The sequence below is a fragment of the Thunnus maccoyii genome, chromosome 17 (genome assembly GCF_910596095.1).
Source record: "Thunnus maccoyii chromosome 17, fThuMac1.1, whole genome shotgun sequence".
NCBI classification, from domain to species: domain Eukaryota; kingdom Metazoa; phylum Chordata; class Actinopteri; order Scombriformes; family Scombridae; genus Thunnus; species Thunnus maccoyii.
In genome coordinates this window covers 23,738,596-24,026,471 of record NC_056549.1, presented here as the reverse complement: position 1 = coordinate 24,026,471, position 287,876 = coordinate 23,738,596, and the positions used below count along the sequence as shown (strand labels likewise).

General features: G+C 39.5%; 12 protein-coding genes across 20 annotated transcripts; 7 read left to right on the top strand and 5 right to left on the bottom strand.

Moving 5' to 3' along the window:
• The first annotated feature begins 14,465 nt into the window (after positions 1–14,465).
• LOC121882808 (G-protein coupled receptor 4-like) lies at positions 14,466–15,612 on the top strand. Its single transcript, XM_042391254.1, has one exon. The coding sequence runs from the start codon at positions 14,466–14,468 to the stop codon at positions 15,501–15,503; it is 1,038 nt and encodes a 345-aa protein (XP_042247188.1). The 3' UTR covers positions 15,504–15,612.
• Positions 15,613–27,768: 12,156 nt separating this feature from the next.
• On the top strand, positions 27,769–28,801 carry LOC121882806 (G-protein coupled receptor 4-like). The gene has a single exon (XM_042391250.1). The coding sequence runs from the start codon at positions 27,769–27,771 to the stop codon at positions 28,786–28,788; it is 1,020 nt and encodes a 339-aa protein (XP_042247184.1). The 3' UTR covers positions 28,789–28,801.
• An 11,117-nt stretch (positions 28,802–39,918) lies between these two features.
• LOC121882805 (G-protein coupled receptor 4-like) lies at positions 39,919–40,950 on the top strand. The gene has a single exon (XM_042391249.1). The coding sequence runs from the start codon at positions 39,919–39,921 to the stop codon at positions 40,948–40,950; it is 1,032 nt and encodes a 343-aa protein (XP_042247183.1).
• A 20,151-nt stretch (positions 40,951–61,101) lies between these two features.
• Positions 61,102–63,651, top strand: LOC121882448 (G-protein coupled receptor 4-like). The gene has a single exon (XM_042390708.1). It carries the CDS (start codon positions 61,525–61,527, stop codon positions 62,554–62,556), a length of 1,032 nt encoding a protein of 343 aa, XP_042246642.1. The 5' UTR covers positions 61,102–61,524; the 3' UTR covers positions 62,557–63,651.
• An 8,302-nt stretch (positions 63,652–71,953) lies between these two features.
• On the top strand, positions 71,954–77,114 carry LOC121882804 (G-protein coupled receptor 4-like). Its single transcript, XM_042391248.1, has 2 exons — positions 71,954–73,335; positions 76,005–77,114. The coding sequence occupies exon 2, from the start codon at positions 76,047–76,049 to the stop codon at positions 77,112–77,114; it is 1,068 nt and encodes a 355-aa protein (XP_042247182.1). The 5' UTR covers positions 71,954–73,335; positions 76,005–76,046.
• An 11,344-nt stretch (positions 77,115–88,458) lies between these two features.
• Positions 88,459–115,568, bottom strand: LOC121882410 (kinesin-like protein KIF3C). Of its 2 annotated transcripts, XM_042390661.1 has the most exons (9): positions 113,479–115,568; positions 96,722–96,823; positions 96,452–96,574; positions 96,184–96,192; positions 93,966–94,084; positions 92,411–92,527; positions 92,047–92,155; positions 90,855–91,000; positions 88,459–89,437 (listed from the first exon to the last, which is right to left on the bottom strand). In XM_042390661.1, the coding sequence occupies exons 1-9, from the start codon at positions 114,880–114,882 to the stop codon at positions 89,350–89,352; spliced, it is 2,217 nt and encodes a 738-aa protein (XP_042246595.1). In that variant the 5' UTR covers positions 114,883–115,568; the 3' UTR covers positions 88,459–89,349. The 2 variants fall into 2 exon arrangements, with proteins under 2 accessions (XP_042246595.1, XP_042246596.1); XM_042390662.1 differs by lacking the exon at positions 96,184–96,192.
• A 15,273-nt stretch (positions 115,569–130,841) lies between these two features.
• rab10 (RAB10, member RAS oncogene family) lies at positions 130,842–151,317 on the top strand. Its single transcript, XM_042390908.1, has 6 exons — positions 130,842–131,567; positions 139,280–139,340; positions 141,532–141,670; positions 144,662–144,751; positions 148,827–148,928; positions 150,195–151,317. The coding sequence occupies exons 1-6, from the start codon at positions 131,441–131,443 to the stop codon at positions 150,279–150,281; spliced, it is 606 nt and encodes a 201-aa protein (XP_042246842.1). The 5' UTR covers positions 130,842–131,440; the 3' UTR covers positions 150,282–151,317.
• A 6,515-nt stretch (positions 151,318–157,832) lies between these two features.
• lats1 (large tumor suppressor kinase 1) lies at positions 157,833–166,132 on the bottom strand. Of its 3 annotated transcripts, none has more exons than XM_042391226.1 (8): positions 165,913–166,132; positions 164,880–165,368; positions 164,469–164,589; positions 162,088–163,547; positions 160,701–161,283; positions 159,522–159,704; positions 158,813–158,919; positions 157,833–158,729 (listed from the first exon to the last, which is right to left on the bottom strand). In XM_042391226.1, exons 2-8 carry the CDS (start codon positions 165,231–165,233, stop codon positions 158,217–158,219), a joined length of 3,321 nt encoding a protein of 1,106 aa, XP_042247160.1. In that variant the 5' UTR covers positions 165,234–165,368; positions 165,913–166,132; the 3' UTR covers positions 157,833–158,216. The 3 variants fall into 3 exon arrangements, with proteins under 3 accessions (XP_042247160.1, XP_042247162.1, XP_042247161.1); XM_042391228.1 differs by having other exon boundaries at positions 164,469–164,586; XM_042391227.1 differs by having other exon boundaries at positions 164,880–165,341.
• Positions 166,133–167,586: 1,454 nt separating this feature from the next.
• nup43 (nucleoporin 43) lies at positions 167,587–173,415 on the bottom strand. Of its 2 annotated transcripts, none has more exons than XM_042390440.1 (8): positions 173,284–173,415; positions 170,757–170,879; positions 170,050–170,127; positions 169,403–169,565; positions 169,114–169,249; positions 168,841–168,992; positions 168,609–168,725; positions 167,587–168,135 (listed from the first exon to the last, which is right to left on the bottom strand). In XM_042390440.1, exons 2-8 carry the CDS (start codon positions 170,829–170,831, stop codon positions 167,906–167,908), a joined length of 951 nt encoding a protein of 316 aa, XP_042246374.1. In that variant the 5' UTR covers positions 170,832–170,879; positions 173,284–173,415; the 3' UTR covers positions 167,587–167,905. The 2 variants fall into 2 exon arrangements, with proteins under 2 accessions (XP_042246374.1, XP_042246373.1); XM_042390439.1 differs by lacking the exon at positions 173,284–173,415 and adding an exon at positions 171,887–172,123.
• Positions 172,733–180,413, top strand: pcmt (protein-L-isoaspartate (D-aspartate) O-methyltransferase). Of its 2 annotated transcripts, none has more exons than XM_042390442.1 (8): positions 172,733–172,880; positions 176,294–176,398; positions 176,491–176,522; positions 177,023–177,127; positions 177,289–177,409; positions 178,349–178,434; positions 178,691–178,917; positions 179,436–180,413. In XM_042390442.1, exons 1-7 carry the CDS (start codon positions 172,826–172,828, stop codon positions 178,868–178,870), a joined length of 684 nt encoding a protein of 227 aa, XP_042246376.1. In that variant the 5' UTR covers positions 172,733–172,825; the 3' UTR covers positions 178,871–178,917; positions 179,436–180,413. The 2 variants fall into 2 exon arrangements, with proteins under 2 accessions (XP_042246376.1, XP_042246375.1); XM_042390441.1 differs by having other exon boundaries at positions 172,735–172,880; positions 178,691–178,860.
• An 887-nt stretch (positions 180,414–181,300) lies between these two features.
• On the bottom strand, positions 181,301–189,586 carry lrp11 (low density lipoprotein receptor-related protein 11). The gene is made up of 9 exons (XM_042390437.1): positions 188,764–189,586; positions 187,296–187,453; positions 185,418–185,559; positions 185,021–185,146; positions 184,663–184,866; positions 182,420–182,587; positions 182,251–182,307; positions 182,040–182,132; positions 181,301–181,914 (listed from the first exon to the last, which is right to left on the bottom strand). The coding sequence occupies exons 1-9, from the start codon at positions 189,317–189,319 to the stop codon at positions 181,760–181,762; spliced, it is 1,659 nt and encodes a 552-aa protein (XP_042246371.1). The 5' UTR covers positions 189,320–189,586; the 3' UTR covers positions 181,301–181,759.
• A 1,577-nt stretch (positions 189,587–191,163) lies between these two features.
• Positions 191,164–263,929, bottom strand: map3k5 (mitogen-activated protein kinase kinase kinase 5). Of its 4 annotated transcripts, XM_042390612.1 has the most exons (30): positions 262,639–263,929; positions 248,469–248,608; positions 239,834–239,857; positions 234,632–234,825; positions 232,494–232,662; positions 231,022–231,128; positions 223,490–223,660; positions 221,087–221,199; positions 219,615–219,774; positions 218,519–218,672; positions 218,264–218,371; positions 216,771–216,823; positions 215,178–215,273; positions 212,420–212,501; positions 210,408–210,541; positions 207,865–207,992; positions 207,171–207,307; positions 204,945–205,050; positions 203,113–203,270; positions 200,401–200,578; positions 199,563–199,580; positions 198,843–199,020; positions 198,042–198,210; positions 197,735–197,920; positions 196,672–196,777; positions 195,492–195,735; positions 195,215–195,327; positions 194,022–194,143; positions 193,598–193,674; positions 191,164–192,369 (listed from the first exon to the last, which is right to left on the bottom strand). In XM_042390612.1, the coding sequence occupies exons 1-30, from the start codon at positions 263,075–263,077 to the stop codon at positions 192,309–192,311; spliced, it is 4,125 nt and encodes a 1,374-aa protein (XP_042246546.1). In that variant the 5' UTR covers positions 263,078–263,929; the 3' UTR covers positions 191,164–192,308. The 4 variants fall into 4 exon arrangements, with proteins under 4 accessions (XP_042246546.1, XP_042246550.1, XP_042246548.1 ...); XM_042390616.1 differs by lacking the exons at positions 239,834–239,857; positions 248,469–248,608; positions 262,639–263,929 and adding an exon at positions 238,630–238,648; XM_042390614.1 differs by lacking the exons at positions 239,834–239,857; positions 248,469–248,608; positions 262,639–263,929 and adding an exon at positions 237,885–238,587.
• Between the last annotated feature and the right edge of the window lie 23,947 nt (positions 263,930–287,876).

Here is a 287,876-nt window from a genome sequence, read left to right as displayed (position 1 = left end):
CTGCGGGGAGCCCATGCTGGCGTAGTCTGCTTGACACCCATCATTAGTATTAGTCATATAATAATAATAATAATAATAATAATAATAATAATAATAATATTTCATTATTATTATGCTTCTGTGTGTCTCTTTCCCCTCTCTGTCTCCCTCCTCTTTTCTCTCTCAACCCAACTGGTCAGATGGATGGCTGCCCACCTGGAGCCCAGTTCTGCTTGAGGTTTCTTCCTATTAAAAAAGGGGGTTTTTCCTTGCTGCTGTTGCCAAGTGCTTGCTCAAGGGGGATTGTTGGGTCTCTGTAAAATAAAGAGTATGGTCTACACCTGCCCTATGTGAAAAGTGCCCTGAGATAACTTTTGTTATGATTTGGCACTATATAAATACAAATTGAATTGAAGAAGTAGAGTGACCCCTTTCAGTGGATTGCAGCTACTGGACATGGATGAGTGTAAAATAAACTTAGCACAAAAAGGAAATTTGTGTTTCGTAGATTATTTCTTTGTTGTAACAATGCTTTTTGGCAATAAATCTTATACCATTGGAAAGTCTGTTTATTTCCCTTTTCAATGGTGCTACATTTGTAAGGAACATGCATATGTGGGTTGCGCCCATGGAAAATTTGCCAAATCTTCTCTGCCAATGCCAAACAGCTGCTGTTGCTATTGACTCTTGTTTTGAGCTTTTGGTACCCCGAGGGGCTGCCAATCAGGCGCCTGATTGGCAGCACCTGTAGGCATGGGCCCTGCTACAGTGGTCAGTAGGTGTCTGCTCCATGAATCAGCATGCCATGTTTGACTGATCTGGATAGGGCAACTTCAAGCTGGTGTTCCACAAAACCAAGTTGCGGCATTATTTGGAGTGAGCCCTAATACTATCTCCAAAGTGAAGGCCAAGTTCCATATAACGCGGGATGTCAGAGACAGGCTGCGATGTGGGCATCCCAAGAACACGACACTCCAAGAAGACCGTTTCCTCACCCTGTCCTCACTTAGGTACCATAGGCTGTCTTCTACAGATTTGCAGTCAAGGTTTGCAGGACGATATGGTCGATGGCTCTCAGACAATCCAGAACAGACTGCACGCAGCCAATCTCCGGTCTCATAGGGCTGCGATGACTGCCCTTTAGCGTCAGGCCGTTAGCGCTGGTGTCGACAACACATGCACTGGAACCTGAACGTGTGGAGAAGAAGCAGAGAACGCTATGCTGATTGCTGCACCGATAGAGTAACATCTTTTGGTGGAGGCAGTGTGATGGTGTGGCGGCATCTCCCTCACTGGAAAAACGAGGCTTGTCATCATTGGAGGCAATCTCAATGCAGAGAGATATCGAGATGAGATTCTGCAACCAGTGGCAATCCCGTATCTCCACAGCCTAGGACCGAACTCTATCCTCCAAGATGACAATGCTCGCCCCTACAGAGTGGGGTTTATCAGAGACTACCTCCAGAATTTGGGAGTGGAGAGGATGGAATGGCCTGCCAGCAGTCCTGACCTCAACCCCATTGAACACTTGTGGGATCAGCTTGGGTGTGCTGTTCGTGCCAGAGTGACCAACACAACCACGTTGTGTTGGTCACACATTGCCTCCTTTCTGGTGTCATGAAAACGTACTACAGTTATCACAATACTGTATACACCATTGTACACAGCTGCTAACATGTACTGTAGCAGAAATACTTCAGAAAATGTGTTCTAAATGTCACACATACTTTCTGATGTACTTATACCTACCAGCTGAAACCCCACATTCCCACTCCTATGCTCTATTGAAGGGTGGGTGGCCTTGCCAGAGACTATAACTTATGTAAGTTTACTTTCCCCTGGACAGGAGACACAGTTCTCCTGTGTCCTCTGTGATAACATGTGCTGCCTTGGTCTCACCTCCTTCAGCAGTGTGAGGATTGGCTCATAACCACCAAGACACTGTGCTGCCACAGACCAGTTGCTGCAGCACTAGCTTAACTGTCAATCTACACCAGACCCACCACTACTTGTCCACACATGCACGTTCTACTTCCTGTTAGCCCCAGTCATTCAACGCAGAGGATGAGATAACACCTGCCAGCCTTTGCCTCACGTTCTCTACGTCCATGAGATGCTGGATCAGCACATAACAACCAAATCATCATGATGCCACAGACCATATCCTACAGCACCAGTTTAACTGTGAATCAATAGTGGACCATCACTGCTGGACCACACAGAGACATGTGTTAACTCTGCCAGTGCCAAGTTTTCTCCACAGACCTTTAAAAAAAAAAAAAAGGTGGTTTCTAATGCTTTGTTTTGTGTGTTCATTCATTCAACAGTTTTGATCATACAGTTGTCACTCTTGATTTTAATGTTATAGCTAGGAGTATAACATTGTCATTATGTCAACTTTCTTCTTCAGGTCTTCCTCCACTTCACAGTGGATACACAGAGAGCTAAACATTATACGGCCTTCCAAAACTTATGTTTGAAATGGCACTGGACAGAAAACCGTTAACTGTCCTACAGCAGTACTGGAGGTACTTCATTATTGTGTATTATGTAACTCTTGAAAATGTTTTGTTTCATATTCTTTAGTTTATCAGCTTTCTGTTGTCTTATGTCAGGACCAGCTCCATCCTACTACCTCCACATCACCATCTGTGCATCCATTACTGGACACAGTTCAGTAGAGCCGAACTACTGTTCATCATTTGGCAAGTGATCTGAGGGGTGTTCCATCAAGCTGGCTAATGGGATAGCCTGGCTTATTTTGATAAGCCTCACTAATTTAAGTGAGTTCTGTTCCATCACTGTGGCTTATATGAGGCCCATCTCAGTAACCATGGTAACTTAGTCAGCAGAACTAGCCTGCTCCGTGGCAGGCTAACGGTCAAGCTTAATTCAGCTGCATTTGAAAGAATGTCCGACGGACGGAAACAGACTCTCAAAAGACGGTTCTATCAAGTGTCTTTTCACACTCGCATCCCCTTTTATTTAAAAGCTTAGCATTTATAATTTAATAAAAGTGTGCCAGGGTTATTTAAGTTATTTATTCATTCACTCATTTTGTTCAAGCTGTGAAGAGAAAAAGAAAATTAAATAAAGTCCAAACCATGTGGTAACTGCTTATAGTGATCAGTTACAGTGATCAGCTGTTTATATGGATCAAAAAGCTCTGAGACAGAATCATTCCTATACAACATTTATGCTGTTTAAATAAGTCGCCTATAGAAATCAAGTAGTCCGCCTACAGTGTTCATTTCGGGTCTCTTCATACATGACAACATGTGGAAAAACATTTTAAACCACGTAAATCTATTTTTGTACTTTACTCCCATGATAAGCAGCTGCTGCTGCGTGAACACTGAAATCATGACAGAGACAGAAAGTCATTTTCTCTCAATGACAAACGTCGTCTCCCCAAAACTTATAACAATAAAAGGGGGGGGGGGGGGGAATTTCAGTAAATTTCACCACTATCTTCGCCTATAATAAGGAACTTGTCATTGGCAAAAGTCAGAACCCACTGCTTTAAAAATGTGCACACTGCGTTTGAAACAACTGTACTGTGTTTTGAAACGGTCATTAAAATTCAGTAACTATATTCATGTAGGCTAATAAATATACAAATGTCAATTAGATGGTATTCTGTATGAAAAATAAAGAAAAAGAAATGGTTATAATAATCATCTGCTTATAGTGATGTGACTCAGACAGACGTGATCACTATAAGTGGCTTCCAATGTACTTATATCCATCTCTAGGTATATTTGTCATGAGAGTAGCAGGAGATGGACCCAAATGCACAACAAAGCAGGCAGTATGAACTTAATATCTCTTTAATCAGGATACAGACATGCAGGAACAGCAAAACCAAACAGAGGATCCAACAAAACTGAGCTGAAAACCAGGACTTAAATAAAAATTAAACTGACGAGGGGATGAGGTGCAGGTGGAACAAGAGAACAGGAAAAGAGCTGACTGGCTGGGGAAGACACATGGAGCAGGGCTAACGAGGATGATGCAGGGCAGGTGTGGAGGGAAAAGCAGAGCAGAGACAGGAGGAAAAACCCAGAGCAGCAGAAAATCAAGTTACCAGAAAACACAATCCTCATCATAATCAACCAATTTACATAAACCTGTACACAAACACACATGAATACAACCTAAACACACAGGCACACCACAACCTGCAAACTCTCTTATCTACAATCTCATGATGATGCAGCTCCTCAAACATGGCACATAGAGGCTGCAAATGCAAATCAATCAAATCTACAGAATCAAATTCCAAATTCCTTAGTCACATTTCAAAACCAGTGCAAAAGCAAACTTCAATGTCCTGTTCAAGGGCCCTCTCCTACTCAGTCCAGTATAACAAACAGGGGAAAAGTCTGAGGGCATTTGGTAGACTGATGAATAATGGCAACTAAGGAACATAGAGCCAGACTGTGACAGGATAATGACAACATTAAAGGTTTTTCACATTTGTATACTTAGCCTTAGGCTAATTTAAACCCTACTGAAAAGCATATATATAAGCCCAGTGTTCTGGGGTGACTGTGAAATTGAAGCTGAGGGTATTGTCTTCAGAATGCCCACAACACATGACTTGGCTGAAATGAGCCTTGTCACATGATTTGATTGGGAAACAAATGTTCCCATGCTAGTCCTCTAATCTGAAGTCACCCAAGTGACATTAACCTCATGTTTTTTTGGGAAGAATCCTCAAAAGTCAAGGATAACCCAGCTTTTGAGTGAGGCCTCGTAAACTGAGATAAATGTTGGGATAACACACAATTGAAATGAATGTCAGTCCATGGCTATTAGAGCTTGAAGCCAAGAACCAATGGGGGTTTTAGCCTAGGTTTAAATACTATGTGAAAAGCCTTTGATGATAGGGCTGAACAGTATTGTAAACCATTGAAACTGTAATATCTTTGTTCACCGATCTCCATCAAAGGATACAATTTGTACGAATTTCTAAAGTCAAAAGATGCCAAAGAGCACCTTTGACTTACTACTTGCACTCATTTAACTATGGTAGCGTTCTCAATACAGTGACTTTTTCTTAGTATCAAAACTTTAAACAATCGTTGGGTCTCACCAGCTAACCACTGTTACGCCCCACCCCCTATGGGATGAACAACAATCCACCATCTACCCAATTCAAGACTCTTAACAAACACCTTTTAAAACAGCCAAGCCTAAACTTACTGAATAAGTGCGATAAACAATCAAAATACAACAGAAAAACTAAAATAACAAAATCCCAGGCACATGAAGAGATCACAACCAAGTTGTGCAAAGTGCAAAAACTAGGGGAGCAAGCTGTAAAGAGGCACCCCAACCCCTGCCTGCCTACTGAGATGGCTAACTAACCTAGCTAGTCTTCAATGGCTTGCCGAGCTCGAGGCGACTTTAAACGCTGAACTCAGTGCATCACCAAAGACCACAGATGTAGCCAACTGCAACACTCTGAAGCGTGCCCCCACTCAGGATTACCACCAAAAATAAGAAAGGCAAAACAACAAAGTGGCAAGCTCTTCCAACCTGCCCGGTGGCTACCTTGTCAGGGTGCTCAAAAATGAAGCTCTAAGCTATTGAAACAGTTACCCAGTCAAAGCACAACTAAAAAACACAACAAAAGAGATGGTCACTACACACAAACAGAGTTACTTCACCTCATGGATGTTCAGATCCCAGACGAGCCCCCATTTGTCACAAACTGGCTCAGAGTCAGTGACAGAGGAGGGAATCACACATGAATAAAGCTTTTAAAATGAGATTTATTGTTAACTTAATATAAAATATAATGATGTTAGTCAGCTAACTCAGTCATGTATGCAATGTATGGATGAGTGAAGTATGTGATGCGTGCAAGCAAAACAAAACAAAACCAAAGTCTAACAAATCTCGGGGCTGTTGCACAAAACCTAGATAGGGGATTAAGCCAGGATTTTTCAGTTATCCTGGCTGAATTTAGCCATGACTTGATTACACGAAAGCAGAGGCACATAAGTTACCATGCAGATTTATTCTGTGCAGCTAGCCTGCTCCAGACCAGGCTAACGGCCAGACTTGATCAATCCTGGTGCTATCTGACCAGTCAGCTGTCACTCCGATCAGAAATAAATGTGTTTTACAGTTACTCCATGTTCTTCTGTATATATTTTGCCTCATTTTTATTAGCCTGCTTTAAAATACCACAAATACATTGACCTTCAGTTAAGTAGGTCCACTGTTATTTTAATTGTAACCATTATGATTTTTATAAATATTCATGTGATAGTCATTATTATTGTTAGGCCTACTGTTCATATTACTGTCAGAGGTTTGATGAATACGTGTATTATTACACATCTTGAGATGATTAGAAATGGCTGATGAAGCCTGTCCCTCACTAATAGAGGATAGTGTATGTCTCTTCCCTGTGTACATGTATTTTATTTGGAATTGGTAGCACACAGTTTGTGGTTGTTAGGTTTCATAATTGTATAATCTTCCCAAATTATAGTCTCACTTCCCTGGACCGATAACTACATAGTGTACTGTACATTCATGAAACTGGGAGGACACCACAATGTGTTTTGACCTTTTTATTTTGCAGTCATCACTTGTCAGTTTTGTCGTATTGTCCGAACGGCGGAATGGAATTCCTCTCTCTTTTAATGTTTTTTGGTCCAATCTGGAATTTTTGAAGTGGGCAGACAGGCGGGGGACCTCCCTGGAGCATGGTGACGCAGCAACCTACTATGAGTTGTGAGGTTGGTGTCAGGACGATGCCGGGGGGCTGTAGCTATCCTTGTGGGTGAAGGAGTTGGGGAATTGTGGCGACGGTGATGGATGGTCTTTGAACTGCCTCGTCCCCTCTTTGCAGATGAAGGAGATAGGCTGGGAGACACCGAGGATTCGTTCGGTTAACTATAGTTTTGGATGTTAAGGAAAAATGAAACGGGTGGAATATGGACCGTGGAGCAGATGGAGCTTGCCAGAGTCGCCTGCTTCCTGGATGGCTTGTGGGCCACGGAAAGCAGGATCTTGGGCACAGAGGCAGCGGGGAAGTTTTCAACTGGATCCATTGGTGTGGGCTGGCAGAGACCTTGGACTTGGTTGTCCTGATGCCATTTGAAAAGATCGTTGTCCGACGGGGATAAGAAGATGAAATCCATGGCTGAGATAAGGTGAGTAAGGTGATGGCTCGGAAGATAAGTAGTATCTTCATAGTTTTTTAGATGTGCTCTAAGCAACGTGTTTGATCCCGGCTCTGACATAGAATGCAAAAGTGAAAGAGGAGGAGATGGTTTGGGTAGTATTTATGGGACAGACAAAAGATTACCCATCAGATGAAAAGAGCTGGCTTACCAGCTTTGTAGGCGACTGATGTGTTATAGTTCAGAGGGGGGATTAAAGTGGGTGAGTGGAGGCCCAGTCCAGAGATGCCCGTTCTGGCCTCCGACAATCTCCTTAGATGCCTGGACACAACACCCGGTGAAGCAGCTGATTCTGTTTCCTTTAGGAATTCAAGTTCCCCTTTGAGGACGCCAAGTGTTGATGGAACCTCTAGAAGCACCCAAGCACAACTGGATGTACGGAAAGCGAAACAGTCCAAAACAGTCATTTTTGTTACTTTAGAGTAAGATGAAAACCTAAGTGTGATCACTTACAATAAGCAAGGTACACAATATTTAGTGGGTACGTGGACAATGGTGATAGTGTGATGTTGCATTGATTGTCACACCATGCAGGTGCTTGTGTTCTACATGTTAGGTGAGTGAAATCATGTGTGTCATTGCTTGTAAAGTAGGTTGCCCTGCACTGACAGGTCTGGAATATGTCTCATTTAACAGGGGAAGACAAAGTGACACAAAAGCTGATCAGATTAAGGTCACAAAATGACCACCTCTTCACTGGAAAGAGGCACACTGCCAAGAAGGCCTGGTTGTGAGTTTACTGTTTTGCATCTGTTTTCTTCATGCTATTTTGCTCACCAGCACCTGCATGGTGTGACAATCAATGCAACATCACACTATCACCATTGTGATAGGGAACTAATGAAAAATGGTGCAAGAAATAAAATGTAAACATGTATGAAAGTAGAAATCACCTATATGCAGAGAACAAGTAACATATTTACACACCCCTTTTCTTGGAATTACATGTGTGAAAGTGCAGGATAAATAAATATATAATTTTGGGATGTCATCAGCTGATTAAGAATGACTATTTGTATGAAGAAAGAAAATTCAAGTTTACTATGAATTCTTGAACAATTGTAGTAGATTTATAATTTGTTTTTGGCTTTAATATCCTGTTGAAAAACAAAAATTTAGTTTCTCTTCTGTGCGTACTTCATTTTTAAGTCAATGATATGAGCTGGTGTGCTTGTTGTGTTCACGTGGTTATAGCATGTTGACTGTATGTGTGCTGGACGCCAGGAAGAATTGCCAGTGATTGTGCCGGTGCTACTGGGGAAGGAAGGAAAGAAAGAGAGAAAAGGTAAGCTGCAGAACTTCAGAAGAACATGACCAACATCTGTCATTAACACACTGTACTGAGAAGCAGAGACAAGATCATAAAACACTGAAAAATATCTGGACAGTAAAGACAACTAGCGAAAAGCTTGCATTGGAGACTACAGTAAGCAGACGACAGCTGGTATGAAATGATTAAGGAAAACAGCCACTCGATGAATCCAGTGTTGGTTTGAGCCGTCGGAGGCTAATGACAACTGAGCTAACAGAGACGTGGAGGACAGCTCAGCCACAGTAACACAACCAACACAGTCCTGAAGAACAAGAAAATCTCCCAGCTCACTTCAACTGTTCATGTTGTATCCTTACTTTAGCCTGACTGTGTTTTTTACAGAGCTTGTTAAGTCTAATTGAAGCAACAAAAATCCGTATGCTCCATTTAATATTTTCTTGCTTACTGTTATGTGATTTATTTTCTCCATTTAATATTTTGTGCTTATTTTTTAGCAATTTGTTCTCTATTCAACATTTCATGCTCTGAGTTTTACAACTTGTTCACTCCATTTAATATTTCATACTCTCCATTTTACAATTCATTCTCTCCGTTTAATATTTTGTGCTCTCAGGTTAACAGTTCTCACTTTGTTTAATATTTCATGCTTACTGCTTAACAATTCGTACTCTCCATTTAACATTTTATGCTATGGTTTGGGTCCACTTTCCCTTAGAGGGAAGGGTCACTGCAAATCAATACAAAGTTGTTCTGAGTCATCACCTTTATCCTATGATGAAACATTTCTATCCTGATGGGAGTGGTCTCTTCCAGGATGACACTGTCCCAATTCACAGGGCACGAGGGGTCACTGAATGGTTTGAGTATGAAAATGATGTGAATCATATGCTATGGCCTTCACAGTCACCAGATTTCAACCCAACTGAAAACCTATGGGAGATTTTGGATTGAGGTGTAAGACAGCGCTCTCCACCACCATCATCAAAACACCAAATGAGGGAATATCTTTTTGGTGGTAGGTGTAAAAATCAGTGGGAGGTATGACATACTTATCATCATACTTGATCTCAAACGTACAAAGTTTATACTTATGTATATATATTTAATATGTCATAGGATGAAGAGATACTACCCAGATAGCAAAATTGCTGTGGCCCAGATCTGGCCCACACCCGACACTTTCGGCACTTTCATCCGGCCCACATACCGCATGGAATGATGGCACTTGAGCAGTCTGCTCCTGTTTGCCAGATCTGGGCCACAAGCAAGCCATATGTCAACCAAGAACAAACCAGATAAACCAGAACTGGCCCACACCCAGAATACACATAACACATAAGAGCATTGTATCTTTACCAAAAAAGGCCCACATTTCATTTGAGATATTTGGGCCATATTTGCTATTTTACATGTGGGCCATTTCAGGCTCACATCCATTTTTGTCCGGGCCAGAAGGCGGCCAGCAGTGCCACATCATTGCCTGAAGTGGCCCACTTCCTTATGCTATCTGGGTGTTATGGTCAATTATACAAATACATTATACAAAAATACAAATATACACAGTTCAAATATAAAGGAATAGATCAGGTGGGTACTTAAAATCAATTTGAGATGTTACATTAATTTGCATCAAAAGACAATTAACTGTTTATTAGTGAAAAGTGAATGTGTCATTTAACAATTCAGTTATATTCATTATATGTGTCTTTTCTCTGTAGATACGTGGTTGTTGAAGTGTTTCAGGAAATGATCAGTGTGGTCACTGAACTGAAAGTATAACAGTCCTCATGTAGCAGTGGCGGTATACACTACCTTCAAATTAAACTTGTGGCAAGGTTTGTGTGAGTGGTCACGTACACAATAGTCAAAGGGTTTTTGTGGTTTAAGTGAGAATGCTGTTGCTAGAAAAAAAAAATCACATGAGCTTGTTATCTTTTCAAAAAAGCATAAGATTTTGTTACTACACATCAACATCATTGGGAACAAAAAAGAGTTCATGTGAAAAGTAACTTTCACAGGGTCCACCATTTTAAAAATGTCATGCACACTTCACAACCCTTGAACTTGGAACGATCACAGAAATTCCACTCACAAGTTGTGCTTTTAAAATGTCAACTCCGGACATATGAAAGCTTTCCTTGTAAAGAGTTTGACACAGCAGAGTGAGGTGACTTTAACCTGCCAGGGTGTGATACAACAGTTTTACAATTGACTGCAGTCTTGCTATAAATTTGTGTCTTTAAAAGCAATGCAGTTAGACATTTGTGATGTAGTATCAAATTTACAAACAGACAACATGACTTAGGTAAGACATCACCAATAAGGCAATGCTTTTATGTCAGTATAATACTGTTTTTGGATAACAGTGGTAATATAAAGGGGGTTTTACGTTGTTATGTTGTACAATAAAACTACAAGTATAATAACTTGTGTAGGAAGCAGGAGCACTTTAGAATGATAGATACGCAGTGCAGACATTATTCCATACAGTGTAACATCTGCAACATTCAGTATATCCATCATCTTAAAGTGCTTCTGCTTCCTGTCCAAGTCATACTCATGTTGTCCTTTATTAGAAAGTCCTGTGCAGTAGAACATACCTCCCTTCAGGTTTGAACCTGTAAGCTACACAGAGTATCTTTGCAATAATGAAGATAAAATATCAAGACAGAGAGCACAGAGTTGCACATAAACCAGTAGTAACAGATTTTTTTTACTACTTGCAGCAGAAACAGTAAAGTTGCAGCCAGAAAATCAAAACAGTGAGATAAAAGATGCTATCAGGCTCTGCATCAACCCTTTTCACACACAAGTAGTTGTGTCCAATCCATTGTTAATATAAAAATACTGATTATAGCTGCTTTAAGAAGTGAAAAAGCTCCATTGTGATGTACATTTACACTATGAAAAGACATGTATCAATGTGAAAGTAAAATTGAGAAATAAAGGTTGAGGTATGTGACGTGCTTTATGGCTGTCTCCCCACAAAGTTTCAACTTCCTTTAAATACAGTGTAATACCGGAAGTATATTCAAGTTATTTCAGCATCTCAGGAGTATAAACATCCTCATTATATCTGCTCCATCACAGTCGAGTGTTTCTCTTCAAACCTTAAATCTACTTCTGTCTTCCCCTTTTTTGTAGTCATCCCTTTCTACTCTCTACTTGCTGATACTTCAACTGTGGCTGTCTTGTCTCTATCTTGTGTAGTAATTGTTTGAGAGCATCATGTGGGATTGTAGTGGTTTGACTTTATGTCAGCAGCTGTGAAGAGTCTCTTCTTAAGCTTGTCCTCTGACCCTCCTGGATTGATCAGTGGAATGTGTCTGAAACTCTTCACCCACTGGATAGATTCAAAATCAAGACACACCTCAAACCAAAAACAACAGGTGAGGTCGTTAATGATTACATTTCTGGTTGTAAGATTTCTGGAAAGTATACTAGACTTAAGAAAAAATGCCTCAAAAAAGTAACAATGAAAAGGTTAAAAATGTGTGGTATGTTTGCATGTTTTTCAGGCAGGTTGTTAAGAGTATTCATTTATTTTGAAACCTCACTTCGCTAGTTTTTTTTTTGTCTCCAGTGGACTGCTGACAGGGAAAGACAGCATGCTTGAGGCTGTGTGAGTCAGCATTGCAAGAATAATTAGGCTAGAAATGTTGAATCTCTGCAGGGCTGAATGTTTTTCTGCGGCTCTCCCAGCAGTGGTCACTACTACAGGCTGGAGAGTACAACAGAGAACTGCTTAACATGAAGAAAGAGGGAAAATTCACAGGAATGTACTGGTGGACTATGAGATCTCTGAAGCATAGCTTTGCTATTAGGGAGACAAGCTATGACAGATGGATTTTGGACGTTTGGAAAAAAGGACATTTAGGATGAGATAAAATGAGATAAACTTTAATGTCCCAAGGGAAATTTGTCTTGGGCAAAAGTACTACACAAGTTGCAATCAAGTGATACATGACAAAACAGTACATGGACAAATTAAACCTCATTACAAGACAATACATGACAAAATATTTCCTGCACAGAAACATACCTCAATGACAAGAAGATGCAGTGGTGCACTAGTTTAAAAAAGTGCCGAACTGAACTACGATCACACAATGCAATAAAAGATCACTAAATATTAGATTCACTAGACAGTGCTGTGGTGCATACATGCAAAAGGTAGCACACACAGCTGCGATCCAACAGTAAGCAATACATGACCAACATGATCAATGTAATTCAAAAGCGACCACTCAGACACCAGTTGATTACATTCAACTAGAACAGATAAGATATTGCAACATAACCATAAGAAGTTGCACGTAACCCAAGATAACATAAGTGAAACATAGATCACATTTTAAACAATGGATGAAATCTTAAAAATTCATACAACATACTACCTAGACTAAAAACTACAGTGCCTTCCACCTTATAGCACCTCCTTCACTGTACTTGAGGCACTACTAAGGATAAGTTATTGCACATAACCCATGGCAAAAAGTGAGACATTATTCACTTTGTAATAGATAAAATCTCAATAATCATAGAACATACTACCTAGACTAAAAAACAACTGAGCCTACTTCCTTTGTACACTTTCTGCACTGAGCTTGATGTACTACAATCGTGGGGGTTCAGCTGGTTGTTTATTGAGTAGTACAATAGAAGTTGGGACGAAGGAAAGCTTGAAACGGTTACATTTACATCTGCTAGCTCTATAACGTCTGCCTGAGAGTAATAATTTATAGTCGGGGAATAAGATATGTGAGCCTATGTGCCTGTCTGACCATCGTTCTCTCATAGGATGCAGCACATTCCCTTTCTTGACAGAAATGCTGATGTTTTGCTCTTTTAAAGCCTCAAGGTTGTATAATAACAACCTGGCTTAGTTCAGTTTCTAATATTAGCAAACACATAGTTTGCTCAGATGAACAAAATGAGTAAGTGAAGGTTGGATCAGCTGTGTAAAGCAGGCCTGCATTGGGATTATGCGATAAAATAAATTTAAATATTGTTTAATGTAAAAAATAGACAATGATTACTAGGGATGTGCAGATGGTCCAGTATTTGTATTTGTATCTATATTTGTTGAGGCAGCAAAATTATTTATATTTTTTATTTGAATAAAAGTGGAAAGAGTCTTAGAAATCCTGTTTTTGTTTTTATTATGCTTTTATTTTTAGAAAATTAAAGTGTTACAATAAGTGTTCATGAATAAACTACCTTTATAAGGGAGGTCACCACACCGGGTCTTGACCTGGAGTCTCCCAGATCATAGATAACTGCGCTGACTACTGAGCTAAAACTTTACTCATTGCAGACAGACCTCTACCTATTTATACACCCATAACACAGAGACGGTGTGTAATGTGTCGGGAAGAACATCAAAGGTGATTACTGTTTTGCACTTTTCATTTATTGCCTATTTTTTACAACCTACCTTTGCTGGAAGGGAGCAACAGGTTATGGAGAGTACCTTGAAAGCACTTTGCTTGTGTCAGTAGCTCAGCTTTATCTCTGGGGAACACTCTCAATGCCGGGAGTGATGCTCAAATAAGGAAATGTGCATCATGCAGCAGGTGGATGCGACTCCCCTTGTTTAGAACAGCGGAGCAGAAGACAGAGACTGAGAAAGTAATGTTACTGATCTGTGCGCTGGTATTTGACAGGGTTTTTTTTTCTTCCCGAAAACAAGTAATTTTGTTTTCAATTTTTGTATTTGTAATCACCCCTAATGATTACCTTTAGGCTAGAGGAAAGAGGAAATCCCACACTAATTGTAAAAAGCAGCAATAAAAGCATATGACATGAATAGAACAGTCTTCACAGTTATAGGCCCATTGTTAGTAAGAGGAGAAGAACACTTAGTAGCCAGACTAATGACTGAGTAAGCTCATGTCACCTGTGTCACTTTAACTCAAACTGACAAACTGTTCCTATGAAACTATGTGTTTTATTTACACTTGCAGGTGAATTTCCAATCAGAAAAGTGACAGAAAACTGAAGCAACAATGAATGCCACAACCACATCAACAGCAACAATCCTAAACTCAACTCAGTGTGTTGATATTGGTGCAAGTGCCATTAGTGACCTCCTGATGGCTGTTTACATCCTGGCTTTTATCTTTGGTTTGATCTTCAATGTGCTGATGCTGGGTCCCATTTTTCAACAAGTGCAGAGGCAAAACGTTAAGGGCATCTTCCTGCTAAACCTGTCCCTCTCAGACATGCTTTACCTCTTCACCATACCTCTTTGGATCAATTATTACCGACAGGACCATCACTGGAACCTAGGTGTTACGAGCTGCAGTGTAGCCGGCTTCTTCTACTACTCCAACATGTATATCAGCATCTACCTGCTCTGCTGTATCTCTGTGGACCACTGTCTGGTGGTCATGTACCCGCTCCGCTCCAAAACCCACCGTACATCATGCTATGCCTGGGCACAGTGCACCATTGTTCATGTTGTAGTGGCTGTGCTGCACATCATGGTGCTGATCAATGACAATCTCACAGACGCCTATGATGAGGAAAACGACAATGACCGTTGTTATGAGACCTATCCCATGCAGAGGCCTGTTGCCTTGTTCAACCTGCTCCGAGTGGGCTTTGGCTTTCTGCTGCCCCTGCTGGTGTTGACTGTCAGCTACTGGAGGATGCTAGTCACTGTAGGCCAAAGTCCCGGCCTGAATGCCCAGGCTAAGAGGAAGGTCCGCATGCTGTCTTTTGGGGTAATTGGCATCTTCTCAATTTGCTACGCTCCATATCACATTATCCTGCTCGCACGCTCACTAGTCTTCTACCAGAGTGACAACACCCAACCTGATGGAAGTTACTGCCAGTTTGAACAGAAGATGCATTTCTTCTTCTCATGCACACTGGCACTGTCCAGTCTGAACTGTGTGGTGGACCCTGTGTTGTATGTATTTGTCAGTAATGGAGTCCAAAAGGAGGTGAATCTCTGCTGGAGGAGGAATACAAGGACGCAGAGAGAGGACTATGCTCTATCTACATATAGCAGAGGAAAGCCTAATAGCAATTTAATATGAAAAGTAAGCTGTATACGTGATATGTGGGTAGAAAAATCCACCTGTGCACTTGTATGCGTGTGTATGTGTGTGTGTGTGTGGATGTGCATACATATGATTATGCATAATACTGTCGCTGTACTCATGTCTTCACTTTTGTCTTTTTAAAAATAAACTCATCATCATACGGTCCCTGCAATCAGGTGATTATATTTCAGCAGCCTATATCAATGATCATTTTTCTATTTTCAGCAACTGATAAATACAAGTATAAAAAAATCTGATGTTTTCGGACCACCCTTTGAGTTGGAGAGACAAACAGACAGAACAGAGCTTTTCCTCACAGCGCCAAAGTGTCTGAATTAACAGTTAAATGTTCAGCAGTGGAAAGTAACTTGTTTAGACTTCTGCAAAATACTCTGCTTTAGTTTCAGTTTTAGTCAGCCTTTGGTTGGAATTATTTTTAAATATGATGACACATCACTCCCTGTAATGGTCTCTCATCCAGTATGCACTATGCTTTCATTATTATGATTCTCTTATTTTCTCATGCAGGGTAAATGAGAGCTGCAAGTTTACTCTAAGGGGAACTAAAGTCTAGTCCTCAACTAAAATGGCCCTTTTAAGTCTTGAGGAGCAAAAATCACCTTCTGAGTTGTGCATTAAAATAGTCCTTGATTTAAGATAATGTAGGTTAAAATGATCTGTTTCTGAAGTTATGATTATTCATTCCTGTTTAATATTACAACTACTTCAGCTAGTGGTGCTAATAGCTACCACTAGAACCTGTGTGTGGGATTGGAATTAGATAGTTGTTGTGAGTCCATATTATTTGTGCTTTGTTGCAATAGTTAGACTTTGAAGATGTCTTGTGAGTATTGAGAACAGCAATAGCATCAAAATTGCACAAAAACATGCTTTTCTCCAATGCAAATATTAAAACTGTTATTTCACTCATCTTGTTACATCCTTGTACCGATTTATTTGTTCTTGGGTGGTGTCATGATCCTGTCACAGTCTGGCTTTATGTCCCTTGGTTGTCATTCTCCACCAGTCCACCAGTTGCCCTCTGACTTTTTCCCTGTTTGATCAGACTGGACCAAGTGGGAGAAGGACAGATATGTTGCAGATTATATTAAAGGACCACTTGAGATATTATTGCATGTTGCATTGAACCTTTGTCCTGACATTTTACTGCCTACTGCTTGATTTGAAGAGCGTACAGGACTGAAGTGAAATCTGAAATACTTTTGCCTTCACCTGGGGCCTGTACTACGAAGCAAGTTCAACATACACAGGATATCTTTTTATTATAACCCTTTTTGTTACTAACCCTGATAACCGCAATAACGCTAAGCAGTCACATGATGGTGGTTATCAACTTGGTAAGTCAACCCTGGTTTTCCCAATCTAGCCCTGAGCACGTTCACATAAAAGGGGCGGTGTTTGCAGCATATAACCACTCGCAAAAAAGTCTACTGGCAGCAGAGCAGCATACTTCACAAAGGAAGAACAAACTATATTATTAAACAAATATGAAGAATTAAAACACATCATCCAGGCAAAGAGCAACACAGTTGTAGCTACCAAATGCAGGAAGAACAGCTGATAAAAAATCACCGACTGCATGAATGTGCAAGTTAGTAGGCTTATAATATCACTGCACCATCATTAGGGCACCAGTAGATCTGACTATAATTACATTTGTTTATTCCATTACATTAATGTGTTGCTTAGATGTAGTCTTATGGCGTGTATGCAATTTTTCTTTAAGCTGCAACCCTGGTGGTGTAAAACTGATGTGGGAGCAAATAAAAAATAAATATAAAAACATAATTAAAATCAGTAAGTAGTCTTACTTTCATATCTTATAAGCAAAACAAGTAGGTGTGTAAATCAATCTCTGTTTTAGGATATCGGTATACAACAGCACGATGACATGGCTTTGACATTACTTGCAGCCAACAGGAAAAAGAATGAGATGAAAAAGACAGGAGGGGGCCCTCCTACACAGGAGTACACTCCTGCTGAGGAGCTGGTTCTCTCCAATAATGACGAATGGAAGGAGTGGAAGGGGGTGTTTCTTTAGACCCTGGTGGAAGTGTCAGCTGTTCCCAACAGGCCACATTTGTACAGGGTATGTGTCAATGAGTCAATGTGAAACTACTGGGTTGCTAATGAAAGACAATTATACAATATACTAATTATTGTGGGAGTAAGTAACTTGTATTTACTTTCTCTACAGTTGATGGGGAGACACTGGTGTTGTTTCAGGTTGGAGCAGACAATGTGAGGTCTCTCTATAAGAGGACTTTAGAGCTTGATATTGACTACAAAAAATATATGATCAAAAAAGTGATACTCGAGGTGGAGAAACTGGAGTACGAAAAGAAGGTACTTCAGTAAAGTAATTTATTTCCAGGCATGGGAAACAAACTAAAATGTATTTTTCCTTTTTTCCTGGAACGAGAGAACAAAAGATTAACCTAATTAAAGAAGAATGAATAAAGACTAAATGAAAGCACAAAAAAGGCCTGTTTGTGTGTGTTTATGCAAAAAATTGCTGTGTGATGGCCTCTCTCACAGCCCTGCCTGTAGGGTGGTCTAGTATGATGGGGTCCACTACATCAGAGTGTTGTAGGCTGACAGGAGGGATCCTCTCCTTCTGTATGGTGGCTATATGGTGGAGTACAACACAGGCCGAGATGATCCTGCAAGCCTGGTCTGGTGCCACCCCGAGCCCATGTAGACAAGTGAAGCTGGTCTTCAGTATCCCAAGTGTCATCTCAATCCTGACCCTGGTCTTGGTAAGGGCCATGTTACGGTAACAAAATTACAAGCATTCACATGGCTGCCACATCGTATTTGCAGCTGTTCTCTTCAAGGACCAAACGGGCCTGATAAACCATAGACATATGCCTATCATGCTTTGTTCTACATGTTATGTGAGTGAAATAATGTGTGTCATTGCTTGTAAAGTAGGTTGCCCTGCACTGACAGGTCTGGAATATGTCTCATTTAACAGGGGAAGACAAAGTGACACAAAAGTTGATCAGATTAAGGTCACAAAATGACCACCTCTTCACTGGAAAGAGGCATACTGCCAAGAAGGCCTGGTTGTGAGTTTACTGTTTTATATCTGTTTTCTTCATGCTATTTTGCTCACCAGCACAAGCACCCGCATGGTGTGACAATCAATGCAACATCACACTATCACCATTGTCCACAGACCCACTAAATTTGGGGACATGATAAGCCGTGTGCCAACCAGTGAACAGTGAGGAGTATGTGTACCTCATGTGACCAGCCTTGAGTGTACTTTGATGGCAGGATCCTCATCAGGGCCTCCATTGATGGACGGCCCAGCCTGTAATCAGGCATGAGGTCCTGGCCATCAAAGTACACATCAAGGACTGGCACATGGGGATTTAGTTGCGCATGTATCTGTGCCGTGTCAACCTACAAAATAAAAGAAACTGTGTTACTTCCCACAATTTATCTTAATGGTATAACAACATTTGTCTGAACTACCTGGAACATGAAATGTGTATGACATAGACAACATAAAAACTATTATATGTTGAGGCTATTATGTGTGCTTTCTTTTGTCTACATGGCTGAGATATACTCCACCTTCTGTGTAGGCTTGTGCATGTGATGTATGAATATAACTTACAATGTCATTGTTGTACAGTCTGATGTATGAATATAACTTAAAATACTTGTTTTCAACAACTTAAAGTGCCTTTTTTTCAGTCTGTTTCAACACAACTTACAATACATATGTTCTCTCAGACAAACTTAAACAAACATCACTATAACGTAACATAATAATAACATATGATAAACTTATTGTTTTTTCACTAACTCCTCAAATAAATCTAAAAATCTTTTAATGTTGGCTTGCCCAGCCTGGAAACGTTCTTCCTCCTTTTGGGCCTCCTCTTTGAGGAAGGCCATTAAAGCCCCCCTGGAGGTCCGTTGTTTTTTGGTGGGTGGGGGACAGGCAGAGGTGGATGGCTCATCATCCGCTTGTGTGATGGTGCCACTACTTGTACCAGGCTGTACCAAATCTTCTTCTTCCTCCTCCTCACATGCCTAGCTACAAGTAGCGGCCCCAGCTCCAGGGATGATGAGCCACCACTGGAGGCTACGTCAGCCACAGGCTCATGGTCCTGGGGGGGGGTCTTGATGCAGACATGGCAGCCATCAATGGCGCCCACACACCTGGAGAACACTGGACTGTTGGCCAGCCGTGCAAATCCCTGACCAACTTTGTCCATTGCTCCGGCAGTGGGCAGCCTGATGACCTCCTGGCGAAGGGCTGCAATTTTCTCTACTCCAGTGTGCACCAGTCTGCAGACTGTGGACTTGAGGACATGAAAGGCCCCGGACACCACACCGTATGATAAGCCGTGTGCCTCATGTGACCAGCCTTGTGTGTACTTTGATGGCAGGATCCTCATCAGGGCCTCCATTGATGGACGGTCCAGCCTGTAATCAGGCATGAGGTCTTGGCCATCAGAGTACACATCAAGGACTGGCACATGGGGATTTAGTTGCGCATGTATCGGTGCCCTGTCAACCTACAAAAGAGAGGAAACTGTGTTACTTCCCACAATTTATCTTCATGGTATAACAACATTTGTCTGAACTACCTGGAACATGAAATGTGTATGACATAGACAACATAAAAGCTATTAAATGTTGAGGCTATTATGTGTGCTTTCTTTTGTCTACATGGCTGAGATATACTCCACCTTTTGTGTAGGCTTGTGCATGCTATGTTTGGCAAAATGCTGTGATGTCTGATTAGACAACCTACAGCTATCAGTGTGTTTGATGTATTTGTGATGTGTTAGTTCAAATACTATTAAAACAATATATTTGTGTGATTATTACCTCTAGTAAAAGTAACGCTGTACACCTCAGGCGTGCTCTCCTGTGTCCCATGCGCTCCTGCTCCTGCTGGAGCATGTCCCATACTGAAATCACTGTGCTAATGACTGTGGTTGTATTTGACATACTTCTTGTAGATCACACAAATTTGGTCAGACATTATCTGACACTTATAAAGGCCTGGTATCTGAAATTCTAAATGAGTTGACAGGATTCAGCTGGCATCACAGCTGATAGTTTGTGAAAACATCTAATTACATTCAGCAGCTGAATTGCTGATAACAGTGATTGGATTAAATGATGCTGCTCATCACAGTGAATGCCATAGCAAGGCAAGGTTAAGGACAATTCAGTCATTGCAGTCAATGGGCAGGTAGCCGATCATTGTGGCAAACAATGACAAGTGACTCGATAACAATGTAAAAACAAGTAAATGTGTACACAGTATCATGAAGGTGGGGGTGGGGGCAACTACAGTGGAAACCGCTTCTAGTGATCAGGATTACAGTGATTAACCACTTATATAGATGAAAAAGCTTGGGACAGAAATATTCCTATACAAATGCTTTTTTAAATAATTTACTTATAGTAATGAAGTAGTCTGCTGCCGTGTTCATTTTGGGTCTTTTAGATGAATAATAACATAACATTAACATAACATTCCGTTGACATTTTTATTATAGCTTGTGTTTTTATTTATGAAATAGCCTATCCTGTTTTTATGACACTTGTGTGGCAGTAGCTATATTTTTCTCTGTATGTGGGTTATAGCCGTTTTTGTGCCTAAAGACAAATTCCCCATAGAATAGGCTATATGAAAGCCTTTTAACATTATATTACTCTGGAAAAAAACTCAGCACAACATATAGGCTAACTAACTTCACACAATAAGGCTGTTTAATAACTGTTCATTTTGCCAAAATGGTCGATAACTGTATAGTAGCTAAACACTGTCAACTATGCAGGAACCCACCTGTTAACATACTGCATCCTTCTTCATATCTGACAGGATTTACCGTTCCAAATATAGTAGTGATTTTTGTAAGTTTGGCAGAAAATTCAGCAGATTTTTCTTTGTTGTGCCATTTTGGGCACCGCTTTGATATTTTCCTTTCATTTTCTAAGTGTCTCGGACAGCGGTGCCGATGCTGTCACTGAGCTGTATTGATTTGAATTTCCCACCAATGTATGAATTGGACCAAAAATCCCTGACGTTTGCTTTATTTTTATGTTCAAAATACAGACAATATCATGACCTGAACCCTACGTTGCAGTAAAAAAAAAGATCCACAGTCAAGTAGAATTTATTACCAGAGCATATTGTTCAAGAAAATACCAAAGATCGGTTCAAAGTTTTGTTAAAACAATATCTCCAAACATTTCAGGAAACTAATGAAAAATGGTGCAAGAAATAAAATGTAAACCTGTATGAAAGTAGAAATCACCTATATGCAGAGAACAAGTAACATATTTCACACCCTTTTTCTTGGAATTACATGTGTGAAAGTGCAGGATAAATAAATATATACTTTTGGGATGTCATCAGAGAAGTATTTATGTTGACTAAGAATGACTATTTGTATGAAAGAAAAAAAATCAAGTTTACTATGAATTCTTGAACAATTGTAGTAGATTTATAATTTGTTTTTGGTTTTAATATCCCATTGAAAAACAACAATTTAGTTTCTCTTCTGTGTGTACTTCATTTTTAAGTCAATGATATGAGCTGGTGTGCTTGTTGTGTTCACGTGGTTATAGTATGTTGACTGTATGTGTGCTGGACGCCAGGAAGAATTGCCAGTGATTGTGCCGGTGCTACTGGGGAAGGAAGGAAGGAAAGAAAGAAAGAAAGAAAAGGTAAGCTGCAGAACTTCAGAAGAAAATGTCTGTAAATTGATGCAGTGCAGATTATTGAGCTGCACAGAGAAGCAGATAATAAAGCAGTTTAGTGCAGCTGTGAGACATCTACAACATGACCAACATCTGTCATTAACACACTGTACTGAGAAGCAGAGACAAGATCATGAAACACTGAAAAATATCTGGACAGTAAAGACAACTAGCAAAAAGCTTGCATTGGAGACTACAGTAAGCAGACGACAGCTGGTATGAAATGATTAAGGAAAACAGCCACTCGATGAATCCAGTGTTGGTTTGAGCCGTCGGAGGCTAATGACAACTGAGCTAACGGAGACGTGGAGGACAGCTCAGCCACAGAAACACAACCAACACAGTCCTGAAGAACAAGAAAATCTCCCAGCTCACTTCCACTGTTCATGTTGTATCATTACTTTAGCCTCACTGTGTTTTTTACAGAGCTTGTTAAGTCTAATTGAGGCAACAAAAATCTATTTATCTATTCTATTTAATATTTCATGCTCTGAGTTTTACAACTTGTTCACTCCATTTAATATTTCATACTCTCCATTTTACAATTCATTCTCTTCGTTTAATATTTTGTGCTCTCAGGTTAACAGTTCTCACTCTGTTTAATATTTCATGCTTACTGCTTAACAATTCGTACTCTCCATTTAACATTTTATGCTATGGTTTGGGTCCACTTTCCCTTAGAGGGCAGGGTCACTGCAAATCAATACAAAGTTGTTCTGAGTCATCACCTTTTATCCTATGATGAAACATTTCTATCCTGATGGGAGTGGTCTCTTCCAGGATGACACTGTCCCAATTCACAGGGCACGAGGGGTCACTGAATGGTTTGATGAGTATGAAAATGATGTGAATCATATGCTATGGCCTTCACAGTCACCAGATTTCAACCCAACTGAAAACCTATGGGAGATTTTGGGCCGATGTGTAAGACAGCGCTCTCCACCACCATCATCAAAACACCAAATGAGGGAATATCTTGTTGGTGGTAGGTGTAAAAATCAGTGGGAGGTATGACATACTTATCATACTTGATCTCAAACGTACAAAGTTTATACTTATGTATATATATTTAATATGTCATAGGATGAAGAGATACTACCCAGATAGCAAAATTGCTGTGGCCCAGATCTGGCCCACACCCGACACTTTCGGCACTTTCATCCGGCCCACATACCGCATGGAATGACGGCACTTGAGCAGTCTGCTCCTGTTTGCCAGATCTGGGCCACAAGCAAGCCATATGTCAACCAAGAACAAACCAGATAAACCAGAACTGGCCCACACCCAGAATACACATAACTGAGAGCATTGTATCTTTACCAAAAAAGGCCCACATTTCATTTGAGATATTTGGGCCATATTTGCTATTTTACATGTGGGCCATTTCAGGCTCACATCCATTTTTGTCCGGGCCAGAAGGCGGCCAGCAGTGCCACATCATTGCCTGAAGTGGCCCACTTCCTTATGCTATCTGGGTGTTATGGTCAATTATACAAATACATTATACAAAAATACAAATATACACATTTCAAATATAGAGAAATAGATCAGATAGGTACTTAAAATCAATTTGAGATGTTACATTAATTTGCATCAAAAGACAATTAACTGTTAATTAGTGAAAAGTGAATGTGTCATTTAACAATTCAATTATATTCATTATATCTGTCTTTTCTCCATAGATACGTGGTTGTTGAAGTGTTTCAGGAAATGATCAGTGTGGTCACTGAACTGAAAGTATAACAGTCCTCATGTAGCAGTGGCGGTATACACTACCTTCAAATTAAACTTGTGACAAGGTTTGTGTGAGTGGTCACGTACACAATAGTCAAAGGTTTTTCTGGTTTAAGTGAGAATGCTGTTGCTAGAAAATAAATCACGTGAGCTTGTTATCTTTTCAAAAAAGCATAAGATTTTGTTACTACACATCAACATCATTGGGAACGAAAAAGAGTTCATGTGAAAAGTAACTTTCACAGGGTCCACCATTTTAAAAATGTCATGCACACTTCACAACCCTTGAACTTGGAACAATCACAGAAATTCCACCCACAAGTTGTGCTTTTAAAACGTCAACTCCGGACATATGAAAGCTTTCCTTGTAAAGAGTTTGACACAGCAGAGTGAGGTGACTTTAACCTGCCAGGGTGTGATACAACAGTTTTACAATTGACTGCAGTCTTGCTATAAATTTGTGTCTTTAAAAACAATGTAGTTCGACATTTGTGATGTAGTATCAAATTTACAAGCAGACAACATGACTTAGGTAAGACATCGCCTATAAGGCAATGCTTTTATGTCAGTATAATACTGTTTTTGGATAACAGTGGTAATATAAAGGGGGTTTTACGTTGTAGTTTTATTGTACAACATAAGTATAATAACTTGTGTAGGAAGCAGGAGCACTTTAGAATGATAGATACGCAGTGCAGACATTATTCCATACAGTGTAACATCTGCAACATTCAGTATATCCATCATCTTAAAGTGCTTCTGCTTCCTGTCCAAGTCATACTCATGTTGTCCTTTATTAGAAAGTCCTGTGCAGTAGAACATACCTCCCTACAGGTTTGAACCTGTAAGCTACACAGAGTATCTTTGCAATAATGAAGATAAAATATCAAGACAGAGAGCACAGAGTTGCACATAAACCAGTAGTAACAGATTTTTTTTACTACTTGCAGCAGAAACAGTAAAGTTGCAGCCAGAAAATCAAAACAGTGAGCTAAAAGATGCTATCAGGCTCTGCATCAACCCTTTTCACACACAAGTAGTTGTGTCCAATCCATTGTTAATATAAAAATACTGATTATAGCTGCTTTAAGAAGTGAAAAAACTCCATTGTGATGTACATTTACACTATGAAAAGACATGTATCAATGTGAAAGTAAAATTAAGAAATAAAGGTTGAGGTATGTGACGTGCTTTATGGCTGTCTCCCCACAAAGTCTCAGCTTCCTTTAAATACAGTGTAATACCGAAAGAATATTCAAGTTATTTCAGCATCTCAGGAGTATAAACATCCTCATTATATCTGCTCCATCACAGTCGAGTGTTTCTCTTCAAACCTTAAATCTACTTCTGTCTTCCCCTTTTTTGTAGTCATCCCTTTCTACTCTCTACTTGCTGATACTTCAACTGTGGCTGTCTTGTCTCTATCTTGTGTAGTAATTGTTTGAGAGCATCATGTGGGATTGTAGTGGTTTGACTTTATGTCAGCAGCTGTGAAGAGTCTCTTCTGAAGCTCGTCCTCTGACCCTCCTGGATTGATCTGTGGATGTGTCTGAAACTCTTCACCCACTGGATAGATTCAAAATCAAGACACACCTCAAACCAAAAACAACAGGTGAGGTCGTTAATGATTACATTTCTGGTTGTAAGATTTCTGGAAAGTATACTAGACTTAAGAAAAAAGATAAGATGAGATAAACTTTAATGTCCCAAGGGAAATTTGTCTTGGGCAAAAGGACTACACAAGTTGCAATCAAGTGATACATGACAAAACAGTACATGGACAAAAATAAACCTCATTACAAGACAATACATGACAAAATATTTCCTGCACAGAAACATACCTCAATGACAAGAAGACGCAGTGGTGCACTAGTTTAAAAAGGTGCCGAACTGAACTACGATCACACAATGCAATAAAAGATCACTAAATATTAGATTCACTACACAGTGCTGTGGTGCATACATGCAAAAGGTAGCACACACAGCTGCGATCCAACAGTAAGCAATACATGACCAACATGATCAATGTAATTCAAAAGCGACCACTCAGACACCAGTTGATTTCATTCAACTAGAACAGATAAGATATTGCAACATAACCAAAGACCATAACCATCAGATGTTGCACATAACCCAAGATAATGTAAGTGAAACATAGATCACATTGTAAACAATGGATGAAATCTTAAAAATTCATACAACATACTACCTAGACTAAGAACTACAGTGCCTTCCACCTTATAGCACCTCCTTCACTGTACTTGAGGCACTACTAACGATAAGTTATTGCACATAACCCATGGCAAAAAGTGAGACATTATTCACTTTGTAATAGATAAAATCTCAATAATCATAGAACATACTACCTAGACTAAAAAACAACTGAGCCTACTTCCTTATTACACCTCCTGCACTGAGCTTGATGCACTACAATCGTGGGGGTTGAGCTGGTTGTTTATTGAGTAGTGCAATAGAAGTTGGTACGAAGGAAAGCTTGAAACGGTTACTTTACATCTGCTAGCTCTATAACGTCTGCCTGAGGGTAATAATTTATAGTCAGGGAATAAGATATGTGAGCCTATGTGCCTGTCTGACCATCGTTCTCTCATAGGATGCAGCACATTCCCGTTCTTGACAGAAATGCTGATGTTTTGCTCTTTTAAAGCCTCAAGGTTGTATAATAACAACCTGGCTTAGTTCAGTTTCTAATATTAGCAAACACATAGTTTGCTCAGATGAACAAAATGAGTAAGTGAAGGTTGGATCAGCTGTGTAAAGCAGGCCTGCATTGGGATTATGCGATAAAATAAATTTAAATATTGTTTAATGTAAAAAATAGACAATGATTACTAGGGATGTGCAGATGGTCCAGTACTTGTATTTGTATCTATATTTGTTGAGGCAGCAAAATTATTTATATTTTTATTTGAATAAAAGTGGAAAGAGTCTTAGAAATCCTGTTTTTGTTTTTACTATGATTTTAATTTTAGAAAATTAAAGTGTTACAATAAGTGTTCATGAATAAACTACCTTATAAGGGAGGTCACCACACCGGGTCTTGACCTGGAGTCTCCCAGATCATAGATGACTGCGCTGACTACTGAGCTAAAACTTTACTCATTGCAGACAGACCTCTACCTATTTATACACCCATAACACAGAGACAGTGTGTAATGTGTTGGGAAGAACATCAAAGGTGATTACTGTTTTGCACTTTTCATTTATTACCTATTTTTTACAACCTAACTTTGCTGAAAGGGAGCAACAGGTTATGGAGAGTACCTTGAAAGCACTTTGCTTGTGTCAGTAGCTCAGCTTTATCTCTGGGGAACACTCTCAATGCCGGGAGTGATGCTCAAATAAGGAAATGTGCATCATGCAGCAGGTGGATGCGACTCATAAAAAAACACTATTTGTGCTTTGCTGAATAATGTATTTGTATTTGTAATCACCCCTAATGATTACCTTTAGGCTAAAGGAAAGAGGAAATAACCCACACTAATTGTAAAAAGCAGTGATAAAAGCATATGACATGAATAGAACAGTCTTCACAGTTATAGGCCCATTATTAGTAAGAGGAGAAGAACACTTAGTAGCCAGACTAATGACTGAGTCTAGCTTACTCAGACTAATGACTGAGTAAGCTCATGTCACCTGTGTCACTTTAACTCAAACTGACAAACTGTTCCTATGAAACTAAGTGTTTTCTTTACACTTGCAGGTGAATTTCCAATCAGAAAAGTGACAGAAAACTGAAGCAACAATGAATGCCACATCAACAGCAACAATCCTAAACTCAACTCAATGTGTTGATATTGGTGTGAGTGCCATGAGTGACCTCCTGATGGCTGTTTACATCATGGTTTTTATCTTTGGTTTGATCTTCAATGTGCTGATGCTGGGTCCCATTTTTCAACAAGTGCGGAGGCAAAATATTATGGGCATCTTCCTGCTAAACCTGTCCCTCTCAGACATGCTTTACCTCTTCACCATACCTCTTTGGATCAGTTATTATCGACAGGACCATCACTGGCACCTAGGTGTTACGAGTTGCAGAGTAGCCGGCTTCTTCTACTACTCCAACATGTACATCAGTATCTGCCTGCTCTGCTGTATCTCTGTGCACCGCTGCCTGTTGGTCACGTACCCCCACCACTCCAAAACCCACCGTACATCATATTACACCTGGACACAGTGCGCCATTGTTCATGTTGTAGTGGTGGTGCTGCACATCGTGGGGCTGATCTACAATCTCACAGATGCCTATGATGACAATGACCGTTGTTATGAGACCTATCCCATGCAGAGGCCTGTTGCCTTGTTCAACCTCCTCCGAGTGGGCTTTGGCTTCCTGCTGCCCCTGCTGGTGTTGACTGTCTGCTACTGGAGGATACTAGCCACTGTAGGCCAAAGTCCCGGCCTGAATGCCCAGGCTAAGAGGAAGGTCCGCATGCTGTCTTTTGGGGTAATTGGCATCTTCTCAATTTGCTACGCTCCATATCACATTATCCTGCTCGCACGCTCACTAGTCTTCTACCAGAGTGACAACACCCAACCTGATGGAAGTTACTGCCAGTTTGAACGGAGGATGCATGTCTTCTTCTCATGCACACTGGCACTGTCCAGTCTGAACTGTGTGGTGGACCCTCTGTTGTATGTATTTGTCAGTAACGGAGTCCAAGAGGAGGTGACTCTCTGCTGGAGGAGGAATACAAGGACACAGACAGAGGACCATGCTCTATCTACATATAGCAGAGGACAGCCTAATAGCAATTTAATATGAAAAGTAAGCTGTATACGTGATATGTGGGTAGAAAAATCCACCTGTGCACTTGTATGCGTGTGTGTGTAGATGTGCATACATATGATTATGCGTAATACTGTCGCTGTACTCATGTCTTCATCTTCAGTGTTAGCGAGTGAGTAGCTGGATTATTCATATCCCATCAACCCTTCGTATACAGACAATCAGAAACCACATTGCCTCATTTGTCTGTTTTTATCTTCCCTCATATCCTGCACATAGAAGAGGGGGTCAAATGCATCCCAATTATTCAGTTAGGGGGAGCAAAGTTATGGTTTTGCTACGTCACTTTTTGTCTTTTTAAAAATAAACTTATCATCATACAGTCCCCACAATCAGATGATTATATTTGAGCAGCCTATATCAATGATCATTTTTCTATTTTCAGCAACTGACAAACACAAGTATAAAAAAAATCTGATGTTTTCGGACCACCCTTCAGTGGTTTCAGTCCAACCCATCGTGAGAGACAGACAACTTGTTCAGACTTCTGCAAAATACTCTGTTTTAGTTTCAGCTTTAGTCAGATTTTGGTTGGAATTATTTTTAAATATGATGACGCATCACATGTAATGATCCCTCGCGCGGTTTCTCTGCGCTGTGCTTTCATTATTATGATTATTCTCTCATTTTCTCATACAGGGTAAATGAGAGCTGCAAGCTTACTCTAAGGGGAACTAAAGTCTAGTCCTCAACTAAAATGGCCCTTTTAAGTCTTGAGGAGTAAAAAACACCTTCTGAGTTATGCATTAAAATAGTCCTTGATTTGAGATAATGTAGGTTAAAATGATCTGTTTCTGAAGTTATGATTATTCATTCCTATTTAATGTTACAACTACATCAGCTAGTGGTGCTAATAGCTACCACTAGAACCTGTGTGTGGGATTGGAATTAGATAGTTGTTGTGAGTCCATATTATTTGTGCTTTGTTGCAATAGTTAGACTTTGAAGATGCCTTGTTAGTATTGAGAACAGCAATAGCATCAAAATTGCACAAAAACATGCTTTTCTCCAATGCAAATATTAAAACTGTTATTTCACTCATCTTGTTACATCCTTGTACTTATTTATTTGTTCTTGGGTGGTGTCATGATCCTGTCACAGTCTGGCTTTATGTCCCTTGGTTGTCATTCTCCACCAGTTCACCAGTTGCCCTCTGACTTTTTCCCTGTTTGATCAGACTGGACCAAGTGGGAGAAGGACAGATATGTTGCAGATTATATTAAAGGACCACTTGAGATATTATTGCATGTTGCATTGAACCTTTGTCCAGACATTTTACTGCCTACTGCTTGATTTGAAGAGCGTACAGGACTGAAGTGAAATCTGAAATACTTTTGCCTTCTCCTGGGACCTGTACTACGAAGCAAGTTCAACATACACGGGATATATTTTTATTATAACCCTTTTTGTTACTAACCCTGACAACTGCAATAACACTAAGCAGTCACATGATGGTGGTTATCAACTTGGTAAGTCAACTCTGGTTTTCCCAATCTAGCCCTGAGCACGTTCACATAAAAGGGGCGGTGTTTCTCGCAAACAAGTCTACTGGCAGCAGAGCAGCATACTTCACAAACGAAGAACAAACTATAATATTAAACAAATATGAAGAATTAAAACACATCATCCAGGCAAAGAATAACACAGTTGTAGCTACCAAATGCAGGAAGGACAGCTGGTAGAAAATTGCCGACTGCATGAATGTGCAAGTTAGTAGGCTTATATCACTGCACCATCATTAGGGCACCAGTAGATCTGACTATAATTACATTTGTTTATTCCATTGCATTAATGTGTTGCTTAGATGTAGTCTTATGGCGTGTATGCAATTTTCTTTAAGCTGCAACCCTGGTGGTGTAAAACTGATGTGGGAGCAAATAAAAAATAAATACAAAAACATAATTAAAATCAGTAAGTAGTCTTACTTTCATATCTTACAAGCACAACAAGTAGGTGCGTAAATCAGTCTCTGTTTTAGGATATCGGTATACAAAAGCACAATGACATGGCTTTGACATTACTTGCAGCCAACAGGAAAAAGAATGAGATGAAAAAGACAGGAGATATACTCCACCTTTTGTGTAGGCTTGTGCATGCTATGTTTGGCAAAATGCTGTGATGTCTGATTAGACAACCTACAGCTATCAGTGTGTTTGATGTATTTGTGATGTTAGTTCAAATACTATTAAAGCAATATATTTGTGTGATTATTACCTCTAGTAAAAATAGTGCTGTATGCCTCAGGTGTGCTCTCCTGTGTCCCATGCGCTCCTGCTCCTGCATGTCCCATACTGAAATCACTGTGCTAATGACTGTGGTTGTATTTGACATACTTCTTGTAGATCACACAAATTTGGTCGGGCATTATCTGACACTTATAAAGGCCTGGTATCTGAAATTCTAAATGAGTTGACAGGATTCAGCTGGCATCACAGCTGATAGTTTGTGGAAACATCTAATTACATTCAGCAGCTGAATTGCTGATAACAGTGATTGGATTAAATGATGCTGCTCATCACAGTGACAGAGTGAATGCCATAGCAAGGCAAGGTTAAGGACAATTCAGTCATTGCAGTCAATGGGCAGGTAGCCAATCATTGTGGCAAACAATGACAAGTGACTCAATAACAATGTAAAAACAAGTAAATGTGTACACAGTATCATGAAGGTGGGGGTGGGGGCAACTACAGTGGAAACGGCTTCATACGTAATCATTATAAGCTTTCCACTGTATTTTATTGCATTAATGCAGAAGATCGAGCTGTGACACTGTCATTAGAAACGGACGTCGCTTCACATGACGCCTCAGAGGAGAGGACGTCTCATGTCTCTTAAAACAACTTTCCTCGTTTCCTCTCTCCTCGCTTGGTTTCCTGTGTCTCTCCTCGCACTCACGGTGGGAGGGACTAAGACGCAAGGAAAAGACGCAAGTGGGGGAAACGTGGATGCAATTTAAGAGACTTGAGATGCACCCTGTGTCCTGCATTTTGGGTCCTAAATTAAGTAATTGCAACAGGCAGAGCTGAGTCCCTCACTGTTGAGAACGCCTGATTTTGCTCACCTGGTTCACTATCACTGATTAAACACATGATCCAACATACAAAACAAACTACTCTAATTGAACTTGTGTTGTTTTTTGCATACCCTGATTCCCCATTAGCCAAGACGTTCTATAACGGACAAAAAGTTTCCATTGTTTATTCCTCCCAGTTTCTCACAACCTGCACAGAAAGCGGAGTTACTGGATGCAAGTGTCAAGGTAACGTCAACAATTCTTGTCAACACCTCTGACCAAAAGGTGACTTCATTTTTATATTTGGAGGAAATTTGCTCATCGACTGTAAGATTTTGCTGCCACATATCATACGTTATACAAGCTGCCATGTGAGAACGGGCATGTTTGTGTTCTTTGATCTTTTGGGATAGTCCTTGCCAGTCATTAATTCCAGTTGTCCAGGCCAAATTATGACACTGATTTCCTCTCACCAAAAAGCCAACAGGGCTCACAATAGACACGATCCATTTTTGGGGAGTAACACAACCATTTGCGACCTTCAAATCTGCATGGTCCCTGCCTCAAAATAAACTTTTTCACATTTGCATCTGTAATATCTACTGGGAAATTAGCCCTGTCACTGGGGTAAGATATACCAGTTTTAAGAACTGATTCCAGGCTAATTTGAGATGCAGAGCTATCTGAGGCTATGTCACTGCTGCTGTCCAGTTTTGCTGGCTGGTTGGTTGTAGATAGGGGCGCTCTGGGCTCTCCCCCTGACTGGATGGTGACGCTGTGGGCCTGCGCTCTCCCTGTCCTGCTGAGGCTGCAGGGTGCACGGGGCTCTCCACCTGACTGGATGGTGAAGCTGTGGGCCTGCGCTCTCCCTGTCCTGGTGCTGAAGCTGAATTTTTAACATTCCGTTAACATTTTTATTATAGCCTGTGTTTTTATTTATGAAATAGCCTATCCTGTTTTTATGACACTTGTGTGGCAGTAGCTATATTTTTCTCTGTATGTGGGCGTTTTTGTGCCTAAAGACAAATTCCCCGTAGGATAGGCTATATGAAAGCCTTTTAACATTATATTACTCTGAAAAAAAACTCAGCATAACATATAGGCTAACTAACTTCACACAATAAGGCTGTTTAATAACTGTTCATCTTGCCAAAATGGTCGATAACTGTATAGTAGCTAAACACTGTCAACTATGCAGGAACCCACCTGTTAACATACTGCATCCTTCTTCATATCTGACAGGATTTACCGTTCCAAATATAGTAGTGATTTTCATAAGTTTGGCAGAAAATTCAGCAGATTTTTCTTTGTTGTGCCATTTTTGGGCACCACTTTGATATTTTCCTTTCATTTTCTAAGTGTCTCGGACAGCGGTGCCGATGCTGTCACTGAGCTGTGTTGATTTGAATTTCCCACCAATGTATGAATTGGACCAAAAATTTATGTTCAAAATACAGACAATATCATGACCTGAACCCTACGTTGCAGTAAAAAAAAAGATCCACAGACAGGTAGAATTTATTACCAGAGCATATTGTTCAAGAAAATACCAAAGATCGGTTCAAAGTTTTGTTAAAACAATATCTCCAAACATTTCAGGAAACTAATGAAAAATGGTGCAAGAAATAAAATGTAAACCTGTATGAAAGTAGAAATCACCTATATGCAGAGAACAAGTAACATATTTACACACCCTTTTTCTTGGAATTACATGTGTGAAAGTGCAGGATAAATAAATATATAATTTTGGGATGTCATCAGAGAAGTATTTATGTTGACTAAGAATGACTATTTGTATGAAAGAAAAAAAATCAAGTTTACTATGAATTCTTGAAAAATTGTAGTAGATTTATAATTTGTTTTTGGCTTTAATATCCTTTTGAAAAACAACAATTTAGTTTCTCTTCTGTGTGTACTTCATTTTTAAGTCAATGATATGAGCTGGTGTGCTTGTTGTGTTCACGTGGTTATAGTATGTTGACTGTATGTGTGCTGGACGCCAGGAAGAATTGCCAGTGATTGTGCCGGTGCTACTGGGGAAGGAAGGAAAGAAAGAAAGAAAAGGTAAGCTGCAGAACTTCAGAAGAAAATGTCTGTAAATTGATGCAGTGCAGATTATTGAGCTGCACAGAGAAGCAGATAATAAAGCAGTTTAGTGCAGCTGTGAGACATCTACAACATGACCAACATCTGTCATTAACACACTGTACTGAGAAGCAGAGACAAGATCATAAAACACTGAAAAATATCTGGACAGTAAAGACAACTAGCGAAAAGCTTGCATTGGAGACTACAGTAAGCAGACGACAGCTGGTATGAAATGATTAAGGAAAACAGCCACTCGATGAATCCAGTGTTGGTTTGAGCCGTCGGAGGCTAACAACAACTGAGCTGACGGAGACGTGGAGGACAGCTCAGCCACAGAAACACAACCAACACAGTCCTGAAGAACAAGAAAATCTCCCAGCTCACTTCCACTGTTCATGTTGTATCATTACTTTAGCCTCACTGTGTTTTTTACAGAGCTTGTTAAGTCTAATTGAGGCAACAAAAATCTATTTATCTAATCTATTTAATATTTCATGCTCTGAGTTTTACAACTTGTTCACTCCATTTAATATTTCATACTCTCCATTTTACAATTCATTCTCTTCATTTAATATTTTGTGCTCTCAGGTTAACAATTCTCACTCTGTTTAATATTTCATGCTTACTGCTTAACAATTCGTACTCTCCATTTAACATTTTATGCTATGTTTTGGGTCCACTTTCCCTTAGAGGGAAGGGTCACTGCAAATCAATACTAAGTTGTTCTGAGTCATCACCTTTATCCTATGGTGAAACATTTCTATCCTGATGGGAGTGGTCTCTTCCAGGATGACACTGCCCCAATTCACAGGGCATGAGGGGTCACTGAATGGTTTGAGTATGAAAATGATGTGAATCATATGCTATGGCCTTCACAGTCACCAGATTTCAACCCAACTGAAAACCTATGGGAGATTTTGGATTGAGGTGTTAGACAGTGCTCTCCACCACCATCATCAAAACACCAAATGAGGGAATATCTTGTTGGTGGTAGGCATAAAAATCAGTGGGAGGTATGAGATACTTATCATCATACTTGATCTCAAACGTACAAAGTTTATACTTATGTATATATATTTAATATGTCATAGGATGAAGAGATACTACCCAGATAGCAAAATTGCTGTGGCCCAGATCTGGCCCACACCCGACACTTTCGGCACTTTCATCCGGCCCACATACCGCCATGGAATGACGGCACTTGAGCAGTCTGCTCCTGTTTGCCAGATCTGGGCCACAAGCAAGCCATATGTCAACCAAGAACAAACCAGATAAACCAGAACTGGCCCACACCCAGAATACACATAACTGAGAGCATTGTATCTTTACCAAAAAAGGCCCACATTTCATTTGAGATATTTGGGCCATATTTGCTATTTTACATGTGGGCCATTTCAGGCTCACATCCATTTTTGTCCGGGCCAGAAGGCGGCCAGCAGTGCCACATCATTGCCTGAAGTGGCCCACTTCCTTATGCTATCTGGGTGTTATGGTCAATTATACAAATACATTATACAAAAATACAAATATTCACATTTCAAATATAAAGAAATAGATCAGGTAAGTACTTAAAATCAATTTGAGATGTTACATTAATTTGCATCAAAAGACAATTAACTGTTAATTAGTCAAAAGTTAATATGTCATTTAACAATTCAATTATATTCATTATATCTGTCTTTTCTCTGTAGATACGTAGTTGTTGAAGTGTTTCAGGAAATGATCAGTGTGGTCACTGAACTGAAATTATAACAGTCCTCATGTAGCAGTGGCGGTATACACTACCTTCAAATTAAACTTGTGACAAGGTTTGTGTGAGTGGTCACGTACACAATAGTCAAAGGTTTTTCTGGTTTAAGTGAGAATGCTGTTGCTAGAAAATAAATCACGTGAGCTTGTTATCTTTTCAAAAAAGCATAAGATTTTGTTACTACACATCAACATCATTGGGAACGAAAAAGAGTTCATGTGAAAAGTAACTTTCACAGGGTCCACCATTTTAAAAATGTCATGCACACTTCACAACCCTTGAACTTGGAACGATCGCAGAAATTCCACCCACAAGTTGTGCTTTTAAAACGTCAACTCCGAACATATGAAAGCTTTCCTTGTAAAGAAGAGTGAGGTGACTTTAACCTGCCAGGGTGTGATACAACAGTTTTACAATTGACTGCAGTCTTGCTATAAATTTGTGTCTTTAAAAACAATGTAGTTCGACATTTGTGATGTAGTATCAAATTTACAAGCAGACAACATGACTTAGGTAAGACATCGCCTATAAGGCAATGCTTTTATGTCAGTATAATACTGTTTTTGGATAACAGTGGTAATATAAAGGGGGTTTTACGTTGTAGTTTTATTGTACAACATAACAAGTATAATAACTTGTGTAGGAAGCAGTAGCACTTTAGAATGATAGATACGCAGTGCAGACATTATTCCATACAGTGTAACATCTGCAACATTCAGTATATCCATCATCTTAAAGTGCTTCTGCTTCCTGTCCAAGTCATACTCATGTTGTCCCTTATTAGAAAGTCCTGTGCAGTAGAACATACCTCCCTTCAGGTTTGAACCTGTAAGCTACACAGAGTATCTTTGCAATAATGAAGATAAAATATCGAGACAGAGAGCACAGAATTGCACATAAACCAGTAGTAACAGATTTTTTTACTACTTGCAGCAGAAACAGTAAAGTTGCAGCCAGAAAATCAAAACAGTGAGATAAAAGATGCTATCAGGCTCTGCATCAACCCTTTTCACACACAAGTAGTTGTGTCCAATCCATTGTTAATATAAAAATACTGATTATAGCTGCTTTAAGAGGTGAAAAAGCTCCATTGTGATGTATATTTACACTATGAAAAGACATGTATCAATGTGAAAGTAAAATTGAGAAATAAAGGTTGAGGTATGTGACGTGCTTTATGGCTGTCTCCCCACAAAGTTTCAGCTTTCTTTAAATACAGTTTAATACCGGAAGAATATTCAAGTTACTTCAGCATCTCAGGAGTATAAACATCCTCATCATATCTGCTCCATCACAGTCGAGTGTCTCTCTTTAAACTTTAAATCTACTTCTGTCTTCCCCTTTTTTGTAGTCATCCCTTTCTACTCTCTACTTGCTGATACTTCAACTGTGGCTGTCTTGTCTCTATCTTGTGTAGTAATTGTTTGAGAGCATCATGTGGGATTGTAGTGGTTTGACTTTATGTCAGCAGCTGTGAAGAGTCTCTTCTGAAGCGCCTCCTCTGACCCTCCTGGATTGAACTGTGGAATGTGTCTGAAACTCTTCACCCACTGGATAGATTCAAAATCAAGACATACCTCAAACCAAAAACAACAGGTGAGGTCATTAATGATTACATTTCTAGTTGTAAGATTTCTGGAAAGTATACTAGACTTAAGAAAAAATGCCTCAAAAGAGTAACAATGAAAAGGTTAAAAATGTGTGGTATGTTTGCATGTTTTTCAAGCAGGTTGTTAAGAGTATTCATTTATTTTGAAACCTCACTTCGCTAGTTTTTTTTTTGTCTCCAGTGGACTGCTGACAGGGAAAGACGGCATGCTTGAGGCTGTGTGAGTCAGCATTGCAAGAATAATTAGGCTAGAAATGTTGAATCTCTGCAGGGCTGAATGTTTTTCTGCGGCTCTCCCAGCAGTGGTCACTACTGCAGGCTGGAGAGTACAACAGAGAACTGCTTAACATGAAGAAAGAGGGAAAATTCACAGGAATGTACTGGTGGACTATGAGATCTCTGAAGCATAGCTTTGCTATTAGGGAGGCAAGCTATGACAGATGGATTTTGGACGTTTGGAAAAAAGGACATTTAGGATGAGATAAGATGAGATAAACTTTAATGTCCCAAGGGAAATTTGTCTTGGGCAAAAGTACTACACAAGTTGCAATCAAGTGATACATGACAAAACAGTACATGGACAAAAATATACCTCATTACAAGACAATACATGACAAAATATTTCCTGTACAGAAACATACCTCAATGACAAGAAGACGCAGTGGTGCACTAGTTTAAAAAAGTGCCGAACTGAACTACGATCACACAATGCAATTAAAGATCACTAAATATTAGATTCACTAGACAGTGCTGTGGTGCATACATGCAAAAGGCAGTGCACACAGCTGTGATCAAACAGTAAGCAATACATGACCAACATGATCAATGTAATTCAAAAGCGACCACTCAGACACCAGTTGATTACATTCAACTAGAACAGATAAGATATTGCAACATAACCATAAGACCATAACCATAAGATGTTGCACATAACCCAAGATAACGTAAGTGAAACATAGATCACATTGTAAACAATGGATGAAATCTTAAAAATTCATACGACATACTACCTAGACTAAGAACTACAGTGCCTTCCACCTTATAGCACCTCCTTCACTGTACTTGAGGCACTACTAAGGATAAGTTATTACACATAACCCATGGCAAAAAGTGAGACATAATTCACTTTGTAATAGATAAAATCTCAATAATCATAGAACATACTACCTAGACTAAAAAACAACTGAGCCTACTTCCTTTGTACACTTTCTGCACTGAGCTTGATGCACTACAATCGTGGGGGTTCAGCTGGTTGTTTATTGAGTAGTGCAATAGAAGTTGGTACGAAGGAAAGCTTGAAACGGTTACTTTTACATCTGCTAGCTCTATAACGTCTGCCTGAGGGTAACAATTTATAGTCAGGGAATAAGATATGTGAGCCTATGTGCCTGTCTGACCATCGTTCTCTCATAGGATGCAGCACATTCCCTTTCTTGACAGAAATGCTGATGTTTTGCTCTTTTAAAGCCTCAAGGTTGTATAATAACAACCTGGCTTAGTTCAGTTTCTAATATTAGCAAACACATAGTTTGCTCAGATGAACAAAATGAGTAACTGAAGGTTGGATCAGCTGTGTAAAGCAGGCCTGCATTGGGATTATGTGATAAAATGAATTTAAATATTGTTTAACATGAAAAATAGACAATGATTACTAGGGATGTGCAGATGGTCCAGTATTTGTATTTGTATCTATATTTGTTGAGGCAGCAAAATTATTTATATTTTTATTTGAATAAAAGTGGAAAGAGTCTTAGAAATCCTGTTTTTGTTTTTACTATGATTTTAATTTTAGAAAATTAAAGTGTTACAATAAGTGTTCATGAATAAACTACCCTATAAGGGAGGTCACCACACCGGGTCTTGACCTGGAGTCTCCCAGATCATAGATGACTGCGCTGACTACTGAGCTAAAACTTTACTCATTGCAGACAGACCTCTACCTATTTATACACCCATAACACAGAGACAGTGTGTAATGTGTTGGGAAGAACATCAAAGGTGATTACTGTTTTGCACTTTTCATTTATTACCTATTTTTTACAACCTAACTTTGCTGAAAGAGAGCAACAGGTTATGGAGAGTACCTTGAAAGCACTTTGCTTGTGTCAGTAGCTCAGCTTTATCTCTGGGGAACACTCTCAATGCCGGGAGTGATGCTCAAATAAGGAAATGTGCATCATGCAGCAGGTGGATGCGACTCCCCTTGTTTAGAACAGCGGAGCAGAAGACAGAGACTGCGAAAGTAATGTTACTGATCTGTGCGCTGGTATTTGACAGGGTTTTTTTTTCTTCCCGAAAACAAGTAATTTTGTTTTCAATTTTTGTATTTGTAATCACCCCTAATGATTACCTTTAGGCTAGAGGAAAGAGGAAATCCCACACTAATTGTAAAAAGCAGCAATAAAAGCATATGACATGAATAGAACAGTCTTCACAGTTATAGGCCCATTGTTAGTAAGAGGAGAAGAACACTTAGTAGCCAGACTAATGACTGAGTCTAGCTTACTCAGACTAATGACTGAGTAAGCTCATGTCACCTGTGTCACTTTAACTCAAACTGACAAACTGTTCCTATGAAACTATGTGTTTTCTTTACACTTGCAGGTGAATTTCCAATCAGAAAAGTGACAGAAAACTGAAGCAACAATGAATGCCACAAACACATCAACAGCAACAACCCTAAACTCAACTCAACAGTGTGTTTATATTGGTGCAAGTGCCATTAGTGACCTCAAGATGGCTGTTTACATCCTGGCTTTTATCTTTGGTTTGATCTTCAATGTGCTGATGCTGGGTCCCATTTTTCAACAAGTGCAGAGGCAAAATGTTATAGGCATCTTCCTGCTAAACCTGTCCCTCTCAGACATGCTTTACCTCTTCACCATACCCCTTTGGATCAGTTATTATCGACAGGACCATCACTGGCACCTAGGTGTTATGAGCTGCAGAGTAGCCGGCTTCTTCTACTACTCCAACATGTACATCAGCATCTACCTGCTCTGCTGTATCTCTGTGCACCGCTGCCTGTTGGTCACGTACCCCCACCACTCCAAAACCCACCGTACATCATATTACGCCTGGGCACAGTGCACCATTGTTCATGTTGTAGTGGTTGCACTGCACATCGTGTGGCTGATCTATGACAATCTCAACAATGCCCATGATGAGAAAAACAACAATGACCGTTGTTATGAGACCTATCCCATGCAGAGGCCTGTTGCCTTGTTCAACCTGCTCCGAGTGGGCTTTGGCTTCCTGCTGCCCCTGCTGGTGTTGACTGTCAGCTACTGGAGGATACTAGTCACTGTAGGCCAACGTCCCCACTTGAATGCCCAGGCTAAGAGGAAAGTCCGCATGCTGTCTTTTGGGGTAATTGGCATCTTCTCAATTTGCTATGCTCCATATCACATTATCCTGCTCGCACGCTCACTAGTCTTCTACCAGAGTGACAACACCCAACCTGATGGAAGTTACTGCCAGTTTGAACAGAAGATGCATTTCTTCTTCTCATGCACACTGGCACTGTCCAGTCTGAACTGTGTGGTGGACCCTGTGTTGTATGCATTAGTCAGTAACGGAGTCCAAAAGGAGGTGAATCTCTGCTGGAGGAATACAAGGACACAGACAGAGGACTTTGCTCTATCTACACATCACAGAGGACAGCCTAATAGCAATTAAATATGAAAATTAAGCTGTATATGTGATATGTGGGTAGAAAAATCCACCTGTGCACTTGTATGCATGTGTGTGTGTAGATGTGCATACATGTGATTATGCATAATACTGTCGCTGTACTCATGTCTTCATCTTCAGTGTTAGCGAGTGAGTAGCTGGATTATTCATATCCCATCAACCCTTCGTATACAGACAATCAGAAACCACATTGCCTCATTTGTCTGTTTTTATCTTCCCTCATATCCTGCACATAGAAGAGGGGGTCAAATGCATCCCAATTATTCAATTAGGGGGAGCAAAGTTATGGTTTTGCTACGTCACTTTTTGTCTTTTTAAAAATAAACTGTCCCCACAATCAGATGATTATATTTCAGCAGCCTATATCAATGATCATTTTTCTATTTTCAGCAACTAACAAACACAAGTATAAAAAAAATCTGATGTTTTTGGACCACCCCTTGAGTGGTTTCAGTCCAACCCATCGTGAGAGACAGACAACTTGTTCAGACTTCTGCAAAATACTCTGTTTTAGTTTCAGCTTTAGTCAGATTTTGGTTGGAATTATTTTTAAATATGATGACGCATCACATGTAATGATCCCTCATCCGGTTTCTCTGCGCTGTGCTTTCATTATTATGATTATTCTCTCATTTTCTCATACAGGGTAAATGAGAGCTGCAAGCTTACTCTAAGGGGAACTAAAGTCTAGTCCGCAACTAAAATGGCCCTTTTAAGTCTTGAGGAGTAAAAAACACCTTCTGAGTTATGCATTAAAATAGTCCTTGATTTGAGATAATGTAGGTTAAAATGATCTGTTTCTGAAGTTATGATTATTCATTCCTGTTTAATATTACAACTACATCAGCTAGTGGTGCTAATAGCTACCACTAGAACCTGTGTGTGGGATTGGAATTAGATAGTTGTTGTGAGTCCATATTATTTGTGCTTTGTTGCAATAGTTAGACTTTGAAGATGTCTTGTGAGTATTGAGAACAGCAATAGCATCAAAATTGCACAAAAACATGCTTTTCTCCAATGCAAATATTAAAACTGTTATTTCACTCACCTTGTTACATCCTTGTACTTATTTATTTGTTCTTGGGTGATGTCATGATCCTGTCACAGTCTGGCTTTATGTCCCTTGGTTGTCATTCTCCACCAGTTCACCAGTTGCCCTCTGACTTTTTCCCTGTTTGATCAGACTGGACCAAGTGGGAGAAGGACAGATATGTTGCAGATTATATTAAAGGACCACTTGAGATATTATTGCATGTTGCATTGAACCTTTGTCCAGACATTTTACTGCCTACTGCTTGATTTGAAGAGCGTACAGGACTGAAGTGAAATCTGAAATACTTTTGCCTTCACCTGGGACCTGTACTACGAAGCAAGTTCAACATACACGGGATATATTTTTGTTATAACCCTTTTTGTTACTAACCCTGACAACCACAAAAACGCTAAGCAGTCACATGATGGTGGTTATCAACTTGGTAAGTCAACCCTGGTTTTCCCAATCTAGCCTTGAGCATGTTCACATAAAAGGGGCGGTGTTTGCAGCATATGACCACTCGCAAACATGGACAAGTCTACTGGCAGCAGAGCAGCATACTTCACAAATGAAGAACAAACTATAATATTAAACAAATATGAAGAATTAAAACACATCATCCAGGCAAAGAGCAACACAGTTATAGCTACCAAATGCAGGAAGGACAGCTGGTAAAAAATCACCGACTGCATGAATGTGCAAGTTAGTAGGCTTATAATATCACTGCACCATCATTAGGGCACGAGTAGATCTGACTATAATTACATTTGTTTATTCCATTTGTAACTTGGGTCACAAAGGGTTAACAACACAGAAGTGCTTCAGCCACCGCAGGCAAGCTACACAGCGTACGCTAGTCAGATGCTGGGTGACACTGTTGAGAGAGGACCTGCCGCTGAACGCTCGTAGAGGTGTGTGTGTGAGAGGCTGCTCACTGAAACCTGCCGAGTGACACAGAGGAACTCCCGAATTGGTCAGGTTTTTTGAGTTGATTTGAAGTTGATGGCGAGCCAAACCAGATGAGATCATTAGATCTTTGGATTGAAGATCCCTGAACTGAGAGCCCAGAGCCGAGAACTGTCAACCTTACCTCTCTCCTGCCACGGCGGTAGGGTAAACATCTTAACTGCACAAGGCCAGCACCACTTTCATGCTCAACCCCCAGCCCCACTTGCACAATCCAAAGTCCCAGACTCTGACTTTACTCTTCATTTTTTGACTTGATTTGGAAAAGACACTTACCTTCTTCATTCTTCTTCAAACACATTCCCTGTGCCTGTGGAAGGACCGAGCCATAACCAGCACTGGTTTAAATGAGTGGACTGAGTATTCATACTATTGATATGGTGTATTATTGTGCCTTGGTTAAAGTGATTCTGTTATTGCTAGAGCAGTGAATGGTGAACTGTTGCAAGGTTGAAGAGTGTTGTGAAGTGACAATATTGAACAGGATATGGTTCTGATATTGTTACCTAACTAACCTTGGATCCAGATATTGAGGATTTAGTTAACCTATAGAAGGGTGCACCCAGTCAAAACAGGAAAATAGTTGAAAAGAACTCAGTGGTTCAAAACCAAAAGAAAAAGTGACAGAAGAAATAATTTGTTGCTAAATTGAAACTGAGAAACTGTGGAATTGAACTATTAACTGCACTTAAAGTATTTTTATTTATTTTGTTTATTTTAAAAAAAGATAATACAAGGTACCAGTTTGCAGCTTCTTGTCTCGTGTGGTCATTTAATGTTGCAAATAGCCATTTCTGCCTCCTGTCCGAATCTGGTATCCTCTGATTCTGGTCCAACATTATTAAAATCCTTACTAAATAGTAGTGTTAGAAGCCGAGTGCTACACATTACATTAATGGGTTGCTTAGATGTAGTCTTACAGCGTGTATGCAATTTTTCTTTAAGCTGCAACCCTGGTAGGGTAAAACTGATGTGGGAGCAAATAAAAAATAAATATAAAAACATAGGTTCAAATCTGCATGGTCCCTGCCTCAAAATAAACTTTTTCACATTTGCATCTGTAATATTTACTGGGAAATTAGCCCTGTCACTGGGGTAAGAAATACCAGTTTTAAGAGCTGATTCCAGGCTAATTTGAGATGCAGAGCTATCTGAGGCTATGTCACTGCTGCTGTCCAGTTTTGCAGGCTGGTTGGTTGTAGATAGGGGCGCACGGGGCTCTCCCCCTGACTGGATGGTGAAGCTGGGGGCCTGTGCTTTCCCTGTCCTGGTGCTGAAGCTGAATTTTTAACATTCCGTTAACATTTTTATTATAGCTTGTGTTTTTATTTATGAAATAGCCTATCCTGTATTTATGACACTTGTGTGGCAGTAGCTATATTTTTCTCTGTATGTGGGTTATAGCCGTTTTTGTGCCTAAAGACAAATTCCCCATAGAATAGGCTATATGAAAGCCTTATAACATTATATTACTCTGAAAAAAAAACTCAGCATAACATATAGGCTAACTAACGTCACACAATAAGGCTGTTTAATAACTGTTCATCTTGCCAAAATGGTCAATAACTGTATAGTAGCTAAACACTGTCAACTATGCAGGAACCCACCTGTTAACATACTGCATCCTTCTTCATATCTGACAGGATTTACCGTTCCAAATATAGTAGTGATTTTTGTAAGTTTGGCAGAAAATTCAGCAGATTTTTCTTTGTTGTGCCATTTTTGGGCACCGCTTTGATATTTTCCTTTCATTTTCTAAGTGTCTCAGACAGCGGTGCCGATGCTGTCACTGAACTGTATTGATTTGAATTTCCCACCAATGTATGAATTGGACCAAAAATCCCTGACGTTTGTTTTATTTTAATGTTCAAAATACAGACAATATCATGACCTGAACCCTACGTTGCAGTAAAAAAAAAGATCCACAGTCAAGTAGAATTTATTACCAGAGCATATTGTTCAAGAAAATACCAAAGATTGGTTCAAAGTTTTGTTAAAACAATATCTCCAAACATTTCAGGAAACTAATGAAAAATGGTGCAAGAAATAAAATGTAAACCTGTATGAAAGTAGAAATCACCTATATGCAGAGAACAAGTAACATATTTACACACCCTTTTTCTTGGAATTACATGTGTGAAAGTGCAGGATAAATAAATATATAATTTTGGGATGTCATCAGAGAAGTATTTATGTTGATTAAGAATGACTATTTGTATGAAGAAAGAAAAAAATCAAGTTTACTATGAATTCTTGAACAATTGTAGTAGATTTATAATTTGTTTTTGGTTTTAATATCCCATTGAAAAACAACAATTTAGTTTCTCTTCTGTGTGTACTTCATTTTTAAGTCAATGATATGAGCTGGTGTGCTTGTTGTGTTCACGTGGTTATAGTATGTTGACTGTATGTGTGCTGGACGCCAGGAAGAATTGCCAGTGATTGTGCCGGTGCTACTGGGGAAGGAAGGAAGGAAAGAAAGAAAGAAAGAAAAGGTAAGCTGCAGAACTTCAGAAGAAAATGTCTGTAAATTGATGCAGTGCAGATTATTGAGCTGCACAGAGAAGCAGATAATAAAGCAGTTTAGTGCAGCTGTGAGACATCTACAACATGACCAACATCTGTCATTAACACACTGTACTGAGAAGCAGAGACAAGATCATAAAACACTGAAAAATATCTGGACAGTAAAGACAACTAGCGAAAAGCTTGCATTGGAGACTACAGTAAGCAGACGACAGCTGGTATGAAATGATTAAGGAAAACAGCCACTCGATGAATCCAGTGTTGGTTTGAGCCGTCGGAGGCTAATGACAACTGAGCTAACGGAGACGTGGAGGACAGCTCAGCCACAGAAACACAACCAACACAGTCCTGAAGAACAAGAAAATCTCCCAGGTCACTTCCACTGTTCATGTTGTATCATTACTTTAGCCTCACTGTGTTTTTACAGAGCTTGTTAAGTCTAATTGAGGAAACAAAAATCTATTTATCTAATCTATTTAATATTTCATGCTCTGAGTTTTACAACTTGTTCACTCCATTTAATATTTCATACTCTCCATTTTACAATTCATTCTCTCCGTTTAATATTTTGTGCTCTCAGGTTAACAGTTCTCACTCTGTTTAATATTTCATGCTTGCTGCTTAACAATTCGTACTCTCCATTCAACATTTTATGCTATCGTTCCCTTAGAGGGAAGGGTCACTGCAAATCAATACAAAGTTGTTCTGAGTCATCACCTTTTATCCTATGATGAAACATTTCTATCCTGATGGGTGTGGTCTCTTCCAGGATGACAATGCCCCAATTCACAGGGCACGAGGGGAAACTGAATGGTTTGATGAGTATGAAAATGATGTGAATCATATGCTATGGCCTTCACAGTCACCAGATTTCAACCCAACTGAAAACCTATGGGAGATTTTGGATTGAGGTGTTAGACAGTGCTCTCCACCACCATCATCAAAACACCAAATGAGGGAATATCTTTTTGGTGGTAGGTGTAAAAATCAGTGGGAAGTATGAGATACTTATAATCATACTTGATCTCAAACATACAAAGGTTATACATATGTATATATATTTAATATGTCATAGGATGAAGAGATACTACCCAGATAGCAAAATTGCTGTGGCCCAGATCTGGCCCACACCCGACACTTTCGGCACTTTCATCCGGCCCACATACCGCATGGAATGATGGCACTTGAGCAGTCTGCTCCTGTTTGCCAGATCTGGGCCACAAGCAAGCCATATGTCAACCAAGAACAAACCAGATAAACCAGAACTGGCCCACACGCAGAATACACATAACACATAAGAGCATTGTATCTTTACCAAAAAAGGCCCACATTTCATTTGAGATATTTGGGCCATATTTGCTATTTTACATGTGGGCCATTTCAGGCTCACATCCATTTTTGTCCGGGCCAGAAGGCGGCCAGCAGTGCCACATCATTGCCTGAAGTGGCCCACTTCCTTATGCTATCTGGGTGTTATGGTCAATTATACAAATACATTATACAAAAATACAAATATACACATTTCAAATATAAAGGAATAGATCAGGTAGGTACTTAAAATCAATTTGAGATGTTACATTAATTTGCATCAAAAGACAATTAACTGTTAATTAGTGAAAAGTTAATATGTCATTTAACAATTCAATTATATTCATTATATCTGTCTTTTCTCTGTAGATACGTGGTTGTTGAAGTGTTTCAGGAAATGATCAGTGTGGTCACTGAACTGAAAGTATAACAGTCCTCATGTAGCAGTGGCGGTATACACTACCTTCAAATTAAACTTGTGGCAAGGTTTGTGTGAGTGGTCACGTACACAATAGTCAAAGGGTATTTGTGGTTTAAGTGAGAATGCTGTTGCTAGAAAAAAAAATCACATGAGCTTGTTATCTTTTCAAAAAAGCATAAGATTTTGTTACTACACATCAACATCATTGGGAACGAAAAAGAGTTCATGTGAAAAGTAACTTTCACAGGGTCCACCATTTTAAAAATGTCATGCACACTTCACAACCCTTGAACTTGGAACGATCACAGAAATTCCACTCACAAGTTGTGCTTTTAAAACGTCAACTCCGAACATATGAAAGCTTTCCTTGTAAAGAGTTTGACACAGCAGAGTGAGGTGACTTTAACCTGCCAGGGTGTGATACAACAGTTTTACAATTGACTGCAGTCTTGCTATAAATTTGTGTCTTTAAAAGCAATGTAGTTCGACATTTGTGATGTAGTATCAAATTTACAAGCAGACAACATGACTTAGGTAAGTAGCAGCAGTAGAACATGCCTCCCTTCAGGTTTGAACCTGTAAGCTACACAGAGTATCTTTGCAATAATGAAGGTAAAATAAAAGACAGAGCACAGAGTTGCACATAAACCAGTAGTAACAGATTTTTTTACTACTTGCAGCAGAAACAGTAAAGTTGCAGCCAGAAAATCAAAACAGTGAGCTAAAAGATGCTATCAGGCTCTCCATCAACCCTTTTCACACACAAGTAGTTGTGTCCAATCCATTGTTAATATAAAAATACTGATTATAGCTGCTTTAAGAGGTGAAAAAGCTCCATTGTGATGTATATTTACACTATGAAAAGACATGTATCAATGTGAAAGTAAAATTGAGAAATAAAGGCAGAGGTATGTGACGTGTTTTATGGCTGTCTCCCCACAAAGTTTCAGCTTCCTTTAAATACAGTGTAATACCGGAAGAATATTCAAGTTATTATATCTGCTCCATCACAGTCGAGTGTTTCTCTTCAAACCTTAAATCTACTTCTGTCTTCACCTTTTTTTGTAGTCATCCCTTTCTACTCTCTACTTGCTGATACTTCAACTGTGGCTGTCTTGTCTCTATCTTGTGTAGTAATTGTTTGAGAGCATCATGTGGGATTGTAGTGGTTTGACTTTATGTCAGCAGCTGTGAAGAGTCTCTTCTGAAGCTCGTCCTCTGACCCTCCTGGATTGATCTGTGGATGTGTCTGAAACTCTTCACCCACTGGATAGATTCAAAATCAAGACACACCTCAAACCAAAAACAACAGGTGAGGTCGTTAATGATTACATTTCTGGTTGTAAGATTTCTGGAAAGTATACTAGACTTAAGAAAAAATGCCTCAAAAGAGTAACAATGAAAAGGTTAAAAATGTGTGGTATGTTTGCATGTTTTTCAAGCAGGTTGTTAAGAGTATTCATTTATTTTGAAACCTCACTTTGCTAGTTCTCTTTTTGTCTCCAGTGGACTGCTGACAGGGAAAGACAGCATGCTTGAGGCTGTGTGAGTCAGCATTGCAAGAATAATTAGGCTAGAAATGTTGAATCTCTGCAGGGCTGAATGTTTTTCTGCGGCTCTCCCAGCAGTGGTCACTACTACAGGCTGGAGAGTACAACAGAGAACTGCTTAACATGAAGAAAGAGGGAAAATTCACAGAAATGTACTGGTGGACTATGAGATCTCTGAAGCATAGCTTCGCTATTAGGGAGGCAAGCTATGACAGATGGATTTTGGACGTTTGGAAAAAAGGACATTTAGGATGAGATAAGATGAGATAAACTTTAATGTCCCAAAGGAAATTTGTCTTGGGCAAAAGTACTACACAAGTTGCAATCAAGTGATACATGACAAAACAGTACATGGACAAAAATATACCTCATTACAAGACAATACATGACAAAATATTTCCTGTACAGAAACATACCTCAATGACAAGAAGATGCAGTGGTGCACTAGTTTAAAAAAGTGCCGAACTGAACTATGATCACACAATGCAATAAAAGATCACTAAATATTAGATTCACTAGACAGTGCTGTGGTGCATACATGCAAAAGGTAGCACACACAGCTGCGATCCAACAGTAAGCAATACATGACCAACATGATCAATGTAATTCAAAAGCGACCACTCAGACACCAGTTGATTACATTCAACTAGAACAGATAAGATATTGCAACATAACCAAAGACCATAACCATCAGATGTTGCACGTAACCCAAGATAACGTAAGTGAAACATAGATCACATTGTAAACAATGGATGAAATCTTAAAAATTCATACAACATACTACCTAGTCTAAAAACTACAGTGCCTTCCACCTTATAGCACCTCCTTCACTGTACTTGAGGCACTACTAAGGATAAGTTATTGCACATAACCCATGGCAAAAAGTGAGACATTATTCACTTTGTAATAGATAAAATCTCAATAATCATAGAACATACTACCTAGACTAAAAAACAACTGAGCCTACTTCCTTTGTACACCTCCTGCACTGAGCTTGATGCACTACAATCGTGGGGGTTCAGCTGGTTGTTTATTGAGTAGTACAATAGAAGTTGGTACGAAGGAAAGCTTGAAACGGTTACATTTACATCTGCTAGCTCTATAACGTCTGCCTGAGAGTAATAATTTATAGTCGGGGAATAAGATATGTGAGCCTATGTGCCTGTCTGACCATCGTTCTCTCATAGGATGCAGCACATTCCCTTTCTTGACAGAAATGCTGATGTTTTGCTCTTTTAAAGCCTCAATGTTGTGTAATAACAACCTGGCTTAGTTCAGTTTCTAATATTAGCAAACACATAGTTTGCTCAGATGAACAAAATGAGTAAGTGAAGGTTGGATCAGCTGTGTAAAGCAGGCCTGCATTGGGATTATGCGATAAAATAAATTTAAATAGTGTTTAATGTGAAAAATAGACAATGATTACTGGGGATGCGCAGATGGTCCAGTATTTGTATTTGTATCTATATTTGTTGAGGCAGCAAAATTATTTATATTTTTATTTGAATAAAAGTGGAAAGAGTCTTAGAAATCCTGTTTTTGTTTTTATTATGCTTTTAATCTTAGAAAATTAAAGTGTTACAATAAGTGTTCATGAATAAACTACCTTATAAGGGAGGTCACCACACCGGGTCTTGACCTGGAGTCTCCTAGATCATAGATGACTGCGCTGACTACTGAGCTAAAACTTTACTCATTGCAGACAGACCTCTACCTATTAATACACCCATAACACAGAGACAGTGTGTAATGTGTCGGGAAGAACATCAAAGGTGATTACTGTTTTGCACTTTTCATTTATTGCCTATTTTTTACAACCTAACTTTGCTGAAAGGGAGCAACAGGTTATGGAGAGTATCTTGAAAGCACTTTGCTTGTGTCAGTAGCTCAGCTTTATCTCTGGGGAACACTCTCAATGCCGGGAGTGATGCTCAAATAAGGAAATGTGCATCATGCAGCAGGTGGATGCGACTCCCCTCGTTTAGAACAGCGGAGCAGAAGACAGAGACTGAGAAAGCAATGTAACTGATCTGCACGCTGGTATTTGACAGGTTTTTTTTTTCTTCCCGAAAACAAGTCATTTTTAAAAATATTTGTACGAAACAAATATTCATAAAAAACCCACTATTTGTGCTTTGTTGAATAATGTATTTGTAATCACCCCTAATGATTACCTTTAGGCTAAAGGAAAGAGGAAATCCCACACTAATTGTAAAAAGCAGCGATAAAAGCATATGACATGAATAGAACAGTGTAGCCCAGGCTCTAAAATGACAGCCTATAATATTAGAATTATCCCTTTAAAACAATTCATTTTATTTTGAAACAAACAAATAATTAATTTAGGGTGATTATATACATTAAGAAAATAATAATACGAAGAACTATTAAAAAGTGTTGGTATAGAAATAACATTTGGAGTAAATATTCAAATAACTCATATAAATGACTACATCTGTTGAAAGTTGTTTAAAATCATGAAACTATGTGCATAAAAGGAGAAACACAGCCAACATTGTATTTTCCAAGCAGCAGTGAAGGGCTCATCATGACAAGATCCCCAAATAACAAATCAATGAACCCCACTAGTCCCAGGTGATCAGCTGCAGTTCCGCTTCCTGTTATAACTTCCTGTTTTAAAAAACAACCTATGCTGGCTACCTCGAGTGCTGATGGGACATAGAGAAAATAAAATCTTTTGTCATCCGTTGGGTAAGAACTAAAAATGATCTTCTGAACGAAGTAATATTAATTCTAGATGATGTTAAACAGTTGCTGACCGCCATACTGTTGCATTTAAGATTGTAAAGCAGCGTGAGAGGCCGGATGATTTTCGCGGGTCTGCCGAGGTGAAATGCTGTAAACCTCGTTCATACTTTGACTCAGCGGTGAGTGAAAACACTATAAAACCTGTTAAGATGACTGTAAGGCAGCTGATATTTATGTTAATTGGCGCTGATAGCCATTAAAAGGTGCTAATAGTGCTCTATCTGAGACTGTGTTTTGTGATGCTAGTAGCGTGTTAACTTGAGCCTAGCCACTTAGCTGGCATGATTATTTGGTGTTACGTGCAATTTATGTTTATTTTATGTTTATAGTAATTAAAGAGGTTAATATTTAGTGCAATCTCTCACTGTTACCGGTGCAAGGAGAGACAATTAAGCACGTTAAGCCTTAATGCCTCACGTTACTATTAATGTTTACTGCATTTGATGCAATTTTGGCCAAATTAAAGGGGTACTCCACAGTATTTTATTTTATTTTTGTAAAATGTACTTTTGTCAGTTACTTGTGTAACCACATAATTTTGAGTATTTATAGATGGTTATTAATGTGTATTTGAACATGATTATAAGAAGCACTTTGAATGTATTTATAGTTACACAACTACAAATGAACACTTGAAACTAAAGATATATTTTTGTTGTACAACTAAATCTTTTTGAGAACATGATTTGAACTAATTAATACAAAATATTATTATTAATTGGTAATAATTCGTGGGAGATTAGAAAATGAACATGATTTATGCAGACAGCATGAATGTAATGAGATATTTGGATCTCATCTGGCCTGTCTCTAGGTCAGGTTTTTGGTGATACCATAAAGAAAAAGGGGACGCAGCCAGCACTTCCTGCTGGACTCCTGCAAGGCTTCAGATCCCTAGACCCAGAGATTCCCAGTGTGAACTGGGTGGCGAGCCGAACCGAACCACTGGTATTGAACCTGAGATGCGTGCAGGGTTCCTTGGTTTCTCCTTTCTCACAGACCGTGTGGTAGGACTAAAATAGACAGTGATACACTGACATTTGGTCGGAAAAAGGGCCCCAACGCAATAAGGACTAACTTTGGGAACAAAGGGTATCTTTTGTTTTATTTTCCATACATTGTTCTTTCCAAAAAAAGCTGTTGTATTACATGTTGACTTTCAGCTTGAAATAACAAGTGGCCACAAACATACAAACCATTGTAGTCTGTGTCATTATTGATGTTCAAAATATTGGCTCTTAAAGGCTTAGTGTCTTCTGTTACTGGTCCAGTTATTACTATTGACTACTACTTACCTGTGCTCTGTTATTACATCGTAACAAGGGTTACAGAATTAGCCAGCCAGCCAGGAGCCAATTAATTTGAATATCAATACTGAAATCATGTCCAATATGGACTTTGTACAAAGGTATGATGTTAAAATCCCAAATGCAGTTATTGTTAATGGTCTGACACAGATAGCTGATCAAGATGAACAGGTAATTGATTATCTAAAGAAGTATGGCAATATTGAGAGATCCCTTGTTGTTGATGATCTATCAGACGAACTCTACCAAAACCTGATCGTTGAGTACTCGAGTGGTTCAGCCTTGGAAGGCTTAGAACCTCACTTGCCGCATACGTACACAGTACATAGCAATCCCCCCATTGCCTATGAAGTAAAGACACTAAGCAGTGTGTACACTACTAAGATCGGCAGCAATGTTACCAAGACATATCTGGCTGAGCTCAAGGAGCTGGCTAAGCAGAGTGGTAAAGATTATGGTGAGGTGCTGAAAGAAATGATGTCTCAGATAGGTGAAGATGTTGAAGCTATGCAACCCCGAGCTGAAGGCTCTCCCCCCATACTTGCTGAGCCCACTGTCTTCATACCTTCACCTCTGGGCCCTGAGCAACAGCCTCTCATCTCATTCTCAGATATATCACCAAGCAATAATGGCTTAGGTGCCACTGACTCTGCCCTACTCATTAATGAAAAGAGATTACCATCCCTTTCGTTAAGTGATATGAATTCACCTGAAGTCCAGAAGGTCGTGGTTGAGCACATCGTACGGAGACAGGATGCTGTCCCACAAGTGCAATCCCCAGTGAGACTCCGCTCCTTCTCTGGAAAGACCCCCAGACCTAATAATGAAACCGACTATGATACTTGGCGCTCACATATTGAGCTGCTCCAAACTGATTCCAGCATGTCCCCCCTGCAAATATCCAGAAAGATCTTTGAGAGCTTGCTCCCGCCCGCAGCTGATATTGTCAAAGGGCTACGGCCTGAGTCACCCCCTTCAGCCTATCTACAGCTACTAGACTCAGCTTTTGGCACTGTGGAAGATGGGGAGGAACTTTTCGCACGATTCCTGAACACCCTCCAAGATCTGGGTGAGAGGCCCTCCGCTTACCTCCATCGGCTGCAGCTAGTTTTAAACCTTGTGATAAAAAGGGGCGGGGTTGCACACGAGGAAGTAGACAGACACCTTCTTAAGCAGTTCTGCAGGGGGTGTTGGGATAATGCCTTGCTCAACACCCTGCAACTCGAACAAAAGAAAAGTAGTCCACCCTCATTTTCAGATCTCTTGCTAATGATACGCTCTGAAGAAGACAAACAGCAAGCGAAAGCCAGTCGTATGAAAAAACATATGGGTGCTACAAAGCAGAAAGCCCAGTTGCAGTTCCATGGTGCATATGCCTGTGTGCCAGAGGAGAGTCATGAGATCGGCCTCAGTGCTATTGAGGACTTGAGGAAACAGGTGGTTAGTCTACAGAGTCAACTAACCTCATTCATGCAATCGAAAAGGACAAAGGGGGGTGGCAACAAGGGAGCAGCTGGGAAGTTTCAGAGTAGAGTATCAGGGCCAGATGATGCCAAGACAGACATGCGAGAACCGATCAAAAAGAACCCGGCAAACAAACCCAAACCCGTGTACTGCTTCAACTGCGGGGAAGATGGACACATTGCTCCATCTTGCACCAGCACAGCAAACCCAGCTTTAGTAGCTGAAAAGAGGAAGCAGTTTGAGGAAAAGCAGCACAGGTGGGAAACACAAAATGGTCCCAGCCCGCCTTTAAACGAGTAACAGGCCCTGTTGCGGGACAAACAGGGGCTGAGGAGAGTCAACAACGTCCCCCAGATGTAAAAAAACCCCCAGCTGCAAGAGTCAAAGCCCAATCCTGTTCCAGCCTGGAACATGTGTATCGAAACCCACCTTTCCGGCTTCCCAAGCGGTTGGTTGGCACCAAGAGTACAGCTCGAGTGACCATAAAAGACGAAGCAGTCAACTGCCTGCTTGACACAGGTTCACAAGTAACAACCATTCCTCAGTCGTTCTACACACAACATCTTTCAGAGCGAGAGATTAAGCCATTATTCAACCTCCTAGAGGTAGAGGGAGCAGCGGGGCAGTCCGTCCCCTATTTGGGCTATGTTGAGTTGGCTGTAACTTTCCCAAAATAACTTGTGGGGGCATCAGTTGATGTAAACACACTTGCCCTAGTCATACCTGACTTTGAAGCCGTCACAGAGCCCCTTGTGCTTATAGGCACTAATACCCTTGATGTGCTCTATGACATCTATTCCAAAACTGGAATGACACATCAGCCTACCCCGCACGGTTACAGAGCAGTCCTTAAAATACTTGAGGTGAGACACAAGCGGGCAAACGACATCGAGCCCTGCGGTGTAGTGAGGCTACATGGGAAGAGCTCCCAAATCATTCCAGATGGTGAAACTGTTGTACTGGAAGGAGTTGCTCCAATGAACGGGTTCCAGAGCGAGAAGTCCGTTCTTATCGAACACCCATCTTCATCCTCCTTGCCAGGTGGTTTGCTTGTTAAAGCTGCCCTGATTGACCTTCCCCAACGGCGGCCCAATAAGCTACCAGTTGTGATCTGTAATGAGTCTGATCATGATATTGCCATTCCTGCAAAGTGCACAATAGCACAGATCTGTACTTACCAGACCATATTGTTAAAGGAGCACAGTGTGGCCAAGGCACCTGAGCCACTCCAAGGGTCACCAGAGACAAAGCTCTCCCAAAAGCCTGCTCTAAGCTTTAACTTTGGCGAGTCCCCAGTCCCACCTGAGTGGAAAGAACGCATCTCTCGGCAACTCAACAACATGCCTGACGTGTTTGCGCAACACGACTCGGATTTCGGCCGAACAGATAAGGTAACGCATCACATAAAGCTCTCGGATGAAACTCCCTTCAAATTGCGCCCTCGACCAATCCACCCACAAGACCTTGAAGCAGTTCGGAAACACATCCAAGAGCTTCTTGATGCAGGAGTCATCAGAGAGTCGGAGTCACCATTCTCGTCACCAATTGTGGTGGTCAGGAAAAAAAATGGCCAGGTCCGCTTGTGCATAGATTACAGGCGTCTCAATCTCCAGACCATTAAGGATGCATATTCTCTCCCCAAACTTGAGGACACGTTCTGTGCTCTCAATGGCTCCCAGTGGTTCTCTGTCCTCGATTTAAAATCAGGGTTCTATCAGATAGAGGTTGAGGAGGCAGACAAACCAAAAACTGCTTTTGTGTGCCCTCTCGGTTTCTGGGAGTTCAATCGCATGCCTCAGGGAGTGACGAATGCTCCGAGCACATTTCAAAGATTAATGGAAAAGTGCATGGGAGACATGCATTTAAAGGATGTGTTGGTCTTCCTCGACGACTTGATTGTGTTCTCCAGAACCCTAGAGGAACATGAGGAGAAGTTGATAAAAGCGCTCTCTCGTCTCAAAGAGTTTGGTCTGAAACTGTCCCCGGAAAAGTGTGTCTTCTTTCAGACGTCAGTCCGTTACCTTGGCCATGTGGTGTCCAGGAATGGAGTACAAACCGATCCAGAGAAGATCTCTGCCCTTAAGACTTGGCCAATTCCCCAGAACTTGCGAGAATTAAGATCCTTCCTTGGGTTTGCTGGGTACTATAGGAGGTTTGTTAAAGGTTATTCCAGTATCGTGAAGCCCCTCCATGATCTAACTTCGGGTTACCCACCTTCTCAAAAGGAGGCGAAGATGAAACAGAAATCAGAACAGTACCATAATCCAAAGGAGCTCTTTGGGGAACGATGGTCCCCTGCTTGCCAGCAAGCATTCGAGACCGTCATCAGTAAACTTACCACCGCACCTGTGCTGGGTTTTGCGGATCCCCAGAAGCCCTATGTTCTCCACACCGACGCCAGTGCCACCGGGCTTGGTGCTGTCCTGTATCAGGAGCAAGAGGGTCAGCTCCGAGTTATTGGCTACGCGAGCAGAGGGCTGTCCTGTAGTGAAAGTCGCTACCCAGCACATAAATTAGAATTCTTAGCGCTAAAGTGGTCAGTCACTGAAAAGTTCAGCGATTACCTATATGGTAACCATTTCACCGTTGTTACTGATAACAACCCGCTGACTTATATACTAACCTCAGCAAAACTGGATGCGACAAGCTATAGATGGCTGGCAGCACTGTCCACATTCTCATTCAAACTTCTTTACCGGCCTGGAAAGCAGAACGGTGATGCGGACGGCTTGTCCCGTAGGCCGCATGGAAAGTTAGAGGATGACCTCAAATCCCAGAAGGAGAGGGAACGCATTCTCCAGTTCACCCGAGATCACCTCTCTGATCCAGAAAACATTGACGCAGTCGATCAAGCAGTCGTGCAAGCCATCTGTGAAAGACAGCTTATCTACAGTGTCAATGATGATGAAAGTAGTGCTGATAATGTTGCCCTAGTTGAGTGTCTTGCCATCTCTGCTAATGCTGTGCCAGACAGCTACGAGCAAGAAGGTCAAGTTGGAGGATTGCCAGTCATCCCCCATCTATCTGAAGCAGAGCTGATAGATAAACAACGGACAGACCAATGTATAAGGCATGTCATTTCCCAAATCGAGTATGGGGACACATCACCCCCCACCTTGCGGAATCAACTCCCTGACCTCCCACTCCTGCTCCGAGAGTTAAATCGCCTTGAGCTCTTGAATAATGTCTTGTACAGACGTCGTCAAGAGGGTCCCAAAACAACCTACCAACTTGTGCTCCCAGCTGAGCTCCGTGATACAGTTCTGACCAGCCTACATGACCATATGGGTCACATGGGAGTGGACCGTACAATGGATCTCGTAAGGTCCCGATTCTACTGGCCGAGGATGGCTGAGGATATGGAGAGGAAGGTGAGGACATATGGCAGATGCGTGCGGAGGAAGGCACCACCTGAGAGAGCGGCGCCCTTGGTCAATATTAACACCACTAGACCCCTTGAACTCCTTTGTATGGACTTTCTCTCTCTTGAACCTGATAAAAGTGGGACCAAAGACATCCTTGTGATCACGGATCACTTTACCAAATTTGCGGTTGCCATTCCTACACCTAACCAGAAGGCACGCACAGTGGCAAAGTGTCTGTGGGAGAACTTTATGGTGCACTACGGCATGCCGGAAAAGCTACATAGCGACCAGGGGCCAGATTTCGAATCTCGCATGATAAAAGAGCTCTGTCAAGTGGCTGGCATACAGAAAGTAAGGACAACCCCATACCACCCTAGGGGCAACCCTGTTGAGCAATTTAATCGCACCTTACTAGACATGCTAGGCACCCTTCAGAACCAAGAGAAGTCTCGTTGGCGTGATTTTGTAAAACCCCTGGTCCACGCTTATAATTGCACCAGGAATGACGTGACAGGTTTCACACCATACGAATTAATGTTTGGGCGCCAGCCTCGCCTGCCGGTTGATCTGGCATTTGGATTACCAGTGCGTGGCAGCCAACACACATCACATTCCAAGTATGTGCAAAACCTTAAGTCACGGCTCGAGAAAAGCTACAAAATAGCCATGGATAACGCTGCAAAGACAGCACACAAAAACAAAACACGGTTTGACAGGCGTGTGACTGCTTCAGACTTGGAAGCTGGAGACCGAGTACTGATCAGGAATGTCCGCATCCGAGGGAAGCATAAGATCTCAGACAAATGGGAGTCGATTGTCCATGTAGTGGTGAGCAGAGCAGGCACCCTTCCTGTCTATACGGTTAAACCCGAAAACAAGGATGGTCCTTTAAGGACACTGCATAGGGACTTACTCCTCCCATGTGGATACCTACCAACAGAGGAAAGCATTGAACCTGTTCAGCAGCCTGCAAAGCGCAGACCAGCAACTCGTGCAAATCCTGCTGTAGATGCCGATTGTTCCTCGGAGGAGGAGGACGATGAGCTCATTCCAGTCTACTGTTTCAACCAACCCCCAAAAGCTCAGGTCCCTGCAGTGCATGAGAGCCCAGCACTGCCTGATCCACCTATGTCTAACGAGCAAGATACACAGCATACTGAACCTCCAGATGTATGTTCTGTCGAGAGCCCAGTGAATGCTCAGAATGCTGATTGCACTCCCGAAATTGACAAGCCACCTGATATGTCCGATTGTACGCCAGACAGTCCCCTGACACTTGACAAACCTACCAGCCGTCAGGGTGACACTGAGTACCTATCTACTGAAAGAGTAATTCTAACCGAACAAATACATGAAATAGACCAACCCGGAAGTATATGCCTTGGGGAAAAAGAAAACTTACCTGATAATGTTGATGACATCTGGAATGAACAGCTTCCAGTGCTCTCTGACATGTCAGAGAGTGAAGAGGAGAAAGGAGAGGATGGGTTGGATGAAATAGAGACAGAGATTAAAGAGGAGACGGAGAGACGAACAGGAACAGATACCTCTGACAGAAGATCAGAGAGGAATCATCAACTGTCAAGGCGACTTGATTATGCTGAACTTGGAAACCCCTTTGTCACAGTGGTTAAATCGTTCTTTCATGGACTGACCACAGCACTAGCAGGTGCTTTGAGTGAAGCTGAAAACTCCCTATATTCCCCTGTCCTGCCCTCTCAGATAAAACATATTTGATCACTCCCATGTACAGGGATGTACATGAGTTCAGGAGGGGAGAGTGTAGCCCAGGCTCTAAAATGACAGCCTATAATATTAGAATTATCCCTTTAAAACAATTCATTTTATTTTGAAACAAACAAATAATTAATTTAGGGTGATTATATACATTAAGAAAATAATAATACGAAGAACTATTAAAAAGTGTTGGTATAGAAATAACATTTGGAGTAAATATTCAAATAACTCATATAAATGACTACATCTGTTGAAAGTTGTTTAAAATCATGAAACTATGTGCATAAAAGGAGAAACACAGCCAACATTGTATTTTCCAAGCAGCAGTGAAGGGCTCAGTATGACAAGATCCCCAAATAACAAATCAATGAACCCCACTAGTCCCAGGTGATCAGCTGCAGTTCCGCTTCCTGTTATAACTTCCTGTTTTAAAAAACAACCTATGCTGGCTACCTCGAGTGCTGATGGGACATAGAGAAAATAAAATCTTTTGTCATCCGTTGGGTAAGAACTAAAAATGATCTTCTGAACGAAGTAATATTAATTCTAGATGATGTTAAACAGTTGCTGACCGCCATACTGTTGCATTTAAGATTGTAAAGCAGCGTGAGAGGCCGGATGATTTTCGCGGGTCTGCCGAGGTGAAATGCTGTAAACCTCGTTCATACTTTGACTCAGCGGTGAGTGAAAACACTATAAAACCTGTTAAGATGACTGTAAGGCAGCTGATATTTATGTTAATTGGCGCTGATAGCCATTAAAAGGTGCTAATAGTGCTCTATCTGAGACTGTGTTTTGTGATGCTAGTAGCGTGTTAACTTGAGCCTAGCCACTTAGCTGGCATGATTATTTGGTGTTACGTGCAATTTATGTTTATTTTATGTTTATAGTAATTAAAGAGGTTAATATTTAGTGCAATCTCTCACTGTTACCGGTGCAAGGAGAGACAATTAAGCACGTTAAGCCTTAATGCCTCACGTTACTATTAATGTTTACTGCATTTGATGCAATTTTGGCCAAATTAAAGGGGTACTCCACAGCATTTTATTTTATTTTTGTAAAATGTACTTTTGTCAGTTACTTGTGTAACCACATAATTTTGAGTATTTGTAGATGGTTATTAATGTGTATTTGAACATGATTATAAGAAGCACTTTGAATGTATTTATAGTTACACAACTACAAATGAACACTTGAAACTAAAGATATATTTTTGTTGTACAACTAAATCTTTTTGAGAACATGATTTGAACTAATTAATACAAAATATTATTATTAATTGGTAATAATTCGTGGGAGATTAGAAAATGAACATGATTTATGCAGACAGCATGAATGTAATGAGATATTTGGATCTCATCTGGCCTGTCTCTAGGTCAGGTTTTTGGTGATACCATAAAGAAAAAGGGGACGCAGCCAGCACTTCCTGCTGGACTCCTGCAAGGCTTCAGATCCCTAGACCCAGAGATTCCCAGTGTGAACTGGGTGGCGAGCCGAACCGAACCACTGGTATTGAACCTGAGATGCGTGCAGGGTTCCTTGGTTTCTCCTTTCTCACAGACCGTGTGGTAGGACTAAAATAGACAGTGATACACTGACATTTGGTCGGAAAAAGGGCCCCAACGCAATAAGGACTAACTTTGGGAACAAAGGGTATCTTTTGTTTTATTTTCCATACATTGATCTTTCCAAAAAAAGCTGTTGTATTACATGTTGACTTTCAGCTTGAAATAACAAGTGGCCACAAACATACAAACCATTGTAGTCTGTGTCATTATTGATGTTCAAAATATTGGCTCTTAAAGGCTTAGTGTCTTCTGTTACTGGTCCAGTTATTACTATTGACTACTACTTACCTGTGCTCTGTTATTACATCGTAATAAGGGTTACAACAGTCTTCACAGTTATAGGCCCATTGTTAGTAAGAGGAGAAGAACACTTAGTAGCCAGACTAATGACTGAGTCTAGCTTACTCAGACCAATGACTGAGTAAGCTCATGTCACCTGTGTCACTTTAACTCAAACTGACAAACTGTTCCTATGAAACTATGTGTTTTCTTTACACTTGCAGGTGAATTTCCAATCAGAAAAGTGACAGAAAACTGAAGCAACAATGAATGCCACAACCACATCAACAGCAACAATCCTAAACTCAACTCAATGTGTTGATATTGGTGCAAGTGCCATTAGTGACCTCAAGATGGCTGTTTACATCCTGGCTTTTATCTTTGGTTTGATCTTCAATGTGCTGATGCTGGGTCCCATTTTTCGAGAAGTGCAGAGGCAAAATGTTATGGGCATCTTCCTGCTAAACCTGTCCCTCTCAGACATGCTTTACCTCTTCACCATACCTCTTTGGATCAATTATTACCGACAGGACCATCACTGGAACCTAGGTGTTATGAGCTGCGGTTTTGCCGGCTTCTTCTACTACTCCAACATGTATATCAGCATCTACCTGCTCTGCTGTATCTCTGTGCACCGCTGTTTGGTGGTCACGTACCCGCACCGCTCCAAAACCCACCGTACATCATATTACGCCTGGACACAGTGCGCCATTGTTCATGTTGTAGTGGTGGTGCTGCACATCGTGTGGCTGATCTATGACAATCTCAAAGATACCCATGATGAGGAAAACAACAATGACCGTTGTTATGAGACCTATCCCATGCAGAGGCCTGTTGCCTTGTTCAACCTCCTCCGAGTGGGCTTTGGCTTCCTGCTGCCCCTGCTGGTGTTGACTGTCTGCTACTGGAAGATACTAGCCACTGTAGGCCAACGTCCCCACCTGAATGCCCAAGCTAAGAGGAAGGTCCGCATGCTGTCTTTTGGGGTAATTGGCATCTTCTCAATTTGCTACGCTCCATATCACATTATCCTGCTCGCACGCTCACTAGTCTTCTACCAGAGTGACAACACCCAACCTGATGGAAGTTACTGCCAGTTTGAACAGAAGATGCATTTCTTCTTCTCATGCACACTGGCACTGTCCAGTCTGAACTGTGTGATGGACCCTCTGTTGTATGTATTTGTCGGTAATGGAGTCCAAAAGGAGGTGACTCTCTGCTGGAGGAGGAATACAGGGACGGAGAGAGAGGACTGTGTTCTAACTAGACATAGTAGAGGAAAGCCTAATAGCAATTAAATATGAAAAGTAAGCTGCATATGTGATATATGGGTAGAAATATCCACCTGTGCACTTGTATGCATATGTGTGTGTAGATGTGCATGCATATGATTATGCATAATACTGTCGCTGTACTCATGTCTTCATCTTCAGTTTTAGTGAGTGAGTAGCTGGATTATTCATATCCCATCAACCCTTCGTATACAGACAATCAGAAACCACATTGCCTCATTTGTCTGTTTTTATCTTCCCTCATATCCTGCACATAGAAGAGGGGGTCAAATGCATCCCAATTATTCAGTTAGGGGGAGCAAAGTTATGGTTTTGCTACGTCAGTTTTTGTCTTTTTAAAAATAAACTTATCATCATACAGTCCCCACAATCAGATGATTATATTTCAGCAGCCTATATCAATGATCATTTTTCTATTTTCAGCAAATGACAAACACAAGTATAAAAAAATCTGATGTTTTTAGACCACCCCTTGAGTGGTTTCAGTCCAACCCATCGTGAGAGACAGACAACTTGTTTAGACTTCTGCAAAATACTCTGCTTTAGTTTCAGCTTTAGTCAGATTTTGGTTGGAATTATTTTTAAATATGATGACGCATCACATGTAGATCCCTTAGAGTAAGGGGAAGTAAAGTCTAGTCCTCAACTACAATGGCCCCTTTAAGTCTTGAGGAGTAAAAATCACCTTCTGAGTTATGCATTAAAATAGTCCTTGATTTAAGATAATGTAGGTTAAAATGATCTGCTTCTGAAGTTATGATTATTCATTCCTGTTTAATATTACAACTACATCAGCTAGTGGTGCTAATACCTACCACTAGAACCTGTGTGTGGGATTGGAATTAGATAGTTGTTGTGAGTCCATATTATTTGTGCTTTGTTGCAATAGTTAGACTTTGAAGATGCCTTGTTAGTATTGAGAACAGCAATAGAATCAAAATTGCACAAAAACATGCTTTTGTCCAATGCAAATATTAAAACTGTTATTTCACTCACCTTGTTACATCCTTGTACTTATTTATTTGTTCTTGGGTGGTGTCATGATCCTGTCACAGTCTGGCTTTATGTCCCTTGGTTGTCATTCTCCACCAGTTCACCAGTTGCCTCCGACTTTTTCCCTGTTTGTTTAGACTGGACCAAGTGGGAGAAGGACAGATATGTTGCAGATTATATTAAAGGACCACACTTGAGATATTATTGCATGTTGCATTGAACCTTTGTCCAGACATTTTACTGCCTACTGCTTGATTTGAAGAGCGTACAGGACTGAAGTGAAATCTGAAATACTTTTGCCTTCACCTGGGACCTGTACTACGAAGCAAGTTCAACATACACGGGATATCTTTTTGTTATAACCCTTTTTTGTTACTAACCCTGATAACCGCAATAACGCTAAGCAGTCACATGATGGTGGTTATCAACTTGGTAAGTCAACCCTGGTTGGTCTAGCCCTGAGCATGTTCACATAAAAGGGGCGGTGTTTGCAGCATATAACCACTCGCAAACAAGTCTACTGGCAGCAGAGCAGCATACTTCACAAAGGAAGAACAAACTATAATATTAAACAAATATGAAGAATTAAAACACATCATCCAGGCAAAGAGCAACACAGTTGTAGCTACCAAATGCAGGAAGGACAGCTGGTAAAAAGTTAATAGGCTTATAATATCTGCACCATCATTAGGGCACCAGTAGATCTGACTATAATTACATTTGTTTATTCCATTTGTAACCTGGGTCACAAAGGGTTAACAACACAGAAGTGCTTCAGCCAATCAGAGTGCAGGTCCACAGCACCGCAGGCAAGCTACACAGCGTACACTAGTCAGACGCTGGGTGACACTGTTGAGAAAGGACCTACTGCTGAACGCTCATAGAAGTGTGTGTGTGAGAGGCTGCTCACTGAAACCTGCCAAGTGACACAGAGGAACTCCCGAATTGGTCAGGTTTTTTGAGTTGATTTGAAGTTAATGGCGAGCCGAACCAGACGAGACCATTAGATCCCTGGATTGAAGATCCCTGAACCGAGAGCCCAGAGCCGAGAACTGTCAACCTTACCTCTCTCCTGCCACGGCGGTAGGGTAAACATCTTAACTGCACAAGGCCAGCACCACTTTCATGCTCAACCCCCAGCCCTACTTGCACAATCCAAAGTCCCAGGCTCTGAGTTCACTTCATTTTTTGACTTGATTTGGAAAAGACACTTACCTTCTTCATTCTTCTTCAAACGCATTCCCTGTGCCTGTGGAAGGACCGAGCCATAACCAGCACTGGTTTAAATGAGTGGACTGAGTATTCATACTATTGATATGGTGTATTATTGTGCCTTGGTTAAAGTGATTCTGTTATTGCTAGAGCAGTGAATGGTGAACTGTTGCAAGGTTGAAGAGTGTTGTGAAGTGACAATATTGAACAGGATATGGTTCTGATATTGTTACCTAACTAACCTTGGATCCAGATATTGAGGATTTAGTTAACCTATAGAAGGGTGCACCCAGTCAAAACAGGAAAATAGTTGAAAAGAACTCAGTGGTTCAAAACCAAAAGAAAAAGTGACAGAAGAAATAACTTGTTGCTAAATTGAAACTGAGAAACTGTGGAATTGAACTATTAACTGCACTTAAAGTATTTTTATTTATTTTGTTTATTTCAAAAAAAGATAATACAAGGTACCAGTTTGCAGCTTCTTGTCTCGTGTGGTCATTTAATGTTGCAAATAACCATTTCTGCCTCCTGTCCGAATCTGGTATCCTCTGATTCTGGTCCAACATTATTAAAATCCTTACTAAATAGTAGTGTTAGAAGCCGAGTGCTACACATTACATTAATGTGTTGCTTAGATGTAGTCTTATGGCGTGTATGCAGTTTTTCTTTAAGCTGCAACCCTGGTGGTGTAAAACTGATGTGGGAGCAAATAAAAAATAAATATAAAAACATAATTAAAATCAGTAAGTAGCCTTGCTTTCATATCTTATAAGCAAAACAAGTAGGTGCGTAAATCAGTCTCTGTTTTAGGATATTGGTATACAACAGCGCGATGACATGGCTTTGACATTACTTGCAGCCAACAGGATAAAGAATGAGATGAAAAAGACAGGAGGGAGCCCTCCTACACAGGAGTACACTCCTGCTGAGGAGCTGGTTCTCTCCGATAATGACGAATGGAAGGAGTGGAAGGGGGTGTTTCTTCAGACCCTGGTGGAAGTGTCAGCTGTTCCCAACAGGCCACATTTGTACAGGGTATGTGTCAATGAGTCAATGTGAAACTACTGGGTTGCTAATGAAAGACAATTATACAATATACTAATTATTGTGGGAGTAAGTAACTTGTATTTACTTTCTCTACAGTTGATGGGGAGACACTGGTGTTGTTTCAGGTTGGAGCAGACAATGTGAGGTCTCTCTATAAGAGGACTTTAGAGCTTGATATTGACTACAAAAAATATATGATCAAAAAAATGATACTTGAGGTGGAGAAACTGGAGTACGAAAAGAAGGTACTTCAGTAAAGTAATTTATTTCCAGGCATGGGAAACAAACTAAAATGTATTTTTCCTTTTTTCCCGGAACAAGAGAACAAAAGATTAACCTAATTAAAGAAGAATGAATAAAGACTAAATGAAAACACAAAAAAGGCCTGTTTGTGTGTGTTTATGCAAAAAATTGCTGTGTGATGGCCTCTCTCACAGCCCTGCCTGTATGGTGGACTAGTATGATGGGGTCCACTACATCAGAGTGTTGTAGGCTGACAGGAGGGATCCTCTCCTTCTGTATGGTGGCTATATGGTGGAGTACAACACAGGCCGAGATGATCCTGCAAGCCTGGTCTGGTGCCACCCTGAGCCCATGTAGGCAAGTGAAGCTGGCCTTCAGTATCCCAAGTGTCATCTCAATCCTGACCCTGGTCTTGGTAAGGGCCATGTTACGGTAACAAAATTACAAGCATTCACATGGCTGCCACATCGTATTTGCAGCTGTTCTCTTCAAGGACCAAACGGGCCTGATAAACCATAGACATATGCCTATCATGCTTTGTTCTACATGTTATGTGAGTGAAATAATGTGTGTCATTGCTTGTAAAGTAGGTTGCCCTGCACTGACAGCTCTGGAATATGTCTCATTTAACAGAGGAAGACAAAGTGACACAAAAGTTGATCAGATTAAGGTCACAAAATGACCACCTCTTTACTGGAAAGAGGCACACTGCCAAGAAGGCCTGGTTGTGAGTTTACTGATTTATATCTGTTTTCTTCATGCTATTTTGCTCACCAGCACAAGCACCCGCATGGTGTGACAATCAATGCAACATCACACTATCACCATTGTCCACAGACCCACTAAATTTGGGGACATGATAAGCCGTGTGCCAACCAGTGAACAGTGAGGAGTATGTGTACCTCATGTGACCAGCCTTGTGTGTACTTTGATGGCAGGATCCTCATCAGGGCCTCCATTGATGGACGGCCCAGCCTGTAATCAGGCATGAGGTCTTGGCCATCAGAGTACACATCAAGGACTGGCACATGGGGATTTAGTTGTGCATGTATCTGTGCCGTGTCAACCTACAAAATAAAAGAAACTGTGTTACTTCCCACAATTTATCTTAATGGTATAACAACATTTGTCTGAACTACCTGGAACATGAAATGTGTATGACATAGACAACATAAAAACTATTATATGTTGAGGCTATTATGTGTGCTTTCTTTTGCCTACATGGCTGAGATATACTCCACCTTCTGTGTAGGCTTGTGCATGTGATGTATGAATATAACTTACAATGTCATTGTTGTACAGTCTGATGTATGAATATAACTTAAAATACTTGTTTTCAACATTTTAACATTGTTTTTTCACTAACTCCTCAAATAAATCTAAAAATCTTTTAATGTTGGCTTGCCCAGCCTGGAAACGTTCTTCCTCCTTTTGGGCCTCCTCTTTGAGCAAGGCCATTAAAGCCCCCCTGGAGGTCCGTTGTTTTTTGGTGGGTGGGGGACAGGCAGAGGTGGATGGCTCATCATCCGCTTGTGTGATGGTGCCACTACTTGTGCCAGGCTGTACCAAATCTTCTTCTTCCTCCTCCTCACATGCCTAGCTACAAGTAGCAGCCCCAGCTCCAGGGATGATGAGCCACCACTGGAGGCTACGTCAGCCACAGGCTCATGGTCCTGGGGGGGGGTCTTGATGCAGACATGGCAGCCATCAATGGCGCCCACACACCTGGAGAACACTGGACTGTTGGCCAGCCGTGCAAATCCCTGACCAACTTTGTCCATTGCTCCGGCAGTGGGCAGCCTGAATACCTCCTGGCGAAGGGCTGCAATTTTCTCTACTCCAGTGTGCACCAGTCTGCAGACTGTGGACTTGAGGACATGAAAGGCCCCGGACACCACACCGTATGATAAGCCGTGTGCCTCATGTGACCAGCCTTGTGTGTACTTTGATGGCAGGATCCTCATCAGGGCCTCCATTGATGGATGGCCCAGCCTGTAATCAGGCATGAGGTCTTGGCCATCAGAGTACACATCAAGGACTGGCACATGGGGATTTAGTTGCGCATGTATTGATGCCCTGTCAGCCTACAAAAGAAAGGAAACTGTGTTACTTCCCACAATTTTTCTTCATGGTATAACAACATTTGTCTGAACTACCTGGAACATGAAATGTGTATGACATAGACAACATAAAAACTATTATATGTTGAGGCTATTATGTGTGCTTTCTTTTGTCTACATGGCTGAGATATACTCAACCTTTTGTGTAGGCTTGTGCATGCTATGTTTGGAAAAATGCTGTGATGTCTGATTAGACAACCTACAGCTATCAGTGTGTTTGATGTATTTGTGATGTGTTACTTCAAATACTATTAAAGCAATATATTTGTGTGATTATTACCTCTAGTAAAAGTAACGCTGTACACCTCAGGCGTGCTCTCCTGTGTCCCATGCGCTCCTGCTCCTGCTGGAGCATGTCCCATACTGAAATCACTGTGCTAATGACTGTGGTTGTATTTGACATACTTCTTGTAGATCACACAAATTTGGTCGATCATTATCTGACACTTATAAAGGCCTGGTATCTGAAATTCTAAATGAGTTGACAGGATTCAGCTGGCATCACAGCTGATAGTTTGTGGAAACATCTAATTACATTCAGCAGCTGAATTGCTGATAACAGTGATTGGATTAAATGATGCTACTCATCACAGTGACAGAGTGAATGCCATAGCAAGGCAAGGTTAAGGACAATTCAGTCATTGCAGTCAATGGGCAGGTAGCCAATCATTGTGGCAAACAATGACAAGTGACTCAACAACAATGTAAAAGCAAGTACATGTGTACACAGTATCATGAAGGTGGGGGTGGGGGCAACTACAGTGGAAACCGCTTCTAGTGATCAGGATTACAGTGATCAACCACTTATATGGATGAAAAAGCTTGGGACAGAAATATTCCTATACAAATGCTTTTTTAAATAATTTACTTATAGTAATGAAGTAGTCTGCTGCCGTGTTCATTTTGGGTCTTTTAGATGAATAATAACATAACATTAACATAACATTCCGTTAACATTTTTATTATAGCTTGTGTTTTTATTTATGAAATAGCCTATCCTGTTTTTATGACACTTGTGTGGCAGTAGCTATATTTTTCTCTGTATGTGGGCTATAGCCGTTTTTGTGCCTAAAGACAATTCCTCGTAGAATAGGCTATATGAAAGCCTTTTAACATTATATTACTCTGGAAAAAAAACTCAGCACAACATATAGGCTTACTAACTTCACACAATAAGGCTGTTTAATAACTGTTCATTTTGCCAAAATGGTCGATAACTGTATAGTAGCTAAACACTGTCAACTATGCAGGAACCCACCTGTTAACATACTGCATCCTTCTTCATATCTGACAGGATTTACCGTTCCAAATATAGTAGTGATTTTCGTAAGTTTGGCAGAAAATTCAGCAGACTTTTCTTTGTTGTGCCATTTTTGGGCACTGCTTTGATATTTTCCTTTAATTTTCTAAGTGTCTCTGACAGCGGTGCCGATGCTGTCACTGAGCTGTATTGATTTGAATTTCCCGCCAATGTATGAATTGGACCAAAAAATTTATGTTCAAAATACAGACAATATCATGACCTGAACCCTACGTTGCAGTAAAAAAAAAGATCCACAGTCAAGTAGAATTTATTACCAGAGCATATTGTTCAAGAAAATACCAAAGATCGGTTCAAAGTTTTGTTAAAACAATATCTCCAAACATTTCAGGAAACTAATGAAAAATGGTGCAAGAAATAAAATGTAAACCTGTATGAAAGTAGAAATCACCTATATGCAGAGAACAAGTAACATATTTACACACCCTTTTTCTTGGAATTACATGTGTGAAAGTGCAGGATAAATAAATATATAATTTTGGGATGTCATCAGAGAAGTATTTATGTTGATTAAGAATGACTATTTGTATGAAGAAAGAAAAAAATCAAGTTTACTATGAATTCTTGAACAATTGTAGTAGATTTATAATTTGTTTTTGGTTTTAATATCCCATTGAAAAACAACAATTTAGTTTCTCTTCTGTGTGTACTTCATTTTTAAGTCAATGATATGAGCTGGTGTGCTTGTTGTGTTCACGTGGTTATAGTATGTTGACTGTATGTGTGCTGGACGCCAGGAAGAATTGCCAGTGATTGTGCCGGTGCTACTGGGGAAGGAAGGAAGGAAAGAAAGAAAGAAAGAAAAGGTAAGCTGCAGAACTTCAGAAGAAAATGTCTGTAAATTGATGCAGTGCAGATTATTGAGCTGCACAGAGAAGCAGATAATAAAGCAGTTTAGTGCAGCTGTGAGACATCTACAACATGACCAACATCTGTCATTAACACACTGTACTGAGAAGCAGAGACAAGATCATAAAACACTGAAAAATATCTGGACAGTAAAGACAACTAGCGAAAAGCTTGCATTGGAGACTACAGTAAGCAGACGACAGCTGGTATGAAATGATTAAGGAAAACAGCCACTCGATGAATCCAGTGTTGGTTTGAGCCGTCAGAGGCTAACGACAACTGAGCTAACGGAGACGTGGAGGACAGCTCAGCCACAGTAACACAACCAACACAGTCCTGAAGAACAAGAAAATCTCCCAGGTCACTTCCACTGTTCATGTTGTATCATTACTTTAGCCTCACTGTGTTTTTACAGAGCTTGTTAAGTCTAATTGAGGCAACAAAAATCTGTTTATCTAATCTATTTAATATTTCATACTCTCCATTTTACAATTCATTCTCTCTGTTTAATATTTTGTGCTCTCAGGTTAACAATTCTCACTCTGTTTAATATTTCATGCTTACTGCTTAACAATTTGTACTCTCCATTTAACATTTTATGCTATGGTTTGGGTCCACTTTCCCTTAGAGGGAAGGGTCACTGCAAATCAATACAAAGTTATTCTGAGTCATCACCTTTTATCCTATGATGAAACATTTCTATCCTGATGGGAGTGGTCTCTTCCAGGATGACACTGCCCCAATTCACAGGGCACGAGGGGTCACTGAATGGTTTGAGTATGAAAATGATGTGAATCATATGCTATGGCCTTCACAGTCACCAGATTTCAACCCAACTGAAAACCTATGGGAGATTTTGGACCGATGTGTAAGACAGCACTCTCCACCACCATCATTAAAACACCAAATGAGGGAATATCTTGTTGGTGGTAGGCGTAAAAATCAGTGGGAAGTATGAGATACTTATCATCATACTTGATCTCAAACGTATGTCATAGGATGAAGAGATACTACCCAGATAGCAAAATTGCTGTGGCCCAGATCTGGCCCACACCCGACACTTTCGGCACTTTCATCCGGCCCACATACCGCATGGAATGATGGCACTTGAGCAGTCTGCTCCTGTTTGCCAGATCTGGGCCACAAGCAAGCCATATGTCAACCAAGAACAAACCAGATAAACCAGAACTGGCCCACACCCAGAATACACATAACACATAAGAGCATTGTATCTTTACCAAAAAAGGCCCACATTTCATTTGAGATATTTGGGCCATATTTGCTATTTTACATGTGGGCCATTTCAGGCTCACATCCATTTTTGTCCGGGCCAGAAGGCGGCCAGCAGTGCCACATCATTGCCTGAAGTGGCCCACTTCCTTATGCTATCTGGGTATTATGGTCAATTATACAAATACATTATACAAAAATACAAATATACACATTTCAGATATAAAGGAATAGATCAGGTAGGTACTTAAAATCAATTTGAGATGTTACATTAATTTGCATCAAAAGACAATTAACTGTTAATTAGTGAAAAGTTAATATGTCATTTAACAATTCAATTATATTCATTATATCTGTCTTTTCTCTGTAGATACGTAGTTGTTGAAGTGTTTCAGGAAATGATCAGTGTGGTCACTGAACTGAAAGTATAACAGTCCTCATGTAGCAGTGGCGGTATACACTACCTTCAAATTAAACTTGTGGCAAGGTTTGTGTGAGTGGTCACGTACACAATAGTCAAAGGGTTCTTGTGGTTTAACTGAGAATGCTGTTGCTAGAAAAAAAAATCACATGAGCTTGTTATCTTTTCAAAAAAGCATAAGATTTTGTTACTACACATCAACATCATTGGGAACGAAAAAGAGTTCATGTGAAAAGTAACTTTCACAGGGTCCACCATTTTAAAAATGTCATGCACACTTCACAACCCTTGAACTTGGAACGATCACAGAAATTCTACCCACAAGTTGTGCTTTTAAAATGTCAACTCCGGACATATGAAAGCTTTCCTTGTAAAGAGTTTGACACAGCAGAGTGAGGTGACTTTAACCTGCCAGGGTGTGATACAACAGTTTTACAATTGACTGCAGTCTTGCTATAAATTTGTGTCTTTAAAAGCAATGTAGTTCGACATTTGTGATGTAGTATCAAATTTACAAGCAGACAACATGACTTAGGTAAGTAGCAGCAGTAGAACATGCCTCCCTTCAGGTTTGAACCTGTAAGCTACACAGAGTATCTTTGCAATAATGAAGATAAAATATCAAGACAGAGAGCACAGAGTTGCACATAAACCAGTAGTAACAGATTTTTTTTACTACTTGCAGCAGAAACAGTAAAGTTGCAGCCAGAAAATCAAAACAGTGAGCTAAAAGATGCTATCAGGCTCTGCATCAACCCTTTTCACACACAAGTAGTTGTGTCCAATCCATTGTTAATATAAAAATACTGATTATAGCTGCTTTAAGAGGTGAAAAAGCTCCATTGTGATGTACATTTACACTATGAAAAGACATGTATCAATGTGAAAGTAAAATTGGGAAATAAAGGTTGAGGTATGTGACGTGCTTTATGGCTGTCTCCCCACAAAGTTTCAGCTTCCTTTAAATACAGTGTAATACCGGAAGAATATTCAAGTTATTTCAGCATCTCAGGAGTATAAACATCCTCATTATATCTGCTCCATCACAGTCGAGTGTTTCTCTTCAAACCTTAAATCTACTTCTGTCTTCACCTTTTTTTGTAGTCATCCCTTTCTACTCTCTACTTGCTGATACTTCAACTGTGGCTGTCTTGTCTCTATCTTGTGTAGTAATTGTTTGAGAGCATCATGTGGGATTGTAGTGGTTTGACTTTATGTCAGCAGCTGTGAAGAGTCTCTTCTTAAGCTCGTCCTCTGACCCTCCTGGATTGATCTGTGGAATGTGTCTGAAACTCTTCACCCACTGGATAGATTCAAAATCAAGACACACCTCAAACCAAAAACAACAGGTGAGGTCATTAATGATTACATTTCTGGTTGTAAGATTTCTGGAAAGTATACTAGACTTAAGAAAAAATGCCTCAAAAGAGTAACAATGAAAAGGTTAAAAATGTGTGGTATGTTTGCATGTTTTTCAGGCAGGTTGTTAAGAGTATTCATGTATTTTGAAACCACACTTTGCTAGTTTTTTTTTTGCCTCCAGTGGACTGCTGACAGGGAAAGACGGCATGCTTGAGGCTGTGTGAGTCAGCATTGCAAGAATAATTAGGCTAGAAATGTTGAATCTCTGCAGGGCTGAATGTTTTTCTGCGGCTCTCCCAGCAGTGGTCACTACTACAGACTGGAGAGTACAACAGAGAACTGCTTAACATGAAGAAAGAGGGAAAATTCACAGGAATGTACTGGTGGACTATGAGATCTCTGAAGCATAGCTTTGCTATTAGGGAGGCAAGCTATGACAGATGGATTTTGGACGTTTGGAAAAAAGGACATTTAGGATGAGATAAGATGAGATAAACTTTAATGTCCCAAAGGAAATTTGTCTTGGGCAAAAGTACTACACAAGTTACAATCAAGTGATACATGACAAAACAGTACATGGACAAAAATATACCTCATTACAAGACAATACATGACAAAATATTTCCTGTACAGAAACATACCTCAATGACAAGAAGATGCAGTGGTGCACTAGTTTAAAAAAGTGCCGAACTGAACTATGATCACACAATGCAATAAAAGATCACTAAATATTAGATTCACTAGACAGTGCTGTGGTGCATACATGCAAAAGGTAGTGCACACAGCTGCGATCCAACAGTAAGCAATACATGACCAACATGATCAATGTAATTCAAAAGCGACCACTCAGACACCAGTTGATTTCATTCAACTAGAACAGATAAGATATTGCAACACAACCAAAGACCATAACCATCAGATGTTGCACGTAACCCAAGATAACGTAAGTGAAACATAGATCACATTGTAAACAATGGATTTAATCTTAAAAATTCATACAACATACTACCTAGACTAAAAACTACAGTGCCTTCCACCTTATAGCACCTCCTTCACTGTACTTGAGGCACTACTAAGGATAAGTTATTGCACATAACCCATGGCAAAAAGTGAGACATTATTCACTTTGTAATAGATAAAATCTCAATAATCATAGAACATACTACCTAGACTAAAAAACAACTGAGCCTACTTCCTTATTACACCTCCTGCACTGAGCTTGATGCACTACAATCGTGGGGGTTCAGCTGGTTGTTTATTGAGTAGTACAATAGATGTTGGGACAAAGGAAAGCTTGAAACGGTTACTTTTACATCTGCTAGCTCTATAACGTCTGCCTGAGGGTAACAATTTAGTTAGGGAATAAGATATGTGAGCCTATGTGCCTGTCTGACCATCGTTCTCTCATAGGATGCAGCACATTCCCGTTCTTGACAGAAATGCTGATGTTTTGCTCTTTTAAAGCCTCAAGGTTGTATAATAACAACCTGGCTTAGTTCAATTTCTAATATTAGCAAACACATAGTTTGCTCAGATGAACAAAATGAGTAAGTGAAGGTTGGATCAGCTGTGTAAAGCAGGCCTGCATTGGGATTATGTGATCAAATAAATTTAAATATTGTTTAACGTGAAAAATAGACAATGATTACTAGGGATGTGCAGATGATCCAGTATTTGTATTTGTATCTATATTTGTTGAGGCAGCAAAATTATTTATATTTTTATTTGAATAAAAGTGGAAAGAGTCTTAGAAATCCTGTTTTTGTTTTTATTATGCTTTTATTTTTAGAAAATTAAAGTGTTACAATAAGTGTTCATGAATAAACTACCTTATAAGGGAGGTCCCCACACTGGGTCTTGACCTGGAGTCTCCCAGATCATAGATAACTGCGCTGACTACTGAGCTAAAACTTTACTCATTGCAGACAGACTTCTACCTATTTATACACCCATAACACAGACACAGTGTGTAATGTGTTGGGAAGAACATCAAAGGTGGTTACTGTTTTGCACTTTTCATTTATTGCCTATTTTTTACAACCTAACTTTGCGGAAAGGGAGCAACAGGTTATGGAGAGTACCTTGAAAGCACTTTGCTTGTGTCAGTAGCTCAGCTTTATCTCTGGGGAACACTCTCAATGCCGGGAGTGATGCTCAAATAAGGAAATGTGCATCATGCAGCAGGTGGATGCGACTCCCCTCGTTTAGAACAGTGGAGCAGAAGACAGAGACTGAGAAAGTTATGTTACTGATCTGTGCGCTGGTATTTGACAGGGTTTTTTTTCTTCCTGAAAACAAGTAATTTTAAAAAATATTTGTACGAAACAAATATTCATAAAAAACCCACTATTTGTGCTTTGCTGAATAATGTATTTGTATTTGTAATCACCCCTAATGATTACCTTTAGGCTAGAGGAAAGAGGAAATCCCACACTAATTGTAAAAAGCAGCGATAAAAGCATATGACATGAATAGAACAGTCTTCACAGTTATAGGCCCATTGTTAGTAAGAGGAGAAGAACACTTAGTAGCCAGACTAATGACTGAGTCTAGCTTACTCAGACTAATGACTGAGTAAGCTCATGTCACCTGTGTCACTTTAACTCAAACTGACAAACTGTTCCTATGAAACTATGTGTTTTCTTTACACTTGCAGGTGAATTTCCAATCAGAAAAGTGACAGAAAACTGAAGCAACAATGAATGCCACAGCAACATCAACAGCAACAACCCTAAACTCAACTGAAGCAACAATGAATGCCACAAACACATCAAACTTAACTCAACAGTGTGTTGATATTGGTGCAAGTGCCACTAGTGACCTCCTGATGGCTGTTTACATCCTGGTTTTTATCTTTGGTTTGATCTTCAATGTGCTGATGCTGGGTCCCATTTTTCGAGAAGTGCAGAGGCAAAATGTTATGGGCATCTTCCTGCTAAACCTGTCCCTCTCAGACATGCTTTACCTCTTCACCATACCTCTTTGGATCAATTATTACCGACAGGACCATCACTGGCACCTAGGTGTTACGAGCTGCAGTGTAGCCGGCTTCTTCTACTACTCCAACATGTACATCAGCATCTACCTGCTCTGCTGTATCTCTGCGCACCGCTGTCTGTTGGTCATGTACCCCCACCGCTCCAAAACCCACCGTACATCATATTACGCCTGGACACAGTGCGCCATTGTTCATGTTGTAGTGGTGGTGCTGCACATCGTGTGGCTGATCTATGACAATCTCAAAGATGCCCATGATGACAAAAACGACAATGACCGTTGTTATGAGACCTATCCCATGCAGAGGCCTGTTGCCTTGTTCAACCTGCTCCGAGTGGGCTTTGGCTTCCTGCTGCCCCTGCTGGTGTTGACTGTCAGCTACTGGAAGGTGCTAGCCACTGTAGGCCAAAGTCCCGGCCTGAGTGCCCAGGCTAAGAGGAAGGTCCGCATGCTGTCTTTTGGGGTAATTGGCATCTTCTCAATTTGCTACGCTCCATATCACATTATCCTGCTCGCACGCTCACTAGTCTTCTTCCATCAGGTTCAACCCGATGGAAGTTACTGCCAGTTTGAACAAAAGATGCATTTCTTCTTCTCATGCACACTGGCACTGTCCAGTCTGAACTGTGTGGTGGACCCTGTGTTGTATGCATTAGTCAGTAACGGAGTCCAAGAGGAGGTGACTCTCTGCTGGAGGAGGAATACAAGGACACAGACAGAGGACTATGCTCTATCTACACATCGCAGATCACAGCCTAATAGCAATTAAATATGAAAATTAAGCTGTATACGTGATATATGGGTAGAAAAATCCACCTGTGCACTTGTATGCATATGTGTGTGTAGATGTGCATACATATGATTATGCATAATACTGTCGCTGTACTCATGTCTTCATCTTCAGTGTTAGCGAGTGAGTAGCTGGATTATTCATATCCCATCAACCCTTCGTATACAGACAATCAGAAACCACATTGCCTCATTTGTCTGTTTTCATCTTCCCTCATATCCTGCACATAGGGGGTCAAATGCATCCCAATTATTCAGTTAGGGGGAGCAAAGTTATGGTTTTGCTACCTCACTTTTTGTCTTTTTAAAAATAAACTTATCATCATACAGTCCCTGCAATCAGATGATTATATTTCAGCAGCCTATATCAATGATCATTTTTCTATTTTCAGCAACTGACAAACACAAGAATAAAAAAATCTGATGTTTTCGGACCACCCCTTGAGTGGTTTCAGTCCAACCCATTGTGAGAGACAGACAACTTGTTTAGACTTCTGCAAAATACTCTGTTTTAGTTTCAGCTTTAGTCAGATTTTGGTTGGAATTATTTTTAAATATGATGACACATCACATGTAATGATCCCTCATCTGGCTTCTCTGCGCTGTGCTTTCATTATTATGATTATTCTCTCATTTTCTCATACAGGGTAAATGAGAGCTGCAAGTTTACTCTAAGGGGAAGTAAAGTCTAGTCCTCAACTACAATGGCCCTTTAAAGTCTTGAGGAGCAAAAATCACCTTCTGAGTTGTGCATTAAAATAGTCCTTGATTTGAGATAATGTAGGTTAAAATGATCTGTTTCTGAAGTTATGATTATTCATTCCTGTTTAATGTTACAACTACATCAGCTAGTGGTGCTAATAGCTACCACTAGAACCTGTGTGTGGGATTGGAATTAGATAGTTGTTGTGAGTCCATATTATTTGTGCTTTGTTGCAATAGTTAGACTTTGAAGATGCCTTGTGAGTATTGAGAACAGGAATAGCATCAAAATTGCACAAAAACATGCTTTTCTCTAATGTAAATATTAAAACTGTTGTTTCACTCTCCATTTTACATCCTTGTACTTATTTATTTGTTATTGGGTGATGTCATGATCCTGTCACAGTCTGGCTTTATGTCCCTTGGTTGTCATTCTCCACCAGTTCACCAGTTGCCCTCTGACTTTTTCCCTGTTTGTTTAGACTGGACCAAGTGGGAGAAGGACAGATATGTTGCAGATTATATTAAAGGACCACTTGAGATATTATTGCATGTTGCATTGAACCTTTGTCCAGACATTTTACTGCCTACTGCTTGATTTGAAGAGCGTACAGGACTGAAGTGAAATCTGAAATACTTTTGCCTTCACCTGGGACCTGTACTACGAAGCAAGTTCAACATACACGGGATATCTTTTTGTTATAACCCTTTTTGTTACTAACCCTGACAACCACAATAACACTAAGCAGTCACATGATGGTGGTTGTCAACTTGGTGGTGGTTGTCAACCCTGGTTTTCCCAATCTGGCCCTGAGCACGTTCACATAAAAGGGGCGGTGTTTGCAGCATATAACCACTCGCAAACAAGTCTACTGGCAGCAGAGCAGCATACCTCACAAACGAAGAACAAACTATAATATTAAACAAATATGAAGAATTAAAACACATCATCCAGGCAAAGAGCAACACAGTTGTAGCTACCAAATGCAGGAAGGACAGCTGGTAAAAAATCGCTGACTGCATGAATGTGCAAGTTAATAGGCTTATAATATCACTGCACCATCATTAGGGCACCAGTAGATCTGACTATAATTACATTTGTTTATTCCATTACATTAATGTGTTGCTTAGATGTAGTCTTATGGCGTGTATGCAGTTTTTCTTTAAGCTGCAACCCTGGTGGTGTAAAACTGATGTGGGAGCAAATAAAAAATAAATATAAAAACATAATTAAAATCAGTAAGTAGCCTTGCTTTCATATCTTATAAGCAAAACAAGTAGGTGCGTAAATCAGTCTCTGTTTTAGGATATTGGTATACAACAGCGCGATGACATGGCTTTGACATTACTTGCAGCCAACAGGATAAAGAATGAGATGAAAAAGACAGGAGGGGGCCCTCCTACACAGGAGTACACTCCTGCTGAGGAGCTGGTTCTCTCCAATAATGACGAATGGAAGGAGTGGAAGGGGGTGTTTCTTCAGACCCTGGTGGAAGTGTCAGCTGTTCCCAACAGGCCACATTTGTACAGGGTATGTGTCAATGAGTCAATGTGAAACTACTGGGTTGCTAATGAAAGACAATTATACAATATACTAATTATTGTGGAAGTAAGTAACTTGTATTTACTTTCTCTACAGTTGATGGGGAGACACTGGTGTTGTTTCAGGTTGGAGCAGACAATGTGAGGTCTCTCTATAAGAGGACTTTAGAGCTTGATATTGACTACAAAAAATATATGATCAAAAAAGTGATACTCGAGATGGAGAAACTAGAGTACGAAAAGAAGGCAATTCAGTAAAGTAATTTATTTCCAGGCATGGGATTACAACTAAAATGTATTTTTCCTTTTTTCTCGGAACGAGAGAACAAAAGATTAACCTAATTAAATAAGAATGAATAAAGACTAAATGAAAACACAAAAAAGGCCTGTTTGTGTGTGTTTATGCAAAAAATTGCTGTGTGATGGCTTCTCTCACAGCCCTGCCTGTAGGGTGGTCTAGTATGATGGGGTCCACTACATCAGAGTGTTGTAGGCTGACAGGAGGGATCCTCTCCTTCTGTATGGTGGCTATATGGTGGAGTACAACACAGGCCGAGATGATCCTGCAAGCCTGGTCTGGGGCCACCCTGAGCCCATGTAGGCAAGTGAAGCTGGCCTTCAGTATCCCAAGTGTCATCTCAATCCTGACCCTGGTCTTGGTAAGGGCCGTGTTCAATTTTGTGGCCCTGCATCAGAGTAAGGCAGGAGTACCCCCTGTCACCTAGCAGCACTCCACTGAACTGAAGATAAAAAGGAATACTGCCATGATCAGTATCATAAAATGCAGTTTAAAGAACATAACCAAATGTAATATTCAATGTACAGTTGCCATACCCTGCTCAAACCTGTGGCACAGTGCAGACTCCCTGAAGATACGGGAGTCATGGACTGACCCAGGTCACATTGCCTCCACACTGGTGACCATGCAGTGATGGTCACAAGTCATCTGCAAAAGCATTTGAGGTTAAAAAACTTCCAACAGATAACAGCATAAAAGTAGCATCCATGTGCATTTGAAAGGACAACATGGTGGAGAGAAAGGTAGTCCAACTGTGACAGTCCAACTGTGGTGTGTGAGTATTTCCATATGTGCTAAAGGGAATGATGTTTCGTTATCCAGGCTGCTGCATTTTCTGCAAACCCTTAGTGTCCTTATTGGAACACATTTAGCTACTTTTCACTACCTGTAAAGCTAAGTTTGTAGTCTGTGTTAGCGTTATCACTGCTACTAGCTGCCGTTTCTTACTGGAATATGTGTCATATTTTTTTTGTTTAAATATTGCTTTGTGGGATTGACGTTCAGGTGGGTGTCTGAGGGCAGTGTTAAAACAGTAATTGAATGGCAAAGACAGCACAGAAGACTGGTGGTAGCTACAGAAGAAAAAAAACTTGCGGGAAGTAGAGAAAAACAAGCACGGGACGGAATAACAAGGTTTCACTTCCGGAAAGTTTCTTAACTGGTTAATTAGGCCTAATCTAATTGATATGTCAACATTATTATCTGTCTTTTGGAGGCTGTAGTGGCTCGGTTTTAAAGGTGAAGTGAAGATGCTGATATCACATAAAACTGCACAGACTGGAATCCATTGGTACCAACCATGTTATGATAGTGTGGCCCGGGAAGAGGTTTGTTGAATGACAACGCCACCTAGGACTCTTATAAGTACGTTTTAACGGGGTGAACAGTAGAAATTACCGAAGGGAAGAAGATTCAAGTTGAATAATTTATTCACAAATTACTCAATCAATATGGATGCACAATGTAAGGTTATTTAAACTACTAATCTAAAATCAAGGCCTTGTATAAAATGATAAAAAAAAAAAGTACAAAAGATAAAAAGTCTAATAATTATAGGGTGAAGGAATTAAGTCTCTTTTGATACAGAGCCTGCCAGTTTGTTGCTGCGTCCAATTATCCGACCACTCCGCCGACAAGCCACCCTCTCCAGTCCAATAGCTCTGTAGATGTGCATCCCATTCCGCTGCTGCTCCACACTCATGCACCACTGCTGCTGCCTGAAAAGTAGAGAGAAGAAACTGCCAGTGGGGAACCAACACCTGTCCTTACTCCAGTCCTTGCCCACCCCTGTTCCACTGTACTTGCACCTTATCTGGACAGCTTGGCCCAGCTGTGGCCAAGTGAAGATCACAAACTACACTCACACTAGAATTCAACACAATACAATGGACCAGTGAATTTCACCTGAAAAGGTGAAGTAACAATAGGGAGCAAAGCAAGCACTTGGTCTCCAGGACTAAAAATACAGCGCTCAGCTTGACAATCATACAAGTGCTTCATTTTACCCTGAGCTGACACCAGCTTCTCCTTAGCCAGCTCCCCAGCTATTTATAGTCTGTGTCGAAACCCATTAATGTAATCAATCAAGTTTTTAGGAGGTTGCGGTTTCACCCAGTTACCAGACAGTGCAGCCAAAGGACCTCTTCCCATGTGTGCAAACACTAATTCATTTGGGCTAAACCCTGTACTCTCCTGTGTCACCTCCCTCGCTGCAAGCATCAACCAGAGCAAACTCTCTTCCTAGTCTTTAACCAACTCTGTGCAGTATGCGCGCAGGATGGACTTTAGGGTTTGGTGGAAGCACTCCAACGCCCCCTGACTCTGAGCATGATAAGCCAAGCTTTGATTGTGCTGGACACCTGAGTTGCTTCAATACCTGTGCAAACATATGAGAAGAAAAGTTTGACCCCTGGTCCGACTGAATGACTTTTGGAATGCCAAATATGGATATAAACTGGGAGAGTGCTCGCACTATAGAACTCGTAGTTTTTTATTGTGCGCAGAGGATACGCGACAGGATAGCGAGTTCTCTGGCACATAACAGTGAAAAGATCATTTGCACCGGACTTTGAGCGAGGCAGTGGACCCATGCAGTCAACTATCATACAATCAGATGGCTGGCTGACTGCAGGTATGGGACACAGTGGCACAGGTTTTAGTGTCTGGTTAGGTTTGTCAGTCAGCTGGCATGTATGGCAGGTTTTAATAAACGCTGCGACATCTCTCTTCATACAAGGCAAAAAAAAAGTCTCAATGTAAGAGTTTGCCACAATCTAATAAAAAAAGTTCCTTGAAATGGGTTGAAACTCTAATAAAATGTGAATATGTATTACTTTATATTTCCAGAAAATGTGATAGAATCATTGAGTGGAAAAGTTCATTCTTGAATTTGAGAATAGTAGTTTGATTAAAAAAAAAAAAAAAAGAAATGTCAACTTACTGACTTTTACCTGAGCTTTCAACTGCATCTCTTTATAGATCTCATGTTGTCAGACTGATAAAATCATATGTGGAAATTTGTTATTTTCAGTGAGTGTAAAGAAATGAATGTACCACTTTATCTAAAGCAATTGTATATTTTTAACAGATGATGTAATTATGATATCAAATGAACATGTAATCATTATATCCTCTTACCTCATGTGTAATCACATTGGTATTCATGTAGTTGTATGTGAGCATCAACAACATTTGAAGCAGGTGGCATCAAAGGACAAAGATCTGAAATAAACAATCTGAAACTCAGATGTTTTTCTGCTCCTCACTTATTCAAAAAATATTTTAAGGGTAAAATAAGATTAGACTACATTCAATTAGATGAGAGGTTTTGTTAAAATTTTTAGCATGGTCGGTTTGTGCTGAGGTCCACTGACCTAATAAAGGCCCTTATAAACATATTAGTACAAAATTGTTTGTGTGTGTGTGTCCTTTATAACACCAGCAGGTGGAGCTCCAAACTAATCTGTTGGTGTAAAGAGCTTTCGGTTTAATAAAATCTGGCAGCCTTTCCAGAGTCAGGGTGAACCCTGCTTCTGCCAACACATGCTGGATCCGGTCCCTGTGATCCTGAACAAGAAAAGCAGGAACATATAGGTAACAAATAAACGAATGAAAAATTTGATGGATGGATAATATAGAGGGCTTAGGTTGGCTGAAGGCTATGAGACAGCAGGACAGGCTGGTAAGATGTCTGATGTTTCTCAAGAACGATCTGAGGGTTCATCAGATGATGAAAGAATTTGAAAAGAAAGAAAAAAATAAAACAGTTTCACAGTGTTTATTTTTTCTGCCTTTCTGCTCAGATTTGTGGTTTTTCTTGTGACGAACTGGATTGTTTTACCTCTTCGGGCCCCTAAAAATCCTTCAAATTGAATAATCCAATGAGAAAAATCCCCCTTTGGACAAACTGATCACAGCTCTTGTACTGAGGGGTCACAAGTAGACAATGCTTCATTTCAAGGGGCCATGAGCCAAAAAGGTTGGGAAATACAGATATAAAAATCATTAATGCTCTCCCTCTCTTAGTGTACCAAGACTTTTAGGAGGACACATCTCTTTTACACACTGTGTGACCTGTCATCTATTGCACCAGCTAGGCATGTGTTCACCAATATTTTAGAAAAATCTACATTAAATTTACAGAGAATCTTGTTAATCTGAAGTTAAAACTGTGTCTGAAGGCACATCACAGACAATGTTTTCATTCTCTGTGGCCTAAATCAATTTCTTCTCCCCAGTTTATGTCAGTTAATAATGATCTTGTGCAATAGAGGAGAAAAAAGGGGGCAAACTTGACCAGTTTAACATCACCAGATATAAACAAAATACATACTGCAACTATAGACATATATCTGCTCAACTAGAAGCAAAAACTAGTGACTAATATGAAAGATAAAGTCATTTTCAGCACATTGTGATCCCCATGTTTTTATCCTGTTGCAAGTACTGCACTCTCTTGAAAGATTCTGTATTTTACCAATTAAAATAGCGTTATTTTTGAACTGCTACAGAAGCTGCATGATGAGGATTTTGTCTCCTCTTCCAGCAGAGGGCAGCATCAGCTCAGTTAGCAACTCCTGACTATTGGCTGCTTTGCCACAGTATGGCTAGTTGTAAGACAATACCAACCAATCTTTTTCCCAGCTGGGATGCTCTTCTGTGCGCAGCAGTGCAGCATTCAGTTGCATAATCTGATGAATTAGAGAGAAACAAGGATCCTGCTAGCAGCTGGTGATGAAGATGGGTAATCCAAGAGTAAATAAAAGTTACTAAAAAGGGATAGAAAATGATGGATGTCTAGATAAATTACAGTAAATGGGGAACAAGGTCATCAATAAAAATGCTCTGTTCAGTGTCAGTGAGATGTTTTTGGCTAATAAAAACACACAAACAACTCATTTTAAAGCAAGATTCTACATTGTGGTTATTTTAACAGAACTCACTTTATTTTCTATATTATGTAGTAATCTGTTATCATCTGATGGAAACTTCGAGAATGGAAATGGGTGTGTGTATGTGTGTGTGTGTGTGTGTGTGTGTGTGTGTGTGTGTGTGTGTGTGTGTGTGTGTGTCACCTATGACTCACCACTAGACCTCATTATATGTTGCACATAAATCACAGACTTCAGTGTAGTGCATCTAAAACATATAAGGTGACTAATCCTGCCTGTGTGTGTATCAGGTCTGCAGGTAAAACATCTGACAACTGTCTGACTCACAGCTTGAATATTTTTTTTATTAAAGCGACTATGTGTAATATTTAGGAACACTCTGCCTATTTAGATCAGACATCTTAAATCTCTTCTTAAAACACTCTTACAGGAAAGTTTATGAATATTTGTTGCTCTTGCCATTTAATATTTTTATTTAACTTAATTTGATCTCCTGGTGTTTTATGATATCTGTGTTTGTTTTAATTTGCTTCTTTCCTCCTGTAAAGCACTTTGTAAATATAATCAGAAATATTTTATATAAATTAAGTTTATTACTGTAAGTTTATTGTTATAGAATATGACATTTTGGACATTGGTACCCCTCCCTCCAATTTATCCAAAACTGAGATAAATGGGCTGGAAAGCAACATAAACTGCAATAAGTGTTTCATTCTATAACCAAAATCTTCAGACTTCAGATTAAGCTGAAAGATATTATAGTTACAAAAAATACACAAATAATAGCTCTATACCTCAACATGACTTCCCCATATTTTAATTTTTAATCTTTTTAATAAAGAGAGTTTAATGTACAGACAGAATGCCAGATACTAACCAGTTACATCTTATTAAATGTAAAGATTTAATGCTTTTCTGTGTAACAGTTCTTGTTTCTCACTCTTTTAATTTACCTTCAAATTGTAACATCAATTGATGTGTGTTTTTTATTGCTTGTTTGTATGTATATATAGATTTGATCTCTTTTTTTTTTTTGGTTATTTGGTAGCTATTTTTGATCGTTTTTTAAAGTCAAACTTTTGTAATAACGGTGGGTGCATATATGGAAATCCTTGAGTTGGTCATCACATTATCCTCTCTGTAAAGCCTTACTTGAGATACTGTATTTTGGAGCTAGTCGTACTGTATTTTTGTTTGTGTGGAGCATTTTCTGATTTGTGTGCAGCTGGTCTGTGCTGTATCCTAATAAATGAAATATTATTGCTCTTGAGAACAGCTTCACACATGCCTAGACTAAGTGTACAGTGTATTGATCAGAGGGAATTAAACGTGATTGATCAACCAGCAGGCGCCTGTGACTGTGTCTTTATTGGATTTTTTTAAAATTCAGCCAGACATGAGCTCAGCCCGACTGGCCCACCATGTTACATACATACATATACATACACCCCGCCCCCCCCCCTCCCCTCCCATCCCATCCTTTTACTGGCAGGTTACCATGGAAACAGGCTCAGTTATCCACCTCCTCCACAGTCGTTCCTCACTTCCTGATTGTCTTTGGATCCCTGCATCCATCCATCCCCCCTCTCTCCATCAGCATCCGAGTTCCTCCCTCCTCCCCGCCCCCACAGCCCTCTCATACACACACACGCACACACACACGCGCGCGTTTATACAATATTTTACAGACCCTGACACAGAACAGAGATGTACATGGGTGATTTTACTGACTAATATAACAAATATGTCTATACATGAACAATCACATTTTCATCATAATTTGTTCCTAAATTATTCAACCCAATCACGTTCATCCTTTCCTTGCAGCAATGGTCATGAACATTTTGAGGCCATAGAGATTACTGATGCTGCATTACACAGACTGAATGAACAGCAAATTGAGACTCACATTTAAAGGAACAATCTGTCATTATGTAGACAACAATGAAAATCTTTACTGCCTCACGTTTTTGCTTGAACATCGATATTTAAAAATATTTCCAGATCAATGTCCAATATGTTCTTGCATTGCACGTTGTTCCAGAAACACTGAAAATCATTATACTCTTTCATGTGCATGAATCTTTACTTCATTAAAGGTATAGTTGCATGTATTTTAACCTCTATAGAGGTTTTTACAGTACAGACATGAACATTTGGATGAAGCCTCAGAGCATTTCAAGTCACAATTTTCTTCTATAATAAACTGGGTCAATTATGTAGCCAGATACTGCTGACTAAACACACACAGCTTCAGTGTACATCTGCAAATGGCTGATACAGCGGGGGAAGTAGGTTAGTACTGATTTACATTTGTTCAAAACAATGTGTACCACAGGAAGCGTTTGTTTAGCTATTTGTAACCCTTTAAATTAGTTTAAATTACTGTTAGATCATTTTAGTTGGCTACTGTATTTGCTGAGAATAACTGTCAACAGAATATTTTCTGACACAATCTTTAAAGTCTAATATTTTCTTGTTTTAGCTTCTCAAATGTAGGGATTTGCTGCTTTTTTTTTTTGGTTTTATATTATTATAATCTTTTGGACTGTTTGGACAAAACAAATAATTTGAAGACATTACCTTAAGATCCCAGAATTTCAACCTTTTTTTTTTTTTTTACTATCTATATATTTGACATTTTCTAGATCAAAGGATTGATTGAAAAGAGCAAGTTGCAAGTTTTAGTCAGTAAACCTTAAAATAACCCATGACTGACAGTAAAGTGTCTCAAGTCACCTTCTCAGCAACATGTTTCTAATGAGTTATCAAATACTATCAATGCTATGTTTGGGGTCATGAAACATTTTCTACACACAAGGGGATATTATAATCGGTCAGGTATTTTAAGAAGACATGTAAATCCACCTAAAATATGTTCTTGTTCTTTCACGCTGGTAAATGTGCTTTGGGCTCTGCTACACCCAGCAGGGGGTTCAGCTGCAACTGGATCTCTGGCATCAATAATACAGTGATAAATTAGTCAGGCTGACCCCCTGTCTGCTCCTCTTAACCTCTGTGAAGTAAAGAAACATGTGACACTAAACTGTACACTGCTGTCTAATCCACAGGTGCACTTCAACCAGTCTGCCTCTGAAAAGATAGATTCAGTTTTTACAGAATTTCTTACCACAACAGCCATTTTGAATTTATGTCATGTCCACATTGATAATATCACAGATGCCACATTTCAACATGTAGTACAAAAACGGTTATTTCTTTGAAGGTATATGGCTTCACATGTTGAGGTAACACACCTGCACTGGCTCACTATAGACACTTGGAAGCAAATGCATACTTATGTATTGAATAATGTTAGTTTTACTGTGTATTTAATACCTACTGTACTGTATGCCCAACCTGAATGTTCAAAAGTAGCTGCTGTGGGAATGAAGTCATCATCCTGACTTCATCATCATCATTCATACTGATAGCTACGGTGGCCCTGAAAGCTCAACGCAGTGCAGTGTAAGAAAACACACGCAAAAGCACAAGCAAATAAACATCTTCATCAACTTGACAACAATAAAAATGCAGAAAAGTGAGAAAACACAACTACATACAGAAACACTGCAAGTCGCACAAAGACAACAGAGATGAGCCCCTTGAGGCAAATTTGTGATATTGGGCTATACAAATAAAATTGACTTGACTTGAGTTATAAGTCCAGGGCTCTGCCTTTATCCAATGCATATTGATACAAATAACTAGAGCTGCATCTAATGATTATTGTCATTATTGATTAATCTGACGATTATTTTCTTGATTATTCAAATGAATCGTTTGGTCTATAAAATGTCAGAAAATGGTGAAAAATGTTGATCACTGTTTCCCAAAGCCCAAGATGACGTCCTCAAATGTCTTGTTTTGTCCCCACCAACAGTCCACAACCCAAAGATATTCAGTTTACTGTCACAGAGGACTAAATATTCACATTTGACACATTTTGTTGTTGTTTCCAAGGTCCAGAATGAACTTTCACGCTCAATTAGTATCACTGTAACTAAAATCATTTTGAAAATGGTACATGCCTAAGTATCTTTGTTTAAATAAGGTTATTTTAAGGCAGTTCTTTTAAATTAGACATTGTGAAGGGACAGATGATTGATGGGAGATAACAGGTATGATAAAGGTCTTCATTCAGGTTTCAAACTACCTCATCTGACCAACAACAGAACACTTCATATGTTATATTGTTATTTTCCACTGTTCTCAAACCCAAAAGCCCACACAGACATAAACTCTTTGAAGGAATGTACTATGAATTCATTTCTAAGCCATCTATCCCCCTTCTTTTACACAGAAAACAGACCAAACCTGGTCTGCAAAACTCCAAATACATGAAATATGTACACTGATATCTTACAGGGGATTCAAGCAGCTTTCAGCTCCACACTGGTCACAATTAGAAACACAAACAGGCAATCATACAGCCCTGTATGTACAGTACACACACACACACACACACACACACACACTGGGCAGTACTGCTCTGCAGCCAGTTGTTTGAATGTTAAAAGGATGATCCGAAGCTCTTGGTCTCATACATGCAGATAAAGTAGGGCGGTCCAATGGGTCTCATCAATATTTGTTCTACAGAGTTTATGAGGTTTGTAAAGTCCTTTAGTTTCCTGTCACGAGATCATGTTCTTGTCGTAATTTCTCAGGAGATGGTCTTGTGTGTTTCGTGTCCCAGCACCAAAAGCGGAAGAAGAAAAGACAAAGAAGAAATCTGGTAAATAAATAACAATAGAAAAAGTATTTGCTGAAGCTTCCACGTTTCACTGTGCCGCTGCAGGTGTGGCAGTGTGGCACGCTGCCAAGGAAACATTGGAAGAGGAGGAAGTGATGGATTTTGGAGTCTGGCACCTGCAAAAGAAAAGAGAAAATTAACATTAAAACATGGATAATGTAAAATCTCTGCCTTTTATATACAACTTAGACGCAGGTTAATAAGATTACCCAGCAGCACTGAGATTACAACCTGCTGAGCAATGAGAGATAAAACTAGGATCAGATTAGGACAGCCGTGAGAGGGTGTGGCTAATCCTGAATAATCCCATTTAGAGATGCACTGACTCTAAACCATTTACACCAGTCAGATACAGGATGAAGAGGAAAAGCAGCTCTTCTCTGTAGATCGACACCCCCAAACCATGACGGCTGAATTTCATTCATAATTACATGTTTTCTAAAGGGTAAAAACTAACAAAAACACTGAAACTGTTCTCATTGACTGATTTGGGAATTTTGAGGCTCATACCAATATCAATATTTGAGAGTTTAAAAAAGAATCTGAAAGCTATAAATCAGCTGACACTGCTTTTTTACACATAACATTTTCTGGCAATGATCTCTCAGATATGGTTATTAAAGAGCTAGAGATATGTAATGAGGCAGGATGTTTGACAGTTTAACAATAAAAGTCACCATTAGAAATTACAGTAACAGTAAATATAAGATGACAAATCATTTTTAAGAGTAAATTTATAAATTATAATGAGAGACATGTCATCCAGCAGCACCTCTCTCATGTTTTAAAATGTATCAAAACACTATCATTCAATCAGTCAATCAAAATTTATGTGTATAGCACTTTTCATACAGGGTAGTGCAATTCAAAGTGCTTCACAGATGACTGACAAGCTGATAATAAGACAGAGCAAATGGAAATTGAAATAATCTGAAACTAATGCACACAATAAATTAAAATTATGAATCTATTAAAAAAACAGAAACCAAAAATAGATTTAAACATGTAACAATAAAATAAGTGATTAAAATAAAATAAAAAATGTCATTAAGAATCAAAGCCAAGTTTAAAGTTTACTTTGAAAAATATCTACACTTTCAGCTCCTCTCAGATCCTCAGGCTTTTGCCATAGCGATGGCACTTCTATGTATCAAAAAACCTCAAAAGAGGAGGAGGAAAGTATAAACCCAGTCGTGACCAGAGAAAGGAGTGTGAGGTACATGTTTTTTAGCAGTGGCATGACTCTAACTCGCCATTGTGTTCTGTGTTTCGTCTACATCAGCTGTATCATCGTTTCGAATTGGTCTTAGTCGTTTTTTCTTTCACTTATTTTTCACTTAAGGAATCTTGAGCTGTCTTCAGGATGTCAAATTTTATATGACTGTATGAGAAATTTCATTCATGATTTACACAACAAAGTTGTTTCCTATCTTGGCCCAAGACACTCTTGAAAAAAGAGATTTTTAATCTCAGTGAAGTTTTCCTAGTTAAATAAAGGTTAAACAAAAATGTGGGACAGCACAAAACACTCACCAGGAGCGAGACTTGCGGACACCTCTGTCCTTGGTGGGGGAGCTGTCCAGAGAGGGACTTTGGTTCGACTCGGCCTCCGTTGATCGATCCAGAGAGGCAGTGTTTGGAGGAGTCATGTCCAGCTCCAGAAACATGATGTTCTCAGCCTACACAAACACACATACACAAAGTGAGCTGTGGTAAATAAAAGTGTATTATCTGGATCGGAATTAATGAATGCTACCTTGCTCTCTAGTGAAGGTTAATTCCATTCAATTCATTACATGGTTCATTAAAATAAAGGTGTTGCACTCACTACGTTTTGTAAAGTAAAACAAATGTGTTAGTCCCATTTTTGTTATTAGTCCATGTAGTGCTGCAAGTAACGATTATTTTCATTATCAATTAATCTGCGGATTATTTCCTTGATTAATCGATTTGTCTATAAAATGTCAGAAAATTCCTCTTATAGAGTCCAAGGTGACGTCCTCAACTGTCTTGTTTCTAAGCCCTGTTAGCCCAGCACCAGCAATTAGTTGATGAACACAGCTGAGCATTTAGCAACCATAGAGCGAAGTATTACCTCATTTATTTACCTTTGTTAAAAGAAGAGTGAATACTGGACTTACAATCATCAGGTGGCCAGAAACACAAATCAGAATGAATGCTAATGCTGCTCACTCCTTGTAGTCTTGGAAGATGGTTCTGTACATTTTTAGCATATCAAGTCTTCAGCGGAAGATCTTTTGACCCTTGAAAGACAGATGTTCAGTGGAGTATAAACACCTCAACACCCCTTTAACTTTTAAGGACTTTGTAAATTGTCACATTACTTTCTTCTATTTATTTATGGTCTTACTATAATTTAAAATACAACTCCTGCTCAGCTACTTGAGAATATGTATTATGGCTCTTTTGAGTCACTGTCCTCTAGTGCTTGATTGTCATGCCTTGCTTGTAAGTTGCTTTGGGTAAAAGTGTTTGCCAAATGACAAAATAAATCAAGTAATATCATTGGGACTAAGAGTGTTGAGCTTTTGCCTTGTGGTCAGAACCTCAGAGGACAGTCAGTTTCATCCTGAGATGTCAGAGCCACAAAATTGCTCAAAATTGTTACTTATTACAGCACTGGACATGAATGTTCAGCCTTTAAAGTGATGACTTGTCAACTTCCCATTCACACACACTCATGCACACACACACACATCCCTACCCTGTATCTGGAATGAGCCCCCATCGCTATGGCAACCCTGGCGTACTGGCTGATGGGTCGTTTGTATCCAACTGCAGATGTCGGCCTTTTCTTCATCTGCAAGGATTTACTGGATAGAGGATGGGGGAGGGAAAACAAAACACCAATCAGAAATCAATGTTGAAAATGCCAAAAAGCATCGTCATGAAGCTTTAACAAAGATATCTCAGCTTCTACAAAAGAAACAAGATCAGGCTTTGTGTTTCCATTTGAACACTATAAAAGTCTACTTTAAGGCTTCATTGCTTTATGAGCTGGAGGATAACAAGTAAAACAAGAGCAGCAGTGTTCCAATTGTATCTTAACATCTAAAACCCACACTGACCTTTCAGCGGGGACAAGAGGCTGGAACTTCCACTGATCCTCCTCTGGGTCAAACGTCAGTCTGTTCATGATCTTATTCTTCTCTTCTGGAGGGATGAAGTTCTCTATGATCAGATACCTGCAAGCACATAACACACATCAATGAGTACGTTTACATGCATTAGTATCCTGGTTTTAGTCTTGATCATTGGGGATATACCTAAATCTGGTTATTTATATCTCTGTTCTGGTTTCTGATTGTCTGCCTTCAGGTGTGTCTTAATTCCTCAACATCTCCGTCACTCATTTCTGTATCGACTGAGTTAAACATGTTTCAAAACTTGAGGTGAAGGTATGCAAAAATGCTGCCTCCAAGTCAGAAGCCAGGGCTTCAGCCTGCTCTGAACGCTTTGTTCGCAATGCTACCTCTACCTTTCCTCCTGATGATGTCAGATTGTTCACACATGCCCACAAACGGCCGTCCATTCTGTAGTCTGTGTTGCTAAGGTTGTTGCTAAGGTTGTTCCACGGGTTGTTTGCATTGTTCTATTGCATATTTCAGATCAGATTCAGGCTAGAACATATACGGATGTATTTGAGAAGTTTCAGTTCCAACTAAAGAACGAAAAAATGAACTGAGATCTGACTAGTACTGCAGAAAGAGTCAGTATAAGATAATTAAGGAGTTTTTTTAAAACTGTAAATCATGCAAATATATTCCAGGAGAACCCAAGAATATAAATATAGACCTGGAAATGTGTATGTTACATCCCCTTTGACTAAGTTTCTGGAGTTTGTGGTGTCTAAGCTGTGTCACTGATTGTCACTAATGTTATTTCTAATAAAGGAGACATTGCTGAATTGTTAAATTTACTGATTAAATAAATATTTCTATATTAAAAATGCATCAAAAGACTACATGTAATGTGAAAGAAGTTGCTCATAATGATGAACTATTAGAATCTTTCAGCTCATTGGTTTGGCTTTATGGACTGCAACTTTACTCTTTGTTTACACTCACATTGTTGTTTTCAGCAAAAAAAAAGCTCTGAGACTCCCGCTGTACGCTACCTGCTCAAAACCAAACGACAGAATTAATGAGCTAAAGAGCCAGATAACTTACTCAGGAGTTAGTGGAGACCAAAACAGAGCTAAAAGGAGAGTGAATATTCGTTGAGGGCCAGAAACACCACGCAAAATGAATGTGAATGTCACTCTGTGACTGCTGGATGTGTAAAAAAACAACTGTTTGCTAACATGTTCAACATATAAACCTTATCAGGTGATAATATGCCAGTGCTGTGTTAACAGCTTGTTCTGCTGCCCTGCAAGTGGTCAAAAAAAACTGTTATCATTTAATATCTTAAATAAATAAGATTCATATTGATGTTTTGTATTTGCCATTCAACTTTACAGATTTTATATATTTTTTCAGCTTCTCTCAGTATTTGGAAAAATTAATTTCCTGTGAAGCATGTGCTTATCTGATGCGAGTGTGCAGCATGTTTGCTGAAGCATCAGGGCATATTTGCTTATTTTGCTAATTTTTCGGTGATTTGTTTGTTTGTTGGACTCACTTAAACTTGAGCTCTCTGGTGAGCTCGTTCTGAGTCTGCTCCAGCTCCTGTCGGCTCCTCACATGCTCATCGTTAACGTCCTGGATCTCCGCTTTGATGCACTGGAGCTTGGCATACAACTAGGAAGAGAGAGAGAGACAAACAGAGAGGGTGAGAAGGAGAGATGTCGCCCAGTGCAGTGCAGTCGCTCATGAACTGGTCTCCAACTAGCTGCAGCTTGGTTGCCCATAGCAACAGCAATGGAGGCACTGGTGTCTGGAGAAATGGGCAGCCAATAGGAGCACGGCAACACGGCAGCCCTCCCTCCTCTTCCCTCCTGCACTCCTGAGCTTTCACACCGTTCATTCTTTCACGCTGAGCCCAGGGCTGACTGTGCAAGCTTCACACTGTCTTTAAAGTAGGCTAATCCTGACTTTATCCCTGGTCTAGTTACCCTGAAAGATGACACTGCAGTTCAAAAGTTCATTTTCTTGCAACTTGAACTTGAACGAGCCCAGAGTAAATCAAGACAAGAAAATTATGTTCTTCTATCAGCATACCAAAAATCCTCGAAATTGTATTTATTGTTAAAAAAATAAATCTGATATTAAAGGAAATTCTATATAAACTTCTGTGCACAAACGCATTTCAAGACACAAATGTGCCCCATGACTCTTTCCTTGCATTCAGACTCTGAGCAAATTTCAGAGTCTACTAACAACATGGATGTACTGTTCTCAAAGAAATGCCTCTGAAAAGGTTAAAGCTTGATTTATAGTTGACAAAAGGGGTCAACAGCAGTCACGTCGTAGATAACTAACTTTGATTCATAGTCCAGCCTTTGATTTCACCCTTTAATAGCACCTCCATAACACATGTCCTTATACTGTTGGATGTCTGTGTTAAACATGGACAAAGGTCTAAAACGTGAGGTGAACATATGTAAAAAAGCTCCCTGCATGTCAGAAGCCAGAGCTTCAACCTGCTCTTTATGCTCCGTTTGCAATGTTACCTCTACTTCCTGATCACGATGATGTAAGATTGTTCATAAAGGCCCACAAACACCCATCTGTTCTCTGGTCTTGCTAAGGTTGTTCTATGTTGTTGTTCATGTTGTCTACTCGCAGGATCAGATTTTTGTGCTCAAACATGGACAAATGTATTTGTTTTTCATTGTTATTTGTTTCATTGTTTCATTGTTTTCATTTTGAAAGAATGAGAAAAAGAAGTGAAATCCAACTACTGCTGTTTGTCTACGTAGCCGAGGGGCAGCTTCCAGAAGCTAGCCAATCAGAACAGAGTGGGCTCATTGGGAGGGAGGCCTTAAAGAGACAGGACAAACAGCCTGTTTCATACAGAGGCTGAACTGAAGGGCTGCATAAAGAGCCGGTATAAGATAAATAAGGAGTCTTTTCAACTTTAAATCATGCAGAGATATTCCAGTAGAGCCCCAGAATAAAAATACAGACCTGTTAATGTGCATGATACGTCCCCTTTAAGACAGTGCCTCTTCCCAGGCAACATAAGTAGCCTATAAAACAGCACCAAGCTTGGCCAGAAGGTCTGTCTTAATGACAAACTCAGGGAACAACCTTTCTGACTACTGCACCACTGGCCATAACCCCTTAACGCACAACTATAAATCCAGCTTAATAAGTATTCACTGACTATTATTAATTTGACCTTCATTTTGAACATGACAGAACTGCTCATGAAATGCAATGAAATTGGAAGGGAAATCTGACTAATCTCAACACTTAACCACAAAAAATTCAGCAGAAACAAGTTTTTTTCTCAGCCAACAAGCTTGTTGACTGCCAACAAACTGACTAGGTTTCACTGTGTGAAAAGCTCCAATCTTCATTCTCTTTCTTTCAGAGTGGTGGCACCATGCAGTGGGAGAGGGGTGGATGGCACACTTGCCGATTCAGGGCATGAGGGGAGCAGAGATCAACACAGGATCATTAGTCACATTGTCATCCACACTCACACAAAGGGTTGTTTGGGGTTAGTCCTGCTGGCCGGGAAGTGCAACAAACTGGGAGGAGAGAAGTGCTGTGAGAGGCTTTTTTTTAGGGGTTTGCACAGAGGGATTTAGCAGCGAGTTACTGGGAGATCCTGAGCGGTTTGACCAGGAGGGGACAACAGATTGAGAAGGTTAGCATAGAGAGCATGAACAGGCCCAAGACAGAAAGTGATATAGAGGGACAGCAAAGAGAGGGGGAACGGCAGGACAAACCTTCAGGTACTGAGATTTAAGTGTGTGTCCGGACGGAGCATGTGTCCGAGGCAGGGGGTCATTAGGATCCAGGTCAGGGGTTCAGGGGTCAAAGGGGTAAAGAGGGATATACTCACATTAGGAACAGAAAAGGAAAGTGTATTTGTGTTTGTGCATTTAAAAATATCTTTCCATGTACATACGAGCATGCTTACTGTATGTGCATTTGTATGATGTTTTTCTGTATTTTTGTACGTAGACGTGTGCGCAGTATCTGTAGATATTTTACCTTCTTAAGTTTCTTGGTCTTGGCTTCGACTTCCTGTTGCAGAGAAGTAAAAGTCTCCCTCAGCTCCAGCGTCTCATCATCCTGGACCATCATCTGCTGCTGAATCTCCCTCTCCCTGCGTGACTGAGAGCATAAATAAAGATCTCGTTTCAGTTCAACAGACTACTTTTCAGCAGAAACTAACAGTAAAACACAACTTACTGTGCAAGTAAGAATTTACATCTGATTAGAACATTGCATTGATGAATATTTACACTCAAACATATTTACCTGCTCAGCAATCTCCTGTCTTTTCATCTCAAGCATTTTCTGCTGTTCATTGGTGTGATCTATGATGTTCTTTCCTCCGACCAGCAGCTTGCTCTCCATTGCCTTAGAAACACAAACAATATTTAGATTAATATTTATGAAGACTCTGTATCCTGTTCTTGTAAGAGTTACTGTGTCTGATATAAGCCTCGTGCTGCTGAAGAGTTGATGACCAACACCACAAACATTTACCTGCATCAAAAAGTAATTTACATACAATTTATTTATACCCTACAAGGTACGGATGATACAAAAGTAATACCAACAGAATCTGACTTTTGAAGAATATAGAATATTTTGAGAAAAAAAGTTGTAATTTTATGAGACAGAAGTACTTATTTTGTGAAAAAGGTCAATCTATAATTTAATAAATAATTTCAGCACAAAATACAACACTGGTTATTACAAGATAAGAAGTGTCGTGTCCATATGAGCTTTAAATGATACTGTATTGACATCAACATGGATTAACAAAAAAATATATGTTTTAAGACTGTAGCTAGCATTAATAATTGACACAATTAAGACCTTAAAATGTGAAGAGAGAACCCTTCAAGGGCACAGAATGACTTGACTTTCTGGCCACTGAAGCTCCTCGAGGTCAAACTGAGTTCATCTGGACGTTTAAGTCTTTGTGAGTGTTTGTGTGTGTTGGGCTGCTGCAGTCAGAGCAGACATTGTGCTGATGAGGCAGATGGAACTGGAAGTGGGCAGCTTAACATCGCCATGATGACACGAGGACACAACAAGCTGAGCTCGGCTGAAACTTAGCAGAGCGTCACTTCAGATGTGAATCACAGTCAATCTTAGACTGGATGTATTGTTACAAACTATATTTCAGAGGATGAAACGATATTTATCCTTATTGTTAATGTATAAATGTGTAAGTTAGCTGACGTCTAATAACCTATTAACAATAATTAATGGATTTTGGCTGTGTGAAATCATAAAATAACTAGAAAACTAATTATAATGAATTGTTATCAGGTGACCAGTTGAACATTTTTAAAATCCAACTGGAATAAACTGTTTTTTTTGTGCATTTTTTGAGTTGAAATACATAAAAACATACATTAAATACAAATCTTTAATTGTTTTATCAGATAAACATAGTATAAAGTATATTCTGTAGGCTGTTTGAAAATATTTCCAGTCACAGGAGCTGATTTGTACAATTTCCTCATGTTTGTTTTGTTACAGTAATGTTCGCCAGACTATTACACAGAAACAAAACAGTGACAGGATCCCAGCTGTCAATCATCTCCAGCTGCTGCGGAGCGCTGCTATCTGTAAACAACAACAAACAAGCTACAACAGTGCATGGCCACCCAACCTGCCCCTCCTTGTCCCTAAGAGCATGTCTATCTTCATGGGGGTTTAACAACAACAAAGTTTTAAACCTGCTCTCAAACTGTTCTCCTGCTGTTCTGAGAGAATGTGAGCATTTGAGGGTGTGTGAAGGCCTTTACCAGTTTTGACAGGCTCAACGGGACACGCTTCCTTTGTCACGGTTAAAGTCTTTTAGAGGAATGATAAAGCTGACGGACTGCAATGGGAAGAAGCCTGAACAAAATTCAGTGGATTTTGCTCAGTTGGAGTTTCCAAGCAAGCAGTACAGTGTCAAAACTAAAAGCATGTGACCTTGATCATACAGCAAAGAGCAAAGGAAGCACTGCTGCTCGCTCAAATCTCTTCGTCAAAAAACGATTACACTCACAAATCTGTCCCTGTTGTGCATGCACACACATAACCTTCACCTGCAGACTAATCAAATTTACTTTGCTTTTTTCTAATACTAATGATAAAATGTCCTTATTCACACATTTTCTGCACTAAAAGCAGCAACCATGACTGTACGTGGGTCACTGAAGAACAAGACTAATCAAAACCTAGGATGTGGCTGGACTGTGAATGGTCAATGTGTGAAATTGTGACCAATTTATAACAAGGATAGTCAGTGGTTGTGTCTATAATGTGAATATCCTGGATATTAAATGTTAATCTGCAATTTTGTAGTGGTCCCAGTAATATTCGCTGGTAAACTGTACTGAAGTAGCACATCACATGACATGGTTAAGCTACGTTTAAGTTAAAAAAAAAAAAAAAAGGGTATAAATGCAGTTGCAAGAACAATACTTGCCACTCATATCTTGGGATGATGATTTGAAAAAGAACTTATTTTAATTGTAATTATAATTATTCTTATTATCTGTAAACTCGCCCTGTTCTTTCATCTGTTTCACTCTGTAGATGTCTCTCTGCATTGAGTGATTTGTCAGAGTGATGGTTATTTGTGGTGCTTTAACTGTGCGCGCTCCCTCATGCCTCTATGTGCCTTTTTTCTGCCTGTTTCCTGGTTGATGATCATGGAGGCTGTGGTGGAAATTGTGAATGAAAGTTTTGACAGCATTTTGGGTACAAATTCAGGAGGTTTATCTCCAGCTGGTTACTGCAGTTACATTCAAATCAAATGCACCTGCAGAGCAGCCACCCAACACTAAACTGATATAACAGCTACATGAGTCACATGTTTTACCTGCAAGACTCGTGTTTTAATGCTGTTGTTCATCGTTTGCGATGTGAAAATGTCAGAGAAATAAAAAGCTTGCATCCTGGTATTAGTTCAGTTATAAAATCCAAATGCACTGCAGAGCATCCTGCAGGCTGCTGACAGCGCTGCCAGCTGAAGAGTCAATAGAGCCAACACTGGACAGTAGAGAGGAGACGCAGAGATGCAGGTATTTAACACCACAGCTGAGAGCATCAGAGCTCAGAGCAGGAAACACAGTCACTCTGCGTCGCTGCTATCCTCACGCCAATTCATTTTGAAAGAGCCAATGGGGAAACTCCAACTCTCGGCCAGCCAACAAATGGTGTAACTTCATCACTCACTCAGGCGCTCACTCACTCATGGACAACCGTGGTTATAGGGCTGGTCCGTGGCCGGTCCAGCCAAAAAGTGACTGCACAGAACAAGATATATGATTCTGCAGTGATGCTGTACTGACTTTACTCATTTCAAAACATCCACACACATGTATCTCCATTGCAGAAACACAATTCATTTCTATTATTATATTACTTATTTTACAGATTACTAATATTGTGACATTTTCCATAATGAAAAAAAAACTCAGCATAACTGAATATGTGACAGGTGTGGCGGAGAAAAGTGCAACTCGAAAACAGAGAAAATCTCTCGCACACTGTCTCGCTTACTGCTGGAATATTTATTAGTTCACAACATTTCAGTCTGTTCGACCTTCATCAGATATACAGGCAGCATCACAATCTTCCATATATATATATATATATATACACACAGGAGCTGCCTCAATCATCCACAGAGGACCACAGAAGATAGCCTGACTAGTGAGCACCATGAACTCATCATCAGGCTAGTCAGTGAGAAAAGCATTGAAAAGACCAGAAAATAGAGAACGACACAAGGACAAAAATACCAGTAAATCTCACAATACTGTCATACATAAAATATTATACTGTAGCAACATCCATATCACCCCAAACTCTCCAGAGGGCAAAAATAGAAAATGACAAGTAAATATAAAAAGGGCAAAATTACTGATACATCATAAATCCTACAATGTTATGAAACATATTGCAGCAAAAAACGTATTAAACCCAATCTATCAAAAAGTCAAAAAGGAGAAAATAAACTAAGGATGATGTGCCAATTTATGAAAAATCTTGCAATATTGTCATACAAACATTATAGCTACATCTAAGTAGCACCAAACTGTCAAAAAGTCAAAGATGTACAATGGCAAAGTATAAATAAGAACATAAATGCCATTAAAATAATGAGTATGAAGAATAGTACGGACTTTGTGGTTGTTTTTATTTCTATCTTTTAAAATGAAAATATAAGGTGCAGATTTGATTACATGTGCGTGTTAACTCTGTGAATGACTTAATAGAGAATCATTATCATTTCATGCCTCTGGTTACAGCATCTCTGGTTACCGTGGCGATTTAAGGCCACAGGAATCACTGTGATGCAATCTGTCATTATCTAGTTAATGACCGATCCGTGTCCTGAGGGCAAACGTCTAAAGTGAACATGGAGAAGCAGGAATGAGGAACGAGAGATGAGAAACAAGATAGGGAGGGAGAAAAAAAGAAAAACAGAGGAAGAAAATGTGAGAAGAAGGAGGAAAAAAGGGGCCCAAAGAAGGGCAGTCGGGGGCCATGACCATTTTGTGTTGGCCACATTCCAGTCTCAGGACTCCACACAGAAAGACAATCAGGGTTTAAACTGTGAGCAGCCTATATATTCTCTATCACTGTTCACTTGATTATATGAGTGAACACACAAACACACACAAACTCATGCAGAGAGTACAGTGGAGTCCTTCAGAGGGGATGCAGCAGGTCTTTACAGAAAGCCTCTTTGTTTTCAAGCTGTCTTTGTGTTCTGTGTGTGTCTTTGTATCCTGTCATATTCTGTCAGCTTCATTAAAGGGGTGATTCATGTCAGGGATTTTCTCTCTCATGCATCCCATGTCTCCTCCTGATAGCTAGTAGTTAGAGTCACATACAGGCTTTACACTGTAGGCTATGAATGGTCCGTGGCTTAAATGGACAACTTGACATTTTACATTTCAGATTTTTTTCTGTTTTTGGGACCATTGTGAAAAAGTCCTGTAAAAATGCAGTCAATCAAGAAAATAATTGACAGATTAATGGATAATGAAAATAATCCTTAGTTGCAGCCTTAATAAAGGTTAACAAGATCCACAGTGGGTGTCACAGGGTTCATGAAACTGTGCCAAAACCCCCAATTACATCCACTACACAAATGCACCGACATCCAATTAAAATGGAACAATGTTTAAGTTTAGATGTTCAAGTTCCAAGTTGTTCACATGACAGTCGCTGTCCAATTATACTGCATGTGTCCCACAGATATCCTAAAATCAGTTTGCTACGTTTGTGTGCAAACATTCCTGTCATATAAGGCAACATATATAATGTCTGAGTGTTACGACAGCAATGTACTGCTTTATAGCGGAGAGGATAGATTCACAAATGACTGATGAAGAGTCAAATAAACAATGTTGTTCAAGTTACAAGCCTTCATCATGACTTCACAATTCCTTATTGAAATCCCGTGGTGCTATTAGCTGTAAGCTATGGCCTTGTTTGTGGCTAATTGGGTGCTAACAATTTTGAGTTACCTTTAAAGGGGACGTATCGTGCACATTTTCAGGTTTATAATTATATTCTGGGGCTCTACTGGAATATCTTTGGATGATTTTCAGTTTAAATAATTCCTTATTTATCTTAAACTGGCTCTTTATGCAACCCCTCAGATCAGCCTCTGTCTCAAACAGGCTGTTTTACCTCCCGTCTCTTTAAGACCCTCCTCCTGATGAGCCCCCTCTGTTCTGATTGGCCCAGAGGCTACGTCGAGAAACAATAGTAATAGGATTTCACTTCTTTTTTTTCTTCTTGTTCTTGTTCTTGTTTGAAATGGAAACTACTACTGTTTACCTCATGTTATTGAACTTTGACCATGTTAAACATAGACATCTATATAAATGACAGAAAATCACAAAAAGCCTGATGTCCCTTTTAAGTTTAGGGGGTTTTTTTTAGCTCCAAGTTGTTCATATGACAGTCATTGTCCAATTACACTGCACATGTCCCTCAGCTATCCTAAAAACAGTTTGCTACCACTGTGTTGTCCTTGATGACTGTAACTACTGCTGTGCAGACTTTTAATCATCAAATAAATTCAGTTCAGTTAATCAATCAGAGCCAAATTTCCTCCAAGATCAGTTGAAGCTGCTATTACATGGTTATTTATATCATGTACAATAATACTGTAATTACATATATATATTTCTGTATATATTTCCCAAGCTGCAGAGTCTGTAGCATGATGGCAAAAAAGAGAAACACCCTGGAGCTTGTAGTGTGCCAGCCTGCATATTTGTGTGTGTATGTATAATGTGCCCATAAGTGTGTGCTAAAATTCTTTTGGCTGTGACTGATCCATTTCCTGACGGGAAAGTGAGGAGAGTGGGACGAGTTGCATATTGAGCTAGCTCATCCGCACGGGCCAGCCAATCACAGTGAGGCCAGGGCCTGCTGGGAGCGACCGCGCTATAAATACGATGTGACGACAACAGGTCTCGTGTGTGCAACAGAGAGACAGAAAGCTCGCTGGGAAGAGACAGAGAAAAAGAAGAGGAAGAAAAGGGGAAACAAAAAGACAGAGACAGCAGACACTGAGCATGAACGACAAGAAAAGAGAACAAAGGTCAGGCCTTCTCTGGGAATCTGCTTCACGTCCTGGTCGATGCAAGAAGCACTTAAGGAGCCACGACTCAAAGCCTAAAATCTCATTACCATTCATTCACTGTCAGTTATCTCCTACATCTTCCAAACACATGAGGGAGATACAGTGAGTGACTCGTAATCAGCAGATCACAAGAGACCAGAAACCACACATCAACCCGGAAAACATCCCTTTATCCTGCCACAACACAACTGGATATTGACATTAAGGCTTTTACTATTATGACTTGTTTTGTTGTGTATCTATTCAAATCAGGTAATACTTCCTTAAAAAAATGTACAGATTTGCATGTGAGAGTGCTCATTTTTTAAATATACTCTTTTATTCTCAGGTATTTGTAAAAAATGTATCTGCTAATGAATTTCTTTACATCATCAGTATTTGGCAGAAAGGTCACATTTGTTGAAATGTATTGATGTAAAGAAAGAAAACACCCCCATATGTTTACTGAGCTTTGAAATCAGATCATCTTTATTGGGAACAAAGAGGATGCTGAGTTTGAATTTGAGGTTTTCTTTACATTTGAACATGTCAACCTACTTGTTTTTTTATCTTAACAACTTTCACCTTTTATTCAGGTGTATAAAACATCTATTTTTATATTTGCTCAGGTGGAATACACATAAAACACACTGCTTAGTGTAAGTAGAATACTATTTTTGTTTGGCAGATTTAGGATTTTGTGACTAATTCTACAAGTAAAGATGAATAAAAGGTTTCTGTTTGAGAGGTCAAAACTTTGGCAACAAAAACTAATCTTTATACAAGCTATTTAAAGACCTACAAGAAAAAAATGAATATAAAAACAGAGAACAACGTGATTCAGTTTGTGGCCTTCAGGCTGGACGAGCGTGACCTGTGCTGACATGAGTTTTTCCTTTCTCCACGCACTGTGAAAGTAGTTGAAATTGTGTCAGAAATCCCGACTCTGAGGTTTGTTTTTAACTTAATTTGTTCTTGCTGATCTCTAGCAGCTGGTATAAAAATTGTTTAATTAATTATTCATATGTTTTCATAATCATTTTGTATAATTTATGAAGTTGGAGTAGTTACATTAGCAAAATATTACATCTCCACTCCATCCAAAATTGCTAATTCATTTCCTTGTACATATCAGAGACAGAGCAGGGTGTATTGTTTAAGAAAAGGTTGCGCTGATCCCATGACTGGATGTGGAGTTTGTGAACGCACATATAGACATCCTGTACATACACACACACACACACACACACACACACACACACACACACACACACACTAAAACACACACAGAGTTGATTCATCAATATTTCAGTGATGCAGTCTTCCATGCTGAAAGATGGAGAGCAGTGATGAGCTCTCTTTGTTCATGAGCCTACAAACACACATATGCACGTACGTACACACACACACACACACACACACACACACACACACACACACACATACAAAGACCTCTCTCCCCTTGTCCAGACTTTTTCCTCCTCTAATTAGACAGGAAGGCAGATACATAAACAGGAAACAGTCATTCTATCCATAAAGCTGTGCATGTATATGTGTGTACGTGTGTGTACGTGTGTGTGTGTGTGTGTGTGTGTGTGCGCGCGCGCGTGTGTGTAAAATACATTCTGCATGCTTAAATGCATGTGTGCAGTATATTGTGGAAAGCCGATATGTACGTCTGTGTGTGTTGTGCTGATGATATCTCCCATGAGGCAATGGGCATTGTTTTTGATGCAGCATCCTCATTGGCTGAACTTCAGCTGGCAGGATGTAGGAAAAAATAACCCTTTAGGACTTTAATGCACGGGCAACATTTTGAGTCAGTGTCGGTTTCCACAAATAAAAACAGACAGAGAAGTGAAATGAGTTCAGGTTATGTGAACATTCATAATGAACATGGTCTGTGCTGATCTAGAAACTGTACATACATACTGTAATGCTTATTAGTTTTTCATCTGAAGGATTCGGTTATCATCCTGCTGTAAGAGCAAGTTTCCTCATCTGTTTACTAGAGAGGCTGACAATGCAACATCTATGTTAGGCTTCTTACAAAAAGAATCAAAAGAATTGTAACTCAGTGTTTCCCCAAATGCAAACACTATCTGGGCAGTGTGCCGTGAAAGAGTGTTTCATTTTCAGTCTTATTTTATTAGATTCACACTCTAGAGAGCTAGTTATGATAATATCTTTTTCCTGTTCCCACAAATTAAACTTAAAATCCAACAATTTGATCCGCATTTGCATGCACTCCTGCACTGGTGATATTTTTTAAGCAGCAGCTTCACACATATAATTAAAGATGCATAAAATTGCCCTATTTACCCCACTGCTTCTCTGGGAAGTTGTGAAAAAGTATTTCTGGAAACCCAGAAAATGACTGACTGAAGTAGTAAACAAGGCAGACTGAGGAAAAGTAGAATCACAGAAATTTAACAAAGTTTTTATTGGTAAGTAATTAGTTGATTCAACTCTGTAATTACTTACTAATACAAACTGCTATAAATGGGATCACCTCAGATTGCTGATACTTGCAGTAAAAGTAGAAAGACAGAGAGATATACTGAAGGAAGTCAGGATTGAGAAACAAAAAGCTTTATTTCTGCAGATTTTAACAAGATATTTAATGGGATTCAAAGTTCACTCTCGACTTGGAAATATCAGATGAGAAATCTAACCACAAGTAGGGCTGCAACTAATGATTATTTTCATAACCAGTTAATTGGTTGATTATGTTCTTGATTAATCAATTAGTTGTTTGGTCTATAAAATGTCAGAAAACGGTGAAAAATGTCGATCACTGTTTCTCAAAGCCTTGTTTAGGAATTTCAAATGTCTTGAAACCAGAAAAAATTCATATTTAAGAAGCTGGAATGAGAGAATTTTAGCAATGACTCAGAACGATTAATCGATTGTTAAAATAGGTGGCGATTCGAGTAATCGACTAATCCTTGCACAAGGTCCATTTAGCTTTGGGTCATATTATATAATGTTCATCTACTTATAGAGTTTGTCCAGTTATCTATTTTCAAGGTCAAGAAAGAACTCTGAACTGCAGCTTTTAAGCCAAGCTGGACGTGAAGTGTTGTTTTGTTAACATCAGCATGCTAACATGCATCTTAGTTTAGTGTGTTAGTTAGCATGCTAACATTTGCTAATCGGCAATAAACAAGTATCAAGGCTGCAACGATTTAAAATTAATCACCAACCATTCAAGTCATTTTTTAAGAAAAGATGTCCATAAAAAGGGAAAGGGAGCCTTTCAATGTGAAATGGATGCTTTCTAAGGAAAAGCGCCAAGCTTGAAACATGTTGCAATCCAGAGCAGCTGCTGATAAAAGCCTTTTCTGTATTCTTCATGCCATTTAGTGCCTGAGTATTTCACTGACATACTTGGGCATTTTTTCTTAAAACCACTGGAAAATAGTGGAAACAGACTTCCCAAATTCTTGGTGTTCCAGCTTCTTAAATGTGAACGTTTTATAGTTTCTTTAGACCTCTGTGATAGTAAACTGAGTATCTTTCGGTTGTGGACTGTTGATCAGAACTAAATAAGACCATTTTATTTGCAGACACCCTGAAAAAAGAAGTGAGGCAAAAAGAAAGACAGATCTCTAAAGTGAGGAAGAGAGACACTAAGAAGAAGGGAGACAGTTCAGTTTTGACCCAGAAATTGGAACTAAGAATAGTCGACTGGAGGGACGGACACAGCAGCCTCCTTATGAGAAGCTGCTGCTCAGCATGAAGCTCACAACAGCAGCTGCACTGATACCTGACTGTTTCATAACAGCATAAACTGGACTGAGGTCAGAGTCACTGTGTAATCTGTGATCTTTTCCAAGCATGCCTTCAGTTACGATGCTCTCGGGAAACACCTTTGAAGCTTAAGAAGGTTCGTTAGACGGATTTTACGATGATCTTAGCCTTAAGATGCTTTCGGGAAGACGATGCCCTGGGGTGTAATGGTGACAAATTATGTGACTCTGTAGACAAACTGTCCTTCAGAAACAAACGATGCAGAAAGGTTGACAGGATACACTAAATTTCTAAACTGCAACGATTGTATTGAGTCAGATGACAGTAAATCCTTGGTAAATTCATAAAAAAAGAAAAATATCCATCCTCTTTATCACTAACCATTTGCCACTAGCTTCATGTGAACTAACAAGGCCTTTATGGTTACACAAATATGAATCAACGATACTGTAACAGCTGGATGATACATCTGAATTTTTACAGGAAACCTTATAAGCTCACATTCTTCTACTGTAAATCAATTTTCATGGTATTAAAAATGAGAAAATTTGGCTTATTATTGTCTGAAAGCAGCTGAGAGACTCTTGAATGAACAGTTTCATTTTGGCTTTTTGAGAAATCTTGGCAGACAGCCTGCATACTACATTTCCCCCACTCTTCCACAGTTATTAATGAATTAATTCTGATCATGACGTAGACAGTCAGTACTGATAAAAACCACTCAAGTGTTTCCCAGCTTTGTAAGGAGCAAAGAATCAGCACATCAGTTTGACGCAGCTGCTGCTGGCACGTCCGAGTCATCAGCTTTGCCATTTAACGGTCTGTTGTTCACAGCCAAATACGTCAATGTGGAGAAATCTTCACAGTGCATGACACGGAAGCTCAATTATACGAGCTGAGCAGAACATTTTCACACGAAACACTGACTTTGTAGAAAATTAGGGGCAGGCGGCCTCAAGGCTCGAGGCTTGAGCATGGCAGCGGTCATGATTGTGGTTGTGCTGTGCAGTTTCAACAGACAGTTTTTAAAATAACTGGTTTTCTAACTGAGTTATTGCACTCTTAATTTTCCCTTAAAATTTTGTCACACACCAAAGATAAATGATTTAAATAAAACACCACTCAGCCCTAAAACACACATTTAATATAATCTAATCTAACAGTGTGTATTTTAGCTGGATTTATGTGCTTGTTTTTCCTGCAGCCTCTCTGTGTGAACCCGTCTCTGCTTTTTGACACATTACAGCAAAAGAGAAACGGTGAAAACAATAACATGACATGGCTACAAAGGTCACACACTAGATCTGACCCTGCGATGTTGTGAATATTTGTGCTGGTATGTTGACCTACAGAGTCATCGAGATGTCCCACATCTACATTTACTCATGTGGTACTTCCAGCAGTGCAGACAACAGTTGCACCAACATGGAAACACAAGAATCCACAGATGGAGAGCTGTACCTTGGAGGCCAGTTAGCCAACAGCACCCTGCAGGAACACCAGCTGACCCAACGCAGCTTCACAAGGCTGGTTCCTGACCTACTTGCATTTGTATGTGTGTGTGTGTGTGTGAGTCAGAGGACTCAGTTTAAGTCTGATATTATCTGTAATTGGTTATTTCTGAGCTTGTTTCCACCTCCCTCTCCATCCCGAGCATCTCTCTCTCTCTCTCTCAGTCTGTCTCTCTGCCTGGCAACCTCTCTGTTATTTGTCAGGAGAGGAGAGAGAAAAATGGAGGCTGCAGGTCGCTGGTAGTGATTGGTGGGCTAATATCATTCTCAGCCTATCAGAAGAAAGCTGGGCTGGCTGATTGATCTGAGTGGAAATGCTGAAAGATCACATCAGTGATGTCATGGGAACTAATAAGATGGTTAATAATAAATTTTTTTTTGTTTACTGTAAGGCAAGACTGTCATTATAGAATACTGACACTGAAATTTGGCTGTAAACAATGTTTAATATGAAAAATATGCATCAGACTTGAGCTTTTTTTTTCACCATTTCACCCCCATCATATTCTTATGTTTGGTTAGATAACACAGCAATCCAATCCTGTGCGTTTTCTAATGACAATGTTGAAGAAGTCTGCTTATAAATCTATATAAAAATCTGCCAATTATTGGTTTGCAGAGACTCAAAATGATCTTCAACACCACTGTTTTTAAAAGAAAAGGATGGTGTTTGTGGGACTGACTCAAAATAGATAACAAGCATATCAGACTTGGTTTTGGTCTTTTTATGGAATCTGTTGAGAACTTAAACTTTAAGCTTTTGCATCTTCTAATAAAACTAATGAACCAGTGTCTTGCATGGCTATCATTGTTTTGAGGGGTATGCAGGTTTCCTTCTAAACAGACTGACGCATCAAAGGCAGGAAATTCTTCTTCTTCTTAATCATCTTCCTTCTCAGGGGAAGAGGAGAGGGGGGATTTGCTGATTCTCTGGGCTGACACCACTCAGCAGCCACCTAGTCAGCATCAAACACACAACGCCAAAGACCCTCTGAGACTGTGCTTTTTGATCACAGAAGATTTTTATACGGGTTTAGCACAAAACAGCATTAGGCCCACAGTGCTTTAGAGGACAACGTGACGGGAAGAAATATGAGAAGCCTCACACAGAAATGTCACTCAGTCTGAGGGACACGGGATCAGGGTATACTACATTAGCTCTGTCTCAGGGACTTTCCTAAACCTCATACTTGCACTGAGAAAAAAAAAAGCCGCATCCTAGAGATGAGCCAACATTTAGAGAACACTTACACTGCTCTTAAAACTGTAAAGTAGGTAGGTACAAATGCAGCATAAGTGCTCTATCATTTTTTTGTGTTGAGTGTATACTGCTGTGTATATTTATTCCATGAAATAAGCTGCAAATACACGACTACTGACAGTCATTTTGGTTCATGCTCTCATCAACTCCATACTTCATACAGGAGATATACATGTAAATATATATGAAACGCCCCCCGCAAACACCAGTAGTGTTGAAAAAAAATTCTTGGTGATTGATGTTTTTTCCTCATTAGGGATAGAAGATAGTGTCTTTTTAATCATTTTCAGTGACGACTGGCCAAATTATGACTATTTAATGTCACCTTGAAAGCAATGGATGAGCAACTGGTACTTTAACTAAATCTTTCAGTATTTTAGAGACACACATTTGCACTGATGTACAGGAAAAGGCTACATGAAAGTTGGGTTATAAGCGATGATTCAATATTATTATTTATCGACTTTTAGTAGAATCGTATTGTGATATGATTGTGTATCTTATTTTACAAGATTCTGTCATGCTGTAATTAAGATTTTAGCTTGCTTTTTTATTGTTCTTAAATATCATTCTAATGCAGAGTTTTATCTGAAGTAATGCATAACTTTAGAACAATGTTCGTTGCATTGATCACCAATTTCATTATTTTACATCTGACATTTGCCATATTGTGACATACAGTATATCAATATCAGAAAAATACTATTATTAACCATATCATAATATTGATCTTAATTATTTTTCCCAGCCCTACATGGTAGAAATCCATTGTAGAAAAGGGAAACATATCAATTTGTCCACTGACATCTTCAACAGACCAGCAACCAAACATCTATAACCTTTTCTCAGTTGGAAAAACTCTGTCTCTCCCTGTTATTACAATACTTTTGTTGCTATCGCCCTCTCCACCTACACAGACTGTTTATTATCACAGCCGGATGCATCAACTTCACATTTGTCCTCTGAGAGTTGTTAAACCACGCTGGTGGTTTTAGGGAAAGTGGAAACACCAAAAATCTAAAGTACAACACTTTGTTGCTTCTAAAATACACAAAAATTAATAACAGAAAAAGAGGCTAGAAGCAGGGATTTTGACCTTCATTTGTTTCTATGGGAGTGACACTGAATACATCTTTTCTCTCCTCTCATATCCTCACCTTAGGGCCTCGGGTTGTTTGCAGGGCTGCAGCTCAGTAAGCTGATCCAGTTGTGTCTCATGTTGGATGGTGCAGGCTGTATCTACAGTATTATAGACTGCAACCCCTCAGTCACTCTGCGCGGATGACTTATTGACTGGATATGCCCGTGAATCAGAGCAAGTAATTAATGCAGCTCTGACTCTGACTGTCTTTGATTGATGACTGTGTGTTGGTGTGTGTGAGTGGGGTGAAGAGAGAATTGACATTTTAAGCTACAGTGACCACAGTTCCCGTCTGGACATTTGAGACACCCAACCAGACTGTGCATAAAGGGCGGCAGTCACAAAAACAAACATAGTATGAAAAACACTGGCTCTGGATATCTGGATGTTACAAGTCTAACATGAAGATTTAAAGGTGAACTCGACCAATTTCATCCATTCAGATTGGCTGTTGGTCATGTTGAGTACTCGTCAGCCTGTGAAAATGGTGGTAAATGTCTTCTGAGGCTCTGGAGAAGCTTTCTAAAGCCTCAGGAAATAACTCCAATAATGTCATTAGGGTTATCTCGGCTACGGCCGTAACAGACAGTCTGTGTTACAAACTGGCTGCATGGAATTTAAAAGACACGTGCATGGATGGAATATTGAAAATATGCTGTCATGATGCATTATAGGAAATGCAGGACGCAGTCGGAGCTTCAGCCATTCTCGGAAAAAAGGTCTCAGCCTCTATTGTTTCCATTTTGACCATCCTATGTCTCTTTTGAGTTCCCAAACTTCATGGAAGTGCAAAAATAAATCGCTGGAGTTTCTCTTTAAGCTACAATAATCACTGTTCCTGTCTGGAAATGGAAAACATCAAACCAGACTGTAGATAAGGGGCCACAGACAGAAAACACACATAGTACTAAACACACTGGTACTGGTTGTGGATATCAGGATGTTATCAGTCTAATCTTAAAGATCAGCAAAATCATCATTTCTATCTGTTATGATAACATAACTAACCTGGCAACGTTTTTATGACAAAGTCGAATAGGGCAGCTTGGTTGTCTAAACCACTATATTTGGAGTAAAGCCAAAAGTGAAGGCAGCTGAAATGTCAGTAATAATCCGTCACTGTACAGAAAAAGCAACAACGCACAACTGCAGCAAAGTAAAGTAACAGTTGAACCGTAAAAGTCGGCCTGTGGGCTGTGATGGATGTTTACAACAGACAATTTGGGTAGTAACTGATAGTTGTTGTAGTCATTTCTTTTTTCTCTCTTCCAGGCAAGTTTGTTTAAAACCTGAATGTCATCAAAATTGTTCAGGGCCAATATATCAACCGGTAAAAGCTTAATAAAGACACATCTACACTATACTAGAAAATATGTTGACTGGTAAGTAACAAGAAATGGCAGTGTAGAAAAGCCGAAGATTAGTTTTGATGTCATCCAGAAACTGTGTCTCAGGAGTCCACACTGAACCTCAAAAGTCAAGTATTAGTCAGGCTGTAACACACACACACACACACACACACACACACACACACACACACACACACATATTGAAGTGTAATTAGCCAGCCAGTGTCAGTGTCCATGATATCCTTTAATAACAGGCTCATCAGATTATCACACATGATAATCTCATGGACCTCTAAATCTGACTTACTGGACTGTGTGTATTGTGTGTGTGTGTGTGTGTGTGTGTGTGTGTGTGTGTGTGTGTGTGTGTGTGTGTGTGTGTGTGTGTGTGTGAAAGAGAGAGAGAGAAGATAGAGTGAGAGTCTGGTTCACTGACAACATAAAGCTGAAGTTTTCTGCTAATAGTGAAATGCAGATTATCACCATTATTATATGTTGTGTTGGCTCTTGATTGGCCCCCATGTAAAGTCAAAGCAGAGCATTGCTATGGTAGATTAAAAGTTCACTCTTGACTGTATAAACAATCTGACATTACAGATTGTGAAACATATTTTATGTTTATGGCTTTTATGTGTTGTAAAAACATGTTATAAGTAGTAAACAAAACAAACTCACCACAATGTCCATTAAAGGTCCAAATCTAAATGGACTTTGTGGTGAGTTTGTTTTACAAAATGCTATTACCAAGGTCAAGAATGAACTTTTAATCTCAATTTCTAAATCAACATGGACCAGAAGTCCTTAAAATACTCAGAAAAAATGGAAATGTGAAAGTCTACAATTCCATGTTATACTGGGAAAAGTCCATCTGCTGAAGAAGATCATGTGATACAATCAAAAGCTCCAGAACAGCTACTAGGGCCTTGTAGTGAGATTGTTTAGACGCTTACTCATTAATCTTTGTAGAGCTGCGATGATTAGTTGCTTAGATGATTCATCGTTTTGAGTCATTTTTTTGTGAATATTTCCTGCTTTCTTTTGTCTTCTGTGGTTATAAACTGAGTATCTTTGGGTTGTGGACTGTTGGTCAGAACAAAAGAAGATATTTGAGGATGTCATCTTGGGCTTTGGGAAACAGTCATTTCACCATTTCTGGACATTTTATAGACCAGACGACTTATCAAGAAAGTAATTGTTAGTTGCGCCCCCACATTTTCTTTTTTCCATGTCCTAACCTCTGATGACCTCTATGATCTCTTAATGTGAACAATGTTGTATTTTGTCTGAATAAATGAAAGAAGGAAGGAAGGAAGGAACAAAGAAAAAAAGATAAATTCATGACACCAGCTCACTTAGCTCCAGGCTACTGACTGGACTCACAGGTTTGATTGCTCACCTTGTATCTGGCGGTCAGCTGCTCAGTGGCTTCCTGCTCCTTCCTCAGATCCCCCATCATCCTCTCTTTCTCCCCCAGAAGCCTCTGCTTCTCATCAGCCAACAGGGAACGATCTCCTCTGATGGCCTCCTTCTCCCTTTCCAGCCGCTGCTCTTCCTGCTTCACATATTCCTCTGCCTCCTTCTCCACCTCCTCCTCACCCTCTGTATCTTCATCCCCATCTCTCTCCCAGCCCTCGCCGTCCACCTGCTCCTTCTTCTGTTGGCTCCTCCACTTCCTGTGGTTGAGCTGGGCCCTGAGGCGAGCAATTTCCCTCTGGAACTCGCGCAGCAGGGCGTCTTTGGGGTCCTCATTGACTTTGGGCTGGTTCTGGATGTTCTTGGCTCGGTTGGCGTAGCGGAGGGTGGTGAGGGTCTCGTCGTAGTGCTGGGGCGCTGGGCCTAGAGTGGCCACCATGACAGTCTTGGCATTCCCGCCCAATGAGTCCTGCAAAAGGCGGGTAAGCTTGGAATCCCGGTATGGAACGTGGCTGCTGCGCCCGTCCGCCAACGCTGAGATCACATTCCCCAGAGCTGACAGGGAAAGGTTGATCTTAGCGGCCTCCTTCAGGCGCTCTCCCTGGACGCCTGTCTTGGCCTGACGCTCACTGCCAGCCAAGTCCACCAGGTTGAGGCGACCAACCCTGATGTGTTTCCTCCCATCTGGTCCCGGCTGGCTGCACTCCACCGTGATCAGGAACAAAGCATGGGACCTGGACGAATGTTCATTCATGTCTGTCGCACCAACTGCCCTTGCCTGGTTGCCGACGTTCATCACCTCCTCAATTTCCTTGATGCTCTTGCAGACACATGACGTGAGGTCTTGTACGTACACCCCGGTGTCAGGACTCTCCCTGAGCTCCAGGGCCCGGGCATTGCCATGGTTGGGATCCAGGAGATCCCGGACCTCCTCCCGATAGATCTCAAGGTAGGAAGCCCGCACCAGGTACTGCTTGTCAGACTGTGAGCGGGAAATGTGTGTGAAGATGTGGTCAAAGGCGTTGGGTATCACTCCTCGTTTCTCTGGGTCCATCCACGCTCCCTGCATGGTGTACGTCTTCCCTGTCCCGGTCTGCCCATATGCAAATATGGTACCGTTGAAACCTGCGAGCACCGAATCTATCAGCGGCCGAACGCTCTCATCGTACAAGTCTCGCTGTTTGGAGTTTGCATCGTAAACTGCGTCGAATGTGAATGTTTTCTGGGGCTCGCTGGGTGGTGCGCGAGGGTTTCTGAGGATCACTTGTCCCAGCCGCAGGTCCATCTGTATGATGCCCCCTGCAGGCCCGTTGGACTCCTCTTTCCGGTTCAAAGGGCGGCATCGAACTACCACCTTCACTGACTCGCTGCTCTTATTCTTTGACATGACTGGCTTCTGTTTCTTGTTGTAAACAGCAAAATGACAATTTAAAGATCACCAACAAAAAAAGACTGAAAACCTTTATGATGCCTTTAATCACCCTTGAATACTCTGTCAGTTTCAATGTGTCACCACTGCTTTTCTATTCATTAATAAAAAATCGGTAAGGCTTCTTGATCATATCATAAAGGAAAATAACTACAGTTCCTAATAGCATAGGCTCTAACATTTAACAGTGCAAATGTTGAGATACCACTATTCCTAATGGCTAATTGCCTTTTCTTATTGTCTGTTATCTCAGCCTTCAAACAGACAGACGGTCAGCAGCTCTCACGCGTTGCATCGACGCTCCATTGCAGTCCCGCTACACGTCCAGATTCATCCGGTGAAAAAAAATTCCACAGTGCCGATGAAAGAGCCATTAAATTCAGATATTTCACTCATGTCCTCTTGGTTTTACACTCCCTGTGGATCCGCTACACACCGCTGTCCGCATCTTTCTGTCCTCCGCTCATAGATGCTCCGATGTGGATTTGCGGCTCTCGGTTCTGTGCGGAGAGAGCTCCCCTCCAGCACACACACATACTGAGATACACACTCACATACACACACAGTCATTCAACCACCACACCCCACATCACTGCGGAGTGGAACAAAGGATCATGGGAAATGGAGTTTCGTCTCACCGGTGAGTTGATCCTTGTCCAAGGCTGCCACCATCTCGTCAACTACACACAATGTTTGTTCAATTAACCAACTTTAATCTGAACATTTGTGTGTTTATGGTAAGAGTTTATCATTTATAATTTAAGATATTAATTTAAAGATAGTTAAACCCCATAACATAGCTTAAGAAGCTTTTTGTAGGCCTATTTTTTATTTTATTTTCATTTATTTTGCCTTTTTTTTTATTAAGACACGAATGACAGTATCATAGGACAATAAGGATGTGTGTGTGTGTGTGTGTGTGTGTGTGTATACTGTATGTGTTTTCCCCCCAGAGCCCTCCCATGTTCATCTCTTAACTATTTATTTATATTTTTATTTATTTTGTCTATATATTCCTTATTGTCCTATGATACTGTCATTCATGTCATATTCAACAAAAAATAATAATAATAAATAAAAAAAGTGTTACTAAATCAGCACACCTTCCACTACTTGTACCTGTATATATCCATTGTATGTTGTTGTCCATTTGTTGTTTCTATATGCATGTACCTATTTTTTCACCTACTTGCTTGTACATAATAGTGATATGTTTATGCTTAATTATCTTTGTTTGGCTTTGTTGTCTTGTTTTGTCTGTATCTCCATGTGTATCGTCATCGTAAATAACCAAAGATAAAAAAGAACAAAAAAATTAAACACAATTACATCATATATTCACTTTGAAAAGAAAAAAAAATACATAAAATTATATAAATCAACAGACTGCTACATGATATATAATAAGTGATACATTTCACAAATCTTTATGCAACTGTACTTATTCAAATTCATCTAGATATGTTAACTTAATCCTTCATGGCTCTCCAGTCAAATCCAGACAGGCCTTTAACTATTGACTCGAATTTCTTTGATCCAAGGTAGTTCAGAAAACGTTCTCATATTTGATAGAACCTAAACGGTTTGTTTCTCAAAGCTGTGCAAACAGCTTCATTCACTCACACATATTACATTTTGAATCCACTGTACAATAGAAGGCCTTTTATGAGTAACCCACATTTGTAAATACAAGAATATTTCTGTAATATTTGACAACTGCATATTTTTTTGCATTTGAAATAGACTGATGAACCATAACAAGAAACAGCAACAATGATGTCATCTATGGCTGAAACTGAGAATAATGAAACAAAGTCTATTGGTCACTCTGACAGAACATATGGTGCTTTCACTTTAACATGTTATGATTTATTAGCCCTAAAGTCAAATAAATCACAGGTGTTTCTGTGTGCGTGTGTGTGTGTGTGTGTGTGTGTGTGTGTGTGTGTGTGTGTTCTCGTTTTTCTATCCTGGTGGGGTCCACAACCTGACATATCACTCACACCGTGGGGACCGATTTTTCCTGTGGGGACCGAATCCCGGTCCCCACAGGCACGAGCATTGCAATCAATAGAAAAGAGGTTCCTGATGTGCCTGGTGACGTTTTTTTGAAAAAAAAAATTGGTCCCCTGGGGATTGAATTTCACTTCTTTGTGTATGCCCTAGAGGTCACACTCGGTACTGCAGTGTGTGAATTTGCACTGGTGGGGACCTTTTCCTGACATGTGTGTAACTGTGTGAAAGTGGGTGTATCATATAATCTTCATATTTCATAGAAAATATGACAGTCTGTGCAGTTTAATGTGATTAGATTTTTATGTTATCAAATTACTTTTTCTAAAATCAACAAGGGAACACATTTAATCATTAAACTTCCTTTCAAAGCGATTTTATTCTTTGGAAGAAACTAATAATGACATTTTTGTTGGCCTGAAGTAAACAAAAAATATAAATTAATAAATACAAGAATAAACAATTATTTGTAAATAAATAAAAGGTCTATTTTTGTAATGTTTCTGATATTTATTTCGTTTATTGTTCCCCACATACTTGGAATAAGCTTCAACAAAACTTTAAGTTGATCTCATCTTTACTGCTGAGACAATTTTTAATTTCTAATTTTATTAATTGTAACTGTCAATGCTTTTATTATTTTTATTTATTTTTTGTTCTCATTGTCAATCCCTACACTTTAACTTTTTAGCATTGTTAATTTTATCTTGTTTTAAAATGACGTAGACATGTATTGTTCTTTTATTTCTATTTGATTTTAGTTGTGTCTGCATTCATTGTATGTCTGTACCTTGGCACCCTTGAAAATGAGGGTTCTCCCTCAATGTGTGTTCTGAGGTTTTAAAATTAATGTAAATAAATCAATATTCATACAAACCGAGGCTACAGTTAGCTGTGTACTGATACTTATACAAACCGAGGCTACAGTTAGCTGTGTACTGATACTTATACAAACTGAGGCTACAGTTAGAAGCAATGTACTGATACTTATACAAACTGAGGCTACAGTTAGAAGCAATGTACTGATACTTATACAAACTGAGGCTACAGTTAGCTGTGTACTGATACTTATACAAACTGAGGCTACAGTTAGAAGCAATGTACTGATACTTATACAAACTGAGGCTACAGTCAGCTGTGTACTGATACTTATACAAACTGAGGCTACAGTTAGCTGTGTACTGATATTCATGTAAACTGAGGCCACAGTTAGAAGCAATGTACTGATACTTATACAAACTGAGGCTACAGTTAGCTGTGTACTGATACTTATACAAACTGAGGCTACAGTTAGCTGTGTACTGATACTTATACAAACTGAGGCTACAGTTAGCTGTGTACTGATACTTATACAAACTGAGGCTACAGTTAGAAGCAATGTACTGATACTTATACAAACTGAGGCTACAGTCAGCTGTGTACTGATACTTATACAAACTGAGGCTACAGTTAGAAGCAATGTACTGATACTTATACAAACTGAGGCTACAGTTAGCTGTGTACTGATATTCATGTAAACTGAGGCCACAGTTAGAAGCAATGTACTGATACTTATACAAACTGAGGCTACAGTTAGCTGTGTACTGATACTTATACAAACTGAGGCTACAGTTAGCTGTGTACTGATACTTATACAAACTGAGGGTACAGTTAGCTGTGTACTGATACTTATACAAACTGAGGCTACAGTTAGCTGTGTACTGATATTCATACAAACTGAGGCTACAGTTAGCTGTGTACTGATATTCATACAAACTGAGGCTACAGTTAACTGTGTGCTGATATTCATACAAACTGAGGCTACAGTTAGCTGTGTACTGATACTTATACAAACTGAGGCTACAGTTAACTGTGTGCTGATATTCATACAAACTGAGGCTACAGTTAGCCGTGTACTGATACTTATACAAACTGAGGCTACAGTTAGTGTAGACCAAAACTACAGAAGAAGCATATCTGGATGGTGTTTTGGTCCAACAAAAACAATCCGATAATTTCCTGCAAGTAAGACACAGTACACAGTGGCATTGTCTTTTGTGATGCAGAATATATGGTATTAGCAGCAACCATGCAGGAGAGACTGTAACTTGTGCCAGCCTGTATAAATCTTTGAGGATAACCAAAGTGGAATTTGTGGCTTTATGTAATTATTTTATGGAATATAGCTGTTACTAATTCTAATGCTGTTTCTAATGCTAATGTATGTACTACTACTACTACTAGTATAGTAGTAGTATTAATGCAATTACTGCTGTATTAGCTACTTACTACTGGTTCAAGTACTCAATGTTCAGACTTATAGTAATATTACTTTACTAGTAGTAATAACTAAAAATTTAATTATACAATTCTCATATTTTATGTTAATTCAAATTCAATTAATTTAAATATCTTCCTTTTTGCATGAAGTAAGCACACAAATTTCCTTTAGAATATGAGCCTTTTTGGTTACATTAGAAAAGACAGAACAATGGTTATAAAATGTATATTAATACATGCACAGCATGGCAGTCACAATATTATCAGTAAAAATTTGTAATATTAATTTAGAAGTTAGGATATTAAAACATATTAAAATATTTTACTTTTGGATGCAATAATATTTTTATGAAACAGGAGTTCAGCCATGCAATGATAAAATTTCCACACTGAATCAAAGATTGAGGGAGGAACACACCTTTCCTGACTTTTGCGGTCCCCATCTTACCTATGCCCATCCCCCACCCGCCCTGGTCACACGGTTTGAGCTGCTGACAGTCAGTAGGAACAGGCGCAGCAGCACAGACGGCAGCAGCACAGACACACAGAGACAACAGACGGCTGATGGTTGCAGAGGGAGAACTAATGAAAACTAAGTAAGTACATGAAACTGTTTTAGTTATTATTAATTAGACTAAGCACTGTAGCTAACGTGTTTGAAAAAAATCTCACTCTTTTTTATAGTTTGCTAATGATAACATGACCTAACTTGTCACCAGACATGCTTTGGAAAATTTTGTTGGCAAACTACAATTTTGAGCTGATATTTTAGGTTTTTTCAGATTATTGACCGTCTTTTTAGCAGCTTATTTTTACTTGGCTGGCCTCAGATACTGTATTACTGTAATATTCAGCGGTGTGGAAGGACAGTGAGGCTGAGGAGAGGAAAGAGGAATGTTTAAAGAGCATTTTTCACCTGTTACAGCCATCAGTAGCTAGAGTTAGCTCCCAATGTTGAGTAATTTACTAGAATAAGTTCTTAATTTAACTACAGGTCTAAAGGCTTTACACACTTAACAGTTATACTGTAGTTAGAATATAGATTTTTTTTTAATCTAAAAAATTAAATAATGAATTACTCTTTGTTTTTCTTATTGTATTCACATGCAACCAGATTGCTGTAAATAGTTTTATTTTTATGTTTTATTTATTAATCCATTCATATAATTTCTTTTTTAGTGAGTAGCATAAAGGGACTACAAACTACGTTTTGTTATACAACCTTGTGTTGTAAAATGATAATAATAAATGAATCTTGAATCTTAAGTCTGATGTTACATTAACTGTTTTATGTTTAACCTCCTGCAGACAGAGTGCACGATCCAGCAGGCAGAAAGCACACTTGCAACGCCGGAGGGAGCATCATCATGAATGCTTATCCAAGGACAGGGAGTTTGCAAATCACCTAACACAGGCAATTCTGGGGCTCTGATTTTGATACAATATTCATGTAAAGATTTAAAAAATTACATTTTATACAATATTCTGATAAGTTTAGATAAGTTAAGCCTCATATAGTATGTACTGAAGATAATTCTGATAGTTTTAGATGATTTTTGGTTTATTTCAGTCTATTTAGTTCATGGAAACTGGAACAGGATGTAGCCATCCAAATAATGTTTTAACAGTTATATATTGTTACTGTGATATAAAACTGCATGAACAGTACATGTACTGTGACTTGATAGATGTAATCCCTAGATTTTAACACTTATTTGGCAAAGACTCTGACCTGTCTTTTAAATATGGCCTCTTGCGCATTATGTTTGAGTTTTTAATTTAAAAAAGATGTGTATAGGAGTGCAGTGCTCTGGCTCTTCAGCTCTTTTTGAACTTCATGTTCTGGAGAAATGGTAATATATGTATCTGTCTATATTGTTTAGCCCTTAGGAAGAGCAAACAAAGGTGGGAGGACCTTATCACCACCAGAGGTTTCATCTGAGTCACATGCAGCTTCCAAGAGTTTGGTAAGTGTCAAACAAGTGCTGATTTTAGCATGTTTCATATGACAGGCCTTGTAATAGTTTACTTCATCCTGGCTTTTATGCCTGTTATGTTATAGATTTACAATGGATCAAACTGATTTTATTGTAAATCAGTTTGATCCATTTGAATGTCCTAACTGGCCGTGAGCAGCACTGTGCAGCGCCCTGTTTCTATTTACTTCCTGTGGTTCGCATTGAAAGTGCTTCATGACTGAGGAACAGCTGATTCATTTAGATCAAGTGAGGAGTTATCTCTACGATATCTCCTCATTTCACTAGAAAAACATCACCATGACCTAAAAACTTTGATGGAAGCACACCGTGCTTAAATTCTTTGAGTAATACAGCAAATTTAGCTCAATATTATAACTGCTTAAGTTTTCTATGAAAGAAATTATAAATTTACATAAAAAAATCTTTACGAGCTACTACTACTATTAGTAGTTTAAGCTTGGATAAATTAATGTATTGTGTGAACTTCATGTTCTGAAGAAATGTTAATAAGTATGTCCTCTGTCTATGTTGTTTAGCTGTTAGGAAGTCCAAACCAAGAGGAGGAGACCTCATCACTATCATCACTGTCAGAAGTTTCATCTGAGGTACTTGCAGTTTCCAAGAGTTTGCTGTCAAACAAGCACTGATTTTATCTTGTTCCATATGACAGGCCTCCGAATATTTTACTTTACCCTGTTATTGTTACTAGCCATTTAAAGTGCAAGTATCCTTCCAGGTAATTAGAAATTGCTGTAGTGAGTGTGCAGCTACAGTGAGATTGCACTATGTTTGAGATGTAGATGTTTGAAAAATAATTAGGTTGTGTGCAAGCTATCACCAAACATAAAACTACATGTGGCAAACAATGTCTACCTGTGTGCAGCTTTACATTTTACTTTACTATTGTTACCAAAAGGAATATCTACTGCAGTAAGTACTTCTGCCAGTTTTTACTGCCACTTTACATAGTTTTTTCCCCACATTGCAGATACCCCTGGATTTGAGCACCCCTAAAAGCTCACACTCTGATGCTAATGATGACCCAGATGTACCACCCCTGAGAAGAACTGACAGCATATTTGTAAGTTTGCATAATGAAATTAGCAGGATACATAACTCTATAAGAGAAAATAAACTTAACATTCACTCCAAATGAATAATTTGGTAAATAAAGTAATCAAAGGACCCTCTATATAGCTGTGAAGTGGGGGGAGCTTTTTTGGACACGCTTGGTTCCAGAAGTAAAAATCCCATGAATTTTTCCCATAGACAACATTAAGTTACTCTCAGTTTAACTTCAACTGTTTGGATCAACATGAAACTCTGCTGGTTGAATTGTCAGAACAAAACATGAACAGCTATGTTATAAGACATCTGGGTCTTTATTAAAAAGTTGAAGCTTCAAGACCATAGACATTAAAAATTTAAGGGTGGACATTAACTACGACTCCCAAAGTGCATTTCAGCAAGAAACAGCCAATCACAGAGCTTTAAATATGGTCATGTGTGCCGCTAACAGCTAACAGAAACTAAAGATTAGCATGTTTAAAAACTGATTTTACAGTCTACAGATTAAATCATTTCACTTTGAATTTCTGGGTCACTTTGGGTGAATTCAGTAACTATGGTGACATGTTTTGTTTACAACTTCAGTAACAAAGCGTTTTAAATTCATCACGCTCTCATTCACACCACTGACTGGCTTCTCCATAGCAACAGCGGCCGAGGCTCATGGGTATTATTCTTAGCCATTCGCCAAAATTATGGATGAAATGTGATTTGTCGGAAAGTAAGTATAAACATGGCCATGAGAAGTAGGTGTGCTGGGGGGGTCCAAGGTGCAGCACCCCTGCCTTCAGGTATTGCCCAGGTTTTAAGGGGTCTCACAGACAATTTAAGATTTTCATACCTGATTAATATTTCTTGCAGGTCATTTAATTATAAACTTCTTGTTTTTTTCTTTTGCAGCTCACCAAAGAACACCTTGAACAGATGTCCAAGGTGTCTGATGGATCAGAGGCGACTCAGACCTGCGCTACAGATGTGGTAGTTGGTAAGTACGGAGTCTGATGTACCTCCAGATGTGTAAGTCGTTTTGGATAAAAGCATCTGCCGAATGTATGAATGTAAGTGTAAAAAAAGAGATAAGGTTATGTTTTTAAGTCTTGCTTTAGATGGTTTTGATTCAAACAGTAAAGGTGTGTTGCCAGTTAGCTGTTAATTTATTGTATTAATGTTTTAACAGGATCCTTAAGATCTAAGAGAAGATGGCGAGCTGAGTCTGACAGCGGTGACCCTAAAACAGGTATTTGACAAACTAAATGCAGTGAAAAATGTTCACATTAGTATATCATTTTTTTTTAAAACATCAGGTTGGGTACCACACCAGTTAATACAACTGCTACTGGAGAAAAAATAGGTTACTGCGCTTCTTTTTTTTAAAAACTTGGTGTCAAAATATTAGCTTTCAGGACATTGTTAGGTGAAATTTCACATTTGAATAAATTAATAAGGCTGATTGATCACTGAATAATCTTTTACATTGTTAGTCTACCCCCCTGATTGTCTCTTTTTTTCTGTCTTTCTTTCTAAGAAACCTCAATGAGGAGGTGGTCGTCTGAAGAGGTACACGCTGTGGAAAAGACACTAATGGCCTTCATAGAAGCAAGTAAAGTACCACGAAAGTCAGATTGTCTTGCCTGCATTACGGCTTCACCAGAAGCACTTAAAAGACGAAGCTGGACGATGGTAAAAAGCTATGTTAGAAATCGTTTCATTGCCACTCTTTATGTAAGTACAAGAAAAACTAACTGAGAAGACTGCAGTTCTTGCACGTTCTTAAATGTGTGGATACATGTGTTTCTCTTTGGACTTGTTCTTAATTATGTTGATAAGTATGATGCTCTTTGCTGTTGTTCTTAATGTGTTGCTCTGTAGAGCAACAAGAACAGTCAGTCATGGGATGCTGTTCTTTCTGGTTCTATCTATGTTCTTTATTCAGGCCCCAGAGGAGAACTTTTCTCCTGCTTCCTCTGCTTCTCTGAGCTTTTCTGTGCAGAATCTGTCTAACTATCACCTGGTTGGTGGCGTCACCACCAGAGTCCAGAGACCAGCTGATGAGTCAGCTCATTAATACACTGTACTATGGAGGGAACATATCTCCAATACATTACTTCTCGTGACGTGAACTTAAAATGGAAGCAGAGTGAGGCTTTTAGGATGTAACGGGGCGGATGTTTGAAGTAAATTCAAAGGCCATTTTAAATAAATGTTTTGTGAAAATAAAAGCTTAATTTGTCTTTGCGTTTTGTATAGTAGGCTTTGTTTTCCTCCGAGCAACAGCATTTTAGAAACTCAGTCTGGTATGTTTTGGGAGAAAACATGATGCCTGGTAGTTTAGATCATCACATTCAGTAAAAAGTCATAATTGTTTCTTTGTTAACCAGGTTTGGTTTTTGTCATACCTGTTGAAGCTCAGTTGGGAAACTATTCAATTTTACAATTATTTTATTTGCAACGTGTTCAATCATATTAAGTAAACGAGCATCTATAAATAAAATATAAAAGTAAAGTAACAGCAAGAGAAACAGCAAAAAAAATCCATTTGGACTGATAGATGTGAAATATCTGTCTGTAGTAGATATCTAAAACTCATCATGCTTAACTTTTGGCTATTGAAAGAACCTTGTGTGTGGACGGTAGTGTGTTGTGTGAATGGATTGTGTGGTGTTCTGGGTAATAGTGTCCTTGTCTGGAAATAACATCTTTAATGTTGAACCAATATGACCAATATGTTCGGGTGAAGCAGCAAGACTGATTTCTCAAAGAGGCCATCATGTTTATCAACCGTTTAATTATATGTTTGCCTAACAACTATATTTTATAATCTGAATCTGATCTGTTTATGTTTTTGAAGGGAAATCTGGCAGTCTGGATTATTAGATTCAGTGTTTATGTAATATAATATTAAGGTTAAATCCAAAATTAGTTAATTAAATGCTTGTCATGAACTGTGCTGTGTTTAACAGTGGTGTTGATTGTATATTAATAGACATAACATGATGTCCCCATGGGAGGTAAATTCCTGACTTAACATGATGAGTCCCCTGAAGGCTCAAAATTCAGGTTTAAATTTTTTTTGAGAGTTATTGAAGTTTCAAGTGATTTTCATGTTCAGAAAAATTTATGATGATTTTAGCAGTTAAAATTATGTTTCTAGACCCTTCAGAAAGGGTGGATCCCATCAGGCTGCTGCCAGTCATTGGTCCCCGGCATGTGATAAAAACCCGTATGCGTGTGTGTGTGTGTGTGTGTGTGTGTGTGTGTGTGTGTGCGCGCGTGTGCGTGTGTGGTTTCTAAAAAGGGACATGAAAAACAAAGTGAGAAATCCTTGTACAACACTTAATCTAAAAATAGCCTAATTATCATGACAGTATCAGCCAACAAAAACAGCAATAATTATTCTTGCAAAGTAGTAATATACATGTCACTATATTAAGTGGAGTACTTACAATTCACTGGACACACTACAGCCAAAAACCAAAAACTTAATTAGCTTTAATACTTTAACTCAGAAAGAAAAACTCCCCTGCACAACAGTCTTCATGAGATACACTGTGGAGATGGGACATACCACTCTGGGGAGGGTGGAATAGTCCAAGTGGTGCTGGCCTTTCTTAACAGGTGTAAAAGACTAACCTAGACATAACATGTTTGATCTGAATATACAGTACCAGCCAAAAGTTTCAACACTTTCTCATTTAAATGAATGGGAAGATGTGTCCAAACTTTTGACTGGTACTATATGTCAAAGATCAAAGTCTTAAATATTGACAAACCTATATTAAAAAGGGAAATCAATGCATTGAAGATGAGTTTACGGCTCACTAGATTCCTGTGTGTCATTGCATGAGCCCATTAATCAATATTAACCCTCTTACAAAGATGTAGAGGAGGAGTATGATTTAGAGCCAGACATGTCACAGTCACATATTTTAAACTAACAAATGGTTTTCCCCTTATCATCAGTCAGACATCAAAGCTCATTTCCCACCAGTTCTAACACTATTGTGCTCCCGCAGTGGCACAAATTGAGGACAAGGGGGTCAAACACAGAATTAATCATTACTAAACTTATTCAACCATTTTGTCCAAATATGACACAACAGCGCCACCTGGAGAAATAATTTTGGAAAACACTATGACCTGCAGTTGGTCAATGTCACCAAAGGAGGTCAGGAGATTCATGTGAGCAAAGATGACTAATTGCAGGCATTACGTGGGAGATCACACTATGGGGTTTTCTGGGTGATTCCCTGTAAAAAATATAAAAATTTCCATATTAACCCTCCCCTCCCGTGATGCCTTTCATGTTGTGCATTAATTCTGATTTAGACTTGACTGAACACAAAGAGGAAAGGCTCAGCCACAAGGGGAATTCAGCACAGCACATTATTCTTGTGACGTGAGAGGCCAGGAAAAGACAAACAATATGCCACCTCACCAAGAAGTGTTTAATCTGGCTGCACAAGCAACAGTGTATATGTCTTCTACCGTGTTTGTTAAAGTTTTATGGACCAGAACCAGAAAATTATCCCTATGTGTCCTACTGAAAATCCCTTTGGCTCAAATGCTCATGCTGTCAATTTTTATGAGCCATTCTCAGGGAAGTGCATAGCACCAGTGTGTTACAGTTTAAGGAAGACTTTCCAAGTGTTTGGGTCATGTGGGTTTAAGATAGGATGCTGGGAATATTTCCCTGTCAAAAGAGTAGAATTAGAAAATAATCTTTCGTTTAATAAATCCATTGTTTGGCCTATAAAATTAGAGAAAATAGTACCAAAAAAATGCTCATTAAAGTTTTAAAAAGCCCAAAGTGATGTCTTGTTGTTTTTGACCAACAGTCCAAAACTTAAAGATATTTAGTTCACCATCACATGACACCAAAAAAGCTGAGAATCCTCACAACTTAGAAGCTGGAACTTGGCATTTTTGTTTAAAAAAAAACGATTAATGTGATCAAAGTAGATGTATGTTTTTCTGTTGATTGACTGATAGACTAATCATTTTAGATTTACTAAGGAATAAAATGTGTTGTTGTTAATTGTGAAAAGCTGCATTTTTTCCAAGCCAAGCATACCTTTGGGGCATCCTGGTGGCCTAGTGGTTAAGATCCATGATTGCAATGTTCCTAGTTTGATTCTGTACAGGGACCTTTGTTACATTTCATTCACTGTCTCTTTCCCCTCTTGTTTCCTGTCACCTCTCAACTCTAAAAAGACAGCAAAATGCCTCCTAAAATACTTAAAAAACACAAGGTCATCTGGTTTACTTGTCAAACAGGTATGTATGTGTGAAGACTTCCCCCCTTAAATGTGCATCACTGCCAGAACAGTGTAGAAATTTGAGTAGTTGCTGGCTGTTTGCAAGAGTTGTGAGATGAACCCTGGGGCCCCATGCAGCAAAATCCAGGAATGCACCCTGATCTGGGAAGATTTCTGTGTTAAGACATGATTTATTAGCATAAGAAAGACTGCTTAACTGTGGAGAAGATGGTGCAGTGATACAGTTAGAATATAAAAACTAAGGTTGTCTTCTTCATTTAGTCAGTGACACCTTAAAGTGAACATACGTAAAGAACATTTGAGAGCTTCACAAAAACTATGGCTCTGAATCAGCTTTGTACCATCTGTTTTAGTCTATGCATGGGCTGGTTTATGTTTAGATGGGTGTGCCTTTTCTATGGTCAGTCCATCACTTTGGTCCAGACTGAAAGCATTTTGAAATGAACAATATTTGCATATTCATAGATTTCTGGGTTTTTCAATGGAAGGAGAAGGAAGAGATGTCATTTTAAGAATTTTTAATGAACTTTTTAATGGAAAGGCAGAGTATTTTTATATGTCTTAAAACCTGTCAGGAGGGGGATCTTTTAAGTCCCCCTCCACTCAAAAATATGTTTTTCATCTTGTTCCTACAGCTGGATGTTTCACTGCTTCACTGTGCAGAATGATCTATGTGCAGAGTTTGACACTAGAGGGCTGTTTTCACATTAATCTGCTGAAAGTGGAAAGTTTCTCTGTGCTCATTAAAAATCTGATTTTAAGTGGTGGAAGAAGTATTCAGATCCTTTACTGAATTAAAAGTATCAATGCAGCAATGTAAAAATACTCCATTACAAATAAAAGTCCAGCATGAAAAATCCTACTACAGTAAAAGCTTGATGTAGTAGTATTGAAGTATTGCAGTAAAAGTAGTGGTTTGGTCCCTCTGACTGATATATTATTATATATGACATCATTAGATTATTAATACTGAAGCATCAGTGTTAGAGCAGCATGTTACTGTTGTAGCTGCTGGAGGTGGAGCTAGTTTCAACTACTTTATATACAGTTAGCTGGTTTAGTCAAGTGGTTCCCAACCTAGGGGTCGGGCCCCTCCAAAGGGTTAACTGTTAATCTTTGATTTTTGGTGAAATATTGGATAATTTTAACAGTTATGAATGAAACACTGAGAAGTTTAGAGGGAAAAATCACTATTTGGTGGAGCTGTTAACAACTCATAGACATCTGAAATGTGACACCGACTACGCACTGCTTTTTGTAAGACGTCAAGAGCCAAAAAGGTTGGAAACCACTGGTTTCATCTTTAACTTTTTTTAATGAGAAAGAAGGAGTAGATGCTTTTTAAGGTGATAATTAAGCTTTTTGTGGAAAAACCATATCAGACACAAATAATTATTTCAAGCAGAGTATATTTTACATGTTTTAAAGGATGGGTTCACAATTTTTCAAGTCTGTCTTATAAAAACAGTCAGGTGTCCAGATGAACATTGAAACAGGTTTTTCTTACTGTAATCATTTCTCCTGATCATACTGACCATTGGAAGATCCCTTCATAATACACTTACGATGTAAGTGATGATGATGAAATCAACAGTCCTAGTTTTGAACAAAAATGTGTTTAGAAGTTTATCTGAAGATAATATGAAGCCTCAGGTGTAACAAATGAGTCAAATCAAGTAGATTTCTTTCAACGTCACAGTCTTTTTATTGCCAAAGTTCCTCTTTTTGTTACTATACTTCCACCACAGCTCAACAGGGAAACACTGTCTGAGGAAACACAAAGAATCAGATTCTGTTTATTAGTCAAGCATGCAAGCACAAAAAGATTGTGTCTTGGTGTTTGTTCCCACAAACGCAACATAGGAGAGTAAAAATAGAACAAGAGTAAGGTAATAATAATAATGAAATAAACAAAATAATATTACAACTAAATTGATTTATTAAAATCTATTTACAGAATGGAATAGTAATAGTTTTGGAATGGGATATAAAACTTGAAATATTAACTGTACAAAGTAAATATGGACTGTGCTACAGACAAAGAAATTAAGTGTATAAAATATATGAAGGGGAAAAGAGCAACAATTAAATGTGATGTTATGTTACAGTGGAGGTTGAACGCAAAGCATATATGAAAGTGACAAGTGCAGGGATTAAATTAGGGATGTGAAATATAAATTCCAGCTTGAGAACAGAACAGTTCAGCTAATAAGGCTTCCTGTGAGGGAATTTGATTCTAAAAAGACTGTAAATGTGTCAGATATCCACTTGATATGACTAACTCAGACTGCTGAAGCCTCATTTAAGCTTCACATCAACTTTTAAATGCATTTTTGCACAAAATGACTGTGTGGACACACTGTGAATTTTGGCCCCCATCACTTACATTGAAAGCACATTTGAAGGGGATCTTTTAATAGCCAGTATGAACGGGAGGAATGATTACAGCAAGGAAAACTTCTTTCAGTGTTCATATGGACACCTGACTGTTGTTTTAAGACAGACTTGAAAAATTGTGAATCTGTCCTTTAATACATGTCTGGAGGGGATCTTTAAGTAAAGGATCTGAATATTTCTTCCACCACTGTTCTTTACAATGAGCATTCGGGCCTCACAGAGACGCTTGCATGGCTGTATACTCTTAGTCTTGTTCATTCTTTCCTCTGACTTCTTTTTCTTTCTTACTTTGTGTCAAGTCTGTACTCGGCAGTAGAAAGCAGGGCATACTCCACATTCCTAAAGGAGTGTCTGAGAGTCAAACTACTCTGACAGGCGGAAGAAGGAAAGAGTAACACACACACACACACACTCACACACACGCGCACACACACACACACACACACACACACACAAACAAACTCTCAGTGTTTACAGTCATTTAGGGACTTTAGAGGATAAACGTCCTCACAATTTACAAAGCAGAGGATGTGGGGAAACGCCCGTAACAAGCAGAGAAGTACTTATATATGACATCACTTTGCCTGACTCACAGCTGGGATAGTCACCGCATCAAATGCCAGCTTGCCATGAATAACTGAATCACACCCCGGCGGCCTTAGAAAGATCCGCATGAAACCGGCGGCCATGTTGGATCATTCGATACATTTCGTACGGTGAAAGTAATGGGAAAGTTGAGCCAAAATGCCCGAGGAACGTACGCAGTAACGGTTCTGTCAATCTACGGCACGCCCTTTTACCCCTCGTTGTTTGCGAGATTCACCAATCACATCAGAGTGCTGTAAAGATTGACAGCAGTGACAACCAATTAGAAGAGTCTATTTTGACAGAAGGGGCGGGGGGAAAGGCGTGTCTGTGGATCCAGGGTGTCGCCGCGGTGGCTCCCATTCGAAGGCGACGGCGGTCGTCTATATTTCGGGTTTAATCTGTCCAGAAAAAAAGGCGAAATAACTCCTAACAGTCGGTGAATTTGACACACTTTCACGTTTTTTCCCCATATTCCTCTCGGTCGAGCTGGTGGCGGGGCTCTGGTAATGACGGGGTGTGCCGAGAATTTGAAGTAGCTCGCCGTTAGTTTGAAGAAAGAGTGAGTCGGTAAAAGAGAGAGAGAGAGGAGCCATTTTGTCCCGACTGTGTGGGAGAAAAGAAAGAGTGGAAAAGAGGAATCACACGGGGAGGAGATCCTATTTTTTTGCTTTCTGTTCTCATGCTGTAACGGGGGGAAAACAGTCGGGCTTTGGGAAACATAACTTGTCGGTGTTCGGGCGCGTTATTTGGGGTGGTTTTTATCCGACTAGCTTGCCAAGCTAATCAACAAATCCCAGATTGTTAACTGTTAACAGGCAAGAAAAGCGGGGCGGTTGGTCCGGTTGGCTAAGGAGCTGGCTTTAGACTTCACAAAAGCGTGCTAGGTTATCCATTTTTTTTCTGTATCTGGCTGGGTGAATACAAGCTGTTTTTTCAATGGCGAAGAAGACGTACGACTTGCTGTTCAAGCTGCTTCTGATCGGAGACTCGGGCGTGGGGAAGACCTGTGTGCTGTTCCGCTTCTCTGACGACGCCTTCAACACAACCTTCATCTCCACCATAGGTAAGAGTGGCCAGGGCCCACAGTCGCTGGCTGGATTATGTGTTGTTACGACTGTTTCTTGGGGTTCTTTAACCCCAATAGGAACGAGTTTGACAGCTACCTTGCAGCTGGAAATGGTAGGCAGGATATCAGCATGGACTAGGCCTGCACAGGTTAGCTGTAAGGCTAGTTTGTGCAGCTTTTCGAGCTCCTAACTAAACCCCTCTTCACCCCTGATAGAACTGACTGTGACTTTAATAACATAACATGACTATTATTTTGATTTAGCCTGCCAGTTATGGCAAGTAAAACCAGTTCAGGTGCTAGACGAATTGCTGTCAAGTTGATCCAGTAAGCTAACTAGGCTAGTAGCAGTTCAGGGCCGTGCCATGTAACTGACAGGCTTTTACATCTCATTATCAACACATAGGACTGTACAAATGTGCAAAGAACATACTTAATTTTGAATAACAATTAAGTATGGAAAGAAATCTCTGGATGTTAGTCAAGTAAAGCCCCTCAAAAGCAAGAAGTGGAAGAAGTATTTAGATCTTTAATTTACAAAAAAGTTGTAATACCAGAGTATAGAAATGTTTAATTACAAGTAAAAGTCCTGCCATGAAAATGTAACTTACATGAACTGGAAGGCTTTTACTTCTCAATTAATTGTTAAGAACATACTTAATTTTGAATAACAATTAATTATGGAAACAATCCCTGGATGTTAGTTAAGTTTTTCTCAAGGTGATATAGACATCACTCAAGTGAAGCCCAGAAAGCAAGAGGTGGAAGAAGTATGTAGAAATGTTATTTTCATAAAAGTTGCAATACCAGACAATAGAAATGTTTAATTACAAGTTAAAGTCCTGCCTTCAAAATGTGACTTAAAAGTATTATCAACAAAATCTACTGAAGTAGAACTGAAATGATAAGTCGATCAAAAGAAAAATAATCAGCAGCAATAATAATCGATTAATCATGTCAGTGATTTTTTTCAAGCAAAAAACACCACAGATCCTCTAGTTCCAGCCTTTGAGATGACATGTCTATTGTATATCATTATAATTGACTATCTTTGGTCTATTAGTCAGACAAAAAAGATATGTGAAGATGTTATCTTTGGTTCTGGGAAATTAAAAGACAGTGATTCATGACTTTTTGACATTTTATAGACTTAACAATTAATGGATTAGTGAAAAAACATTTGGTAGATAAATTGTTAAGGAAAATAATTGTTAGTTGCAGCCCTAACTTGAAGTATCAAAAGTAAAAGTACTTATCATATAGAATGACTTGTGTCTGAACTGTCATTACTGATACTGGTGGTGGTGGAGCTACTGTTGCTTTGTCTCATCTAGAGAAAAGGATCATATATTTTAAGAAGTTCATGTGCTTTGTGAGTAAAATCTGAATATGCAGTGTAACTGTAACTGTCAAACAAGTTTAGTAGAGTAAAATGTACCTTGTTTCCCTCTGAAATGTAATGCAGTTGAAGTATAAAGTAGCATGAAACGGAAAAAAACTACTACAAGTACCTCAAAAGTATTCCTAAGTACAGCGCTGCAGTACATGTGCTTTGTTACTTTCCACCAGTGCTGAGACGAGAACTATAAACAATTCATCATGGTGGCATCATCAGCTTTTTTCCCCCCTCTGTTGTCTACGCATGCGTCCGACATCATGCTCACATGAGTCAAGTGTCAAACTATGTCAAATCCCTGCACGGCTCGAACGAAGGCTCCATTTACTCCTGTTGCTTAAGATCAGTGCTGAGTAATAATGTAATGTTAGACGTGTTTTGCAGGTCCGCATGAACCTGACTGTTGGCAACGCTTCATATCCTTGATCTCCTGATTGAGCTTTAATTTCAAGCCCAGTTCCTAGTAACTCAAGTGTTGACAACTCCTCCTGACTGTATGCCTAAGAACACACAACCATAATGGGCAGCAGTGTTCCCAGTGGCATCCAGGGTAGATTAGATTTGTTGAGGTACAGCAATGAACCAGCCCTCTGTTGTGAAGCTCTCCGTCACACGTATATATTTGTTTATGGTGCACATGTTTTGTCTTGCAATCTAACGTGTGTATGTTGGTGTTCATTTCTTTCTGGGACCCAGTTTTGTCTCTCAGAAATGTAGTCAGAGTCTGTAGAGGGACTTCAGAGAGAACATTATGGTGATTATGTGGTATATTTGAGTTCAGATCATCATATTAGATCTTCTACTTTAGTCAGTTCAGGGGAAAGATTTGTGATGATGGTCAGATGCAGACTGACATTTTCTCCAGCAATTAAAGACCAGCAGTAACCTTTGCTCCTGCTGGGGTGCTTTCCCCTGCCAAGTTGAGTAGTAAGTCAAGTATTTTAGTACTTGTAAGCATTTACAGCAACTGCGGGTGTTATCTATCCTCACTTTAAGAAAAATTTAATTCAACTACACAGTTTTTATCTACTCTAAAGCAAAATTTTAGAAGAAGCTTCAAAACACCTGTTTCACATAGCAGTTCATGTTGTGGTTTACAGTCTGTGAGTGATTGACCTTATTTAAGCGAGGCTCACATTGTCACGTCATCACTACTGTAAACTCAGGGGGGTTTTTTTCGATTCATCCAAAAACTCAAATAAATGTAGGACAAACATTTATAAGTTATTCAGCAAGTTATTTAAAGTATCCAGCTGACAAGAAACAAGCATGATCACAGTGTCTAAACTGATGCTGTACTTGACAGTCGTTGCTATGATATCATTTAGGAAGTGTTCACTTGTGGGGTTTCCACCTGAGCTTGTGTGAATCTGTGACAAGTCAAGAGATACCGGTTTTCTAGCAAGAATTGCAAACAGATATAATTGTGCTCATGTCGGTAGGTTGGTTAAAGAGTCCCTTTAAGCTACAACACTGTTCTCATTCAGGCACGAGCTTCTTTCTCGTCTTTGTTCTGCTTCTTCTGTATTCAAAACAAAGCAGCGTGCAGCATGATAAGCACTACTGCTTCATAACTTAAACATATGTAAAACATCATCTTTCAGCACATCATATAATCCAAACTTGGAATAGTCAGCAAACTCTGATCGTTGACAACATGAATATGTGAACTTATTCTGTTATTGATTTTTAGATATTGCACTGCCCAAGTTGACATACTGACTGTCAGGGAAGTAAAGAGCCTTTTGTTTTACTTCTTGAAATAGCCGGAGCCTTTTGAGAAGTATGCACTACCTGGCAGTAAAAGGATATTTGATCAATTTATTGTTTGGTGATAATTCATGTAGGTAGGGCTGGGACTGTATTTGTTTTGTTTTTTTTCCTCAAGACAGATACCATGAGAAATAAAACAGCAAGCCAGGTTTTCTGTTAAAACTGTTAACTATTTGTACTTGCTTAAATAAATACAACTAAAATATACAGAAGAAAAATAAGGTTCAATTAAAAATGCTGTATTGAATTTCACAATGTTTATTAGGAATATCTGCAATATGATGGGCTCATCACTACCATCTCATGTTTCTTGTCCAAGCATTTATAGATTCTTGGAAAAACTATTTGTCTAAATATATAATGACATTTAGTAAACAGTTAACATTCAACAATCATGTAAATGTAGTTGCATTCACCTGATGAACATACTTAACATAAATAAAAAGAAAGGAAATATGTATTCTTACTGTACATGTAATTGTATATTAGGCGTTACTTTAATGTCTGACGTTTATAACACAAACACAATGACGACATCACTGCTGACTAGTTAATGCAGATCAATTTGATGCTAGAAACTCAGATTAATTTAGCTAACTGGATGTTATCTTGTAGCTTGTGGAGGATAAAGATGCGTACCGTTTGCACGACTTTATAACTAACTTAAACAACTTGGAGAAACGTGTTACACGCTAGTATCCATACCCGCTTTACATGGGATGTGTGATGACAATAATAGTCCCCCTGAACGTTAATTCCGCGCTACAGAGTTCCGTCACGTGAGTACAGTCACTTTCCTTTGCAAACACTATTAACACTAACATATACTGATTATAAATTCTCTGTCTGCTACACTCAGAAACTACATATGAGTATGTTGTTGTGTCACACTGGATGTAGCTTTTGGTAATGAACCTGGAGCCGGAGTTGTTGAAGCCTGCGTTTTCATGCGTTGGCCACATTCACTCACATGGCTAGTTTTCAAGTGTGCAGCTACACATCGTTTGCAAATCTTGCACAGTATATTCTTCTATGCAGCGTCCGCTTTTAAAGCCGAACCATCTGACCAGGCACCTGTTTGGGAATTAAATCCTCGTGGGTTTCAGTGCTGGTACTCACCTCGGACTGCATCTCGGCCTTACAGCATGACAACATGAACTGACATAGCCACCATACGTGAATAACGTGGTTTGATACATTACGTTTATTTTTACTTCTCAATCAAATTGTGCCACTTTCTTTCTAAATATATTAAGTTTAGATCGCTAATTCTGTCGTACAGTTGCTTTTAAAAAATTTTAGCAAACAATTGTGTAATAACCAAGTACCATTTGACAAAAGTGTTACAAAAATGCATACCTACACATGAATCAATACCGGTATGCTTTAAAATCAGGCAGACCGCCCAGCCCTGCATCTAAGTATGCAACAAAAAATATTTTCATCATTGATTATTCTTCTGATCATTTTCTTGAGTAATGTTTTAGTTTACAGAATGTCAGAACAGTGAAAAGTGTCCATCACACTTTCTAATGACAACTTCAAATTAAAGATATTCAATTTGCTATCACATACAGTAAGACGAAAAGAAAAGCAGCAAACACTCACAACTGAGAAGCTGGAACTTGGTACTTTTTTGTAGTTTTTGACCAGTTTTCTGTAGATTGACTAATTGATTTGTTTCACCTCTAAATATATGGTTAGTGGGCAGTTTCACTTATAATTTACTAAATATGAGCTTAAGGAATATCAACAGAAGCCTCTCAGTGTATGATCTACTTTTGCTTCTCTATGATTAGTGGTTTCATCTCTTTGCTCGGTATTTTGTTGGCTACAATGGTTTTGAATGTTTTGGCACACAACACTGTGGATGCAACAAATAACTAAAGTAAAGTTGTCATAGCACTGTAGAGCAGCAAATACAAAACGTGTAGTCATAACATTGCGAGAATCCATCTGACCAAACAACGTCAGAGTTTACAAAAAAATGAATACGCTTTACTTTTAGAAAAGGCCATGACGCATAAATCAGGTACAGCCCTTGTTACTCAAGTCTAAACTTGAAAGTCTGAAGGGAACAAGAACTTAAGGGTGAAACAGCAGAACCAGGACATGTGAAACAGGAGTGTGTTCTTCCTCTGACACAGTACTCATACCTTTGGAGACAGAGATGCACAGCTGCTTCTCAAAATACCCCCACCGGAAAACCCCCCTCTCTCATCACTCACTCATCCTCATTTCCAGTGTGTCTCTGTCTCACTCCCCCCCCCCCTTGTGTATCAGAGGTTATGCATATTAAGAGGGCTGAATATGCATAATGTTGCGATCTGAAATCTCTTTCCACAACACATCATGAATTTTAAATGGAAACTGGCGAGATGGCTGCATTGGAATTCATACTTGTGGAAGGAATGGTTCCTCTGGGATTAAAAAGAAAGCCGGCCATAAAGCTTGTACTTTCTGTTTAAGATGTCCAGTTCTACACTGGGCTTTCATGCAAAGCGTCATTTTCTTCAGAAGAACTGTGCCCATTTTTTTCCAGTGAAACAGTGAAACATTCGGTAAATGTGTGATTGCACAATACACATACTTTCTTGACAACTTGCCAGCGCACCCCACCAGGAAAAAACAGATTGACTCAGTATTTTTACGCCTCACTAGGAACACACAAATATTACGTCATTCCTGATGAGCCTGATTTTTGGGAATTCAACTTTTGGTTGTCGAGAAATTATATCCGCTTTTACTTTACTATCCCAAATATTTAATGCCAGCATTGCAGAATCCTTGCTCGTGTTTTAATGTTTTGGACGTAAAATATCAATGTAGGAATAGCTTATGTCCCGTTTGCAAAACTTCTCCTGCGTCTTTGTCTCTTTTTGTTGCTACCCGACTATATATTTATTTCCCTCCCTCCATCTCTCTTGGGTGTGCATAATATTTAGTGAGTCACACTTTGGCAGCCAGTTGCTTCATTATTCTATGGCCCTGCCCCACCTAGAGCACAGCTGTTTCTGGGACTTTTTAACCAACCACAACTCCTGACCAGAGCTGAACTGATGGCTCAGTATTTAACAGGAAAACACAACTTCATGGCCAAAAGTAAAAACACTGATGAATCAGCCTTTTAAATGTCCCCATATATGGCTTTATGATCATGACTAGAATGATAATCCTGGGTATTTTACAAAAGGCTTTACAGTAGAGCTGAATCTATTAGTCGATGAGTCGATTTTAGTTTTTGACAGAAAATTAATTGGCACTGTGCAAAGAAGCAAAAAGTTCATTGGTTCCAGCTTCTCAAAGGTGAATAGTTGCAGTTTTTTTAGTCTTTAATTATGGTAAATTCAGTTTTGGATTGTTGGTTGGCCAAAACAAGCAATTGGAAAACGTCACCATTGACTCTGGAAAAACTTTGCAGGACATCTTTTTGCTATTTTCTGGCATTTTTATGGACAAAATGATTAATTACCTTATCAAGATCCTAGAAGATTAAGATAAACAGATTCAGTAGACAAGCCTAACCCTTAATTTGCAGCTCTAATTAGGACTATTTGTTTAAATTTCACTCGCAGCTGGTAGAAGTCAGATGGTCTAAATCTGAAGAATGTTAATAAAAGCAAATAATGGTTTTGTGGTGCCAGAAATCCTGAAGTTCATTAACAGGGTTGCAGTAACATGATTTGCTCGCCTGTTTCGGGAAATAGCAGTTTAAAAAAAAAAAAAAGATTTTAAAGGAGATGACAAGTAAAGTAAAATATTTAAGACAGCAGGCCAAGAAAAACTTGAAGCCAATCAAGAAAACTTCAGTACAGTCAGCGGTGCATCCTTGTATCCAGTATAATCAAGTCCAACCAATACGGAAACTGAAATAAGTTTAAATAAGTCTTGTTTCCACTGCTGAATAGGCTCTTATTTGTAAAGTTCAGAAACACGCACACACAGGAAAAACTGAGTCTGTCCTCTCACTGCACCGTCAGTCAGCTCCAACCTAAAAGGGGGAAGAAAAAAAAGAAACTAAAGGCTGCAACGTCATACATCACTTACGCACTTAAAATATGCCAGCTTAGCCATTGTTCCAAACTGTCTTAGGTTTTACAGTAATGAGGTTATTACAGTGCATGTAAACATGCTCTCAGTTTTCCTGCCATAACCTGGTTTTCTCTCAATAACCTGGTTTGTTTGTTTGTGTGTCCATTGTGAGCCAGCTGCTGATCCCACAGCTGTCTGCTGATAGGCTTAAGCTCCTGGCATGACACTGCAGAATCAGGAAGACATAATGTTATTGTCTCTCTGATGGAAACACTTGTCACTTACTTTCCATTTCCTTCTACAAAACGTCTTTCTGTGGCTGGTTCTGATTCTGTATTGTTGGTGTTTCTTGCCGGGTTTCTGTGTCTGCATCTGTGCCAGGGTCTCTGTTCTTAGACCTTCACTTCTCCATTAATCTCTTTCCTATTGTCAGTGCTAGCAGTGCATATATTTTTGATAGATGTTGTGTATGTTATGCTTATGCTTACTATGTCTTTTTGTTTTACAGGAATAGACTTCAAGATCAAAACTGTTGAATTACAAGGAAAGAAGATCAAACTACAGATCTGGTGAGTCAATTATCTGTTATGATCCATGTCTTTTTTGTTTGTAAACCCGTGTCAAGGCTCGGTTTGTACTTGTGTCCAAGCAGAAGTGTGCAGGCTTGAAAAATACACTGACAATATAAGAGTCATCTTTCAGTTTAGCCTGTTTGTGCCTTGTTACATCATAGTGAAACATCTGTTTGACATACCTCCCACAAGCCCAGAAATATGCTAGAACAGGAAATGGTCATCAGTCCATCAGGAGGTCTGCTGCAGGGTTATCATTGTAGTCCACAACTGCTGCTTTTCCCCCCAACTGACAGATTTGAACAGCTTCCTTTTACAAAACGTTAAACAGTAAGGCTGCAACTACCAGTTATTTACATGAGATTAATCTGTCGATTTTCTCAATTAGTCGATTAATCCTTTTAGACAATGAAATGTGAAGAAATGACATTCACAGTTTCTCAAAGGCCATGTTGATGTCTTCAAATTATTTGTTTTGGCTCAGTAACAGTCTAAAATGTTGAGATATTACATTAACTGTCATGAATGAAAAGGAAAAACAGCAAATCTTCACATTTGAGAAGCTGGAACCATCAAATATTTGGCATTTTTGCTTGAAAAATGATGGAAGCAATTAATCAAAATAATTGCCAATTAATTTTCTGATGATCGACTAATTGACTTATCGTTGCAGCTCTATTAAACACCAATACTTAATCACCTAAACACTGAACTCTAATTCATAGGTGGGATTTGATCAGATTGTGTATTGGCCTGCAACTAACATTATCTATTAACCTTTCCAAACAATGTCAGTTAAAAAGTGAGTAACTATATATATATATATATATATATATATATATATATATATATATCTCTGATACTGTCCAGTAGGCCTCTTCTGCGGTCGCTGAATGTATTTCAGTCTCACATTACTTCTTCTTCTCTTCCTGTCCAAGCGCATTATATCTGGATTTTATCTTCACTATGTAGCCAGAGGCGTGGTCATGCTCGCCACTTGAACAAAGCCGGTTAATAACAATGGATTATTTTAAAGATGATATTGAAACAAAAGTTGTTTGAGTTGCTATTGTGCACCTGGTGATTCAGGCCTTCTTCTCTTTTTCTGTATCAGCAGTGATAGATGGATGTTGGCAGGGTTTCCCCAGATAGGAAAATGTCATAGTTGAGGTGCATGCTAGTGTAAATGTGTGAGGGACATGGTTAGCCTGCAGGGGATTTTGATATATGGACCAGGTTCAATGTGACTTGTAAGGTTTGGCAGGCTTCTCAAGTCAAGTATAGGTTTTATTTCAACTTTTTCCTCTGGGCCTCAAGACAGATTTTCTGATCAGAATCAGAGTTGTGCTAGTGGGGCATTAAAGGACCAGTGTGTTAGATTTAGGGGGATCTATTTGCAGAAATGAAATATTCATAAGTATGTATTCATTAGTGTATAATCACCTGAAACTAACAATTGTGTTTTTATTGCCTAAGATTGAGTCCTTTATATCTACATAGGGAGCAGGTCCTCTTCCATGGAGCCCGCCATGTTGCACCGCCATATTTTTACAGAACGGACCAACCAAACACTGACTCTAGAGAGGGCCTTTAGCATTTTTTGTGAGTTTTGTGGCCACTGTAGATTCTCCTACACGCTTGAAAGGGGAGGGGGAGGGTAGATGCTGCTAGATGCCACTAAATCCTACACACTGGTCCTTTTAAATAATTAGACTTTTTCTACCTCTATTGGTGACCAAAATGATTACATTATAACAACACGACACCTCTTACACACACCTTAAGCGGCACAAATAATGTAGTTACACTTTCCTAGTAGAGCTCTACCAGAAGTACAGAGCGAATGTATCTCAGTGCTAAATAATAGAATAGTAGTACTCTTGTTTGCTTTTTGGGCTCGAACATAACTATTGTACCTGAAATGTGTTGTGATTTGCATGAATGGAATTGAGAAATCTCAGCATCTTATGAAGTAATTGTTGAGTCATTGGTATCGATCAACAACCCCCTCCCTCAACAATACCCTGCAGGTATTTTGTGGCCAAATTCAGCTGTGATGCATTGAAAATCGTTACTGTTGCTGAACCATTTATTGTTTGGGTTCAGGGGTGGAATAAATACAAGAAAACAAAGAAATCCAATATCTGTGTCTTTGTGTGTGTGTGTGTGTGTGTGTGTGTGTGTGTAGGGACACAGCGGGCCAGGAACGGTTCCACACCATCACCACCTCCTACTACAGAGGAGCCATGGGCATCATGCTGGTCTACGACATCACCAACGCCAAGAGCTTTGAAAACATCAGCAAATGGCTGCGCAACATTGATGAGGTGAGACTAAAATCTTGTCAGTAAGAGATCCTGACAGGATTTTTGCAGTTTTTTTGGGAACTTTGTGCTTTTGCATTTCTTGTTTTTCCTCTTAGCTGTAGTGGAAAAAGTGACAAATACTTAAAGGGAATGTAGCCAGTATGGCTAACAGTCTGACTGACCTGTCTGCAGTACGTCTGCACTACGCTGCCTGACTTTTAAAACACTGACTTTGTGTGGAAACGATTTGCATCCACACTAGCGTTCCAGTTTGTTTTAGTAGTAACCTCTACTCACAGTGAAACACCTGAACTACATAAAACAGATTCATCTTTGCCCTCTTTTCAGTTGACAACCAACAACAAAACAGCCAACAGCTGAGAAGGAGTAGGACAGACAGCCTGGCTGCCCAAATCACTATTTTATGCTCTCAACGTCATCCAACAAAATCAACATCAATACAGGTTGTGACAGCGGCTGTGCTGTGTCATCGGCTGAATGAACATTTAAAATGAGCGATCACAGAGAAAGTTAGAGAAGACAGAAAGTTGCCGCCTATGCTGGGCAGCTGCAGCCAGATAATCTGCCGAGCCCGTTCAATCTCAGCTCAGTCCCCGCCTACTCTCTGTTATCACTTATGTTGTGTTTAATGCAGCCAAATTCACAACATAGATGGTCTCATTAACCTACTTTTCTGTTTTTGTTGTCAGACAACAAAGCGAGTATATGACATAGTGATTTTATTGTGGGTCATAAACAATATAATAAAAGGTGAATAAATTCACTCTGAAGCTGCTGCACTGCGACGATAAAATCATTTTATAATCTCAACGTTGTCTGATACAATCAACATAATTCTGACAACGGCTGCGCTGAATATTAAGATATATTGACATTTAAAATGATCACAGAGGAAGCATGGGGCGACTTAAGGTTGTCCTCTTAACTGCCACGCAGACCCTCACTGAGCAGCTTACGTCATCGTTTTACAAAAGCTCAGTTTTGACCGAACACACTGAAGCACCAAGCCGGCGAGGAAGCGTAGCCTCATGTACGCAGCATTTAGTGACATCAGACTCAGGCCCGATATTCCAAAACGATTTGGTGATTAACTGTAGAGACAAGCTGTCTGTAACATATGGTCACTTTGTCCTGCTGCTGAACCCACCTCTGTAGGAAGTAACTGTGCCTCTTTTACAGCTTCCATCTCGCTGTTGCTTTTATTTCTATGTAGGTGTTTTATACCAATAACTTACTCTTTATCTCAGTGCTTTCTACTGTCTTAATCTTACTAATTGATAGCTCATTATCTATTAACTGTAATACTGTGTCACTACACATGCTCAGTATGAAGGTGCGGGGCGTCAAGTGAAGCAGATTTGTTCAAACTGCCCAGCACTGCTTTGGTCTGGTATTCCACCTTGTAATTTTTCTCTCGCCTTTGCTGTTAAAGAGCTTCTGGAAAGGAAACACAAACATTTCCTGCAAACTAAGACCTTCCTAATGTCGTACCTCTGTGTGTGAGACTTTGTTGTAGCGTCTACAGAAGCCAAATAGGATGCAGGGATTTCTGTTCCTTGGAGAGTTGTATGAAAACTAGAGCTGGGAATCGCCACTGATTTCCCACATCGATTTGATTCCGATTCACAAGGTCCTGATTTGGTTTTCGATTCGATTCAATATTGATTGGGTTAGGGATATTTCAGTCACAAGACCAATTCTGCTTGGATATGAAAGAGATTCTCAGAGAACTATTGCTGTAAAATGTACAAGGAACCCTCTAATCTGGTGTATTATTAAAAATATTAATGTTTACGTCAAGAATTGACCCCAAAGCAGTTACATTAATATACTTTTATTTAACATGACTAACATATTACAGCACTCAACACAATATAGTACAACTCGACAGACTCTACAGTCAGTGATTATTGAATGACTTAAGTGCAGTGTATAAACTTCAGATTTGAAATCGAATCTCCAGGCAACCAGTGTAAATAAATACAAACATACCTGATGTAAACATCACTAATAACTCAGGAAAACATACTTTGTCTGACAAAGCTTTTCCTCCATTTTGCATATTTGCATATGGCTTCGCTTTTGTCCAACTCTTCTCTGTTTTCATAGTTTTTAAATCCGAAATGAATCCAGACATCTGCCTGTAGGCTTGGCGGTGCTGTCAGTGGAGCAGCTCCTGCCATGTTCAACTCGTTGCATAAAGGCTGGGCACACAAGACTAACGGAGTTAAAGCTTCACGCATCCACGGGAAGACACATACATTAAAAGATCGATTTTAGGTTTTTATGAATCTATATTGGATCATTCAAACGAAGCTTGTTTAAATGGGATAATCAAATTTTTTGAACCCAGCCCAATTAAAACAGTCTAGATCAGTGGTTTCCAACCTTTTTGACCCCAGGGCCCTTAAAACAAAGCTGTGTTTACTTGGAACCCTGTGTTTACTTCAGCACAGGTTGTTTACGCAAACAAGTTGTGGCCAGTTCAACAAAAAACTGATTAGATTGTGTCATTTCAATATATTTTTAGAGAATTGAAGGGGTAAAATAATCCAGAAACATTCAAGTAATAAAGTTATGATGAGAGTTAAGTCTAAAAATCTATTTCTTTTGCAGAAATACTTTGATGTTTGTATATCCTGTTAATCCTCTCATGACCCCTCAGATTTATCTTGCGGCCCCTTCTGGTCGGGAACCATTGGTCTAGATCACTGAGTGCGAAGTGGAATTGTTGTTACCAATCAGTTCTGGCGTTTCTTAGATAGACAAATGCAATCATTTCTATATGGAAAGTATCAACTGGAAACTCTTGAAAGTAACTGACTCACATATTCTCTCACTCAGCCCGTCTGCCCCCTGATGGACATTAGGTGCTTTGAAATGTTTATAGATAACCTGTTAATAACCTGCGTATGTGTTTCATTGATTGATTGGTTGTTGCAGATATGAAAATGTAATCTAATTCTACTCTTTCTTCTTTATGTATTTCAGCACGCAAATGAGGATGTCGAGAGGATGCTGCTAGGCAACAAGTGTGACATGGAGGACAAGAGGGTCGTACCAAAAGCTAAGGGGGAGCAGGTGAGATGGTGCAGTCCTCTGCAGCTATTTTAACATTGAAAGTTAGAAAACACAATATGAAGTAGCAGGACAGAGCATTAAAGAATGTTGTAATGTATAAATACACTGTATAATGCATGAAGGATAAATGAGGTATTGTGAAAATAGTGTGGAAGATTTACTGTATAGTGGCGCTTATAAGCTGCTATTTGTCTTAACGTGCCATAAAGGCTTACTGCAGCAACTCAGCTAGCTGACAACAACTACTCAAACAACATAGTTTGTTGGGACATCTGCCGTCTGAATAGAACACCCTCTGGATAAACAATGAAGAATATATCATTTAATTTTGTGTTTTGATGTCAAAATTAAATCTGCTATGTACAATGAATTTCTGAACCACTGTATGTAGTAGGAACATGGGAACGGTTTGTACTTTGAATAAGTAAGATTTCTAACTAGAAAGTGTAAAGGTTTCAAAAAGGCTGGACAGTAGATTTGCCTTGAGCAAGTCTGTCAACACCAGGCTTCTTGTAGTGGTGGGACATTGAAGAATTTACTTTGTAACTGATTAATCTTTGAAAATAACTAGTGTCACAAGGTTGCCAATGGTCTGGAAAGTACTTGAAAGTGCTTGGATTTAAACAAAAAAATTTTAAAAAGTCAAGACCTTGAAAGTGCTTGGATTTACCGAGCAATAAAGAGGTCTTTAAAAGTGCTCGGATTTATCCTACTGGAATCTCTGAGTTTGAGCCTTGTGCGCTCCGACATCTAAGAATTCGTCCGTGATTCCATTTTTATACATCTGGACTGCTGGTTGATACATTTTCTCTGCGTAGGCTACAAGCATACAGTGATTTGGCGCAAGCTATCATCAAGTATGCCAACCACGACTAGCTGTCGGGAGAAAATGATGAATGGATGTGTGTGCTCAATGTTGAAATAATTAATTATGCAGTGTGTTCAGATGCTGCGGTCGATACATTTTGTTTTAATCTGTTATTTTTTTCGGCTTTATTGCTGAAACATGTATTACCACTCGTCGGCACTGGTAAAAGGAAGCACAGGGTTTGGATTAAGAGTCCTTGACATGATCACTGCCCACGACATCTTCAGACCTTCCAAACCCCGTTGCGAGTGGTGCAAACCCCGCAGGAGAAGAGGGAAAAGAGCCGGGATTAGAGCTAAGCTAGCCAAGCTAACCCAGCTTGGACCTAAGACTGCTCCTGGCTAATGTCCGGTTGCAGGAAAATGGAATGGACGAAATGTGACTCAGCCTGACCAAGCAACGGGAAATCAGAGACTGTTGTGCCCACATCTTTACAGAGACCTGCCTCCATCACAACACCCTGGATCATGCTATTGCACTTGACTGGCGGACTGTACTCCGAGCTGACAGAACACAAGATGAGGGGAGGCGGACTCTGTGTTTACATCAATACTGCTTGGTGCTCAAACGCAGTCAAAGTTGATGGACAATATTTCCCAGATGTTGAACTTTTAATGTGAAGATGAAGACCGTATTATCAACACTATCTTGTTGCTGCTGTTTACTTTACTCTAGACGCAAATTCAAAAGATGCACTACAGTATTGTTTCCTGGGTGTATATTGTTTCATTTTGTTTATTTATTTTATTTATTTAATTATTTCTATATGTGTTCTATGTGTGTGTAACATGAAGGGACTACAACTTACATTTCGTTGTGCAACCCTGTGTTGTAAAATGACAAATAAGTTACCTTGATGTTCACACCACAAAATTATAGCCTTTGTTTTGTGTCACATCAGATAACGTTGCATAGTCTAAAGCTCATGCCCTGTCTTTTGATATTAGCTAGCTTGCTAAGTTTTGAACATAGAAATAACTGTCACTAATGTTGACCCGACTAGTAAGAAGGAATGAAAACAGATGAACAAGGAAGTGGTCATGGCTGAACTGCCAGTGGTAGACTACTCAATTAGATTAAAATGACTTTTGTGTAGTTTACACGTGCCTGATGAACACGCAATTGTGTGAAGCAACATGTCAGAAATGTGAAAATATGAAGGAGTATTCAGGGACAGGATAGCTAGACAAAGGTATGATGGTTTACAGCTAATTGTGCTGGGTGTTGTTGGTCATTTGACTCCCAAAAAATTCAACATTGTGCATTGTATGTAGTGTATTCGTGTCTCTGCATCGAGGCTAGGCCCAAAGTGCGTGCCCCCCTCCCTCCCTCCCCCCATCAAATGTAATGGGAGCACTTTTTTCCCATACTTCCAGCATTGTTCAGCATGCCTGGCAAATGGCAGTTCAGTGACCTGTGGTTGCTCAACCCAAACTACAAATGGCTGCTAGAAGTCCCAAATGATATATACTTGGCAAAATGCAGTGTCAGCAAAAAATATATCAAACTGGAGACTGTAGGCGAATCCTCTCTCAAAAGCCATGTGAAAGGAGAAAAACACAAGCACGCAGAGAGGACTTTCATATGGGAAGCTATGCTATATTTTTGGCTGGACCGCAGAGCAGGTCAGCTCTATAAATGCAAAAGTCTGTCAGTGACTGACTGACTGAGTGATGAAGTTACACCACCAATGGTGGACAGACAGACATGCAGTAGATGTCACACAGTATATACAAAATACGATGACAAAGTTTCTGATACATGTAGATTATAAAATATATGTGAAGAATGTGGATCCAGGAGGACATTGAACAAGTTCAGCTGTCGCCAAGTGGACCTGAGCCATATGACTTCCTCTCCACCATGGAGACCTGGAAGAGGACCGGCCACAGAAAGAGAAAGAAGAAGAGAAACTCACTCAGCTTGGAGGCCTGTGGGAACAGAAACAGAGTTAGAGAAATGCAGCAGTTATTGGAAAGTTTACAGTTTTATTCTCATCGGCATGACAAACATGGACTCTAAATACCAGAGTTAAGAGATTCATCAAGACTGAGACCGACACACCGAAAAGATCATGGTAACAAGTGTGAGGCCTGAAATAATCAAAGAATAAACACTAATTATAAGTTTAAGCAAAGAAATGAGTTGAAAGTTTGGATTTAAAGGAAAGGCAAACGTCCTCACTCTCCACGTTTTACAGCTGTCAGCACCTCCACACTTGTGACGTCACAAGACCGACCACACAGTGATAAAAGTTGAGCCAGTTAAGTCTGACAATGACAACTTTATATTCTCTGCCTTACAATCAATGAATTGATTATATTAATATATTGTTTTTAAATGTAGTGGTTAGGCAGGCTCCTGAACTACACTGTCCTTTTGTGTCAGCATGTCTTTCATATGTTTTCTGACTTGTGTATTTTTTATTTATTTTTTTTGTCACTGTGGCGACCAAACTAGTTTCCTCTCTGGTGATAAATACATTGACCTAATTAAGTTTATCAGGTCTCATTTTTCGGGTTAGGCAGCAAATGAAAATTGCGAAGACATGAATCATAAAAAACAGTTGAATCACTGAATCCTGCAGCAAAAACATCTCCAGCAGTGATCATTTGCTTCTCTTCTCTTTACGTCTTTGGCAGTTTGTTACAAATGTGCCTGAATTCTTGTGTTTCATGTATTTGTGAAGTCAAATGTACAACATTTCTTTAGTAGTTTAGCAGGATTTTCCATTATCATCCAGTATGAATGCACCAATAGCAGATGGGGAATGTGTGCGTGTTGTCCGTGGTGACCTCTGTGTTGTGTGACATCACTTACTGTGCATGCTGTCTATTAGTGTATAGACTTCGGTCACTTTATGTAATCTCAAGCGTAACGCTGTGCAATTTCAGTCCGAGCAGAGATCTAATCAGCCAGAACAATTGAAAACATCTGTGTGTGTGTGCAGGGCCTCTGAGATCTCTGGCTCATAAGAAGCAAACTAGCAGTGACTAGTCAGTCTGCAGATTTAGCAACATCAGATACAGATCTGCTTACTCATACACACACACTTACCTGACCAGAACGGTGTGTGTGCACACTTGTAGACGCCAGTGATACCTGATCTCTGTTCTGCACAGCCACTTTATTTTTGGATGACCCCTTGTAAACCGTATCCTCACTGGTGGTTCTAACACTCCTGCCTCCTTTTTTTTTCTCCCACAGATTGCGAGGGAGCATGGCATTAGGTTTTTTGAGACGAGTGCTAAGGCTAACATCAACATCGAGAAGGCTTTCCTCACGTTAGCAGAAGACATCCTCAGAAAGGTGAGTGTGTTTTTCCTACTGAAGAAAAAAAATCCTAAAATGTTCTGGTTCCAGCTTCTTCAGTGTGAATATTCTCTGGTTTCTTTAGTCTTGTGTGACAGTAAACTGAGCTTGTAGTCAGATGCAAATCATTAGTGGGAGTACATCTAATCTGACTGTAATAACCGCACTCTGCACATTCTGCACAAAAATGGTGACATGAAAAGATCAAATCTGTGTGGAGCAATGAGACTGTTAATACATAAAACTAGAGCTGCAGCAATTAGTCAGTCAACAGAATATTACATAATTCATTATTCATTTTTTTTAAAAGAAGAAAATCCTAAAATTTTCTGGTTACAGCTTCTTCAATGTGAATATTTCTTCTTCTGTGACAGTAAACTGAATATCTTTGGGTGGTGGATCGAACAAAACAAAGACATTCAAGGTCGCATATTGGGAAAATAAATAATTTAGTTGCAGCCCTATACATAAAAAACAAACATAAATGCTATAATTCCTTCACATTTTCCATGTTTTTCCATCATTTGAGGGTTTGACTGGCGCTCTTTTAATTCCGTCAGCTCATTGCACCTTCTTCTTCTTCTGCTAAAGTTGAATGACACCAGACAGGAAGATTATATTATGATGAGCTCAACTGCCAATATTCACATAACAGTAGTGGACGGAAACGCATGCATTTGCATTTTCTTTGTGATTATCTGGAAATTTGGTTGAAATTTGCACTTTATCTTTATTGGTTTTAAATTGTGGATGGACAAACACTTCACATAAAAGTTCATTATTATAGCAAATAATTCATAACAGAAATATGATTTTATTGAGATGATGTTTTTTGTGTTGTCATTACCCTTTTTCTTATTTTGTTGTTTGTATTTATTTATATTTAAAAATATCCATTAGAGGCTTCTCTGTAAAGTCTGTGCACCTTTATTGCAATAATTCAAGAGCGGCTCCTAAATCCTGTTCAAATTGACATTTCTCTCTCCACACTTGGATGGAAACTTGTCTACAGAGGGAGGAGGGCTTGTTTATTAACAATAAACACACCTCAGGTGACAGAAGAGTCAGTGTGTCATGATGTTCCTCTAATCTAAATGTGTGTGTGTGTGTGTGTGTGTGTGTGTGTGTGTGTGTGTGTGTGTGTGTGTGTGTGTGTGTGTGTGTGTGTGTGTGTGTGTGTGTGTGTGTGTGTGTGTGTGTGTGTGTGTGTGTGTGTGTGTGTGTGTGTGTGTGTGTGTGTGTGTGTGTTATGTGCACCAACAGACGCCTGTAAAAGAGCCCAACAGTGAAAATGTCGACATCAGCAGCGGAGGAGGAGTCACAGGCTGGAAGAGCAAGTGCTGCAGTTGAACAACTCCTCTGTTTCACTCACACTAACGCACACAAACACACACACACACACACACATACACACACACATATTCTCTCTCTAACTGCTAACTCTAACTCTCTCGCCCTCTAACCTGTTTCATGAGTTTTCTTGCACACTGACACTCTGTCTCTTTATCGGAATAAAACAATAAACCACTTCACACTTCACGTCTAATCCCCCCCTCCCCCACCCACCCACCCACCCACCCACCCCCTCCATATTCTTCCACTCTCCATCTGATCATTTTTATTTCTGATAAAAACAGAAATCCAGTCACGTTTCTTGTCATTTGTTTTAAAAGGTTGTAAAAAAAGAAAAAAAAAAAGTGTGAAAAGACAAGCTCATATTTTTAATATTTCCTTTGCCTGAGCTCACCTGGTTGGACACCCTCACCCCCCCTCAACCCCGACCCCCCCACCCACAGCACTCACCTTCAGTCAGAGGAAGTCAAAATAAAAGAAAATCAGACAAAAAAGACAAATGTAGGATTAACATTTTGTACACTTAGTGGGGTTTTCTGTTGTCTAACCGTATTTGGTCATTTACAATTTGTTATCAAGTGACAGAGGCGTGGCTAGCTCCTTTTGTATGTGGGGGTTTATTTTGTCCTGTGCCTTATATGGAAGACAGGGGCGGGGCTGTGTGACGGGCGGAGCCACATCCACCCAATGAAATTACAGTTTAATATTCTGTCGGTTCAGGCTCCCGGAGCCGAGCTGAAGCAGAAGCGTTTGAATTTCTCCTCCAGCCAAGAGAACGGCATTATGTCCTGTTTATTGATGTTTTATTTTTATCTGTATGATTTATTTTTTCTTTTCCCCTATTTTGGGTTGAATTTTTTTTTTTTTTTTTTTTTTTTTTTCTCCTTGCATGCAGATTTCTTTGGGTTGGAAGCGTTTCTGTAACGTTGTGTAACGTTTGCCACTGGGTAACTGTGGGCGGGAGGTACAGAAGTTCTCTTTGGAAATTCAAACAATTTTGCAGATCCATTAAAAATAAGCTTGTTTAAGTTAACTTGTTTGTCCTCAATGCTGTGCAGTGTGTAGTTTCATGTCTCAACTCGTGTCAGATTGTGGAAAAAAAGACATCAGTTCGACACCGAGAGGATTTCTTATAAGTGAGATTTTGGAAGTTTGTGACCTGAGGAGGAGGAGGAGGAGGAGGAGAAGGAGGAAGAGGAGGAGGAAACACTGCAAGAGAAGCTGAGACATGATAGTGACCCTGTGTGGATTATTTTTAAAAAACTTCCCAGTTAACATGAACATAAAACATGTCTCAACTGATTGGTTTAACTGTCTTAAGTTGGAGGCTGACGGAGCTGAAAAGTTAGCATTACACATAGAGCACACTGGTCACATTTATGGGAAGGTTGAAATTAATCAGAATTTTCCTTTAACTCAGTTCCTCTTTTTTTAATTTATCCCTGTAAGGGCAATAATGCAGCAGCTCACCATCCACATCAACAGATACACTCACAGTAGATACAAAAGAAAGCAACATAATGTCAATCACAAAGCTGAAAACAATTCAAGGTTGTTCTTGTTTTTTTAAAATATGTGGAACTTAAAAACTATAAATATCTAACCAACAATCTAAAAAGATACACAGGTAATGAAGCCGTACAAGCATAAAAAGCTGGCCTAAAGTGAAACTGTCTTCACAAAAGTGTTGGAATTCACCTTTAAATAAATAAATAAAGCTATAGACCATTGTCACAGCAGATACTGAAATTGCTCACTTTGCACTATTTAGCTTGTTTGCTATTTTTTAATGTCATCTAAATGTCCATTAAGAATGAGTCTACCCATGAAGGAAGTACAATTGATGGTCATGGAAACTGCCATCATGTGTTGCTGAGTCCTCTACATTGAGCTTCACTATAGTGGAGTAGAGAACTATTTGGATACAGTCCTCTACTTGTCTAAGCAGGAAAATCACAGGTGAAACTAATGAACATTAACAATAGCTCTGATCCGTCCCAGCCATCGGGTTACTGGACATTAAGGGAATATTAGTGTCATTCATGCCGCCTGTGCTTGTCCTGCTTCGTTAAGGAAGAATTGATAGTAGTGTAGAAGGCTGTTGTCCTTTTAACCAAGTTAACTCATAACACTGGCTGAAGTATTTCAGGTGTCTGACTTTATCCACAGTGTAAGTTACAGTGGTGGAGGAAGTACTCAGATCCTTAAGGAAAAGTACCAATACAGTAATGTAAAAATACTCTATTACAAGTAAAAGTATGTAAGTATTATCAGCTTGATGTAGTTCAAGTATTGCAGTAAAAGTAGTGGTTTGGTGCCTCTGACTGATATATTATTATATATGACATCATTAGATTATTAATACTGAAGCATCAGTGTTAGAGCAGCATGTTACTGTTGTAGATGCTGGAGGTGGAGCTAGTTTACACTACTTTATATACAGTTAGCTGGTTTAGTTCAGTGGTTTCCAACCTAGGGGTCGGGGCCCTCCAAAGGGTCACCAGATAATACACAAATCTGTTTTCAGTTTTTGGACTTTTACTCTAATCTTTGATTTTTGGTGAAATATTGGATCATTTGAACATTTATTGAAATGAAACCATGTGAGAAGTTTAGAGGGAAAAATCACTATTTGATGGAGCTGTTAACAACTCATAGACATCTGAAATGTGACCCCGACTACACACTGCTTTTTGTAAGACGTCAAAAGCCAAAAAGGTTGGAAACCACTGGTTTCATCTTTAACAATTTGTTGTATTTTAAAAGCTTGTTATATTATCCATTGTGTCAAATCTTCATCTGAAAATTAACTAAAGCTGTCAGATAAATGTAGTGGAGTAGAAGTATAAGGTAACATCAAATGGAAATACTCGAGTTAAGTACAAGTACCTCAAAATTGTACTTAAGTACAGTACTTGAGTAAATGTACTTAGTTACTTTTCACCACTGGTGAATAAATTCAGGTTTGACTGTATAAGACTTAAAATCCAGTGTCAGTATGTAGTCAGTGATGTGGTGGGCTGTTAAAAAACGTCAGTCATCAGTATAACTGAATCAAGTCGTTTTCCCCTCATGAGCAGCAGCACTGTACAGTATGTTACTGACATAAGAGCTGAACAGGTGAGTGTCAACTGAGATTTTTCAATCTTATTTGAAAGATATATTTATATCTTTTCTTACTCAAAGCAGGTTTAGACTAACATGTTCAGGTATGAGGTTTTCTTTTTAAATTTGCATCACTCTAGTCAGATTTATGAATGCTGGAAGGCAAACTAAGAGAAAAATGAGTCAACTACATCTTGCACAGTTCCATGATAGCCTGGACAAAACTCAAGTAGAAAACCAACACAACCTGCCTCAGGAAAATCTTATATTTGCATGAAATTATCTCAAATTACACCTCTTCCTGGATCACAATTACACACTACACTTCAGTGTTTAAAAGGTTGTTTTGTTGTGCTTGAATTACCAGCATTCAGACTAAAATTGCTTATTTTTTGAATGTGGTTTGGGACACTTAAGCTCCACAGTTGCCCATGTCTGGAGAAGAGTTTATAAAAAATACAGTTTAGTGAACAATCTTCTTCTTGTGAATACTAAACACTTAAGTGCATTAATTTCTTGTGTACCAACTCTTAAAATAGTGCATGGTCAACTGTACATATGGATATTTATAGTGTTGGTATTAATATTTACAGGAGGGCAGATGGAACTGGGTCACTCACTTGTTTTTGTCTTTGGTGCCCTCTGCTGGCTGCAGCCTCATCATCCTCACCAGCCTTCCTCCTTCCTGCCTGTTCCAAGGTTCAGCAGCTTTAATGTTGAAGTTTTGAACAAACTGTTGACTAGTTATTTCCTCTTTATAAGAGTTTTTTATGTCAGGCAGAGACTTTTATCTGTATGAAGACTTAAGCTGTTACCCTGGAATTTTGAACCACCAAACTTCCACAAACTGCGGTGCTTTTTACCCAGAAACTGACAAGTAACTGAGTATCAAAGATAAATGTGTATTTTTCCACACAGAAACACACAAAGTACTTTAATAAATACCCATTTTCTCATACACAGAGCATCCCTAAAGCTTACATGGTAACTTTTGGAAATCCAAATGTTCTATGGGGTTTAAGTCCTTTAAGGACAGAGAAGTTGTCTTGTCTGAACCGTGTGCACTCTGGAGCAGGTTTTCTTCAAGGATCTCTTTGTATTTGGCTGCTATCATCCTTCACTCAGTTCTGACCAGTCTCCTTGTCCTTCCCATCTCTGCAGAGGACTTCAGCAGCCCTGTTAGAGAGGCCGTTGGGTTCTTGGTCACCTCCCTGACCGAGGCGTTCTTGCCCGGTTACTCAATTTGGCCCGACAGCACAATAAGAGGAGGCCTGGTGGTTCCAAACTTCCTCTATTTCACAATTACTGAGGCCACTGCGCTCCTGGGACCACTCAAAACTTCAGAAATGGTTTTTACCCTTGTCCTGATCTACGCCTTGCCACAATAACATTGCAGAGGTCTCCAGAGGGTTAGGGTTAGGGTTGGACTTGGACTTCCTGGCTTGGGTTTTTGTCCTGAAATGCAGTGTGGGATTGTGGGATCTTACATAGACAGGTGTGCACCTTTCTAAACTGTGTTAAATCAATTCAATTTGCCACAGGTGGACTCCAGTCAAGTTCTAGACACATCTCAAGGATAATTAAAGCAAACTGGAGTCACCTGACCGCAGCAAACAGTCTGAAGAATTTCTAAATTAGATTTTACTTACTGATTTCTGATAAAATTGCAATTTCACTTTGTCATTTTAGGTTATTGAGTGTATAAATGTATCAATTTAAAACTCAATCTACAACTCTCTAAGTCTCTGAGTGTGCAAGAAGTGAAAGGGTCTGAATACTTCCTGAATCCACTATACAAAATAACATTTGCAATCTGCAATTAACAATTACTTTCATTATTGATTAATCTGTCAATTATTTTGAAAATTGTGAGAAATGTCAATCGCTGTTTCCCAAATCCCAAGGTCATGTCCCTAAATGTCTTCTTTTGTCCCAACCACCCAACCAAAGATACTCAGTTGATTATCACAGAAGATTTGAGGAGAAAATATTAATATTTGAGAAGCTGGAATCAGAGAATTTTGACTTTTTTTCCTTAAAAAAATACTCAAAATGAATAGTTGGCAATTAATCGTTCCAGCTCTAATTGTTACTTTACCTGTTTTGTGACAAAAACAGGAGCAGTTGTTCTGTATATCTGAAACCAGGATGAAACCATCCGTCTGTTTTTATATGATGATACTAACAACACAACACGGTTGGTGTGCATGTAAAACATGTTTTGTTCTTTACATTCTTTATTTATCACACTCTTCCCTGTACCAAACCTCCCAGAGCAACAACGTACACAAAAATAAAATTCTCTCACTTACATGACAACACAAAACCAGTGCAGGACGCCAGTGGTCACCATTAAGTCCATTAACTACATTCAGAGAACTTTCCTAAACACACAGAAAGTACAGCGGCTTACAAAAATCATCACATGTAACGGAGAGCGCTTCTCTCCACCTGCAAGTCCATTTATCCAGTTTTTACTTTCAGTACACAAAAAACTCAACACATGACAGTCGGCCGTAGTGTTTCTAAAAGACGGGAAATAAGAAAATAACTCTGAAGGAAGGTCCGTACACACAATGTAGAGCACTTTAGGATGAAGTGGTTAGGAGCCTAAAAGCAAGGCATTTCTTGTTGATAGTGTAAAAGCCAAGAAAAATTAATTTCATGGTCTTGTGAACATTATTTTCTACATAAATTTTCTATTTAGTGCTTTGGTTGAAAGACGAGCTTAAAGTTGGTCTATTTAGAGTCCTGTGAGTTAGTGTTGTGGGTATTTTAGGTGTATGAGAGACAGAAAGTACACAACATATTAACAGAAGGCAGCAGAGGACACTGAAGAGGGCCTGCCCTAAAAAAAAAAAAAAAAAAATCTGCGACAGGGAAGAGAACAATATTTACATCAACTCTATACAACTTAATTTATAAATACATTTTAGGTATAAATTAGAAAAATAAAACAACAAAAACCTACTGTAGTTCAATCAGCTACTTCTACTCTCATTTTAAAATGCCAGTCTGATTATTTACCCTCTTTATATTTGGTGAAAGATAACAAAAAAATCAAAAAGGCACAGCAATGAATAATTAGAGCAATTTATCCCTGCAAATTTCTAGGAGTCACATCACTAAATCCCCATCGCAACAGACATTAAAATATAAATTAAGACGATTTTCCAATAAATGAAAAGTCCCACACTCAAACAGCATCTACACACTAGCATCACCAGTTACAATTTCTTAAATAAATTAAGGCTTTAAGGGGTTTGCTGCAAGTCGTCAAGGAGTGCACCTTGAGATTTTCTGCTTTCTGTTCCTCTCAGATTTTCAGGCAGCGCACATCGTACAGCAGCGTCTCACGTATGAACTTGTCACGGCTTGATGACCACCAGATCCAGCTGTGTCGCAGTCTCAGTGTCCACTGGAAACATTTTAGAAGCAGAGCGTCTCTTCTTCAGCAGCCAAATTCCTAATGATTGTTTGCTAATTTTTTCATGTTTTCAAAAGGCACATTGAAAACATGTTTGTAGCTCATTTAGATGCTTTGTGGCTTCCTCTGTGACTCATTTTAAATGTCAATATAGCCAATCACACTTGGGCTGACACAAATGATTATTTTAATTGGCAATTAATCTGTAGATTAGTTTCTTGATTAATTGTGAAGATAGTGGAAAAACATCAATTATAATTCCCCAAGTTAACGTCTTCTAATTAAATTCAAAACTGCTTGTTTTATCTGACCAACTTTCCAAATCTCAAAAAGTTTAATAACATGACGAAGAATAGCATCAAATCCTCCAAGCAGTGATTTTTTAAATTTTTTTTTTAGCATTTTGCTTTAAAAAAAAAAAAAAGACTGAAACTGTTATGCGAAAAAATAGTTGCAAACTATTTTTCTGTAATCGATAAATCAACTCATCATTTCAGCTCTAGATCAGCAGCACAGTTGTTGTAATTAACCAGATGATGCCATGATTAAAGAATGTTTTCATCAGCAGCCTGGAAACGCTGCTGGTTAACAGGAAGTAATTATGAGCCATGATGAAATCAGTTTTTTTTGTTTTTTTTTACTCGTTCCATTGTCTGACAACAGAAACAGAAAAATATGTAAATGAGAGCAACTATATAATGAATTTGGCTCTTTCAATATTAAGAACTTATGATCAAAGAGAACAGGAGAAGTTGAACGAGATCATCTTTTGGATTTTTGCTTCTCTCTTCACAGTTTTGAGTCAAAGTTGCTCGATGCTAATTATTAAATGAAACTCCAACTATTTCCATAACCGATTCATTCTTTAAGAAAAAATGTCCAAATTCTCTGATTCCAGCTTCTCAAAAGTGAATATTTTCTGGTTTCTATGAGAGTAAACTGTATATCTTTGGGTTGTGGACTGTTGGTCAGGACAAAACAAGACATTTGAGGACGTCATCTTTTGGAAGCAGTGATCAACATTTTTCACCTTTTTCTGACATTTTATGGACCAAACAACTAATTAATTAATCAATAGTGAAAATAATCACTGGTTGCAGCCCTATGACAAATCAACTATTTCATTACACATTAAATTTAAGTCAACTGCCAATAAATATAGGCATTTATACACAGTCACAAGTTTACTTTATGCTCCAGACGCAAGCTGCTCTGGCAAAAATCAAGCCAGTGTAGCCCCGACGTAGCTGGATCTGGTGCTGCAGAGTGCTCTGATTGCTCCTAAAAACATACTTTCCTATGTTGATGGTTTTAAATGCTGTACCGTTGCAACCACCTTCACTCACACAAACACCCTCCACAAACTCGTTATGTACAAGCAGCTAAATGGGCCTCAGATGCTACACATAGACCAGGTCTCGGCCCTGTGCCACCTGACTACCGGCCGCCTCCTGCACCTGGCCCTCCGAGTCTGCCTCGTCTTCGTTGTAGCCCTCGTACTCGATGGGTTTGGGGCAGCTGTATGGATGGCCGTTGTCGTCGAAGAAGCGGCGGAAGGTGAACTCGTAGAAGGCGTGTTCGGGGTGCTTGCCGTTGCGGAACCAGCCGTTGAGTGTGTCGTTGAGGTTGTCCTCGCCGTCGCTGTCGCTGCTCCACAGTTTATCTGGATCCACAGGGTCAAAGTTGGAGGTGTCTGTGGAGTGAGCGATGGTGGGGATGTAGGGCGCCACCTGCTGCCGCAGGTCGCTGGAGAAGTCGATGGCCTTGAAGAAAGGGTGAGCTTTGATTTCATCTGTACCGTTCTTGCCGAGGCGGTCCTCGGGGCCGCGGCACAATTTAACGATGAGATCCGACGCCTCCGGGCTGAGCTTGGCTGGCGGGGGAATGTGCAGCGTGCTCTTCCAGTTTATCACCTGGTTTCAACAGAGAGAAAACATCAGAAACAAACAATGAACTCTGTGGATGCATAACATTTCGCTGCAGGTGCCTCACATACCTTCAGCTGCGTTTCCAGGGGTGTGGTCGCCAAGAAGGGAGGCTGTCCAACAACCATCTCATACAAGATGACACCAACACTCCACCAATCACAGAGCTGGGTGTATCCTGGAGAGAATCAAAGACATTTCACATCAATCACACTGCAAACATCACTTCGGAGGCTTTTGAAGTTTCTAGTCAATACTTTTTTTTCAGTTTTCATTTCTATGTATACTTACATACCAAAGATACTGATATCTATTCGCTTTAGCTAGGAGAGCTGAAAATATTAATTGATTAATCGATTCTGATAATTGCTTACCTATTTCTGTCATTTTGAAACATTAAATGCTTGTCAAATGTGGGGATTTGATTCTTTTCTGTCATATATGACAGTTAATTGAATTTCTTTTGGTTTTGGATTGTTGGTCAGACAATGATGTGAAGATGTCATCTTGGGCTTTGAGAGATTGTAATGGGTATTTTTTTCATAATTTTTAGACATCTCATAGAATGAAAAATTAATGGATCAATCAAGAAAAGATTTCAGATTATTCAATAAGGAAAGGAATCGTTAGTTGCAGCCCTACTCCCTAACTGTCAAACTTATGGTAACTATCTTATTTTGGATGCAGGTAAATTAGGTTTTTGGCTTCAAATCAACTTATAGAACAGCAAACGCCTTAAGACTTACTGCTAATACCCTCTTTGATATTGGTCCACTGTACCTGTACGGAGCAGCACTTCTGGCGCGATGTAGTTGGGCGTCCCCACCAGTGAGTGGGCCAAACAGCGCTGGTGCTGTCTGGCCTTCCTCCTCTCCAGAGGCTTCAGACGGTCTGTGCAGCGGCAGTTACCTGGATCTTCCCATTCCTTACTGAAGTCCATGCTGTCCTGCCTCACATGGTCCCCTGGAAACACACACACACACACACACACCAGCACAACGCTCATTAATTACTATGTTCATACTGATCATAGTGACTGGTCACTGTTCTTACATTTATGATGATCAGCTACACATGATGTCTCACTGTGTTTGAAGAGGGGTTCAGAGAGCCTTGGTTTTTAAAGGCTGAAACCATGATGATGTTTAACTGAAATTTCCAACAGTCAAGTATCTAAATGCTGATTCACATTCTGAGAAATGTATTCTTGGCTTTAAACCAGATTACACTTTAAGCAGCTCTGTGCATCCTGCCAGCAATTTGAAGTTGGTTTAATTTCCGACAGCTTATTCAAATTGCTTGTTTTATGTGCACAACAGTCCAAAACCTGACAATATTCAGTTTACTGTCATATATGGCAATGAAGATAATTAAATCCTCCCACTTGAGAATCTGGAACTAGTGGATATTTGGCATCTGTATCGTATACTCCCTGGTCCCTTTTTGAACATAGAGTCAGTGACCTGCATACCAACTGTGTACTGTTTGACAGATGCCTTCATCAACATAGTACACACACCTCAAGACTTAAATCCTACTTGACACTCTGCTCAACACTGATAAGATTCTGTTTCTCATTCTCTGCTAACAATGTGCCCTCAAAAATTCAGTCAGGACGGTGTTTCTGTTAAGAGAAACTCAGAGGACCAGTACTGGCAGAAATATTATAGCTGAAACGATTAGTTGATTGACAAAATCAATCAGCAAGGATTTTTGATAATCAATTAAACATTTAAGTAATTTTTAAAGCAAAAGTGACCTGGCCACAATGTTTTTATCCTGAAGAAAATAATGTGCTTCCTGCTGAAACTACCACATTATGCTAACGGTAAATTGATTTAGCTCCTTCTTTCCCCTCGGCTATCATTTTAATACAGGATTTTATATGAGGCTTTAGATTAGAGGGTGAATTTTACATTTTTAATGAACTGTCAGAGTTACTGAGAAACTGACACCTACCACTCTGGTAATACTTGGAATCATGCGTCCAGCGGAAACCAGTGCAAAGGCCGAAGTCGGTGAGCTTTATGTGTCCGTCTCGGTCTATGAGGATGTTATCTGGCTTGATGTCCCGGTGAATGAACCCCATCTTGTGGACGCTCTCCACAGCGCAGGTGAGCTCTGCGATGTAGAACTGCGCCAGCTCTTCTTTGAAGATGCCGAGCCGGATGAGAAGGCTCATCATGTCCCCTCCCGGGATGTACTCCATGACGAAGTACAGGTTGTCTCTGTCTTGGAAAGAGTAGTAGAGACGCACCACCCACTCGTTGTCGGCCTCAGCCAGGATGTCCCTCTCAGCCTTGACGTGAGCCACCTGGTTCCTCAGCAGCACGTCCTTCTTACGGAGCGTCTTCATGGCGTACAGCGCTCCTGTGTCCTCTTTTCTGGCCAAGCACACCTCACCGAAGGCTCCGATGCCGAGGGTTTTGATTCGTTTAAACATGGATTTATCCATCTTGGCTCGCTTTAGCCGGATGTAGTTGGACTCTTTCTGGCAGAGCATCATACGCATCTGCTCCTGGGCTTCTGAAGACAAACCCACCTGAGCACAGGAAACATTCAGAAGTGATTCGACACCGCAAATAATCTCAAATCGTCTCAAAAAAAGCTACACATAAACACACATCGATTCTTGGTTAGATATTAACTGGCGTTAAGAGAAACAACTCATGAAAACCAGTGCAAAATGCAGTCAAAATGAACTATAGATGCAAACACATTGTCCAAATATAATTTTAGTTTAAAGAACAATGCACAAGCAGTGTCATGATCAGTGAGATGGAGGACATGGAGTGGCATGCGAAAAGTTTCCTTCAGCCGTTGGGGCCAACATGCTTTCATCAGAAGATGTAATGCATTTAAAATACAAAACACACGTCTCTCAACAACAGCTTACTTGAATAACTGATGTGTGTGGACTATTCTGTGTCACAGGACAGCAGAGATACCTTTACCTTTTTAGACCAGCTGTTAGTGACAGCGAGGAGAGAAAGGAAGAGAAAGAACAGCTGAGAAAAAAATAGAGCAGCTTGAAAAAGACATCTCAGAGACAGATAATACAGTGATGCAGGGATTAAAGTGAGAAAAGATTTGTGAGCCTTAAAAGTTGACCAGTAGGAAATGTGTACAATGTACTGAATTAAGTATTATATGAATTTAAAACTGTTCTATGCCTCAAATCAGGAAGTTTAAGCTCTGAGTGATGACAAGATAGTAAAGTGAAAAAAAGTTTGGAAAAGAGGGAAAAGTACTAATTTAAATAGCAATAAGTGAAACGATTTATCTCTAACTGTGGTCAACTCATTAAGAAAATCATTGATTGTGTTTCTGTGGTTTGATTTCTCACCCTTTGCATCTCACTTTCCAGCTGTTTCCTCCTCCGGATCCGCTGCTGATGGTTCTTTAGGATGTTCTCCACATGTTGCTCCATGAAGAACTTGAAAGCCTGGGGGGAGTACAGAGCCACTCTGCCGGACTCTCCTCTCCGCTCCTCGTCTTTCTTGTTACGGCGCACGGGAACGGGCGATGTCGTGATCTGCTTCTTCTCCTTTTCTGTCGCCGCTGTGCTTTCTGGACTTTCCGCCGGCTTGTCTCGTGTGTTGTCTCCGCCGCCGCGCTCCTCTTCAGCAGGCTCCTCCCTGCCTGTGTTGAGCTTATTGACCCCTGGGTCGTACGCTGGGGGGCACGGTGCAGCTTGCTGTTGACGGAGGCGCTTCGGGTAGGGAGGAGGGGGTCCCTGGTAGCTGGGTACTTCTGCTACTACAGGGATCTGAGGAACAGGGGCTGTCGGTTCTGGGTAGGCAGGTGCAGCAGGAGGCGGTGGAGCTTGCTGCATCCATGGAGGGTGTGTGGGAGCGACGGCGGTGTGCAGCTCAGGTTTCTGGACGCGCATGCTTTTAACTGGCTGCAGGATGGGAGCCTGTGTGATGGCGGTGACCGTGGTGGCAGAGGGCTGGGAGCTCGCTGGGTGGGCCTGTCTGCCGTTTAGCTGGTGGTTGTTGAAGGAATTAGAGCGAACCGGCATGTTGTGCTGCCATGATGGGGACAGATCCTGGTTGCTGCTGTTGCCAGAGGAAGATTGAGGCTGGTTGGGGGCCAGTGGGGCTTGGGACCAGGACTGAGGAGGACCTATGTTGTACATGTCAAGGTTGTGACTGTTTCGGTTGGGAACCATCATAGATTGAGGGATGTTTCCACCATTGACGTAAGATGGAGAGGATGCAGGTCCCCCTGCCTGCATCTGCTGGTCAGTGGGACTGTGCCGGCTACTCTGGTTGACCGGGTAAGGGGGAGGAGGCTGTCTGCTGCCCCCCGCCATGTAGTCTGGCTGAGGGGAGCTATTCTGAGACCAGCTGGATGGAAAGTTAAACTTATTCCCCCCAGTGCTTTGCATTATGATGGGCTGGTGGCCCATAGGCACTGGGCTGATGCCGCGCTGATTCTGAGGGGCCGGAGCCGGGTACCCGTCAGGCCAGGCTCCCTGAGGTACCGGAGAGATGCGGGGCACAAGATATTCCATGTTGCCAGAGTAGCGCTTAGTTGATGCGTTGCTGTCCCAGGATGGAGCGGGAGGCATGGGACCCCGGTTTGGTGGAGGTGTGACGCTGCGCACCTGAGGTGGCAGGGGAGGGTTGACTCTCTGGCTGTTGCCTGGGTGACCCTGTGGGAAGGCAGGAGGCGGGCCGGGGCTGTCTGAGCGGTACATCATCCCATCCACCATGAGGGGGCCGTGTCGAGGAGCCAAAGACTCCTTAGAGCCCTTCCAGCTCGGCCTCCGCAGTACAGACTGCTGCATATGAGAGGAACCTACACACAAAAAAATGTAAACATACAGTCATGTTGAAGTAAAAGGTGGAGTTTATTCATTACAAAGGAAGCCACATTTTGAATTTTTTGACCAAAACCCCAAAATATTTGATCAAAGCAGCTACTACAATGACTGATCACAATTTAAATGTCTGTACAGGTTTGGCCTGTTTAAAACAGGTTCGCACCATAATGACAACAATCAAGACACAACAGTCTTTATGTGTAACAGCAGGATGTGCCAAATACATGAAACAATGTGCATCTATGTTTAAAAGCCTTGTGTTGTAAAATAGGATTAAATACAGATCAACTTTTAAGATACAGCATTATAGTGTTTGAATTCTTCAGTTACAACCCATAGATCATATCCTTAACAGACTGTTCACTATTGTTGGCTTTAACAGGGTTTCAGTTCACCAGTAACAAAAGTTAATCAAAAACTAAAATAAACATGTCTAAGTACGTCTTTTCCATGTTGTTCCCAGATCTCAGCATTTAAACTGGAAAGTACGATGTGCTCAGTTGTTATTAAGTTGTGTAACATGGTTTGTCAGATACACTTGTCTACATCATTTCCTTACATTGTATTTAGTTTTATAGTAGTTAAACTTAATGAAAAGGTCCACAACAGTTGTCAAAAGATAAAAAAAACATATGTTGATACTATGGGATTTTTCAACATACTGTAATTAACACCCGTCCTTGAGAGTATTATTACCGACATTATGAATGAAAATCTAAAGCTCCATTCCCGCTCAGCTTCTTCCAACAAAAGATGCAGTGACTCATACTCTTTGTCAGCAGGTACTGTCATCTCTTTAGCATCTTGAACACAATATTATGGCTGAATGAATACACCTGGATTTAAGATAAAAGAGAGGAAAGCAAGCAGTTAATCCAAGTTGACTGTTTTCGTACCTGGGGCTTTCAGGCATGTAGTGTTGGGGTTGGAAACAGCCATCTGTTCCCTCATCGAGTCCTGGTAGGTCACCTTACCCAGGTAGTCTATAGTTGCCCCCATACTACGACTGCTGGTCTGCTTTAAGACAAGAGAGAACATTTATCATTTTGGGGAATCTATGTGTGACAAGATGAAAGTAAGTTTAAGATAAGGCTCAGAACAAGTGCCAACTGAGAAACTACTTTTGTGAACTGCTCAGGCTCGTCATTCCACTTTGCATACTTTTCATTTTTAAAATTATTCTCCCATAAACAAAGTGCACCACACGATTATTTTCCATGACAGAGTTATGTGCAGAATGACATTCCTCCAAAATCCTTCACAACAACAACAACCTTTCTCTGTGACAAATAAAACACTTGTCTCACCTCCTCGAACCCAGCGCACGGTGGCTCCAGCAACATGTGTTTGTTCACTTCGGCTGAGGGGCCTGAAGTGCTGGGCTCATTGGCAAAAGGCATCAGGGACTTGCGGATCTCCTGTAAGGCCTTATGGTAATGGTTTTTGGGGTTGCTGCAGCGCCCCTGTTGCCTCGGGTCCTCAGGGAGCATTTTTCCAGCTCCACCAATGTCCACTTTAGGTGGGTCAGAGGGCTTGGACAGGTTTCGCAGGCTGTTCCGTATTTCCTGCAGCATTTGTTGGCTGTTGCCGCTGTAGTTGCTGGCGGGAAACGTTTTGGGTCTCATCTGTCTGTATCCTTCGGGTTTCTCCCCCCTCTTCATGTAAGAGCATGTATGATGACGATGAAGGGGATGAAGAGGATGACACTCAGTCCAGGGTTGCAGCACAGGGTGGCAGGGGTCTCTGGAGTCTGACTTCACATCTGCATGCTGCTGACACAAGTGTGCAACACCAATCTGTGACGAGAGAGCATTCAAAGAATCTGTCATGTCACCCAACAGGTTGGACAGATGAGATGTAAGCTACTAGAGAATTAACATACACAAACAGATAAACAACTACTGTATATGAAGATTATTACTGGTCAGACATTGGTCAATTTTGACAATTAGATATTTATTTTACTGCTTTGACATTTAGCTTTAAGCTAGATTTGGTCAACTGAACTTTAAGGTAGAGAAACCTGCTGTAAAAAGTAAATTATTCCTTCACAAAACAAGATCCCGTTCACCTGCTAGCGTCGTTAGCACTGCGCGCTAATAGAGCGCTGCTTCAGCGCAAATCCCCGTTTCAAGTGTGCTCACATTTAACATTGTTTGCCACATTTTCCCCAAATATCTCCAATACAGAGCGACCCATGAGCTGCAAACTGGAGTCATCTTAAGTTCACTTTGCATGAAATCAAACGGCGCAGCAGAGCCTCCGCGGCCTGCGTGTTAAAGGCGTCCATTAGCTGCTAAAAGCTAATTCAACAACCGTTAGCTCCGTTAGACAACTTACCAGACTCTGTAGCTGACACTTTCCGCCACTCTTTTCCTATTTTGACAACAAATGAGAGTTCCTTGACCTTTCTCGGCGACAAAGACGCGATTTTAACTTAAAATGTCCTTGTTGTGCCGAGCTGACTGGCTCCTAGTCGTGTTGAATTCCTGGGATGTCTGAATGACAAGTACAACAGAGACAAGCTATACACAAAATTACCGCAACACACATCCGGTTAATGTTGTTTTCACACTAACAGCTTGACAGTAAATTTCATGGTGGCTCACAGTAACATCTATTTAAAGTAGACTTGTTAGAGAAAAACTGAAAAGCTTTGTTTCTCCATCATCTAAATACTCTAGTTCAGTTCTTTTAAATGAACTACATTTTGTGTTAAAGCAGTCTGGGACCCTCGGCACACGTTTTGATGTCTACCAGTTAAATGAAGGAGGCTTTTTGAAAGATCTAATAACTTTTAGAGGCTGGAGGAGATGAAATACGGTAATTTACAATAAATGAAGCAAATGTTTGAGGAAAGCTTGAAGAAAAAAAAAGAAAATTGTGTGTCAGAAATGTTTTTCGCTGTTGTCCTATTTTGTCCTATCATCTCGAGACCCCTTAGATTAATCCAAGGACTGCTTGTAGGGGTCCCGTCCCTCAGGTTGGGAACCACTGTATTAAAGGATAAATTGGGAAAGGATCTTCTAATGGTCAGTGTGAACAGGAGGAATGATTACAGCAAGAAAAACCTGTTTCATTGTTCATTTGGGCTTCTAGGACAGACTTGAAAAATTGTGAACCTGTCCTTTAAGGTCAAGGAGGTTTCATATAAGATACTACATATCATTTATATTGCAAAAACTTTACTTGACAGTTTTCAAATTGTTGATATATGATAGGTATGATTTTTGTGGACTAGTCGAGGTATCTCCCACCTATTCTTTGTATTTATTCAGGATGTTTTGGACTGGTTTGGATACGGGACACTTGGCACTTTCAAAGAACTGAACATTTACATTTTGCTTTATTTTGACCACAAGGATTTATTTTAATAAAATGTTTTTCTGACTGTTGAAACATTGATGTTTCTTTTTGTTTGAAAATTCATTGAACATGAATTTCCACATTTTTGTAAAACATTAAAAAAGTTTTAAAAGGTTTCTAAGAGTTTTGATTCTAAAATGAAAGCGGCATTCTCTTTTAAATACTGACACATATAAAACAGGCCATTATAAACATCACTCACCTGTGCTATTACATTATTTTAAAATCCTTTTTCAGCAACTGTCTAAATGTCTTGGATGAAACCGAATAAAAACCCAACAGGATCTCAGACACACTGAATAATCGAGGTTTCACATTATAGCCTTATACATTAGGTTAGAACTTTAACTTTGAAAGCAAGAACGGAAGTGGTCCCGGGAGCGGACTATTGTGTGAAGCTTCGAAAAACTTCTCACAAGGTACCCGGATGCAGCTTGTTGTTTGCACGTTTTCCCATCAGCCTTCTCTTCACCCCTGGACCATCCATTCACCTTGTAGCTGCTGAACAACAGAACTTTGAATCCATTAAGACTTCACGTTTTTAGTTCAGCAGAGGTCATTTGAACTTAAAGTCTTTGACATGATGGTGACGGTGTTGGATCCCTTGAATGTGTAAATCAACAAAACAGTAACTGGATGCATGGGACATTTGGATAAAGGCTTTTTATTCATTTACTTCCAAACTTTTTTGAATGACATCTATACAAAAAGTACTGTTGAGCTGAAATCTGCCCGGAATGATTTACATGAAACTTGATCCATGACGATCCATCAATTCAACCGCAATAGAAGTGCACCAATAAATGTGTATGCAACATTGTTGACAGACAATAAAAAATAAACCAACATGTCAGAACCATACATTTGAACATCAGAAATGCTCAAAAGCATGGCTAAAAAATAAATTGTTTGTTCTGACTGAAAGTGAAAACTAATAAACTCTTCATCCACATCTTCTCCAACTCTTCTAAACCGGGACCTGTCTGTTGACGAAAATAGCCTCTCCGTCAGTCCCGCAGACAAGACATTGTCCGAGTACATCCAAGCTGTTGACGGACAGCGTCTGGCTCGGCAGCATGTGAGTCGTCTCCAGACGGCCTTTACTGGAGTCTCCACTGAGCCAGGCACTGATCAGTGACTGGTTCCCTCCAGCTGGAGCCATCGCACTGCGAGACAGCATACTGTTGTTCCTGCCGCCTGGGAAACCAATTTAAAAAAAAAATATTTTAGAACATTCTTATAATTACAGAACTATAATTATGTTGGTGAATAGTTTTCTTAGCGTGTTTATATGCCAGCCTGATAGCTCTTGGTTATCTGTAGCTCTCTAACTGACTCAGTGTTTTCACAGTCGTTCTGACAAACAAAAGATAACAGCTGTGGTTTTATGACTAAGTATGAGACATATAAATATCCTAAGATTAAGACAGAAGACGCAGTATGTGTCATGATTTTGCTGTCATGTAGAGTTGCCAACTCTTGGTAAACTGATGTCTTATGGATTAAGGCACAAACGGCTCTAATTTCATATCCTCTTTATTTGTAAAATGCTGTTTCTTTGCTGCAAGCTTATTATAATGTTTGTCATCTCACTACTGGATGAAATGAATAGTGCTGAAGCATCTAAAAACACATATAAACATTGTGTCTTCATTGTATATCAGACTTGCCTTGTAAGAAGGAAGGCATGTCTGAAGGTGTGGAAGTCTCCCAGTGCAGCAGTGAACCGTCCTCTGAGCATGTGAACAGATGATCTGGGTTGGTTGGGTGGAAGTGGACTTCCCACACTGTAAATAAATAACAAAGCATTATAAGTAAAATATACCTTTCCATATATCTCCTCTTCACAATTTTAAATTTAACACTGGTTAATTAATTAATACATTTTAAATAAAAACTTACTTTCAGCACAGTGGGCCTCCATAAGTGAGAAGGGTGTGTTGCCTTGTCTCACATCCCAGACACAGAGCATACCGTCCTGGCCTCCTGTGGCCACGATGTGCTGTTGGTTAGGATGTCTGTCCACGCAGTGCAGAGGAACTCTATCCCCTGACCTGAAACAAAAACAATTTATTAGAATTTGTTATAATCAAAAAAAAAAAAAAAACTCAGGAAAAAAAAAAGCAAGTTAGATTTTCTTTTTCTTTTTTTTGCTTAGAACTGAGGAGATCTTACAGGGAGAGGATCTGGGATGGTGCGTTGCTTTGTTGTCTGAAATCCCACAGCTTAAGTTGGCCGATGGAGTTCACCGTCAAGATCTCTGTTGTCCTCAGGTAAGTCACAGCATGAATCGTGCTGCTATCTGCGTTCTCTAGCAGTGATTACACAGTCCGATAACAAGCGTTAGTCACATTATACTCCTTTAAGTCATTCCACGGGTGTATCACATGCTAACAATTGTAATTCTTTGTGTATTGTAATGTGACGAGATGGGCTGGCAACAGCTGCTTAACCTCAGTCATACCTATGACTCGAATGACTCCTTCCTGATCGGCTCTGAAGACGATGATCTTGCCATCTTCACCCACTGTAACTATCTCTGGACTGCTGCACACAACACCAGTACAGGGGGCGTTGTCACAGGGGTAACGATGTGCTCTTGCCCAGTGTTGAGAGACTGATATTGTCTGCAGTAGAGAGAAGACATAAGAAAACAGATGATTTACCTCTCCAAAAGTATGCTACATATCCAGTTAAACAGTTTGTCCAACATTCTCTACCTTGAACTGCATCATATTTGTGTCGCCATAGTCAGGACTGCTGGTCTGTCTTTAGTCAAATTCCCTTGTTAACCAGGAGTTTATAAAGTCATAAATAACATACCATACATAAAAATATCCAGAGGACATGATTCATACAACAGTTATTTAAGTCTTATGTATGTATGTAAAAAATCAGTTTGTCAGAAGTTTATCAGATGTAGAATTATGTACCTGAAGCACAGAATGAAAACAGGAGATAACATACAAAAGTCTGTTGTGAATGGTTGTAGTATGAGGTGTCCCCATGTTATAGGCTCATTATGAATTTCCTCCTGCATAGACCGGATCTGGATAAGCTCTCTGTAATGGATATTGTGTATTTGAAAGATAAGACTCGTCTAGTATGTACCTGACTGTTTTGGTGGTGGCGGAAGATGGTGACTGCTCCAGTTGATGATGCTGTGACGATTCTGTCTTGGTCCAGAAACTGTAAAATATAACAGAACAGAAGTACAATTAGTCCTGGACTCCTGGCACATTAAAAAAAATACAACAAAACAAACAAACTAACGTATTCATCACAGGAAGCAACACTGGTTATAGCAGTGTATATTTCTATCTAGCTCAAGGTGACGTCTTCAAATGTCTCGTTTTGTCTGATCAACAGTCCAAAATCCAAAAATATTCAGTTTACTATCATGTATGATACACACATTCTCAAAAGCCTCAAATTCTCACACTTGAGAAGCTGCAACAACTGAATATTTGCAGATTGCAGATTAATTTTCTGTTGATCGACTAATCAATTAATCGACTAATCATTGCAGCTCTAATCACTTTTTATGCATAATCCTGTTATTCTGACACATCAATGTAAGGTAATGTGCATTTAAGTTTTTCTGTGCAACAAATACAATGACAGTGACAAATTCTTTATTATTTTGCACTTAATAATAATGTCATCTTTTTTCTTTTAACAAGACCAAGATAATTAATTGTTGGCAAGTGCTCCTTTCAAGTCACAATAAACAGCTGAAGTGTTCTGTCATATTCATAAGCTGTTGTACCCATTATAAGTGGATAAATTAGGTACATTGGTCTCCATGAGTGACTTACTTGAAGATCCAGAACATCTCCGTCATGCTTGTGTTCACATAAAAGCTGTGGTTCTCCTTCAAATCCATCTTCCATACCAGAAACTCCATGATTCCCAATGGACCAAAAGGAAATCTTGTTGTCCTGTAATAAACACAAACTTGGATCATTAAAAGTCCAATTTGAGCTAATAATTAATGATCATAATATGAAGCAAAGAGGAAAAGACAACCAGAATTTGATCTAATTGATAGTTTGGTGACAGAAGTCTAATCAGTTGTCATGGTAACCACTGGTGGAAGTATTCAGATCCTTTACTTAGGTAAAAGTACCAATACAGCAATGTAAGAATACTCCATTACAAGTAAAAGTCCTGCATGAAAAATCCTAATTAAGTAAAAGTACATAAGTATTATGAGCTTGATGTATTTAAAGTATTGCAGTAAAAGTAGTTGTTTGGTTCCTCTGACTGATATGTATGTAGTCCAGTGGTTCCCAACTTAGGGGTCGGGCCCCTCCAAAGGGTCATCAGATAAATCTGAGGGGTTGTAAGATGATTAATGGGAGAGGAAAGAAAAAACAGTTTTTGGACTTTTTCTCTAATCTTTGATTTTTGGTGAAATATTGGATCTTTTGAACATTTATTGAAATGAGACCATGTGAGAAGTTTAGAGGGAAAATCACTATTTGGTGGAGCTGTTAACAACTCATACACATCTGAAATGTGACCCGACTACACACTGCTTTTTGTAAGACGTCAAAGGCCAAAAAGTTTAGAAACCACTGGTTTCATCTTTAGCATTGTGTTCGTTGTATTATCCATTGTGTCAAATCTTCATCAGAAAAGTAACTAAAGCTGTCAAATAAATGTAGTGGAGTAGAAAGTTCAATATTTCCCTCTGAAATGTAACTTAGTGGAGTGTAAGTATAAAGTAAGTTAGCATAAAATGGAAATACTCAAGTAAAGTACAAGTTCTTCAAAACTGTAACGTTACTTAGGTACAGTGTTTGAGTAATGTATTTAATAACTTTCTACCACTGACCGAAAGGACACCCTACATGTCTACAGTCATGCTCTGACAGTTACAATATGTATAAGTACACCAATTAGCAAAATCATATAAAATAAGATATTAATATTAACTGCCAACCTCGTTGTCCCACGAGCCTGTCGCAAAGATATCTGGTTGCTGCAAAGACGAATACGATACTGGCCGCCATCTCGTTTTGCTGATTTTCTGGGACACGTATTTAGCATTTACACACTCCATTGAAACAGAAAGAGTTTCTCCTACTTTAAATTAAATAAACGATTACTGGTACTAGCTTAGCATTCATGGACAACACCGCTGTGTACGCGCCTGCTACTTCGTACGTAACTACGGTGGCCCAATAAGGTCAAACAACCAGATCAACCGAACTTTTCGCTATGGGATTAAATTTGTGTCAAAATAATTGGACAACTCTTCCCGAGAATCAAACAAAAAAAATGTAATTGAAAGTGAAAGTTGACCTCAATTGCAAATTTACAATAAAACTATGCATGAGCAAAACATTTGAATACAAAATTCTCCACTTTTCTCTCATTGATCTGGATTTCTCTTTAGTGGTCCCCCTTTTTCCATTGCTGTTTCAGTGCTCAGACTGTATATAAAGACCTTAATATACAGTGTATGGTTCAAACCCACTTGGGAATAAACCTGGTTCTGTTTATGATTATTAACACTCGTTTAGTCCCATACACTCACATTTACTACTAACGAGTGTCGCACTCCACCTAGCGGCCACCGCCTCCGCTACTGCGGCAAATCTGATTATCTACTCAGTGAGCAATGTGGCTTTTGCCTGTGCAATAAACCTTGATTGAGGCGTATATATATAAATATATCCATTATTTATAAAATGCCACTATTCTAGATCAGGGTGTGTGTTTGACAGGCAGCCCTGCAGTGAAATCATTGTGGATGTCTGGTGACGTATCCGCCGCTTCGCCGCCTGCGCTGGAGGTTGTCAGCTTCATCGGCAAAACAGTTGGCGCAGGCGCGGCACTGACAGCTGCTGTCTACTTACTCCGCAAAGTCTGTCTAATAATGGCCTGGAAATCCGGAGGAGCCAGTCACGCAGAGCTTGTCAACAACCTCCGCAGTAAGTCCAATTGTTTTGTAAAGGAGCAGCACCGACTCCCTCAGCGACAGGTCGCCAGAAAACGGTTAAATTTGGCGGCTGCGGTTGACGGTGGAGCGACAGCTAGCTGGTTGCTAAGATATGTGACATGTTGCTGTTGACCTAGCCTCTCTCCTCTCTCCACCCCTTTCCCAAACCACGTTTACGCTGTTGTTACAGATGCATGCCTCGGTCGTTGCAGAAGATAATGCATCATTTAAGACACAATTTACCTTTCTATTGTGTAGGTTTGTGCAGCTAAACTTATGTGATGGGTTAGCTTAGCCTGCTAGCTCTATGTGCGTCATTCGCGACGTTTAGCTAGCATTAGCAGCCTTGCTAAGTGCCCTGCCCACATTCATTTAAGGCTATCTCTATAACTTACTGTCCACTCTGCTTCTACGGGAATGACACTGACAGCTGGAAATATGCGGCTTTTCTATAGCGCCTTTGTCAGTGATTGATTGAAAACGACAGCATGCTGCAGCATGCGGTCAGTTAATTCTAGTGACTGTGGATGCACAAAAAAGGAGCAATGACTCAGTGTGCCACCCTGCTAGGCGGCTGGTATCTGGTACCAAGTCCACTATCATCAATGCCACATGCTTTAATCTGCAGTCACATGGTAATGTGGTAAGGAGGGGAATTCAGAAAGGATAATTTCAAAAATGTCCAAGTATATTTTAAAAACGACAGTCAGGTGTCTATATGAATACTGAAAGAGGTTTTCCCCGCTGTAATAATTCCTCCTGTTCATACTGACTATTATAAGATCCCCTTCAAATGTGCTTTCAATCTAAGTGATGGGGGCCAAAATCCATTTTGTGCAAAAATGCATTTCAAAGTCTATCTGAAGCTTATATGAGGCTTCAGCAGTCTGAGATAGTCATATCAAGTGGATGAGCTGTGAGTTGCGGTGGAAGTAAAGTAACAAAAAGAGGGACTTTGGCACTAAAAAGACTGTAACAATTAAATATATCTACTTGATTGGACTCATTTGGATGCTGAAGCTTCATATTAGCTTCAGATAAACTTTTAAATACATTTTTGCACAGAGGGAGGACTGTGCATTTTGCTTCCATCTCTTACACAGTGAGTGCATTATGAAGGGATCCTCTGATGTTCAGTATGAACAAGAGGAATGATTACAGCAAGAAAAACCTGTTTAAATGTTCATTTGGGCTCCTGACAGTTTTTTTAAGACAGACTTGAAAAAATGTGAACCTGTCATTGATAGTGTACAACATGCAAGCTATGATCTAACAGATAAAATGTTTCTACCTTGCATGAAGCTAAATTATATCAATATGATATCTGCAGGCTTGAGTATGCAAGCCCACTTTCAATATAAAGTATCTACTGGGTCTATTTATATTCTGTGCAGTCTGATGTAGCATTGCAACAGACAGTTTGGCTGCAGGCATTTTGCCTGAAGCTGTATGGTTTTGGGACAGTGACCAGTCAGTCATGCTCTGTTTTCTTTGAAAGGAAAGGATAATCAGCATATTCTCTTGTCTTAATCTTCCTTGGTAGGAACTATGGTTGTATATTTTACATTTGAGATTCTGTACATGAGTTTATTATTGATCATATATTGCAATCCTGCAGGCGGAAATAGGAAATTGATTTAGTACTTTAGAAATGTGAAACCAGCTCCTCAGTATGCAAAGCTCTACAATGTATTACAATGTAATGAAATCCTGGAAATCAGCAAGAACAAGTGAACTAATGTTTCACTGTGGGTCAAAATGCAGAATCATCCACTTTAGATTTCTACAAATTAAACAAATTTCTGTCTAACATTGGTACAAGTACACATTTTCTATATTCTGTCTTCTTTAATTGGCCTCTGTGTAGGTGTTAAATAAAGTTAAATATCCTATTTAAATGTATCTATTTTACATGGTTCTTCCTAATTAAACTTTGTTCTGGACATTGACCCATTTACATGAATAGCTTAAATCTAACCCTGAGTTTGCATAAGCTGGATTTAAGCAGGTCACACTCAGGATGCATGCTAATTCACCACCTTCTCATTGTCTCTGTCCTCTTGACCATGACTCAGGACTGGTCAGCACAGGAAGTAATAGTTCATTCAATTTCTATTCCTCATCAACTCTTAAAGACAGTTTTTAAAATTTCAGCAGTTCCTAGTTTTGTGTTGCAGGAATATTAAACGTGTTTCTAAATTATACACCGAGTAGGTCTGAAGTCTAGAAGCAGCATAAAGTTTGATTGCTTATCCTAGGGCTCGCAAAGACAACTTTGTATTCTGAGTATCATTCTGGATAGGATGAAAACAGCCTAAAATCTGCCAGAACAGGTTATTTTAAATTTCAGAAATCACTAGTAGGTGTCCACCTGGCAGCTTGTATGGTTTATTTGTAATGTATCCTAAAGTGGTGCATAGCTGTGAGGGTGAGGGGAGTCGGTAATGAGAGCAGCGCCGGCTGTTGTTGGCTTTTCCTGCGTTTGGCACCAGCTGCTGCTGGAACCTGTTATGAGGGATTATTCCGAAGACATAAACAATTCTTTTGGGAGATTTTTTTTAGTGTCTTCTGTTCTGCCACGTCTGTGAGCTTTTACACTTTTTGTGCAGTTTATTTAAGTGGTCGTCTGTAGACCAACTCATGGCAATAACATATGTTTGGCACAACCTGTATGTATGCTGCAGTCTTGATTTCATCCTGCATTCCTCTCTGATTTGTCATTTTTCATACTGGGCATATTGTAATTTGCAACGTCATTTTCATCCTAATATGTTTTTATATTTTTCATTCTTTTTTTGTCTCTGCATTTTTACTGTTTACTCCCTGCTAACACACCATAATTAATATAAATACATACTCTGAATTTTTTTAAAATGAGTACATGCTATAGGAGTGGGTGATATGGATAAAAAACCTTTATCACTGTATATGTAATTTTATATTGCAGTATTTATATGTATTCTAATGAAGTACAATTTCTGGAAAATCAATTGAAGAACTGTAAATAACTAGACAAGAATGATTTTTTTTACATCACATAGATGTAAAAATCAAAATTTTGACATAAAGCAGTTCTGGTCATTGATTTGGAAAATTTCCCACAACAGTCTATCTAACACACCTGGAGATATTAAAAGGAAAACCACCAGCAGTCTGGTAATATCTCTGCTACCTGACATTTTCATTGTTATGATCATATGCCAGACCCCTAACGTACCAGAAATTGGTGATGTTATGACTAATACCCCTGTATTTACTCTATTCTTGCCTGGATGTTATTTTTCCTTCATGCCCTTTGTCACTGTTTGCTTCTGATGTGAGATTATGTAATGTATTCCTGCTCTGTGTTTGTACTTGCGCATGTTTCCGTAATACAAAGTGACACGAACTCTTTTGCACCCTCAGAAAATGGCATTATTAAGTCCGACAAGGTCTATGAAGTCATGCTGGCCACAGACCGAGCCCATTTCTCTAGGTGTAACCCTTACATGGACTCGCCGCAGTCAATAGGTATGTCTGTCATCATTCACGTATCGCAGCACAGTCTGAAATCCAAATACAGCCCCAACTAACCAGATCTGTGCCTCTCTTTTAACCAAAAGGCTATCAAGCAACCATCAGTGCTCCACACATGGTATGACTTTTAAGACTCTTTAACACGTTTCTGCACCTTGTGAATCTCAACTTTCAACAGTATTTTGTAAACCTTGCTCCCATTATTCCATCATTCAGTAGATAACAAAAGAGAAACATGCCAGATTATCTATTCAAAAGTGAACCGTATCACTTATTTTTTTAGTGTATTACATTGACAGTTAACCAAATCTAAGCATTTGCATATTTTTATTGAATTTTTAGCATGTTAGCTTCGTCAACTTCGTCAAATATTTGGCTGTCAGGAGTGTCAACAAACTGAAAAATGATAAGAACATAACTTTATGACGGTAACAGACACAAAGAGACGAGTAGGGATGTTTATCCAGCTGTGGATGACAAACAGATGTCCTGAGTGGTTTTTACTTGGTGGTAGTGAGTGTGATGCAATATAAATGTTGACTGATGGGTCGTAATGCAGTTTCCTTGTTGATGCCCCCCTCCCTCCCCGCCCCCCCCCACCTTCATCCACCCACCCAGCACGCCTACGCCCTGGAGCTTCTACATGACCAGCTGTATGAGGGAGCAAAGGCCCTGGACGTCGGCTCCGGCAGTGGAATTCTGTCCGTTTGCTTCGCACGAATGGTGAGCCACACATGACGGGTAAACACATACCATTTCTCTTTGGTGGCATTCTGATAGATTAGACGAACTGTCAGCAAGTCAACATGGAAGTTAGATAAAAATGCCTTTAATGTTGTGTTATTCTTGTACGAACTAACCATCCTTCCCTCTGTGCTTTACAGGTAGGTCCTAAAGGGAAAGTTATAGGCATTGATCACATCAAAGAGTTGGTAGACGATTCTATAAATAATGTGAAGAAAGACGACCCCAGTTTGATAACATCGGGCAGAGTCACACTAACAGGTAAGGCTCATAGTGTACGTTTTATTCTATTGTCAGACATTTAAATGGGACAGTTTAATGTTTGTTAGTCCTTTCAGTCCTCTCTTCAGAAGTGATCTAAGCATACAGTAGCTCAGCAGACAGCAGTGCAACGCTAAATAATTGAGCAGTGAGAACCTACTTTCACCTGCTCTGCAGGAGGGCAGTAGTGCTGATACAACCAGGCTGTGAAGAAAAGCACTTCTTTTTTTGTCATAGTTTTAAAAAATGACAGCTTCAATGCTTACACAGCCTGTTAGTAGGGGGGGGTAAATTTAAAATGTGCAATTTATATTGGTAATTAAACAACAAACTAGGTAAAAACAGTAAAAAGGCAATCACTCCTAACGAATCAGAAGAGTAGAAAACAATACAACACAGTAGCATGGCATAAAAGATTGTCTACAGACTGAAAGGATGTAGGCTGACACCACAGCTTGTTGTGCCTGCAATACACAACCTTCCTGACATCAAAAAGTCAAATCAGAAGAAGAGCTCCTGTGGTTTTTTGGGGGGTTTTTTGGCTGATGGCAGACTACATAAGCTATTTTAAGACATCAGTAGTAGATTTGGGAGTTAGCAGATGCGTTCTGTACTTTTATCTGAGAACAAAACAAGACGCCATCCTCAAAATATTGCTACATTATTGGTATCAAGGGGCTGAGCGAATATATTGTGAGACGTGTTTTCATCAGTGTCACCCAGCTTCATACGTTTGGTAACATGTGATGAGTATTTTTGACATTTCAAATGATGAATAAATTAATTTTTTTTAAATGATCGACAAATTAGTACAGTCAGATACAGCTTCAGATAAGTGTTGTCACAGCACAACAAGGTTTAAATAAGTATGTGACAGCTTGGTGAGGGTGTCCATCAGTGTTGATGCAGCCTGTGTGTGTGTGTGTGTGTGTGTTTCAGTGGGAGACGGGCGGATGGGCTACACAGAGGAGGCGCCTTATGATGCCATCCATGTTGGCGCAGCAGCACCCACCGTCCCCCAAGCTGTAAGTCTCAACAGCAGTGATGTGAACACTTTAAAATCCGGTGATCAAGGTCACATTTTGCTGATTAAGTTTAAGACAAGTCGTAGAATACCGACGCAAAAATAAAAGTAATGCAATTTTGAGTTTCGGACAAAACAACAATTATACTGGCTTGAAATAGCAGTGCTGGGATGTCTTTCTAAAACCATCATGGTGAATGCAAGTTAATTGTATCATCATGTTATTGACCCACGACATGACCCTGCGTCTCTCCCAGCTTCTGGACCAGCTGAAGCCCGGCGGCCGGCTGATTCTGCCCGTGGGCCCGGCGGGGGGGAACCAGATGCTGGAACAGTACGACAAGATGGAGGACGGCAGCACCAAAATGAAGCCCTTGATGGGGGTGATTTATGTGCCTTTAACAGACAGAGACAAGCAGTGGTCCAGGTGGAAGTGACTTCCTTCTCTCCCTCCTCCCCCTCTCTCCTTCTCACAGTGGCAAAGGTGAAACGGTGTGGCTTGGAGCAGGCAATGGATCACAAGGGGCTGCATTTTGCTGCTTGTTGACATTTTTTGCTTCGTCCATACCATACCAGCTAGCTGCACGTTTTTTTTCATCCTTTTTTTAACTCCATAGTTAAAAAACTGGTTCAATAAAACCTGCTTGACTAATTGATTTTGCAGTGATAGTTGTTTTGGAACCCAAACATGAACTGAAATAGCATCAGTGTTAAAGATTATGCTTTGTTTCAGAGAGCATGATTATTTTGTCAATCTGGACACCCATTAAACACTAAAACACAACGTCCTGGCTATTACTTGTTTGATCTTCTACTCTGTGAGATGTAGAAAAACACCAATAACTGTTTGGATTGTATCATGATTAAGTTTTCTTTAACATTTTGCATGTGATTCTAACTTTTAACCTTGTGTTTGCATGACAGGAGGATGGTTGTCTAACTTGTATCCGGCTCTCTTTTTCTTCTTCTTTTCTAACATTCATGACTTCTGTTTTCTTGCAGGGATGAACTTTGAAGAGGAAGACTGTCCATAAATCCACCTTTAAGTTTGAACCTGGAGAAAACTCGGACGGGGTCAAACAGCCCTTGACATTTCATTCAAAGCATAACAAAAACATGCTCTTTTTGTTTAAGTCTAACTATGGACTAGAGTTTCACGTTGATGACAGCCCAGAAGGGTTGGGATGAAAGACTGCTTGAAGCTCAGCACAGAAATATTGGAGAAGGCTTTTTGTTTTTGTTTTCAGGCCTGCATCTTTTGGTTGTGTATTCTTTTTAAATGCTGGATTTTAGGATTTTAGTTTTTTTTTTTTTTTTTTTTGTGGTTTCATCATTTGAATTGCAATCAGTCATTTTTACAGTATTACATTTCAGCAGCATCAAAGCTGAATGTAGGAAGAACGCTGGACTACAACGAGGAAAGCCTGAGCCTTTTAGATAACTCACCTAGCTACAGTGTGTGTGTGTGTGGATCATCTAACTGTAGACTTGTCTGCTAACATATGAGCTTTTCCCCCCCGCCAGCAGTAGTAGGAACACACTAATAGGCAACAATGGCTGATGTAACTCGCACACGTTTGATGTGCAGCACTCTTAGGTCATTCTACACATAGAGTAAGCAATGCATTGAATCATATTGGCAATGCCTACACTCCAAAGAGAGCGGAGCACTAATTACACCAACACACACACGTGCACATACAGGGCCGTGCTTTCCCCTCAGTGATGTGTTGCTTTCTGCCGCTGCCAGTTTTTCCATTAACAATTTGTGCAGGCTCTTCTGGTGACTGACACTAAATGGGATAGTCACTGCTTTGCCAAAATAAACTACAACATATGAAGCAAATGAATGTCTGTTTTCTTGAAAAAAACCACATAAAATTAAAAAGCACATTTAATTTTGGGATCTAAGTGATGGATGATATTTGGCTTTCACAGTTTCTGGAATGGCAAATGAAAATAAAGAGATGCTTATGTTTTTGTCTGCCTTTTGTTATTGAATGTTTTGTGTGCAGAAGATATTCTATAATGTAGTCGTAGAGGCAGGCTGGGACGAGTATGGGATGAGAAATGCTGAGGTCAGGAGTCCACATTCCTGCAACACAACCCCACCCGCATGAGAAATTTGTGACTAGTCACCAAAAATAGTTGCAACATTTTCTGATAACTTCATTATTTTCAATTAATTTGCTTTTCACTGCTATGAATATAATTCTAGTGAAGAAATACAAACTTGATCATTATTACTGTCTAAATGTAGTAACTGAAAATATGACAATAAAAAAACTAATTGTAGAGTAAACACTTCAGTTTTTAAAATTCCAACATTTGTAGAAACAGTTAATATCCTCAATAGTGGTTATGTTTTGTGCTCTAGATGTGGGATAAGGTAAATCATTGCAATTTTATAAATCACTGTCAAGCAATCACACCAACTTTACATATATATATATAATAAACTTTAATACCTCACATAAAAGACAGCACTTTGAGGGAATACATCTGCGCAAACAGCACATACTCCACATACATATGCTTAATAAAGAGAAATAAGCAACAGAATCAGGCAGGAGCAGGATCTGACCAATAGAGTTTGCTATGGCTTCATATTTTTATAGGACAATTTAAGAAGAGCTTGTTGCTGAATCCTATTCAGCAAAAAAATAACCACTGGCATAGAGAAGTGCACTATAACGCACTCCACTACATCTGTGTCCTCAGTTCAGTTTCATTCAAGGTAAAGTCTAGAGCACAAATGTGACACATCAGTGCCACTCAGTGGCAGAAATACAGTATATTTCTGTGCCGCTCTAGTCAGAGAAAAATTCACACTACTGGAGATAGAAATATATCAAAATGACCAATACTGGAGGAATAAAAGTAATTTTAATAAAAGGGACAGAAGAGCTTCTTGTAGTATCCCATGGAAAAAGCGTTTGATAAAACAATATACTAGACAGCTGTATGTCAGTGTTGAACTGGGAATGTGGAATCTTTCATCATGGATTCACAATCAGATTTTCTTAAGACAACATAAATATGAACTCACAAGCATCTGAATATGTGTAACTGGCTTTGAAGGCAGCGTCTCAGCAGCAGCAGCAGATTGGGGAGGTTCAGCATGGACGTGTTGAGAAACATTTACGATAGCAGAGAGTTTCCAACCTGATATGAAATAAATTAGAGACACCAGGCTGCAGGAAAGACAGAGTGCAAATTGAAGAAGTCCTAGTTCAGGCTCTGGTGACAACGCCCTATTCTGACCTGTGAACAAGAATTTTCTGAGATCTTGGTGCTCTTTTTATTTGCTGCTCCTCTCTGAGTGGCTACAGGTACATGCCGTTGATGAGGTAATCTGACTCCTCGGTGGTTAGGGGTCGGGCTTTTTTCAGCTTGTGGCGAACAAGTCTGAGCCGACAGCCAATCATGAGCAGCAGCAGAGCGGTGATGATTAGGCCAAGTGCCAGTGGAAGGATCGCACCTTGAGGAGGAAAAAGAGGTGATAATGGAGTTTTAGGAAGATGACAAGTGGAGCCAAACATGACACACAAACCACAAAAAGAGGTCATATGGAGGTTGATATGAAACTTTCATGTTAAGTCTTACCTGACTCCGGGGCTGGATGTCCTTCCATCGCTGAAAACGGTTTGGAGATGGGGACGTCACTCTCTGCTTGGCTCTGGGAGACTTTAGGAGCAGCTTCAACAAAAGTACGAATACAACTTAGATTTGGAAATAGTCAACTGTCAACACTGTATTACTGATACGTCAAGGAAGAATTTCTTTCAAGTTTTATTAAAATTCATCGCAGCTTTACCTATTTCAGTCGGCTTGGTGATGGGAGGAGCCACAGTTGCTGGTTTGAAAGCCGGTTCTGGAAGATTGAAAATTACTATTTTTAAGACGAGTTTTATGTTGTTGCAGCTACAAAATTAGGTAAAAAAAAAAAAGAAAAAGAAAGAATTGGACAAGAAGCATCTTCTCACTTTTCTGTATACATTCACTGACACAATCCGATTCCTGGAGGAAGTTGTTATGGTTGCCCTGGCAACCACCATACAGAAAGTGTTTGCATTCCCCTGCAACCCGGTCATAGTACCAGCGTGGGAATGTGCCTTTACAAGGTCCTACGACTGGAGCCGCAGCACACGGATCTACAGCAACAGAGAGAAGGAGCCAGACATAATCAACTGATATTACATGTATTGATCTATGATGAAAACTGATCTACAACAATTTTGATAAACAATTAATAATTATCAAGCAAAAAATGACAAACATTTGAGGATTTACTGCCCACATTTACTATCTCTGTAATTGAACAATCTGTGTTTTGGACTGAAGAAGTCACTATGGGTGATGGGAAACTGTGATGAGAATCTTTCACTTTTTGGGATATTCTATAAACTTAACGATTCATCCATTAATTAAACATATTGAAAAGCCAAGAAATGAATTAACAATGAAAATAATTAGCTAAAGCTGCACTAAATCATATTGTTATATTAACAATAAAAAAAAAATACTGTACAATGTGAAAGTGGCAGCTTGTAGTGAAAACCCCCCAGAGAATTATCACTCAACTCTACGGAGTGTTTTAGCTTCTTTCAGCTCACAGCTCTCATCAACTTTGTTCCCACCCTGTGCAGGCAGTTGTTTTTTGAAACAGCTACAACAAACTGACTGAACATTAGCCATCCAGCGCTAAAGTTAGCAACTAGCTGGTGAACATTGTGGAACATTTAGCAGCTTAGAAGCCAGGTATTTCCCTCAGAAGTTGGTGGAGACCAAAGCTGGACTACAAAAAGAGATTTAATATTACACCAACATTCACCAGGTAGTAAAAAACACGACTCCAAATGAATGCTAGTCTTACTGCGTGTCTAATTTATTTTGTATACATTACTTCACCTATATAACATATACATATGTAACTATAGTTACATCTACCAGAACCATTACTTCTGCACATAGTTTGCTTTTCTATTTTTTACAACCCACAAGTCAGGTCATGTATATATAATATATATACATATTATATAAATATTGTAATGTTTATAATGTATATAGATTGAATTCAATTTACTTGACTTTTTATTTTGTTTGTATTCATTGCGCCTAGCTCTTAACTATTTCCTTGTTTTCTGCTCTGCTGTAACGTGAATTTCCTCTCTGAGGATCAATAAAGTCTTATCTTAACACACTCAACATATCAACTTTGTAAAGTGATAATATCTCAGTGTTGTGTTTACAGCTTGTTGTGTTGTCTCCAAGTAAAAAAAATGGATTAATGGTTTATGATGCAATAAGATAAACTTAATTGATCCCACAGGGAAAGTGAAGTTGCAGCTCTAGTGGAGTATGAGTGGTAAAAGATTCCCATCAATAACAAACCCACAAACAACAGACTGCAAAGGTCAAAGTATTTCTGAAACCTTTCTTTTGACTTCTCCTCTCTCTTTCTCTCCTCTCTCCTAAACAAAGGTATCCATCTAAGTTTGCCAAGCATTTGGACACGGGACTAAGCATTTTGAAATGAAGAAAAGACTCCTGAGAATGCACCTTACCCCAAGTAATACCCACGGTGAGGTGGCAATGGGGGAAGAAGCCCTTTTGGTCTGTCTCAGCCTGATTCAGGGATCAGATGGCAGCAGGGACAGAGGTGCTTTGTTCCAGCACTCAGAGGAGACGCAGCATAGAGCTGTTTTCCCAGGGAATGTAGAGTGGCCCTGTGGCTTCGCCAGCATTTTAGCTCAGTACTATGACTCAATGGCTTCCTACAGGGGCTCCATCTGCTTCTATGTCAAAACACGTACTAAAACCCTCTCTGCCTCTTTACAAAGGGATACTGCACTAATGACACAGTAATGGAGGATCATATTGTTAAAGATTCCCTCTAGAAATGCTTTATGACATATAAAAATACTGTTTGAATAACAATTTGTCTTTTAAATAAAAAAAAAGTTAGATTACTTTGTTAAAAATTCTGCACATACATCAATTTGCACAGTGAAGGAATACATTTTTGTGAAATGTGTGAAGGGAGGCTTTTAAGCAAAAATGTTAACAGGTACAGCTAAAATAAAAGAAACGCTTGTAGATTCTCATCCTATTATGTGTGTGGAATCACTACTCAACCATGTGTTTGTATTATCACACTCTAGAGCAACATTTTCAGGTGTCTTTGTGTAGTTATTTATTGACCTTCAATTTCAGAGTATATTGCTACCTTGACTGGCTGAGGCCTCCTGCTGACTGGGACTTTGTGCAGGAGTGGCTTTGGCCCTATCTTGAGGTGGTATGATGTTCTCCATGGTCTTCCTGGGCCCAGCCTGGAGCATGGAGCCATCGGCAGCTTCCTCTGTCTGAGCCACAGGCAGATGAGGGCTGGGTAGATCAGCAGTGTGGGTCACTGACTTCCGGCTGTTGTCAACTAGAGAGAAAAACAAGGAAGTAATGGGCAGGTACATATATATATTTTTGTCATGCAAAATGCATGTGCATAGAACTTTATAAAAGACATTTAGCAGGTGCACTGCTGACAACAAAACATGCCATTTCAATTGTAAGCAAGAATGAGTTCTTACAGTTAGGACAGAAGTCTTCATCAGAGCGGTCTGGACAGTGTTGCTTCCCGTCGCAGGCGTAGGTGATGTCAATGCAGCAACCGTCATCACACTTGAACTGGTAGTTTGAACAGTGACCTGTACACACTGTGGACACAGACAAGCACAGCTACACATCTTGCACTGTGACCTCAAAAACTCAGTGAACGTACCATGATTAATGCTACAATTTAATTCTAACTGACTGAAATAGCAACTCTGGATACTTTTCATCAAAGAAAGTCCAGCATACAGAAGGTGCAATACTTCAAACATGCACCTCAACACACCGAGGCCTTAACTTAACATGAACAAATTAATATAAAGGAGCTTAAAACAAAAGACTGCATCAAATATGTGGTTTTGGTGAGGGTATCACCTTCTGCCTGGTGTTTTGGTGCCAGCACGGTAACAGAGACGTTGTCGGAGCTCTTCTGACCAGCTGTGTCGGTAACAGTCATCTGGAAGGTGTAGACACCCTCCTGGAGACTGCTGATCTTCAGCAGCCCTGGATGAGTCACCTTCAGCACACACACACAAACACACACACACACACAAAAGGGTAAATGATGGGCGCCAGTTCTGTTATCAACTTTGATTTAATAGCACAAGCACAGATTGAGATTTTTATTTTTGTATTTTCTTCTTTATTTATCATAAACATGCAAAGAGGATGAAGTGGCACAATAAGATACATAATCCCATTATAGCATCAGCTTCAGTTTTTAAAACTTTACTGCCTTGGGGAAGTTTTTTTTTGTAATTTACATAACAACTTGAATCAGTTCACCCACATCATGAAAATATTTATTTCCCTGCTTACGCCTAAGCAGGGAAATAAATATATATATATTAATGTGCAGCCATGCAGACAAGATTTATCCTCTGCTAAAACTTCTGTCTCCACCTCAATATAACTGAGGTCAAAGGAATTTTCTTTGTGGTGCTCAAAGCGTAAGAAAAATACATTTGAAATATGAAATCTTTGTTCACAGTATATGTAACTTTATATCACGATATTGATGTATATCAATATATAATACACTTTCAGGAAAATTCATTGATGAATTGGTAATGGATAAAATACAGGCAGAAAGGACTTTTGGCAAAGTATACTTGCAATGTCAAAGTACTTTTTCTCATGATACAAAAATCTGATAAAAATCCAATATTGCCATAAAACAGTCCAGATCACTGATTTACATCATTGCTCATTATGGCAAATATATCCAGGGATGTTAAAGGTAGAGCTGCAGCAGTTAATCAATAGAAAATTAATCGCCAACTGTTTTGGTAATTGAATAATCGTTTTCAGTGATTTTCTAAAAAAAAAATGCCAAAATTCTCTGGTTCCAGATTCTTAAATACAAATATTTTCTGGTTTCTTGAGTCTTCTATGACAGTAAACTGAACATCTTTGAGTTGTGGACTGTTGGTTGAGACAAACAACATTTGAGGACGATTTGAGGGCTTTAGGAAACTGTGATCACAATTTTTCACCTTTTATTGACATTTTAAAGACCAAACAACTAATCACTTAATGAGAAAATCATCAACTGATTAATCAATAATGACAATAATTGTTAATTGCAGCCCTAGTTAAAGGGATACTTACCATTGTATGAATGGTATGGCAAAAATCTCCAACCCTTATATTCAAGACTGAACAGCAACATATCTCTGGGTCACTATATCTCAGTGACTCACAGTCATTCACAGACCTGCTGTAAAGTGTTTTCTATTGAAGGTAGAAAATAGTGAAACTTCAGATGAAAGTGACATAAAAAGCAGGACCTTTTTGTGTTAGAAGCTTCACATGTTTCCTCTAAGGCTATGAATAGAGGGCAGGCTGCTGTCCTTGAGGCACATTTGGACGTAATAAAATCTTATCTCAGTTGAAACAGCAAAGTATTATGCAGCTCTGGACACAAGCCACCCTGTTGACTTAACTAATGCACACACACAAATGCAATTCGTCCGTGAGGACGATTAGTGACTCTCTTCATACTGCAAATGCAAATATTAGAATCATCTGATCCCCCAAAGTAGATAATAGAGTTATTCCTGTGTGTTCTCTTTAATTCACTCCTTGTTTCCTTCTGTGTGCAGTGCAGCTCATTGGAACAGACCAGAGCAATATTTTCAACTTTCATTCTCACTTGGAGCTCTCAAATTAAACTTTAGAGTATTTGTCACTTCACTGTAAGACGGCTTGGCTAATAGGGTTCACTGAACAGACTATGTATGAAACACAGACCTTCATATTGATGGCTGTGTCCCCCTTGACAAGAGTCCATTCATAGTTGTTGATCCCAACGTCATCCACACTGTCCCGGCCGTCCAGCACGGCCCAGTCAGTGGGCAGCTGGATCACCACATCCTGTCCAGCGTCACTGCGGGGGGGCTCATCCCCATCTGCAAAATCAAACAGGAAATCCCTGGTTATATGGAAGATGTGTAATAATCTAATACATGCCTTACTTATTACAATTTTACCCTTTTCGTCACTTGACACATTAATATTTGTTTTATTCCACTGCAGGTTAAGACATAAAATGTGTTCTTATTACTGTATTGTTGCAGTAAGATTATTAAAAATAGAGATATCTTTATTATTTTTCTGAGAATATTGTACTTGTTATTTCAGTATTTGTGTAATTGCACTAGAATAGCCACTTTTCTTGCTTTTATGAAATCATTAGTAAATGAATAGAGGAGATACTGAGGTCATAAAAACACCTGCTGCAGGTCTCAGTGTCCGAATCTATCTTTGCAAGGCCAGAACCAAAAAGGCAAATCATTAACCTGCCCTGCCTGCTTTATCAAGATAAGAAGCAGTTGCTAGTGACTCGCCCAAACCTGCTGACATATAGAACTGTTAGAAAGCTGATATAAAACTTATTATACTGTCTTGATGATCTTTTTCAAACATCTCATCCCTTTTATTAGAGAGATTAAACTGAGACTGCACTAAGAGAGTTTTCTTACGGGTAATAAAGTTTTATGTTCCAACCTTTGACTAAACATTAGGAAAAAAACAAGCAGAAATTACTTTCGGGGCATTAAACAATACCTCACCCTCCTCCTTTCTCTTCTATAAATACATAGAGGAAATATTTCCGGTATGGCCTTATACAATAAACAAAGGTATATATCAGTGATTGTGATGAATTATAATATGGCAGCTCTATCCTTTGTTATTATAAGAACAATAACATGGGAATGAATAATTAAATAACCTTCCAGTAACCAACATGAGTCAATTCATATTCATATACTTCATTCATTCTCCATTACAAACAAATGTTAAGTGATTGCTTCTCTATATAATATGAATGTTGATAAATCATAGAATATTGAAACATTTACTTACACACTTGATATTTAATATTAATTTAAGTTTTAAATGAAGAACTACATGGCAAAATGTTACTTGAGAGGATAAGTACATCGAAACTTTTACTTTGGGTATATTTGATTAGTTTGATTAGCAGTGTAATATTTGGCCGTGCACTTAACCAGCATGTTTACTTGGTTATTTATAACCATTTAATTAAGCTTTATGTTGGGCCCATAGGGAATACTGTTCACTGTAATCCAGGCAGGTTTTAAAATAATGCAAACATACAGACGAACAGTGAGTTATATACAACACGGACATTTGACTACGTAATGATCAATCATATTGGCTGATAATTTTATTATTAAATGTATCCGGCCTTCACCTTGTGTATCATCCTCATCAGGGAGCCCTTCCCCGGGCCTCCGGATGGAGGAAACAGGGAGGTGCCCCTGCGTGGTGTTTGGAGTCCGGCTGTATGTGGTGAAGCCCTGCTGTGGAGCGAAGGAGCAAACATTTTTATTCCTGTAGGTGCAGTTGAACAGGTAGCAGTTGAGACTTTCCCCGGGCTGCCTCAGGTCCTCCTGGACCACCGCCACGGTGCAGTGAGGCTGCGAGCAGCAGGCGTGCAGACAGTCCTTCCAGGTGTACACCCTGTCCGGAGCCAGCAGGAAGGTGGCCCCGTGCTCGATGGAGGCCTTGGCCCGGATGATGCGCTCTCCGACGGCGTTGTAGTCGCCCACACAGGAGTCACTCACATCGCCTACCCTGTATGCCTGGTCCTGCTGGAGCTGCTTGCGGAATTCCTCCAAGAGCTCCTCCACCCCTGTTATTTTGGATTTTAGGTCGGATATCGGTGAGGTCCGAGTGTCGATGCGTTGCACCGCGCACAGCAGCACAGCACAGGCGAGCAGCCGCCGGTGATGCTGAAGCAGAGCCATGTTGTTTACGCAGTGAAACGGCGTCTCCTTCTGCCTCCGGCTGGTCTCCGACGCATGAGGGTCCTCACAGCAGAAACGGCCTCCCTACATGAAATATAATATATGTGATACTCATGTAAAACACGACAGCTTACTTAATATTCGTCTGTAAATATTAAGCTGAGCGGGTGTCGGTTTGTCCTCTGACGATGCTAAAAATCCGTCGTTGTCATGGTGAGGAGGAGACCGCCGCGAGACCTGAACGTTTGGCTGCTCGGCAGAAACCACTGACGTCATATGATGAATAAATATGGCAGGCGGAAAGGCAAGTGCACCTGTAGCTGTTTCTGTCTTCAGTCTGTTTGCATTACATAAACACTGCAGGCTACACTGAACGGCTGCATTTTGAAACGTTGAAAAACACACATTAACGTAAGGGAGACTGGGAATAATGGTAACATATTTATCATTAAAATGTACATTTTGTATATGTTTATTATTGTGCTGTAATATTTTATTGAAAGAGAAAAGTATCTTATTTTGTTTTTTGTTTATGAACTGAAAATGAAAATCATGTCACCTAAACATATGTTAAGAACAGTATTAACATGTGAGTCCATTTTTAATACTACATTTTATTTTAAAAAATGATGCAAATGGGTGACAAATGAAAGGAAAAAACTGAATAAAGTGGAGAAACTGTTTCTGTACAGTCTGCAAGGGTTTTGATGAGTCTGAAAATGACGTGAATCATATGTTATGGCCTTTGCAGTAAGAGTGGAAAGAAACAGCCTATACTGTATTTAAGTACAACTTTGAGGTACTTGTACTTTACTTGAGTATTTCCATTTTACGTTACTTTATACTTCCACTCCACTACATTTCAGAGGGAAATATTGTACTTTTACTCCACTACATTTATTTAACAGCTTTAGTTACTTTTCAGATGAAGATTTGACACAATGGATAATAAAACAAGCTTTTAAATACAATACATCGTTAAAGATGAAACCAGTGGTTTCCAAACTTTTTGGCTTTTGACGTCTTACAAAAAGCAGTGTGTAGTCGGGGTCACATTTCAGATGTCTATGAGTTGTTAACAGCTCCACCAAATAGTGATTTTTCCCTCTAAACTTCTCACATGGTTTCATTTCAATAAATGTTCAAATGATCCAATATTTCACCAAAAATCAAAGATTAGAGAAAAAGTGACTGAAACTGAAAACAGATTTGTGTATCAGAACATTGTTTTGTCTTCTTTTCTCTCCCATTAATCATCTCATGACCCTTCAGATTTATCTGGTGACCCTTTAGAGGGGCCTGACCCCTAGGTTGGGAACCACTGGACTAAACTAGCTAACTGTATATAAAGTAGTTCAAACCAGCTCCACCTCCAGCAGCTACAACAGTAACATGCTGCTCTAACACTGATGCTTCAGTATTAATAATCTAATGATGTCATATATAATAATATATCAGTCAGAGGCACCAAACCACTACTTTTACTGCAATACTTTAACTACAACAAGGTGATAATACTTATGTACTTTTACTGTAGGATTTTTCATGCTGGACATACTTTTTATGGTGTATTTTAATACTATAGACTATATTGTATTACTATATTGGTACTTTTACTTTTGTAAAGGATCTTAATACCTCTTCCACCACAGCTGGGGGCTTCCAGATGGAAAGACTAGTTGTTTTTGTTGGTTTTTCCTTGGATGTGTCATCCATGTTTATTTCTATATTAGTAGATATTTTATAAACTAATACCTGGCTATACCAACCTATTCTTTCAGGAATTTTCTACCTTTTCTATTCTAATTTATTACAGTCATACGCAACAAAACATCTCTCAGACATTTCTTTCACAGTTTCAAGATGAAAAGTTTTATTTAACAATATGACACAAAAATCTTGAATCATTTCAGATATGAAACAATACGGACACACTGCTCATGATTATTCTCCCTATTTCTGACATCATGGTTTAAAATAAAAAAGGTCAAGGCTTCCGTATGAAATTTGTTTGTATTTGTATTTTGGATTTTCATTACAACATACATCTGATTGAATGATCATATCAACACAAGCAAGATAAACAAAATTTAGTCAGTGTACAACAATATAAATGGAGCAAATGATCTGATGTAAAATTAATTAATAAATGAATATTATCTCCTATGATTTGTGACACTGGAAAATGACACAATACTATACAATTCATTTTCACGTGTTCGTTATAGACTTAGTCCAATCCACATGGAGGCTATTTATTATGTTTATCTATGTATTTTTAAAAGTACATAAATGTCATTCACATATAATTCTATGACACAATATTTACATATTTCTGAAAAATAAAAATGTAGATTCGTATTATAAAAGGAAATGTGAAAAAAAGCATAGACAATTTAAATAAGTCTCAGGACAGATAAAAAATAACAGGGCATGCATTGACATCCTTCAGATTCCCATAACAATTAAATTAAAAATATATTTAAATAGAGTAGTGATAAGATACCTACAATAAAAACATTAGTACAGATGTAAGAACAAAACTTTCTTTTTCTTTTCGATGTAGTATTTTGTATCTCAGGCTTGTATTAGAAAACGGTCAGTCTCCAGTTTTGTAAACGTTACATCTTGTAAAGACAGGAGAAAAGGTTTTGACACTTTTCAAGATTTCAAAGCTGGGTTTGACTTTTCTCACTACTTGTCATTTTTAACGCACCTGTAACAAAAAGCGGTGTCATGTCCATCAAGCATAACAAAACTAGTGGCACTTCTCAGTGATTCGTGCTTTCAAAATGACCTTTTTCGCCAAAATCCTTATTTTTTGGTCAAGGAGTTTCTTGCGTGGTTGGAAAGCTGCTCAACACACATGGCAAACACAGGTTCTTCTCCTAAAAGTCTTGCTCTTATAAATACTGAGGTAAAGAGGAGAATACTGAGTTGTTGGGACAAAGGCCCTGGCTTCTCTGAGTGGTTGTCCTCAGGTCAGGCTTCAGGTTGGCTTCTGTCTGTAGTCTGTGATGGCCTTCCATAGTTTACACAGGATTCCACCTCTGACCAGGACAGAAAAACAAACAGAAACAGAGAAGACTGTTAGAGTGTAATATACAACCTTTAGAAACCAGTAACCTTTAGAAATCACACTGTATCTCCTGTAATTCACCTTTTCAAGTACTTAAAGGGGACGTATAATTCACATTTTCAGGTCCATATTTTTATTCTGGGGCTCTGCTGATGTATCTTTGCATGATTTACAGTTAAAAAAAACTCCTTATTCATCTCATACTGGTTCTTTACACAGGCCCTCAGTTCAGCCTCTGTTTGAAACAGGCTGTTTTACTTCCTGTCTTTTTAAGCCCCCCCCTCCTGATGAGCCCACTCTGTTCTGATTGGTTAGCTTCCAGAAGTTGCCCCTCGGCAGACTTCCTGAATTCGATCCGAAATATGTGAGTGGACAACATGAACCCGTGGAACAAACTTAGCAACAAAGGCTATCAACAGACGGCCGTTGCACGAACAATCTGATGTCATCACAAGGAGGAAGTAGAGATAACAAAGCAGTTAGAGCAGGTTAAAGCCCTGGCTTATGCAAGGATAATTTTACATACATTCACGTCATGTTTTGGGCCTTTGACCATGTTTAACATAGACATCCATCATCATAACAGTATGAAAATAATTGATAGCATTTGTCAATTAATGGGTGAAGTGAAATTTTTACAACATACACTCAACATATCACCTTAAGTTACAAACTGAGTCTTCTACATAAAAGAGAGTTTAAATCATACTTATTTAGATACTGTGGATTCAGCCTATTTCGACTGTAAAATGGTAACCTGGATCTATTTGGAAACTTTCAGAACCAGAAACTGCCTAAATTCAGAGATACAAATGTGGTGAGGAAAGCTTCAGCTCACAGATATGTAATCAATGACAATCCTGATTCAGCTTGATCAGTCATCCACCTGAATGTTCCTATTAACACCACCTACACGATTTCTGTAGGCAATTGATTAATCAGATATTAGCTCTTGCTACCACAAGGGGTCATTGTACTGCAAGGCTGCCAAGCACAACTTTAAAGTGAGAACAGGAAAATAAATCAATGACAACTCACGTTATGCAACAGATAGTTGTCACAGCTTCACTTCCATGTTTCTGTTATTCAAAGTGCTTTTCAGCTTAGAGTGTCAGCAAGTATTTTGTGACTACTTATTGAACACAGAAGTGAAACTGTTACCAATCCTGTTAAAAAGACAAAAAAACCTGGTGTATTACCTCAGGCTTAAACTCTTCAGATCATCTCTTGTTACATCGTGGAGGATGTCGTTCAGTGTATACTCCTCATTGAGTATCTAAAGAAACAAAATAAATCAAATAAGTACTTAGAACACATATATTTTACATCAGCTGGACTTAATAATCATACATGACATTCAAGAAACTGTAGAATGCGTTTTACATTATTCTATTGTGTGGTTTCAGCTAGTTATAAATGGACTTTGTAATGTTGTTTGGATGCCATATTGAAATCCTTCTTTTTATTCACTGAGGGAAAACAGTCTTAGAGAGACAAACACAAACTCTAATATCTCAAACATATGAGCGTGTTCTGTATAAGTGGGTCTTTTCACTGTGCAATTATGAACAATTAGCAAATTAAGACAAGGTCCTGCACCAGCAGGTAAAAGCAGAGACTCACCCTGTCTATGGAGTCCTGGTCAGCACCGTAAAGCCTCAGCCAGCTGCTCAGCTCTGGGTCTTCATGTCCCGCTGCAGGTTGACTCGTCTGTCCCTCCTGGCTGCTTGATGACGGGGAGATGTCTGCCGTAGAAGATAGTTAACAGACAGTAAGAAGCATGCACACATAAATATACAAATATATTCATGCATGTACATTCAAACATTCGTAAATATATGTAACTTATCTATAAATCTAATTATTTTGTCCAAATAATAATTATTTCATGGTTATACCACACAAATTAAGGTAGTATCCAAAACTCTACAACAGAGCCGGACCAATACAATCCATTGGCTCATTACAAATACATTAGTACTGGCGTATATGTTGGCAATATGCAATTCGTAAAATGCAACAATAAAAATATTATGGGCTATTTTCGGGTGTATAAAAATGTGTGTGTAAATATTTAAGGATATGTATTTATTTATATGTATCATTCACAATAATTTAATTTGCAGTGATGTTTACTGTTATAGTTGATAAAACATTCTGTGGTTCACCTGTAAAATATCCTGCTGCATACATATTTTAATCATAATTCTTTGATAACCAAATTTGAAAGATCTTTGTCAAAAAATGCTTATTTAAAAATCTAAATTTCACAAGGTTATCAGGTTTTTATTACTCTATTAAATCCAGAATCTGCCAGGCTCTACTTTACAACACTGAGGGCCAAAGCTGGTGTCGCCAGTATGATCCTTTAAAAAGGTACAGAAAAACGTTTTCTCATTCAGAAAAGCCACTATCATCACAGCTTATCATCACATCAGCAAGTCAGGATGGTGTTTACATGTAATCTCAGATCAGATTAGTGATTTACTTTTAGAATTAACAAACACAATTTGCACCTCCAGTAGGTGATGAGACTGCTGTTTTTTACGAGCTCTTTTCCAAACCAGATTCATGTCACAACTTGATTTGCATAAATTACTCAGCGAGTCAGATACAATCTTTTCTCTGCACCGTTAATCATGTGCTGTATGAAGTGTAACAAGCATTTTGATGTATTTATTACTGAACGGCCCACTGGATGGTAAGTGGAGTGTACTCATTGAGCCACAGCTGAATGGAAAACATAAACACAGAGTATTATTGTACAGAGTATTAGTAATGGTAGTAGTAGCAGTGAATTAGATGAATGTACGGACCTGCAGTCTCAGATCGCAGCCTCAGTAGTCTGATCTCCTGCTCTCTCTCCTCCAGCACTTGTTGGAGGATGGCCTGGTACTCTCTCTCCTTCTCCAGCAGCTGTTCCAGCAGTCTGGAGTCAAACAAGCAGGAGGATTTATTTATTTAAGGAGATTTTTATTAACAGAAACTGAATAATGAATAAAGTGACTAATAATACATAAAAGCTGAACACATTAAAGATCTTTGCTTGATTAGTGGTTGATGTATCTAATCACAGTAGATGTTCGTGGCTACCTATTGGTCTCCAGCTTCATCCTGCCTAGCTCCATGCTCATAGAGCGCTGTGCATTATGGGACTCGTGCGAGACGGTGGAACTGAGAGTGCTGACTCCTGACGTGGCCACCGTGTCGTCGTGAGCAGCGACAGGAGGTGCCCGGCTCTGGTTGGTGGAGTTTCTCTCAGGCTCAACGTCATCATCGACGTCCTCCTGGTCGGCCGCGTCGCTTTCTGAGGCCAGGCTGAAGTGAGGCGTCAGCTCTGAGAACAGACACAACTCATCACCTCAATACACAACCCATAATATAAAGAAACATTTGATTTGATGATATTGCCTTAAATTTGTGTTTTTAATAATTGCGGCCAAGAAATGTACTGAGTAGGATGTTTTAAAGTTGAAAAATGAACATGTCACTACTTTCTGGCAGACAAACTATGGAATTGGCTCACATTTACACCAATATCAGTATATTTGCAATGAGCTAATTAACAGAAAATTGACTACAATATAGATAATTTATTGATTGTTTAGTCATTTGAAGTGCAAAATCTGAAATCTTTCACTGGTTCCACCTTCTCACAGGCAATATGAGTTACTTCAGACATCATAATATCATGAGGAAGTGACATACGAAAGCATCTACAACGAAATGTGGTTTTCAGAAGCCAAATGAAATGAAACGAGCAAGCAAAACCATTTTAGAATTTGTCCAAAAAACATAATTTTGACCAAACTAACAGTCAATTGATAGTGCAGAGATTAACAGCGATGGTTTAATTTCTGGTGCAAAATATATTCAGCAAAATCTAAATATTTATCTTAAATATTTATGCAAGATTCTGCAGAAACATGCAAACTGACAGATTCAGCTGCACATTGGTCGTGAAAAGACTACTGTGGAGCTGCATCTACTTCTCCTTTCTCTTTTGAGCTACAGTAATGCTAGTACCCTCAACATACTTATTGTTAACATGAACAGCTCATCTCCTGTGCACACATGGATGATTTTGGCATCATAGTTAATATTTCCAATCCTCTCAAAACCCCCTTTGCCTTTAACAAAAAGCTGTGATTACACCGTCTTCCAGGTCAAACTGTGACTCCAGCTCCTGTATTCATCAGACAGTCAGTGATGCCCTAAGGGACCCATGATAACTTATTTAGAGGTACCCTGCTCGAGACACTGATGATATTACCTGGCACCAGGATTGTGATGGCGGTCTGCACAGCTTTGCGGATGATGTTGTCCAGGGCGAACATCCAGTGAGGCTTGATGTTGTGGTTTCGCAGCACCTTGTTTACCTGAAGATACGAAGATTTTGATGGTCAGAAACATGCATTTGTTGTATTTTCATGCTGTATACATTTCACATTATTGGCGTATTTCATATTTTTTAAATTGACTTATTCATCCATTTTGGTTTACAAATTCTTTTATTCTCAAAACTCTAGTTAAAATGGTTCATACTCCCCCTCTACTCTGAATTATATTTTATTTTATTCTTTCTTTGTCACAGCTGCACATACCAGATTCACCAGATGTTTTATATTTCACTCTTAATTACTGTACTTGTGAAGTCATGCACTGCAAACCACACTATGAATCCTCCCTGCTGAGGGTCTCTCTCTCCCTCTCCTCTACTCTAAAGTTGCCCTGATGACCAACAGGAGGCATCAGAGCTTCATCTCCCTGCACGATTACGCAACACCCCTAACAAATATGAAAACAACCACTTGCTCTTGTGTCATTACATCTGCATAACTGCATTTCTGAGGGGCAGAGGTTTTTAACAGAATGTGCAATTAGTCCTGACAGATTCCCCCTTTATCAATCCACTTAAAGTTCACAAGTTATCTGTCTGATCTTTGTACTGGAGGAGCAGCAACATGGCAGCCTGCTGTTGTCTACAGCTCCTGTAAAATGACAACAATTATACTGAAGTGTTCAGAGCTCCTGGTTCCTGCAGAGGCTAAGAGCACCTCTGCCTACAAATGGAGGATGGATAATAGACAAGAAATCACAGGTAAAGGCGCAGTAGAGTAGAAAATGAGCAGCCTGTGAGGAGAATTACTGCAATAAATAAAGTCTCAAAGTAACAGTTTGGATTGTTTGGGGCTTGGGTTTCATATTTCTAATATTTTGATCAATAATTCATAACCTCAACGCCATTAATTGTGAAATGAAATGTATGTAGGATTTGTCATAATGCATAATTTTAGGTGTTTTTTTCTGTGCATTTCTTCGTGTTTGCTACTTACAGCATCTTGGAAGCCGAACAGCACAACCTGCAGCTGACTGATGGCAGTGCTGTCAAAGTCCAGCTCCAGCTTGAGTTGGGACAGCGTGTTGGAGATGATTTTCCTGTCAGCCATGCGAACAAATTCGCCCAGACTGACCACGAGAGTGGAGATATGCTGAGGCTTCAGCTTCGTTTCCTCAGAACCCTGGAAGGTAGAGGGTGAGGGGAAGAGGAGAAGCTGCAGTTTGTATGAGGGTTTCACATTTGACACTGTAGAAGTGTACATTTGTTTATCTGCCTGATTGTATCTGTCCATCATAACCAACCTGTGTGAGGGCCTCAATCAGGTTGGCCACCACCTTGTCCTTGTCCTCAGTGAGGATGTGGTGCAGGGTGGCTCGCCTCTCGCTGTCCTTCCGCAGCATAAAGAAGCCTGAATCCTTCTCATCGGGAGACGGAGGAGCACTGTGGTCTTCAAAGTTTTCCACTGGAATGCTGAAAATAAAATAAAATCAAAGATGCAGATTCACAGTTTGAATTCAACTGACAGAAAAGTGAATATAAAGTTCAGAATATATGTAAAATGTTTCATTTTCAGTGCTCACAATTCAGTGCTGCTTAGATAATTTGCAGCCTATTCTACATATATAAAAATAAATAAATATAGGTACAGTCTGTATGTGTGCTATAACTAATTTTGTCCAAATTTAGTCAAAAATTAAAGTTAAATCTTAAATCTTCTCCTTTTAAACTAATAATCAAAGTTCATCAACATACTAGTTTTTGACAGCGTAATGCAAAAATTGCAAAAAAAATTGCAAAACAACTGTGTGGTCAAAAAAACAGTAATTAATATGTTTTAGTTGAACATTTTCACACCAAAATATTCCATAAAAACACATGTATCCAGTGTTTCCTCTGAAATGTTGCCTCCCAAGCTGCATTTATACCATCTTGGGACACTATTTGCATTAGAGTCAATTCAGCTTAGCATTTATCAATACTACAACCATCAGCTAACCAACATGACTATATCATGTCAATCTAAGGTGAAGTAAAATGATGAAACGACTGCTATGATCTCGTTCACAGCAACAAAGAAAATGTGTAGGTTCCACTTGTCTAACCTAAGGAAGAGGGACCTGGGCCCCTTGACATCCCTCTCGCTGTAGCACTTGACGCTGGGCTTGAAGATGAAGGGGTTGGCGTTGAGGTCGTTGTCAGGGGATACGGAGCCGTACTCACTGCTGCTGCTGGTGTCCTCCACCACCACCGGCACCGGCAGGGAGATACTGCGGAGGTACTCTGAAAGAACCAACATAAGAGAAAATAAAACCTTAAAAAGGTGCTTGTTGCATAATTCAGACATGAATAATCTTCTGTGTTGCTTTATAGGACATTTTTTCTCTGCGAATCAGGAGGATCTGCTCTTTTATTGCAAAGAGAGCTAAAGCTTACAAGAGTTTCTGGTAATGGCAGAGGTTGAAAGGAATGAAAGTGCTGATGGAAAATGTGCTTCCTTTTCATAAAAGACTAAAAGGGAAACTTCAAACCTGATTTCACATCCTCAAACTGATGCCAAAGAAGGGAGCAGCAAATTACAGCCATTGTGTATAAATGATGAAACAGGGCTTATAAAGACATCCCAGCATTTGGACAGAAGTCATGTTGTGCCAATGTCTATTTTGAGTTCTTGGAAAGGGCAGAGTCGTATGAGACAGGTGGCAGAAACAGAAAAAAACCCTGTAGCCTAGATACTCTTCAGGAAAGCAGGCAGATGTTTCATGGAAACGACATCAAGTCCCCCTAGTGGTAAATATGTTGTAGAAGAAAACAAAGTAACTCACCTGACCCTGGAGACAGAGCTGGAGGGGTAGAGAAACATAAAATATGTGTCAGCAGTTATCAGAACATGATTTCTATGTAAGACAGATAGAATAACATTCCCAAGTAGGCAGTGAGGCACAAGCTTTTAAGATTTTTTTCACATCTGTTGTTCTGGTGCCAGCAATCGTGTTAATGTCACCGTTGTTGGGCGGAAACTCTACAAAAACCCGAGAACATTCTGAAATCAAGACGATGGACATTAAAGGTGTGATCATACTTTTTAGGAGAAAAAAACAGATACTGTTCAGGTACATTTAAAGACACAACACACAACAGCCATAATACACAGTGACATTTTTAGGATTCAAGTAACATCGGCTATCAAACTCCTGTTTCCTTGAACTCAGTTTCATTGTGACTGGCTGATCAAGGCCATTTGCATTAGTATAAAGATGTTGAACATTTCTCAACTCTCTGTCTGCTTTGCTTTAAAGGAAGAGTGACATTTTAGGAAGTATGCTAAATATATGTTTTCTTGCAGAGAGTGCAGAGAGAGGATTGATACCACTCTAAGCTATTGGTATTGATCTTCATATCTAACTCATAAAAGCAAAACAAGTTTCCCAACATTTCAAACTATTCCTTTAACTTATTTCCTGATGTTTGTGTTTGCTTTCTTATACCTTTTCTTGTTCAGTTAATACTGATACTTTCATTTTATGTGAACCCCAGGAAACCTACGGCAACCACTGCACGCAAGCCAATGATGAGCCAAATTAAGAATAAAGCAGAAAAACATCAACAAAGTCTTCTCAACTATTAACACAAACCTGCTGAACCAAACTGAACTGAACTCACCTGTGAAGTTACCCTTATTCTTCTTCTTACGGCTGGTGACGGTGAGGAACTCGTCCGTGAGCAGGTCGAAGGCGGTGGCTCGACGGTCTGGGTCGGGCTCAAAGCAGCGCAGGATGAAGGCCTTGGCCTCCAGCGACATGGACTCTGGGATCTCTGGATGGATCTTAAACATGCCCACCTGCAGAAAAAAGGGGCTTTTAAATACATTTTTGCACAGGAGGAGGACTGTGGATTTTGGCCCCCATCACTTCCATTGTAAGTGCATTATGAAGGAATCTTGCAATGATCAGTATGAACAGGAGGTATGATTACAGCAAGAAAAACCTGTTTCAACGTTCATTCGGGCTCCTGACTGTTGTTTTAAGACAGACTTGAAAAATTGTGAACCCATCATTGAAGTTCAAAGTAAAGTTTGGCTATGAGACTGTGCATCAAGCCTTGCTGTAGCTTCGGGCAACAGTTGGGAGCAATAACGATCAAAGTTCAAGCGTGAGACTCATGACAATGAGAATGCTAGAAATTCCCATCGTTGCTGTTGAGGAATGTTGACTTAAGATTAACAGAGAGATGCCCCTCCCTTGAGACATTCCACGAGGATGAGTGAAGAGTATATAAAGACTGTTACTAGTTTGGAAAACTTAATATAGCAAGTGCAGACATAACATGAGATCCCTTGTAGAGATGAAGACAATGTGATTACCTGCATATTCTACAATAGCTGTCCAGAAACTGGGAGGACATCCCAGTTTCTGTTTATCATTTGTGTGTTTTGTTTACTCCAAGGTATATTCAGCACCGTAACATACAGTAAGCCTCCCTGTTTAAACGACCTTTATTTAAATTACATTGTATGGAAAAATCCATGATTCGGAGCTTTGAGAGGAGTGCTATAATGCTTTCCAGACAACCCTTAAAGATCTTCACTGTCCGTAATGGGCTACACATGGCTAAGAACAATATTCGATTGGTGTGCAGCACTTTACGTTTCCATCCAAAGCAAACACACACACACAGTAAATTGAGATTTCAAACAAAGACACATGCACATAGAAACTGGAAAAAATTGCATGAAGGATTCTGTGAAGGTTCCACTCAATGAGCTACACAAGCTTGTTTGTGTTCAAACAAATGTTCGTGTACACACAATATTTGGAGTGTCTACTAGGGATGATCGTGTTACAGCTCGCAGGGTTTCCTAATGTTAAGGGAACAAATATCCATTGTGTTAGGATGAATTGTAAATCCTAATAATAAATAAAATAAACTAAATAAACTAAGGTGGTGACACAATACAGGTGCAAACTGCTAATTCAAAGGTTTTTTTCCCATAAAAAACATAACATAATGACATAAAAAGGGGAACTGATAAGTGCAGACACCTTGCTGATTATTTCATTTGATGGAAAATTTCTAATGAATTTAGAGGGAAAACAACTAAAAAATTACATAGTGAGCATAAGACAATAAATTAATTGAAGACGGTACATTTTAATGGTCCAGACTGGTGAAAAATACATTACAATTGCTACTATTAACAGATTTTCCATATTTTTCATACACCAGTCCAAAAGTGGGTCAGTTTGAAGTTTGATAAAAGTTGGTGGTGCTATCATGGAGGTCTAATGGAAAAACAGCTGTGCACAAATAGTATCTTTAATCAAGAAAAAAAGACATCAAGTAGACTGGGGTGCTGTTAGTGTTGGTCATGCTAACATGGTGGTAACAAGATAACGCTGTCATAAGGCAGCGTTTCTGTCTTGTCTTACCTCCTGCTTAAAATCACTAAAAATGAACACTGTTTTTTGATATGTGTGCAACCATCTACTATCTGTTATCATGTGACTGAAGTTCCACACTTTGGACATGTGATGAAAACTGAACCAGCTTCTTGAGCAAAGTTCATTTACAGATAATTCTAATATTAGCTCCTGCTGGATGGTAATGTAGCTGGATATGACCATCATTAGGGGTCTATAATGGGAAAAGAAGATTACATAGTATATCAGTTGAAATAACACAGAAAAGGAGAAAATCAAAGAATGATTACAAAAGAGGAAAGCAAAAAAAATTTTAAAAAATCCTTACACAATGTAGGAAAATATTTTTCCGTTTTAATTTATTATACCTACTAATCATAGCATGACTTTTGATAAAAAGCTCTAACAATTCTAAATAATCAACAGATCTTGCATGACTTCCAGTTTATCATTTCTGTCAACTGGACTGAGCATTTAATATAATGTCAGAGATTTGTTAAACTAACTGTTTGATCTTCCTTAGAAATCTAAAAAGGAGAAGCATTAAGTTTGCCATCAACCTCGTGGTAGAACAAGTCAGAACTTAATTCAGTTTCCAATGCAGTTTATTATTGGTGCGTTGCAAAACAAGATAAACAAGATGTCCTGGCTTTTGAAGTTCATGCACAAATCAGATATAATAACCGCAGGAATGTGTTGGTAAACTCTTGATAGTCAGTTGGACAACTTAATAGTTAACTTCATCTAGAAAATTGTGATATGTATATCTGTATGTATATATTTGTATATAAAATATCTTGTATATCAGCTCTAAAACTAAACTCAACACATCCTCTGTTGAAATGGCAGAATAGCTGTGGGCTATTGGCCTAAACTTTCTGGAAGATGCCTGATAAAAAACAAACAAAAAAACAAACACATTACCCAGTGGGATGATGGGATCTGTGTCTCTCACCTTGAACATGGCAGCCTGTGGTTCCCCCAGTTCATAGAAAGGTGGTTTCCCAGTTGCCATCTCTATGATGGTGCAGCCCAGAGACCAGATGTCTGCTGGCTTGCCGTAGCCCCGAGGACCTTTGTCTATAATCTCAGGAGCCATGTACTGTAGTGTGCCTGAAAAAGCAATAACAGCATAATAATAGAGTAAAATGTTTGTAGATATGTAGACAGATAGCTGATGGCATTATCAGATATATTCATATATCAGATATATTAGAATCTGCATATGTCAATTTATTGTTTGATGGTTTTTGGCAGCTCCTAGGTTGTCAATCTTTATATGATTTTGATATGATTTAATTCTGATCTTGATGACACTGTTGAAAAAGAAATTTGTTTTTCCTCCCTGATCAAATAAGAAGAGTTAAAGAGCCAATCAAATAAATAAGTAAACAAATGAATGAATGAATTAATAAATGAGTAAATGACTGACTGTGACTGTCAGAAATGAGCAGGAAAGTAAACTTTAACTTATCTTTCTTACATGCTGTCTACATGTGTCAATAAAAGAGACAAAAGTGCTTCAAACGTTCCCTCTGCTTCAGACAACATAAAGGAACTTTTGCTATTTGTGGCCAACTGTTTTTCTAACTGTTCCAGGTTTAATACTAAGGAGGAAATAACAGTTGTAGATTAACTTTCTTATTTGGGACAAGCTATAGCAGCTGTGTCTACAAAATAATATTTAACTGTACTTGAATATATTTTCAAAGTGACAAATATCATGTGACCTTGAACCTGATGATTTTTTTCGGTATGTCGTTTATATTCTTGATTAATTGATTAGTTGTTTGGTTTATAAAATGTCAGAAAACGGTGAAAAATGTTGATTACTGTTTCCCAAAGCCCAAGGTGACGTCCACAAATGTCTTGTTTTGTTTTGACCAACCATCAGCAACCCAAAGATATTCAGTTTATTATCATAGAGGACTAAAGAAACCAGAAAATATTCACATTTGAGAATCTGGAATTGTTTTCTGAAAAAATGACTCAAAATGATGAATCATTTATCAAAATAGTTGCAACAGCATATAAAAGAACCTCGGCTAAATGCCCAAAATAACTTGCATTAAGCCTAATTATTCTAATTATTCATTACCTCTGTCCTGAGGTGATGACACAGTTTTTCAAATAACCAGTCAGGTTACAAAAGCTTTGATCGGGCTTATGGCCTTGTGTGAGCAACAGCATGTTGTTAGTTAATCTCAGCTCAGTCCAAAGTAATATTTTCAGCTCCTCACTGAAAGGACTCTTTTGTTCTAATAATAGCCTGCTGCGTATTTGCTGCTTTTAAAAGCCTGTGAATTGAGCTAAAAACAGGCAGTGACACATTTATAGCAGACCTGGGCTATAAAAAGGAGTAGCCCAGTTTCCTGAAAGAGCTCCACCATTCAGGGTAAGTCCCTGTTTGCTCCAATCGGCTGCCAGATCGTCTAATCCAAGAGGTCAAACTGAGCTGTAACTGGCCGCTGTGGTGGGGGACTTCACACGGACACTAACCTGATGTGGCTGCAGATTCATGCCAAACCCAGTGTCTCTGAATAGTAACAGTCAGCTATTCTCAGTAATATCACTTACTGGTCAAAGAGCTGAGACTGAATTACTGCTCTGAAACGGTGACCGCCAAAGTTTACAGTTATCTGTATGGGGTTACCTCACTGCTCAGTTTCTTGTTCTTTCATAAAAAAAGCATGTTTTGTGGGTTTTCAGGAACTTAACACACATCTCAGACATTCTTTGAGGGGTTCGTGCAAACACGTAGATGGGAGTAAATCAACCAGTGTGTACCTGTGAAAGTCTCAGTGCAGGGGTTGATCCCGGCCAACCTCTTAGATGTGCCAAAATCTGATATCTTCAGGACGCCACTGTAGGTGTTGATGAGAACATTATCTCCCTGCAGATTGAAAAGACATCTGTTATTAAGCTACACCCATTTGACTTGCGAAAATTCCAAGGCAATGATGGCGCTGAGATAACATGAGGTGCCTGTAGATCTTTGAAAACAACAAACAGCAGGTTACAACACACCGTGTGGGAGGACGACGGCTTCCCGCCAAAACAAGGTGATTAACATTTCTGTGCTGCTAATGACGCTTATATGACCGCCTTGTGAAATCAAGCAGAAGGCAGAGGTGTGTTGTGGACACATGAGTAAAAGGCTGCTGACCCTAATGACTCTCTGTGATGGGAGTCTTATCACTGTTGGTTTGTCACAACTGAGATAACAAATAGAGCCTTTTATTTAAGAAAAAAAGGGGAAGTTAGGATTACTGTTGTAGCCAAAGAGCTGTAAAGAAAATGCTGAAATGTTGTGAGCAGCTGGGATGCTCTCGAAAGGCATTTGCACCAAATCAAATTTACTGTGCATGCAGAGTCACAAGGAAGGAGTTTTCAGTGAGCAAACACTGAAGCAGATTCAACTCAAACCGTCAATAATTTTATCCTGAAACTTCATCTTGTTTCCAAAGAATCTAAAAAATGTTCCAGACTTGAGATTCTTTACTGTGTGTGTCTGTGTATGACTGTGTTTGTGGTTTTTGTGTCTGCAAACTCATTAATATCTTCGAGAGCATTTTTTCTTTCACTGTTGCATTTTCTTGTATTTTATTTAATCATGTACATGTTTCCTGTTTCTGTACGTATTGGGTTCACAATTTTTCAAGAATGTCTTAAAACAACAGTCAGGAGCCCAAATGAACACTGAAATATATTTTTCTTGCTGTAATCATTCCTCCTGTTCATACTGATCATTAGAAGATCCCTTCATGATGGCCAAAATCCACAGTCCTCCTTCTGTGCAAAGATGTATTTAAAAGTTTATCTGAAGCTAATATAAAACTTAAGTTGTCCAAATGAGTCAAATCAAGTAGATATCTTTCAACATTACAGTCTTTTTAGTGCCAAAGTTCCTCTTTTTGTTACTATACTTCCACTGCAGCTCAACAGGGAAACACAAAGAGGGAATTTGATGCTAAAAAGACTGTAAATGTGTCAGATATGCACCTCATATGACTAACTCAGACTGCTGAAGCCTCATATAAGCTTCAGATTAAATATTCATTCTCATTCATTATCATCATTATGTGTACAGCATTATGCTGCATTATACTGCTTTGTATTTTTATTGCACATATATTATTCTCACACATTATCATTATTATCATAATGTGTACAGCTTATTTTTGCATTTTACGTTTTTTCAAATTTTCCTGTATTGTGTTGCATGCTGACTGTGCTACGCTATGTGCCTCTGCAAATTGCCCCTGAGGGACAAATAAAGTGTTGAATTGAATTGAATTTAAATGCATTTTTGCACAAAATGACTGCATGGACACACTGTGGATTTTGGCCTCCATCACTTACACTGAAAGCACATTTGAAGGAGATCTTTTAATAGCCAGTATGAACAGGAGGAATGATTACAGTGAGGAAAACCTCTTTCAGTGCTCATATGGACACTTGACTGTTGTCTAAAGACAGACTTGAAAAACTATTGAACCTGTCCTTCAAATGAAAGCAGATAGTGTTTACTTGTAATCCCTTTGCCTCATAAACCTCTCGTAGCTGTCATAGTGGAAGTGCAATCTTCTTCTCTTTAGTTCTTGCAGTGCACCTACTAGAGATCACCTGTCAATCTTCTGTCATCTTTTCTCCTGGATTTTCATGTTAATGTACCTTGAGTTTCTGTAAGTGGTGCATTCTTACTTCTATGTTCACCCATAGTAGCTCTCACTGTTCATGCTAACGACCCATTTCTTCAACAAAATGCAAATGTTAAATGCGTTATCTCCTGTGCACCAGAGATTTTTTTCTAGGAAAGACCTTCTAGACAACTCTACAGTCAGTGCTAACATTTTCATGAACAATCTTGAAGGTGGATCACTACAGTATTGTGGTAATCAATGATAATGACAAGAACCCTATAACTTTATGAAAGTTAGCCTGCAAAAAGATAATGATGGCAGGAAGATGATAAGAAGAACTTTAATTGTGCAATAACCTTTGTTCAGTTACCTTGATGTCTCGGTGTGCTATCTGATTATCATGCAGGTATTTGAGTCCCTCCAGGATCTGCCGTGTGTAGAAGCCGATGGTGGGCTCGTTGTTTTTCAGGGGTCCCCACTTGGACCTCAGCAGTGCAGACAGACTCCCTGGACACAACGGGACAAAGTGCAACAACAATCAATACACTCAGTCTGACCTGAGATTAGCAGCACAGTTCTGATTAGTCTGCAATTCAGAGTCAGTATGCAGTGCTCTTCTACCTCACTACTGCTGCAGAGAAGGTTTTAGTGAAGACTTTGACAAAATATTAAGAGTAAATATTGGTTTTATTGTGCTTGGACTGATTTTATGGTTTTGGAACTATAAAGAGCCAAGACTGTTCACTGACATGGAAGAAGAGTGTTTATTTTTGTAGACTAACTTTTAATTATTCTTGTAAAAGACGTACAACACAACAACATCTACAGTATGTCACAGTATATTCTGCATTACAGATATTTCCAGAATTCAGATGTATTAATTTTAGAAAACAAAATCTTCACTAAAAACTTTCTAAAACTGAGCTATGGCAAGATTTTAAATTGATGTATTTAGAAAAACACAAAAAAATAACTAATAAAAACTACTTGATGAGTTTGTGCAATAAAAACTATCCAATCATTTCATCCTCCTAACAGTCAGACCGTGACGTCAGGTGTCTCACCTCCAGGCACCTGCTCCATGAAGATCTTGATGAAGCCGTTCTCGCTGATGGAGCCGAGGTACTGGACGATGTTCTTGTGCTTCAGGTGCTTGTGGAGGGCGATCTCCTCGTGGAGGGGCTGAGAGTACCTGCCATGAAAACAAAAACAAGACATGAAAACACTGTTCTAGTCTACAGCAGACAGGAACACGTGACAATGAGATGCTTTCAGTCCAACAAAACTGGTTTCAAACTGTGTATGGATAAAGTTAAAGTACACAACACTGAAGGAGGTGAACCACTAAAGAACTTAGTAAATACTAAATAACAGACAATATACAGTTTTCTCTTTTTATCATCTCTATACATACAATTCTTTGTGGTTCTTTATCTCCCTTTTGTGAGTTTCTGAAGGCTTGGAATTAAAGTTTCCTGTTAAGTTTGTTAAAATGATTAATTTGTCAAAGATAAGAGATCCCAATTTTATTGGAGAATGTACTAAAAACTGTAGATATTGTAGATTTCTTGATTTCACATTTGGAGTAGACACTTGCAGAATGTTAGACATTAGAACATGACATTACCTATTGCATTTACATCAAACTACATAATTATTAGAAGTAAACTAAAAAAAGTAAGCATTAACTTAGTAGTCTACCAACTACTACATTACACAGAAAATGATATTAAAGCTGCACTAACATTCAAACAGAAATCTAGATTATAGCTGCAACTAATGATTATTTTCATTATCAATTCATCTACCCATTATTTTCTGGATTTTAATTGTTTGGTCTAAAAAATGTCAGCAAAACACAAGTCCCCAAACCCAAGGTAGCATTTTTAATTGTCTTATTTTGTGCGACCAACTGTCCAAAACCTAAAGATATTCAGTTCACCATCATCAAGGATGAAGAAAACCAGAAATTATTCACATTTGGGAGGCGAGAACAGTGATTAATTGTTAAGAAATTATTTAAATGATTCATTGGTTATCAAAATAATTGATTTTCTGTCTAGTGACTGATCAACTCATCATTTCAGCTCTAACCTAGATCAAAAACTAACTAAATAAAATAAATCTTAAACTATAATAACCTGAGAAATGACTGAAGAAACTGTAACTGTGCCTTTTCTTTATGGTGACATGGATGTACATGTAGGTTGGGTACAAACACCAGACTGTGAACCAAAAACCTAAAGAATAAACCCCAAAAACAAAAGACTAAACGAGGAAAACACTGAAACTGAATCTACCAGAACAACAGTTACCCTTGAACAGTGAAAGAATGCCTGCCAGCAATTCAGCTCCCTGTATGAATCACATCCTCTCTCTCTCTCTCTCTCTCTCTCTCTCTCTCCCTCTCCCTCTCTCTCTCTCTCTCCCTCTCTCCCTCTCTCCCTCTCTCTCTCTCTCTCTCTCTCTTAAGATTTCAATCCACTCCTGAATTATTTACCAAAATTCTCAACTCTCTTTGCAGCCGAGCACTCTGCTGACTTGCTGATGTGATGAGTGGAAAAAAGTGTGGCAGTGGAATCATCTAGTCTGTGAGAGTCTTGCAGTATGAGATGAGTAAGTGGAACTATGCAGAGACAGTGGTGGGAATATGAGGTGGAAAGGGTGGGAGGAAGTCTGCCTTCACGGCTCTCCACTAACCAGTCACTCGAGTGGATACCAGCCCAGTGAAAGCCAGAAACCACCAGGGACACTGCTGATCTGTGCTTCACGCTCTCGGTTGGAGGAAAGCCGCACTTTTCTTAATGATGATAAATAACAGAGCTGAACAGGAGGAGGCATTAACAGCTGAGACACCTGTTAACATTCAGGCTGTAATTTAATCATAAAAGTGTAAAATTTGTCTTGAGAGCAGTTTCCCATCAAAAGAGGTTATCCACTTCTGAGCATGAATGTGTGTTATGGCAGCCTGCCAATTACATTATGAAATGTTTTCTGTGCAAATACAACATTTGGGTATGATGAAAGAGGAAAAGACGATGTGTCACTGAAAGTATTAGGATTCATTCACAGATAGTTGCATGAAATCTGGCCAATAGTTTTCAAGAGAATTTGTCAGCGATCAATGACCCAGTTCCAATATCCACCCTCAAGCCCGAAGCACTGCTCCCTCACAGACTTAAAAAAACGTGAGCCAAACGTCACCAGTGACATCAGTGTAAGTGTTTAAGTGGAAAAGGGTGTGTGAGGATTTGACTGGTGATTTTCTACATTTTTCTTATTGTCATCAAATCTCATGCAGAGCCAAACCAACAATGAACTCATCCTGTATCCAAAGCCTGATATATCTTATTCCTCTGTGCCGTAAACCTCCGTTGTTGTCCAAAAACTTTGTTAGCTTGTTGCTACATATCACAACCTCTTGACTTTGCACAGAAGTTCTTTGAGAAATTAATAATATAGACTGAAAACATGACATTGTTTGATAGCGAGGTGAACAATACAGAAAAAAGACATTGATACTTACACTTGTAAGTATCATCACATGACTGAACAAATAAGGTAAAAATCCTCACAAAAATGTTTCTCCTGTGCGTCTTTGTCTCACCTGCTGTCTCTCTCAGGAATCTCTTTGATGGCCAGGCGGACCTGGTTGCTGAGGTCTCGGCCCGCGTACACCACTCCAAATGTGCCTTTTCCCAGAACCACCTTCTCTCCGTGCTCATCGTACTCATAGTCGTACTGTGGAGACAAAGGCAGTAAAATGATACAGGGATGGTTATAAAGGTATGATTGGGATCTCGGCTTCTGCTGCTTCGATTTTGACCGTTCTTTTTAAAAATCTCTCTGTAGCAAGTCTCTGATCATTATGAAAGCGCAATATTAAAATTGTGGCATATGCCTTTAAGTCATTAAGTTATCTGAGTTGCTGCATTTTTATTCAATTAAAAGATCGTTTTGGTCTTATTATGTTACTGAAATCCAGCTACAGTATATAAGTATTTCTCAACCTGAATAAATCTGCACATTATCAATTAATTACAATGTAAACACTAAAGAAAGCATGGCATTATTGTTCCTTAGCCTTCAAACATTTCAGAATAATCTTCAACCTGCAAATCGTAAGTTAATGCATCTACTTCCTGCTTTTCTTTAAACTGGATCGTATCATTTTTCACCATTCTTTGTAAGGATTCAAACACTTTCCCTCTACTTTTCTGGCATATTTGTGTTGGACAAATCTAACAAATTAGTGCCTTTTTTCCCTGCCAGACAATCAATAATCTCATTCCTCTTTTGTTAATTAACTTCAGTGGATGGTCTGTTCTTTGTTATCAGATTACTTTAAACCTGTCACATCGATTCCTCTTGGAGAGAGAGACCTAATTAATTAACTTTTCTGTCTGAAACAAGTGATTAGTGTTTACAGGAAACAGACTTAGGTTTTAGGACAGATTATGTTGTAAAGGCACATTTGAGGCTGGAGACAAACAGACCGTGAATTTAGGCTTGTGTTGGACAAATACAGTTATTAAACGAGCTCTGAGAGAAACCTGTTAGACATTTGATCTTTGCCATGCGGCTGAGTCAAAGAGGGTGTGGCAGCATTACGGGCAATTAGCTTGTGTTTTCCCGACGCTCTGCTGGAGAGACAGGTGAATGCAGCAGCAGGTGTCTGTTCTGTACTGTCAAAGCTTTACAAAGCACACAACCAAAAATCCAGGTCTTATCCCAGCAGGTTACTGTTTATTTCTGTGTGTTTGCAGCTGAGTTTCAGTCCAAGTCATTATAATGCAAAATGTGATGAACTAGAGTAGGAAAACAAGATGGAAAAAGTGATCAAACAAGTTCATATGAGCCTGAGGGAGACATTCTGCAAAAAAAAGTGAATACAATGCATCGACATAATGATGTCATTGCAGTTGAATATGTTATATTTTTTTGCCTTTTGTCGTTTAACAGAAGCATGAAAAATAGTTAGCTGGCACTTGTCTGTTAAAAGATGGTTTTCTGGTAGACGCATCATTTCAAGTCCTTTTGATGGAAACCCCTACATTGCATCATATTTCCTGTGACATTTCAAAAGAAAAATGCACGGCAGAAGCACAACAGGATGTAACAATACAATGTACAAAAACAAACAAATAGTAAATATTTTCTTGGCAGGAAAAGTTATGGATTTAGCCAAATCTGTGCTAGAGGAAAATCCAGTTGAGAAAGTGTTTATAGATGCAGGAAATGTCATTTTTACCATGTAAAGCGATTCAAAAAATGCCCTGTATCTTAAGGGAATATGGTATTATTTATACATGTATATGAGGCTTTACTGCGTTTAAAAAAGCTTTATTAAATAAAATATATGGGCATAAAAGTAGTGGAACTGTGGGCCTGAGTTCAGATATTTGGGTTGTTGTTGAGATTGGTTGTTGGTTGGTGGTGGAAATGCACCACTAGCTCTGGTGCAGGTTGAACCCGTGACTGAACATGAAGATGGAATTTTAGATCAATTTAAAGCTTCAAACAAAACTCTACAATATGTAAATATAACTTATGTTTATAAGTCTAAAAAGCCTTTCTGGGCCAATCAGAGAGTGAGAATCCAGTCTCCAGCTGACTCACCTCTAAGCCGTCGGTGTCACAGTCTCCCTCCTCTGGACCTTTCCAGGCCTCCTCTGTTATGCTGTTGACCAGGTCACAGAATCTGCCAAAGAGAAGCCCGGTCAGTCCAAATTACAGATGACTTTGAAGTCATGTAGCTGAGTATAGGTACATAAAAGTGTGTTTTTATAAAATAAATAAAATTAATAAGCTTAAACTTGATATTGAAAACATTTAAAAAAGGGACCATACCAGTTGTTTTGTATGTTGTAGGTAATTTACAGCTAAAAAATCCTCCTACATTATGTTTTACATTACAACTAAACATTTTGCAAATTTAAGTTTAACAAATTTGGATGTACTTTGTCTATTGTGCAAAGGATCCATTGACTTTCTTCATTCATTTCCAATCTATTAGCACATTTTTGAAACTTGAGTTGTGTTATCAATCACATAGAGAACAAAATCTTCATTATTTTTTAGCTAAAGCAACTTCACAGTAGTAAAGTGTTTACTGTGCCGACATTTCAAATCAAGCTAAAACACAAACACATTGCTATGATATTTTAATGGAACCAGTCCTAGAGTCCTGACAACTGCAGTATAAATATCTCCCTGTCTTTAAAATATCTCTCTAAAATATTGCAAAAAATAATCATGGCTCGAGTATCAGCCTTACATTTTTTATCCAGAGTGAATCACATAGATCCATTTAAAGTACAGAAGCTGCTCATGTAGCTTGAGAGCCATTTAGTACATATTGTGACTGAGTGACAGTATTTGGCTGCTGGTCTTATCTAGGAGGGGTTGCAGTATGTTTACATGCACACCTCCCACACATAAACATACAAATAATGACCTCTACCACCCTCTCCGCACACAAGCTGTGAATTAGCACGTTGCCTCGTCATGCTGTCACACATGGCACGCCTGCAGGTGCTCCGCGATACACGTGTGCTTGTGCATGTGCACATGCCGATCACGCATATGCACAAGCTATATCAGACTGGATCTCTTCCTCTTCCTCGACCCCTTTTTGTCTATTTCTTCCTTCCTTCCTTCTCACCACATCCCACTGTCGCTGCTTTTCTCTGTATCATAAGGAGAGCAGGCATGACAACAGCAGGCATGACTCACTGACTCTCACCCTCCAGATAATAGAACTGCAAGTGCTCGGGAGCCTCTGATGTGAGACTCACAAGTCTGAACACTCAGCGCTTCACTGAGCAGCCAGCGAGGAACACAACGGTGTCGAAATTGAACAAGGTGTGTTTGTGGCGACAGGGAGCTGCGAAATTTCCCACCTGACTACTGAGCCAACATGAGTGCCTGAACTAGGGAGGGGTGCAACTACAGAAGAGATAAACTCACTTGGACAGGAAACAGTTTATAGTCTTTGTAGGTCGACATAAAGGTTTTACGATCACAGTAATTATCAAACTGATGTTCCAATGAGGGCAGGTTTTAAGAAACACAACTGGGGCTGCAACTAACGATTATTTTCATTATAGATTAATCTGTTGATTGTTTTCTCGATTAATTGATTAGTTGTTTGGTCTATTAAATATCATAAATAACTACTTACTATTTAAATTACTAATCGTTTATCAATTATAAATTGTGAAAAATCTCTTTGGCTTGTGTTTATCCTTTCTATTTGGTAAGAATGGAGTTGCAAATGTTTGGTGATCCATTAATAAATGCTTAATAAGTTTTTAATAAATGAATTTTGATCCAGAGATGAGAGTTTTCACAACCTGTCAACAAAAAGTTGTTCTTATTAACAGCTTATAACTGATCAATAATGCCTTAGTAAATGATTGTTAACCATTAATAAAGTGTTACCGTAACATTTGACTTACAGTAACACAACTGGAGGTCTTAATTTAACTTCCCACTTATGTGACCGAACAGAACAACAACCTTTAATAAGGTTTTCTAGGTCTTCTGGAAAAAGAGGTAATTTGTAGGTAGTGTGTGTAAAAATCCAGTACATAACCCATTTTTCCCTGTTAATGTGATCATTATTACATTATTGGATTTGATAACTCAATTAGTAAAGTAGCTGTTTTAGCCACATTAGCCACATTTATAGTTTTTACTAAAACATCTTCACAAGTATTGGATGAACTGTCATGAACTTTTGGTCCACACATTTAATGTCCCTCTCAGGATGAATCTTTATCACTCTGGTGACCCTCTCACTTCCCATCTATTTCAATACTTTGGTTTATGACCAAACACCTGCAAAACTAATCACATTCCCATCAGCCTCAGCAGTACTTTCTGTTTAGTGCTAATCAGCAAATGTTAGCATGCTAGCACGCTAAACTAAGACGGTAAAAAAGATAAACATAACTTTCTAAACTTCACGATGTTAGTTTTGTATTTGTGAGCATGTTAGCATGGTTACATTAGCATTTAGCTCAAAGCACAGCTGTTTAGTTTATCCATTAACAATTATAACTTATTTTATTTATTTTTTATTATGCAATATATAAAATAATTATTATAACAATAACCACAGAAGATTTCCAGCATTATATTCAAATCTCCTTTTTCAGAGTGCTATAGTTAAAATTGTGAAATGGTGACAGTTTCACCGGCTCATAAAACCCAATGATATATAATTCAAAGTAATGGGGAGAAGGTGTTAAGCAATTCTTATCACATCAAGAGAAGATTTATGGTGTAAACGCAATTATTATTAACTAACTGATTTTAACAAAGCACTTCAGCTTAATGATGTCAAACCAACACAGAGAGATTGAGAACAGACCTTTTACAGTGCATCTCTGTACAGAAGTAGATCTGGAAGTCCTCTGCATTGTGAAGGACGTAGAGGAAGGCACTGCGCTCGTCAAACTTGGAGATGCTGAGGAGAGACGGTCCACAGTTAGTCACACAGTAATCCCATGAGAGCAGACGTGACTCACAGAATGAATGAAGCCTTTCACTGGACTCATGACATCAGCCATCACATCTCTGCTTTGAAATAAAAGACTGCTTGTCACTGCATATGCACGGCCACTCCATCAAAACATAAACCCTAGCAGAACATGCCAACAACAATACATCTTCCTGATATATACATTATGTAGTATGAGTATGAGTACGAGCTGCAGCAGTGATGTCCAGGAGAAAAGCAGAAAACCTGCGATTTGTAAAGAAAAAAGAAGTTTTGAAAACTGTCAAATGAAATGAGTTTTAATTTTAGCACAAAAGGTTGAGAAGCTTCAATTCAACAACTAAATGTAAACTTTCATCCACCGGGATGCTCATCCAATTCTTAACTAGTGTGCCAAGGCCAGAGCTGGAGCCAAGCCAGATAGCCAAGCGCCTGTATGTGTGGTCGTATTGTTGCTTGCAGCGCTGCTATTGTGTCCCGCTGTCTGTCTGCAGGCTGAGTGGGCACACAGAATGAGTCGTTCCCTAGCAACATGTGAGTACAGCCCTCCACTTCTCTGAGCTGACACTGAATTCCTCTGAGGGCCGTGGAAAAGGAGGCTCAGAGCAAGACATCATAAAAGCTGTCTGTGGTATTAATGGAGCACTCTGGCACAGTTAGGAGCTGTGAGAGGTGAAATGGTGGTAATGTACATGTCTGAAATCTTCCTGCTGTGATGTTACTTACATCTTTACATTGTATGCATTGAATAAAATGCTTTTAGCAGTTACATGTGTCCTTTACATATATGAATATTAAACATAAACATTTACAGTTAGCAGCAAATCCACAAATCTCTTCTTGTTTTTTATGTGTTACATATTATATTTAAATGTTTCCTTTATTTCAATATTGCCATAAATTCTTCTTTAACAAAACTTATACATTTTCAGATTTTGTTGACATTTTCAGAAAGGTGATAATTCTACTATAAGTTTATTTTTGAGGTCATAGTGGGTGGTGCTGGTGGTGTAATGAAGTGCACTATATTGAAAAGTGTGTATTTTTTCCGCACCATTAACATACATGAGGGGGGCAAAATATTAGGAAATGCAAATGTATCCTGAAGGAGACCGAAACATTGAGTATCATTGGAGTTATGTGTGTGCTGCTTTTTCCACTTGTTACCAATATTAATGCTAAATCAATGAAAATGACATAATTTAATGTCTTATAATTTTAATGTTAATCCTTGATACTTGTCTAATGGGCTGCACTCTGGTGAAAAACTGACTTCTTTTTCTCTTTATGGTAGAAATAATTCAGTGCATTTGTCAGGTAAACGGTAACTTTCAGAGAGTTTTTTCCAGTCCGCCATCTCCGCTGATAAATTTAAACCAATCACCCTCTGGAGACAGGTGTGAGGTCATTGTCACATCACTCAGCTGTAATACGAGTGTGTCAGTAAAGACGGCCGCCACTGACCTGACACCTCGTACAGACGTGGCACTGAAGTTCCACTCATGAATCCCCTTTTGCTGCAGGACAGATCAAAACAAATAACATCATTACAGCTTTTGGGAGATGATACATCAGTGCGTCCCCTGTGGGATATAACATGCTGACTGACAGCAGCATTAGAGCATTGGTAACATCATCTAAAATATGCTGATTGATCATTACAGTAATAAAAAGTCATTAGTGGTTTTTATTTTATTAGCTAGAGGAAATGAATGAACTAAACTAAATGAAAATATGAAGCTGATGTAGCAGGTTCACTCAGATCAATTCATGGAAAGCAAACCACTTCTCTTTACATGCTGTGTAAGTAAGCAATAATGCACTACAGTATGAGAAGATAATCAATAATGCAGAGACACAGAACTTCATGACAGGATCTAACCAAAGATCATAAAACAGGAAAACTGAAAATCATCAACAATTTTACAACTAGCAATCGCAGTGAGCATCTTTGGTTTAACCATTTACCTAACATAAAGCATCAGTATTGTTGCTATGGTAACATGCAGCTGATAAAGGCTGAGTGCTGATTCAGAGCCGTATTTAACCTGTAAAAACTGAGGTGTACCAGTACATGATTTTAAAAGACACTGCCATACACTTACTGTAATACATATTTGAAGTAACCTTATATATTATATGTCATTCCTATTTATCACTGTGAATTCTATTATTCTATATCCTATAGTTATTATACAATCCCGTTTTACTATTATTATTATTTCTTATATGTATACATACTTCACTTTTGTCACTTTAACTACTGCTTCACTTTAGTTGCTGTACTACATACATGTTATAATGTCACTTGTTATATCATACCATTCCTATATTTATTACTGTATATTCTATTATCCTTTGCCTATTAAGGCTAAGCAATAAGAGGAACTGTTGGGAATCAGTCTTGCACATATAAGTCATTATTGCACATTAAGCACATGTATGCACTAAACTGCTTATAGCTTCTAATTTCAATTAGTTGTACAGTATGTTCTCCAGTCTTTGAATGTGTATATATATTTAATTTAACTTGGGTGCATGGGTAGTTTTCCCCATTTTTATATTTTTATTCCTGCTTGTTCTATCCTTTATGGAGCTCCTATACGTGGTCTGTTTATTTTCTTCTGCTGCTGTATTACTGAAGATCAGTAAAGTGTTATCTTATCTTCTATCAAACCATACTGCTGTATCCAAATTGAGACAGGTAGTGTGAGAACTTTAAGTAACAGAGAGAAACTATGAATTTTTGAGTGGGAAACTCATGAATGATTGTTTGGATGTTTTACAATTGCACATTTGGTTTATGATGATTATTACTAAAATAACTAGAGGAAGAATATTTCAACTGTAAAGTACAAAACAAAATTTGGAGGAAAATTGAACAAACGAAGAAAGAAAAAGCGGAATCGGGGAGTCAAAGTTGTTGAACAACATATTTTACTGCGTCAGACACCCACCTTGTCATCAGGAGCAACATGCCAGATAGACACTGTGTTGTCATCCACGTCTTTGTTTATGGACAAATATGAAGGCTGGTACACTTTAGTGGGCTCCAATATCAACACCTGGGGAAGAGATGAAACTTGTGTTGTATAATTTGTTTACCTTTTGTTTAGCCAATTAAAGTTTGCTGAGCATGCATGATGCTTTTCTGCAAAGCCCACACTTTGTGTTGAATCTGTATGGGGGTTAACTCGGCTGGAGTCACTTACAGGGAATCGCACGGAGGACACATCTTTTTTTGTTGCCTCCACCAGAAAGTCCATCCAGAAGTCCACCAGCTCCTGTTTGGGGGCCGGCTGGTCCATGCCAGGCTTCTTGAACTGCTGGTAGATCAAGATGGTCTCCACCAGAGAGCACAGATACCTGAAGTCAACCAGAGAGACAAAGAAATAAAACAACCCATTTACCCACTGTGCCCTGAGAAAAACAGCATCCAAATCTCTATTTAACTTAATGTCAGGCTTCCCAAAAAAGGCAGATAATTATCTGGTAGATAATTTGCATGTGTATTAAATTATTTTAAACACAAAAGATCAGAAAAACAAACAATACCATAAGATTGTGTTTCCATGCTGGGTAACATTTGTCTTTGTGGCATTAATGGAAACTTAAAGAGTTTTCACAGCACTAACACAAATAAAGAACAGCAGGGTCTCATGCACTGCAAATACGAGCTGCAGATAGTTTACTGTACTCCTCCACATGCCGTAGATCTGACGCAGTCTCATAAAATCTTGTGGAATGAATATAAACTCTGTAACTATGTCTTGCAGACAATTAAGACTTTGTTCTTCCACCATGAAATGGTTACGTGAGAGTAGCACGGATTAGAAGATCATTTTTGTTATGTTTAACCTGGGCCATCATCCTTTGCCATAACAAATATATAAACACCAGTAACCCCACATTTGCAGGTTAGGTTATGGTTTTGGTTTAGTCAAGGAATGGTAGAAACATGGTAGAAATCTTTCAACATTTAGTAAGTTTCTAGATGTTTCTACTGTTGACAAAAAGAGCTAAAGAGCTATTTCCATTGTAACCCATTTTAACTACTAGTATATCCATTCAATTCATGTAAAGAGAGAGGTGCTGTTCAAATGAGCAAAGTGAGTTCCTTGTGATATTTTCTGTTCTGCATGCAAAATACACCAAATGCTTGCACAATAGCCACAGATGGCCACTGTGGTTTCAAGGGAAAGCAGAGCACACTCCAGATCGCAATGATACAGGCGCATTTGGGGATGGATGTGGTCTAAATGTGTTTTTCGGCATGATAATCTGAGAACAGTTTATCTGTGTTCTCACCAGATGGGGGCTTTGAGTTTGAAGAGTTTCTCTGAGGCCTGAATGACCCTGGTGTTGTCGCAGGCCAAGATGCTGGCGCCCAGGAAGAAACCCACATCCCAGTAGCTCTGCAGCTTGTCCAAGCTGCCTTTTTTACCCAGCAGGCTGCTCAGTTTCACTCCTGGAAAACAACAAGACAATATGATAAGGAATTTCACACAATGGGAGGAAGATTTTTCTATTGTCGTTATTTCCCTTTGGGCTATTGCCAGCAGGATTTTAGGCAGACAACATTGCGAAAAGGGTTCAGAGCATTATCATACTCTAGTCTACGTCAATATACCAAAACATGCAGAGCTTTATGATTTGCAACTATATTCTTTAAGAGATGAAAGGTAATTGTGATAATGATCTTTGCCTTTGCGGAGGGAAGGTGCTGCTACGTGTTCTGCTGCAGACACCAACCGTTTTGGAGAGGCAGGTGGGAGTGGTGGGGATAAGGGTGGTGGTGAGCAGGGTCTAGAGGGATGGAGGGTGGGGCTAATTTGGGGAACTGCAAGCTGATTCCCAGAACTGCCTGCTCTGTTTCCCACATTCCTAAGCTCCTCTGAGCCTCAGATTTCAGGGCAAAAGCAGAAGATTGGGAACAAAGGCTTAACTGCATGCTTGGTTACAAAACAGGAGGAAATATTAGTGTATATAACCAGATTTTTAATTATTAAACCTGCATTTTTAGTCACTTCTGGGTAGCACAACAAATTGTAAATACTCACATAATATCACTTTATGGAATTAATATGGTGCACTTTTGCCTATTTACACATCCTGCAGACACGCAGCAACATTAGCATTCATTTGTAGTTATGTTTCCTGTCACCTGATGAATCTAAGTACAATATTCACTCTGCTTTTAGCTCTGTTTTTAGTCTCCACCAGCATAGACATCTGTCTCTTTAGCTAAATGCTCCATTGTGTTCTCCAGCTAGAAGCTAACTTTGTCTGCTGTTTGGTGCTGGGCAGGTAGTGCACAGTAGGTTTTGCAATGCCGCCAGCTTCATCTGGAAAATTAGTTTGATGATAGAGTGAACCAAAACGGTAAAGCTGCAGGCTGTGACAACCAAAACAATGAGCTGAAAGACACTAAAATGCTCTGCAGTGCTGAGGGAAGCTGCAGAGTCAAGTGATAATTTCCTGTGGGTTTGTCACAACAAGTGACACCTGCAGAATTATACATAATCATGTTTTCTTTGTAAAAAAAAAAGATTAGTGCAGCTTTAATCTGTGTAGATTTCCTGTATAGTTGCAAGTCATAAAATACAAGCTTTCTTTCTGTAAACTGGTCAAATTGTGACCTAGATAAATATAACTGATCACAAAAGACAGCTGCAGAACGAGGACAGAGAGGAGTCAGTGGTTAGTCAGCAGGCTCAATAGACTCAAATGAAAAGCAGCATAATCAGGTCAAAATGCACATATATCTAGCGTCCACTCACCGACTTTGCGAAGCTCGAAAGACGTATCAAACTGGTGCCCAGCTGCCAGGAGAAGAACAGCATAGTTGATACCGGAGTGTAGTGTTGGCTCTGACTCAAACCCCTTTTTAAACCTGAAAGGAGAAGGAAGAAAAAAAGACTCTAATAAACACTTTTCCTCCAAGAAACGCGTCACTCCAAATCCCCGGCATCTTTTGAGAAAACGGATGGATTCATGGGGCTCCGCCAGCTTCCTGAGACACTTCAAGTTAGAAAAAACAATTACAGCCATATTGAGTTGGGGCCACAGAACGGCAAACTGCATCTCTGAGTACCTTCGCAAAACAAGAAATTTCATTTATTTAATGAGTAATCTGTTCTGCTGAGGGAAGGAGTGTGAATGTTATTAGGAGCCTCTGCCAAGTTGTGACATGGAACTGAAAATAACAGCCAGATGGGAGCTTGATTATGGAAGCAGCATATTCAATCAACAAAGATGAGATCTTAAAAGCAATTTCCAGAAGGCGGCAATCAACAGCCTCGTGTTATTATTATTGCTCTGTTATTTAGTCAACTTCTGTCAGCTCCTGTTAGCCTTTATGTGCTCACATGACAGCCATACATAAGGAGATGGAGGATTTAAGAGTTAAAACTTTCTTTATATACATACAGTCAACTTGATCTGCCTTCAGAATAGCCTGAATTCCTTAATGTTTCAAGATCTGGATTCCACGAGGTGCTGGAAACACCTCATATGCATCTGGCTCTGTGCTGACTCAGTGTCACGGAGATCCTACAGGTTTTTCAGCAGTTCAACTCATGTTGTGAACGTCCAGCTCAATCACATCTCAAAGGTCTCTTCAAAGTTTAGATTTGGACTGAACTCTGGAAAGTCACTGTCTAGTAAGAAATTTTCTTGGAAACATGTTGAGACAATGACGAAATTATCCTGTGAGCAGATTCCCAAAATGCTGTATAAATAAAGTTTGTTATGATTATATAAATTATATATATTCAGTGATCATTTTCTTTCAAAGTCACTTACAGTAGATCAGCTTTTAAGTTATGTTTTCCTTACATCGTTTCTCAAAATGCTCTATTACAATACAGTGGTGCAACTGTTTCAACTAGAATTTCATACTGTAGTTGAGGGAGGGGAAGTGATGCAGCACCTAAAGTTACAGAGGCTCAGGTATTTGCTTTGTGGCTCCCCTGAAAAAAATAAGAGAAATTATGGCAGATCTTTCTGAATTGTGCTACCACTGGACTCTAAACTCTATCCACTGAAGGAGAAACTATAATGATCATTATACTGTAAATAAACACATCACAATGTAATACTCATATTAATATTTGAAGCCACTTATTTACAAAGGTTTTACTGTATGAATAGGTTACCATTTCATATATGCTCATTTCTCCGCTGGAGATATGGAACTTATAAAACACGTTCTGCAGACCGGCTTCAGGCGCAGGTTACTCTCCTGAGTGCTTTCAGAGAACTCATTAAGGGAAGGATTAATATTAGTTGTGTATACTTTAGCATTGTTGCTCTTGAATAATACGTTAATGTTTTATTTTTTGTGTCTGTTTTTATGTTGTAAACTCATCCACATATATATAATTCCAAATGTTCAGCATGACAACGACCCAAAACATACAGCCAGAGTCATAAAGAACTATCTTCAGCAACACAAGGAACAAGGAGTCCTGCAACAGATGTTATGGCCCCAACAGAGCCCTGAACCCTTCTAAGAACTGCATTAAAAGTAATATTAAGGAGTGGTTCATTTTCCAAGAAAAATGTTTCCAACTTGCTGCTTTTGCACAAATTTAAAGTCATCCACTTTAGGAATAAAAAGATTGAGCTTCTTGAAAGAGGCAGTAGTTAGACATTGAAATGTAATTCAAAAGCTTGATTGGCAGTAAGAGGTCTGAGAATATTACCATACCACTTCTTCATCTTCCCACCTGCAGCCTATATTGCTTACACAAGGAATAAATGAGCCATGAATTCAAGCTTTTAACACTGCCATTAGCATTTTCCATCAGAATCTCATACCAAGACCATATTATTTTAATCATTGCATTTGTGAAATTTCTGCTTTAAGGTGTAATTTGAGATGACTGATGTACTGAGCTGTCATTTGCAGACTTGTGGCCTGCCTGTTCCCTTGAATGAGACTTGTAATTGCCCTCAAGAGCAAAGGTTTTGACTTCAGGATGATTAGGAAGATGATTAAGAAGACTTTATTCATGGCACCATTCATGGTAATCTCTTAACTCTGCGGTGCTGCAATCCAATGAGTCACTTTAAAATCATCTATCATGCATCTTGCCCTCTGAAACATCTGATCTAACAATATTTATGTGTGACTCAGTGTCTGGAAAGGCCCACACTGACATCCTGCCCGGCTCTCTCACCAGTGTGTGCCGCTGTCTCTGCTCTGTGTGTCAGTAAAGTGAGACTCCAGGAACATGTCCTTATAGATCCGTCCCACCAGGCAGTAGATGTCCGAGGCCACCTGCTCCTCGCCCTCCACCAGGGGCAGCATGATGTCCAGAGCCTTCTGTCTGTCGCCTGGCAGGTTCCTCCTAGACTCACACACATGCACAAAAACATGACAAAAGCACACAGACACAGCATACAAAGTCAGTCAGGAAGGAGTTAAACTGCATGCTGATCATTTTAAACTTGAGTGAGAATTTCCCCTCTATAGCTTTGAGCAGAAATCTATCCATGCTTGTGTAAATATCTCTTTTCATCTACTACTTACAGGAGGAAAACTGTCCCGGGTATTTGTGACCGTAACACTCTTAATATTAAAGGGGCACTTAACTAATTTTACAGGTCAAAGTCAATTAACTAGAAATCGACTACTCAGTATGTAGTAGTTGCATAAATTATATTGTCTTCAGTGGCTCTGGAGGGAGCTGAAAAGACGCTGTAGAGTTGCATTATGGGAAGTATCAAAATTACTGTTATTTAACATGGTACTATTATGTAATTATGCATTTACAACATCAGAGATCCTTTTTAAATGAGTGCACGAATGTCATTGACACTGGCTCCTAAAGAGAGTGTTGCATTATTGGTTCTTTGTAGCCTAATGGTGTGTTCACACCAAAGCCAATTTTTCACACGGCGAGAACACATACAAAGTCAATGCAAAGACGTGAATGGATGCAAATGGCGACACGAATGACGCGAATGATGCGAATTTCGCATTGCAAATACCAGTATGTTTACTGGTGGGAGGAGTTTATTTTTTAAACTATTGGGATTAAAAATGGATTTATCTTCACCTGAGTCACACACCTCTCTTGGCTGCTGTCATCAGTAATAAATATCTTAAATGCCGGCGAGTTTATATAATTTTAAAAAGTTACACTGTATATAGATATCTGTGTGTATAAACATGTCGCTGCCGTATTTATGTCTTTAGATGATATTATTTTGTCAACCTATTGATTTGTTTATTGCAATTAAATTACAGCAAAATCTAAGTTTATTTTGGGTTCAAACCACTTTAAGGTCTATAAGTGCAGGAAATCTACGGATTTTTGGGGGGAGTTTTGTATGACGGGTTAATTCACTTTATCACAGCAAAACAAACTGAGAAGAGTTGATAATGTATCTCAGTGTTTATAGATAAGTGTCGGTATGACTGTTGTTAGCAGGAGGACTGAGCTGTCATGATGGCTGAGCTTCAGTAACATCACCGTGCTGGCTCCCATTGTCCAGGTGAGAACTAGTCGGTGCCTGCTGTCGCTTGCTGTCTGTGTGGGGCGAATACACAAACACAAATGATCCTTCGCTCAAACTCACACGAGTAACACTAGGCTAGAGAGTGTCTGTAAATCATTTATCATTTATAGTGTGTTTATTAGAATTAGTCAGCCTTAAAACTGTTTTGTTACCCCAGTTTAACCTACAAAATGTCTGTAAGGTCATGTAAGGTTTTCCTGCTGCAGGGGAAAAAAATGTGAATGAAAACAAGTTCAAAGTGTCTTCCGATGTCTTTATTGCAGAAATGGATTGCAGACTGATCTGTTAAGCAGACAAGAATTACTGCTGTCATAGATGATGAGGAGCTCAAAAAGACAAAAATATAGTCTGCATAGTGTATGACTGCCTCTTTTAAGTCCCCAAAGGCTACATCAGTTACATTTAGTAGGAACCTTGAACATCAGCATTCATCAGAATCAAAGATAGAAATGAGAGTAAAAATGCCTCATGAAAATGAAACAATCAGCTCTTTCAAAAGAACTGAAATGTCATGTTAAAGGGCAGTGTTTCACAGTCTGTTCAACTAATTATAATTGGCCATGCAAACACACCTTCTGATTACTTTCTATTTTTGGATAATTACACATAAACTAGAGGAGTTTCTATGAAATTCCTATGTAAAGGGTGTGCACAGTCACCACAGTTTCACCCAAGATTAGTGTCACCAATTGAACATCCAACCAACTGTGAAATACGGTCACAATCTCCCCTTCTGTTCCTGAGTTATGGTGTTGAATAACGGCCAGAAAAGTGTTTTTGCAGAACACTATGATGTCACAGTGAAGTTGACCTTTGACCTTTTGGATATAAAATGTCATCACGTCATCATTTTATCCTATTAGACATTCGTGTGAAACTTTGTCATAATTAATGTATGAAGTCTTGAGTTATGGCTTAAAATAGGTTTTATCAGGTCACAGTGACCTTTGACCACCAAAATCTTATCAGTTCATCCTTGAGTCCAAGTGGACGTTTGTGCCAAATTTGGAGAAATTCCCTCAAGCCATTCCTGAGATATCACGTTCATGGGAAAGGGACGAACGGACAACTTGAAAACATAATGTCTCCGGTCACGACTGTCACCTGCGCCGAGGCATAACAAGTTTCTCAAGTAATCACAGTCAGTGTTGATGCTAAGCTTGAAGCAAAAATATTAAAATGCTGCAAGCAAAACATCAAAAATACAACACATATAACATAATTAATGTGGGTGTGTGTTAGTGATATGAAGAGAGTGGTTCAGGCAGGGTGTGTTTGAATGTAGAGTACGTGTTTGAGCATTTAATGATGTGTATGTGATTGTTTGTGTAGCTCGGGAACGGTTGTACAGCTATCCTTATGGGACAGTGATACTTGGCACAGAGGAGGCCATTAGGACTCCATCTTAAATTACTGAGGTTACTGAGTTCATTAAAAGAATTGCCGCTTTTATTAAGCACAGTGAGCCTCCAACTGTACTCGTTCAGGTACTGAAGTTTCCGTCGTAACTAACCTGTGAGGACGTAAGTGAGGCTCTGCAATGAATAACCCATTCAAAAAACAACAAACAGGGAAGACGGACTGTAGCCTCAGCTGTTAATCTGTTGAGTTACATGAATGTCTGTTCATGAAAGCTTTTAGATTTCCTGTTCTGATCGCTGTGTCTAGTGGTGATGTATTTCAGGCTTCCGCTTTGTGAAATGAAACAGTCAAACACAAATAGACCTGCGATCAGGTATACCCGTGCTCCTGACACAACTTGGCGCGACCAGCAAGTTGAGAGAATTTCCTAAAAGGGTTTAAAAAGGTGCCTTAACACATATTTGTTTGTATAATTGGGCAGCCTCATGTTATTTTTTTGTTGATTTGTTATACACTGAGAAAAGAAACACATACCTAACAGAACATAATATTAGGTGCATAATTTAATGTGATTATGAAATAATGTGATCAGGGATTACATAAAAGTTATGAGTTATATACTGAAAGTAACAACTAAAGAAGAAAATACTGGAGAGAGATCCTTAAACAAACTCCTTCAACATACTTGTCTTCACAAAAAACATGAGGTATTAATATCAAGGAAGGTCCCTAAGAGCTTAAGGAAAATCTGTTTCCTCATTATGCAAATTCATGCAGCAAGTGGCTTCAAAATCTTCCCAAAACAACCACTACACTGTGGAAATATTTATTCTTGAAGTATGAAATGTCGATCAGGCTTTGTTCTTAGGTTGCTGAACGTTTCATGACACAGACTTCAGGGAGAAATGACTGGTGTCAACCTCCAACGTTTATTCTCACACAGGCACAATGTGTGATAGTCATGAAAAAATAAAAATCCCGATAAACATAACGTGACTGCTCTCCAGAGTGAGAAGGTTAAATAAAACATATGAGCTGACAGCTATTACCATGGAGACCGTCCAGAGGGAAGAAAAGAGTGCTCAGGGAGACGAGATCTGCTCTCTCCTCATGCATCTCTCTTTCTTCTCTTCCAGAGTGCTGATGGGTGTTTGGATGGAGGAGATTCTTCCCTCGCTCCTGTCAGACTACCTGCAGCGAGTCAGCCCGGTGCAACAGGCCCCCCCCGAGCGGCGTTCAACACTCACATGCCAGACGCTGCCCTGCTGCAGACACGAGGCTTAAAGCCAATTAGTTGACACACTTCAGCCTGGCAGATTGATTTAGAAGCAGGGCACCCACTTCAGATCAATCATCTAGCGTTTCTTAAGGCTGAGAGTGGAGTGGAAAATTCATTCAAAGATTTTCCTTATAATTTTATAGTACAGTCCATTACAACCTACGACTGACATTTGACAGATCTGGCTTTTTGAGTCAGTTGTATATCAGTGACTTGTATTAAAGCTTCAATATAGTTATTTCTCCAGGAAAATGTCAAAGAAGTTTTATTTGGTTCCTTTAGAGATGGATTCTTATCAGGGTGGAAAAAACTCTGAAAAAGCATGTTGACTATAGACTTAACGGACCATTAGGATAATAGGGATAAAATCCCCTATTACTATTACGTATTTGTAATCTTATAGTAAAATATTGGAACCCCTCCCCCCGTCAAGCCTTTCTGACATCAGATATAGGTTGAGTTGTGTCCGACAAATTCTGTATCTTTCCGAAACCGACGATCCAACATCTATACCAGCCGGGGTTTGAACTTCTCTATTTAGCTCTGTGTTTTCATTCTCGACAAAACCATTTTCACTTTTCATGTGAACAACCGACACGAACAAACAACACTATGAAAGCCTTCCAGAAGAGACAGTCTAAAAATGTGTAACATATTTTAACGATGTCGCACCTCCCTCCTTTCCACAGTATGACTGCTAGCTTCCGCTTCGAGTCTATGTTCAGAACAGCTACTGTCTAAACACTTTTGATTTCTGAGGTGGTACAAATCAGATCTTACCAAACGTAAACCGATTCTTATACACCATTTACACCTGGTATTAACATGCAATCTGCATCCAGATAACTTATCTGGATAAGGGAAAATGCATGTTAATGCAAGGTGTAAATGCATGCAGAACTCATTGGGATCACATTTGAAGGTGGTTGGGCTCGTACTGTGATTGACTCTCAGCAAAGTGTAATGTAATCTGTACAGTGTGACCACATTCATAAGAAAAAAATCCCCCCAGCAAGTTGAAAGGTCACTTATTAGTAAAAAAAAGAGTAGTAGGGGTGGCTTAAAGTCTTCACTCGCAAAAAGTAAATGACGCCCAGCCACAGCTTTGCTTCTCATGACCTCAGATGCGTCATGTTCGTTGACAAGTCCACCAGCCCCGCCTACCTAATTTGCATATTGAGATCTGTATCAATGTAGGCACAATTGAGATAGATAACAAGCAATTAATACCAGGTGTAAATGCAAAGACCCATAGATCAGACGTCATTATGCAGATAATTCAGATCAAATGTTAATACCAGGTGTAAATGTGGTTGTAGTCTAATCTAGTGTATAAAATACCTGACAAATTAATAAACTTTTCATCACACTGATACAAAAATCTTGCTAAAATCTTACTGTATATTGCCACAACATTGTCCACAATAACCCACTACACCCAGAAATATTAATGGGGATATCTACCACAGAATAAACTTTAAAGTATGGCAAAATCTCAGAAATAAAACCAATTTAAGTCATCAAAGTTCGAATTCTCCTGTATTTCCAATCAAAATGTTGCTTTAATTTGGGTCCCTGAGAAGAGGGACCTAAGAGCCCTGATACACCAGTGCTAATCAATTACGCAATAAATATGTCATAAAAACAGGAACATAACCATCATGTTATAATCAGATGTGCACAAAATTGAAGAACTATTGTGTTATTTAATATATAAAATTATCTTTTGCCTCACACACCACAAAAAGGAAAAAAAAAGATAACACAGTTACACCACAGATTACAATCTGTCCAAAAGAGCACATCACTTAACCGTCACACGCAGCAGCTAGTGTAGTTATAGTGACTCATGAAGCTTTGTTGAACTGGTCAGCTGTGAGGGACATAAGAAACCTCCTACAGGTGTGTCTCTCTACTCATGAGGTGCCGTTCTGAGCCTGAGGAGAGCATCCCAAAATCACGATGGAGAGAGTGTCTTCTGTCATTAACACTTACCACATGAAAATGTCTCACAAAATGTCTCAGTGTGGTGCCTCGAGCTTGCAAACACAATATCACATCCTGGTAATGAGCCAGTCAGTAACAGTGAACACACGGGCATCTTGGCACCCGGCAGCAACATTTTCCAATTGCTGCCAAATTAAAGAACAGCACGCTTTTTATTGCTGTTTGAGGCAGTCGCACCACGAAAACCACAGGAAGTTTACAAGCAAAGCAGCTGGTGAGAAACAAGCAGTCAAAACCTCCTGCGTTGTACATCTGTCTTTTTCCCGAGCAGACACACATGCAACTAATATTATTGCTGCTGCTGCTGCTTGGGAGCCTATAGCTTGAGCACACTGCTGCTTGCAACCCCAAATTATGTGATTTTTTTTTTTAACGATTTAATTGGAGTTTAAGAAAATTTTCCCACACTTGTTGGTTAAGAAAATCTTTTCAAAAGCCAACACATAAACATAAAATACAGTACCTTAAACAAGGTTGACGTCAGGGGTAAATGATGTTGACAAAAATCAAATATACTTTTTTTTACTGAATATCTTAATACTGACAGTAATTCTAGGAGTGACTATCGGATAACAAAATATACCGTACTTACACTAAAGGCATCAATTAACTGAAATGTAGCTTTTAGGACAAAAAACAACCAACCAACAAACTTTAACTTTAACCAATAACCCAAACCCCAAGTCAGGATCTAGTCTCATATAATAATAAAACATTATGTATGCAAGTGATAATACCATCAACACGTCCTGAAATATAAAATGACAAAAAATAATCAGGATGAGATGGAGGAAAAGAATGTCTCCATCGAGTCCGTATTTTCTATATCAGAAGTGCGTTATTGCTCTTTAACCTTTGCTGCTTACAGATACCCTGAGGAGTTCTGGTTCACTAGTAGCGCTGTGAAGCACCTGTTTTCAAGAGTGGATCCCTCTTTGTTTGCATCATGTACATGCATGTAGACGCACCTGCAAGCGCAATTTACATCCTGCTTTCAGTTTCACATTATTCCACTGATTGGTAATTGGTGGCAGTAATACACCAACAAAGGTAAGATTGTAAGAATTAGACTGCTACCAAGCAAACATGGATTTAAACGATGCACAATTTAAAGTATTTTTAAAATTTGCATTGCAGATGTTTTAAGAGGAAGGAAATGCATCGAACATTTTTATTAGACATCAAAGATACATGCAATGTTATTATTTGGTAGAACAGCATCAAGCAGATGTATTGCTTCTATGGTTGCTTGCAGTTTGATATTGTGTGCTGATTTTGATCAATGGTTTGAACTATTAACTGGATGTTTGTTTGAGATGTAGTGTTTCTTCCTCTGCAGTGGCATAAATAGATGTAGCGCCCAGCTTTAGTTGACATTTTAAACTAGAGATAGTTGTTTTCTTAACGTGAATATGAGTGTAAAGGAGAAAGATGAAATGACTATGAACTCATACAGGATGTGCATGTTGACTTGTATCTGTCTAGTCTGCTGTATGATGTGTTACTGTTTCATGCATGCTGTCTGACTCGCCATCTTACCGATTCAGTGCAAAGGCGTAATGGAACTTCACATGCGGATGAGCCACAGGGTCAAAGGTCGGAAGCTTCTCCAGAGTCTCCACCAGCTTCACGACGGACTCATAATCCTAGATGACAAGTAAAGATCACACTAGTGAGCTGCTGCTGCACTCATGATCATTGCTAAGCATTGTAGGACATATGTTGACATGAGTCTCCTCACCAGCGTCCTCCAAAAACAGACTCCAACTCATCAAGGTATTGAGAGTTTCTGATGTCCTTTAATTCATTCTGTCTGAGACTCATGTGTCTGCTTAACACCAAAAGTACTTCAATAATTGACTGTCCCCTTCATCACATTTTTGTTGCTCTACTGGCCTACATAGTCACTATACCCAAAGCATGCTGAATAATTCAGCACGTCCTCAATGCTTGTTGTTCTCATCAATGATTCATGAGGCCGAGCGCTGCCTATGGTGAGTGGGAGGATGTGGACAGTGAGTGACATTGTAATGCAGAGACTTAAGAGCGTAAAGAGAGGTAGAGGCAGATTTAAGACAAGTGGTCCAAAAGCTTCGCCTAGAGCTCTCTACAGGCGATCTGCGATGGCCCCTGTTTGAGAAAACACAACTAGCAAAGGGATGACAGATTGATGTTGAGGCAGTGACCTTTCTCTAACTTGTACAGAAGCTTCCTCTGCCAAGGTCAGGGACTTCAGCACACACACACCCGGATCATCTGTACTAAGCTGACTGGGAATCAGTGGTTCGTTGAATATCTGATTCCTCCTTACAATTTACTCTCGGAACTTTTTGGGTTGGCAAGCTTTATATGTCATGATTATAATTTTCTTTATGTTTTTTATGAGATGTTACTGTTGGTCTCACAAAGTCAAATAAAGATGTTAATAGAAAATAACCACCAGGTTAATCAGTGATGAAAATAATTGTTAGTTATAGCCCTACTGCTTTATTAACAGGGTGTGTCCTATTCCTTTTTCCTCCCTCCACTGAAATCTTGAAGCACCTGCTGTAAAAGTTGTTTTTTTATATATAGCGTATGTGCAGAGATGGTTTCTTCTGTTTGTCAAGGTTTAAACCTGCAACTCTTTGATTTAAGATCTCTCTGATCTCCAGATCTCCATTCAACCTTATCTATTTGCAGATAACCAGTAGGAAGCATCGGATTAAAAGGATGTGCTGCCTCTGTGGTGGCAGGAAAACTACGGGAGCGGTTTGAAGTGCAAAGTGAAATTTCTTTATGACACCGAACAAGGGAGTCTAACTGGAGTTAAAATCTTGTTTCTGGAAAAGGCAAATATTTCAGTGAGTGGAAACCACTTCCAACACGTGTATTCTTTTCATTAAAACAACAGGAAGGACCAACATTATCACTGGCATCTAACCAGCAACAACCAGTTGTTTCCATAATGGTTTAATTATGCAAAGGCAGCACACCTAATTTGACAATGTTTGGTTTAGACCTTTGGTTACCTGGATATCCCTGTACGTCAGCAGCAGGTTGATGACAATGTCGACTGAAAGGCACTCCACGTTGTCCAGCCGCTGTTGAATTCGGCTCAGCTCGGTAGCCAGCTCCATGCCAGTGTACAGCTCCCGAGCTTTACGGATCTCATTCAGAATCGTCTCTCGAAAATACTGGCTGTGAGAGGAGAAAAACCACGAGAAAAAACTATGTTTGCATCGTCTTTATGATAAAGTAATACATCTAAAAGCAACCTCAGTTCCCTTTATTTAAAGTTATGTAATTACTGTATAATCCTTCCTGTGACTTAAGCAACAACTTCCATTAGAAAAAATCTAATCAACCACAACCTTACCAAATTGTTTTTGGTAAGTTTCTCCTTGAGGGGAAATTCTAACATGATTGGAGTTTTAATTCATTTACTTCCCTACTAAATTTAGTGGGTTTTTTTGCTTGTATTCCATGTTTTTCATATGAATCATTTGATATATGTTGTTTAAATATTGCAGTAAATATAGCCGGAAGTACATAGCAACAACTAACTCAAGCTTGGTTTGTTGGCTGTGGAGTTAATTTGAAATTAAAGGGGACATACTATGCTTTTTGCGATTTTGTTATATATACTGTTATAATGTCGAATATCTATCTAACTTGGTCAACTATAGTTTGTTGCATGGTTTGTTGACATAGCTTTCGGAGCTGCTGAAAGTCTCCCGAGGGGCAGCTTAAAAGAGCTGGCCTTAAAGAGACAGGAGATAAAACGGCCTGTTTCAGACAGAGGCTGAACTGAGGGGCTGCATAAAAGGCCAGTATAACGAGTTTTTTATAGTGTAAATCATGCAAAGATATTCCAGTAGAGCCCCAGAATATGATTATAGACCTGGAAATATGCATAATATGTCCCCCTTTAGTGTTTACATCAACTTGGAATTAATATATTGACACTGACTGATATCTTATTCTCATTTAGAAGGCCAATGTCAGCCCAATGTTGTACAACAGCAAACAAATATTGGTCTAATGAAGTAATTATTTGATAATGAACACTGTTAGTTCATAGAACAGATATGGGGAAGCCTAGTCAGACTGTCTAGGCAGGTGGTGCTTTCATAAGGTAGAATACATTTAACATATAGTCAGCAGGTTATTATAAATAGCACTCATGCTCCTTCACACAATGTACAGTATGTGTTCCTGTACCAGGGATAGCTGAGCTGAAATCTCTCTGCTGTGTTCACTGGTTTTAACTTCATGGATGCTGGTCTCCTGGAGACAAATGCTTCATCAAAGTGCACGTTTTTCTTCTCTGCCTGTAAAACCTGAGTCACTATTTCTGGAGCCGAGCTAGAACTAACTGGCTGCTGCTTCTCCCATTGGCAGCAAAGCCTGAGATATTACCCCAGCAACTGAGGTGGTGTAAATGATTTTTTGTTGTTTTCTTTTTTAAAATGTAGATCACCACGCAAGTCAAAGTTCTACATAAAAATAATTACAGCAAGTAAAAAAATAGGAAGAGTGGGATAATAAAAGAAAAGGGCTGTTCTGATGAATAAAAAAAGTCACATTGCTGCTCGAACATGAACACCTGCAAGCTAAATTTTGCTCCACAGGAAGACGAAATCACACTCCCTTGGCTTCTTCCTCATTTGTGATGTACCTAATTTATTTTTCTTAGTTTATCTGCACCTCAGCTTGCATTTATACAATAAAAGAACTTCTTGTTAGTAGGAATAGCTTAAGTGTTTCCTTTAGTAGTTACCAGAAAATTTAAGGTCATGAAGATTTTGATGATTGTAATAATTACCTTCCCATCCCTCATGACTATTAATCTCAAAAACAGAATGTTTGCAGTTTGTTTAGCATCCCTTTGCACGTGAATGACGTCTTATACTTCACATTTTATATTTTTAATCTCCTACTGTACTGTAAGTTCCTCCTTTATTGTATAGATTCCTGTGGTTCCTATACAGATGACAGTAAACATGGCTTTAATGGTCTAAATGGTGAATAGATTCAGTTGAGACTTTTATGATCTCTGACGGGACATTACAGCATCCAATAAAAAGAAAAACTATATGAAAATATATTTAAAAAAAGCAGAATCTCTAGTCCAGTCCACCCACTGTCTGCTCCTTTCTGTACTTACTGGGAGTTGGCCTGCGACACTTTGAGCAGCTGAATGAAGCGGTCCAGCAGGGGCATGCAGATTGGCCCCAGCAGCATCTCGAAGCTGGGTTGCATCAGCTCGGTCAGGCCCTTCATCAGGCTGCTCTCACAGCAGTACACCTTGTTGTGTGGTGTCACCATGTACGGGATGAAGGTGTAGTTGGCTGAGCATGTCTGTAGGCAGAAGAGACGCAGTTTTGGTCAAAATAACTATCAGTATATTTGGGCATCAGAGAATGTCTCCTATGAAGTTATTTAGGAGCAGCTCTATCAAGGTTGTAGTTTGTCTTAAAGGATATTGCTGGTGATTTCCTATATTTTTCTTGTTGTCAACAAATCTCATGTGCAGATGTTCCTTTGCCACAAAGATTACGGTCACTGTAGTTTGTTTAGAAACGGCTCCAAAGACTAATAACAGCAATCACATTTTCAGTCTTCGGAGAGTTTAATGAGCTTCGTTAGCTTGTTGTGCTTCACATCACGACCTCTTGACTTTGTACTAAAGTTCTTTACAATGTACAATGTGGTGCAAAGTCAAGAAGTTGTGATATGTCGTAAAACTAGCAATGAAACACAGAACAGTGTTCCAGCGCATGCACAGTGGCTGCTGCCTTACAAGACACTACTCTCTGGAGACTGAAAACGTGACTGCTGTTATTTGTCTTTGGAGCTGTTTCTCTGCTGCATTCAGCCAGTGCAGCAGTGTGGCTCACTGATGTGTTTTTGTTTTTGAGTTTTTGGACAACAGAGGTCTATGACACAGAGGAATAAGATATATCAGGCTTTGAAAACACACAATACTTGTAAATAGATCAATTTGTTGTTGGTTTGGCTGTTGCACATGAGATTTGCTGACAATAAGAAAAATATAGAAAATTTGCAGTTACATCCTTTAATAACTACTCACAGACTCTTTCATACAGTACATACAAACCTGTAGTTTAGCAAACCTTCAGTAAACAATTATCTAAATGATGTAACTTTAACTCTGACTTCATAGACACTCTACAGTAAAACATTACACTGCATACATGGGGAGGAAGCAGACTGCCTGGAGGAAGTCTGAGCTGTTTCCCCTGTTTCAGACAGTTTCAGGTAATACACACGTGAGGCTTCATCTCTGATCTGTGTCTATGCAGACAATAGTGTTTGCAGCGTTGTTTTCACTGAACCAGTCTAAACAGGCAACAGCTGGGAGGAGAAATGTGCATCAGTGGTGACAGAGCCATTAGGAGCTGCTTTCTTACAACTGTAAACACTTACACCACTGCATTTACAAATTCCACTTGTTCATGCAGCCTGGTATTTATGAAAATCAGCTCCAGCAGAAACAGAAGCTCACCTGGTGCAGAGCGCTACCCTGTTATTTGCTGCAGCTGTGGCATTCAGGAATAATTTGGTTTTACGTGCGTTTCTGTTTCAGCAGCAGTCGTAGCACTAAAACAGTCCTTTTCTTTATTTACTTAGCTCTAATTCTTCACATCTGTGTTTTGTCTGGAGGTAGATTTCTGTACTCGGTATCTGTATTTGTTTTAACTTCACATTATTCTCCAGAAGTGGTCGTGATGCTTCTGCTGCGGTGGTCTACCACTGCTGAATAAACTAAGAGGAAACACGTGCGTCTGGTGTTTACAGACAGCGGTGAGAGAAAGAAAGGCAGGAAATCCACTATTGATATCCTCAAGAAACATTTGAAGTCTTTTAAAAGGAGAGCTATTCCCAGAATGTCAGATGTGTATTGAAACACAACATGAGAGCATCTGAAGGCGGTTGGGCTGCTACCCAGCTGCATCCTGACAGCTTTAATATTCCATAATGGTTTCAGCTTTTCAGCAGCGTCTTCTGAGAAAACACACTGCTGCTCTCACTACCAACAGAAAAAGGAAGTGAAAGGAAGGTGTGGCGTTGAAGCAATGAAAGGCTATAACTACTTCCTACTGTGCAACGGTGGCTCATGACATCACCGGTTGCTGCAGTGGCGGTGCATGCCTTTCAAAAATAAACCTGTGACCCCTGTTACTATTAGGTGTGACCAGACAGGTTGCAAAATCCTGATGCTATATTTAGCTCCTCTGTGTGTGTGTGTGTGTGTGTGTGTGTGTGAGATTCATGCCGTCATGGGAAACACACAACAGACTTCGCCGGCGGCTGCAGGACATTTGAGGCAAACCTCTGCTAGTTGCTTACAGGTGACAAGTTTCTGAGCTACAAGTGAAACACATGCGACAGCACCGGCACACGGGGAATCTGCTGAATGTGGCTGGGAATGAGTCAGTTATTCAGCCAGTGAGTCATCTGGTCTATTAGCCTTGCTCAAGGTCCATCTGCCCGTTTGCAGTTACAGCAGGGTTGTATTGGAGCTGCATGCCTACTCACTCACCTTCACAGAGACAACACGTACACCCACACCCATACACACACACACACACACACACACACACACACACAGCTAACCGCAACTTGATGTTAGCATTTAATTTATATGACTGTTCCAGCAGTCATTAACCCACTGAGGAAGCAGTCGTGACTAATAACCACCCATGATCTCTTCCACACAGTCCTGAAGCTCTGAGATTTTGTACACGTGGGTTGAGATATAGATTTGAACTAAGGCAGTGGGTAGCTACAGTGAGTGAATTTACACCAACACAGAGGAGGTAATGTGGATGCAATTATAGTAATTGGATATACACCAACAGAGGCTAATTACCTGGGTTTCCACTATCATGTTGGGTAGTTAAATCCACTTAAAAACAATTAGCATTGCATGCTTTTGTAACAGCAGAATAGAATCAAGTAAACTTGCACCTGCAGTGTAGTTTAAAGCTGACGGAAATTAAATGCATTTTTATCAGCACAGGGGGTAGTTAAAGAGCAACTGAGCATTCACTAAATCCCTTCCTTCAACAGTCTAAGCACAGTTTAGCAACCGAAAGAAAGCACAGCAGGCTGGTCAAGCTTTGGATTTCTCCACATGTTGAAGTGGTGTGTATAAGGCTGTAGAAAGAGCGGTACTTGGTATCTAGAGAGTTTGGAGGATAATGTCATTTTTTTAGCTTTTCCTAAAGCAAACACATGAGAGCAAAATTGTGAGGAATGGATTAACAAAGTGTTTATCTGCTAGTTTCTTCCCTATATTAACCTTACTGAGTGTTACTTTCGAAGCCAAGGAGCACATCATTAGCACTACAGGTTAAGTTGCATAGCACATCCACTGTGTAGTATTTCCTCACCGTGTGGAGGCTGGTCCTGGATGCTTTAAGAGTTTAAGGTGATGTTAGCGGCTTTGGCCTGCTCTTTGTTAAAATTTGGGTACAGTTACGCTTCAGCAACCGCTTTAAGCTAACGTAACCTGAAATAGTGCTACGTGTACCAAATACATCAGTTAGTCCTCATCCTAAAAACCTGCTCTCTTAACGTTAAAAATAAAAACATAGCTTACATACTTGTTTTTATGTTCAAGCTAATAGTCAAATATGATTTTTCCTAATACCGTCGGTCTTTTAGCACTATACCATGAATGTAGTGTACAGGTTTCTCGTTTTAAAATGAGTCAGCTGGAAACATTCAAAATACATTTTCAACCAACTCACCGAGCTAACGTTAGCTTAATTAGCTAGCTAGAGCTAATAAAGTCCGCTAGTGACGGTGACATTTCAGCCAAAAGAATTGACAGTCGCCGGCTAGAAATGAGAAGCTTGATTTTTTTAACTTCTCTGTGAAAATAAGGACAGTTTGTTTCAAAAATGACTAAACATTTAGTGTTATCACTGTAAACTACATGTGTGCCGTGCAAGAACAAAAAGCTTAAATACACCAGACAAGCTCTAGTGAACGTAAAAAGTGATTAAAATTATATAAAAATTTTGTTAATCTTGGCACATACTGGAAAAAACAGCAACAATGCCATCAAAGGGGATGGAAAATGAGTAAAAATGATCAAAAACTCTGCCGACATTGCTCTTTAAGTGCACTTACACAGTGTTAGGAGCACATGCACACATTGCAGAGGGCAGTTAAGTGCACTAATACAGGCAAGAAAGATGGAGAACAAAGACAGTAAGTGCACATAAGGGAGATCAGTAAGCTCACTCTCTCATACTGTGAGTGATAATCAGCTCACCTCACACAGTAAGAGTCAGAGTACGTTTCATGCAGCACAGGGCCGCCTCCTTCCACTCTGAAAAGCCACTTAGGAGAGTTAAGCCTGGAAAATCTGCTCCTGAACGTGGACTCTTGAACAACAGTCAGCCTGCTTCTGCTTTAATCACACTTTATTCTACTGTTGAATTCATTTATTTTTCAATTAGTCAATCAATAGAAATTTAATTAACAATTTTGATAAGCCATTAATCACTTAAGGTCACTTATGAAGCAAAAATGCCAAATATTTCCTGCTCCCAGCTTCTAAAATGTGACCATGTGCTGCTTTATGTCACTATCAATGAATTCTTTTGAGTTTTGGTCTCATGGTCGGACGAAACAAGCTATTTGAAGACATTACCTTGGGCTCAGGGAAATTGTAATGAACAATTTTGTCATCATTTTGTGATACATAATGTCAACATCATTGACTGGTGGTGCAACACTCGCAAAAGAATAAACACTGGATCTTAAATTTGTAGATTATAAACATGGCAGGCTATACGGGACATTTGTTTTGGCTTTGCTAGAAATATGTGTGTATTAATACCCAATGTGTTTCAGAAGGTCAGTGTGAATATGATTCAAACTATATTAGGATGTGTTAGTAAAGAACAGGATTTCCTTAGCTTTAAGGCAGGACGTTATTTGAATGCTGCAGTTTTTGCAAGTCAAATTTTCAAAATGCTTTATGCAGATCATACTCGTGCACTCACTGTAACCAATGAAGCAGCTGTCATCTGAGAAAAAAAAACATCTTGAAAACCAGCATTCACACTGAAGAGAAAATGCTTTCATGTTACATTTCTGTGAAACCAAACATTTATCACTACGACTAAAGAAAAGCCAGCTGCAGAGGAGAAAACCTTTACAGCACCGAGAAGAGAAACATGAGGTGTTAGACACTGTGCTCTCTGCAAGTTGTAAAAAAGCATATTCTTTGCACCACATAATATGTGTGATGTGTGAGCAATGGGTGAGTAATGTGTGAGAAAGGCAAAGGCGAGAGGGAAAAAAAAAGATCGCTTTGTGTACTTACAGTGTTCTTCTGGCAAATTATCTCCTGAAAGAAGAGAACAGAAAAGTACATTTAAAGATTCAAGAGGAACATTTTCTCTTAGGGCCAATTTTAGTCTTGGACACCGTGTTACTGAATAAAACAACGCTATATATAGTAGTTGCTTGATAGGACTACTTGTCCAATATCTGATGAATACTTCTGATAAAAAGATGAGACACAAGCTGATGTAAACAATTCAGAATACAAAATATTCTGACCAAATTTTGCAGACGTTTTATGAGGGAGAAAAGGCGGTCGACGTGTTTGTTAAGCCTCAAGGTTTGTTTATTATGAAAACTCTGCAGTGTGCCTTTAACTGTGCATGTCAAGCAAGAATAAAATATTAAATATTAAAAATTTGCACATTCAAAACCTCAAAAGCACAAAAAAACCAGCTGTCTGGCTAACTTCCTGTGTAATCAAAGTACCTTAAGGCCTCAGTACGCCTCAAACAAAGAGCTTGTCAGATTGAGTCCTTTTAAAGAGACAATTCAACAATTGCAAACATTTTACGCAGAGACTGACCAGGTATGAGACGGTGTTTCAGTAGGCCTGGTCTAAAATTCTCTATCAAAATGTCTTTTTTCATTTTAACACTTGAAATATTTCTGTCAATTTTCATATCTACAATCAAAGCCTTCGATGAGAAACTGTCCAAACGTCTGTGCCGTTTTCCCATTTGTACAGATCATAGCGCTGAACAGCAGGCTTTATGCCCTGCCTTCAAGTATTGCCATTCAGGACAGGCAAAAAAAAGGTTCACAATGTTTCAAGTCTGCACTCAAATGAAGATTGAAACTATTTTTGGTTGCTGAATTTGTTTCTCCTGTTATTATTGGCCAGTAAGAGATCCCTTCTTGACATACTTCCAACGTAGGGATGGAACCAGTGTGTTCAAATGTTTATCTGAAATTAATATGGATAAGTGGATATCTTATCTTTTTCGTTTGAAATTCACTGTGTTTCCTTGGATGGTGTTTCCTTGTTGAGCAGTGCAGGGATAGTAACAAAAAGAGCAAAATTTGTACTAAAAGACCTAAAAAACTAAAAACTCTGGAGGATATTGACTTGATTTGATTAAGTCAGACGGATGAAGCCGTATACTATCTTCAAATAATATTTAAACACATTTTTGCACAGAAGGAGGATTGTGGATTTTGTCCCCCATCACTTACATTGAAAGTACATTATGAAGGGATCTTCTAATGGCCAGTATAAACGGGAGGAATGATTACAGCAAGCTAAAGCTATTCAAATGTTCATATGGGCACTGACTGTTGTTTTAAGACACACTTGAAAAATGTAAACCTGTCCTTTAAGACGGGGTCAGATGATATGACCTTAGTCTTAAAGTCAATATTCTGCAACTGGAAGTGGGTTCTTTTTGTCAAACGTTAACATGTATTTTAACAATCCAGAAAACACTTAACATGTCTTTAAAATTAGCTTAAGAGCTGCCTCAATTTTTCCATTTTGTAACTCCGGGATAATATCAGTTGCCAGTGATAACATACTGCACATGCACCACATTCTGTATATTTTCTAACCAGACACACAGAAATGATTTGTCCTACATTTCTCTCATCACACACTAATGTGATCAATGGGCTGAGCTACTAAAGAAGAGTAGTCATTTTACATTACTGTGTGTACATTGCATGGCACAAAACATTACTAATATCTGCTGCTCCCTGAGGGATAACAAGGCAATAATGGATGCTTGCAGAACATCAATACTACATTAGATTGAGTTTGTTGTATGAGTGCTGTGTTGACTTTTAGGATGCGTTGCAATCTGAATCAATAAGAGTGATTTCCTCGAAAGAAATCTAAAACATGTATCTGCACAAGTAGGTGAAGAAAATCTTACACTTTCATCCTTTAAATCATGTGCAAATAAACTGCATAGCTTGTAGAGTGAGACTCTCTTATCAGAAGAAAGAAAGGCCGCTGTGAAAAGAAGCATGACTGGCCCAGGCACACTGACAACACAATGGCCTCTTTAGGTCTCGGTGTATTTTTAAAAAGAGCACCAGTATTTAGAGAAAAGCACTGACGTCTAAAAGAGCAGCCTTTGAAACAATTTAGCGGCTTGATAGAGATCAGAGGAAACCGCCAGAGAGAAATGGTCTTTTCAGGCAAGGTGAGGTGCAGCCGGGCGGCCGCACAGTCAGCCAGGCGGGCGGGCACCACCAAAAAACCACAGGAAGGAATAAAAAAACCCTGGCACAGTAAGTTTGCGTTAGAGCAAGACCTTAAGCAATTTTCACATTATAAAAAAGCTGAAATAGTTGAGTTGAAAATGTGCATTAGCTTTTTATGTCATGTTTATCTTGACTTCTGCGTTAACCTGCACTGGGGACAAACAAACCTCTCCTGACAGGCTGTACTATATGCTGACTATACAGTGGATCACTGTCGCCTCTCACTACACAAACTACCTAAAATAAAGACTCCAGTGTTCCTCTGCTACAAGTCGCCTACAGCAGGAGTTTTTTTAATGTGTTCAGCTTGGGCCTCAGATTGTGTGAACTACGCCTTGTCTGGTACACAGCTACAAGACTCACACTGTTGTAAAATGCTGACTCGGGCAAAACCGGTCTGTAACAGCCTGTTTCATGTGGATACAGTTTTGTTACTCTACATCGTAAACTGCTATGACACACTAGTGATTCAACTTACAGTCAATGCACTTCATGGTTTTACATAACGTTGTACATGAATGCATCATCTCACTGCTTACATTCTCTGGATCATATAATAGAGCACAGAGATTCATGACGAGCTGTAAGGCCCTCACTCATCACTCCACACCGTATGCTCAAGTTGGTTAGCCTCTTTCATTTCTCAAAGACTCCTCCGTTGGCATTATTTTATTTATAAAACCATTCTTGGGCTATTACCAGTATATCTATGTGTGTACATGAAAAGGAAATTTGCAAACAAATATGCTTTTCACTCACAGAGCATCTTTTTCCTGACTGTACCCAACGTTCAAATAGAGTTTGGTTTATGCTGCTCCCTATGCTTGGAATCTTCTGCAAAATGAGTAAATTACAGTCACTGGTTTCTCTGAGCAGATTTAAAGCTTTGCTGCAAGAACTCTGTGCATCATCAACTATCTGCCAATATCAGGGTCAGGGTTATTAATATAGTGTATCGTGTAGTATAGCAGGGTTTAAACCAGTGTATTGCAAGCCCAGTGGCCAGGCCTGAGTTGGAAAAAAAAGTATTTTAAGATGTTTTCTAAACTAAAATGTGTTATACAAGTAGCATAGCTCCTTTGAGGAATAGCTCAGTGCATAGCGAGTGTGTGGTTGAGAAAGAGAGCGTGTGTGCCTGACGGTGAGGTTGCAGTGACACTGGTCTGCAGTGCACACAGATGCGGGGACGAGTCAGAGGACAACCGCCACTTAGAACCAGAACCAGAGCAACCCACTTGCCATCCCGAGAGAGACACACTGAGAGCAGAGGGTTTCTGCTGAAAACAAGCACTGAGACCTGGGGAGACATGAGAGCAGCTGCTCACTAACAGCTACGTGTCTTTACAGCACAGAGCAGGAAGGAGGACAGACATCTCACTCCACTACTCTGTGCTGTAACTCTGCTGACACAGAGCAGACACTTTCAGTCTATATAAAATAACACGCTTAGTAATTTACAAATTAGAGTTTTTTATTTGACGTGGATGCTGATATGCAAAAATGAACTAAATGAAAATAAACTCCTAACACGGTAACGTGTTTTGCTCAGCCTGCCGGCTCTGCCCCTTGTAGAATATTTGTCCTTTTTGCCCAAAAGAACTACTTAATTAATCAAAATAGTTGCCAATCAAAGATCAGTTAATTGATGATTAATTTTAGTTCTAGATTTAACTCTACTAGCTGCTAACAAAGTCAAGAATCCTTCTTTGTACTCTTAAAGCTGAATTTCTGTCGAAGAAATAAAGGATAAAAGTGCTTCATTATGGCTATCACTATATGCAGCTTCTCACTTAAGTCTGGTGTGTGTTTTTTTCTGGTTTTATAATATCATTGCTCAGTAGGTGTGCATCAAGACTAAAGTACACGCTGACAAAATCAAACGCCACTAGTCAAGTGTTATCAACTCTCAGGAGTGTTGTTGTTGTTGAGTACAAAGCACAGATGAGAACTTATTACTCCTCTCTACTCTCCAGGCAGAATAAGACTCGCTTGTGTCTTGCCCTTTTTTTTTTTTTTATGTGCACGGCGTTGGGCTGTGTTCCTTATTCATCACCTATATTAGCCCTGCCCTGTGACAGCAAACATTATCGTTGGCTCACTCTTACTCCTTATTCCAAAATTACCCCACCCAAGTCATCAGTGTATTTTAAAAGCTGTCTGAACATACAGAGTAGTTGTATTACTGTGTTGCCTTTTAATGGCCTGTTTGCATTATAATCTTGTTCAGATATAATATTGATGGCGTCTCCTGCCAGCAGACAAATCAGACAAGCTTATCTTTTATTCATCAGCCAACTTGTGCCGTCTGGATGTTGACACCGAGTTGAACCTTGTGTGCATAAAGTAAGAGCACTGACGAAGCTGGGCAACCTTTATTCCCTGCTCAGGATTATTAGGGTTTGCAGTAAGATTAGACTTGGTGTACGAGGTGTTTGACTTTCATAAACTTCAACAAATCAGATATAATGTCATATTATTCTAGCACAAGCCTATCAGTCTTGGTTTGGACTTTAAGTGACACATGAGATGTCCGGGCATTCAGGATTGCGACGATATCACTGATAGAAATGCGTCATAGATATGGAAGTAACAAGTGCTTGTTAAGCAGAGGTTGGTCTAAGTGAGGATTAAGGTGTACTTTCCCTCTCCGCCTTATACGTCAGGAAAGTGAAACCTAACTTGCACTCAATCAGGGAGCGGGCATCCTGATGTGAAGATGCTGGCCACTCATCCGGACAACAAAACCCTCTTGATATGCCGCATCACTGCCCAGAGCCACAGAGCTTAAAATCCCTAATATCCTGTCCTCTGCCTACTTGGCTGTAATGACAATGTGAGGCTGTTTTCCATAGCTTGTGTTGAAGGAAGGGGTTGATGATGAACCTCTGAGGCCAGCAATAAGCACCTGCTTCCTGGTTGAATTTGCATGTGCTGATTATGAGTGTGAAGAGCTGCATGGCCCCTTGTCATGGACAAAAGCTCTCCACTGCTACAGCCAGTCAGTCTCTGATAGGCTCGTCTCTGCGGGGTGGTGTTGGCATGCAGCCACACAGCCTCGGAATTAAATTGTCTGTTTGATGTTAACTGTGCCTTTAAATGGTGAGCATTCACACGGTTGCTCAGTGATTTGTTCTGTTGCATGGCATGTGGTGGTAGAAGCTTTGATTACATTTGTGTGGTGATCTGCTCCTTCAGTGCTTAGATAAGCTATTTTTCACTCATTTGTTGTTCCATTCAAATTATGTGACATAGCTCCGATGTGAACATAGCTAGCTAGTAAGAAAAAGCTCCATTAATTGATTTTGTTGGCCACTTAGTTGCAGCTGAACAAGCTGTAAACACCATATTGACATATTGTCACCTTATTAAGTTGTCATGGCTAACATGTTAGCCTATTTATACATCCAGGAGACAGTGAGCAACATTAGCATTCATTTGGTGTTGTGTTTCTGGCCACCTGACGTCCAATTTTCACTTTCTTTTTAGCTCTGGCTTGGTCTCTTCCAGCTCCTGAGGGAAATATCTGGCCTTTTAGCTGCTAAATGCTCCATGATATTCACCACCTCACTGCTAACTGTGTCTGTCTGTTGTTCAGTGCTAGGAAGGTAGCATACAGTGGGTTTATCAGAGCTTTTTCACTAAAAATGGCTGACCGCTGGTGTTGAAAACGCTGATGAAGTAGTGAGACTGAACCAAAAAGTTAAGTTGCAGGCTGTAAAATGGGAAAGTAAAATGAAAACGATAAGCTAAAAGACACTAAAATGCTTTGCAGAGGTGAGGAGGATGCAGAGTTGGGTGATAATTAGCTGTTGGTTTGTCACTACAAGCAACTTTTTCACATTACACATAGTTATTTGATCCATTGCTAACATACAAATATTGTTTAAATAAATAAAGTAAATAAACTATTTTGGGGTATTTTGGGGCAAGTATAAGTCTCAAGTCAAGATGCAAATTGAAATGGCTAAGTATTTGAAGATTTTCCTAAAATATTAACCTAGCAAAGAGAATTTCCTCTCAAAGTATAGGCTTATTAATTCCACATTCATGGGACAGTGTATGGCTATGCTAGGCTATGCTTTTATTTTATCTGGACTCTTACCAAGTCAAAACCTGAGAATTGATTGTCTTTGCTTTCAAGTCTCAAAACAAGCCAAGTTTTTAGAGTCTCAAGTCCTCATTTCTGTCTCTTAAATCTGACTCAAGTCTTTAGTTCTATATTATATCCATATTCGTTTTTTTTACTCCCTAATATTGGTACCAGCATTGGCCCAAAAAATCCAGTATTGGTCGGGTTCTAGTCAGAGTAGATCAACCCATCATCTAGGTTGTTTTCAGTGCGCAGAAGTGCTTACATTGCCCCATTGTCTTGAGACGACTGAGATGAATGTTTGAAACGACCCATCAGGGAGAAGAGATTCGGTCAGCTGGACTCAGAATATCTGCTCTGAAAGCTCCATGAAATGTGTTTGTTGACACAGAGAGGTGGATAGTTGGAAACAGATGAAAACGCAGGGTGCAGTGTTATCTCTGTGAGCTCCTCTGTCATTACTGGAACGTGGCCACTGGGCTGATTTGTTTTTGTTGTTATCAGTGGCTCGTGGTGGCCTCAGGGACAGCATGCCCTGCCTCATGTGTAACGCTGTCATGCTTATTCTACAAGCTGATTTGGGTATTAAATGCCACATACCATCCTAAGTGCATCTACTTAAGTGCAAGAGTTAAGGAATTTCAGGCTCTTGGCAGGGTCACAGTATGGTATTAGTCTGCTATGGATCAACAACACACCTACGAATGAGCTCTTTGGTAGCACAGCTGTCTGTTATGCTAGTGAGCCTGGATTCTTGGTTCAAGGCTGGGAACTCTCCGCCCCTTCACCAGAAGCTTTAGTTCCTGCTGGCATGACTGACACTTGGCAATATTTACTCCTATTGACCTATTGATCCAGCTCATATGTTTCAGTCCAGCTGGAGTCAGTGTGGTATTGAGTGTATTTGTATTCAGTGACAGTTGAAAGGCAAGTCAAACCACCTTCTGTTCTGCTTTTCTAGAGTGCACTTCTGAATTAGCTCCACTTGTCTCTCTGACACTAAAATCTATAGCTGACTACAGACTCATCATTTTGTAACTGCGGTATAAGCTGCCATGAAAGTCTTCTGTAACTACATATAGTTTGTAATATTGATACTCTCATGACGTGGTTTTATATCCGCCTGTTAACCCCTGACCTTCAGCTGTGCCTCGGTCTCCCAGAAAAATAAAGACAAGTTGATGTTGGCTCTAATGACAGGGTTTCCCCCAGGAAGTTGTTTTACAGAGATGATAAACCACTGAGACTCTGATGCATCTCATCTTGTGATACATTTGCTGTATGAAACAGTGCCTCTGACATTTTTTCTTAAAGGTCATGGTTTATTTAATAAAGGTGTATCATTTTTTTTATGATGTCAGGGTTATCACCATGGCTTAACACCTCCACAAAGAGTGCACAATCATCTACATTTGTACATGTTTAGAAATTGACTCTGTATCGTTAAATACAACTGTTCCTGATAAAATTAGGCAATTTATCAATTAGTTGATCGACAGAAAATTAATCGGCAACTGTTCTGATAATCGAATGATCATTTTAGTCATTTTTAAAGCAAAAATGCCGACATTTGGTTCCAGCTTTTGTTTAGATTTGATGGTTTTCTTTGACTTCTGTGATAGTAAACTGAATGGCTACGGTTTTGGACCGTTGGTTGGACAAAACAAGACATTTGAAGACATGAACTTGGGCTGTGGGAAGTTATAAAAGGCATTTTAACTGAAAAAATATTCTGCAGATTAGTGGATAATGAAAATAATTGTTAGTTGCAGCCCTAGATAAAATAGCAAAAATGTTCCAAAATGCACTGTCTTGCAATAATAAGCCTTTAGAAAAGATTAGATGAACCTGTTCATCATCTCATATCTTAATACCTTCATATAACTTTCCTCACACTTTATTAAAACCTGTTGAGAATTTTTTTTGTATTCCAGTGAATAAACAAATCAAAACCTGACTTATCAGAAGTTAAGAAGCACCACATACAGAAACTCAAAATCCCTCAAATGAAAAATAAACAACAAAGACAAAACAGTTGAAGTGCAGAAACAGCACTGAAGACTTTTTTTTTGTCATCCACAACTAAAGGAAGCCATCATTCACTTCCTTAACATATTTCCTAAATGCATCTCCTTCTACCAAATTATTGATGCATTTACACTGTGCGCCGCTCCCACCAAATTACATTTCTGTCAATCTCGTGTCCTAAATAGAGCCTTTAATCACCACCCTTGTGAACCACAGTGGTTGTTTGTTTCATGCGTTTAGTAAAGTGGTGAGGACAGGATTGTCCTGGATTCTGTTGGTGATGACGGCTTACCTGCAGGGACTGGACGGAGTCGGAGTTAGTGTCGCAGTACAGGATGATGTTGTTGGCCATGCTGAAACTCTCTCTGACTCCCAAGTGGTAGAAGAGCGAGGGCTGGCGGAAGGCGTCAGTCATCTCCACCACAGCTATGTCTGATGGTGAGAGGCAGGTAAAGGTGTTATTTTAGGTTTCAGGGTAGCTGTGACCACAACACGTGGCAGAGTTTGTGATTTTTTTCCTACTAAGCCCTCAACATACTTTGGTGCATTCAACACTTCTGTTATAACTGTATGCATATATCCTGTATCATTTTAAAAAATCCTATGCTTTTGAAGACCAGTAGTAATAAAGATAAATCATCTGGACAGAAGTTTTTGGACACCCTAATATTACACCCATGCCTGAAGCCATGGGTATCAATTTACTATGACAGAAACATCCATTCTCCTGGGAACATTTTCCACAAGATTTTAAAACCTGGCTGCAGGGAGTTGCTCCCATTCAGCAGCAAGAGCATAAGTGTGGTTGGCCTCTGATGTTTGGTAATTAGGCCTGCATGGCTCACTGTCAGGGTTTCAAATTCACCCCAAAGGAGTTAGATGAATTTGAGGTCAGAGCTTAGTAAAGGCCAGTCAAGTTCTTCTACACCACACTAAAACAACAACAACAAAAAACCCTAAATCATTTCTTATCTGACCTTGCTTTGTGCACACAGACAATGTCACATTGAAACAGTAAAGGGTTGTCTTCTCTTAATTGGAACTAAGGGGTCCGGACCAAAAGCACAGAAAGGTATATATAGTGTAAATTTTGATTCAGAAGATCTTTAAATTTGACAATTTTCAAGCCAAAAATGCTAAATATTACCCCTGAATGTAGTTACAGATTAGTTAGTTTTAGTTTCAAAAACCTTTTAGATCATGGGAGCCTAAAGCTCTTACCTGAAACTGAGGACAACAACAACAACGACACCAGCAATGTGTTGTCTGCTTAAGTAATAGTATTGCTGGAGTGCAATCTGTTCAGTATACATAAACCAGTGTAGTAAGGCTCAGATAATACAGTACAATCACATACTGATTATATGGACAACTGATGGATCAATTATAGTAAATCTTTTAAGCATTCATCAGATAAAAAGCTCTTTCTTGTGTTTTATATCATTGTGAACTTAACACCATTTACATGTTTTAACTGTAGGTCAGATAAAATAAGAAATCTGAAAACATTTCTTTGGGCATTGGGATCTGGTGAGGCCCATTTGTCATTATGAATGATCGATAAAAATGCTAATTTCTAACTAATTTTCAGTAATTACAACTGTCTAAATGAACATACAGTATAACAAATAGATAATATCATGTAAAACCTGCATGAGGTGAATGCCACTAATTGATGATATCTGGTTTTCTATGGAAGCATCTTCTGAATTGTGAGGATTTGTTGTTTTTTTTGGTTTTATATGATAGTAAACTGAATATCTTTGAGTTTTGTACTGTTGGTCTGACAAAACAAACTATTTGTGTGTATTTTTTACTGCATTTTCTGGGAAAAAAAAGACTAATTGACAAAATACTCAACAGATTTGTAGATAATGAAAACAATGTTTAGTTGCAGCCCTATCTGTATCTGTATCTCGGTGTTGAGTGGGTTCATATTATGTTCTCACATCTAATAAAACGCATTGCAAACTGAACAAAAGAGGAAATGCTTCACACTTCAAATAAAGCATTCTCGACATGCTTTGTTTAAATGCACCCCAAATAAAATGTCACACTTCACCAGTAATGACATGGTATATTAAAAATGTGTTTTGTATTCTGCCAGTAGCGTCAGGATCGGCTTCTTGTCACATTAAGAACAATGATCTTGAATTTCCTTAGACAAACCGCACAGAATTGGGGAACGTCACACTGTGATTTTGCCTGATTCAACAGCAGAGCATGCAAATGTTTTAGGAGAGCATTCAGATGTCGTGATTGCTTGCAATGCAACAGCGGAGATGAGTGCATGCCAGTATAACAGTAGACCTGCCAATATAGCTTTGACAGAAGGCTGCATAAAGAGCCAGAAGCAAAGAAAAATTAAGACCCCCTTTTAAACAGGCCCTGCCACCAGATCAGATGTGTTCACCTCTGTTGTTGCGCTCAATGAAATAACCTCAAACACCAGGCTGAGATAAGACAAATTGCAAAAAACAAGGGCAAAACATGCATAATGATGCCCTGATAATCCTGCTACACCTCCTACAGCTGAACCTGCTTCTCTTGACCAAAATTGATTCCCTCGCCTACTGCTCAAAGCAGAGGAGGCAAAATAATTCAATACTCTCTCACACTGTTTAGCTCTCAGCAGCACTCAGCCTGCTGCTGCAGGTTCCTCACGCCCAGCGGTGCCTCTGAGGGCGAGAGGGAGGGAGGGGAGAAAGGTAAGGGTGATGAGTAGCTCGGAGAGTCGAGAGCTGCATGAATTCAGTGGGGATTGTTCTGGTGTCTACTGGCTCCTCTTTATAGATCCTTCTCAGCCCTCTACTCTGTGCTTCCACCAGTTCCACGTGCACATTTCAGAGGAGGGGGGGGGGGGTCTGCTCAATATTATAACGGCAGCAGAATCTAAATGGCACTGGAGACTGTTCAAGTGTATATGGATTATTTCAGCAACTCAAAGTGTCTTTCGCTCCTGAGCTCGGAGCCAAACGGAGAGCATATATATGGACACAAAAGAAATCTATTTTAATGAGTGTGGGCTATTGAGAAATGTAAACAGTCATTCCCAACAGCCTTGAGCTATAAACAACACTGAGACAGTGTGAGCCATTTACACTACACATCCCCAAAGATTGCTGGTGTGAATGCAGACGCGCAGATGAACACAACTTTACAGTTCACCTTTGTGAATTTTTACTCGCAACTGACTGATATTTTCATTATTGATTACTCTGTACATTTGAGAATGCAGAATAATTCCTGACTTTGGCAACACATATCTGTGATTAAATATTTTAAACTCAAGGTTCATTTACTATTTTTTTTTCTGGGGCTGTATCTCACAGCCTAGAAGATAGATAAAGATGCTGCATACATGAAAAAAAAACATATTCGTATTGTCAGCAAAACTCAAGTTCTCTACAAATATGTACAACATATTTTAACAAGTTGCATATTTACTGCCACAGGAGTAACTGTCATGTCTTGTTTGGCATTGCTGATAGCTAGTTCTTTGTTTTTTTTTAAACCTTACGTTATTTCCCAATATACCACTATTATACTCTTCTCACAGGGCTGCAGCTTATTTCATATAATCTGTTTCAGCAGGACAAGAGACGAATAAAGTGTTTGCATGTGTAGGTATGTGCACTTACTTTTGCCAAATAACACTTCATATTTGTGAAAATGACAACACAGAGCAATGCTAAAAGCTCTGCAATTACACTGGTGAAAGCAGTGTTTACACAGGTCACTCAGAGGCCAGCTGTGTAAGCCTGCAGCTTTATTGTGAGGCCCCCTGCGTGACTATGAGTATGTATGAACAGGTACTGTAGGTAAATTAAGCACTTTTTATAATCAATTACATAACAGCTACTCATAAGATGTTGTAACCATGGAGACTCAGGGCCCTGTTTTAACCGTGCAAGTGCAACGACAAGCACAAGGTGGTAGGTCTTAGGTGCACGGACTGCGTGGGCATCTCCATGCATACCTGCTATTTTGGTTTATCTATGTGCCGCAGGCAACATGGAAAACAGCTGGGTGAAGGTGACTATAGATCAACAGGTGTGGTGATTATTAAATACTCTCTTAGACAGTCACATTACTGCTCTCATAGCTCTGAAACAGCTGAGCCAATCACAGTTAAACGTGATCATAACAGCTCAACAAACAGAAAGCTTTTCTTCAGGAAATGTTTGGGTGGTTCAAAGCGTCACAACATGAACACACATCACCATAAATCTGCAGCCAAAGACAGATGGAGTAGTTTTTTTTTCATCAGTTAGTTACTATGATAATGATCGAAAATAAAGAAATTGATTTGGTGAAGCCTTTTATATGATTATATCGGACTGACGCTATTTCAGCAATGATTTTAATGTATCTCACCTTGTACATGGTCACATAGTTCAGTAATTAATGTTACACAACAGCGTTTGCACTGCAATGTGTTTCAAAGATAAAACATAAGACGTTACTTTTACTAAAAAGAAAGTTGTAAAAGAGGCCTTGATGAGCCCTGCTAACCTGATGTCTCCTTCATAAAAAAGTAGAATATTGAGTTATAACCGACCAGTCTGATGTGTGTAGAGGTGTGTGTGCTTATACTGTAACAGCCTGGTGACATCAGGTGATTAAATGAAGGTAAACAGAGTGAACGGCCGTGCTCTGACATGCTCTCAGGGGCTGCGGATTTACATATCAGTACTGCTGCCTTCAGATGCTGCAGGGTTTTAATGAACTGAAGGAGAAGCTTTTCATACAGTATAAAGCAGCTGTGGACAGCAGATACTGTAAGAATCACCCACATTCACTTATAGATCAATACAGACGCTTTAACCACATTAAATGTTATTTTCTGTGCCGATTTTGGTTGGAGAGTGTTTCACTGAAATAAATTATTTATGATAGATGTGGTTCTGAGATGTCTGTTTTCAGTGCAATGTCTAATTTCCACCAAAATACAACAACTGTCTTTGTGCTACTTCATTTGAATGAACCTCCCACCTGAACACCCTGCACTCTGCGCTGGTCACCAAAACACCACACGGGCATGCAAAGTGAGTTTCAAGGTCAGCAAAATACCAAACTTTCAGAGCGGTGCTTGTGCTGGTCGTTACGCCTCCACGAAAATATGACCCATAGTGAGGAAACTGCTGAAAGTTATGTAAGTGACACCATCAATATGTGGCCACTGAGGTTTTTCCCTTTATCACTAATGGAGAAAGAGGGAATGAAGCTCGTGTTAGTGGAGCAGAGTGCAGTGAGAAGATTTCCCTGGAGCTTGGTCTGCACCGAGGACACAACAAGAGTGGAATTACTGTCTTCAAGTTCCACTGAAAAAAAAAATCCCACTCTCAAAAAGTCTTTTTAAAGGAACCTTAGAGAGAATAATGTCCAAATTTCCAGGAACAGCAGAGGTTGGTTGTTGTGTTGTGGCCGATGCATGATGATGTTCTACGGATGATGTTTCACTACTGTCAGGTTGAAGTGACATGCAGGATAAAAGAGTGCTACTATTACTAATAGTAACACTATCACTAAATATATAACACATTTTACTCATCACAGTATATTTGTTCCAAAGGACTTAAAAACAGCTCCGCATGACAACATCTTGGTTTTCCTGAATGAAGTGCATAAATTGAAGATGTTTTTCTGGGGAAAAGCTGGTTGTCTTCACCGTACATTAATTATGCAAACTTTTTAAGATGAAGCGTTTCATCAACTCGTCCTTGAAATATAAAAATTAAAGAAACTAGTGGTGCAGCAGTCGCAGGTAAAAACAAAGTGGTGCATGTTTGTCCCGCAGGGATACTCCATTACTCATGAGGGATGACATTTTTACTGCTGCTGTTTTGTTTCTTGACCATGCTAACTGTTTCGTTACCACACTTTCAATGAACAAAAGAAAGGGTAACAAGAAAATACAAACCAAAAATAAACACATAAATGGGGTGGGGTAGAGGGTGGGGTAGAGGGTGGGGGAGGCTTTAAACCAGACAAACATCTTGACGCACGTGTCACTGACAACTGAAAGCAGACTGGGAATTGTCTCTTGAAGTCAAACATCTATGATAAATTCCACATCGTGTAAGGTCAAAAAGCCACATAAAGTGTAAACAGCCAGTCGGGGCATTTTCCCAAAAAAATACAACCCTGGGAATGGAAGAAAAGCACCATACATGTCTCTCAACTGAGCCTTTCTTTCTACAAATACATCTCTTCTCCCAGTGGACAGTATGGGAAATACTAGACAATGGTTATTCAGTTTAGATGCCCTGCCCAGCAGAGATTAATGCCCTCTTTATTTTTAGACACAAATGTACTCAAAAGAAAACGACTCCAAGCCTTGAAAACACCATGATGCAGGAAACGAGACCAACCTGCCAGTCGCACCGCTCTCCTGGCAGACTGGTCCCTTTTTTTTTTTTTTTTTTTTACCTCTGCTCCACTTTGTTGCCTTTTCACACACACAGAGATATTTCACAAACTGCAGTGCCCCGGCCCCGAGGGGGAAAAGAGCTGAGAACAGAATGTCAATTCATCTACAGCTGACAAACACTGGGAGAAGCCCGTGCTGCTGTGCTGGCTGCCCTGACATGCCTTCTTGATTTACTTCCTGCTTGCTTAAAGCAGAATGCACTGAAACAAGAGGGAATTGTTGTTATGATAAGTAAACAATATTTCGACCTTATCTCGATTGCTTCATGTGATTGGATTAAGGAACAGTTGGGCTTTTTCTGCAAAATGCTACACTGAAATAAAGCGGCTTAAGGCAGAAATTACTGTACCTGTAACAGCCTGAAAATCACAAAGTGGTAGAGATAAGAGAAACAGAAACACCACATACCAGCATGGTTGATAAAAATCTCTGTACAGGGTTTCTTGGTATTTTTAACCAGTTCCTCCAAAATGTATTGTTACCGTTGTTTTAAAGATGTCACTGTAGAAGTTGCCTGCTGTGGTTTTGATGGATTAATGACCTTCAGTTAAGTATACTTAGAGTTAATATATGTAAATTTATATGCACAAACACCACAAAGTGAATGACCACATTATAGTAATCATTAGATGGAAGGAAATATGATTTGCAGTCGCTTCCCCAAAATAACCACCAGACTTTACATCATCTGTTAGAAAGTTTGGTTAAAGTCCCGAAGGGTGTGTGGCAGCCTACAGACGAGCATCTTAACACATTCTCTATAATGTGTAGCTTATATCGTAACATGAAACAGTTTTTCTGTTGCTTCCCCCCAAAAGATTTTTCACTTTCCCACAACCACCCATGCTTCACTTTCATCAAACATGCAGTTTTGCATCCACTTCACTCTGTGACCTTTGCAGTGGATGAGCAGGATCAAAGCACTGAAACAAACAAGACTAAAGCTGCATAACAGAAATGACTAATATATCATAATGCTGTTAACCAGAGCCCTATTGTGGTTATCGTTATTTTAATAGATAGTGTATTGTGCATGTAAACACCCAGACTTTACAAAGGCCAGAAATGCAGGAAATGGTATCACAGCCTCTCCTACAATCGTTTTCATGAATTCACAACTGAATATAAGTCACTACTCTTATTTGTTTGTTTTTTTGCACATGACAGCTCCAGATTTACTTTCTCCAGCTGATACAACAGAATTATGGTACTGATCTTTGTGGTAGGTAGAGCCACTCACTGGCACCTTATCATCATACCATCATTGGCTTGAGTTAGCTCTCTCACCCTCCACTGGTTTCTAGAGACGCTGGCTGCTGGCTCCTGCTACCTTTCACCTAAAATGAACCTCTGATAAGGGGTTGAAAGGGAGCTTTGATTCACCGCTTCTGCTCCAACTCTTGTCGTTTTTCTGAGGAGCTTCTTACCCTAGGGTTTATTTAAGTCTATACTCTGCTTACAACATGTTCAGCTTATATGTAGAATACGCTCTCACAATAACTGACAACTTGATGATGAAATACTACATTTAGGGATGTTGGGGATTGCTGTTATTAATCTTAAGTGTTAGTGTTATTAATGTGACATGTAAAGATGTCAAAACAAAAGCCTTGAGTGACAGACAGTGAGTTTAAGAGATTTACCGCTGACTTATTTCAGTTGTAATGTGGATTTCCCAACAATAATGAATGGCTTGCTTCCGATTTTTGACTCCACTCTATACTTCCTGTTGAGAAATAGAGTGAAAAACATGCACTTGTGAGTCTGACTGCAGCCTACCTCTCCCACTGAGGTGAGGGGGATTTTCCCTAGACGCTGGTGAGAAGCCTGTGGGATAATTCCTTTTGACCTTGTGCTCTTTAACCTCTGACGAGCAGCCAAACATACAGAGTAAACAGGAGGGAGAATAAACAACTTAACAGAGGGCCAGCTGATGGGATTTCAGAGCCGCGGCCTCCCAGTCGGGAAGCTGAGTGTGCAATCTTATGCTGGTGAATCCCGAGACACTCCCAATGAGGCACTGTAAGCTGACTAAGCAATGTTGACACTGGACATAGTGGGACCTCACCCACTGTGCAAGGATTACATCTGTGTCCTCTTTGGGTCTACTGTTCAGATTGTATGAGTTTCACTTAGAAAAGATTTCAAACTAAAGCCACACCATTGAAGATACATTACTATTTAAATCTAATATTGAGGTAATGGTACAAATGTAGCCTTTTTTGGTAAATTCACAAAATTTATATTCTTTTGCAAGACTTAACAGCTCCATGTTGTTTTCATACTGAGAGCTGTCCGGTAAAGGCCAGTACATTTCAGTGGTATCACCACAATCTGTGGATTCACTCGAAGGGGCAACTTCAATCTGTGTGAATTGTTCTAGTCAAGTTCAACTTTGGTGAACTCAAACATGTATATTAGCACTGTTGACCAATAAGCCTTCCTGACAGTGTGGACCTCTGGGAAAAACAGAACCACCCAGAGTCCAACCAGTGTTGCCAAATGAGTGACTTTCTCACTAGATTTGGCAACTTTTAAGACCTTGTCAGCAACATTTTATGGGCAAACCAATCATCAGCCAGACAGAGACGTGAATGTGCGTACTTAACAACCAATCAATACCCATTGTTTGACTTTAACGTCTTCTCCTTTGTTTTTTTTAATGCACAGTTTACAATAGTGAGTTTTTTCCAGTATTTCTTTACTTTCATTATATATGTGGTTATGTCATGAGTCACCGATATGCAAATTAGCACATGATGTCATCTAGCGACATCTAGCAACTGTTCGAGCAGGCTTTAGCTACACTGTTTCATTTAATTATCAAGACAAAATACAAAACATTCTCTAATTTCCAGCATCTCAAATGTAACTGTAACTTTTGATATCAGTGTTATTTGAACATTTTTGGATTTTGGACTTTAATCACACTATGGAAACTTGGGGGTATTTTGCACCATGTTATGACACTTTATGGGCTTTACAATTGACTGATTGATTTAATACTGATTTAATTGAATTGCTTAGAGGTTTCTCAGCAGTGGTAGGGAGAAGAAAACACTAATTAACTTTCACCAGCAGTACTTTCCCAGTCAGTCTGAGGATTCAAACCATTTCAAATCGGCCTCCACAATGATGGAAATTTAATGTCTGAACAGTTGAAGGCCACTGCAGACATTTACAGATATGAGGTATCTGTGAAAAAATGTGTTTACGTTGCATTTTCTTGATGTAGCGGCTAGTGTGCTTTCGAAATCTTTCAGATTCACATCAGAGCTCAAGAATGTGCTCCTCTCAGCCTTCCCAATATTACAACAAAAAGTAGAAACACAAGTGGACTGCCTAAAAGCAATTTGTGGTCTGTATCTGTGTTGCCGGCAGAGCGGTTAGTGGTGGAGTTGAGCTCTCAGCACAAAACAAGAGGTAAGCAAACACTCAGGCTGCAGGAAAGCGGCTTTCAAAGTGCTGAGATTGTTCAAAAAGCCATTGTGCTTCCTTTAAATTACACAGTAATTCAGCATAACCATCAACTGGAGTGATAAAGCTCTGCATACCACAGTTATGACCCAACACCCAAACCTGCCAACACAGGTGGGACAGCAAAAGTCTATACAATCCCTGGTAAATACTAAATTCAGCTGCTGCATTTTTGCAAAGGGAATTCAGCCCCTGTAGAGAATCTCTGCCATATAAAATTACATGCATTGAGTAAAAATCATTCATTTTTATATGTTAGCAACCATTTCATCAGGTATTTCTTTTTCATATTTCAGTAGAAAGAAATCATTTGTTGGTTGAACATGTAGAAGCAACAGAGTGTCAATTTTCTTACCACTGTCTTTTTCAGTCTAATATTAACTTCTTCATAGCTGTTTCCTGTTCAGGAAGAAGGTTTATTTTGACCTAATCTCTCTCTGACGTCTTCTCAGTGTTGTTTTTCACTCGACACAGGAGTTGCATTAGTGTTGGCTGGGGGCAGTTAGCTCTGCAATTATCATGTCAGTCGAACTAACGTCATTTGAAACATCCATTACACCCTTTTCGTTGTCTCTGTACACCTTACTTCAAGTCAACTCATTGTCTCGAGCATGAGAGGCTTAATGATAAACTTATTCTAAAACCTATAAGGTGAAAAACATCTATGAAGCAATTTGGGCTGCGACTGATGACTATTTTCATTATTGATTAATCAGAAAAAAATAGTGAAAAATGCCTGCTATAATTTCTTAGAGCCCAAAATGACTTCTTCAAATGACATGTTTTGTCCAAAATCCAAAGATATTCAGTTTACTATCATTTATGACATAAAAAGCTTCAAATCTTCACTTCTGAGAAGCTGCAACCAGCAAATTTTTTGGCATTTTTCCTTTAAAAAAAATGACAATTTACAAAAATGATTACTTGATAATCAAAATTGTTGCTAATTAATCTTCTACCAATCCATTAATTGACTTATCGTTGCAAGTCTAGAAGAAATACTTCCAGTGTAAGTTCTTCCTTTGATTTATTTTATTTCAATCAGTCGATTTACAACTTTTATCTACATTTGCGCCATATTTGTTTGGATTCTTTAAAAATATATTGCTAGATTTTGACTCTGTCACCATTTGATGAAATTCCCATTTTTACTTCCACCTATAAAGTCTCTCTCAGAGTAAGAGGAACAACACACGTTTAGAGGCGGATGATGATTCAAAGATCTGGAATAAAACTTGTGAGGAAAAAATATGGTCGGTCATTCTTGTTGGCAACAGTTTACGTCTCTGTCCAACATTTCCTGTGTATCATGTCCTGAAGGCTCGACAGTCAGCGCCTGCCATTTCCCAGCCCCATGTTCTCATTGTCCACAGTATCATGTAGGCGAGGACAGTTAGGATAGTTGTGAACAGCTTCTTCATTGTATTTGAATCTAACAAACCATTTTTCCAAATAACAGGGACCCAACAAGCTGCCGTCTGGCTCTGAGCTCATTGTTTAAAGGTTTTTGTTGTCTGGCCTTCATCGCTGGTACACACTTGTGCAGGAAGGGGATCAGGCAGTGTGTGTTTGAACAGATACAGCGTATTTCTAGGAAAATGCCTCTGACCTCCCATGTGAATTATGAGAAAATTCCACAGTAGTTCAGAGGAAGAGAAGCAAATGAAAAAAAAGAGAACTTGATGTGTTTGTATAACTAATAATGTGATGTTGTGATAAGAAACAAGCCTGCTGTGCGCTGAGTAGACTACACAGCTGCCTGGTTTCACAATTATCATGACGGGCTCTGATGGCTTGATGCGGGTAAAACTTGTTTGACTTACTGCATTTTAAAGTACTATTATCAGCCTATTTCTTGATTCAGCTCTAATAAGAGGAATTTTGAATTTGCTTTTACTCTACCATAACTACATCTTCAACCGACTTTTGAATTTAGGACATAAATGATAATCACTTCATCATCATCACAGAGTTGTGAAGTGAGTGAAGTTATTAGGTGCCACTAATTCTGGAAGTAGAAGTCTAGGGGTGCAACCAACAATTATTTTCATTATCGATTAGTAGATTAGTCATTTGGTCAATAAAATATCAGAAAATGGTGAAAAGGGTCGAGTGTCTAGTTTCCCAAAGCCCAAGATACAACCTAAAGCTGTGTTCAGACAGATTGCAAAGTGAATTTTGGCCTTGCGTTAATCGCGTGAGTTTGACCGTGGGATGATTTGTGTTTATTCGCTCCAAACAGCCAAAATACACTACTGTACATTAACTGTAGGCTAGCTAGCAACAGAAGGCTCCGACTGTATCTGTGAGAGTGTTTCTGTGTGTTTATGTTTGGTTCAGCCTCTGAATGAACTCATAACTCACCAGGGACTCTGGTTCTTTCTGATATTTCCCTCCAGTCTCTCTCCCTTTTCCCAACTCCTCTCTGTATGTTCATGAAGTACAGTCATAAAGGACTTTTTTCAGTTGAAACATTTTCAACTCACTCAAACACATATTTGTGTCAATTCACTTGCCTAGGGTGAATTTGAACCTGCTTTCATCTTTGCATTGACTTCGTATGTAATCGTGCTGTGTGAATAATTCTTTCTTCTTTTCTTTATTTATCATACTAACGTTTCAGTCCCTCTGGACCTTCATCAAAAGTATTTTAAAGGTGCAAGGTGCACTATGTAACATTTGGCCACCTGCACCAAACAAATAGGGGGCAGCATATCACCAGAAATAGTCCGCCCCCACCACCCACCCTTCCTCTTCCTCCCAAACGCATCACCCCTCATCATCAATCATATCAAAATGCTATGGAGACATTAGAGCCAGCGGTAATTTACCAAAGAGTTGCACAGATCAGTTCGTTGGATCATGCAGCTGAGATCCACCCAGTGGTTGCAGCAGTGCATCTCCCGACAACAGCAGCGCTAATTTCCAAATAGGCGTTATCTGGATAAACTGATCACATACTGGGACTCTAAATGGTTACTTTCTCCCCTGAAAAAATATTAAAACTCAATTAAGTGAAATATTAGCAGTGAAACAGCCTGGCTCAGAATCTCCGCCAGTGCTGGCCAGTTGCTTGGGGAACCAAATTTTTTTCCTAGGATGATGAAACCATGACCCGCCCTACTCTGCCTCTGACTGGCTAGTACTCATTGTCTTTGTTGGTTGGGTTGGTTACGTTTAGGCATGAGGAATGAGATTGGTTAAGGTAAGAACATCAGGGTAAGCCGATCAGACGCAGAGTAGGACGGGTCATGACTTTGCCATCCTAGGAAAAAAAATATCGCACTCAGGGCAGCAATACTTCTTCATCTTCTCATGTTGGACTGAGGGCAGACTGGATGCTACAGTGACTCACTATTGCCCCTGAGGTACAATGTGGTATTACAAGACAGGACAGGACAGGGCTAGCTGGTTAGCACGCAAACTTCAGTAGATATCTCTGAAACACAATACATAGATGTCTTTGAAATAATGGCAAAATTGTTATTTCTTTACATTCTCTTGATTATTGCAGTTAATTTTTTAATGTTTTAAACTAAAATTCTAGCCAAATTTACATAGTGCACCTTTAAAGTGTTGTTTTTTCAGACCATAATCATTTTTGCTATAATATTGTTGCTGCAATATCTGCTGAACAATCCTGACACCAAATATCTCAGAGAAATGCAAACATCAGCTGCTGTTAGTGGCTCCTCAACACGTTGGCCAGCTCTGTGCATTACAGCTGTTTTTTATTTAACCAAAATCTCTGAAGGGTCTGCTTTCCAAAGAGAGTTTTTTTTTCAGTGTTTATAACGTAACTGAACATTTCCATCAGGATTATAAGCCAACTACTACAAATACAGTACGAATAAGAGGGGGAAAGTACTTTCAGTCAGTCAGAGGGTTCAAGTTCGTTCCTCTCCTTGCAGATTCCAGTGGAAAGTCCAGCCTCATGGCTCAACCCACGACACTCCGGCACAATACTGGAGGCGCACAATGGAAGGGGGAAACTATGCGTGGGGGGAAAGTATAACAATCAACCCCACATTTGTGGAGCAAATTATACAACCCCAATGATGCTTATGGCTCAGGGAATTCCAGCTTTTACTAACAAACTACAGCGTGGAAATAACAAAGCTGCAGTCTCAAGCCCTGACATGCAAAGCTGAGTGTTGTGTTTAGGGAGCCCAGAGCAACCTGTCCTGCAGGCAAACAGTTTCCAAGAATGAGGTGATGCCGCAAAGCCGTGACCTTTGACCCCCTGCAACTAGTGTGTGACAAAGTGCTGCATTCCAGTGCCATGCCATCATGAAGTAATCGCACTTCAGGGGTGACTGACTTGCACTAAACACTATTGATCTTATAGTTTAATCATTATAATGGAGAGCAAAGATTAAGTTAAACCCTATGAAATGCATTTAGAGGATTGATTTAAAACAGGCAGCGTTTAGGATCAAGATTTCCAACAGGTTGACACTTTGGCAAAATGACATCGTGCTAGTCATGGCTTGACAGAAGCAGCTTTGGATGCATTTGTGAGGGTTTTAAAGGCTTCCTTCACTTGACTCACCTGCGTTGTAGAAGCTGTCTAGCACCGTGGTCTCCCCAAAGTCCAGTTTCCCAAAGTTCACCGTCTCCAGCTTGCTGCCCACCGTATCACAAGCGTCCTTCAGACACTGCAGGGCCACGCTCTCCGCGTTATTCTGCTGGCTCGCCTCGCCATTCACCACATAAGCTACCGTCACCGGCCTGTTTTTACATGACTTCCCCGTGGACAGCAAGCCACCGCCGTCCATCGGGCAGCTCCCGGCGGTCGGGCTGAGCCCCCCGCCTCCGAGCACCGAGTCCTGCCAGAAAGTCCCGGCTGCTGGGATAACAGAGGTGCCACCGCCACCTCCACAACCACCGCCGCCGCTGCTGGTGGTGCTTTCACCGCCGAGGCTCTCTCTGCCAGGACAAGCACCAAAGCAAGGCACCTGTAAAGAGATGCCGTCCTGGTCTTGACTCATTTTGTTTCAAGTGTCACTCACTGTCTTCAAGTGTGGGTTGTGATGAGAGGTCTCCACCAGAGCTCCATGGAGAGCCAGCGTTACGCACGGCGGTTACCCATGGAGCCTCTGCACAAGCACGACGTGCAACCTCGCTCCGTTTCAACACAGGTAAACAGTCTGCAAGAGGCGATGGTGCAGCTCCACATCATGCTGCATGTTTGCTGTCGATTGCAAGCTTAGGATAAACCCGATAACGCTGATGGACAATACACGGTGGCCGAAGTCACGACACTGTTCCGAATGCAAATGAAAAAACACACACACAGGAGGAAAAGCCACCAAATCCGCACATTCCTTCTCAGCTCTCACAACAAATCCACATACTTCCCAAAGTTGTGCAAGACCGCCGGTGTCAGAGGAGCAACGCCCGCAGGAATCGGGAATGTCACCGAGTGGAAGTTAAGCGCAGTTAAAGTCTCGATTCAGTAGCACGACTTGACATCTCTGTAAGGAGAAAGTACACTGAACACGCACCGAAGCTGTTTTCATATGCAGTCAGACCCTGCCCTGTTTCCACTCTTATCTCCCAGTCCAGACTCACGCACTGGGCGGAGAGACAACAAAGGCAGTCTGGGGAAAGCTGGGCGGAGACATGATGACCATATGTGGAGCTCTGAAAAGGAGCAGTTCACTACAAACAGTACGACCAAAAAACTAATTCAGCCATATTTCATGTCATAATTCAACACGTCCAGACTGGTCTGCTATCAATTAGTCGAAATTAAAAAACGTTAGGTCTCAAATTTATCATCTGATATAATAAACACGTTGGCAAGGAAAGTAAGGAAACTTTCAAGCCCCCTTTCAAAACATTAATCTCCATAATGATTGCAGAGTTTTTTGTTCGGGGCAGTGAGCTGGAAGCGTGTCATAATGTTGCAAACTAATTGCATTGCTTGGTCTATTAATCTTATGTGATCCAAATGGATTAGCAAGTAAATTTGGACGGAGATAATCATTATTTGGCTGCTAGCCAGTCAACATGCTTCTAGACAGTAGATTCTGGTTGTTTAATTCTCTTTGACAAATGTTGGAGTTCACTGCTTATCTAATCAACACATAAAGAAGCTGTTGCCCTCTACATGAATTATTTACGTCTAACCAAACATGCCCTTTGTTTCCCGTCATGAGGAGGACCTCTTGTGGTAAGATCTTCATATTACAGCTGCATGAAGGGTGAAAACAAGAATAAATTGATATATGCTGTATAGGGGAATATATCAAATTGTATTCTCTCTTGGTGTCTTTATATACAAAAATATTCTAAACATACAGCACATAGTGTGTAGTTTCATCTGGTGCACAAGCCTTTATCAAGAAATTTCACAACACATTTATGGGGAGGTGTCATTTTGTGTGTGCTAATTTCAAGTAAGACCAGTTCTACTAGGAGGCAATCTTTTTCCATCTTTCATTGCTGGAAGTGGTCCAGCATTACTGAGGCAATAGCTGTAATTTGAACAGATCTACACTATACCTGTAGCTGTGTGAGGGCATAGAAAATCATTTTAATTGGATCATGTATGTTTTCAGTGCTCTTGGAGAAACCACATGGGAACCTGAGTAGGATATGATTCTTTCAGATCTATGAAAAATCTCAGACTGTGATCACAAATATCACATTGAATATAAATCCCTGCTTTAGTGTGGTGAGGACTGACTAAGATCTGCAGTTTTGTTTGATACCACAGGCATTGAATATGAAATTAACAGTCATCTTTTTTCTCATATACATGTAGTTTCCCCTCATGCATGTTGTAAATACCTGTGTGTTACTGTAAAAACATTTTGATAATAAAAAAAAAACATGAAATATTAAAATAATTTTCAAAACACCTGTCTTTACTGGCTGTAGTGCCACCTTGCTGCAGTGTGGCACCTTTGCCAGACTACAGATTTAAGCCATCAGTTACAATAGCAGTTAATAACTTTAAGCAGGCAGTCACTTAAGGTTTCGAGATACAAAAATATAACTCCGGTGGGTTCGTTTTTTTACATTTTGAAAGAGAGAATAGGTCTGTGTGGACCCTGTGTTCCACCAGGGAAGATTGTGGAACTGAGAGCAGAATTAAAATTTCTTTTCTTGTTCGAAAAACCTCAATTTAACCCTGTTAATTACATCACCACTGACATACACAATTACAAATGACATACAGAACCATAATGAAGTCTAAAAACATCAGAAAAAAGCAGTATATGTATGATGTCTATGCTTTTTTTTAAAAAATTTAAATATTCAAATATAACCTTTTTAAAGTTTGAATGAGACCTCTAGCTTAAATGATACATTCATAATTTTTCAAGTCTGTATTAAAACAACAGTCAGGTGCTCATATGAACAGTGAAAGAGGTTTTCCTCACTGTAATCATTCCTCCTGTTCATACCGGCTATTAAAAAATCCCTTTCAAATGTACTTTCAATGTAAGTGATGGAGGCCAAAATCACAGTGTGTCCACACAGTCATTTTGTGCAAAAATGCATTTAGAAGTTGATGTGAAGCTTATACGATACTTCAGCAGTCTGAGTTAGTCATATCAAGTGGATATCTCACACATTTACAGTCTTTTTAGAATCAAATTCCCTCTTTGTGTTTCCTCTAACAGTGTTTCCCTGTTGAGCTGCAGTGGAAGTATAGTAACAAAAAGAGGGACTTTGGCACTAAAAAGACTGTAAAGTTGAAAGATATCTACTTGATTTGACTCATTTGGACTGAAACTTAATGTTAGTTTCAGATGAACTTTTAAATACATTTTTGCACAGAAGGAGGACTGTGGATTTTGTCCACTACCACTTAAGTGCATTATGAAGGATCTTGTAATGGTCAGTATGAACAGGAGGAATGATTACAGCAAGAAAAGCCTGTTTCAATGTTCATTTGGGCTCCTGACTGTTTTTATAAGACAGACTTGAAAAATTGGAGACCTGTCCTTAAAAATACGTAGACGTTTTGGAAGTGCAAAAATCGGTTTAACCCAGTTGGAAAATTATACTTCCATATCCCAACAAGAAAAAAAGAAGTTAAATATATAGTTATTAAAGCCAAAAAATCATAAGTAGCATGTCTTAAAGGAGCTGCATATTTTAAATGATTAAGATTGAAGATTTTTCTTAATACTTTGTCCACTGGGTGACATTGGCGTTAAAGCTGGAGTGCAGGACTTTTGTCTTCCCCTTCTGGCAGTGAGAGTCATTACAAAAACACTGTTGACGTGTGTACGTCATAGTGTCCACTGTAGCCTACCCCGTTACTACTGTTGTGGCTGTAAAATTGTGGATAAATTGTTTTCAGGGTCACACAACCCCTACAAAATGATTTGTTTCACTATCAGAATTTGATCCATTCGGTCCGATAACATTTGGAAAATCTAGAAGAGTCACACGATTAAATTATTTTATGCCCATTCAAGTTAGCGGAGAGCTAACAGGAAGTTACCCAGCTAGGCTGGCGGAAGTCTGCATTCATCTGGCCAATGTGGGAATGCCAAACCTGACACCAGATTAAAAACTCCATATACTGTGAAATACAGAGATATTTACCTGGTAGTGATAGGCTTAATCAACACTGTGTGAGCTCATTTGGCAAAAGCTTGAATGTAACAGACATTCATTATATGTAAAAGTTCTGCACTGCAGGTTTAAATTTGATATTTTAAGTCATATTTTTCTCTTTGTTGCTTTAATTGAATATTACTAGTGGCATATTAACTCAGTTTGACAATTATTTGCGGTAAAAGAGGGAAAATGTCTCAGCTATAGTGTCAAATTAACTCATTTTAATAATGAATGATTAATAGTGCAAACTAGTGACATTCTCATCAGCTCAGTTTTCATACCCTTGAGGAAGGCACTCACCTCTCTGCTGCTGTACTGGAACTGCTCAGTGGCAACAAGCAGACTGGACACACACACATAAAAGTGTTCCAGAACAATTTTAATTTTAAGTCAAAACATCCTCTGATTGAATGAAAGTTAAAAAAAAAAGACAATAAATTGATACATATAGCAGAGTGCCTTTTCACTTTTCTGCCACTAGATGTCCCACATTAACCACACATTCATCGATTAATTTTTCAGTCAATAGCTCCCAGAGAAAATGCTGCCAAACCAAACACATCCACAGGGCTGTGTTATTCCTCTGTCTTTAAACACATCTGGCTCTTCTTCATCATGTAGCTGTGGGCCAATTACAGATCACACCCAACTGTTTATGCATCACACTCACATCAAGAGGTGTGAATGCTGAGGTTAGATTACTGTAAATCAAATTATAAGGTATTGAATACAATGAACATTTTACTCATTCATTTCTCTCTTTATTCTTGCTCTTTATCTCTCTTTCTCTCATTCATTCACATGCACACACAAACCTCCATGTGTCTGACATACACTGATGAAAGAAAGAAATGCAACGCTCGCTGACAGATTGAGAATTTAACCATTATTGTATTAATAAAAAAAATAAGACACCAGAACAATAGGAAAACAAAAAAAATACGACAATAAAAGGAAAACACCATCTATAACCACTAACAGTCGTCTTGCCTCTTCCAGCTGACGCTGCTCAACACATCTGGCACACAGAGCTGCTGAGCTGCTGATCCTCTGCATCCTGCAGATGAGCAGAAAGTTTCTGCACACTGGCAGACAGGCAGAGTTTCTCCTGATGCTGTGACACAGAGCTCCTCATATTTAAGGTATAACAGAATGACAAGAATACCAACAAGTATTGATTTTATGATCTTCATAGTTTTGTCAAGTCCAGTCTTTTTTTTAAATTTATATAACCCAATATCACAAATCTACCTCAAGGGGCTTTACAATGTCTACGGTCTCTGTCCTTAAAGACCTTTGAATCATAATTGGCCATAATTACTTGTGGTGAAGTATCCAGAGTCTTTACTTAGTACAAGTATCAATACTACAATGTAAAGATATTCGTTTACAATTAAAAATCCAGCATTCAAAATAGTACGGAAGTCCGATCAACAAAATGTACAGTGCTTAAAGTAGAAAAAGTAATCATGTAAATCTTAATGCAAAATGTCCCATGTCATCATTATGTTAATATATGCTATATTATTGTGTTATTATTACTAATGCATTAATGTGTAAGCAGCATTTTAATGTTGTAGGAGCTCATTTGAATTATTTTAACTTCTGTTACATACTTTAATATATAAAAAATATCACTATTGTAAACTGATGATATGGTTTGTATGTAAAGTATTCATCTATAAAGTAACCAAAGTAAATAAAATTAAGATAAAAAATTAAAACTAGTAGCTAACATCATTCTTTTACTGCTCTCAGGTTTTGATGCATACAGTTAAAATGTTCGCTTTTATGTTTTGTCTGAAGTTTTATCAGTTTTTATACCCTGGTTCTGATTAAATAATATTTCATTTCAAAAGTATTTTTGGAATATTTTGGAATGATAATTATTGCTGTCAGATACATGTGGTAGAGTAAAAGGTGCAATATTTGCCTCTGAAATGTAGTGAGGAAATCTCCATGCTCAGTTGTCATGGAGATTGCTCAGGTGTCATTATGGGACCTTAGAAATGACCTTTGGTCACTTGATAAAACATGGTTTCAATTCTCTTTCTTTCTTCTCTTTCTATTTCTCCATAACACGGAATATTGATGACTAAATAAGCAACAATTAAATTTAAAATTAAGGGACAACTGTCTTATTTATTTGTTAATTTATGATCAGAGTTTAACACTCAAAACTGCTAATCTGCCTCATAGGGCTTTCAGACACAACGCAACAATGGTGCCACTGCACTCTGTACCTCGTTACTCTGTGTTGGTGTGATTTAGCCAGATTGGATTGACAGTATTGTCTCCATGGCAATGAAAGCAAACAACTCAGCAACTGTCATCACATTCTGATTCTTGTGATGCTAAATTCTGATTGGTGCTTGGAAATATGTGACATCACCTGTTTACACTATTTAGATCTGGAGACACCTTGAGCAATTTTACATAATTTAAAGAAATGAAGACAAATTAAAATAGTCATTTTAGTTACAGTTTTAATATGATAATTGATATTTTGAGTTCATAGAGCAAAATTAGCCTTGATTTGGAGTCATGTTTCTAACATGCACTCTCCTTTTTTTCTGTTTTGGTCTCCACCAACTCCTGAGGGAAATATGTTGCTCTTTGGCTGCTAAATGCTCAACTTTCTTCACAAGCCAGTCATTAACTATCTGTCTGATATTTGGTGCTGGACAAGTAGTGGGATTATACAATGAAGACAGCTGGCGGCTGCAACTGGAAACGACGTTGATGAGAGTGCAGAGAGTGAACCACAACAGTAAAATTGCGGGCTGTAAAAATAAAATAATCTGAAAAACACTGAAATGCTTCGTAGAGCGATACCATTCACATTGCATGTAGTCATTTGACAATTCAGTCATAAAAACATTGATTAGTGCAGCTTTAAAGAGCAGCCTCTGAACTCCAGAGGTTTACCTTACTGCAGTGATGTGGACGTGTACTCCAGGGCGTGTCAGTACACTGTGACATCACTGGGTGTAGTCAGAGGTGCAACAGACTTGAAAAGTTCAAGCAGAGGGCAGTAAAACCCGCATTTGAGCGTGGTATTAATTCACTCTTTAATCATTAGCTGATTAGGCATTGTTCCAACTGGATGTTGTTAGATAAAAGAGCACATAATGACCTTTCTCATAAATGTCAAGCCGCTGTGCCAAATTGCATTACTCAGTCTGGAAAATCTTTTTCTTCTTTATACCATCAGAATGTATAACATATCTAATAAAATGTAAATGTATGCACATCTGATAGTAGAATTAGATACAAACAACCATCATAGTAGAGTCATGGGTCAAGTTTTGAGTGTAGTTAACCATCAATAAGCAGTCCATGCTGCACCCTGCAAATAAAGCTTTCCATTCTGCTCTGCCACAGACCATGAAATAGTCACTCAGCCCTGAAATGGAGAGAATCACTCACACGGAGAAACAGCGAGAAGTTCAGTTAGTTCTGCGGTGCAGGTAGGAGATAGATACTTGGAGGCACAGACTTATTGCAGCCCTCCATAGATATCTGCCAAAGTCTACACAAACATTAGAGGGAAACGGGGAAACAAAATTACAGAAATCTGCTAAGTTTGACAAATGGCAGACCCAGCTTTGCCACTAGCTATTAGCCTGTAATGATTAATAAGTGAGAAAATAATTGCACTTCATTGAGATTGATGACGCCCCATTTAACCTCCACACTCATCCTGGCTGCGCCACAGAGCACCGAGATGAGCCTCGGACACACTGCTGCTCTGCCGGCCTCATTGGTATCACACACACATAGATAGATACACACACACACACACACATACACACACACACACACACACACACACACACACACACACATACACACACACAGGGTCTGTAATGATCCTACGGGGCATTTTTTAAAAGCCTTGCAGCACTCTGATCATAAGTTCATTGTTAGTAAGTAAAAAAACAATGATCTCAGCGCTAGGAGGCCTCTGGGAATCTCTCACTCCACCAATATAGAAGCATTTAAGTCAAACACCATGGGGAATTAATGACAGTGAAGTCACCATTAACTCCCATGCTAACGAGTTTGTGAGCTTTGGCCCTCTTATTAGACACATCTCACGTGTGTGTTTGCTTGTAGTGGGGAATCTTGTAGATCTGAAACACACACTGTAAACGTGTCTGAATGTGATTTTCATGGGTAAAAATGCAAACAAAACGGCAGCGATCAGGCGAGGCGCTGGGAGTGCCGTGGCGCCTTATCCTCTCAGTCTGCAAAGAGACGTGGCCAAGGTTATTAAAGAAGGATGTAGCAGAGCAAGATGGCCGCTGTTGTGACCAGAGGCGGTGTGGAGAGATAAATGGTTGACCCAGCCTGGTGTCAGGTTAGGATTGATGCCACTATCAGCCCCACTGCTTTCCCAATGATTTTCTCAAATCTCTGATAGAGTGTGTTATCTAGTTACTGGCATGAGGGCAAGGGCCTGCAGGCACAGAGAAGGTCAATCTATGAGGACAATCTTTGTTGGACTAAATGAGAAAAAAGACCTCACAAAAAAGAATAAAAAGCAGCTGCTAGGTCTCTGGGATAAGATAAGCCAAATTACTTCTCTTTAGTAGGACAGGCCTCGGGCAAAACATCAAAAAAATAAATAAATAAATTAAGTGAGGCAGCTGTTGTGCTCTCTAACTTCAATGTTGTAGATTTCACCTGGAACCTCGGCTTCCTTGAACTAATGTTGATTCAGTGGCAGCAGCTCCTTGAGGAATGGGCTGGGCGAGTGTGTGTTTGTCTGCTGTTTAATCTGCATTAATAAATCTCCTCAACAGGAGAAAAACAGGAATTTCCGGAATAAATAATACAAGTCAGCGACGCAAACTGCCTTCTTCCATAATCTCACTCTATCAACCTCTCGCTCTTTTCAAAACTGGGGGGAAAGAGTTTGACTAATAGGTTCTAATTTACCGGCCGAGGTCCTGATCAATAATTCTGTGTCAATAATGATGAAGAGGTCTGTGTGAGGGGAAATGATTCCACTCATTGTCTGAGAAAAATGAAGGTGTGGACATCACCTCGGGCTGCGGGCAGATGTCCACAGGTGCTCGGTTAGTATGATGGTCGAGTCGATGAGCAGGAAGACAAATAACACACAGATAGACACACATATAAAGAGCACAGTGTGTTTTCCCATGTGGTGCATAGGATCAAAACTTTAAAAAGAGGTTCACACACACACACACACTCACGTTCCTAATGGATGTATTTTTCACCACACGTTCACTGATGTTTTAGTTGAAAGGCCTATCTCATGACAATCTCATTTTGAAAGCAGTTCTGACAGAAATATTGACCAAACTGCTATAAATGGAGGGAAATATCTGTTTGTTTATGATCCAGAAAATTGCCAAAATGGTTTTGAGAAAATAAATAGTCCGTTTTGGATCCCCTCTGATATGGTGTGGAAATATAATACAGCTTATCTGCATGTATATGGCAGAGGAAAGATGAATACATGAGTCAAACGAGTTAGTACATTATGCAAAAAGTGAATTTTATCATCACAACATTATAATAATGGAAAAATCACTATGAGTTAATCATCTAACCTGAATCTTGTCATAACATTTGAGTCATTTGGTTTCAGTTAGGTACTGTATGCACTTCCATGTTTCAGTATCTTGGTCAGAAAAGATGAGAGAGCAGACCTGTGGTGGATTCATCCGACTCAGAATTACAGTCTGTAGTTACAAGCTTGATATCAAAAACGTCTCTTCTCAAGCTGCGGTGAGCCACAGTTTAATGCCTTGATCTGTCAGTCAAAGATAAATGTTACTGACTCCAAACAACATGAGTTCAGGGAGTTTCTGAAAGCAGTCTAAATATTTTGACACAAGCTTTCAGTAGAACACCAGTCGCAGCAGACCCAGAGCTCAGACTGTGGGCAACACACAGAGAGGAGCTGGAAACAGATAGTTTTCAATTCATTACATTAAAATGGAAATATAATAATAACAAAACACCAAAACATGACCAATCTAACAAGCCAAATCTATGTAAATTATTATCTTGCATACATTGCTGTCAATGAAGGGATGAAACAATAATGTTTAATTGTTGTTAACTGACACCTGGATTGTACAGAAGGGGATGTAACTGATAAGGTTCTCCTAGTTTTCATGATCTGTGATGAACTGAATTTTTATCAGCAGTTTGTGATGTATTTTGTGTTTTAGTGGGGCTGTGGCACATTTGAATCTGTTTTTTTCCTTTTGTTTGAGTAATTATCCTCATATCATATTCGCTGAAAGGCTTGTGCTGATTTAGGTCGCTACATTACAGTCAATGGAGCCCCACTGCTGCATGAAGAACTGCACAACCTGCACTTTGATTAGTCAAGAGAGCTGAGACAAACGGGTGAGAAAGGGGTTAGACACACCTATATGCAGTAGGTAGGCACAGTTGACTGATTAGGGGAGAGAGAGGGGTGGTCTTGTTCCTGAACCTTAGTTATAATACCTTCATTTCAAGATGAATAACACCACAAAGGATTTTGAAAGTCTAGAAGTGGTCACCTTTCTTACGTTAACTCACTTTCCTCTCGACAGATGCTTGCTCTTTCCATGGCATTTTGTAGTGACAAGAAGGTTTACGCACCTTCCTATCACTACGATTTGCAGGCGACCGATGACTCGTCCTACCGGCACTGCGAGGCAGGAAATCTCAATTCAAACTCTCCTCCTGTATGGTCCTTCGGTGGTGGTACGAATTGCCAACTTTGATCAACAGAATCCCTCTCGGTCTTCAAAAATCATGTGGGAAGACCTACCTCCTCCGAGAGTACTTACTCACATAATATGCTTTTTCTCCATCTCTCGATCCTTCTCAGGCTCTCTTGCTCAAAAAACAAAAAACAATTGTTTTCTGCTATATTTTACTTCAACCACCTGCCTTGTGGAACTTGTGTCAGGTAGAACGTGGAAATGAATGTCACTTATTCTCAATGGCTTCTCCTTGATCTCTTGTTGCTTGGATTGTACCTCATTTGTACTTTGCTTTGAACAAAAGCGCCTGCCAAATGAATAAATGTAAATGATAGCATGCAGTCTGAAGAGTATAAACCTTAAAAATGTGAAAAACAGCCAATTTTTTTTCATTCAACGATCTTGCGTACAGGGAGAAATCCACCAAAGATGAAGCCAGATGACACACCAGTTCCTCTCCATTAATAGTAAGCCTTCACTTGCAAGTAGATCAGAATGCAATAAAGCCACAAAACATATGTTTTGAGTTACAGTAGCAGCATGACACTGCTTCTCAGCTGGAAAACCTCTCACTCTGTCATTGTTATTTAGGCCTAGTCCACACGCACAAAGGTATTTTTGATCCTGTCCACACAAGCAATGTTTTAAGAAACACAATTAATGGGCTGTCAGAGCATGCCAAACCAACAGGCGGTGATATAACCCTAACCCTAAAGCCATGTTGGCCAATCAGAAGCCTGAAAAAAAGCTATTTCCGGTAGGCTACCCGCAATGTAGCAGTGACCTCCGTGGTGCACTCTAATGCCGCTGTTCCTCAATATAGGGTGAGAGTAACTGTACATTCATGTGTAAACCAAGTGGCAATCTCTGGGGCTGAAAAATGAAGCCAATGCGGAAGTGCCAAAAACCTGCATTCTATCTAATGGCCATCAGGGGGCGACTCCATTGGCTGCAAAAAGAAGTCCGATCGTATGGAGGTCTATGAGAATTACACTAGTTCTCTCTTGATTTATTACCTCAGTAAACATTTTCCTAATGAGTTTATGGTCTCAATTGCTAGTTTCAAATCTTCTGCAATACAGTGTGATGTTGATTTTGCAAATTATGGCTCAATTTAGAGTAAAAATCTTGAAAAGTGAAGCCAAAACGTCTCGATTGCCCCCTGGTGGCTGGCTGCAGTATAGGTCGTAAGTCACGTCCCCTCCATGTTAGTAAATGGGACATGAGCCAAACTAAAAAATCAAAGTACACGTCAAATAAATTTTTCTCAAAGATGGTTTCTGTCATTTCAGGTAGTTCTTATCATGCTGATGTTTGTTTAAGTGCTCATTTTTCTTGTAAGTTTGTTTTTAATTAGTTATTTGACGATATAGAAAGGGGGTCGGACGTCATGATTGATAGCGGTGACAGCCGCTCTCAAACCTCCGTCAGGCATTTGGACGGCTGAGGGGGCGTGTTCCGCGGGCCGTCATCCCGCCGCCCGACTCTACTGCGCAGACTCTAGCTCTAAATGACGTCACACAAGCAAGATGGCAGCTCCCATAAAGGAGATATTTTGGCTTCACTTTTGCATAGCGGTAAGAAGTGGCGACGCGTCGTCCATATGTACACGCAGTCTATGAACGTAACCATTGCGTATGAGCGTAGCTGTTGCTATTTCAGAGTGTGTTTTTAGTTCACTTAAGTTAGTTGTAACATTGTGGTCGCCTAAAAAAGTCTTGTTCAGCGTTTGGTTGTAATAAAACACTCATCAATGAGTCGGATGTTAAGTCTTTCTGGTGAGTACATTTTGTTTTAACGGTTTTAGGCCCGTTTTTCGCTAGCGAAAATTAGCACTAGCATTAGCATTACCACTGTTAACCATGGATTGTAAATGCACCGTGCTAACCAAGCTAGCAGCTAGCGCTATGGTCAGCTCCACCCTGTCGTTCAAATATGGTCACTTTTGGCTCCAAAAATCAAACATGGCGACGGTCAAATCGCTAACACTCAAGGCTTCAAAACGGCAGTTCGCAAATCTGTCCATATTTTTACAGTCTTTGGTCTAAGCATATGAAAAGTCCTGTTTGCAAGGTTATAACCAGCACTATTTTGGCAACGTCTGCTATTGCACGAAATGTTGCCTCATGTCAACAAAGGAAATAATGGCACACACTCTGACGCCACAAGCCAAAAAGTCAGAAAAGGGAGTTTCTGAACATCTTCACATTGGAAGAAGTTTTCCAAAAGGTCTGTTGTCAGTAACCTAAAAGACAGTTTGCGTGTGGATGAAAGGCCAAAATGCAAAGAAAAGGCTGTTTTCAAAAATACCCCTGTGCGTGTGGACTAAGCTTTACTCTGATAAAATGTCAGCCTCATCCCTGGGAATCATTGAAAGCCATTCATTAGTAATTTGAATTTACTAATTGACAGTTAAGTAGGTTGAGAGAGAGTATGTACACCAAACCCCACCCTCCTTCCCCCCACGAAGCAAGTCTTGTGCAGTATAACATGTTCAGACAATGTGAGTTTGGCCTCTGACCCCTCTAACCCATCCTTCCTCCCAGCCGGCTGCTCCTCTGGATTGAGCAGGGGTGTGTTTCCTGACCAGACCTGAACAGTTTGAACATTGCGCTCTAAGTGGATTGGGTTCCTGTCAGAGCTGAGCGTTTGGACATTGATAAATTTCCTCCTGTGTGGGATCGATAACTCTCACCTTTCAGCCCAGGGCTCCTTCAGAGTGGGACGTCATAATTACTCTGTCAAACTAAATGCCTGTCTGTGTGACTGACGACTGTGTATGTGTGTGTGTGTGTGTGAGAGAGAGACTCTTGGAGTTTCGGTCCACGTGTGTGCAAAGCAGTTCAAGGTTTTTATGTGAAAGTGGGATTGTGTGTGTTGGGCTGTATGCATGGAGATTTATGGATTATGTTTGTACATGTAGGCTTGTAGCTTGTGTGTGTGTGTGTGTGTGTGTGTGTGTGTGTGTGTGTGTGTGTGGGCCCAGGTGATGTTTCGTTGGCTGAGCTGGACTTGTGACTGGCAGTGATTGACAGCTGGGCAGCCCGCCTCCTCCTTTCTCCTCCCACGGCGCTTTTTGATGCCTGTCATACTGGCCAATCAGCGAAGTGATCTGACAGCTGTCCTGACACTCACACACTCACACACACACACACACATTCACAGTTGCATAAAGATTGTACACAGACAGGCCTAATTTTAATCTTAACCCTAACAAAATTCCTAACCCCAAATTAGCAAATGTGCAGAAAAATGTCCTAAATTTGGAAGATTTTCCTCATTTTTATAACAAGTTAAAATATGTTTCATAAAGCTAACACATTTACACTTCAGGACCAGACCAAAGCGCGGTGTTTACTCACAGATTAGCAGCGACGATTAGCTCCAAAAACAACACGGTGGGGATGACAGGAGCCCCTCATGTCGATCACGTTAACTGAATTAACATATGCGTGGTTCCTTTCAGCTGGTTCCTCACATCCGTTATTTGTCCAGATGTAATGATGATTTATTTATTCTGTTTCAGGGAAGGCGGGGAATTGCCTCCATCTGCTCCATCAGACATCGTTGCTTCGCTGCATGCAGCCTTCCTCCAGGTTAGTGTGGGTTCATGCGGGCATTTCGCTGCATATGTGCTTGTGTGTGCACACATAAAAGTGTGTGTTTTCATGTCTTTATGTACGGGGGTCTTTCTGTATAAGGACGTGTGTGTGTTCTTATGCATGTGTACCTATAAATCAAAGTTTCTGCATATATACCTGTGTGTGTGTGTGTGTGTGTTCGTGTAACTGTTCTGTACATACTTATTAGATTTGTATGCGTGTGTGTGTGTGTGTGTGTGTGTGTCACAGAAACCATGTGGTGCTGCTGTCGGTAAAAGAGGCAGCCTGTGGAATTAAAAGTGAATGAAGCGAAGATGAGCGAGGCTGCCTGCTCCTCATAACGCTGCCACAATAATAATAATAATAATAATCAGGGCAATAATAACCTCAGCGCTCATTTAGACATCAATACTAATCACTCTCATTTGGAGGACAATAATAATAATCAGGCTCATTTAGAGTGCCGTTTCTCCACAGAGGCTTTCACTGCCTTTGGGGTTGGTTGGTGCTTAACCTAATGATAATAGTCATGATTCATGGCTCAACTCTCCCTCCCTGCATGTTGCTGCGCTCTGCATGAACATAGGAGGTGTGTGTGTGGGGGGGGGGTGAGAGAGAAAGACATTGTGAGGGAGGGAATATGTTGTGATAGACACGAGCTTGTACTTCTTTTGTGTTTTTTAAAACACTGGATTTTCTCTTCTCCTCCCACTTGTGAGAACTTGACATTGACTCATTAACCTCTAAATGTAATGAGATATTCTGGTTCAGGTTCTCTTTCTGTAGTTTTGTCCATCATTATGATCACATATCATTAAACAACCAACGGTAAACAAACTTATTTAGAAGAGACAGTTAAATTATTGACACACTGTCCATTGTAAATATCCTTCCAGTGCACTCAGTTTTGGGTTTCACCTCCAAATAAAGTGGTTTAGATAATCTGGCTAAACTGTTGGTTTATTTACAATCTGTTTCACCTTTCATGAATGAAATTCCTGTCAGACGACTTTTAAGCCAAGTCGCCCTGTTCAAGGATTTCAGCAGTTCAGCTTTATCATATCACAACCAATAGAAATGATGTCCAAACATATCATTAATCTGGTGACTGCTGCCTGCTGCCTGCAACGTACGGAGTAGTTATTCCCACGGTGTACCAGCAGAGTACGTACTGATACATACATGTAGGTACAAGGGAAGAAGATGTAAAGTTATAGAATAAACTTCATAAATCATAAACTTAAAAATTTATACTGCAGGTACTTTTTAACTAACGGGAAGCTATTTTAATGCATTATGAGGTGCATTATGACAGATTGGACAACAATCAGGTGTTTGGGAGGAGTTTTAAGAGAGCTACTCGCAGTATAAATTATTTTTAAATTCCCATATTGTTCCACATTAATTCCCCAACTTCACATCCTTTCCTTTTCCCTTGTACCTACATGTAGGAATCAGTATGTACTGTACACTGTTACAAAGATTACACTGTAAATTTGGAATAATAGGCTTTATGTTAAGGGCTGTAATCTAAATTAAAATCTACATTAATCTTAAACAAAAGTAATTCTAAAAGTGTATAAAGACAGAACACAAAGTGCATTTTGGAGGTGACTGCACTGAAGATAATGCAAAGATGCAAGTGGACGTCAGGAAGAAGAAAATGTTTCAATTTGAGTAAAAAATTCACACTTTTGAAGCTATGTTACTCCAATGCATGAGTATAGTGAAAAAAGAAAGAAAGAAAGGAGAGTGGTCTGGAGCAAAATAACAGAAATATGTGGAGTTCCTGGTGAGCTCTGAGATTAGCTAGCTAGCCAGCTACAGCTAACATCTGTACAGTCAGTGTTTGGGGCAGCAAAAACACTCCAGCAGTCAAATTTGCTTCACATTCTGTCTGAACTCACCTTAATTGCAACCAAAATCTGCATATTGCTGCAAGAGGTTTGAATTTTGAGGTCGCACTTTTGTGTTAATGTGATCATCTTTGTGAGCATCTCTGTTCTCCTGCAAAGATTTGTTTCTTGGTCTACCTGATCACAATCAAATAGCCAAGGGTGCAGGTTAATACCACAGGATTTTAGGTGTTGCAGTGACACTCTCTCAACCCTTTACAGCACTATATGGTCATCTTCAAGACATGAAAACATTCTCCTCTCTCTCTGATGTATTGCGTGCCGGCACATGGGACAGTCAGGCACTAATGTAATTCCTCGCGAGTGGTGCTCATCTCATCTGGGCTCTCCAGCTTTGAACTCTTGGCTCGGCGGCTTTTCAGAACGAGACAGAAAATGGGGACAGAGGGAGAGAATTGTCCGGCACTGATTCGCTGTAAAAAACTTGGACAGAAGATCATTTCAGCGCCGCTCGGGAAGATCAAAAGCTCGGCTGACAGGGAGCGGGCGAGAGGGGAGATGGTATCGCTGGGCTCTCATTTCATTCACAGACGAGTGTGAAATGACTTCATCTGTTGTGTGGACTCACACTAGACACCATTATACACTACTGTACCCTGACCCTCCTTTCCCTCTCGCTCTCTCCTGCACGCTGGCAGCTACAGGCCAGAAAACCACTGCAGCTTTGTCCTAATAATACATCTGTAAGGTATTGCTTTGTGTATCTATTCGCCACACTGTAAGCTTTTACCTACATTGACATTAAGAATTTTAAAAGAGCCAGATTGTTTAGCGCTAATTGCATTGTGATAATCTCTTGAATAACACCAGTCGAGCTTAGGTCTGGTGTTAATTGGCTGTTTATAGCAGCTGGAGATTTCCACCCTTGGAATAAGTCTAAAGGGGGAATATGTGTATGCTAATAAAAAAGATCAGACCTCAAGTCCAGGCCTACAGTAGCGAGTTTCAGGCCCGGCGGTGCACATCGTTACCACTCTGCCTGCTGCACTTAAAACAGGCAGAAAAAGCGGCAATTTGCTCAAACTTCAGAGCCTTAAACACTTGAATAATTTAGCGCTGAATATTATAAATCCGCTTGATTATTTCAGGAACAACAACAAACGGGTTTTAACACCACAGCTCTCCGGCGTTGCTGCTAATGGAGATCGCACCACGCTTCGCAGGCACACACTCAAAGGAGGACAGCAGTGAAAAAGAGAGGGAAGCATAATGAGATAATAAGAGTCGACTTAACACAAGGATTTTTCCCCTCTTTCTTCTTCTTCCTTCATCCCTCGTCTTCATTTCCTCCTTCATTAAAAGAGGAGTCCGGCACGGAACCAGGCTGTAATGTCGTGTGTCAGCCATGAGAGCTTTCTTCCTCTATCTCCGTCTCTTCTCTGTCTCTTTTTTTTTTCTCCCTCCCTCCTGTCTTCCTCCTCCTCTCTCCCTTGAACACCCTGTTTAGCTGTTTAAGCCGATGACACCGAGAATATTGCATGTTGAAAGGCCGTTTCACCACACACACACATACACTGACTCACACACTCACACACACTCTTGCCCAGAGCGAAAGCCCCCAGGCAGTCTCTTTCCCGCTAGCCAGGGGCGATCATTCTGCCTCTATGATACTTTAACTGTGGGATGTCAGGAAACATTAGGCCTTTAAAAACACAGCTACGATGCAGCGCACACACACACTGACAACACACACACACACACAGACTCAACTGTAGTCCCATCCAGTTTCCTCCAAGGCCAGAATACTTATGCAATACTCGTGTGAAGAAAAACTTAGTTTTAAATGTTATTTTTTGCAATAAATGGCTATTATTCATTTATTCTTTATCATTCTTTTCTGTTCCTTTCTAATCATATTTTCTTTGATACTTTTAATGTATTAAAAGTATCAATGTTTTATGATGCTTTCTGACTGGAGGTCATAGCTGACCTGACTTTTATTAACCTTTTGAGTCACGACGCACACCTTCAATGTAAGACAAGCCTGGAAATCACTCCAGTAGTTCAGAAGGTTTAACACTGGATCGTCTCTTGGATATCAAATGTGCAGGCATGACATGTGGGTCTCCTAAAGAAACATCCTGTTTTTTTTTCTCTACCTGTAGGTGAGCATAACACAAAGTTTTTCCAGCTTAGCCGTGGCAAAAGCAGCCACAAGAGCTCAGCTGGAAACAGCTTTAAAACAGTGTCTAATGAGGCGAAGACATAAAAGCCTCAAATGACTTTTAAACAATTGGAACGCAACTCTCAAAAGCAGTTATCTGGAAGTCTAAATGAAGATGAACATTAAAATTTATGATCACAGTAAATCCCATACAACTTCACATCGCTGAGGCAGCTCATACCCTGCAGGTTGACCTGGATGCTCATTATTTTTTCATTTACGGTGGGTCATGACCCGACAAGCTCCACTGAGAAGCTATGCAGTTTAAATGAAGCCCAGGAAGGTATTTTAAGTTGTTGTTCCTGTTAAAAAGAAATTATTTTAAGATATGTGTTTTCTTTACTTTAGTATTTAATTAAAAATACAGCTGCTCCTAAACAGCTGAGTAGCGGGTAGGTGGGTTTGTTTTAGTAACACAAGTTAATAGTGCATTTCTTGGGGACTATTTTCAGCTGTGGATTGATTTGCATCAGTGAGTATTTCTGGCAGTGGAAGGGTGTATGTGGGATTGACTAAAAATAAACCCATGTTTATTGTTCCTTCATTATGATGAACGTAGGCATTGTAGTTTATTTTGAGCCATTTTCAAGCAACAACAGAAGCTAATTGATGCGAAAATGAAATCTATCAGGGTTTGGATACACAGACAGTACATGTCAGTTGAATTCATTGTTGGTTTTGGTCTTTTTATGTTAGCGGTAAGGAAAACATAGAATATAACCAGCTTTATCCTTTAAAGCTGAGCACTTGTATCCAGAATTTCACAATGACTTTGATAGTGAATATAATATAATGTTATGCTAACTTGTAATGGAGCTACTACTTACCACAACTAAGGGCATTTTCAAACTTATAGTTCGTTTGCTCTGGTCTGAATCAGTAGATGAGTTGTAGTAGTAGTAGTAGTAGTAGTAGTAGTATTTTCCCCTTGGTTTGGTTTCTTTTCACGCAGAGAAAAATCTAAGCGAACCAAACTGCACCACTACAAGCTACAGCAATCTGCTCATTGGTCGGATGTGTCTGGGGCGGGAGCAAAAACATAAACATAGGAAGAAGGTCCTGAAGAAGGTCCTCTGGCCAAATATAACGTTCTTCGTTGCTCTAGTACAGGTTGGACCTCAATAAATTTTCTGGCTAGTTGCTAGCAATGGTTCAATCATCTGCATCCCAGTATGCAAAGCGTACCTGGCTATGGGAGCTGTGTAGCTCAAACTTGCAGATTATGTCTAGTAGTTGTGTCAAATCATGTTCACTACCACGTTCCCACCATAAACGACCTGCTCCGGAGTTTGTTTGAGACTGGACCCAGACCTCTTCCTGTAAAGGGTGTCCCCATCTGAGTACGATCGTCAGACCTGCCCAAACAAATTGTACCAAAGCGCAGGTCTGAAAACACCCCAAGATAACGTCCAAAATACTGGATTCTTTGCAGCTGTACGTTTTGCAGTCTTTAAAATGATGTGTATGGCAGTGGTGATCTAAGATGCATACCAGTGTGCAGCAACGTTCCTGGTTTGAATCCAGCCAGGAAACTCATCCCCCTCCCTTTTCACATTTCCTGTCTGCTTCTCTGCTGATCAGATAAAGGCAAAAATGCCATTAAAAAAAAAAAAAAAAAAAGATTCCAGCCATTTTATTTTATTTGTTACCGTCTTTTCATAGATGTCCATTGAGTCCATATCCACGGGTGTTAGATGATCAGTTAAGATGTGTGTCTGTTATTATCTGGTATTATGAATGACTCCAACATGTCCCATCTCTCTCTCCCTCTCAGTCCTAGAGCCTCTGAGAACCGCAAAGCGTAGACTGAATGCTTCAGAGTTTTAATAATAAAACATCTGACATCAGGATTTAGAGGGCTCTGCACTGGAATACTTCCTGTATCCTTGCAATAACTCCTGTATTTTCCTTCAAATTCAGACGGAGATCTGTTTGTGAGCCGAGACACAATCAGAGAGAGAGTTTGCGGAACTCCTCGCAGATATTAGCATTTAATGAAATGCACATTTTTTTCATTTAGTTTTGAAACGTTTCTAAATCTGGGGAAATACTGGGATGACCCATGTTTTGATATGCTCTTTATTAGTTTGTTTTCTTTTCATTCATTCTCTTTTCTCCTCTTAAGTTTTCAATCTGTCCACTTTGAGCCGTGCGTGCCAAGCTGCTGTGAGGACAGGCTGTGTTTGTAGTGTGTGAATTTGTGGTCAATGGTCAGAGCCTGAATACTACCACAACTCTTGCTACACCTGTTACATCATATTCCAGCTTGGTCTCCTAAATTTCTGAACTTTCAGTCATAAATAATATCAACATGTTTTTAAATGTATTGTTAATAGTTTTGTATTATTAGAATGAAGAAAAAAGATCTTAATTGTGTCAGAGGCTTGTATAGCATTAGCTGGCAGGCTACTGGTGTTACACCGTACAGAACAGAAACAATGCAAACTGCTGTAGCTACAAGTTGTGGAGAGACAGTGTGTCACCAACAATGATTTTGAAGAACAATGATCAAATCAGCGTCTAATGGCTCCGAAAGGACATTTTCAGGTATGTTTACATGCTGTTGAATGTGCTGCAACTGAGCAGCTAATTAGCCATCTAGCCTGCTAACTGATGTCAGTGGTGCTCTTTTCCCCGGTGAATGTTTTTTGGTGGCTCGTTTAACAAGCTAAAGTGCAGGACAAGACATGTACTCACATTTGTAAGTTATATAAGAAGGAGACCAGCAGAAACGCTAATGTGGATTGTTGTCCAGAGTCTGTGGCTCTTGTGTTGTGTAGCAGGATGCAATCAGGCTCAGTGTGACCATCTGCAATTTAAAGAGCAGATATTTATGCTGTAGTAGACTCAAATGTTTAGATTTTGATGGTGAAGTTTCAGTTTCTGTAGGTAGTATATGTTCCGTATATGTTCATAACTACCTATTTCTATTCCAAATTATCAAGAGTTTTCTATATTTTTCTTACTGTCAACAAATCTCATGTGCAGAGCAAAACCAACGATGAATTGATCTACGTATAAGCATTGTGTGTGTATATATAAAGCCTGATATCTTGTATTACCTCCTGTAGACCTCATTACTGTTATTAGTCTTTGGAGCCGTTTCTAAACAAACTACTGTGCCTAAACTCTTCACGAGGAACATGTGACCCAGTGTAATGTTGTGGCTGATAGTTTTTGGACAACAGCAGAGGTCTACGGCTCATCCTTTTGATGTGAAGGTGATGAGCACATAAAATGCCTCCTATTTGTTGAAAATGTGACTCACTTCTCACTTTTCTCAAGTCGGTTTGTTTTTCAGAGTCTGCACACTACACCTAATATCGACAAACAAACTTTAAAATAATTAAAAGTCCTTCTAATGATCGCAAGTCATGTTTCTGTCTCATGACTTCAAAAAAGAGAACATTTTATGTATTTGCAGCTGGCAGCAAAGCTAAAAGTTTCCTCCAACATTTTCTATTTTAACTTTGTTGAAAACCACATATTAACACACACATAGACACACCAAGGAAGGTCCAGTGTGTGTGTGTGTGTGTGTGTATGTTTGGCCGCGGGCCCACATGGTGTTAATTGGATAATGAGGTACAATGACAAATCCCTGTTGCGACAATAAGGTGCTGCTGTCCAGGTTTAATATCACAGGTCCCGGTGTAATGCTGTTTGGACACACACACACACGTGCACGCGCACATGCACACACACACACACATACACACACAGGTGTCTGTCGCTCCACTTTGGAATCTAATCTGGCAGCAAGCGGCTTCCTCCTAGCAGCCAATCGGAGGCAGCCATTGGTGCCCCAACATCCAATCAATTATCTCTAATTCTCACAAGGCTCTCCTCTCCTCCCCTCCCCTCACCTCACCTCCTTTCTTTCCTCTCTTCTTCTTGTTTCTCCTCATTTCCTCTCCTCTCCTCCTGTCCTTTTCTTTTTTCTCTCCTCTTCTTCTCTTTCTTCATATTCTCTTTTCCTCTTGTTTCTCTCTTCTCCTCTCTTCTCATTACCTCCCCCTTTCCTTTCTTTTCATTTCACCTTCTCTCCACTCCTTTTTACTCTTCTTCATCCTCTCCTCTGCTTTCCTAAATTTCCTTTCCTTTCCTCATCTCTCTTCTTCTTTCCTCATTGTTTCTCCCTCCCCTTTCTGTCTTGATCTCACTTTTCCTTTCCTCCCCTTGTTCCCTCTCTTCTCTCCTACTTTCTACCTGTTTCCCATCATGCATCCCCTCACCTTTCCTTCCTTTCATCCCCTCATTCCACATCTTCTTCCCCCTTACCTCTTCACTCCTCTCCTCCCCTTTTCCTTTACTTTTCTCTCCTTATTCCTCTTCTCTCCGTGTTTCCTTTCCTTTTCTTTCTTTCTTTCTTTCTTTCTTTCTTTCTTTCTTTCTTTCTTTCTTTCTTTCTTTCTTTCTTTTTCAAATTACTTCCCCTCTTCTCTTGTTTCTTTTATCATTTTCTCATTTTCTTTTTTCTTTCTTTACTTTTCTTTCCTTTACTTGTTTCCTTTCCCTTTTATTCCCTTTTCCTCTTCTCTTCTCCTTGTTTCTCTAATACTTGTTCCTCCTCATCCCCCTTTCCTTTTCTTTTTTCTATCCTAGCCTCATTCCTCTTTAATAGTTTCCTTTTTTCTTTTTCATTTTCCCCCTCAAACCATTCTTCTCATTTCCTTTCCTTCATTCTACTTGTTTCTCCTCTCCTCCACTCTTACTCCTTCCTTTTCTCTTCATTCCTCCTCATTTCCTCCCTTGTCCTCTCATCAACCCCTCTTTTTCCTTTTTCATTCATTTTTCTCCCCATTTCCCTTTCCTTACTCCCCCATTCCTCTTCTCTCCTTGTTTCTTTTCCTTTTCCTCTCCTTTTCCTCTTCACTCCTCCCATCTTCTCCTTTCCTTTCCTCATTCCTCTTCTTATTTCCTTTCCTTTTAAAATAATTTTTCATTTCCTGTCCTTGTTTCTCCCCTTCCCTCCTCTCGTCCTTTCCTTTTGTTTCCTGTATTCTCCTCATTCCTCTTCACCTTTCCTTGTTTTCTTTCCTTTTCTTTTTCTCTCCTTTCCTCTCTTTCCCTTGTTTCCCCTTCCTTCCTTCCCTGTTATTCTTCTTTTCTCTCCTCATCTTCTTGACTAGCTTCCTTTCCTTTTCCTCTTTTCACCTTTCCGTTTTCCTCTTCCCATTCTGCTCTTTTCCTTCCCTTTCTTCTACTTGCGTCTACTCTCATCCCCTCTTTTACTTTGCTCTCCTCATACATCTTCTCTCCTTATTCCTCATCACCTCCCCCTTTCCTTTCTTTTTATTTCCTCTTCTCTCCTCCCCTTGTTTCTCCTCCCCTTCATCCTCTTTTCTCTTCTTTTCCCCTCTCCTCTCCTCTCCTCTCCTCTCCTCCCCTCTCCTCTCCTCTCCTCTCCTCTCCTCTCCTCTCTCGTCAAGCCATAACTGGGAGGATGATGGGCCATAATTCATAGGGATCCGGGCCGCCCCAGACGTGCTCACATTAATTGGATGTCCATATTAAATGGAAAATGAGAGCGGCGCTGAGGGAAAAAGTGAATGACTGACTCTCTTGGCTGCTATTGACCTATGAGGAAGAGACGCTGCCCTTTTCCCCAGCGCTCTCCCTCGCCCAGTTTTCTCTGCACCCGTCAGCGTGATGGATCTCAAAGCATTCATTTTCTGACCCCTCACCTGGAAGCAGATTAAGCGCTCTGATTCAATAGGGCCGTTAATGGGGGCGCCAAAAGTTTATGAGGATTTCTGGAAAAGGCCAGGGAAATTAGATTGTAAGCTAACAGATTTATTGCTCTGTTTCAACACATTGTAAAAAGATTATAGGACCTCGAGGCAGGTTGGAGGGACCGAGGGGCCACAGTGTGTCTCTCGGTGTGAAGGAGAGGTATAGGAGAGAGAGACAGACTCCTGCTCTCACATATTCCAGCTATTCTACACTGACAGGGCAAAGACAAGCATGTCAGTCAGCAGAGGAAAAGCTCATGTCTGGCCGTAACCTGAAGGGCAGATGTTTAGACAGCATGGTGAGCACTCCTCAGCTGGAATCCTGCTACAGGTGATGTGATGTGGAGTGATGTTGTTGTTGGCAACACTGCTCTGATCTGCTGCCTCTTTTCCTTTTACACCTTTTCACCTCTTTTTTTTTGTCATGATGTAACTGTTTTGTGTACGCAATGATGTAGCAGCTCTTAAAGGGGATTTATCATGCACATTTCCAGATCTGTATTCATATTCTGGAGCTCTACTTGACTCTCTTTGCATAATTTACAGTTCAGAGAACTCCTTATTTATCTTATACTGGCTATTTATGCAGCCCCTCAGTTCAGCCTCTGACTGAAACAGGCTGTTTAAGTCCCTGTCTCTGTTCTGATTGGTCAGCTTCCAGAAGCTGCTCCTCGGCAGACTTCAACGGTTCCGGAGGCTGCGTAAACGAACAGTAGTTGTAGGATTTCACTTCTTTTTCTCGTTCTGTACTCAAAATGGAAACTTCTCAAATACATCTATATGTGTTAGAGCTGAAATCTGATCTGAAGTATACGAGGGGATAACATGAACAACCCATGGAACAACCTTAGCAACAAAGGCTATGGAACAGATGGCTGTTGTTGGGCATGTGCAAATAATCTGATGTCATCACGAGAAGGAAGTAGAGGTAACTTTGCAAACAGAGTGTTCAGAGCAGGCTGAAGCCCTGGCTTTTGAAATGCAGGGAGCATTTTACATATATTCATACATAGAAATCCAACATCATAACACTATAAAAAAAAAAAG

Bases quoted from the DNA above. Each gene is read 5' to 3' on its own strand.
- LOC121882808 (XM_042391254.1), top strand. From the start codon at position 14,466: ATGAATGCCACAACCACATCAACAGCAACAATCCTAAACTCAACTCAG.
- LOC121882806 (XM_042391250.1), top strand. From the start codon at position 27,769: ATGAATGCCACATCAACAGCAACAATCCTAAACTCAACTCAATGTGTT.
- LOC121882805 (XM_042391249.1), top strand. From the start codon at position 39,919: ATGAATGCCACAAACACATCAACAGCAACAACCCTAAACTCAACTCAA.
- LOC121882448 (XM_042390708.1), top strand. From the start codon at position 61,525: ATGAATGCCACAACCACATCAACAGCAACAATCCTAAACTCAACTCAA.
- LOC121882804 (XM_042391248.1), top strand. From the start codon at position 76,047: ATGAATGCCACAGCAACATCAACAGCAACAACCCTAAACTCAACTGAA.
- LOC121882410 (XM_042390661.1), bottom strand. From the start codon at position 114,882: ATGTCAAAGAATAAGAGCAGCGAGTCAGTGAAGGTGGTAGTTCGATGC. The intron at 96,575-96,721 runs GTAAATATGTTT...TTATGCTCTCAG, and splicing joins GACAGGAGATTGCTGAGCAG to TCACGCAGGGAGAGGGAGAT. The intron at 91,001-92,046 runs GTAGGGATGTGT...GTGTTTGTGTAG, and splicing joins GGGCTCATTCCAGATACAGG to GCTGAGAACATCATGTTTCT.
- rab10 (XM_042390908.1), top strand. From the start codon at position 131,441: ATGGCGAAGAAGACGTACGACTTGCTGTTCAAGCTGCTTCTGATCGGA. The intron at 141,671-144,661 runs GTGAGACTAAAA...TATGTATTTCAG, and splicing joins GGCTGCGCAACATTGATGAG to CACGCAAATGAGGATGTCGA. The intron at 144,752-148,826 runs GTGAGATGGTGC...TTTCTCCCACAG, and splicing joins CAAAAGCTAAGGGGGAGCAG to ATTGCGAGGGAGCATGGCAT.
- lats1 (XM_042391226.1), bottom strand. From the start codon at position 165,233: ATGAAGAGGGGGGAGAAACCCGAAGGATACAGACAGATGAGACCCAAA. The intron at 161,284-162,087 runs GTGAGAAATCAA...TCCTGTGCTCAG, and splicing joins TGGAAAGTGAGATGCAAAGG to GTGGGTTTGTCTTCAGAAGC. The intron at 159,705-160,700 runs GTAGGTGTCAGT...GTGTGTTTCCAG, and splicing joins TTCCAAGTATTACCAGAGTG to GGGACCATGTGAGGCAGGAC.
- nup43 (XM_042390439.1), bottom strand. From the start codon at position 172,006: ATGGAGTGTGTAAATGCTAAATACGTGTCCCAGAAAATCAGCAAAACG. The intron at 169,566-170,049 runs GTACATACTAGA...TCTCTACTGCAG, and splicing joins GCCACCACCAAAACAGTCAG to ACAATATCAGTCTCTCAACA. The intron at 168,136-168,608 runs GCAAGTCTGATA...TTGGTTTCCCAG, and splicing joins CATGCCTTCCTTCTTACAAG to GCGGCAGGAACAACAGTATG.
- pcmt (XM_042390441.1), top strand. From the start codon at position 172,826: ATGGCCTGGAAATCCGGAGGAGCCAGTCACGCAGAGCTTGTCAACAAC. The intron at 176,399-176,490 runs GTATGTCTGTCA...TTTAACCAAAAG, and splicing joins GGACTCGCCGCAGTCAATAG to GCTATCAAGCAACCATCAGT. The intron at 177,128-177,288 runs GTGAGCCACACA...TGTGCTTTACAG, and splicing joins CCGTTTGCTTCGCACGAATG to GTAGGTCCTAAAGGGAAAGT.
- lrp11 (XM_042390437.1), bottom strand. From the start codon at position 189,319: ATGGCTCTGCTTCAGCATCACCGGCGGCTGCTCGCCTGTGCTGTGCTG. The intron at 187,454-188,763 runs GTGAAGGCCGGA...TTGATTTTGCAG, and splicing joins TGATGAGGATGATACACAAG to ATGGGGATGAGCCCCCCCGC. The intron at 185,147-185,417 runs GTGATACCCTCA...CTGTGTCCACAG, and splicing joins ACCAAAACACCAGGCAGAAG to TGTGTACAGGTCACTGTTCA.
- map3k5 (XM_042390612.1), bottom strand. From the start codon at position 263,077: ATGAGTCAAGACCAGGACGGCATCTCTTTACAGGTGCCTTGCTTTGGT. The intron at 223,661-231,021 runs GTAAGATGGCGA...GTGTGAGTCTAG, and splicing joins TACGCCTTTGCACTGAATCG to GAGGAACCTGCCAGGCGACA. The intron at 205,051-207,170 runs GTAACTGAACAA...TTCAATCTGCAG, and splicing joins TAGCACACCGAGACATCAAG to GGAGATAATGTTCTCATCAA.